The following is a 288,358-nucleotide window of genomic DNA, read 5'->3' on the forward strand; positions in this document are numbered from 1 at the left end:
AGCTCCACTAATTACAGACCTCCATCTTGAATAAGTCCATTCAACCACTACCGTCTATCTTCTATGTGCAAGCCAGTTCTGAATCAAACAGCCAATTCATGGTGCAACCTATGCATCTTAATTTTCTGGATTAGCCTCTAATGAGGAACTTCATCAAATGCCTTACTAAAATCCATGTAGACAACATCCAATGCCCTACTACAGTCATCAATTCCTCTTGTCACCTTGTCAAAAAACTCAGTCAAGTTGATAAGACACGATGTACCCCACACAAAGCCATGTTGGCTCTCCCTAATTAGGCTGTGGATTTCCAGATGCTCGTAGATCCTATCCCTATGAATTTTCTCCAGCTATTTTCCTGCAACTGATGTGAGACTCACCACTCTATATTTCCCAGGATTTTCACTTGTTTTCTTCTTAAGTAGAGGTACAACATTAGCTACTCGCTAGTCTTCCAGGATCGCACCTGTGGGTAGAGAAGACAGGAAGATTCTGGTCAAGGCCCCAGCAATCTTGTCTCTTGCCTTCTTCAATAACCTGGGGTAAATCCCATCAGGCCATTTGGAGTTACTCACCTTAATACTTCATCTCTCCTATGTGGTTCAATAAACATTTCATTCTATGCAGGAGAATGAAGGCATGTACAATTTGCTGATGTTAGCCAAATCAAAGGTGACAACAAATCAGCATAGAGGGGTGAGATTAAAAACCTTGTTGAGTGGTGCCACAATAACCTTCCATTCGGAGTCAGCAAAATCAAAGAGCTAATTATCATCTACAGGAGGAAGAAGCCAGAGGTCCATGAGTCAGTCCTCATTAGGGAATCAGCGGTGGAGAGGATCAGTAAATTTAAATTCCCTAGCATTATCAATCAGGGAATTTGTCCTGGGACCAGCAGGTAAGTGCCATCATAAAGAATACACAACTGTGCCTTGACTTTCTTAGAAGTTTGCATAGATTTGGCATGTCATCTAAATGAAAAGCTTCTATAGATGCACACTGGAGTGTACCCTAACTGGTTGTATCATGATCTGATATGGAAACACCTCTACCTGGGAATGGAAAAGTGTACAGAAAGTGGTGGATACAGCCCTGTCCATTGCCCCACATTGAGTACATTTACAAGGAGCGCTGCCACAAGAAAACAGCATCCATCACCAAGGACCCCCACCATGCTCTCTTCTTGCTACTGCCACTGGGAATGAGGTATAGGAGCCTCAGGACCCACTTACACCACCTGGTTCAGGAACAGTGGTTACCCCTCATCGATCAGGCTCCTGAACCAATGTGGGTAACTTCACTCACCTCAACTCTGAACTGATTCTGCAACCTATGGACTCACCTTCAAGGACTCTGCGCTCATGTTCTCTGCATTATTTATTTAATTTGTATTATTTGTACTGTTTATCTTCTTTTGCACATTGGTCAGTCTTTGTTTGTGTGTAGTTTTCCATACAGTCTATTGTATGTTTTGGTTCTACTTTAAACGCCTGCAAGAGCATGGATCTCAAGGAATATGATAAATGTTTACTCTATCTTTGAATTAGATATTTACATATTACCTCAACAAGTGTGTTTGCAGACAGACCAAGTGGGATGATAGAGCACCAGAGATGCTTGTTGATCAGGAGATGCCCCACCTGGAGGCAGCAACAGGTAGAGAGGAGAGGGGGTGAACTGGGGGCATTGTGGTTGTACTGGAAAGAGTCTTGGTGGAGTGCACTTGTGCTTTCTGTTTGGAGTTATATGGGCCCTTTTGCACCACTTTGTAGGATGTTTAAAGTAGAAGTTGATAGATTCTTGATTAGTCAGGGCATCGAAGGTTATGGGGAGAAGGCTGGAGAATAGAATTGAGAGGGATAATAAATCAGCCATGATGGAATGGTGAAGCAGTCTTGATAGGCTGAATGGCCTAATTCTGCTCCTATGTCATATGGTCTTAAGTAGGTATTGCCACAGGAGTCCTGACTGAACTCCATCCATACAACGTTCCTGGACAGGCAGTATTTTACACCAAATTTCAATAAAATTTAACCACACAGAAGTTGAAGATTGCAAACTTGCCATCGATCTTGTTTCGGGACACATTGATGAGATTAGTGTACTGCCCATTGTAATTCTCAGCTGTTGGACAAATCTGATTTATTGGCTGCCTTATTGGATTAAATCTTCTAACAATTCAGCAACTGCATTATTTTAAGGGTTCGCTTGAAAAGATGCTGGATTAGTGCTGGATTGAAGGGGGAAGTTATAATGAGTTGCACCTCTGATTAGTGGAGTAACACTACTTGTTTTGTGCCATCCACACTGTGCGCCTTCCCCTTGTACAAACCTCTGAGCGGAGTCTGGCTGTGAGTTGTGGGTCAGTTTTAACCGATAGACTCGGTGTTGTGTCAAAGGTTATGGTATTGAAGGGCACTGACCCCACCAGCAAGAGACAGCTTGCCAAAAGCATGAATACGTGGACTTTCATTGCACACGGCCCCTTGCTGGCTCCCTTTCACTCTCTGCTAATAAACTCTCTCGCATTTCAATGATGTTTGAAAATAATGATCTTCACACTGCATTAAGGCTACCCCGTCTACAACTCACCAAATGTAAAAGTCCACAGCCCAGGAGTGAAACACCAACAGTCCTTGCACAGTACACTCAATCTTACAACTGCAGCAAGAGTCCTGCCCACCTTTGTGAAGGACTTCTTTACTACTTAGTCCCTGGGAAGCAGGTTCACATGGAAATGAAAGCTTACCACGTGCTAACAGGAGCCAGACAAGAAAGTGTGAACTTTAGTTCACAAGCTGCACCTCTAGATTCAGCCCAAAGCCTAACAGCACCTGTAAAATAGACACTTGTTTAAAAACAAAACATAGTGCACTTAAGCTATTTATTTCTTGTAAGAGGTATGCAATTCTATAACCTACAGACTCTCTTTCAAGGACTCTATGATTCATGTTCTCAGTATTATCTATTTCCGTATTTGCACAATTTGTCTTCTTTTCAACATCAGTTGTTTGTCAGTCTTCTGTCATTAAGGGCCCCGTCACCCTGGACCATAAGACATGGGGCCGAATGGCTTAATTCTGCTCCTATGGAGTCTGCTCGGCTGATTTATTACCCTCTCAACCCCATTCTTCTCTTTTTCCCCCATAACCTTTGGCATCCTGACTAATCTGTGGAATTCAGTGCACAGACGGCTGTGGAGGCTGAGTCATTGAGTATAATTAAACCAGAGTTGATAGGTAAATCATGAACTTAACAGCCTTTGTTTTATATATACTCAATGACATGGCTTCCACAGCCATCTCTGGCAATCAATTGCACAGATTCACAATTTTTTGGCTAAAGAAATTCCTCCTCATCTCTGGTCTAAGTGACATCCCTCTATTCTGAAACACCAGAAAATCTGCAGATGCTGGGCCCTGATGAAGCGTCTCGGCCTGAGATGTCGCCTGTTTACTTTTTTTTCCATCAATGCTGCCTGACCTACTGAGTTCCTCCAGCATTTTGTGTGTGTTTCTCTATTCTGAAGGTGTGCCCTCCGGCCCTATAACAAAATAGGTTTCAACGAAATCCCACACATTTTTCTAAACTCCAGTGAGTACAGGTTTAGAGCCATCAAATGCTCCCAATATGTTAACACTTTCATTCCATAATCATTCTCTGGATCCCCTCCAATGCCAGCACATCTTTCCATAGATAAGGGGCCCAAAACTGCTCACAATACTCTTTGTGGTCTGAGCAATGACTTATAAATCCTCAACATTACATCCTCGCTCTTATATTCTGGAAATGGATGCTAACATTACATTTGTCTTCCTTACCACTGATTCAACCTGCAAGTTAATGAGCCCTCTTCTCATTGCTACCATCAAGGAGGAGGTACAGGAGCCTAAAGTCACATTTTAGGAATAGATTCTTCCTTTCTGCCATCAGATTTCTGAATGGGCAATGAACCCATGTCCACTACCTCAAAAAGTCTTTTGCTTTCTTTTTGCACTAGTTATTGAATTTAATTTTTTTAAATCTATTTCTTATTATAACATATAGCTTTTCAATTATTGTGTGTTGTAAGTACTGCCACCACCAGGACGTATGCCAGTGACATTAAGCTGATACCCAGTGGTCAGTCAGTACAATGCTATTACAACTCAGGACATCAGAGTTCAGAGTTCAATCCCAGCATGCTCTTAAAGGAGTCTGTGTATTCCCCCCCTCACCCACCCCATGAAATGTGTGGGTTTTCTCTGCGACTTCCAGTTTCTTCCTGCAGTCCAAAGACCTCCCACAGGGTAAGTTAAGTGGTCATTGTAAATTGTCCTGTGATTAGGTTAGGGCTAGATCGAGGCTGTTGGGGTTGCTGGGTAGTGCAGCTTGAAATACTGGAAGAGCCTGTTCTGCACTATATCTTTAACTATAAATAAATAAATATATAGACTGAATTCTGATTCTGATCATTTGTTTCTGTCTAGTTTTTCATAAATTCTATTCTATGTGTATATTTTCCTGTAAATACCTGCAAAGTAATAAGTTTCAGGGTAGTATATAGTGCAATGGGTGGCGAGGTGGGGATTCATCTCTATCACAGGAGGTGTAAGGCACTCCTTCCTTCTGCTAGCCTGCAGGTCACCTTTGGGCAAGGTTTAGCAACTGCTTAGTACCTGATCAGGCTCACAGGAAGCCATGGGAGCAGATGGTGCAGATCATAAGTCCTGGTTGTGCGACCACTGACACCAGGCAGACAATCTCCAAAGAGTTTTGATAATAGTTGGGGTCATCCATCTTGTAAATGCATTGCCAAAAAGAAGGCAATGCCAAACCATTTCTGTAAAAAATATTTGCCAAGAACAATCATGGTCATGGAAAGACCACGATTGCCTATATCATACGACATGGCACATAATGATGATGTCATATGACACAGCATATAACGATGATGATGATATGGTGACATATACGTACTTTGATAGTAAATTTACTTTGATCTTTGACTTGAAGTGAGATGTAGAGATCTGAGCTGTGTTCGGCTAAGATTCACAAATGACATTTGGGATCGTCATAATTCAAAAGATCTGATCATTTTCAGTATTATGGTCCCTCTTTACTGTGTCAATAATATTGATGAATTCAAATTGTTAGAAATTATAATTGTAGTTCAAAAACTATAAGGTACAGCATGGTGCCACCCAGAAATAGACCCATCCACCCACAATGTCCCCAATAAGCTACCAATTCCATTTCATGGTCTCCACTTTTTCATCACCTCCCTTTCTCTCACTCACTCTCGAGGAGTAATTTACTGCAACTAATTTACTTAACTTCTATAGATGTGCAGTGGAGAGTAAATTGACTGGTTGCATCACAGTCTTGTATAGAAACACCAATCCCTTTGAACAGAAAGTAGTGGATTTGACCCAGTCCATCACGGGTAAAGACCTCCCCATCAGCGAGCGCATCTACATGAAACATTGCCACAGGAAAGCAGCATCCATCATTAGCAACCCCCACCACCTAGACCATGCTCTCTTCTTGCTACTGCCATCAGGAAGAAAGTACAGAAACCTTAGGTCCCACATCACCAAGTTCCAGAACAGTTATTACCCCTCAACTATCAGACTCCTGAACCAGAGGGGATAACTTCACTTGCCCCATCACTAAACTGTTCCCTTAACCTATGGACTCATTTTCAAGATCTTTTCATCTCACACTCTCAATATTTATTGCTTATTTATTTATTTATTATCATTATTTCTTTTTTCACTCTTTCTTTTCATATTTGCACAGTTTGTAGTTTTTTAATGTGCATTGGTTGTAGTCCATCCTGTCGCGTGTGGTCTTTCATTGATTTGATTGTGTTTCTTGTGTTCACTGTGAATGCCTGCAGGAAAATGAATCTCAGAGTTGTATATGGTGACAAATAGGTATTTACAATCCAGTGCAGGCGCTTTGCTAACCTACTCTGAGATCAATCTAACCCTTCCCTTGCACATGGCCCTCCATTTTTCTATCCTTGTGCCTTTCTAAGAGTCTCTTAAATGCTCCTAATGTACCTGCCATTACCTTATTTCACATTACATATCAACAATTTGGATGACAGAATTGATGGCTTTGTGGCCAGGCTTGCAGATGATATAAAGATAGGTGGAGGGGGTATAACGGTGAGGAAATAGAGAGGCTCCAGAAGGACTTGGTCGGGTTAGGAGAATGGGCAAAGAAATGGCAGGTGGAATACAGTGTCAGGAAGTGTATGGTCATGCACTTTAGTAGAAGGAATAAAGACGTATAGTAGTCTATTTCTAAACCAGGAAAATATTCAGAAATTAGAACTGCAAAGGGACTTGAGAGTCCTTGTGCAGGATTCCTTAGAGGTTAACTTGCAGGTTGAGTCAGTGATAAAGAAGGTGAATGCAATGTTAGCATTCATTTTGAGAGGACTAAAACGTAAAAGCAAGGATGTAATGCTGAGGTTTTGTAAAGCATTGTTCAAACCACACTGGAGTATTACGAGCAGTTTTGGGCCTCTTATCTAAGAAAGGATATGCTGGCATTGGAGAAGGTTCACGAGAACGATCCTAGGAATAAAAGGGTTAACTTGTGAGGAGCTGGTCTATCTACATGAATAATTATAATATCTTTTAATAGCTAAAAATGTATAGTGACATCAGTCAGTGTTGGCTTTACCTAGCACCTGTGAAGAGTAATGAGAGAGTCAACGTTTTTGTGTATCCCAGTGTATTTGCCCAGTAGAGCAAAGGGGATCTTCTTCTGCACTTACAGCATATTCCATTTCACACCACCACTCTCCTTAGTTCAGAGACAGATAAGGCTGTAAAATGTTTGGCTGGTACGCACTCCGATGCTCTGGCACAAATTAAAAGCTTCAGTGTATAAGCTGAGCTGGCATTCAGCAGTCAAATTGATCTGCTTTATGCTGGTAATTATGTGATGAACAGTACACTCTGAATTAATTCCAAAGGCTTCAGTATTGCTACTCCCACAACCTGTCCATCAGACACAACCTTAATTACGAAATCCAGTAGACATTTTACAAACCTGTCTTTTGCTTTGTCATTAATTAGAGTGAGAGAAGTAGGATTGTTTTAAAGAACTAACGGACATCTATGAGGAGTCTACAATGAATCGTGGATCTTTGATCCTGCTAATGGGACGATAAGCAGATCGCTTAGTGAGGATCTTTTTACCATTGCTGTATGTTTCAGTTGCTTGTTCTCATGTGTTGTGCAAGTCTGAATAGTTCATTCTGTGGTCTGTCCTCTACAGTCACTTGTTTCACAATCAGGGTCTGAAACACTTATCTTTAAATTTGAAATAAATACCTTCTCTTATACAGATAATGTGATGTTTCTGTAATTACAGTGCTCTCATGAATAAATATTAGCAAGGAGAAACTGAAAGCTGATGTTTAGTTGTTGAAATTTTCCGAACACTAAAAACTAAATAACCGATATTCCGGGCTCCCCATTCACATTGAGAACAGTGAAGGGAATTACTGTTATTGTTACTGACTTAACCCATCACCTACTGGGGCATACGCCACTGCCAGCAGCTCACCAGATTCCCCTGTACTGGGCCATTCCTTCAAGTTGTCCCCAGGTGTAGCCAGGTGTGTCCTTCCTCTCCTAGGAACGAGATCTCTGGAGCTTCTGTCGGCATTTCTGTAGCTCTGGGCTTTTATGGGATGAAGTTGCTAGTCCCATGCCCATCGCTCCTCCTTTCACAGCCAAGCTTGGGTCCATGCTCCGCTATTATTTTTGTTTATTTTATCTCAGCTCAAGCTGGTACACCTGGGGTACAGGTATAGCCAAGCACATGCATTTCTCAATTGCTACGAACGTTTGGACTATTCTAGTGGTGTTTAGTATCGTGGCTTTCTGGAGATTTACATAAATATTGCTGTGTAGCCCTAATTGTTTAATGCTATCGTGCAGTGACTTTGGAATGACACCGGTCGTAGATACTACTATTCATTTTTGATCATTTATTATTATTATTATTATTAAAAGGAATTCATCTCAGGATTGCTAGTGGGACACTTGCATTCTGCTTGCCCTCCCAGCTCTCCAGTGGCAGCCATCTTGATCTGATATAATCAGTTGCACTTTCACAGAATCACACAGTGGGACAGCAGAGGAACAGAAACTTTGACCCAACTTGTCCAGCGGACACTTTTTGCTGATTGACAGGAATCCATTTACTGCGGTAGCTCTGTGCCGTAGTGGTTAGCAGAAAGCTTTACGGTACAGGTGACCAGGGTTTACTCCCCAGGCTATCTACAAGGACTTTGTAATTTCACCCCGTGACTGAGTGTGTATCCCCCGTCTGCTCAGGGTTCTTCCCACAGTCCAAAGACGTACCAGTTAGTAGGTTAATCAGTCATTGTAAATTGTTCCATGATTCGGCTAGGGTTAAAGTGGAAGAATTGCTGAGCAGCACAGCTGGAAGTGCTGGAATGGCCTGTTACATGCTGTGTGTCAACAGATAAATTTAAAATAATTAGGACCCTATCAACCTACTCCTGCATGAATGCTACAATCATAGTGACTGTGTCTGATTCCAGACTGACCATGTCTGATTACACAGTGACTGTGTCTGATTCCGTAGTGACGGTGTCCGATTCCACAGTGACTGTGTTTGATTCCATAGTGACTGTATCCAATTCCACAGTGAGTCTGCCTGAATCCATAGTGGCTGTCTGATTCAACAGTAACTGTGCCTGAATCATAGTGACTGTGCCTGGATTCATACAGACTACCTGATTCCTTAGAGACTGTGTCAGATTCCATATTGACTGTGTCTCATTCATAGTCACTGTGTCTGAATCTATACTGTGTCTGTTTCCACACTGATTGTGTCTCATTCCATAGTGACTGTGTCTGATTCCACAGTGACTGTGTCTGATTAAATAGTAACTGTGACTGATTCCACAGTGGCTGTGTCTGATTCCACAGTGACTGTGTCTGATTACTCAGTGACTGTGTCTGATTCCACAGTGGCTGTGTCTGATTCCACAGTGATTGTGTCTGATTCCACAGTGATTGTGTCTGATTCCACAGTGGCTGTGTCTGATTACATAGCAACTGTGTCTGATTCCACAGTGACTGTGTCTGATTACATAGTGACTGTGTCTGATTCCACAGTGGCTGTGTCTGATTCCACAGTGACTGTGTCTGATTCCACAGTGACTGTGTCTGATTACTCAATGACTGTGTCTGATTCCACAGTGACTGTGTCTGATTCCACAGTGATTGTGTCTGATTCCACAGTGATTGTGTCTGATTCCACAGTGGCTGTGTCTGATTACATAGCAACTGTGTCTGATTCCACAGTGGCTGTGTCTGATTACATAGTGACTGTGTCTGATTCCATAGTGATTGTGTCTGATTACATAGTAACTGTGTCTGATTCCACAGTGGCTGTGTCTGATTCCACAGTGGCTGTATCTGATTACATAGTGACACTGTCTGATTCCACAGTGGCTCTGTCTGATTCCACAGTGACTGTGTCTGATTACTCAGTGACTGTGTCTGATTCTACAGTGGCTCTGTCTGATTCCACAGTGATTGTGTCTGATTCCACAGTGATTGTGTCTGATTCCACAGTGGCTGTGTCTGATTACATAGCAACTGTGTCTGATTCCACAGTGACTGTGTCTGATTACATAGTGACTGTGTCTGATTCCACAGTGGCTGTGTCTGATTCCACAGTGACTGTGTCTGATTCCACAGTGACTGTGTCTGATTACTCAATGACTGTGTCTGATTCCACAGTGACTGTGTCTGATTCCACAGTGATTGTGTCTGATTCCACAGTGATTGTGTCTGATTCCACAGTGGCTGTGTCTGATTACATAGCAACTGTGTCTGATTCCACAGTGGCTGTGTCTGATTACATAGTGACTGTGTCTGATTCCATAGTGATTGTGTCTGATTACATAGTAACTGTGTCTGATTCCACAGTGGCTGTGTCTGATTCCACAGTGGCTGTATCTGATTACATAGTGACACTGTCTGATTCCACAGTGGCTCTGTCTGATTCCACAGTGACTGTGTCTGATTACTCAGTGACTGTGTCTGATTCTACAGTGGCTCTGTCTGATTCCACAGTGATTGTGTCTGATTCCACAGTGATTGTGTCTGATTCCGTAGTGACTGTGTCCGATTCCGTAGTGACTGTGTCCGATTCCGTAGTGACTGTGTCCGATTCCACAGTGACTGTGTCTGATTCTGCAGTGACTGTGTCTGATTCCATAGTGACTGTATGCAATTCCACAGTGAGTCTGTCTGAATATATAATGGCTGTCTGATTCAACAGTAACTGTGCCTGAATCCATACTGACTGTCTGATTCAACAGTGACTGTGTCTGAATCATAGGGGCTGTGTCCGATTCCTCAGTGAGTCTGCCTGAATCCAAAGTGACTGTCTGATTCTATATTGATAGTGTCTGATTACATAGTGACTGTGTCTGATTCCACGGTGACTGTGTCTGTTTCCACAGTGATTGTGTCTGATTCCATAGTGATGGTGTCTGTTTCCACAGTGTCTGTGTCTGATTCCGTAGTGACTGTGTATGATTCCAGTGACTGTATCCAATTCCACAGTGACTGTATCCAATTCCGTAGTGACTGTGTCTGATTCCATAGTGACTGTGTCTGATTCCGTAGTGACTGTGTCTGATTCCATAGTGACTGTATCCAATTCCACAGTGAGTCTGCCTGAATCCATAATGGCTGTCTGATTCAACAGTAGCTGTGCATGAATCATATTGACTGTGTTTGGATTAATAGAGACTACCTGATTCCTTAGTGACTGTGTCAGATTCCATATTGACTATGTCCAATTCATAGTGACTGTGTCTGTTTCCACACTGATTGTGTCTCATTCCATAGTGACTGAGTCTGATTCCATAGTGACCATGTCTGTTTCCATAGTGACCGTGTCTGATTCCATAGTGACCGTGTCTGATTCCATAGTGACTGTGTCTGTTTCCATAGTGACCATATCAGATTACATGGTGACTGTGTCTGTTTCCACACTATGTCTGATTCCATAGTGATTGTGTTTCATTCCACTCTGCCTGTGTCTGATTCTATAGGGATTGTGTCTGATTACATAGTGATTGTGTCTGATTCCACAGTGGCTCTGTCTGAAACCATAGTGACTGTGTATAATTCCATAGAGACTATCTGATACTATGGTGATTCTGTCTGATTCCACAGTGATTGTGTCTGATTACATAGTGACTGAGTCTGATTCCACAGTGACTGTGTCTGATTCCACAGTGACTGTGCCTGATTCCACAGTGACTGTGTCTGATTACATAGTGACTGAGTTTGATTCCACACTGACTGTGTCTGATTCCATAGTGACCGTGTCTGATTACATGGTGACTGTGTCTGTTACCAAACTGATTGTGACTGATTCCATAGTGTTTGTGTCTCATTCCATAGTGACTGTGTATGATTCCATAGAGACTATCTGATTCCATGGTGATTGAGTCTGATTCCACAGTGATTGTGTCTTACATAGTGACTGAGTCTGATTCCACAGTGATTGTGTCTGATTCCACAGTGATTGTGTTTGATTACGTACTGACTGTGTCTGATTCCACAGTGGCTGTGTCTGATTCCATAGTGATTGTGCCTGATTCCATAGTGACTGTGCCTGATTCCATATTGACTGTGCCTGATTCCATAGTGACTGTGTCTGATTACATATTGATTGTGTCTGATTCCACAGTGATTGTGTCTGATTACATAGTGACTGTGTCTGATTCCAGTGGGACTGTGTCTGATTCCACAGTGATTGTGTCTTATTCCATGGTGACTGTGTCTGATAGAATAGAATATCTTTATTGTCATTGTTGTGGAGCAATGAAACACAGTTTAGCAGCTCAACATTTTGCTGCATGACAAAGAATATATACATAAAATAAACTCTAAAACCTCAGGAGTGCAGTCCAAAATTAATAATATATGGATGGGGGGCGGGGTAGGACTATTGCACACCTGCCACTCCTGGAAGTGTGATGCATTTAGCTGCCACCGTCTTAGGAGGGGGCAGGAGAAGGGAAGAGGGTGTTATACATTTCACTGCTTGTGGGTAGAAGCTGCTAAGGAGTCTCTTTGTTTTCGTCCTTAATGCTCTGTATCTCTTCCCAGAAGGTAGAGGGGAAAACAGGTGATGTCCAGGATGAGTGGGATCCTTTGAAATACAAGTAGCCTTCTTTTGAAGTCTGCCAGTATAAGTGTCTCTGAGGGAGGGTAATGTTGTGCCAATAACCCGCTCTGCTACCCTCACCACCCGCTGCAAGTCCTTCCTGTTCTGTTCTGTGCAGCTGGCAAACCACACTACACAGCAATGCGTCGGTGGCTCTCTGTAGTTGTCTGATAGAAATTGATCAGCAGGTGATGAGGGAGGAGAGCGTGCTTTAGCTTCCATAGGAAGTAGAGCCTCTGTTGGGCCTTCCCCACCTGATAAGAGATATGGGCAGTCCAGGTGAGGTCAGCTGAGATGTGGACGCCAAGGAACTTGAAACTCTCTACTCTCTCCACCTCTTTCCCGTATATGTGCAGAGCAGAGTGCTCGACGCGCTTTGATTTCCTGAAGTCTACTATCAGCTCCTTGGTTTTTGTGATGTTCAAGTCCAGGTTATTGTGACAACACCATTCTGTCAAATGCTGTACCTCCTCCCTATAGGCTGTCTCATCACAGTCTGATATGATACCTATTAGGGTGGTATCGTCAGCAAATTTGACAATGGTGTTGGTGGAGTGAATGGTAGAGCACTCATGGGTGAAAAGAGAATAGAGGATGGGGCTGAGAACACACCCCTGTAGTGTACCAGTGTGCAGGATGAGAGTAGATGATGTGTGTTCCCCCATCTTGACACTTTGGGGTCTGTTGCTCAGAAAACCCAGTACCAATGAGCACAGTGAACTGCCAAGGCCCAGGTTGCTCAATTTCTGCACCAGTTTGTAGGGATGACTGTACTAAAAGCTGAGCTGTAGTCCACAAACAGCATTCTTACATAGGTGTTACCCTGATCCAGGTTTGTAAGGGCTGTGTGGAGAGCTGTGATGACTGCATCCTCTGTCCACAATGACTGTGTCTGATTCCATAGTGACTGTGTCTGATTCCATAGTGACTGTGTCTGATTCCATAGTGACTGTGTCTGGTTCCATAGTGACTGTGTCTGATTCCATAGTGATTGTGTCTGATTACATAGTGACTGCGTCTGATTACATAGTGACCGTGTCTGATCCCATAGTGACTGTGTCTGAAACCATAGTGACTGTGTCTGATTCCATAGTGATTGTGTCTGATTCCATAGTGACTGTGTCTGATTACATACTGACTGTGTCTGATCACATAGTGACTGTGTCTGAAACCATAGTGACTGTGTCTGTTTCCATAGTGACTGTGTCTGTTTCCATAGTGACTGTGTCTGATTGCATAGTGACTGTGTCTGAAACCATAGTGACTGTGTCTGAAACCATAGTGACTGTCTGTTTCCATAGTGACTGTGTCTGATTCCATAGTGATTGTGTCTGATTCCATAGTGATTGTGACTGTGTCTGATTACATAGTGACTGTGTCTGATCACATAGTGACTGTGTCTGAAACCATAGTGACTGTGTCTGATTACATAGTGACTGTGTCTGTTTCCATAGTGACTGTGTCTGATTCCACAGCGATTGTGTCTGATTACATAGTGACTGTGTCTGATTACATAGTGACTGTGTCTGATTCCATAGCGATTGTGTCTGATTATATAGTGACTGTGTCTGATTCCATAGTGATTGTGTCTGATTACATAGTGACTCTGATTACATATTGACTGTGTCTGATTCCATATTGACTGTGTCTGATTCCACAGTGACTGTGTCTGATTCCATAGTGATTGTGTCTGATTCCATAGTGACTGTGTCTGATTCCATAGTGATTGTGTCTGATTCCATAGTGACTGTGTCTGATTACATAGTGACTGTGTCTGATCACATAGTGACTGTGTCTGATTACATAGTGACTGTGTCTGATCACATAGTGACTGTGTCTGAAACCATAGTGACTGTGTCTGATTACATAGTGACTGTGTCTGTTTCCATAGTGACTGTGTCTGATTCCACAGTGATTGTGTCTGATTCCACGGTGAGTGTGTCTGATTACGTAGTGACTGTGTCTGATTACATAGTGACTGTGTCTGATTCCATAGCGATTGTGTCTGATTACATAGTGACTGTGTCTGATTATATAGTGACTGTGTCTGATTCCATAGTGATTGTGTCTGATTACATAGTGACTCTGATTACATATTGACTGTGTCTGATTCCATATTGACTGTGTCTGATTACATAGTGACTGTGTCTGATTCCATAGTGATTGTGTCTGATTCCATAGTGATAGTGTCTGATTTCATAGTGACTGTGTCTGATTACATAGTGACTGTGTCTGATCACATAGTGACTGTGTCTGAAACCATAGTGACTGTGTCTGATTACATAGTGACTGTGTCTGATTACATAGTGACTGTGTCTGTTTCCATAGTGACTGTGTCTGATTCCACAGTGATTGTTTCTGATTCCACAGTGAGTGTGTCTGATTACATAGTGACTGTGTCTGGTTCCAGTGGGACTAGGTCTGATTCCATATTGACTGTGTCTGATTTCATAGTGACTGTGTCTGATTCCAGTTGGACTGGGTCTGATTCCACCACCTTGTCTTACAGTGAGTTGCGGATGTTCGCCATTCTCTGTGTGTAAGTTCCTACCCATCGGATCCCCGTTCCTGCCCGTCCACCTGCACCCTGGCCCTGCCGCGATGTCCAGATTCTGTACTGGGGGAGCATGGCACAAGCAATGTGTGGTAGCATCAGCGGTAAGATCGGGATTCTGTGACTGGGACGCTTCCCTCCCACATTCCAGAGACTACTGGTTAGGAGTACGGTTAGTTAGTTGTGGCCATGTTTATCTTTTGCTGGAAGCATGGCACACTTGTGGACTGCCCTCCCAGCACATCCCTGACACAAATGATGCATTTCCCTGTATGTTTCGATGGAGATTAGGTACGAAAAATAATGCTAACGTGTAAATGACGAAGGGTCTCGGCCTGAAACGTCGACTGTACCTCTTCCTAGAGATGCTGCCTGGCCTGCTGCGTTCACCAGCAACTTTGATGTGTGTTGCTTGAATTTCCAGCATCTGCAGAATTCCTGTTGCTAACGTGTAAATGAATGGGATACTCAGTGAGACATATTCTACAATCTGACTGCAGCAGCATCAGAGAAGTGTCAGCTTTCCAAATAAGCAGCAGGTCAGGCAGCATGTGCAGTGAGAGGAACACTGTTAACATTTCAGATGCTGGAGCCTGATCTGTTGACAACTCATTTTGCTCTGGCTCTTCCTTCAGCCAACAGAACAAGGTTCTCCAACTGTAGAACCCATCTTCTGTAGAACCCATGGATACCGACTGCACTCCACGTTCTGGCGAAGGGAATGTCAGACTGATTATCCCAAAACTTTGCAACTTGATAAAACTCTGGTTAGGCCACATCGGGAATGTTGCATATAGTTCTATAAGAATTATATGCAATATTCCCTATTCACTGTAGGAAGGATGTTGAGGCTTTGGAGAAGGTGCAGAAGAGGTTTACCAGGATGCTGCCTGGTTTAGACAGTATGTGAAATCCTGGGAGACTGGAAAATCTCGGGTTGTTTTCTCTGGAGTATCAGAGGTGAAGGCAGATCTGATAGAGGTTTACAAGGTTATGTGAGGCGTCGATTGAGTGGACAGTGAGGCTCTGTTTCCCAGAGTTGAAATGTCTAATACCAGAGGGCATGCATGGAAGGTGAGGGGGTTGGGTGTGGGTAGGTTCAAGGGGATGTGAGGGGTAAATTTTTTACTCAGAGAGTGGTGGATGCCTGGAATGTGCTGCCTGGTATGGTGGTAGATGCAAATGCATTAGAGGCTTTTAAGAGACATTTGGATAGGCACATGGATGTAAGGAAGATGGAGGGATATGGACATGGTGTAGGCAGGAGGGATCAGTGTTTGAGTGTTTTTGATTTGCTGTTTAGCTGATTCATCACAGCATTGTGGGCCAAATGGCCTGTTCCTGTGCTGTACTGTTCTATGCTCTACATGAACAGAAACACAACAGTGTATTTTTGAACTGATCTATGTTGCTTAATACATTGTTAATGCAATAGGATCCATGCTGAGAACTGGAGAGCTATCTGGGAGAGCGCAGTTTTCAAAAGTTTTTTTGTTTGAAATGAGTCTTCCTCTGCCAATGAAATCAGTCTCTTAAATTCTTCATCTCACCACAGTACCGTCCTGGTCACCACAGTTATATTTAAATAGTACTCCAGAGCGGAGGTTCCCGAGCTCGAATCCAAGTCGGGTTGAGCGTCAAGCTAGCAACTCGGCCTCGTAAAAACAAGAATAGTTTGCTACGGAAACACCGTCATGACGGTGCCCCAATAACTCCACTGCCGAGTTAAGGGCTATTCTTCTTCTTCTTCTTCTTCCTCCCACCTTTTCATCTATAGTTATGTCATTTGGAATTTATTTATAATGAGCTAATTTAACATCTGTATTTTCTGAATGTGGTCCTATTATAATATTCCTCAGAACTTCTGGATATGGTGTTGCACAACAGTTTGGCTATGTGTTGTGACAGTGTGGCAATGTTGTGGTGTCACAGTGTAATGGTGTAATGCTGTCATATAACAGTGTGACAGTTTTGTGGTGTAACAGTATGACAGTGTAATGCTGTCACGTAACAGTGTGACAATGTATTGATGTCATGTGGTGTAACAGTGTAATGCTGTAATGCTGTCATGTAACAGTGTGGCAGTGTTGTGGTGTAACAATGTAATGATGCAATGCTGTCATGTAACGGGGCAGTGTTGTTGTGTAACAATGTAATGATGCAATGCTGTCATGTAACGGGGCAGTGTTGTGGTGTAACAATGTAATGATGCAATGCTGTAATGTAACGGGGCAGTGTTGTGGTGTAACAATGTAATTGTGCAATGCTGTCATGTAACGGTGTGGCAGTGTTGTGGTGTGAAATCACGGAAGACAATGTGGCAGTGTTGTGGTGTCATGGTGTGGTGATGTGATTACTGGTGTGTACTGGCATGGCAGTGTCACTGTGTGATAAGAACGGAAGACATAGGAGCAAAATTAGGCCATTCGTTCCATTGAGTCTGTTCTGTCATTTCATTATGGCTGATCCATTTCCCTCTCAACCACATTCTCCCTAACCTTTCATGCCCTGACTAATCAAGAACCTATCAACCTCCACCCAAAAACCTGTTCTCTACAGCAGCCTGTGGCAATGAATTCCACAGATTCACCACTCTCTGGTAAAGAAATTCTTCTTCATCTCCATTCTAAATAGACATCCCTCTATTCTGAGGCTCTGCCTTCGGGTCCTAGACTTTCCCACCAGAGGAAGTATCCTCAACACTCCATGCTATCTAGGCCTTTCACATTCGATAGGTTTCAATGAGATCTTCCCTCATCCTTCTCAACTCTAACAAGTAAAGGCCAAGAGCCATCAATGACTCCTCAAACATTAACCCTTTCATTCCTGCGATCATTCTTGTGAATATCATCTGACGCCCCCCCCCCCCCAATCCAGCGTCAGCACACTCTTCCTTAGATAGGTGGCCCAAATATGTTCACAATACTCCAAGTGAGGCCTCACCAGTGCTTTATAAAGCCTCAGTATTACATCCTTGCTTTGATATTCTAGCCTGCTCGAAATGAATACTAACATTGCTTTTAACACCCTCACCACTGACTTAACCTGTAAGTTAACCTTTGGGGAATCCTGCACGAGGACTCCCAAGTCCCTTTGCACCCCCAATTTTTAAATTTTCTCCCCATTTAGAAATAGTCTATGCTTTTATTCCTTCTACCAAAATGCATAACGATACACTTCATGTCACTGTATTCCATCTGCCACTTCATTGCCCATTCACCTAATCTGTCTGCCGATCTGCAGCCTCCCTGTTTCCTCAACACTTACTGTCCCTTCATTTATATTCATATCATCCATAAACATGGCCACAAAGCTATCAGTGGCAGTGTAACAGTTTGGCAGGGTAACCATGCGTCAGTGTAACCATGTTATTGTAGTGCCTGCACTGTTTTGTGCACTTAATGCAGTCCTGGACAGGTCTGTAGTCTAGTGTAGTTTTTGTGTTTTTTCTTACGTAGTTCCGTGTAGTTTTGGTATTGTTTCATGTAGCACCATGGTCCTGGAAAACGTTGTCTCATTTTTACTATGTTCTGTACCAGCAGTTATGGTTGAAATGACAATAAAAAGTGACTTGACTTGACTTGACAGTGTAACCGTGCGGCAGGGTAACCGTATGGCAGGGTAACAGTGCAGCAGTGTGACAGTGCGGCCGTGCAACAGTGCAGCGGGGATGACAGTGTGGCAGTGTAACAGTGTGGCAGGGTGACAGTGCAGCGGGGTGACAGTGCGGCAGTGTGACCATACGGCAGGGTAACCGTGCGGCAGTGTAACGGTGTGGCAGGGTGACAGTGCAGCGGGGTGACAGTGCGGCAGTGTGACAGTGCAGCAGTGTAACAGTGTGGCAGGGTGACAGTGCAGTAGGGTGACAGTGCGGCAGTGTGACAGTGCGGCAGTGTGACCATACGGCAGGGTAACCGTGCGGCAGTGTGACAGTGCGGCAGTGTCACTGTACGGCAGGGTGACAGTGCAGCAGTGTGACGATGCGGCAGGGTAACGGTGTGGCAGTGTAACGGTGTGTCGGTGTAACAGTGCAGCAGGGTAACCGTGCAGCAGCGTAACCATGTTATTGTAGTGCCTGCACTGTTTTGTGCACTTAATGCAGTCCTGGACAGGTCTGTAGTCTAGTGTAGTTTTTGTGTTTTTTCTTACGTAGTTCCGTGTAGTTTTGGTATTGTTTCATGTAGCACCATGGTCCTGGAAAATGTTGTCTCATTTTTACTATGTTCTGTACCAGCAGTTATGGTTGAAATGACAATAAAAAGTGACTTGACTTGACTTGACAGTGTAACCGTGCGGCAGGGTAACCGTATGGCAGGGTAACAGTGCAGCAGTGTGACAGTGTGACAATGTGGCGGGGTGACAGTGCGGCAGTGTGACAATGCGGTGGGGTGACTGTGCGGCAATGTGACAATGTGGTGGGGTGACTGTGCGGCAGTGTGGCAGTGTGACAGTGCAGCAGGGTAACTGTGCAGCGGGGTAACTGTGCGGCAGTGTAACCGTGTGGCAGTGTGACAGTGCAGCAGCGTGACAGTGCGGCAGGGTAACAGTGCGGCAGTGTGACGGTGCAGCAGGGTAACTGTGCGGCAGTGTGACAGTGCGGCGGGCTAACTGTGCGGCAGTGTAACCGTGTGGCAGTGTGACAGTGCAGCAGGGTAACAGTGCGGCAGTGTCACTGTACAGCAGTGTGACAGTGCAGCAGTGTGACAGTGCGGCAGTGTAACAGTACGGCAGTGTCACTGTGCAGCAGTGTGACAGTGCAGCAGTGTGACAGTGCGGCAGTGTAACAGTGCAGCGGCGTGACAGTGCGGCAGGGTAACAGTGCGGCAGTGTGACGGTGCGGCGGGGTAACTGTGCGGCAGTGTGGCGGTGTGACAGTGCGGCGGGGTAACTGTGCGGCAGTGTAACCGTGCGGCAGTGTGACAGTGCAGCAGGGTAACAGTGCAGCAGGGTAACAGTGCGGCAGGGTAACAGTGCGGCAGTGCGACAATGCGGTGGGGTGACAGTGCGGCAGTGTGGCGGTGCGGCAGTGTAACGGTGCGGCAATGTACTGATTAGAGAAAAGTACAGGGGAGGGGAATATCAGAGGTGTGGTTTTTACCCAGAGAGTGATGAGTGTGTGGAACACACTGCCAGAATTGGGGGTTGAGGCAGATACATTAGGGGCATTTAAGAAACTCTTAGATAGGCTCATGGAAAATGGTGGCCTGTGTGGGAGCAAAAGGTTAAATTGATCTTAGAGTGGGTTAACAGTTTGGCACAACATGGTGGGATGGTGGGCTGAAGGGCCTGTACTGTACTGTGAGGTAATAGCACAGCTTTATAAAACCCTGGTGAGACCACACTGGAATATTGTGTTCAGTTGTGGTCCACTCATTATAGGAACAATGTGGAAATTTTAGAGAGGGTGCAGGGGAGATTTACCAGGATGCCGCCTGGATTAGAGAGCATTTCTTATGAGGATAGATTGAGCAAGCTTGGGCTTTTCTCTTTGGAGTGAAGGAGGATAAGAGGTGACCTGTTGGAGGTGTACAAGATGGTAAGAGGCATAGATGGAGTGGACGGTCAGAGACTTTTCCCAGGGTGGAAACAGTTAATACGAAAGGGCCTAATTTTAAGGTGATTGGAGGAAAGTATAGGGTGGATGTCAGAGTTAAGTTCTTTACGCAGTGAGTGGTGGGTGCCTGAAGCGCTCCTCCCAGGGTTGGTGGTAGAATATTTGGGATATTTAAGAGGCTCTTATGTAGGCACATGGATGAACAGAAAATGGAGGACTTTGTGGGAGGGAAGGGTTAGATTGATCTTAAAGTAGGTTAAAAGTTTGGCACGACATGGTGGGCTGAAGGGCTGTAATGTTTTACATTCTATGTTCCCTGAACCTCTGACCCAGTGAAATTATCTCTTCCCGAACACACACGATCACACGTACCCCAGTGCCTTGTGCACCTCAAAAGGACTTGTAATGTTTAGTCGCTGGGACTCAGATTGGAATGTCAATTCTGTGGCCAAAACAATCCAGAATCCTGGTAGTGCTTCTAGGGAAGGAAATAATAATAATAATGATGATGATAATAATAACTTATTTACAATTCTTTTCATACAGATGGTGTAGTTCAGCGTTTAACAATGGGATAAAGTGTAAGCATGAAAATAAAAGACAAAAAGGTGTTAGATAAAGGCAAGGTTAAATAAATAGGTTTTGAGCTAGTGTATAAAAGTGTCAACTGAGTCTGCATCCCTGAGTTCCACAGTTTAGGCGGATCATTCAAAAGAGCCAACCTGCCAATTATCTTTTGAGGGAGATTGTTTAAATTTCAGAGACCAATGGAAGAAGACCTGAGAGCTGGAGCAGGATTATAAAATGAAAATGATTCTGTAATATACTCCGGACCCAGACCATTGAGAGCTTTAAAACAACTAAGGGAATTTTAAATACAATTCTAAAAGACACAGGAAGCCAATGCAGGGTAGCTAGTATGGGAGTGATATGTTCTCTCATCCTCGTTTTAGTGAAAATTCCACCAGCGGCGTTCTGAATGAGTTGAAGTTTGTCAATAGAGTGCTTTGGAAGGCCGGTAAAAAGTGCAATGCAGAAATCTAGTCTGTTCGATACAAAAGCGTGAATTTGTTTTACAGCATCATTACGTGACATAAACGGACGTACGTTTGCAATATCGCTTAATCTCCCATACTCACCCGTCCCAGCCAATCCCAATTCTATGGCAACGTACTTGAGCCTCCAAGATCACCGAGTGGCTACCTTCGATTGCACCAGATTATAACCAGTGGTCTGATTGGTGAAAAGTTGCCCTGACTACAACAGGTAAGCAATATGTACCAGTCTCACAGTGACACCAAGGCAGCAAAGGAGTTTTAAATTGCCTTGTCTCCAACTGTAGATAATCTGAACATGTTGAACTGTTATTCCAGGTTTCTCTGATTAAAATGACAAAGGGGCCAAAACTATTTGTAGATAGCTTCAAGGCCAAAGCCCATCTGAAAAGAGGCCTGGAGGCCTGGATGCAGCCTGTCCTATGGTTGAAGGCCTGTGTGTGTGTGTGTGTGTGTGTGTGTGTGTGTGTGTGTGTGTGTGTGTGTGTGTGTGTGTGTGTGTGTGTGTGTGTGTGTGAGTGAGAGTGGGGCTACATTTTATTGGTGTTGCGTGTGTTGTTCTGATGAGCGTGGTGGGCATGCTACGTAGCGCCAGGATGTGTGGTGACCTTTGTAGGCTTCCCTCAGCACATCACGAGGATGTGTTGGTCATTAACACAGACAACACATTTCACTGCATGTGTGATAAATAAATGAGTCTGAACCGGAGGGCGTTACACAGCAAGCTGTTGTGACATAGAAGGACAGAGATTAAACTGGAACCTGTGGAAATGCAGTCGGATAAATACCTGAGGGGAGACATTCACTGGACTGGAGAGATATACCAGGAGACTGGATGTGTGGGCATTTAGGGCCAAATGGCCACATCCTGTATTGTACCATTCCATGATTCCATTCAAATGCAAATAATTATCAGTAAAATCTATTATCAGCTTGATATGAGGAGTGTTTGATAACTCCTTGAAATTTAGAAGAATGAGGAAATCAATTGTGTATTGAAAGGCCTAGACAGAGTGGACATGGAAAGCAGATGTTTCCTATAGTGGGAGCAGCTTCATAATAGAGAAAAAGCTAATGGCATGCTGGCCTTCATAACAAGGGGAATTGAGTATAAGAGCAAAGAAGACCTTCTGCTGCTGTACAGGGCCTTGGTGAGACCACACCTGGAGTACTGTGTGCAGTTTTGGTCTCCAAGTTTGAGGAAGGACATTCTTGCTATTGAGGGAGTGCAGCATAGGTTCACGAGGTTAACTCTCGGGATGGCAGGACTGTCATATGTCGAAAGGTTGGAGCGACTGGGCTTGTATACCCTGGAATTTAGAAGGCTGAGAGGGGATCTTATTGAAACATATAAGATTATTAAGGGATTGGACATGCTGCAGGCAGGAAGCATGTTGCCGCTGACGGGTGAGTCCAGAACCAGAGGGTACAGTTTAAGAATTAGGGGTAGGCCATTTAGAACGGAGTTGAGGAAAAACTTTTTCATCCAGAGAGTGGTGGATATATGGAATGCTCTGCCCCAGAAGGCTGTGGAGGCCAAGTCTCTGGATGCTTTCAAAACAGAGATGAATAGAGCTCTTAAAGATAGTGGAATCAAAGGTTATGGGGATAAGGCAGGAACTGGATACTGATAGTGGATGATCAGCCATGATCACAGTGAATGGCGGTGCTGGCTCGAAGAGCCGAATGGCCTACTCCTGCACCTATTGTCTGTTGTCTATTGAATCCCTTTAGACCAGAGGTGAGGAGGAATTTCTTTATCCAGAGATTAGTGAATCCGTGGAATTCATTGCCACAGATGGTTGTGGAGGCCAAGTCATTGGTATATTTAAACTGGAAGTTGATAGGTTCTTGACTATTCAGGGCTACAAGGAGAAGCAGAAGAATGGGGTCAGCAGGTAGAATGGCAGAGCAGAGTCAACGGGTTGAATGGCCAAATTCTGCTCTTGTATCTTATCGTCTTATGATCTTAAAATTGCAGCCTCACCTTTCTCACCCAGAACAGATGTTTGGAGAAAAAGACTAAACAGATCTTTTTTTAAAAATCTATTTGTATTTTGAGAAAGTTTTGCCTTCATATATCTTGCACATCTGTACAAATAATACTATGTACCTCAGCATTCCGCCTAGCCATCGTTACCACACACAGTGCTCTCAGTGCTTTTATTTACAAAAAAAAACTAGTGTTTCTTGTGTTATTTGTCACTTATCCACCTTACCCATAGGGTAATATGCCCATATAACCTGCTGAGTGCGTTTTGTAATTGTAAGACTTACAAAGAAAGAACTATGTTAATTAACCAGTGGACAAACACATTATAGTGCCAGGCTTGAGACAAGTTATTCAACATCTGGTCTGTCAATGTACAGGAGAAAGTTAGATAAGCATATTCACACAAACACAGCTGATTTCTAAGGCACAGCATTGTGTATCTGAAGGGTTCCTGTCACTATATAAAGAGGTCTGGTGAAATTCTCTGTTCCCCAAGGTACTGTACCTCCTGTTGCGGTTATGTACTGCAGAGCAGATCCACGTCAGGAGTCAATGCTGCTGGCCTTCGGGAGACAAAGATGGATACACCAGTCCACAATTGTCCTCCAGTTCAAAAGGCTCCTGGGCGTCGAGCACAACCTACATTTGGTGCTGGAATGTGTGACGACACCGGCAGGCTGCCTCCAGCACACCCTTGGGCTGTGTTGGTTGTTAATGCAAAGGACACATTTCACTGTATGTTTGCATGTACCTGTGAAAAATAGGTCTGAATCAGTTATCAGCAGGTCTGAGCTGAGTAGGTCTTTCCAGTTCACTGCGTCATGCAATGCGGCGACAACTTCCAAAACCAGAATGTTCATCCCCAAGACATTCTCCCCACAGATGCTGCTTGACCTACAGATTCCATCGACTGACATCTCCTATGGCAGCCTCTACATTGGCATCCAGGGTCTGGGAATGGCTGAGGGTACCTGCTGTGCCCTGGAAAAGGTCTGGGGAGGAAACTTTGACGATGTGGTTGGTGGCTGATGGAGGACAGGAAACAAAAGCTGTCCCAAGCTGGGGCAAACATTGCTCCCCATCACTCACCAGGCAGCCTCAGGTTCCCACTGCACTTCCATCTTCTCCAAGGATCATCACTTTGTCATGGTGGTGAAGCTTGTGAGTTCCTGAGATCCCGTGAACGATGGCATCTGGCAAAGGGTTCCAGACAAACGATGATCCAAGCAAGGGCTCAACGGTGGAGCTGGTGGACGATGATGTCACATCAGAACGTGGTGGAGCTGGTGGACGATGATGTCACATCAGAACGTGGTGGAGCTGGTGGACGATGATGTGACATCAGAACGTGGTGGAGCTGGTGGACAATGATGTCACATCAGAATGGCAGTGAAGTGGGAGGAAGGCTACAGCAGTGAAAGGTCCCCAGTCGTCTTGTATTCCAGGCCACTGGACCCTGACCCCAGTCTGTCAAAGAGTGTGATGGCTGCCCGTGCAGCCTCCCCACATTAGACAAAGTCACACACAGGCGTTCTCCATTAAGGGAATAACTCCCTGGGAGAACATCATACTCACTCAAGTGATTGCACGATTGGCGTTCCACAAGACCTGTTGAGTTTCTCCAGCATTTTGTGTGTGTTGCTCTGGATTTCCAGCATCAGCAGAATCCCTTGTGTTAATGTTGGGAATGTTCTTTCTGGAGCAGAGGATGTAGGAGATTGAGGGTGAATGAGGCAGCAATGTGTATATGTTTCTCCCAGGGTAGAGTGCCTAGTTTAAGGACTGTGGCTTCCCTAAGTCCCAACTCAGTGTCTCTGGGAAATGACAGGGAGGTTCCTGTTTGAAGTGCCCTCCTCAATCCTCTGGTGGGAAGGTGGGGTGCATCGGCAGAGGTTGCCTTGCTTTCCTGCAGCATTTTCTGTTGGCAGTTCCCCACTGGAGACGTCAATCCAGGCAAAGTCAACCATCCCAGCTCCAGCCTACTTGGCCCATCCAGTGGAGGCTTCACCGTTGATGTAGGCAAAGCCGGGGAAATGTTGCGTGTGCTCGTAGTCGGCACTCCTGCGGGGAGCGAGCGGGGTGTACATCTCGCCCGAGCCCCCGTACCGGCCGGAGTGCATTGAGGCGCCAGCATAGCAGCTGTTGGCCGATGCCATGTCAGGCCAGCGTGGGGTCACAGCTGTGCTCTGGAGCCGCGGACTGGTATTCATCAGGCAAGGCTCCATTCGCGGGCTCTGCCCATTGAAGGGGTACTGTGGAAGGTAAGCAGAGTGTTAACCCCATCAACAAGTGCACAGGTAACCATCCGAATAACTGTTTATCTGTATTTTTATTCGGAGATACAGTATGGTAACAGGCCTTTCCCTTCCCACAATGCCCAATCACACCCACGTGACCCACTAACCTGCTGATCACGTCACGGACTGTGGGGTAACTGGAGCACCCAGAGGTCTCAGGGAGAAAGCACGAACTCCTTACAGAAAGCAGCGGTGCAAAATGAAGGGGACAACCCCAGCAGTGAGAAGGGGTCAAAGGTTTCACTCAGGAACATCCTTATTGACAAATTCCTTCGAGACGGTGGTGTTAATTGAATCCTGATTGGTGACTGCTGGCACTTTGATCACGTCACTACTCTTTATCAGTGTAGTGGACGAGCCAGCCACAGAGCAGCTCAGATCTGCACACAAGGGCTCGGGGTTGGCACAGGAGTATGGGTCAGTGTAAGACTGAAGGGAGAGGTGGTACTGTCCTATGTTCCTGGTGGTAATGTCCTATGGTAACAGTACAGCACACTACAGGCCCTTCGGTCCAACCTTTTAACCTACTGTAGATTAATCTAACCTTCCCACCCACACAGCACTCCATTTTTCTATCATCCATCTGCCTACCTAAGAGTCTCTTAAATGATCTAAATGCAACTGACTCTACCATGGGTTAGGGTGAGTGAGTTGAGGGCATACTGTTCTGGCACCAGTTGTGTGGCAACACTTGCAGGCTGCCCAACACAATCCTCACTGATTTGATTTGATACAAACAACACATTTCACTGGATGTTTTGGCGTTTTGATGTAAGTAAGACTAATCTTTAATCACACTGGAGAGAGAGCCACCCTTCTTGCAAAGTCAAGTGATGAATCTGAAGACTGGGAAAATTTTGAAAACTAATAAAGGATGACTGAAGTAAAGATGGTCAAGGCAGGTAGTTGAAAGGTTTGCATAATATTATGGGCTGAAGGGCCTGTACTGTCCTGTCATGTCCTACACTCAGTGGCCACTTTAATAGGTACACCTGTACACCAGCTCGTTAATGTAAATATGTAATCAGACAATAATGTGGCAGCAACTCAGTGCATAAAAGCATGCAGGCATGGCCAAGAGGTTCAGTTGCTGTTCAGACCAAACGTCAGAATGGGGAAGAAACATGATCTAAGTGACTTTGACCATGGAGTGATTGTTGGTGCCAGATGGAGTAGTTTGAGTATCTCAGAAACTGCTGATATCCTGGGATTTTCACACACAACAGTCTCTAAAGTTTACAGAAAACAAAAAAAATCCAGTGAGTGGAGTTCTGTGGGCAAAAGCACCTTGTTAATGATAGAGGTCAGAGGAGAATGGCCAGACTGGTTCAAACTGACAGGAAGATGACAGTAACTCAAATAACCACACGTTACAACAGCGGTGTGCAGAAGAGCATCTCTGAATGCACAACATGTCGAACCTTGAAGTGGGTGGGCTACAGCAGAAGACCACACTGGGTTCCACTCCTGTATCGAATAAAGTGGCCACTGAGGGTATGTTCTATGTGTATCTTTGAAATATAGGGGGAAACTGGAGCACTCGGAGGAAACACACACTGTCACAGGGAGAACATACAAACTTCTTACAGAGTAATAGTACCTGATTGCCGATTGCTGGTGCTGTAATACCATTTATTGACAAATAACCACTGTAATGCCATGTATTGACAAATAACCACTGTAATGCCATGTATTGACAAATAACCACTACTCTGCCGTTCCACCCTAAACCTGCCCTTGATGTAGATGCTCGATTGTCTCAGATAATCTCTTCTCACAGATCCCTTCATTGTTCTAAGTAATTTGATTTATTTCTTCTAATAAAGGTGATAGCTGAATGAATAATTAAGTGTTCCCATAGAACTCATTGCTGTAGATAATCTGCTAGTTTTTTCAGATTTACTTCATAAGGTCAGTACAACCGCTTAGGTTGTGGTAAGGATACTGACTCATCTACTCCTATCCTCCCCACCAGCTCAGAACTAATTGATTGAGCACATCTACATGCAGAGCTGTTGCAAGAAAGCAGCAACCATCATCATCAAACACCCCCACCATCCAGGCCATGCTCTCTTCTTGCTGCTGCCATCAGGAAGGAGGTACAGGAGCCTCCGGACTCACACCACCAGGTTCAAGAGCAGTTGTTTCCCCTCAACCACTAGGCTCTAGAACCAGAGGGGATAACTTCATTCAACTTCACTTACCCCATCACAGAACTGTTCTCACAACCTATGGATTCGCTTTCAAGGTCTCTTCATCTCATGTTCTCGATATTTATTGCTTCTTTATTGTTATTAGTATTTATTTTTTTCTTAACTCAAGCTGGTAAAATGGAAAAATTTGTCAATTGCTAGGAACTTTTGGAACATTGTAGTGTTGTTTAGTATTGTGCCTTTCTGGAGATTTACATAAATATTTTTGTGTAGAGCTAATTGTTTCATGCTGTTGTGTAGTGACTTTGGGATGATACTAGTTGTAGATATTACTATTGGTACAATGTATACCCTGTTCATGTTCCATAGTCTTTCAATTTCCTCTTTTAATTCAGCATATTTCTGGTGGTTTTCATTTACTGATTTCTGTAAATTATGTGTGCTTGGAATGGCTATAACTATTCACTAAGTTGTTCTTGCTTGTTTATCCTGTATAATTATATCAGGGCGGTTATTATGGATTACCCTATCCATAATAACTGATTGGTAATAATATAATTTGTGGTATTTTGACTCTAAAACTGGATCAGGCTTGTATTTATAGTAAGGTGTGATTTCATTTATTATGAGATTGTATTTTAAAGCAAGATTTTGATGAATAATGTTTGCCACTTGATTGTGCCTGTGTAAGTAATCAGATTGTGTTAAACGCTACTGGATCCTGTAATGTGTTGGATTCTTTCTGATTTTTCTTGGCATTTTTGACATTTTCATCTTGAATTTGTTGGTCTTTTATTATGTATTTTTGATAATTTTTTTATGTTGATCACCTGATCCTGCATTGCCACAAGGAACCCATCTGTTTCTGTGAAGAGGTCTCCAACTCTGAGCCAGGCGTTTGACACTTCCTTATCGACATCGAGTCTGCTCAGATCATGGGGATGTCTTCCATAGAGGGTCATGCTCTTCCATTGGTTAACTTTTTCTTCCATAGTAATACTCAGAATCAGAATCAGGTTTATTATCACCAGCATGTGACATGAAATTTGGTAATTTAACATCAGCGGTTCAATACAATACATAATATAGAAGAAAAATAAATAAATTACAGTATGCATATATTGAATAGATTAAAAATCATGCAAAAAAGAAATAATATATACTTAAAAAGTGAGGTAGTGTTCACAGGTTCAATGTCCATTTAGGAATCGGATGGCAGAGGGGAAGAAGCTGTTCCTGAATCGCTGAGTGTGTGCCTTCAGGCTTCTGTACCTCCTACCTGATGGTAACAGTAAGAAAAGGGCATGCCCTGGGTGCTGCAGGTCTTATTAATGAATGCTGCCTTTCTGAGACACCACTCCCTGAAGATGTCTTGAGTACTTTGTAGGCTAGTACCCAAGATGGAGCCGACTAAATTTACAACCCTCTGCAGCTTATTTCGGTCCTGTGCAGTAGCCACCCATACCAGACAATGATGCAGCCTGTCAGAATGCTCTCCACAGTACACCTATAGAAGTTTTTGAGTGTTTTTGTTGACATACCAAATCTCTGCAAACTCCTAATGAAGTATAGTCGCTGTCTTGTCTTCTTTATAACTACATTGATATGTTGAGACCAGGTTAGATCCTCAGAGATCTTGACATCCAGGAACTTGAAACTGCTCACTCTCTCCACTTCTGATCCCTCTATGAGGATTGGTATGTGTTCCTTCGTCTTACCCTTCCTGAAGTCCACAATCAGCTCTTTCACCTTACTGATGCTGAGTGCAAGATTGTTGCTGCGACACCCCTCCACTAGTTGGCAAATCTAGCTTCTGTACACCTCCTCGTCTCCACGTGAGATTCTACCGACAATGGTTGTATCATCAGGAAATTTATAGATGGGATTTGAGCTATGCCTAGCCACACAGTCATGTGTATACAGAGAGTAGAGCAGTGAGCTAAGTACACACCCCTGAGGTGCACCAGTGTTGATCAGCAGCGAGGAGGAGATGTTATCACTAATCCGCACAGATTGTGGTCTTCCGGTTAGGAAGTCGAGGATTCAATTGCAGAGGGAGGTATAGAGGCTCAGGTTCTGCAACTTCTCAATCAGGATTGTGGGAATGATGGTATTAAATGCTGAGCTATAGTCGATGAACAGCATCCTGAAATAGGTGTTTGTGTTGTCTAAAGCCGTGTGGAGAGCCATTGAGATTGTATCTGCTGTTGACCTATTGTGGTAATAGGCAAACTGCAATGGGTCTAGGTCCTTGCTGAGTCAGGAATAATGTATTCATTTTTCTGAGTTGAGGTCTCATTTAAGTTTAGTGGTGTAGCCAATAGCCTTAGATCTTTTATCTGACTAAAAGATGTGTAGATTTTTAATGTCTCTTATTCCTCTTCCTTCTTCCGTCCTTGGTAATGCATTCGAGCGTACATAATGTTTTCTGAAATTTGTCATTTTAGCTCTTATTTTTCTTTGTAAGTTTTCCAGATCAGTTTCAGACCAAGATATTATGCCAAAAGAATATATTTATATAGGTATAGTGAAAGTGTTTATTGCCTATGTTATATTTGTACTGTTGAGTTCTGTTTGGCAGATTTTCTTAAGCCTTGAAGTAAATTTTGTTGAACATTTTCCCTTTATCACACTATGATCTATTTTCTTTCCTTGTTGATATCCCAGATACTTCTATGTTTCATATTCATACAGCAGTTGTATTGTATGTGATGTGCTGGAGCTTTTGGAAAGCATCAAGTCACCGGGACCGGATGAGGTGTGCCCCAGGCTATTCTGGGAGGCGAGGGAAGAGATTGCTGAGCCTCTGGTGATGATCTTTGCATCATCAATGGGGACGGGAGAGGTTCTGGAGGATTGGAGGGTTGCGGATGTTGTTCCTTTATTCAAGAAAGGGAGTGGAGATAGCCCAGGAAATTATAGACCAGTGAGTTTTACCTCAGTGGTTGGTAAACTGATGGAGAAGAACCTGAGAGGCAGGACTTATGAACATTTGGAGAGGTATAATATGATTAGGAATAGTCAGCATGGCTTTGTCGTACCTTACGAGCCTGATTGAATTTTTTGAGGATGTGACTAAACATATTGATGAAGGAAGAGCAGTAGATGTAGTGTATATGGATTTCAGCAAGGCATTTGATAAGGTACCCCATGCAAGGCTTATTGAGAAATAAGGAGGCATGGGATCCAAGGGGACATTGCTTTGTGGATCCAGAACTAGCTTGCCCACAGAAGGCAAAGAGTGGTTGTAGATGGGTTATATTCTGCATGGAGGTTGGTGACCAGTGGAGTGCCTCAGGGATCTGTTCTGGGACCCTTACTCTTTGTGATTTTTATAAATGACCTGGATGAGGAAGTGGAGGGAAGGGTTAGTAAGTTTGCTGATGACACAAAGGTTGGAGGTGTTGTGGATAGTGTGGAGGGCTGTCAGAGGTTACAGCAGGACATTGATAGGATGCAAAACTGGGCTGAGAAGTGGCAGATGGAGTTCAACCCAGATAAGTGTGAAATGGTTCATTTTGGTAGGTCAAATATGATGGCAGAATATAGTATTAATGGTAAGACTCTTGGCAGTGTGGAGGATCAGAGGGATCTTGTGGTCTGAGTCCATAGGACGCTCAAAGCAACTGTGCAGGTTGACTCTGTGGTTAAGAAGGCATACGGTGTATTGGCCTTCATCAATCGTGGGATTGAGTTTAAGAGCCGAGGGGTAATGTTGCAGCTACATAGGACCCTGATTAGACCCCACTTGGAGTACTGTGCTCAGTTCTGGTCACCTCACTACAGGAAGGACATGGAAACCATAGAAAGGGTGAGGAGGAGATTTGCAAGGATGTTGCCTGGATTGGGGAGCATGCCTTATGAGAATCGGTTGAGTGAACTCGGCCTTTTCTCCTTGGAGCAAAGGATGAGAAGTGACCTGATAGAGGTGTATAAGATGATGAGAGGCATTGATCATGTGGATAGTCAGAGGCTTTTTCCCAGGGCTGAAATGGTTGCCACAAGAGGACACAGGTTCAAGGTGCTGGGGAGTAGGTACAGAGGAAATGTCAGGAGTAAGTTTTTTATACAGAGAGTGGTGGGTGCGTGGAATAGGCTGCTGGCAACAGTGGTGGAGGCGGATACGATAGGATCTGTTAAGAGACTTTTGGATAGGTACATGGATCTTAGAAAAATAGAGCGCTATGGGTAAGCCTAGTAATTTCTAAGGTAGGGACATGTTCAGCACAACTTTGTGGGCTGAAGGGCCTGTATTGTGCTGTAAGTCTTTTATGTTTCTGTGTTTTTATGTATCCTGCTGCTCCGTTTGTATTCTATTAGCTCTATTGCACCTTTCTTTATGTTTAATGTTCTGCACTTATCTCGTCCAAAGTTCATGTTTATATCTTTCAAACGTAGTTCTACTATTTGAATTAATTGCTTTAGCTTTACTGATAAAGGAGCATATAATTTCAAATCATCCAGTATAAAAGGTGTGTTAAAATATAGCTCATTTCATTGTTTCTGATTTGATATCCAGTTTTCGTCCGATTCAGTAAATTAGAGCATGGACTTAAACCTGGACAGAACTATAGTGGGCTTAGAAAGTCACCTTGGAAAATGCATTGGTTTATTTTGATAATGGTGCTTGTTCTTTTTCTGGTTGTTAATAGATAGGGTGATCATAGTGTGCCTATGCTTCATAAGATGTTGAAGGAATTTTACATGTATTGACTGTTTTATATACATATAGACACACACACACACACACATATATATATATATAGAAACCATAGAAACTACAGCACAGAAACAGACCCTTTGGCCCTTCTTGGCTGTGCCGAACCATTTTCTGCCTAGTCCCACTGACCTGCACATGGACCATATCCCTCCATACACCTCCCATCCATGTATCTGTCCAATTTATTCTTAAATGTTAAAAAAGAACCTGCATTTACCACCTCGTCTGGCAGCTCATTCCATACTCCCACCACTCTCTGTGTGAAGAAGCCCCCCCCTAATGTTCCCATTAAACTTTTCCCCCCTCACCCTTAACCCATGTCCTCTGGTTTTTTTCTCCCCTTGCCTCAGTGGAAAAAGCCTGCTTGCATTCACTCTATCTATACCCATCATAATTTTATATACCTCTATCAAATCTCCCCTCATTCTTCTACGCTCCAGGGAATAAAGTCCTAACCTATTCAACCTTTCTCTGTAACTGAGTTTCTCAAGTCCCGGCAACATCCTTGTAAACCTTCTCTGCACTCTTTCAACCTTATTTATATCCTTCCTGTAATTTGGTGACCAAAACTGAACACAATACTCCAGATCCGGCCTCACCAATGCCTTATACAACCTCATCATAACATTCCAGCTCTTATACTCAATACTTCAATTAATAAAGGCCAATGTACCAAAAACTCTCTTTACGACCCTATCTACCTGTGACGACACTTTTAGGGAATTTTGTATCTGTATTCCCAGATCCCTCTGTTCCACTGCACTCCTCAGTGCCTTACCATTAACCCTGTATGTTCTACCTTGGTTTGTCCTTCCAATGTGCAATACCTCACACTTGTCAGTATTAAACTCCATCTGCCATTTTTCAGCCCATTTTTCCAGCTGGTCCAAGTCCCTCTGCAGGCTCTGAAAACCTTCCTCACTGTCTCCTACACCTCCAATCTTTGTATCATCAGCAAACTTGCTGATCCAATTTACCACATTATCATCCAGATCATTGATATAGATGACAAATAACAATGGACCCAGCACTGATCCCAGTGGCACACCACTAGTTACAGGCCTCCGCTCAGAGAAGCAATTCTCTACCACCATTCTCTGGCTTCTTCCATTGTGCCAATGTCTAATCCAATTTACCACCTCTCCACGTATACCTAGCGACTGAATTTTCCTAACTAACCTCCCATGCGGGACCTTGTCAAGGCCTTACTGAAGTCCATGTAGATAATAACCACTGCCTTCCCTTCATCCACTTTCCTGGTAACCTCCTCGAAAAACTCCAACAGATTGGTCAAACATGACCTACCACACACAAAGCCATGTTGACTCTCCTTAATAAGCCCCTGTCTATCCAAATGCTTGTAGATTCTGTCTCTTAGTACTCCCTCCAATAACTTACCTACAACTGATGTTAAACTCACCAGCCTATAATTTCCTGGATTACTTTTCGATCCTTTTTTAAACAACGGAACAACATGAGCCACTCTCCAATCCTCCGGCACTTCACCCGTAGACAGCGACATTTTAAATATTTCTGCCAGGGCCCCCGCAATTTCAACACTAGTCTCCTTCAAGGTCTGAGGGAACACTCTGTCAGGTCCCGGGGATTTATCCACTTTAATTTTCCTCAAGACAGCAAGTAATTCCTCCTTTTCGATCTGGACAGTTTCCATGGTCTCACTACTTGATTCCCTCAATTCCATAGATTTCATGCCAGCTTCCTGAGTAAATACAGACGCAAAAAACCTATTTAAGATCTCCCCCATTTCCTTTGGTTCCGCACAAAGCCGACCACTCTGATCTTCAAGAGGACCAATTTTATCCCTTACAATCCTTTTGCTCTTAATATACTTGTAAAAGCTCTTTGGATTATCCTTCACTTTGATTGCCAAGGCAACCTCATGTCTTCTTTTAGCCCTTCTGATTTCTTTCTTAAGTATTTTCTTGCACTTCTTATACTCCTCAAGCACCTGATTTACCCCCTGTTTCCTATACATTTCATACAACTCCCTCTTCTTCCTTATCAGAGTTGCAATATCCCTTGAGAACCAAGGTTCCTTATTCCTATTCAATTTGCCTTTAATCCTGACAGGAACATACAAACTCTGCACTCTCAAAATTTCCCCTTTGAAGGCTTCCCACCTACCAATCAGATCTTTGCCAGAGAACAACCTGTCCCAATCCACGCTTTTTAGATCCTTTCTCATTTCTTCAAATTTGGCCTTCTTCCAGTTCAGAACCTCAACCCTAGGACCAGATCTATCCTTGTCCATGATCAAATTGAAACTAATGGTGTTCTGATCACTGGAACCAAAGTGCTCCCCTACACAGACTTCTGTTGCTTGTCCTAATTCGTTTCCTAAGAGGAGATCCAATATTGCATCCCCTCTAGTTGGTCCCTCTATATATTGATTTAGAAAACTTTCCTGAACACATTTTACAAACTCTAAACCATCTAGACCCCTAACAGTATGGGAGTCCCAATCAATGTATGGAAAATTAAAATCCCCTACCACCACAACTTTATGTTTCCTGCAGTTGCCTGCTATCTCTCTGCAGATTTGCTCTTCCAAGTCTCGTGGACTATTGGGTGGTCTGTAATACAATCCCACTAATGTGGCCATACCTTTCCTGTTTCTCAGCTCCACCCATAAGGACACAGTAGACAAGCCCTCTAATCTGTCCTGCCTGAACACTGCTGTAATATTTCCCCTAACCAGCAATGCTACTCCCCCATCTTTCATTCCTCTGCCTCGATCACATCTGAAATATCAGAACCCTGGAATATTAAGCTGCCAGTCCTGCCCCTCCTGTAGCCAAGTTTCACTAATTGCTACAATGTCATAATTCCACGTGTCAATCCACGCCCTCAACTCATCCGCCTTCCCCGCAATACTCCTAGCATTGAAATATATACACCTCAGAAGATTTTTACCACCACTCACAACCTTTCTATTAGCGGATTTGCTTAAACTTTCAACATCATTTATTTTCACCCCAGCCACACTGTCAGCTCTGGCACTCTGGCTCCCATCCCCCTGCAAATCTAGTTTAAAGCCTCCCCAATAGCACTAACAAACCTCCCTGAAAGGATATTGGTCCCCCTGTGGTTCAAGTGTAACCCGTCTCTCTTGTACAGGTCCCACCTGCCCCAGAAGAGGTCCCAATGATCCTGAAATCTGAAACCCTGCCCCCTACACCAGTTCCTCAGCCACTTGTTCCTCCTCCAGAGCATCCTATTCCTACCCTCACTGGCACCCAGCACAGGTAGCAATATATATATATATATATATTTCAAACTTCTATTAACCATGAGTGTGGGGCAGGATCAAATGCCTTTCGGTAGTCAATATAGCAACATGAAAGATTTCTGCTTTTCCACCAGGGTTGATTTAGAATTACAGAGTCTATTATCAGTTGTTCTTTACATCCTTTCATACCCTTATGGCATCTTTTCTGCTCTTCTGTAAGTATATCGTGGTTATCAAAGTGAGTGGTGATCAGTTGCGAGATACATTATTTTAGAATTTTATAGATCACTTGTAAACATGGCCAAACTATTATTATTATTTATTTTTCTCAGTTCAAGCTGGGAAAACTTGAGGTTATGGCATAGCCAAAGACGCTCACTTGTCAATTGCTAGGAACTTTTGGATTATTCCAGTGACGTTTAGTATTGTGGCTTTCTGGAGAGTTACTGTGTAGCCCTAATTGTTCCATGCTATTGTGTAGTGCCTTTGGGATGAGACCAGTTGTAGATATTACTATTGGGACAATGTATACCTTGTTCATACCAAAGTCTTTCAATTTCCTCTTTTAATTCTGCATATTTAAGTTGTCTTTCACTTATTGATTTTTGTATGTGTGTTTGGAATGGCTATATCTATTAAGTAAGTTGTTCTTGCTTGTTTATCCTGCATTATTATATCCAGATTGTTATTATGGATTGTCCTATCTGTAATAACAGATCGGTCATAATATAATTTGTGGGACTCTTACTCCAAAACTGGATCAGGCTTGTATTTATAGTAAGGTGTGATTTCATTCATGAGTTTGTATTTTAAAGCAAGATTTTGGTGAATGATGTTTGCCACTTGATTGTGCCTGTGTAAGTAATCAGATTGTGTTAAACTGCTACTGGATCCTGTAATGTGTTGGATTGTTTCTGATTTTGCTTGGCATTTTCTACATTTATCATCTTGATTTTCTTGGCCTTTTATTATATATTTTTGATCATTTTTTGTGTGAACCACCTGGTCCTGTATTGCCACAAGGAATTCCTCTGTTTCTGGGAAGAGGTCTCCAACTCTGAGCCATGTGTTTGATGCTTCCTTGTCAACATAGAACATAGAATAGTACAGCACAGTACAGGCCCTTCGGCCTGTAGTGTTGTGCCAACCCTTAAACCCTGCCTCCCATATAACCCCCACCTTAAATTCCCCCATATACCTGTCTAGTAGTCTCTTAAATTTCACAACATCTAGTCTGCTCAGATGGGGGGGTGGGGGATGCCTTCCACAGAGGCTCATGCTCTTCCATCGGTTAACTTTTTCTGTAGTGATAACTTCTTCATTTTTCATTATTATTTTTATTATTATTTTCACTTTTGTATTTGCACAATTTGTTTTTACATATAGTTTGTTTGCTTGTATTGTTTTGTGTGTTCTTTTATTGATTCTATTATATTTCTTTGTATTTACTGTGAATGCCCACAAGAAATCACTGAATCGTGGCTGAAGGATGGTTGTAGTTGGGAGCTGAATGTCCAAGGTTACACGTTGTATCGGAGGGATGGGAAGGCAGGCAGAGAGGGAGGTATGGCTTTACTGGTAAAGAATGGCATCAAATCAGTAGAAAGATATGACATATAGGATTGGAATGAGTTGAGTGGGTTGAGTTAAGAAACTGCAAGGGTAAAAGGACATTGATGGCAATTATACACAGGCCTCCATAGCTGGGAGGTGGATCACAGATTACAACGGGAAATAGAAAAGGTAAGTCAAAAGGACAATGTTATGGTAGTCATGGGAGGTTTTAACACGCAGGTGGATTGGGAAAATCAGGTTGGTAATGGATCTCAAGAGAGTGAATTTGTTGAATGCCTAGGAGATAGCTTTTTAGAGCAGTTTGTCATTGAGCCTACTAGGAGATCAGCTATACTGGATTGGGTGTTATGTAATGAACCAGAGGCGATTTGGGAGCTTAAGGTAAAAGAACATTTAGGAACCAGTGATCACAATATGACTGTGTTCAACTTGAAATTTGATAGGGAGAAAATAAGGTCTGATGTAGCAGTATTTCAGTGGAGTAAAGGAAATTACAGTGGTATGAGAGAGGAGTTGGCCAAAGTAAACTGGAAGGAGCTGCTGGCAGGGATGAAAGCAGAGCAGCAATGGCGTGCGTTTCTGGGAAAAAATGAAAAAGGTACAGGACATGTGTATTCCAAAAATGAAGAAATACTCAAATGGTAAAATAGTACAACCATGGCTGACAAGGAAAGTCAAAGATGTTGTAAAAACAGAAGTGAGGGCATACAACAAAACACAAATTAGTGGGAAGATGGAAAATGGGGAAGTTTTTAAAAACCTACAGACAGCAACTAAAAGAATCATTAGAAGGGGAAAAGATGAAATATGAAAGCAAGCTAGCAAATAATATGAAAGTGGATAGTAAAAGATGTTAAAAATAAAAGGGAAATGAGAGTGGATATAGGATCGCTAGAAAATGAGGCAGGAGAAATAATAATGGGGGACAAGAAGATGACAGATGAAATAAATGGGTATTTTGCATCAGTCTTCACTGTGGAAGACACTAGCAGTGTGCCAGATGTTGTAGTGTGTGAAGGAAGAGAAGTGGGTACAGTTACTATTACAAGGGAGAAGATGCTCAAAAAGTTGAAAGACCTAAGGGTACATATGTCACCTGGACTAGATGAACTGCATCCTAGGGTTCTGAAAGAAGTAGCATTAGAGATTGTGGTGGCATTAAAAATGATCTTTCAAAAATCTCTGGACTCTGGCATGGTGCCAGAGGACTGGAAAATTGCAAACATTACTCCACTCTTTAAGAAAGGAGGAAGGCATCAGGAAGAAAATGATAAACCAGTTAGTCTGAATTCAGTGGTTGGGAAGATGTTGGAGACAATTGTTAAGGATGAGGTGATGGAGTATTTGGTGACACAAGACTAGATAGTACAAAGTCAGCATGGTTTCCTGCCTGATGAACCTGTTGGAATTCTTTGAAGAGATTACAAGTAGGATAGATAAAGGGGATAGAGTGGATGTTGTGTATTTGGACTTTCAGAAGGCCTTTGACAAGGACCCACACGAGGCTGCTTACCAAGTTAAGAGCCCATGGTATTACAGGAAAGTTACTAAAATGGTTAGAGCATTGGCTGATTGGAAGAAGGCAGTGAGTGGGCATAAAAGGATGATGAATTTGTGGAATTTGTTGCCACATGAGCTGTGGAAGCCAGGTCATTGGGTGTATTTAAGGCAGAGATTGATAGGTTCTTGATTGGACATGGAATCAAAGGTTGCGGCGAAAAGGCCGGGAACTGGCCGGGATGGAGTTGAGGAGGAGATAGAAAAAAGGATCAGCCATGATTGAATGGCCGAGCAGACTCAATGGGTCAGATGGCCTAATTCTGCTCCTATGTCTTATAGTCTTACGGAAAATGATTCTCATGGTTGTATATGATGACATATAAGTTCTAGGTCAAGGTTATTGTCATCTGACTGTATATATACAACCAAACAAAACAACATTCCTCCAGACTATGGTGCATATATACTTTGATAATACGTTTACTTTTAATAGTCACCATCTACCTCCCATCTGCATCGTTCCAACTGAATTCAGCAGCTGCCTTAGGAGCAAGACTCCCTCAAGGCAAGGGATCCTGCTCTGCTGGCCAATTCGTGTTCTTAGGCCAGCGTTCTCCTGCAGACACAGAGGACTGCTAACGCTGGAACCTGCAGCAAGAAACAGGCTGCCAGAGGGACTCAGCAGGTCAGGCCGCATCTGTGGAGGCAGATGTATGCATTGGCATCTTGGGTTCAGACCCTGGTTCCTCCTGGATCCTGTCCTGAATCTTCTCCTATTTATGAGTGCATCTTCCCACTGGCGATGTGGGTCCTGTAATAGCATTATGCTAACTGCTACGAACCCCCCCGGAACAATTCCCACCCTCCCCGTAAATCTGGGCTAACTGTGCGCTTAGATGGAACTGGACCTCTTGGCTTCGGGCACTAACTTAGATGAAATGATTTGAAAGTTCTCAGAGGCTTCCAACTTAAAACTTTCTCCAATTTCTCGCCACCTTCTCTTTTCTCGTTCCCTACTCTGGCTCCCCTCTCACCCCTTCTCTTCACCTGCCCATCACCTCCCTCTGTTCCCCTCCTCCTTCTGTTTCTCCCATGGTTCACTCTCCTCTCCTATCAGATTCCTTCTTCTTCAGCCCTTTACCTCTTCCACCAGTCCCCTCCCAGCTTCTCACTTCATCACCCCTTCCCCACACCGACCTTCCCAGTCACCTGGTCGTATCCTCTCCCTCCCCCCACCTTCTTTTGCTGGCTTCTGCACCTACTTCCTTTGCAGTCCTTTTGAAGGGTCTTAGCCTATTTAATCTTCTCCATAGATGCTGCCTGACCTGCTGAGTTCCTGCAGCACTTTGTGTGTGTTGCTCAAAGACTAATCCTGCCTGTTTCTGTGTCAGGAAGAAATTGTAGCTGACCCACATAATGCAGACTCACATCTTCCCCAGCCACTTCCATCGTAGATATGGCTGTGAATCCCAGCTTCTCATTTCGTCTGTCTCACAGCATTCAGGTGTTTGCCTTCCTGTGTGAGCAGTTTGTCCCATCTGACTGTGCCAGGATTCACGTTCACACTTTGACAACACTTAATAATTTTGTATAACTCTGTCAAATCTCCTCTCAATCTTCTATGCTCCAAGGAATAAAGTCCTAACCTATTCAATCTTTACTTAGTACTCAGTTCCTCCAAACCCAGCAACATCCTTGTAACACACATAAAAGTTGCTGGTGAATGCAGCAGGCCAGGCAGCATCTCTAGGAAGAGGTGCAGTCGACGTTTCAGGCTGAGACCCTTCGTCAGGACTAACTCTTTCAACCTTATTTACATCTTTCCTGTGGGTAGGTGACCAAAACTACACACAATACTCCAATTTAGGCCTCACCAATGTTTTATACAACTTCAACATAACATCCCATTCCTGTATCAATACATTGATTTGTTAAGGCCAATGTGCCAAAAGCTTTCTTTACGACCCTACCTACCTGTGATGCCACTTTCGAAGAAATATGGACCTGTATTCCCAGATCCCTTTGTTCTACCACACTCCTCAGTGTCCTACCGTTCACTATGTAAGACCTACCCTGGTTGGTCCTACCACAGTGCAACACCTCGCACTAGTCTGCAATAAATTCCATCTACCATTTTTCCAGCTGATCCAGATTCCACAGCAAATCATGATAGCCTTCCTCTCTGCAATCCGTTCCTCCTCACCATACCTTCAGTGCCTTCCTGCTCTCTCTGAACAACTAAGAAGACCATAAGACTTAGGAGCAGAATTATGTCCACTCCGCCATCCATCATAGCTGATTTAATATCCCTCTTAATCCCATTCTCCTGCCTTCTCCTCATCTCCTTATACACCTTGACTAATCAAGAACCTATCAATCTCTGCTTGTGGACTTGGCCTCCATAGCCACCTCTGGTAATGAATTCCACAGATTCACCACACTCTGGTTAAAGAAATTTCTTCTCATCTCTGTTCTAAGTGGGCATCCCTCTAAGCTAATACCAGTCACTTTGCCTCGAGACTACCCCTCATTTCCTCTCATCTCCATTTTGTTTCCAGGTTTCAGTGACCCGACATGCATCAGGCTGAGTAACCTTGGCCAGTGTTGTGAAGAAATGCTTGGGGCCAGAAAGCAACCTGATGCCTATCTCTTCTACCCGCTACGCAGTGAGCATCTACATTTTCAAGCTGCCAATTATGCAAATTTTGTCAGTGGAATTGAGTTAATAAACAAATGTACTGTAGATTATTCAACCTGGTCTGTTCAGGGATGGATTTGAAGATTTGAGAAGAAATGACCTGTGATACCAAGTTTGGGGGTGTAGTGGACAGCGAGGAAGGCTATCAAATCTTGCAGTGGGATCTGGTCCAGCTGGAAAAATGGGCTGAGAAATGACGGATGGGATTTAGTGCAGACAAGTGCAAGTTGTTGTGCTTTGGTTGGACCAACCAAGGTAGGTCTTATACAGTGAACGGTAGAGCACTGAGGAGCATGGTAGAATAAAGGGATCTGGGAACAAAGGTCCATAGTTCTTTCAAAGTGGTGTCACAGGTAGATAAGGTTGTAAAGAAACCTTTTGGCACATTGGCCTTCATAAATCAAAGTATTAAGTACAGGAGGTGGGATGTTATGTTGAAGTTGTATAAGACATTGGTGAGGCCTAATTTGGAGTATTGTGTGCAGTTTTGGTCACCTACCTACAGTAAAGATGTAAACAAGATTGAAAGAGTGCAGAGAAAATTTACAAGGTTGTTGTAGGGACTTGAGCATCTGAGTTATAGGAACAACTTGAATAGGTTAGGAATTTATTCTGTAAATGAGGGGAGATTTGATAGAGGTATACAAAATTATGAGCATTATAGATACAGTAAATGCAAACAGGCTTTTTCCACTGAAGTCTGGTGAGACTTGAAGATTAGAACTAGAGGTCGTAGGTTAAGGGTGAAAGGTGAAATGTTTAAGGGGAACGTGAGAGAGAACTTCTCACTCAGAGGTTGGTGAGAGTGTAGAACGAGCTGCCATTGGAAGTGATGGATGCAGGTGTAATGGCAATATTTAAGAGAAGTTTGGATAGGTACATGGACGGTAGGGGTATGGAGAGTGCTGGTCCTGGTGCAGATCGATAGGACGAGGCACGATAATAACTCAGTACAAACAAGATGGACTGAAGGGCCTATATTTGCATAATATTGCCCTATCATTCTATGGCATTGGTGCCCAGAACTAAAGATATGGGTGAGTTTTACTGTGGTCAGGTCAGTAGATCCAGAGAACATCGAGTGGTCAACACTGTGCGCTTGTGCTCTCCATTGCAACTGAAGACTGGTGTCCTGCTAAATGAGGTGCTGAATGAGGATAGTGAAGATGAACTCTTGAGCTGAAGATCTGCCTCATTGTGGCCCTTACACTTTATCATCTGCCTGCTCTGCACTTTCTCTGTAGCTTTTACACACTATTCTGCATTCTGTTATTGTTTCCTTTTGAGGTAGTATCTTTGTGCTACCAGCCGTGAAAGGAAAGACTGAACGATCAAGACCCAACCACTAACTCGACCTAGCCCAAGCAACAGCTTGGGGAAATTTCTTCAAAAGGCAGCATCTGTCATTAAGGACTCCTATCACGCAGGACATGCCCTCTTCTCACTGCTACCATCAGGGAGGAGGTACAGGAGCCTGAAGACTCATACTCAACCATTCAGGAACAGTTTCTTCCCCACCATCATCAGATTTCTGAATGGATATTGAACCCATGCACACTACCTCAATATATTTTTCTTCTCTTTTAGCATGACTTATTTAATTAATTTATATATATATATATATATATATATATATGTATTTCTTATTGTAATTTATATATTTTTATTATTATGTATTGCAACATATTACTGCCACAAAACAAATTCCATGACATATGCCAGTGACATTAAACCTGTTCCTGGTCCTGAAACAGCAGTGTCCCAAACACTCAGCCCCCTCCTCCCGTCTGCTGGTCAAGCTGCTTACTGAGCCCGATTGAAGTGGCCAGGGCTGGACCATCTGTTCGGATGTCTGCCCAGGCCACCACAATCACCCTTCACACTCCACATCCGCTGACACGAAGAGCTCTTCAACACATCGAGGCCGAAACACTGCGTTCCAGTGATGTCAGCAAGTACAAAGGCTATGGTTGTTGGAAGGCTCTTTGACAGGAAGTTTCATTAGACAGGTCAGCTCGCGATGGGGGACTTTAAAATGGCATTGATTGCATCCAAGTAATGGGAAAGATTACAGGGGTGTTTATAAAGAAATAACAGAGGTCAGAAATTCTTGGAGCTGCACGCAGTTAAATATCTATCTATCTATCTCCCCCTCTCCCCCTCCCGCTCTCTCTCTCTCTCTCTCTCTCTCTGTCTTTCTCTCTCCCCTCTCTACCCCTCTCCCTCTCCCTCTCCCTCTCCCCTCCCTCGGTCTCGGTCACTCTCCCTGTGTCTCGGTCTCGGTCACTCTCCCTGTGTCTCTCTCTCTGACTCCTCCCTCTCTCGCTCCCTCTCTCTCTTTCTCTCTGTCTTTCTCTCTCCCCCCTCCCTCCCCCTCTCTCTCGCTGTCACACACACACACTCTCTCTCTCCTATTCCCCATAGCTGAAGTTCAAGTAAGAAGAATGAAGTCCCTCTCATTCAGATTTGTACGCCGGTCATTATGCAAAGTGTGAATGAGGGCTCTGTTTAAACAGCAAAACATTTGCCTTCAGAGTGCGTTGTTGGGTTCACAGACTCCGAGGCCGCTCTTATAGACGAAGAAAATAGCTCAGTTGGCTAATTCCTGATTTAACTGTTTCCCAGCTAATCCCGTCCACGTCAACCAGAACAATCCTGATGCCGGCAGCTAAGTTCTTGCAGAAACTCACTGCACACACTCTTAATATGTCCATCATAGCCACGTAGTATCAGGCCAGCAGGGCTCAGTACACAGGCTGATATTAAGTTAAATAAATATTGATCACTTCGGAAGTCCCAGCAGCAAGCCAGCGAACCCTACCCCGCAGCCCAGCCCCATACCCTGCTGGGGTTTACAGGAGACTTTGGTTCATACGACACACACAAACTGCTGGGGGAGCTCAGCAGGTCTGGCAACATCTATGAAGAGGAATACACATCGGGTCTTGGCCCAAAATGTCAACTGTTTATGCCCCTCCATAGATGCTGCCTGACCTGCTGAGTTCATCAGGCAGTTTGTGTGTGTTCCTGTGGATTTTTCAGCATCTGCAGAATATAGTGTGTTTATATAACCATATAACAATTACAGCACGGAAACAGGCCATCTTGGCCCTTCTAGTCCATGCCGAACTCTTACTCTCACCTAGTCCCACCGACCTGCACTCAGCCCATAACCCTCCATTCCTTTCCTGTCCATATAGCTGTCCAATTTAACTTTAAACGACAACATTGAATCTGCCTCAACCACTTCTGCTGGAAGCTCGTTCCACACAGCTACCACTCTCTGAGTAAAGAAGTTCCCCCTCATGTTACCCCTAAATTTTTGCCCTTTAACTCTCAATTCACGTCCTCTTGTTTGAATCTCCCCCACTCTCATTGGAAAAAGACTATCCACGTTAACTCTATCTATCCCCCTCATAATTTTAAATACCTCTATCAAGTCCCCCCTCAAACTTCTACGTTCCAAAGAATAAAGACCCAACTTGTTCAACCTTTCTCTGTAACTTAGATGATGAAACCCAGGTAACATTCTCATAAATCTTCTCTGTACTCTCTCTAATTTGTTGACATCTTTCCTATAATTCAGTGACCAAAACTGTACACAATATTCCAAATTTGGCCTCACCAATGCCTTGTAGAATTTCAACATTACATCCCAACTCTTATACTCAATGCTCTGATTTATAAAGGCCAACATACCAAAAGCTTTCTTCACCACCCAATCCACATGAGATTCTACCTTCAGGGAACTATGCACCATTATTCCTAGATCCCTCTGTTCTACTGCATTCTTCAATGCCCTATCATTTACCATGTATGTCCTATTTTGATTAGTCCTACCAAAATGTAGCGCTTCACATTTATCAGCATTAAACTCCATTTGTTGTCTTTCAGCCCACTCTTCTAACTGGCCTAAATCTCTCTGCAAGCTTTGAAAATCTACTTCATTATCCACAACTCCACCTATCTTAGTATTATCTGCATACTTACTCATCCAATTTACCACCCCATCATCCAGATCATTAATGTATATGACAAATAAAATTGGACCCAGTACAGATCCCTGAGGCGCACCACTAGTCACCAGCTTCCAATCTGACAAACAGTTATCCAGCACCACTCTCTGGCATCTCCCATCCAGCCACTGCTGAATCCATTTTACTACTTCAATATTAATACCTAATGATTGAAACTTCCTAACCAACCTTCGTTGTGGGACCTTGTCAAAGGCCTTACTGAAGTCCATATAGACAACATCCACCGCTTTACCCTCGTCAACTTTCCTAGTAACCTCTTCTAAAAATTCAATAAGATTTGTCAAACATGACCTTCCACGCACAAATCCATGTTGACTGTTCCTAATCAGACCCTGTCTATCCAGATAATTATATATATCACCTCTAAGAATACTTTCCATCAATTTACCCACCACTGATGTCAAACTCACAGGCCGATAATTGCCAGGTTTACTCTTAGAACCCTTTTTAAACAATGGAACAACATGAGCAATACGCCAATCCTCTGGCACCATCCCCGTTTCTAATGACATTTGAAATATTTTTCTGTCAGAGCCCCTGCTATTTCCACACTAACTTCCCTCAAGGTCCTAGGGAATATCCTGTCAGGACCTGGAGACTTATCCACTTTTATATTCCTTAAAAGCGCCAGTACTTCCTCTTCTTTAATCATCATAGTTTCCATAACTTCTTATAGTGTGCAGTATAGTTCATCGGGCAGTTTGTATGTGTTCCTGTGGAGTTTTCAGCATCTGCAGAATATAGTGTGTTTATGGTGTTATGGTGTGCAGTGTAAGTGTTATGTCACAGAGAAAGTGCAGTCCCATCAGACAATAGGGCACAAGGCCATAAATGAGCTAGATTCCAGGGTCGACACTCCATCTTATTCACTGTTTACTAGTCTGATTTCAATGCAATTATCAGATGTCCTTAACACTGTAAGTACATGCTTTCAGGCTTTTGTATCTTCTACCTGATGGGAGACAGAAGAAGAGAGTGTTTTGCAGTGGGAGGAGTTCTTGATGATATTATCTGCTCTCCCTCATTCTTAGCCCAAAATGACAACTTCATAGATGCTGCCCTGTTCCTGTGCCCCCATTGTGACATTTTGTGCCGACCCTGTCCCTGTGTTCCCATTGTGACAGTCTGCCCGGACCCTGTTCCTGTGCCCCCATTGTGACATTTTGTGCCAACCCTGTCCCTGTGTTCCCATTGTGACAGTCTGCCCAGACCCTGTTCCTGTGTTCCCATTGTCACAGTCTGAACCGACCCTGTTCCTGTGCCCCCATTGTGACAGTCTGCCCGGACCCTGTTCCTGTGCCCCCATTGTGACAGTCTGCCCGGACCCTGTTCCTGTGTTCCCATTGTGACAGTCTGCCCGGACCCGGTTCCTGTGCCCCCATTGTGACATTTTGTGCTGACCTTGTCCCTGTGTTCCCATTGTGACAGTCTGCCTGGACCCTGTTCCTGTGTTCCCATTGTCACAGTCTGAACCGACCCTGTTCCTGTGCCCCCATTGTGACAGTCTGCCCAGACCCTGTTCCTGTGTTCCCATTGTGACAGTCTGCCCGGACCCTGTTCCTGTGCTCCCATTGTGACAGTCTGCACCGACCCTGTTCCTGTGTTCCCATTGTGACAGTCTGCCCGGACCCTGTTCCTGTGTTCCCATTGTGACAGTCTGTACCAGCCGTGTTCCTGTGTTCCCATTGTGACAGTCTGCCCGACCCTTTTCCTGTGCCCTTATTGTGACAATCTGAACCGACCCTGTTCCTGTGTTCCCATTGTGATGGTCTGCACCAGTCCAGATCCAGTGCTCCCATTGTGATAGTCTACACTGGCCTTGCCCCCTCATGTTCTGCTTAAATATATCACATGACCTCTAGTTCTAGTTTCACGCAAGCTCAGTACCCTATCTGTACCCTTCAAAATGGAGTATACATCTGTTAAATCTCCTCTCATTCTCTTATGCTCATGAAACAAATCAAAAAAGTTCTGCTTGAGTACTGTGTACATTTCTGGTCACCACACTATTAGAAGACTGGCAGAGGGTACAGAGGGGACTGGTATTGGTGAATTGGTTATTTTTGTCACATGTACCGAGATACAGTGAAAAACTTGTCTTGCATGGTGTTCATACGGATCATCTCTGTAGTTGTTCAAATGGCCAACCAACTAATCTCTTCTGCCTACGTAATGTCCATATCCTTCCCTTTCCCTGAAATTCATCTGCCTATCTAAACATCTCTTAAATGTTCCTAATGTTTCTGGCTCACACTACCACAGGCAACACATTCCACATCCCCAGCACTCTCTGTGTAAAGAACTTACCCCTCACAGCTCCTTTGAAATTACACCCCACCGCCCCACCACCTTAAATGCATGCCCTCTGGTATTAGACATTTCAACCCTAGGAAAAAGATATTGCTTATCTACTCCTCTCATGATTTTTATAAACCTCTATCAGATCTCCCCTCAACCTCCACCACACCAGAGAAAATCATAAGATTAGATAAAATGACCCAAGTTTGTCCAACGGTAGGAGCACACTCCACAGGATAGTTCGAAGAGTCACAGGCTAAGTGTAGGGAGGGAGAGGAAGGCCGTGCAGGGACAGTGGGAAGGAGCAGAGAAGGGATTCCAAATCGGGTGGAGAGCACTTCCAGGGAGCTAGCACAGACACAATGGGCTAAATGGCCTCCGGGGGTTAGCCCAGGTATTTATGGGCTAAATGGCTTCCTTCTCTGCTTGATTAAGCAAAGGTGCCAATTACTGGAGAGATTCCCAACGATGGGAATGGAGATGTTGGAAGCTGGGTTCTGTGTGAGTCCTTACCACAGGTACAAGAGGAAAGGCTGAGGTGTGTGAAACAGCTGGAGGAACATCTGGAGAGCAGGTGCTGAGTACATGGTGAAAGATTAGTGTCACTGGTAATGGAGAGACTGTGTAGACGGTTGGTCAAACAGGAGATACAGCATTAGTGCAGAGAGATCTGGGAATACAGGTCCATGAATCCTTGAATGTGATGTCACAGGTAGAGAGGATCATAAAGAGAGTTTTTAGCATGTTTGACCTTAATAAATCAAAATATAGGAACATGCTGCCAGCGGATTTGATTTCAACATTGAAGAGAAAATTGGATAGAACATAGAATAGTACAGCACATTACAGGCCCTTCGGCCTACAATGTTGAGCCAACCCTCAAACCCTGCCTCCCATATAACTCCCCACCTTAAATTCCTCCATATACCTGTATAGTAGTCTCTTAAACTTCACAAGTGTATCTGCCTCCACCACTGACTCAGGCAGTGCATTCCACGCACCAACCACTCTCTGAGTAAAAAACCTTCCTCTAATATCTCCCTTGAACTTCCCACCCCTTACCTTCAAGCCATGTCCTCTTGTATTGAGCAGTGGTACCCTGGGGAAGAGGCGCTGGCTATCCACTCTATCTATGCCTCTTATTATCTTGTACACCTCTATCATGTCTCCTCTCATTCTCCCTCTCTCCGAAGAGTAAAGCCCTAGCTCCCTTAATCTCTGATCATAATGCATACTTTCTAAACCAGGCAGCATCCTGGTAAATCTCCTCTGTACCCTTTCCAATGCTTCCACATCCTTCCTATAGTGAGGCGACCAGAACTGGACACAGTACTTCAAGTGTGGCCTAACCAGAGTTTTATAGAGCTGCATCATTACATCGCGACTCTTAAACACTATCCCTCGACTTATGAAAGTTAACACCCCATAAGCTTTCTTAACTACCCTATCCATCTGTGAGGCAACTTTCAGGGATCTGTGGACATGTACCCCCAGATCCCTAGGCTCCTCCACACTACCAAGTATCCTGCCATTTACTTTGTACTCTGCCTTGGAGTTTGTCCTTCCAAAGTGTACCACCTCACACTTCTCCGGGTTGAACTCCATCTGCCACTTCTCAGCCCACTTCTGCATCCTATCAATGTCTCTCTGCAATCTTCGACAATCCTCTACACTATCTACAACACCACCAACCTTTGTGTCATCTGCAAACTTGCCAACCCACCCTTCTACCCCTACATCCAGGAGGTTAATAAAAATCACGAAAAGTAGAGGTCCCAGAACAGATCCTTGTGGGACACCACTAGTCACAATCCTCCAGTCTGAATGTACTCCCTCCACCACCACCCTCTGCCTTCTGCAGGCAAGCCAATTCTGAATCCATCTGGCCAAACTTCCCTGGATCCCATGCCTTCTGACTTTCTGAATAAGCCTACCGTGTGGAACCTTGTCAAATGCCTTACTAAAGTCCATCTAGATCACATCCACTGCACTACCCTCATCTATATGCCTCGTCACCACCTCAAAGAACTCTATCAGGCTTGTTAGACACGATCTGCCCTTCACAAAGCCATGCTGACTGTCCCTGATCAGACCATGATTCTCTAAATGCCCAGAGATCCTATCTCTAAGAATGTTTTCCAACAGCTTTCCCACCACAGACATAAGGCTCACTGGTCTATAATTACCCGGACTATCCCTACTACCTTTTTTGAACAAGAGGATAACATTCGCCTCCCTCCAATCCTCCGGTATCATTCCTGTGGACAACGAGGACATAAAGATCCTAGCCAGAGGCTCAGCAATCTCTTCCCTCGCCCCATGGAGCAGCCTGGGGAATATTCCATCAGGCCCCGGGGATTATCCATCCTAATGTATTTTAACAACTCCAACACCTACTCTCCCTTAATATCAACATGCTCCAGAACATCAACCTCACTCATATTGTCCTCACCATCAAGTTCCCTCTCATTGGTGAATACCGAAGAGAAATATTCATTGAGGACCTCACTCACTTCCACAGCCTCCAGGCCATCTTCCCACCTTTATCTCTAATCGGTCCTACCTTCACTCCTGTCATCCTTTTGTTCTTCACATAATTGAAGAATGCCTTGGGGTTTTCCTTTACCCTACTTGCCAAGGCCTTCTCATGCCCCCTTCTTGCTCTTCTCAGCCCCTTCTTAAGCTCCTTTCTTGCTTCCCTATATTCCTCAATAGACCCATCTGATCCTTTCTTCCTAAACCTCATGTACGCTGCCTTCTTCCACCTGACTAGATTTTCCACCTCACTTGTCACCCATGGTTCCTTCACCCTACCATTCTTTATCTTCCTCACTGGGCCAATCAATATTAGGGAAGTTAAAGTCACCCATGATAACAACCTTGTTATTTTTGCACCTTTCCAGAATCTGCCTCCCAATCTGCTCCTCTGTATCTCTGCTGCTACCAGGGGGCCTAGAGAATACTCGAGTAACCGCTCCCTTCCTGTTCCTGACTTCCACCCATACTGACTCAAAAAAGGATCCTGCTACATTACCCACCGTTTCTGTAGCTGTAATAGTATCCCTGACCAGTAATGCCACCGCTCCTCCCCTTTTCCCCCCTCTCTATCCCTTTTAAAGCACTGAAATCCAGGAATATTGAGAATCCATTCCTGCCCTGGTGCCAGCCAAGTCTCTGTAATGGCCACTACATCGTAATTCCATGTATGTATCCAAGCTCTCAGTTCATCACCTTTGTTCCTGATGCTTCTTGCATTGAGGGACACACACTTCAGGTACATGGATGGGGGAGGGGCGCGGTATGGAGGGCGATGGTCCAGGTGCAGGTCGAAGGGACTAGGCAGATTAATAGTTTAGCATGGGGTAGATGGACAGAAGGGTCTGTTTCTGTTTTGTAGTGCTGCCCGACTCTATCAGAGGACTTAGTGAGGGATTGATTACTTATTGTAGAATACAATCGATCATCGATGATCTATTAATAAATGTGATCATCAGTAATGAACTTTGTGTTTTGCCTAAATTTAATTTCTTGATAGATTCAATATTATATATCTTCATCAAAGAGCCAGACACGAAATCTTTGTTTGTTACAGCTTCAGGAACACATGCCGAGAATACTTGAGGAATGAGAGATGGCCAACTTGCCAAGATGCAATTTAAGGCACCATTCTTCATTGTTAAACATCCTGGAAAATCAGCCCCAGAAAATAAAAGGTCCCTTTTCTATCTTATGCTTCTAAATCTAGAAACTCCACAGATATAGACTGGTGCGGAACAGCCAAACAGAAATAGTTCTTTCCACATATAAATTCTTATGAGCTGTGTATTCAAAAGAATGATTAATAATCGGTTTCACCACACTGTAGCATCCTGGAGTTTGAGCGATAAAGAGATATTGGGCAATTCGTAGAGTCATAGAACAGTACAGCACAAAAACAGGCCCTTCAGCCCATCTAGTCTGTGACGAAACATTCATCTGTCTAGTTCCATTGACCTGCACGCAGACCATAGCCCTCATTACCCCTGCCATCCATGTACATCTCCAATTTTCCTACAATACTCCTTGCATTGAAATATACGCAGCTTAGAACATCACTCCCACCATGCCCAACCTTTTGATTCCCAATCTTCTATGTAGACTTAACAATATCTTTCTCCACAATCACTCCATTAACTGTTCTGGCATTCTGATTCCCATCCCCCTGCAACTCTTGGTTAAACTTTCACAGTGCAACACTAAAAACTTCCCGCTAGGATATTAGTCCTCCTTCAGTTCAAGTACAGATCCCACATTCCCTGGAAAAGAGCCTAATTATCCAAAAATTTGAAGCCCTCCCTCCTACACCAACCCATAGCCACATGTTAAATTGTATAATCTTCCTATTTCTGGCCTCGCTATCATGTGGAACGGGGAGCAATCTTGAGATTACAACCTGGAGGTCCTGCCCTTTAACTCCCTGAACTCACTTTACAGGACCTCGTCACTTGTCCTACCCATGTCATTGGTACCGACATTGACCACGACCTTAGGCTGCTCACCCTCCCATTTCAGAATGCTGTGGACTCAAAATGGGACATCCCTAAACCTCGAATCTGTGTGGGTTGTTTTCTCCAGAGTAGTGGAGGCTGAGAGGTTTATAGAATTACAAGAGACAAAGACAGGGTAGACAGGGTAGAGATAATAATAATGACAACTTATTTATGGAGGACTTTTCATACGGCTGAAGTAGTTCAAAGTGCTTTACAATGGGATAAAGTGCAAACATGAAAATAAAAGACAAAAAGATGTTAGATGAAAGCAAGGTTAAAAAAATAGGTTTTGAGCTGGTGTATAAATGTATCAACTGAGTGGGCATCCCTAAATGATCAAAAAGCCTCAAGACCTTGGCCTCAATGCCTCCCTGTGTAATTGGATCCTGGATTTTCTCATTTGCAGACCCCAGTCAGTTCAGATTGGCAACAACATCTCCTCCACAATCTCCATCAGCACAGGTGCACCACAATGCTGTGTGTTTAGCCCCCTGCTCTACCCGCTGTACAGTTATGACTATGAGACTAAGCACAGCTCCAAAGCTGGCCACACCACTGCCGTTGCTTGAATCAAAGGTGGTGATGGATCAGCATACAGGAAGGAGATTGAAAATCTGGCTGAGTGATGTTGCAACAGTCTCTTACTCAATGTCGGCAAGACCAAGCAACTGATTATTGTCTTCAGGAGGGGGAAACTGGAGGTCCATGAGCCAGTTGTCATCGGAGGATCAGAGGCTGAGAGGGTCAGCAACTTTAAATTCCTCGGTGTTGTCATTTCAGAGGCTCTGCCCTGGGTCCAGCACATAAATGCCACTAAGAAGAAAGCACATTAGTGCTTCTGCTTAAAAGTTTACAACGATTCGGCATGACAGACTTCTATAGTGGAGAGTATATTGGCTGCATCACGGCCTGGTATGCAAACACCAATGCCTTTGAACAGAAAGTCCTTCAAAAGGTAATGGATATGGCTCAGTCCATCACCTGTAAACCCTCCCCACCATTGAACACATCTACACGGTGTGCTGATGCAGGGATACAGCATCCATCATCAAGGACCCCCACCAGTGAGGCCATGCTCTCTTCCTGCTGCTGCCATCAGGAAGGAGACACAGGAGCCTCAGGACCCACGCCACCAGGTTCAGGAACAGTTACTGCCCCTCAGCCAAAAGGCTGTCAAACAAAAAGAGGATAAATTCACTCAACTTCACTTGTCCAGTGATTGAACTGTTCCCACAACCAAAGGACTCACTTTTAAGGACTCTTCATCTTACGATCTCGGTATTTGCTTATTTATTATTATTATTTTCCTTTAGATTTACAGAGTTTGGTGATTTTTTCTCACATTGGTTGTTTGTCCTGTTGGATTGTTCATTGATTCTATTGTGTTTCTTGGATTACAGTATGCCCGCAAGCACATGAATCTCAGGATTTTATCTGATGACATATATGTACTTTGATAATAAAATTACTTTTAACTTTTGAACTTTGAACATAGTTTGATGTATTGAGTTCCATAGTTTAGGAGCATAGTTCAAAATAGCTGACCTGCCAAAGTCAAATACGACAGGGCACAGGTTAAGGTGAGAGGGGAGGTGGTTAAATTTATGGGAGAGTCAATTTTTTTTACGTAGGGTGGTGAGTGCCTGCAGTGGACTGCCGGGGGTGGGGATGGAAGCAGATACGATTGTGATGTCTGAGGCATCTAGAAAGTCATACGAATAGGCAAGGAGTGCAGGCAGATAGGTGTTGAATTTGGCATCGCGGTTGTCTCACCGGGGAAGTTGTTATAATAAGGCTGCTTTACTACAGTCAGTTACTGTCAAGAAATCTCATTATTGTTTGATGTGAGTATTTGCATCCAATCCAGTCAAAATTCAGCCAAATGTGATGAGACAGCACCAACCGTATCCCCAGTCTGTCCCTGGCTCCCCCTCACTATGTCTGTCCTCCTCCTTCTCTCAGTCTACACAGCTGGGTGTTATGGTGGGGTGGCAGTTAGTGTAGTGCTATTATCAGTCACTAGCTTCAGTTCTCACTGCTGTGTGTAAGAGGATTGTATGTTCTCCACATGACCATATGGGTTTCCTCCCACATTCTGAAGATGTACGGGTCAGGGTTAGTGAGTTATGGGCATGCTACGTTGGTGCCAGAAGCACGGTAACACTTGTGGGCTGCCTCCAGCACATCCTCAAACTGTGCTGGACATTGACACATTTCACTGGTTGTTTTGATGTTTCAGAATCAGGTTTATTATCACCGGCATGTGTCGTGAAATTTGTCAACTTAGCAGCAGCAGTTCAATGCAATACATAATAATAAGAAAAAAATAATAAAATAATAATAATAAATGAGTAAATCAATTACAGTGTATGTATATTGAATAGATTAAAAATAGTGCAAAAACATAATAATATATATTGAAAAAGTGAGGTAGTGTTCACAGGTTCAATGTCAATTTAGGAATCTGATGGCAGAGGGGAAGAAGCTGTTCCTGAATCGCTGAGTGTGTGCCTTCAGGCTTCTGTACCTCCTACCTGATGGTAACAGTGTGAAAAGGGCATGCCTTGGGTGCTGGAGGTCCTTAATAATGGACCCTGCCTTTCTGAGACACCGCTCCCTGAAGATGTCCTGGGTACTTTGTAGGCCAGTACTCAAAATGAGCCAACTAAATTTACAACCCTCTGAAGCTTCTTTAGGTCCTGTGCAGTAGCCATCCCATGCCAGACAGTGAAGCAGCCTGTCAGAATGCTCTCCATGGTACACCTATAGAAGTTTTTGAGTGTTTTTGTTGACATACCAAATCTCTGCAAACTCCTAATGAAGTATAGTCGCTGTCTTGCCTTCTCTATAGCTACATCGATATGTTGGGACCAGGTTAGATCCTCAGAGATCTTGACACCCAGGAACTTGAAACTGCTCATTCTCTCCACTTCTGATCTCTCTATGAGGATTGGTATGTGTTCCTTCGTCTTACCCTTCCTGAAGTCCACAATCAGCTCTTTCGTTTACTGATGCTGAGTGCAAGATTGTTGCTGTGACACCCCTCCACTAGTTGGCAAATCTAGCTCCTGTACACCCTCTCGTCACCACGTGAGATTCTACCAACAATGGTTGTATCATCAGGAAATTTATAGATGGGATTTGAGCTATGCCTAGCCACATGGTCATGGGTATAGAGAGAGTAGAGCAGTGGGCTAAGCACACACCCCTGAGGTGCACCAGTGCTGATCGTCAGCGAGGAGATGTTATCACCAATCTGCACAGACTGTGGTCTTCCGGTTAGGAAGTCGAGGATCCAATTGCAGAGGGAGGTACAGAGGCCCAGGTTCTGCAACTTCTCAATCAGGATTGTGGGAATGATGGTATTAAATGCTGAGCTGTAGTCGATGAACAGCATCCTGACATAGGTGTTTGTGTTTCCAGGTGGTCTAAGGCTGTGTGAAGAGCCATTGAGATTGCGTCTGCCGTTGACATATTGTGGCGATAGGCAAATTGCAGTGGGTTCAGTTCCTTGCTGAGGCAGGAGTTCAGTCTAGTCACGACCAACCTCTCAAAGCATTTCATCACTGTTGATGTACATGTGACAAATAAAGCTAATCTTTATCTTCATTTTCCTTATCTCTTGATCATTTTCTGTCTCTCAGTCTTTCTATCTCTCTGTCTTTGCCTCCCAGTGTCTGACTCTCTCTCTCTCTATCTATCTCTCTCTCCCTGTCTGTGTTTGTGTGTGAGTCTCTCTGTCTCTCCCCCATCTCTGTCTCTCTCTCTGTCTCTCTCTCCATCGCTGTCTCTCAGTCCGTCTCTGACTCTCTCCTTCTCTCTATTTTGCTCTTTCTCCCCTCTCTCTGCCTCTCTGTCATGTCTGTCTCTCTGCCTCATGCTCTCTTTCTCTCTCTCTATCTCCAGCCAACGTAAGGGACGTGGCTACAGGAGACTTTGCCCACATTGAGCACCAGGCCATGCAGAGCTCATATATTTCTTAAGTTCCAGCATTTGTGTTAAACCACGCAAAACGTGCTGATAACACACGGAGGACCGGGCAGCATGTACAGAGTTACAGACCCCTGGTCATGAATCAGACCCTTCAGCCCATCAAGTCCATCCATTACTGTAAATGCCTGTGGGATTTGCATACTTGTCTAAACGGCCTCATTACATCACCCTATCATTTCTCATGGAAGGATCTTTGGTCTGAAACGTTAATCCCCTCTCCACAGACACTGCCCAGCTCTCTGAGAATTTCTAGTCTATTCTGTTTTATATCAGATTCCAGGGATTTTGCTCTCAGATTCACTTTCACCAAAACAGTCCTATGTCAGGGCACAGCTAAACGCCGACAGCGCTGACTGACCTGTGATGCAGTCCGGTGGTATGCGGAGTATGGCAGAGGTGAGGAGAGGCTGTCATGCGTGAGGGCTGGGTATTGGTTCTGGATGGGGAGTGCAGGCTGATTGCTGTAACTGCCATAATTGTAGCCTCCTGTGTACCTGGAAGAGAGAGGTTGCACATGGAGAGACGTTACAAAACAGCACTGTTTATTAGAACATGTAACATTGCAGCACAGTACAGGTCCTTCAATCTGCCAAGCCCGGCTACGGAAAGAGAAGGGAGAGGCAGGGGGCTAGCAACTGCACCCGGTACGAAACAAGAGCTACTGAAACGGCAACAAAAGCTCCAAACACCTCACCCCGGGAGGAGAAGGATCTTTGCCAGGAAACATATGAAGTCGTGTGGTGAAAGCAGAAGCCACAGGGACGACCAACCTTCTATCAGCCCAAGAGAGGGGACTCTGGCAAGCTGCTGTTGCCCCAGTAGGAGCGCTGGGCTTAAAGAGAAGTCAGGCCCTTTGGCCCACAATGTTGTACTGACCTTTTAACCTACTCTAAGATCAATCTAACCCTTCCCTTCCACGTAGCCCTCCATCTTTCTATCATCCATATGCCTGTCTAAGTGTCTCTGACGTGTCCCGAATGTGTCTGCCTCTACCGCTGCCTCTGGCAGCACAATCCATGTGCCCACTCTGTGTTAAAAAACCTACTTCCAACATCACTCCCCCCCCCATAATTTCCTCCAATCACCTTAAAATTATGGTCCCTCATATTAGCCGCTTCCGCCCTGGGGAAATGCGTCTGGCTGTCCACTCGATCTATTATCCACTGTCCACTTCCGCCCTGGGAAAACGTGTCTGGCTGTCCACTCGATCTATTATCCACTGTCCACTTCCGCCCTGGGAAAACGTGTCTGGCTGTCCACTCGATCTATTATCTTGTACACCTCTATCAGGTGTAGCAGAATTAGGCCTTTCAGCCCATCAAGTCTGATCTGCCATTCCATCATGGCAGATTTATTAACCCTCTCAATCCTATTCTCCTGCCTTTTCCCATAACTGTTGATGCCCTGTCCAACCCACATCCTATCAACCTCCACTTTAATACACCCTATTGCTTGACCTCCACAGCTGTCTGTGGCAATGAATTCCACAGATTCACAATCTTCTGGCCAAAGAAATTCCTCTTCATCTCTGTTCTGAATGGATGCCCCTCAATTCTGAATCTGTGCCCTCTGGTCCTAGACTCCTCCACTATAGGAAACATCCTCTCTATATCCACTCTGACTAGGCCTTTCAGTATTCAATAGTTTTCAATGAGATCCCCTTCATTCTTCTGAACTCCAGCGAGTACAAGCCCAGAGTCATCAAATGCTCCTCATACGTTAGCCTTTTCATTGCTGGGATCACTCGTGAACCTCCTTTAGACCCTCTCCAATTCCAGCACATCCTTCCTTAGACATGGGGCCCTCAACTGCTCACAATTCACTAAGGGTGGTTTGACCAACGTCGACCAACTGAATAACTTTTTTGCATCAGTCTTCACTGTGGAAAACACTAACGGTATGGTGGAAGTCCAGGTGTCAGGGATCATGAAGTGTGTGATGTTATCATAATGAGAGAGAAGGTTCTTGGGAAAATGAAAGGTCTGAAGGTAGATAGGTCACCTGAACCAGATGGTGTACACCCCAGGGTTCTGAAAGAGGTGGAGGAAGACATTGTGGAAGCATTAGCATTGATGTTTCAAGAATCACTAGATTCTGGAAGGGTTGCGGAAGACTATTAAATTGCAAATGTCATTTCACTCTTCAAGAAGGAGAGAGGCAGAAGAAAGGAATCTATAGGCCAGTTAGTCTGACCTCAGTTGGAGACACATGATAAAGTAAGCCAGAGTCAGCAAGGTTTCCTGAAGGGAAAATCTTACCTGACAAATCTGTTGGAATTCTTTAAAGAAACAACAAGTAGAATAGACAAAAGAGAATTAGTTGATGCCGTGTATTTGGATTTTCAGAAGGCCTTTGACAAGGTGCCACACATGAGGCTGCTTAACAAGCTATGAGCCTGTGGCATTACAGAAAAATTCAAGCATCAATAAAGCAGCGGCTGATTGGCAGGAGGCAAAGAGCGGGAATAAAGGGAGCCTTTTCTGATTGGCTGCTGGTGATTAGTGGTGTTCCACAGGGGTATGTGTTGGGATCGATTCTTTTTATGTTATATGTCAATGATTCGGATGATTGAATTGATGGCTTTGTTGCAAAGTTTGCAGATGATATGAAGATAGGTGGAGGGGCAGATAGTTTTAAGGAAGTAGAGAGGCTACAGAAGGACAGACAGATTAGGAGAATGGGCAAAGAAATTGCAGGTGGAATACAGTATCTGGAAGTGTATGGTCATGCACTTTTGTACAAGAAAATCTGAAGTGCAAAGGGGCCACAGTTTAAGAATTAAGGGTAGGCCATTTAGAACGGAGTTGAGGAAAAACTTTTTCACCCAGAGGGTGGTGGAAATATGGAATGCTCTGCCCCAGAAGGCTGTGGAGGCCAAGTCTCTGGATGCTTTCAAAAAAGAGATGGATAGAGCTCTTAAAGATAGTGGAATCAAAGGTTATGGGGATAAGGCAGGAACTGGATACTGATAGTGGATGATCAGCCATGATCACAGTGAATGGCGGTGCTGGCTCGAAGGGCCGAATGGCCTACTCCTGCACCTATTGTCTATTGTCAAAGGGACGTGGGAGTCCTTGTGCAGGATTCCCTAAAGGTTCATTTGCAGGTTGAATCTGGGGTAAGGAAGGCAAATGCAATGTTAGTATTCATTTGAAGAGGACTAGAATATAAAAGGAAGGATGTAATGCTGAGGCTTTATAAGGCATTAGTGAGGCTTCACTTGGAGTATTGTGAACAATTTTGGGCCACATGTAAGAAAAGATGTGCTGCCATTGGAGAGGGTCCAGTAGTGATTCACAGTGGTCCTGGGAAAGAACTGGTTAACATATGAGGAGCGTTTGATACCTCTAGGCTCGTATTTGCTATAGTTTAGAAGAATGAGGGAAGAATCTCATTAAAACCTTTCAAATATTGAAAGGTTTAGACAGAGTGGATGTGGGGAGGATTCTTTCTATAGTGGGGGAGTGCAAATCAGAGGACACGGCCTCAGAATAAAAGGATGTCTGTTTAGAACAGAGATGAAGAGGAATTTCTTTAGCCAGAGGGTGGTGAATCTGTGGAATTCATTGCCACAGGTATTTTTACCTGTGGGTGTTTTGGGATATTTTTAAAGTTGAGGTTCATAGGTCCTAGATAGAGGTGTGAAAGGTCAAAGGGAGAATGGGTTTGAGCGAGATAATAGATTATCCACACTGGAAAGGGGGAGCAGGCTCGATGGGCTGAATTGCCTAATTCTGCTCCTATGTCTCTTGACCTTGTGATCTATATAGGAAGAGGCTGACAGACATATTCCCTCTGTCAGCTCACAAGGTCAAACACTCCCACTGCACCTGCTCCACACACTGAAACACCTGTGCACCAGCACCAGCATTAGGCACTAAGTACAGGTACACCTGCAGAGAGCCTGCGCACAGGTACACCTGCAGAGAGCGTGCGCACAGGTACACCTGCAGAGAGCGTGTGCACAGGTACACCTGCAGAGAGTGTGCGCACAGGTGCAGACGGAACATACTTATGTGGGGCCTATCAGCGGTGGAAACTGAGCTCGACGAACTAAATAAAAGTACAGGAGGGTTAAGCGGAACGGCCATTGTCGGGAGTAGGCCAGTGGCGAGAGTAGAAGCGACAGGCTTTTGCTCATCCAGGTTTCAGTGAGAGCAGTCTTCGGCGAGGTAAGTGGGTAGGTGGGCTTCATTTTTGGATTTTCTTTGCATTTTTTTGAGGAATAGAGAACATGTTGGTATGGTTAGTGTTTTGCTCTGGGTGTCAGATGTGGAATCCTGGGAATCTTCCAGTCTCCCAGATGGCCACATCTGCGCCAGGTGTACGAGATGCAGCTCCTGAGAGAGCGTGTTAGGGATCTGGAGCTGCGGCTCGATGACTTACAGCTTATTAGGGAAAGTGAGCAGGAGACAGAGAGGAGATACAGGGAGATAGTCATCCGGAGGCTGCAGAAGTTGAACAAGTGGGTGACGGTCAGGGAGGCAAGCGAAAGAGCTCAGATAGTACAGAGCACCCCTGTGGCCATCCCCCTCAGTAATTGTTATCTTGTTTTAGATGCTGTTGAGGGGGATGACCTGACAGAGGATGACCACTGCAATCGGGTCTCTGGCACTGAGTCTGGTTCCATGGTGCAGAAGGGAGAGAAGAAGATGAGGAATGTGGTAGTCATAGGGGATTCCATAGTGAGGGGAACAGACAGAAGGTTCTGTCAGCCTGATAGAGATACCCGCATGGTGTGTTGCCTCCCAGGTGCCAGGGTACGAGATGTCTCAGATCGGGTGCAGAGTATTCTGAAGGGAGAGAATGGACAGCGAAAAGTCTTGGTACATGTTGGTACCAATGACGTAGGTAGAAAAAGGGAGGAGGTCCTGAAGGGAGAATTCAGGGAGTTGGATAGGAAGCTGAAAAGCAGGACCTCCAAGGTAGTAATCTCAGAATTGCTGCCTGTGCCACGTGTGAACGAGTGCAAGAATAACATAATCAGGTATATTAATGCATGGCTGAGAGACTGATGTAGTGGGCAGGGCTTCAGTTTCCTGGATCTTCTGGGGGTGGTACAACCTGTACAAAAAGGATGGGTTACACCTGAACCCAAAGGGGTCCAATATCCTAGCAGGCAGGTTTAATAGAGCTGTTCGGGAGGGTTTAAAATAATTTGGCAAGGGAATGGGAACTGGAGTAATAGGGTTGAGGAAGGGGAAAACAAAAATAAATTAAAGATAGCGTGCAACAGAGACTATAGAAAGAACAGGCAGGAGATGAGGTTTAATTACAGCCAGTGGCATGAGTTACAGGGCAATAGAGGTGTGGTGCAGTTAAAACAGAAAGCAACAAATACTGGACTGAAATTGTTGTATTTGAATGCACACAGCATAAGGAATAAAATGGATGTTCTTCAAATTCAGCTACAGATTGGCAAATACGACATTGTGGCCACCTCTGAAACTTGGCTAAAGGATGGCTGCTATTGGGAGCTGAACATCCAAGGATATACGGTGCATCAGAAAAATAGGTTAGTAGGCAGAGGGGTCGGTGTGGCCCTGTGTATAAGAAATAATATTAAATCATTAGAAAAGGATGACATAAGATCGGAAGGTGTAGAGTCTCTATGGGTTGAGTTAAGAAATGGCAAGGGTAAAAGGACCCTAATGGCAGTTGTATACAGGCCTCCAAACAGCAGCCAGGATGTGGATTACAAATTACAGCAGGAGATAGAAAAAGCATGTCAGAAAGGCAAAGTCATGATAATCGTTGGGGATTTTAACACGAAAGTGGATTGGGAAAACCAGGCCAGTACTGGACCTCAAGAGAGAGAATTTGTAGAATGTCTAAGGGATGGCTTTTCAGAACAGCTTGTTGTTGAGCTTGCTAGGGGATCGGCTGTGCTGGATTGGGTGTTGTGCAATGATCCAGAGGTGATAAGAGAGCTCTAAGGCTAAGGAACCCTTAGGGAACAGTGATTACAATATGATCAAGTTCACTTTGAAATTTGAGAGGGAAAAAGTAAAATCCAATGTGTTGGTATTTCAGTGGAATAAAGGAAATTACAATGGCATGAAAGGGGAACTGGCCGAAGTTGACTAGAAAGAGACACTAGCAGGAAGGACAGCAGAGCAGCATTGGCTGGAGTTTCTGTGAAAAATGAGGGAAGTTCAATACAGATATTCCAAATAAGAAGAAATTTTCAAATGCAAGAAGGACACTACAGTGGCTGACAAGTGAAGTCAGAGCCAAAGTAAAAGCAAAAGAAAGGGCATAAAAGGAGGCTAGAGCTAGTGGGAAGATAGAGGATTGGGAAGCTTTTAAAACCTTGCGGAAGGAAACTAAGAAGGTTATTAGGAAGGAAAAGATGAATTATGAAAAGAAGCTGGCAACTAATATCAAAGAAGATACTTAAAGCTTTTTCAAGCATATAAAGGGTAAAAGAGAGTCGAGGGTAGATATAGGACCAATACAAAATTATGCTGGAGATATTGTAATGAGTGATGCAGAGATGGCAGAAGAACTGAATGCATATTTTGCATCAGTCTTCACAGTGGAAGATGTCTGCAGTATACCGGACATTCAAGAGTGTCAGGGAAGTTTAGTTTGTACAGTGAAAATTTCGACTGAGAAGGTGCTCAGGAAGATTAATGGTCTGAGGGTGGATAAATCTCCTGGACCCGATGGAATGCACCCTCGGGTTCTGAAGGAAGTAGCTGGAGAGTTTGCAGAGGCATTAACAATGATCTTTCAAGAATTGATAGATCCTGGCATTGTACCAGATGAATGGAAAATTGCAAATGTTACTCCACTATTTAAGAAGGGTGGGAGGCAGCAAAAAGGAAACTATAGACCTGTTAGTGATAAAAATGAATGACCACCTTGGGTTGATTTGTGATTGAAAGCTGTGAAACAATTTTACTTAACTTCATTATTAAGAGCTTCTTTACCTGTACAACTAGGCAAAATTTCTAATCTAAATTTATGTCCTATGATTAAGCAGTCATTATGAATTTGGTACCAGTTTCATAATTTATTTAATCTCAAAAAATTTAACCTTCTTAGTTTAATTTATTGAAATTATTTATTTAAACCTTCACTTACTGATCCTACCTTTTTTCTTTGGAGGAATAAAGGAGTCTATTCCTTTATGGATCTGTTCCAAGAAGGCCGATTGATGTCTTTTGAGAAATTAGTAACTAAATACTCTCTCTCATACTCACATTTCTTGCAATATCTTCAGGTCAGACATCTCTTACAAGAATATTTAAGTAATTTTCCATATATACAAGATTCTGACCTGTTAGACATTATTTTAAAAATGAATCCTTTAGTGAAAGGTTTTATTAGGAAAATTTATAATTTACTATTACAACAGTACAATTATCCTTTACTTAAGATTAAGCAAGAGCTTAACATGACCTTTATAACAGAGGATTGGTTGCGAATTTTGAAGTTGGTTAACTCCTCTTTGATTTGTGCCAGTCACTCGTTAATTTAATTTAAAATTGTGCATCGTTACAATTTGACAAAGGAGAGACTGTCTAAAATATTTCCTAATGTTGATAGTCATTGTGATAGATGTAAAACTGAGACAGCTACATTGACACACATGTTTTGGTCGTGTTCTGTATTGGAACAGTTTCGGAAATCTATTTTCTCTACAATCTCTAAAGCTTTAAAAATTAATTTACAACCTAATAAACTGACAGTTTTGTTCAGTATCATCCCTCAATATATTCATGGTATTTCTATATCAGACCAACATGTAATTGCATTTGTTATTATTAGCCAGAAGGGCTATTTTATTGAAATGGAAAGATGCCTCTGCTCCCACTTTGATACAATGGTTCTCTCAGGTGATGTTATGTCTTAGTTTGGAGAAAATCAGAAGTCAAACTTTTGATCCTCGATTTGACTTTGAGAAAAGGTGGGGTTCTTTTGCCCACTACTATCATCTGATTTGAGTTAATTAAGATGGTCCCCTTCTGATTCTTGTTTAAATGGATTTGAGTTGGCGGATTGCTGTTTTTTCTTTTATGGAAGCTTGTATGGCCTATAGTTCTGGGGTTGTGCTCCCAATGGGTTTTTTTTTTTCCTTTTTATTTCTGTTAGTAGGGGTTTTTTTGTTTTAGTTAGTAGGGGCTCTTTTTTCCTCCTTTCTTTTTTCCAAAAAAATAGTTTTAACATTTTATTTTTTCTTATTATTATTGATATATTGTTTTGTTTAGCTTTGTTAATCAGTTATTTGATAATTTAATTCTTCTTGTACATATTGACATGTTGACTTGATTACTTTCATGTATTTTTGTTGATTTTCAATAATAATAAAAAAGATTTTAAATGAAAAATGAAAATTTTGACTGAGTAGGTGCTCAGGAAGCTTAATGGTCTGAGGGTGGATAAATCTCCTGGACCCGATGGAATGCACCCTTGAGTTCTGAAGGAAATAGCTGGAGAGAATGAGGAGGCATTAACAATGATCTTTCAAGAATCGATACATTCTGGCATTGTACCGGATGACTGGAAAATTGCAAATGTTACTTCGCTATTTAAGGAGGGTGGGAGGCAGCAGAAAGGAAACTATAGACTCGTTAGCCTGACATCAGTGGTTGGGAAGTTGTTGGAATCAATTGTTAGGGATGAGATTACCACGTACCTGGAGGCACATGACAAGATGGGCCAAAGCCAGCATGGTTTCCTCAAAGGAAAATCCTGCCTGACAAACCTACTGCATTTCTTTGAGGAAATTACAAGGAGGGTAGACAAAGGAGATGCAGTAGACGTGTGATTTTCAGAAGGCCTTTGATAAGGTGCTGTACATGAGACTGCTTAGCAAGATAAGAGCCCATGGAATTATAGGGAAGTTACTAGCATGGGTGGAGCATTGGCTGATCAGCAGAAAACAGAGAGTGGGAATACAGGGATCCTATTCTGGCTGGCTGCCAGTTACTGGTGGAGTTCCACAGGGTTCGGTGTTGGGACTGCTGCTTTTTATGATGTATGTCAATGATTTGGACTATGGTATTAATGGATTTGTGGCTAAATTTGCCAGTGATACAAAGATAGGTGGAGGAGCGGATAATGTGGAGGAAACAGAGAGCCTGCAGAGAGATTTAGATAGTTTGGGGGAGTGGAATGGGCAAAGATGTGGCAAATGAAATACAATGTTGGAAAGTGTATGTTCATGCACTTTGGTGGAAGAAATAAATGGGCAGACTATTATTTAGATGGGGAGAGAATTCAAAATGCAGAGATGCAATGGGACTTGGGAGTCCTTGTCCAAGATACCCTAAAGGTTAACCTCCAGGTTGAGTCGGTGGTGAAGAAGGCGAATGCAATGTTGGCATTCATTTCTAGAGGTATAGAATATAAGAGCAGGGATGTGATGTTGAGGCTCTGTAAGGCACTCGTGAGACCACACTTGGAGTATTGTGTGCAGTTTTGGGCTCCTTATTTTAGAAAGGATATACTGACATTGGAGAGGGTTCAGAGAAGATTCATGAGAATGATTCCAGGAATGAAAGTGTTACCGTATGAGGAATGTCTGGCAGCTCTTGGGCTGTATTCCCTGGAGTTCAGGAGAATGAGGGGGCAATCTCAGAAACATTTCAATTGTTAAAAGGTCTGAACAGATTAGATATAGCAAAGTTATTTCCCATGGTAGGGGAGTCTAGGACAAGAGGGCACGACTTCCGGATAGAAAGACATCCAAAGAACTGAGATGCGGAGAAATTACTTTAGCCAAAGTGTGGTAAATCTGTGGAATTTGTTGCCACAAGCAGCTGTGGAGGCCAAGTCATTGGGTGTATTTTAGGCAGAGATAGCCAGGTTCTTGATTAACCAGGGCATCAGAGGGTATGGGGTGAAAGTAGGGGAGTGGGGATGACTGGAAGAATTGGATCAACCCATGATTGAATGGCAGAGCAGACTCGATGGGCCGAATGGCCTACTTCTGCTCCTATATCTTATGGTCTTATAGGTACACAAGTATTTTGGCAGAGGAGACCTACACAGATGTGACAAGATTAGAGCAGTACACAGGTGTGTGGACAGAGGGGAGGAGACGTACACAGGTGTGCTGTCCTATGTACAGGAAATCCAGACTCATTTGACAAGATCCCATGAAAAGTTTATTGCAAATAATAGAAGTGTACTGGGTTGAGGAAATATATTGGAGAAATAGTTTGCTGCTTGGAAAAAAGAGTGAAAAGGGTTATTCTTGCCAGCAGAGGAAGCAGGCAGGTGGAGAGGTGTACAGGTGTGTCATTCAGGAATCAGAATCAGAATCTGGTTTATTTTGACTGACAAAGGTGGTGAAATTTGTTGCTGTATGGCAGCAGTACAGTGCAAGACATAAAAATTACTAGAAGTTACAATAATTATATAAATGAACAAAGAGATAAATAAGTAAATGCATGCAAAAACAAACAAAGGTATAGCATGAAAGAGGAAGATGACAGAGGGGAAGAAACTATTCCTAAAACAATGAGTGCATGCTTCTGCCTCCTGTACCTCCTCCCTGATGGGGTGAACAGGAATATCAGTCAGGGAGGTGCACAGGTGTGTTTGTAGTGTAAGCAGGTACACAGGTGTGCCAGTAGATGGAGCAGGTGAATAGGTATATCAGTAGAAGAAGTTGCAGAGTTGTGTCAGTAGAGAGAGGATGTACACAGAGGTGTCAGTATGGGAGGCACACAGGTGTATCAGTAGGGAGCAAGTAAACAGGTATGTCAATTAGGGCAGTGCACAGGTGTGTCTGTAGCAGAGATGCACAGGTGTGTTGGTAGTGGAACAGGTGTTCAGATGTGTCAGTAAGTGACAGTACACAGGTTTGTTCATAGCAAGCAAGTTCAGGTTCAAGTTCACCAAATTGTCATTCAACCATACACATGGATGCAGTCAAACAAAATCACGTTCCTCTGGGATCAGGGTGCAATGCACAGTCACACACAGCACATACAACACAGACAATTACAACACCAGAAAAGCATACAGTTACAAAAAATAGCCCAAATCCCGGAGCATCATGGCCTGCTGATTATTGGTGCGTGGGATGTTACCCCGGAGCCGTGTATGGTGCAATAGATGTGTCAGTAGATGGGGCAGGGCAGGTGAACAGGTGTGTCAGTAAGTGAGGATGCACAGGTGTGTTGGTAGAAGGCCAGTGCACAGGTATATCAGTATATGGAGCGAATGCACAAGTGTATGAGTAGGGAAGGTACACAGGTATGTTAGTAGGAAGCAGGTCCACTGGTGTGTTAATAGGAAGCAGCTGCACAGGCGCATCAGTAAGGAAGGTGCGCAGGTGTGTCAATAGGGAATACTTGCCAGTCAGTTGCTGTGATATGTAGTTATGGTAGTTATGTTACACAAAACTTCAGATCACTCTTGAAGACTGTCTAAATTCTAACATGGAATGTTAAGGAAATCCGTTAGCGGGAAGTCAGTGACCGTTCGTATTGTGATATGACTCACCCGTGCTGCTCTCTGTGCGTGTACCCTGGCATCCTGTGCGTTGTGGATGCGGGAGCCACGTGGTTACTCCTCATGCAGGGCAGCGGCTGTGTGTTGTCGGGAGAAGCCGCTCCGGTGGTGACGGTGTACGTCAGGGACCATGTGTAGGACTGCACCGCTCCTGGCAAGGCACAGAACCAGCAACACGCACTCGGGTTATTCTGTGTGCAGCAGAGAGTACCCATCACCGCAAACTGCACCCCAGCAGGCAGGAAGCCTCTACATGGGCCAAGTGGCCGAATTCTGCTCCTGTCTAATGATATTTTGCTACTGCTATTTGCATTGTTCACACAAGTAAATCATTTATAAGATAAGTGTGTAAAGAGCAGCATTTTAATGGGAAGATGTTTTTCACGACATCTCATGCCTCTGGATATCAGATGTTGAGGGTCGAGCTGTTTCAGAGAATGCCTCCCCACATCACAATGCCCGAGACAGGAGTGACACACGTGACATGACAGATAGACCAATTCCAAGCTCAGACACTCCCAGACAGAGGGAGGAGCAGGGGAAGGAGCTTGTAGACAAGGGGGATTACGGTTGATGCCAGGAGTAGTCTGTGTACAGGAAGATCCCACAAGCTGTGATGGGCGGTGAATCTCAGCTGGACCACCGAGATGATCTCCAACTGAGGGTACCCTCACTCCATGGCTCGGAGAAGTGAATATCTAGAGTAGAACGAGTGGTGGACAGAGGCAGAGGGAACTCACTCTGTGTGGAGCAGGCCCATTCCTATGGACAGGGCAGGGGCAGGGGGTCAGCTGTGATGGAATGGGCCCAATGGGCCGAGTGGCCTGCTGATGCTTCTCCTGTTCCTGATACCCTTCCAGCTGAGGCTCTGATCTGACTGACCCCACTGCCCTACCCTGGGGTGCTCTGTACCCTCCACTGTAATGTTCCCCCCCCCCCTTATTGTTCCGACCTTCCCCACCAAACCACACTGTCCAGCCACCTCTGCTCAGGGCTCGGCTGTCACAACCGCGGAGCCCGGGCCCTCTCACAGGTGAGCAGCTGAAGAAGTCAACACTCTCATACGTGAGAGTGCACACACTCTAGGCAATTAGAGTTTCTTTGTAACTCTTTTCAACTCTGTTCCTTCTGCTTCTGTCTTGTCAAGTCCCGATTGAAACACAGCGATGACAATGCTCCCTGCTTACCTTAGTCCACGTTCCAGGAAAGAAGATTAGTGATTAAGGTAGATGCTGTTAAAGGAGCAATATTAATTTAGTTCTGGGTTACTATTTTCAAGCCACAGTGATGACGTTAGATTTTATTTAGAGAGTGTTTAGATATCGGCCCTGTTGGCCTAACAGTTATTATTTTCCTCTGTACTGTACAATTCTTCCTAAAACTCAGTGAACTGTTCGTTCTGTGTCTGCGTCTCCCGCTCTGCACTTGGACCATCACTGGCACAGTGAAGGGGCATTGCCAGCCATTGTGGACTCAGTGAGCATGGCCGTGTGGACAGGGGACTCTCTCACCTGCTGTGGTAACTCCAGTGTACTCCGGCGACTGGTTGTTGGTGGGTGACGTTGGTTGGATCTCAGCTGTGACGGATTTATCCGGAGAGAAAGGCGGAGGGGATTGCGTTGGGGGATTGTGATCAGTTGGCAATGCTTCCTCCTGCCGGCCCACTGCACATGGAAGGAGAGAGCTTGTCAGTGATGGGCTTCATGGCGGACACCGGGCAACTGAACAAAATGCTGAGCTACACGATAGTAGTGAAACATTCAAACTGTCATAGACAGGGACAACATAAACGAACAGTACAGCACTTTAAACTGGTAAATAGCCAGGCTGTGATCTCCCACTGGCCACCTATTTCAATTTGATTTCCCATTCCCATTCCAACACGTTGATCTACGGCCTCTGCTACTGACACGAAGAGACCACTCTCGGGTTGTGGGAGCAACTATACTCCATACTCCATGTGGTATGCTCCAACCTGAAGCCCTGAACATCAATTTCTCTAACCTCTGGCCATTTTTCGCCATCTTCCATCTCTCTTTTCTTCCATTCTCCACTATGGCCTCTTACCTCTTCTCCTCACAAGCCTCTCGTCGACCTGTGGTGCCCCTCCTCCTTCCCTTCCTCACATGGTCTACACTCTCCTTTCCTGTCAGATTCCTTCATCTCCAGCCCCTTGCCTTTTCTACGCATTACCCCCCAGCTTCTCACTTCATCCCCCCTCCCAAGCCTATGTGGCTTCATCAGTCACAATTTAGCTTGTTCTCCTTCCCCTCCCCCACCTTCCTATTCCGGATCCTTCCCATTGCCCTTTCAGTCCTGATGAAGAGTCTTGGCCTGAAATGCCGACAGTAGAGGGCATTCTAACAGGTTACACCACCTTCTGGCACAGGATTAGAAAAAGCTGCAGAAAGTCGTAAACTTGCCAGCTCCATCATGGGCACCAGACTCCCCAGCATCCAGGACACCTTCAAAAGGCAGCTCTCACCATTAACAACCCCCATCACCCTCCTCTCATTGCTGCCATGAAGAGGGAGGTACAGGAGCCTAAAGACACACAATTCACGATTCAGGAACAGCTCCTTCCCCACCACCATCAGATTTCTAAATGGACAGTTAAGTCATGTACACTACCTCGGTCATTTTTTGCTCACTTTTTGCACTACTTACAGTAAACTAATTTATATACATATACTGTATATTTCTTATTGTAATTTATAGTTCATTATTATTATATAATGCAATGTGCAGCTGTCACAGAACAACACATTTCATGATTTTTCATGACATGCCAATGATATTAAACCTGATTCTGATTCTAATTCCTCATTCCTGCCTATAGTCAAAGCACCAGCACCTGACGTGTGGTCACACACTATGTGTGACCATGACCTAACTGGTATGGAGCTGATTCCTACACCATAGGTAGCACACGGTCCCCCAAAGCTCAGATTCCAGTTCAACAACTCTGAGCTGAAACTCCTCAAGATGCAGAAACTGAGTCCAGATGTGGTAGGTTGAATCTTATTGGTCTCTGCCAACTCCCATAAGCTGCAGTGATAACACATCACTTGCCATGTCTCCCTTAACAAATCTTCCAAATGTATTCAATTACTTCAAGTTTCTCTTCGGATCTCTACTAACTCTTAACTGAACCATCTTGGCTCTAAGAATGAATCACTTCCTCCTTCAGAAAAGAGAGTAGGCGGAACTTCTTTATCCAGAGGGTGGTGAATCTGTGGAATTTGTTGCTACAGATGGCTGTGGAGGCTCAGTCATTGGGTATATTTGAGGACACAAGAGATTCTGGAGATCCAGAGTAACACACGCAAAATGCTGGAGGAACTCAGTGGGTCAGGCACATCTATAGAGGGGAATAAAGATTCGACATTTGGACTGAGACTCTTCATCAGGACCTTTTGTAAGATACTGCTTGATCCGTCAGTTCCTCCAGCATTCTGTGACTACATTTAAAGCAGGCATGGATGGGTTCTCAATTAGTATGGACATCAAGGTTTACAGAGAGAAGACAGGAGAATGGGGTTGAGAGGGAAAATACATCAACCATGATGGAATAGTGGACTGGACTCGATGGGCCGAATGGCCTGATTCTGCTCCTGTATTTTATGGTCTTATGGTTTCCTCCAGTCTCCCTACATGACAAGCCCCCTTTCCCCAGGACTGTTCTAGTAAATCTCCTCTGCACCCTCATGAAGACTTGACATCATCCATAAACTGTGTGGTCCAGAATTTGGCAGAATTTTCCGGCAGAAGTGTATGTATGTTATATAAAAAAAAAGATCTGGTGACACTTCTAATACTACCTGCCTTGACAGCCAAGCATCCCAGATTCTTTCATAATGGTCTTCTCAACTTGGCCAACCACCCACACAACGTGCCCACACTCATGTACTCATTATTGTGTGGGTGAGACAGGAGTGTGGCGGGCAATCTCAGCTCGAGGATTTTACTCTTGGGCTGGTCAGGAAATGGACAAGCTCTCTCCCTTTACCTGTGCAACCTTCTCCCTTCATGGACCTCATCAGCTCGTTGGCCCTCTCCTGGCAGTGAAGGGACTCCAGCAGATAGAGTACGTAGTCATCAAATGTCAGGTGGATCAGATGGAAGGACCCTGTTGGAATGATGAGCACTTAATGAGATTCATAGTCATAGATTTCTGGAATCCTACAGCCTGGAACAGGCCATTCGGCCCACCATGTCCCTGCTATCCACTGGGCACCCATGCATCTGAATTGTGTCTTTCAGTTACAGGCCCAGAGCTTGGGTGACTGAAGCGCTGATCTGAACAATTCCCAAATGCTGTCAGAGACTCTGCTTTCACCAGTCTCTCCAGCAGTCCACCTATCACCTCCCAGCATCGGTCACTCTCTCCAATCTCCCTCCTCCATCAACCCACCCACTGTTCCTCACTTTGATCCACCTCTTTGCCCACACCACCCCCTCTGCCTAGCTTCCTATCCCTCCAATACAATGTGTAACCTTGGACATTCAGCTCCCAACTACAACCATCCTTCAGCCCTGATTCAGTGATGGCCACAATATCATACCCAACAATCTGTAATAGTGCAACAAGATCATCCACCTTGTTTCCGATACCCCATGCACTGAGATTTAACACTTTGAGTGCTGTATTTGCTATGCTTTTTGATTTTCTGTCCCTAATGCACTGATACTCACCCTGCTGGCTGCAATTATGTCCTGCCATCTGCCTGCCCTTCCTGACAGTCTGACTGCACGCTACGTTTGGTTTTTTAGCATCTGTCCTATCCTGAGTCTCTTCATTTCAGCTCCCACCCCCTTGGCAAATTAGTTTAAACCCTCCCCAACAGCGCTAACAAACCTGTCCGCGAGAATATTGGTCCCTTCTGTTTCAGGTGGAACCTGTCATTTTTGAACAGGTCATACCTCTCCCAGAAGAGATCCCGATGATCCAAGAACCTGAAGCCCTGCCCCCTGCACCAGCTTCTCAGCTGGGCATAGATTTGCCAAATCATCCTGTTTCTACCCTCACTGGCGCATGGCACAGGCAGCAAGCTGGAAATTACTACCTGGGAGGTCCTGCTTCTCAGCTTTCTACCTAGCTCCCTAAGTTCTATTTTCGGGACCTCTTTGTTTTTCCTTCCTATGTCATTGGTACCAACATGTACCAAGACATCTGGCTGCTCCCCCTCCCTCCCCAAAATGTTATGTACGTGATCCCTGACCCAGGCACCTGGGAGACAACATACCATCAGGGTGCCCTATTCACATCCGTGAATCCTCTGCCCGTTCCTCTGACTACTCCTCCCTTATCACACTGCTCGCTCTTTACCTTCTGCACCACAGGCCCACACTCTGCCAGTAACCTGGTCCCTGTGGATTCCCTGGGAGATCATCCTCCACAACAGTATGTATCCAAAATGGTATTGACGGGAATGGCCACAGGAGTGCTCTGCACTAACTGTCTATTCACGTTTCCAACTCTCCTGACAGTCACCCAGCTACCTGCCTCCTGCAACTTCAGGACGACTACTTCCCTGCAACTTTGATCAATTATCACCTCGCTCTCCTGTACAAGCTGAAGGTCATCCAGTTGCTGCTCCAGATCCCTCACACAGTCTTCAAGGAGCTGTAGCCAGATGCACTTCATGCAGATGTAGTTCTCCAGGAGACTCTGGGTCTCCAAGGACCTCAGCATCTAGCATGAAGAACACACAAAGGCCATTTACTATATAAATTACAGCAAGAAAGAGAAAAGAAAGGGAACCTAACAGAAACTGACCCAGAACAAACACCTTTTCAGAGCTGAAGCCTGACACTCCTCCTCTCACCACTGGCCTACTCCCAGCAATGGCTGCCAGCGTTTCTCCCTTCTGTACTTTTATTTAATTTGCTGTGCTCTGCTCCCACTGCTGATTTCAATGGAAAGTTTCTTATGTGTGACATAAAAACAAATTGCCCCACCATCTTCTTAGACTTTTCCTTTTCTGTTTCTATGCCAATCGAATTTTGCAACACAACATTTCCGGTTATATTTGTTCTATTAGAACTAGATAACACCATCGTAAATCAACAAGATTTTGGTTGACCTCCAAAAGAACAATGGATCCAATTCACCTTTTGAATCTGAAGGTCTGATGCTACTTAATACATCATTATATTGTGTTGGTTATGTGGAACAGTCTGTGCTCCAAACCTATTCTGGTACTGTTCCCCAACTTTTCCTTCGGTACATTGACAACTACATTGGTGCTGCTTCCTGCACCCATGCTGAGCTCGTCAATTTCATCGACTTTACTTCAAACTTCCACCCAGCCCTCAAATTCACTTGGTCTATCTCGGACACTTCTCTCCCCTTTCTCGATCTCTCGGTCTCCATCTCTGGAGACAGACTGTCCACTGACTTTCATAGCTACCTTGACTATACCTCTTCCCACCCTGCCACATGCAAAAATGCCATTCCCTATTCCCAGTTCCTCCGTCTCCGCCGCATCTGCTCCCAGGATGAGGTTTTCCGTTCCAGGACATCTCAAATGTCCTCTTTCTTTAAGGATTGTGGTTTTCCTTCTGCCGTCATCAATGATGCCCTCACCGGCATCTCCTCCATTTCCCGCACTTCAGCCCTCGCCCCATCCTCCCGCAACCACAACAGGGACAGAGATCCCCTTGTCCTCACCTACCACCCCAGCAGCCTCCAGATCCAGCACATTATCCTCCGCAACTTCCGCCACCTTCAACAGGACCCCACCACTAAGCACATCTTTCCCCCTCCACCCCTCTCCGCTTTCCGCAGGGATCGGTCCCTCCCCACGGATCTCCCACCCGGCACTTATCCCTGTAAGAGCAAGTGCTACACCTGTCCCTACACCTCCTCACTTGCCACCATTCAGGGCCCTAAACAGTCCTTCCAGGTGAGGCAACACTTCACTTGTGAGTCTGTTGCGGTCATCTATTGCATTCGGTGCTCCCAGTGTGGCCTCCTCTACATCGGTGAGACCCGACACAGATTGGGGGGCCGCTTCATCGAGCACCTCCGCTCCGTCCGCCAAAACAGACTGGATCTCCCAGTAGCCACCCACTTCAACTCTGCTTCCCATTCCCATTCAGATATGCCCATACATGGCCTCCCCTACTGCCATGACGAGGCTAAACTCAGGTTGGAGGAGCTACACCTCATATACCGTCTAGGTGTCTCCAGCCCCTTGGTATGAACATAGAATTCTCCAACTTCGGATAATTCCCTCCCCCTCCCTTCCTCTATCCCTATTTCACTCTGCCCTCTCCCCCAGCTGCCTATCACCTCCCTCATGGTTCCGTCTCCTTCTACTACCCATTGTGTTTTCCCCTATTCCTTCTTCATCTTTCCTGCCTATCACCTCCCTGCTTCCCCTTGTTGAACAGTCTCTGGTGTGGAGTGATGTGAGTGTTATATTGTTGTGTGGTGTTGAGTGATGTGAGTGTTATATTGTATATTGTGTGGTGTGGAGTGATGTGAGTGTTATATTGTTGTACAGTGTCTGGTGTGGTGTGATGTGAGTGTTATATTGTTGTACAGTGTGTGGTGTGGATGATGTGAGTGTTATATTGTTGTACCGTGTGTGGTGTGCAGTGATGTGAGAATTATATTGTGTGGTGTGGAATGATGTGAGTTTTATGTTGTTGTATGGTGTGTGGTGTGGAGTGCTGTGAGTGTTATATTAACCATATATAATGTTATATATATTGTGTGATGCGCGGTGTGGAGTGATCTGAGTGTGAAATTGTTGTACGGTGTGGGTGTGGAGTGATGTGTGTGTTATATTGTTGTGTGGTGTGTGCTGTAGACTGCTGTGAATGTTCTATTGTTGTCTGGTGTGTGGTGAGGAGTGATGTGAGTGTTATATTGTTGTACGGTGTGTGGTGTACTGTTGTACAGAGGTGCAACCTGTCTAACCATCTACACATTGAATTTCTATTTATTTTTTTTACTTGATTTATTTATAGATACAGTACAGAACTGGCCCTTGCAGCCCATCGAGGCATGCAACCCAGTAACCCAATGTTTTAACCCCTATCCTAATTTTTTCCGATGACCAACAAACCTACTAACTGGTAAGTCTTTGGATTGTGTGGAAGAACCTGGAGCACCTGGGGTCAACCTGTAAGCACAGAGGAAGTACGCAAGTACAAAATGTTCTTCTGGAGGATGCCGGAACTGAACTCTGAACCCTTATGCCCCAAGCTTTAATGGTTCCTGCTGAACACCTTACTACCTGGTACCTTGTGCGAAGGTGTTTGCATGACACCCAGATTGTTATACTAGTAGGCCACACTGGGATCACTAGTTTCTGTTCTGGGCATCCAAGTTTGGGAAAGATGCTAAGGGTTTGCAGAGTTTCTAGGTTGCCCGGTACAGAGCCAGAGACAGTGCACTTCAGCACCATGGACAGCGTGTCCTCGACCCCCCCCCCCCCTTCCACAATCAGCAGGAACCAAGAGGTTTCAGGGAACACAGAACATGTCCAACTCCCACATGACAACTATAGAGGTTTATATCTGTGGTTTTACATAATTTGTAAACAGTGGTAATTGGTAAAAGAGTTAAATCCTGTTTATTGTCCCAACTCAGCAACCAGGATCATAGCGGTTGGCGTCACACTTTATAGCACCAGTGACTCAGTTTCAATTCCCACTGCTGTATGTAAAGAGATTGTACACCCAGAGTTCAGGGATGATAGAAAGGATGAACCGAACAATCTTTTCCCCGTGACAATGTGGGTTCCTTCAGGTGCTCCCATTTCCTCACAGACACCAAAGAGGTACCAGATAATAGATTAATTGGTTATTACAAATTATCCTGAGATTAGCGTAGTGTTAAATTTGTTGGTTGCTGGGTGGTTTGGCTGGAAGGGCCTATTTCATGCAGTATTTCAATGAATCAATAGCCTCTCCACCCAGCACACAAGGAAGTGGGTTACAATCACTCTCCGGAAAACTGGAGGGCAACCAATAAACCAGGGTGATACGCTACTGCAGTACTGAAGGAGCCCCACTCTATCAGAATGTCAGTACTGAGGGAGTTGCAGACTATCAGGGGGGCAGTACTGGGGGAGCTCCACATTGTCAGAGGGGTAGTACTGAGGGAGCTCCACATTGTTAGAGGGCAGTGCTGAGGGAGCTCCACATTGTCAGAGGGGCAGTCCTGAGGGATCTCTACATTGTCAGAGGGGTAGTACTGAGGGAGCTCCACATTGTCAGAGGGGCAGTACTGAGGGATCTCCACATTGTCAGAGGGGCAGTACTGAGGGATCTCCACATTGTCAGAGGGGCAGTACCGAGGGAGCTCTACACCGTCAGCAGGTGGCTCCCTTAGTACCTCTCTTCTCATAGTGTGGAGCTCCCTGGAACTGCTGTATAACTTTAGTTTTAGAACCCCAATAGAACGAAGAGCATTTCTAACAATAAAATTCATAAAATGATTTTTGCAATCAAATGTGCTCAGCAAGATCTCACAAGTAGCAATGAGTCACTGAGCGTAAAGTTTGATCCCAGTGGTTGTTAAAGACAAGAAGAGCCAGTGCAGGCTGAAGAAAGATTCCTTATTCCCAGGTAACATACAATGACTGTTCATGGCTCTGAGCCTGTACTCGTTGGAGTTTAGAAAAATGAGAGGTGGGGGATCTCACTCAAACCTATTGAATATTGAAATGCCGAGACAGAGTGGATGTGGAAAGGATGTTTCTTTTAGAGGGAGAGTCTAGAACCAGAGGGCACAGCCTCAGAATGGGGGGGGGGGCGTCCATTTAGAACAGAGATGAGGAGTTTCCTTAGCCAAAGAGTGGTGAATCTGTGGAATTCCTTACCACAGACAGTTGTGGAGGCCAAGTCATTGGGTATATTTAAAGCAGAGGTTGATAGATTCTTGATTAGTCAGGATGTTAATGGTTACAGGGAGAATGGGGTTAAGAGGGATAATAAATCAGCCATGATAGAATGGTGGGGCAGATTCAATGGGTTGAATGGCCTAATTCTTCTCTAATGTCTGATGGCCTTGTGGCCATTTGCTTCCCCTGGATCCTATCTGATCTCCAGACCAACCTACCATGTGAGATGGGTTGGTGGGAAGTATGTTGAAATGTTTTCCAACATTCACTAGGGGAGGAGATCTGTGGGTGACTTAATATGGCTCGAAAGAGTGATGAAACAGCCAGAAATAAAGGAGTGTGAATATCAGAGAAGTTTCAGGCCAGAGGTTAGAGAGGGATGGAGGGACGACTCTGGAGGAGTTAATATCGGAGAGGTCATAGGGGAGGGGTTATAGGCAGGAGGTTCGAGAGAGGGCAGGCGGAGGGGTTGTTCAGGAAGTTTAAAGAGTTGTTGGACAGGGAGGTATGTGCATCGAGCACAGAGGGTAACAGGTGAACGGCTTGTGGTGTGAGTTAAGTTTGGATGAAATGTTGTTTGTGGAGAGTGTAGATCACAGAATGTAGAACATTCTTTGATCCACGACGTGGTGCCGAACTTTACACCTACTCTAAGATCAATCTCCTTCCCTCCAACATACCTCCATTTTTCTATTATCCATGTGCCTTGCTGACAATCTCTTAAATATTCCTAATGTATCTGCCTCTACCACCACCCTCGGCAGTGTGTTGTATGCACCCACCATTCTCTCTGTTAAAATCTTAACCCCCCCTCCCATACAGTCCTCCAGTCATCTTAAAATCATGCCCCCTCACATTAGACATTTCCACTCTGGGAAAAAAATCTCTGGCTATCCACTCAATCTATCATCTTGCACACCTCTATCAAGTCACCTCTCATCCTCCTTCACTCCAGAGAGAAAAGACCTAGCTTGCTCCTTCTATTCTCTGATCCAGACAGCATCCTGGTAAATCTCTTCCGCTACCTCGCTAAAGCTTCCACATCCTTCCTATAATGAGGCGACCAGAACTGAACACAATATTCCAAGCAACACACATCAAAGTTGCTGGTGAACATAGCAGGCCAGGCAGCATCTCTAGGAAGAGGTACAGTTGGCATTTCGGGCCGAGACCCTCCGTCAGGACTAACTGAAGGAAGAGCTAGTAAAAGAGTTGAAAGTGGGAGGGGGAGGGGGAGATCCAAAATGATAGGAGAAGACAGGAAGGGGAGGGATGGAGCCAAGAGCTGGACAGTTGATTGGCAAAAAGGATATGAGAGGATCATAGGACAGGAGGCCCGGGGAGAAAGACAAGCGGGGGGGGGGGGAAACCTAGAGGATGGGCAAGGGGTATAGTCAGAGGGACAGAGGAAGAAAAAGGAGAGAGAGCGAAAGAATGTGTGTATATAAATAAATAACGGATGGGGTACGAGGCGGAGGTGGGGCATTAGCGTTCTCCAACAGCTTTGATGTGTGTTGCTTGAATTTCCAGCATCTGCAGAATTCCTCGTGTTTACAGTATTCCAAGTGTGGTCTAAGCAGAGTCTTATAGAGCTGCGACATTACCTTCCCCATCCTTCCTATAATGAGGTGACCAGAACTGAACACAATACTCTGTGTGGTCTAACCAGAGTTTCACAGAGCTGCAACATTACCTTGTGGCTCTTGAGATCAAAGGTGGGTGGCTGTAATACTCTGGCAATACAACAGCAGAGTCTGGGAGTGGTGCTGTCCAGGGTGTCTGAGATGGGGAGCAAGCAGTGAACAGGAGAACTACAAGCAGGACTCTGCCACTTGACCCATCTCCATCTCCATCCTCTTCCCCACAACACTTACTATGCAAACATCTAACTCTGCCTTAACTACACTCAATGTATACAGGTGTGCAACGCAATGTGGCCTTCTGCTGCTGTACCCAATCACTTCAAGGTTCAACGTGTTATGCATTCAGAGATCTCTTCTGCACAGCGCTGTTGTAATGTGTGGTTATCTGAGTTACTGTCATTTCTTGTCAGTTTGAACCAGTCTGGCCATTCTCCTCTGACCTCTCTCATCAACAAGGTGTTTTCATCCAGAGAACTGCCTCTCATTGGATGTTTTGTTTGTTTTTCTGCACCATTCTCTGTAATCTCTAGAGACTTTTATGTGTGAAAATCCCAGAGGATCAGCAGTTTCTGAGATACTCAAATCACCCTGTCTAGCACCAACAATCTTTCCACAGTCAAAGTCACTTAGATCATATTTCTTCCTTATTCTGATGTTTGAACCTCTTGACCATGTCTGCATGCTTTTATGCATTGAGTTGCTAACATATGATTGGTTGATGAGATATTTACGTTAATGAGCAGGTATACAGGTGTACCTAATATGTGGCCACTGAGTGGGTATTTAATGAGGTAGCCTTCACTTCTTCCCTGGGCAGAGAATTCCACAGATTCACAACTCTCTGGGAAAAGCACTTCCTCATCACCTCCATCCTAAATGTACTCCCCCAACAAAGCCTGGTGGTTTGGAGTGACCGTCTGTCCTTCTCCCACTGCAGGACACCAAAGCGACCATTTCTCACCTGGTTCCCACTTTCTCACTCGCTCACTGTTCGATTGGGCCTTCCCCCTCAGCTGACCTCCATTCACAAAACTCTGAATAAAGCATCAATATTCATAATCTTTACTCTGGCACCACTTGAATTTTAGCACAAAGGAACCCTGCGATCTTCCTTTCAATTAAAATATGAATGTGTTAAGTTTCATTAAACCAGTCAATTTAATTCAAATGCACGGTCTAATGTTTTAACTGAGAGAGCATGTGAATAGAGCAGTGAGGAGGAGGTCACTATCCCAACCAAACAGGAAAACGGATTTCAATGAGACTTTATCGTCTGCAGCCATATTAGATAAAGGTGCCCCCACCCCACAAGAACCAGTGACAATTCACAATGGGACCGACACCCATGCCATAAAACACAAACATGTAGTGCCTGCTGGGACAGAGCTTCAGTCACTTAAACATGTCACACTGAGGGAACACAAACAATCCACCAACATCCCCCACCCTCAGAGCAGGGAGGGGACGAGGCTTTGTACTGAGCAGATTCACCGGACAGTATACAAGGCAGCTTTGTACAAAAGGAAGGGGAATTTTCATGCCTGTACACAGCTCACCAGAAGGAGAAAAGGCTTAACAGCCAGTTCTGATCTCAGGGCAAGTGGTTTCTAACCCACTGATGTCATTTTTATTTTTATTTGGAGATACAGTACGGAAAAGGCCTTTCTGGTCCATCAAATCCCGCCACCCAAAAACCCACCAACACCCCAGCCTAATCACAGGAAAATTGACATTGACCAATTAACATACCAACTGACAAGTCTTTGGATTCTGGGAGAAAACTGGAACACCTGGACCAAACCAATGCACACACAGGAAGAACTTGCATACTTTCTTACCGTGGATGCCAGAACTGAAGTCCGAACTCTGATGCCACAAGTTGTAATAGCTTTGCACTAACCGCTACACAGCCATGACCGGTGACGCAGGGGCCTCACAGCAGAGGGACCTTCTCCTCATGGGTGCAAGTTATGGCATTTCACAGGATACAGAGGAAAGGGTCTGGTAGAGGAGAGGATGTTTCCACCCACGGGTTGTGTTCAGGAGGGAAGGGGGCCAGAGAGGACCCGGAGGGGAGAGGATGTTCTCCCCACGTGTTGGGTTCAGGAGGGAACGGGGTCAGAGAGGACCCAGAGGGGAGAGGATGTTCTCACTCACAAGGTGTGATCAGGACAAATCCACTTTCACTGTGCCTAATACCTCACCATAGCAGTGAATGGGACAATACACTGAACTTGTGTCTCTAGGAGAAATTGGAGGGTGGGACAGTGTGGAAAGGGACCTTCGAAGAGCTTGTGGAGAAATGATGGGCTGAATGGTCTCTCCCTGAGCTGATTGAATTCTGACCAGCGGTAAGTTGAAGTCAGTGGTTTTCTCAGCCCTGGGGTCTCTCACCATTGATGACTGATGAGTACAACTACAAGCCCAATTATACCTGAGCCCACTGTCCACTTCTTCTTCTCTCTGAACACATGGAACATAAAATCATAAAATACGAGCAGAATTAGGCCATTTGGCCCATCTCTTCTGCCCCACCATTTCATCATGGCTGATCCAATTTTCCTCTCAGTCCCAATCTCTTGCTTTCTTCCTATATCCCGTCGTGCCCTGGCCAGTCAAGAATCTAACAATTTCTGCCTTAAATATACATACAGACCTGGCCTCCACAGCTGTTCCACTCCTTGCCTAAAGAAATTACTCATCTCCATTCTCTGAGGCTGTGTCCTCTGGGCTCAGACTCTCCCACCATAGGAAACATCCTCTTCACATCCACTCTATCAAGGCCTTTCACCATTTAGTAAATTTCACTGAAGTCACCCTTCATTCTTCTGAATTCTAGTGAATACAGGCCCAGAGCCATCAAATGCTCTTCATATGACAAGCCATTCAATCCTGGAATCATTTTTTTGAACCTTCTTTTAACCCTCTCCAGTTTCAGCACATCCTTTCTAAGTTAAACAGCCCAAAACTGCTCACGATGCTGCGGGTGAGACCTCTCCAGTGGTTGGTAAAGTCCCAATTGTACATCCTTGCTTTTGTAAGACAGAGGAGCTGAATTAGGCCATTCAGCCCAACAAGTCCACTCCACCATTCCATCACAGCTGATCCTGGGTCCCATTCAACCCTATACACCTGCCCTCTCGCCATGTCCCTTAATGCCCCGACCAATCAGGAATCTATTGACTTCAACTTTGTATATACCCACGGACTTGGCCTCTACCACCGTCTGTAGCAGAGCATTCCACGGATAAGTTATATTCTGGACCTCTTGAAACGAATGCTAACAACTCATTTGCCTTTTTCACCAGAGACTCAACCTGCAAATTAACCTCGAGGAAATCCTGCACCAGGACTCCCAAGTCGTTTTGCGCCTCAGCTTTTTGTATTTTCTCTCCATTTAGAAAATAGTCAATCCTTTCATTTCTTCATGACCATACGCTTCCCAAACTGTATTCCATCTGCCACTGTGCCTATCCTCCATATTTGTCTAAGTCCTTCGGTAGCATCTGTTTATCCTCAAAACTACTAGGCCCTCCACCTATCTTCATATCATCTGCAAACTTCGCAACAAAGTCTTCAATTCCATCATCCAAATCATTGACATATAAAGTAAAAAAAATTAGTCCCAACACAGACCCCTGTGGAACACCACTAGTCACCAGCAGTCAATCAGAAAAGGCTCCCTTTATTCCCAACCTTTACCTCTTGCCAATCAGCCACTGTTTATCCATGCTAGAATCTTTCCTGTAATACCATGTTAAGCAGCTCCATACGTGGCACCTTGTCAAAGGCCTTCTGAAAATCCAAGTACACAACATCAACCAATTCTTCTTTTTCTACCGTGCTTGTTATTTCTTCAAAAAATTCCAACAGATTTGTCAGGCAAGATTTTCCCTTCAGGAAACCATGCTGACTACAGCCTATTTTATCATGAGCCTCCAAGTACCCTGAGACCTCATTCTTAATAATCGACTCCAACATCTTCCCAACCACTGAGGTCAGACTAACTGGCCTATAGTTTCCATTCTTCTATCTCTCTCCCTTCTTGAGGAGTGGAGTGACATTTGCAATTTTCTAGTCCTCCAGAACCATGCCAGGATCTATTGATTTTTGAAAGATCATTATTAATGCCTCCAAAATGTCTTCATGCACCTCTTTCAGAACCCTGGGTGTACATCATCTGGTCCATAGTCATAGTCATACTTTATTAATCACAGAGTCCAGGTGACTTATTTACCTTCAGACCTTTCAGATTCCCAAGAAGCTTGTTCCTAGTAATGGCAACTTCACACACTTCATGACCCTCACACCTGGAACTTCCACCATGCTTCTCGTGTCTTCCACAGTGAAGACTGATGCAAAATACTTATTCTGTTTATCCACCATTTTGTTGTCCCCCATTTACTACATCTCCAGCATCATTTTCCAGCAGTCCGATATCCACCCTTGCCTCTCTTTCACACTTTATGTATCTGAAGAAACTTTTGGTATCCTCTATAATATTACTGACTATCTTACTTATGTATTCCACCTTTACCTCATTCATGACTTTTAGTTGTCTTCTGTTGGTTTTAAAAGCTTCTCAATCCTATAACTTCCTACTAATTTTTGCTCTATTATATGCCCTCTCTTTGGCTTTTATGTTGGCTGTGACTTCTCTAGTTAGCCACAGTTGTGTCATCTTACCTTTAGAATACTTCTTCCTTTTTGGGATATATATTCTGTGCTTTCTGAATTGCTTCCAGAAATTCCAGCCGTTGCTGCTCTGCCATTATCCCTGCCAGTGTTTTTTTCCAATCAATTCTGGCCTTCTCTCTCATGCCTCTGTAATTTCCTTTACTCCACTGTAGTACTGATACATCTAACTTTAGCTTCTCCTTCTCAAAATTCAGGGTGAATTCAATCATATTATGATCACTTTCCGCCAAGGGCTCTTTTACCTTAAGCTCTCTAATGAATTCTGGTTCATTGTACAACACCCAATCCAGATTAGCTGACCCCCTAGTGGACTCAACCATGAGCTGCTCTAAAAAACCATCTCAAAGGCAAAGGCGCTCCAGAAATTCCCCCTCCTGGAATACAGCACCAACCTGATTTCCCAATCTACCTGCATATTGAAATTCCCCATGACTATTGTAACATTGCCCTTTTGACATACATTTTCTATCCCCCATTATAATTTGTACACCACATCTTTACTACCGTTTGGAGGTCTGTATACAACTCCCATGAGGGTCTTTTTGTCCTTGCAGTTCATCAGTTCTATCCACAATGATTCAACACTGGGGATCTCATTGAAACCTACAGAACGTTGAAAGGACTAGATAGAGTGGATGTGGAGATGATATTTCCTATGGTGGTGGAGATATCCAGAACTAGAGGGCACAGCCTCAAAATTGAGGGGCAACCCTTTAGAACAGAGGCAAAGAAGAATTTTTTTCACCAGAGAGCAATAAACCTGTGGAATGGTCTGCCACAGTCTGTGGTGCAGGGCAATTCCATGGGTATATTTAAGGCAAAAGTTGATCGTTTCCTGATCGATCAGGACATCAAAGGATATGGCGAGAAGGCAGGTGTATGGGGTTGAGTGGGATCTGGGATCAGCCATGATGGAATGGCAGAGCAGACTCAGTGGGCTGAATGGCCTAATTCTGCTCCAACGTCTTATGGTCTTATGGACCCCATGTCACCTCTTTCTAATGATTTGATTTCAGTTTTTACCAACAGAGCAATGCCACCCCCTCTGCTATCCTACCTGCCCTTTCTGTACAATATGTATCCTTGGACATTAAGCTCCCAGCTGTAACCTTCTTTCAGCCATGATTCAGTGCTGCCTACAATATCATACCTGCCAATCTGTAATTGTGCTGCAAATCCATCTGCTTTATCCCGTATACTGCGCACATTCAAATATAATGCCTTCAATCCTGTATTCACCCTTTTCAATATTTACTGACCTTTATGTTGCAACTTATTCTGCTGACTGCAATTCTGCCATATCAGCAGCCTCTCCTCACTACACATTGTTTCTGTTTGTAAACCAGCTAGATCATCTTCAGCATTATCTTCCGCCTTTCCTACAAAACTTCTTGCATTGAAATATACACAGCTCAGGACACTAGTCGCACCATGGTCAACCTTTGATTCCTAACTTTGTCTGTGGTCTTTCCAACATCTGCCTCCACAATTTCTCCACTAACTGTTCTGGCACTCTGGTTCCCATCCCCCTGCAACTCTAGTTTAAACCCCACCGTGCCACTTTAACAAACCTTCCACGAGGATATTAGTCCCCCTTGAGTTCAGGTGCAAACCATCCTTCTGTACAGGTCCCACCTTCCCTGGAAGAGAGACCAATGATCCAAAATTCTTGTGCCCTCCCTCCTACACCAACTCCTTAGCCAAGTATTGAATATTGAACTGTATAATCTTCCCAGTTCCAGCCTCACTAGCATGTGGCACGGGTAGCAATCCTGAGATCACAACCCTGGAGGTTCTGCCCTTTAACAGGTCACAGATCTCTCAGTGGGTGAGCATCTGGGGGACAGTGACCACTGCTCCCTGGCCTTTATAATTATCATGGAAAAGGATAGAATCAAAGAGGACAGGAAAATTTTTAATTGGGGAAAGGCAAATTATGAGGCTATAAGGCTAGAACTTGCGGGTGTGAATTGGGATGATGTTTTTGCAGGGAAATGTACTATGGACATGTGGTCGATGTTTAGAGATCTCTTGCGGGATGTAAGGGATAAATTTGTCCCAGAGAGGAAGATAAAGAATGGTAGGGTGAAGGAACCATGGGTGACAAGTGAGATGGAAAATCTAGTCAGGTGGAAGAAGGCAGCATACATGAGGTTTAGGAAGCAAGGATCAGATGGGTCTATTGAGGAATATAGGGAAGCAAGAAAGGAGCTTAAGAAGGGTCTGAGAAGGGCAAGAAGGGGGCATGAGAAGGCCTTGGCGAGTAGGGTAAAGGAATTCTTCAATTATGTGAAGAAAAAAAGGATGACAGGAGTGAAGGTAGGACCGATTAGAGATAAAGGTGGGAAGATGTGCCTGGAGGCTGTGGAAGTGAGCGAGGTCTTCAATGAATACTTCTCTTCGGTATTCACCAATGAGAGGGAACTTGATGATGGTGAGGACAATATGAGTGAGGTTGATGATCTGGAACATGTTGATATTAAGGGAGAGGAGGTGTTGGAGTTGTTAAAATACATTAGGACAGATAAGTCCCCGGGGCCTGATGGAATATTCCCCAGGCTGCTCCACGAGGCGAGAGAAGAGATTGCTGAGCCTCTGGCTAGGATCTTTATGTCCTCATTATCCACGGGAATGGTACCAGAGGATTGGAGGGAGGTGAATGTTGTTCCCTTGTTCAAAAAAGGTAGTAAGGATAGTCCAGGTAATTATGGACCAGTGAACCTTACGTCTGTGGTGGGAAAGCTGTTGGAAAAGATTCTTAGAGATAGGATCTATAGGCATTTAGAGAATCATGGTCTGATCAGGGACAGTCAGCATGGCTTTGTGAAGGGCAGATCGTGTCTAACAAGCTTGATAGTGCTCTTTGAGGAGGTGGCTAGGCATATAGTTGAGCGTAGTGCAGTGGATGTGATCTATATGGATTTTAGTAAGGCATTTGACAAGGTTCCACACAGTAGGCTTATTCAGAAAGTCAGAAGACATGGGATCCAGGGAAGTTTGGCCAGGTGGATTCAGAATTGGCTTGCCTGCAGAAGGCAGAGGGTGGTGGTGGAGGGAGTACATTCAGATTGGAGGATTCTGACTAGTGGTGTCCCTCAAGGATCTGTTCTGGGACCTCTACTTTTCGTGATTTTTATTAACGACCTGGATGTGGGGGTAGAAGGGTGGGTTGGCAAGTTTGCAGACAACACAAAGGTTGGTGGTGTTGTGGATGGTGTAGAGGATTGTCAAAGATTGCAGAGAGACATTGATAGGATGCAGAAGTGGGCTGAGCAGTGGCAGATGGAGTTCAACCCGGAGAAGTGTGAGGTGGTACACTTTGGAAGGACAAACTCCAAGGCAGAGTACAAAGTAAATGGCAGGATATTTGGTAGTGTGGAGGAGCAGAGGGATCTCGGGGTACATGTCCACAAATCCCTGAAAGTTGCCTCACAGGTGGATAGGGTAGTTAAGAAAGCTTATGGGGTGTTAGCTTTCATAAGTCGAGGGATAGAGTTTAAGAGTCGTGATGTAATGATGCAGCTCTATAAAACTCTGGTTAGGCCACACTTGAAGTACTGTGTCCAGTTCTGGTCACCTCACTATAGGAAGGATGTGGAAGCATTGGAAAGGGTACAGAGGAGATTTACCAGAATGCTGCCTGGTTTAGAAAGTATGCATTATGATCAGAGATTAAGGGAGCTAGGGCTTTACTCTTTGGAGAGAAGGAGGATGAGAGGAGACATGATAGAGGTGTACAAGATAATAAGAGGAATAGATAGAGTGGATAGCCAGTGCCTCTTCCCCAGGGCACCACTGCTCAATACAAGAGGACATGGCTTGAAGGTAAGGGGTGGGAAGTTCAAGGGGGATATTAGAGGAAGGTTTTTTACTCAGAGAGTGGTTGGTGCGTGGAATGCACTGCCTGAGTCAGTGGTGGAGGCAGATACACTAGTGAAGTTTAAGAGACTACTAGACAGGTATATGGAGGAATCTAAGGTGGGGGCTCATATGGGAGGCAGGGTTTGAGGGTTGGCACAACATTGTGGGCCGAAGGGCTTGTACTGTGCTGTACTATTCTATGTTCTATGTTTAGCACCCAACTTCCTAAACTCCCTTTGCAGAACATCTTCACTCATCCTACCCATGTCATTGGTACCTACATGGACCACAACCTCTGGCTGTCCACCCTCCCAATTAAGAATGCTGAGGACTCAACTGAGGTAGCCTGGACCCTGGTACCCGGCAGACAACATACCATCCAGGAATCTCGTTCTTGCCCACAGAACCTCCTGTCCGTTCACCTAACTAACGAATCCACTATCATTACAGTGTGCCTCTTCTCCCCGCTTCCCTTCTGAGTCACAGAGACAGACTCTGTGCCAGAGACTCTGTGACTTTTCTGTTAGGTCAACCCCCCACCCCAACAGTCCTCAAAGTGATATACCTGTTGCTGAGGGGGATGTCCACGGGGTACTCTGTACTGGCTCCTTAACCCCTTTCCCTTTCCTGACTGTCACCCAGTTTCCTGTGCCCTGCAGCTTGAGTATAACTGTTCTCTGTATGTCCTATCTATCACCTCCTCAACCTCCTGAATGATCCAGAGTTCATCCAGTTCCAGCGCCATCTCCTTAACTGAGATTTGTTAGGAGCTGCAGCTGGATGCACTTCTCACAGTTGTAGTTGTCAGAGACACTGGAGGTCTCCCTGCCTTCCCACATCCTGCAAGAGGGCCATTCCACTATCTTGCCTGACATCTCTACTGTCCCAGCTGAGCAGACATAAAGAAGAGAAGGAAAAAAACTTGGCCTTGAGCTTTTCTTTATTAAACTTTCTATGATAGAAGCCCTTCTTCGCTGAAGCCTCGAGGAGATGAAGCCTCAAGATCGCCACTCTGACTTTGTCTACTCAGATGAGGGCTGCTGCACTTGACTTGCTTTCCTCTCATTTACTCCTGCTAATCAATCCCAAACCAAAGTGGTCACTAGAGAAAGCTTTATAATGCTGCAGCAGCAACCTGCTGCTTCCTCTTCTACTCGGGCAGTGGACCTGAGTGAAATCCCCTCCTCTTAAACTTCTGGTGTTCGGAATGGTCGCTGGTCAAAGCCTCTATTATGAACATGGAAAGTTCAGGCTTTTCAGCTCATGAGATGGGCTCCATGGTACCCGTTTTACTCTGATCCTACACTGATCCATAAGAACATAAGACATGGGAGAAGAATTAGGTCATTCAGCCCAGTACTCGAGTCTGCTCCACCATTCCATCATGGCTGATTTATTATCCCTCTCAGCCCCATTCTCCTGCCTTCTCCCCGTAACCTTTGATGCTATGACTAATCAAGAATGTATCAACCACCGCTTTAAATATACAATGATTTGGCCTCCACAGATCCATTCTAAATGGATGTCCCTCTATTCTGAGACTGTGCCCTACACTCCGCCACTGGAAGAAACATCCTCTCCACATCCACTCTATCTGTGTCCTCTGGTTCTAGACTCCACCACTGTAGGAAACATCCTCTCCACATCCACTCTGTATCAGCTTTTCAATATTTGATAGCTTTCAATGACCATTACCCATTTACCCCTGCTACATTCTCAGCAGATCCCCCGGATAGAAAATAAGTGCTGAGACAGCTGTACGAGACATGAGTTAGGCCACATTTAGAGTACTGTGTGCAGTTCTGTGGAAGTTTGGTGCTATGCAGAAAAAAAATTGATGTTGCCTGGAACAGAGTAATCTGGTCATCAGGCTGCAATTGTTCTCACTGGAACAGGAGGCTAACGGGAGACCTTACAGAGGATTATAAAATTATCAGTTGCATAGATGGGGTACATGGTCTTGTTCCTAGGCTAGGAGAGTCTACTGCTAGTGGAGATAGGTTTAAGATGAGAGGGAGGTAGAGTCACACAGCCCAGAAAAGGGCCCTTCAGCCTAACTCACCCATGGTCTGAGCTCGCCCATTTGCCTGTATCTGACCCATATCCCTTTCAACCTTTCCTCTACATGAGCCTGCCTAAATGTCTTCTAAACATTGTAATTGTACCCACCTCTAGCACTTCCTCTGGCAGCTCATCCATATACCTACCTCCCTCTGAGTGTCCCTCAGGTTCATTCACCTCTCACAACAAACCTTTGTCCTCTGTCTGAGGTAATCATCCACCTTATCTGAGTGAGTGAGTGAGACCTCTGTCGCTCAGGGTCGACCATGGATATTGCATCCCAGCTGTCTAGGTATGCAAGCCTGGGCAGTACGATATGGAGAGCAAGCTGTTGTCCATGTAACCCTTTGTCCTCTGGTTATAGACTCTACCCACTGCACCGTGGTGCCTTCTGTAGCTTCTGTCCCCATGTTAGCAGTGACCTGAGCCACATCCTCACGCTAGCACCACTACCTCCCAGCTCCACAGTCAATAGTTCGATCCCGGTCTCATGTTCTCCCCGCACCGGGCCTGTTTCCTCTGTGTACTTCAATTTCCAAGCACATCTCTAATGTGACAGTTTACAGAGACCAGGACAGGAGGCAGGAGGCAGGAAGATGGTGGGCATACAAGACAGGGTTGATCAGAATCAGAATTAATGTCACTGGAAGATGTCGTGATTTTTGTTGTTTTGTGACAATACAGAACCATAAAAAAGGATAATTTACGATAAATATATATAAAAAATTAAATCGTGCAAAAAGAGCAAAATTTTAAAAAATCATAAGGGAAGAAGTGGTGAATGGTATTGATGGAATTGTCCTTAGAAGCAGTACTGATTCAATCTACCGTATCATTTCCTGCCAGTGCCAGTCACCTTATGTACAGACTCTCCTGTACCTGGTGTCACTTTATGGACATATAATCAATCTATGTATATAAACTATCTTATGTATTTATATTTCTTTATGTTTTTAAATAATTGTGTTTTTCATCTTACTGTGTTTTTTTGTGCTGCATCAGATCTGGAGAAACAATTATTTCGTTCTCTTTTACACTTGTGTACTGGAGATGACATGAAAACATCCTGGGTGCTGAATGTGTTAAGATGGAATTATGAATGTTCACATTTCAGTGCTCTTTGTCTGAGTCAGCGAGTGACTTGGCTCCCCCACACAGCGGGAGAGCAGCAGCTTACCGAAGCTCGGAGCGCTGTGCAGAGTCATATCCCGGATCACCCTTGTCCCGAAGCAGGACCACATCAGCAGGAACTGTCTGGCCACTTTCTTCAGGCTGCCTGGACGTGCTGCCGATACCTACAGGATGAAAAGTCCAGCACTGGTGAGAAGCACAGACTGGGTGGACAGCCAGTCTGTTCCCCAGGGTAGGAGTCTCAAGTTCTAGACAACAGAGGTTTTAGGCGAGGGGGTCAGAGAATTTAAATGGAAATTATGAGGCAAGTCTTTTTCTCACACACACACACACACACACACAGACTAAGACACACAGACACACACTCACATAGATACATACGCACGCACGCACACACACACACACACATACACACACACACAGCCACAGACAAACACACACACACACACAGACATAGACCCAGACACAATGCACACAAATGCACACCCACACACAGACACACACACACCCACAGACAAACACACACATACAGACACACAAACACAGACACACACACACACACACACCCAAGCACACACACAGACATAGACACAAATGCACACACACATTCGGACACACAATCACACAGACATAGTCACATACACACGCATAAATGTACACACTCACAGGCAAACATACAAATGTGCGTGTGCACACACTCACAAATACACAAATGCACATACACACGCATACACAGTGTACACACACACAAAACACAGACAAATGCACACACAGCGTACACACACAAAAACACAGATGTATGCACACACAGCATACATACACACACACAGCATATATACACACACACACAAACATCGACATACGCACACGCAGCATACACACACAGACGTACGCATACACAGACTGAATGTTAGGGGAGAGAAAGACCATTCAGCCCAACAGCTCCAACTGTTCATCATGTCCCACATGAGCCTCCCCCTGCTCCCTCAGCACCTCCTCCCAACACCATCCGCCTGTGCATTTGCCTTGGTCTCTGAGCCATTCTCCATGTGAGCCAGCTGCCCACTCTCTCCACCCTCTGAGACAGACGTGGGATGAAGGAACAGGATATGGTGTCTTGGCCCGGGTGCAGAAGGTGAAGTGATACTGCCCCCAACCCTTCCTGAGAACCATCTCCATCCGCTCGGTCTGTACACATCGTGGAGGAGAGAACATCTGCTCACCAACCTTGACGACACATCTGTCGACCATGGAATCCAGCCACTCGATGTAGGACTCAATGGGAGACTGCTCCTCCAGGAGCCGATCGAATTCCTGATACACTGTCAGGAAACAAGAGGCATCAGAGTCAGGGAGCAGAGACCAGCACGCAAACATCTGCCAAAGAGACAGGCAAACATCGGCCTGAGACACACAAACATCTGTCTGAGACACACAAACATCTGTCTGACACACAAACATCAGCCTGAGGCACACAATCATCTGCCTGAGACACACAAACATCTGCCTAACACACACTAACATCTGCCTGAGGCACTCAAACACCTGTCTGACAGGCATGGAAATGACTGTTGAGGCTAAATGTACCGTGGCAGCTTCCCATACAAGTGCTGCCTCACTGCAGGGACGCAGTCTACCTGAGTCCTGACATTACAGCCTTGCCACTGTCACGCCAACCTCAGGGGCCAAGCTGTGTCCACACCACAATGGGGCAGCTGTACCCATGGGCATCAACAATCTCATGGCAGTGGTTTGAAGGGAACCAGGCTTCTCCTCAGGGTGTAGAAAAGTCACCTCCTACAATCATAGACTTACACAGATGTACAGCACAGAAACAGGCCCTTTGTCACAAATTGTCTGTGCCGACAAAAGTCCCTTTCCGAGCCGGTTCCATTTGCTCACATTGGCCCAAATCCCTCCAAATATTTCCTATCCTTGTACCTGTTCAAATGCAAGTGTATGCCCCCCCCCACTTCCCCCAGCAGTGTATTCCACATACACACCACCCTCAGTGTGAAAAAGTTGCCCCTCAGGTCACCTTTAAATATTTTCCCTCACCATAAGCCTATGTCCTTTAGTTTTAAACTCACTACCCTGGGATCATTCACTTTATGTATGCCCCTCAGAATTTCATAAACCCTCACTGTGTCAACTGCTCAGCCTCCTTCGCTCCAGAGAAAACAAGCCCAGTCCGTCCGGTCTCTCCTTAGAACTGAAAGCCTCCAGTCCTGAGAAAATTCCTGTGAAACATTTCTGCACCCCCTCCAGTTCAAGCACATCCTTCCTATGGTATGGCAACCAGACCACATGAGATATAGGAGCAGAGTTGTGCTCTTCGGCCCATCGAGCCAGCCTTGCTATTCCATTATAGCGCATCTATTATCGCTCTCAACCCCATTCTTCAGCCTTCTCCCCATAACCTCTGATGCCGTCTAATCAAGAAATGATCAACCTCTGCCTTAAATGCACCCAATAACATGGCCTGCACAGCCATCTGTAACGATGAATTCCACAGATTCATCACCCTCTGGCTAAAGAAATTCTTCCTCATCTCCGTCTAACTGGACATCCCTTTATTCTGAGGTGGTGCCTTCTGGTCCTAGACACCCCTGCTACTGGAAACATCCTCTACATGTCCAGACTATCAAAGCATTTCAATATTCAATACGTTTCATTCTTCTAATCTTCAGTGAGTACATCCCAGAGCCATCGAACACTCCTCACATGTTAACCCTTTCGTTCCTGGAATCATTCTCGTGAACCTCCTCTGGATCCTCTCAAATGCCAGCTCATCTTTCCTTAGATAAGGGGCACAAAACTGCTCACAATACTCCAAGTGAGCCCCAGCATTACATACTAGTTTTGCATTCTAGTCCTCTCAAAATGAATGCTAACATTTGTCTTCCTCACCACAGACTCAACCTACAAGTTAACCTTTTGTGCTCCCAAGTTCCTTAGCAGCTCTGTTTTTTTAAAATTTTCTTCTCGTTTAGAAGATAGTCCAAGGCTTTATTCCTTCTACCAAAGTATGCACCCATACCTTTCCCTGTATTATTCCATCTGTCACTTCTTTGCCTCTTCTCCCAATTTATCCAATTCCTTCTGCAGACACCCTGCTTCCTCAACACTATCTGCCCCTCCACCTATCTTTGTATCATCTGCAAACTTGGCCACAAAGCTATAAATTTCATCATCTAAGTCATTCACATATAACGTGAAAAGAAGCGGTCCCAACACTGATCCCTGCGGAGCACCACTAGTCAGTGGCAGCCAACCAGAAAAGGCCCCCTTTACTCCCACTCTTTTCGTTCTGCCAATCAACCAATCTTCAATCTATGCTAGTACCTTTCCTGTAATACTTCATACTTTATTGTTGCCGAACAATTGATACTAGAACATACAATCATCATAGCGATATTTGATTCTGCGCTTCCCGCTCCCTGGAGTACAAATCGATAGTAAATATTAAAAATTTAAATTATAAATCATAAATAGAAAATAGAAAATGGAAAGTAAGGTAGTGCAAAAAAACCGAGAGGCAGGTCAGGATATATATATGTACATATATATTTTATAATACTTAACTCATTAAACAGCCTCATGTGTGGCACCTTGTCAAAGAACTTCTGAAAATCCAAATAAACAATATCCACTGACTCTCCTTTCTCTATCCTGCCTGTTATTTCCTCAAAGAACTCCAACAGATTTGTCAGGCGAGGTTTTCCCTTAAAGAAACCATGCTGACTTTGGCCTATTTTATCATGTTCCTCCAAGTACTCCAGGGGAGGAGTTAAGATGACTCCAGAGAGCGAACTTTTCACGTGGTCAAATGGTTAAGACATTCGACTAACGATCTGAAGGTCGTGAGTTCGAGCCCCAGCCGAGGTAGCATGTTGTGTCTTTGAGCAAGGCACTTAATCACACAGTGCTCTGCGACGACACTGGTGCCAAGCTGTATGGGTCCTAATGCCCTTCCCTTGGAAAACATCAGTGTCGTGGAGAGGGGAGACTTGCAGCATGGGCATCTGCTGGTCTTCCATACAACCTTGCCCAGGCCTGCGTCCTGGAGAGTGAAGACTTTCCAGGCACAGATCCATGGTCTTGCAAGACTAACGGATGCCTTTATCTTTATCTAAAACAGCTTCCGAATTGCTCCTAGAAAACTTCAACTATTGTGGTTCTGCCATCATCCCTGCTAGTATCCCCTTCCAATCAATTTTGGCCAGCTTCTCTCTCATGGTTCTGTAATTCCCTTTACTCCACTGTAATACTGATACTTCTGATTTTAGCTTTCCTTTCTCAAACTTCAGGGCAAATTCTATCATACTATGATCACCGTCTCCTCAGGGTTTCTTTACTTTAAAATCTCTCATCAAATCTGGATCATTACATAACAGCTAATCCAGAAATGCTATCTCTAGCTGCTCTAAAAAGCCATCTCGTAGGCATTCTATAAGTGCCTCTCTTGGGATCCTGCTCCAATATGATTTTCCCAAACTTCCTGCATATTGAAATCCCCTATGACTGTCATAACATTGCCCTTTCAACAAGCTTTTTCTGTCTCTGGTTGTAATTTGTAACCCACATCCTGGCTACTGTTTGGAGGTCTGCTATAACTCCCATAAGGTTATTTTTACCCTTGCAGTTTCGTAACTCTGCCCACAAGGATTCTACATCATACAATCCTATGTCACCTCTTTCTAAGGATTTGATTTCATTTTTTACCAAGGAAGCCACACCACCCATTCTCCGTCCCTGCCAGTCCTTTCAATACAATGTGTATTCTTGGATGTTAAGCTCCCAATGATAATCCTCTTTCAGCCATGACTCAGCAACACCCACAATATCATACCCACCAATCTCTAACTGTGCTACAAGATCATCTACCTTATTACATATACACTGTGCATTCAAATACAATGCCTGAGTTCATCACCGTTCTCCATGTTGGCCCCCTGTTGCACTTTAGCTCATCTCATTGACTGCAATTTTGCCCTATTATCTGCCTGTCCTTTCTCACCATCTCATGACACACTGCATCTGTTTGCAAACCACCTGCCCCATCCTCAGCCCTATCAGTCTGGTTCTAACCACACCCCCTGCCAAATTATTTCAGCCCTCTCCAACAGCTCTAGCAAACTTGCCCACAAGGATATCAGTCCCCCTTGAGTTCAGGTGTAGACAATGTTGTGCCGACCATGTAACCTACTCTAGAAACTGCCTAGAATTTCCCTACTGCATAGCCCTCTATTTTTAAGCTCTATGTACCTATCCAAGAGTCTCTTAAAAGACCCTATTGTGTCTGCCTCCACCACCATTGCCACACTCCCACCACTCTCTGTGAAAAACATACATCTGACATCCCCCTTGTACCTACTTCCAAGCACCTTAAAACTATGCCCCCTCATGTTAGCCTTTTCAGCCCTGGGAAAAAGCTTCTGACTATCCACACAATCAATGCTTCTCATCATCTTATACACCTCTATCAGGTCACCTCTCATCCTCCGTCGCTCCAAAGAGAAAAGGCCAAGTTCATCCACCTATTCTCATAAGGCATGCTCCCCAATCCAGGCAACATCCTTGTAAATCTCCTCTGCACCCTTTCTATGGTTTCCACATCCTTCCTGTAGTGAGGCGACCAGAACTGAACTACCTGTAACCCATCATTTTTGTACAGGTAACACACATGAAAGTTGCTGGTGAACACAGCAGGCTAGGCAGCATCTCTAGGAAGAGGTACAGTCGACATGTCGGGCCGAGACCCTTCGTCGACTGTACCTCTTCCTAGGGATGCTGCCTGGCCTGCTGCGTTCACCAGCAACTTTGGTGTGTGTTGCTTGAATTTCCAGCATCTGCAGAAATCCTCGTGTTTGCATTTTTGTACAGGTCATACTTTCTCCAGAAGATATTCCAATGATCCAGAATCTGAAAACCTGTTCTCATCAATGTTCTAAGATGACATTCTGACATGATGTACCTAGTGCACTCTTCAAGGAAGGTGACTGTACCCTGAGATCTCCCAGGTACAGAGTGTCTGCACCCCGAGATCTCCCAGGTACGGAGTGTCTGCACCCCGAGATCTCCCAGATACAGAGTGTCTGCACCCCGAGATCTCCCAGGTACATAGTGTCTGTACCCCGAGATCTCCCAGGTACGGAGTGTCTGCACCCCGAGATCTCCCAGATACAGAGTGTCTGCACCCCGAGATCTCCCAGGTACGGAGTGACTGCACCCCGAGATCTCCCAGATACGGAGTGTCTGCACCCCGAGATCTCCCAGGTACGGAGTGTCTGCACCCCGAGATCTCCCAGATACAGAGTGTCTGCACCCCGAGATCTCCCAGGTACGGAGTGTCTGCACCCCGAGATCTCCCAGGTACGGAGTGTCTGCACCCCGAGGTCTCCCAGGTACGGAGTGTCTGCACCTCGAGATCTCCCAGATACGGAGTGTCTGCACCCCGAGGTCTCCCAGGTACAGAGTGTCTGCACCCCGAGATCTCCCAGGTGCGGAGTGTCTGCACCCCGAGATCTCCCAGATACAGAGTGTCTGCACCCCGAGATCTCCCAGGTACATAGTGTCTGTACCCCCAGATCTCCCTGTACTACACTCCTCCATCTCCCCTTCCCCTTTCCCTGTACTGCGCTCTGCCCTCTGCCAGAACCACTCTCAGCCTCTCTTACATTTAATGATGAGTTTCCGGTGCTGGTCCTGTGAGCTCTCCATGGTGTACAGGGTCTGTTTGCTGATGCTGCTGAGGTCCACACTACGCCAGTCCTCCAGCATCTGGAACGTAATGTCAGCACTGTGGATCACTGCTCGCGATGCCTGTCAGGAGCAAACAGCACATCTTTAGTCAGGAGCCAGGCACAGGAGAGGGTGGCTGTGGCCTGGAATCGCTCTGGAACTAGACCTCCCAGAATGGACAGGAGATGATAGCTCTCCTGGTGTAGGCAGACAGCTGAGGACAAAGGAGAAGGGGGAGATGTCGTCAATGGCTCTTGTCACCCTGAGGAGGTTTGTAAGGGGAAAGCACCCTTCTCCACAAAGCACACTGCCTGGACCTAACTGTGCTTCCACACTTGGAAAAAACTCAGAAACAATGGAGGGGCAGGAACAGGAGCAGATTTGGATAGGGAACAAGAGTGGGATTGGGAGCAGGAGTGTTTTAGCTATGCGATAGGGAGTGAGGGAAGGTTGGGAACTAGATAGGGAGTGGATGTGGAGAGGATGCTTCCTATGATGGGGGAGTCTAGGACCAGAGGGCACAGCCTCAGAATAGAGGGATGTCCATTTAGAACAGAGAAGAGGAGGAATTTCTTTAGCCAGTAGTGGTGAATCTGTGGAATTCGTTGACACAGGTGGCTGTGAAGGCCAAGTCATTGAGTTTATTTGAAGCAGAGGTTGATAGATTCTTGATTAGTCAGAGTGTTAAAGGTTACGAGGAGAAGGCAGGAGAATAGGGTTGAGAGGGATAGTAAATCAGCTATGATGGAATGGTGGAGCAGACTCAATGGGCTGAATGGCCCAGTTCTGTTCCTATATCTTATGAAGCAGGGTAGCAGTGAAAGTTTTTATGGTCTGGGGAGAGGGAGTGAAAATGGGTGTGCAATTGGGACTGGGGTGAGGATTGGGATTGGGACAAGGAGTGAATGGTTTGGGATTGGGATGCAAATGGGACAGAGTTGGGAATGGGACAGCAAGTGGGACTGGATTTGGATTGGAATAGGGAGACGGACTGGGAGCACAACAGGGAGCAGGACTTGTTAGAGATCAGGTGAGGGAATGGGAATTGTAAGGGGACAGCATAGGGAATGGAAGTTGCTAGGTAACATGATAGAGAATGGGGGTTGTTAGGGAATAGGATTGGGAATGGGATTTGTTGAGGAACTGTTAGGGAACAAAACAGGATAGGGAGTGGGAGTTGTTTGGGAACAGATCAGAATAGGTTAAGAAACATGAAAGGGAGTGGGAGTTGTTAGGGAACAGGATGTGAAGCAGGGTGGCAGTATGGAATTGGGAATGGGATGGAGACGAGTGGAAATCGGTGTGGAATTGGGAATTCTGTGAGGACTGGGAGTGGGAATGGGATTGAGATTGGGATAGAGAATGATTTGTTTGGGAATAGGATTATGAGTTGGATTAAAATGGGATTGGGACTCAAATCAGGCTGAGGAAAGGGAGAATCTCCTTCATGAACCTTTCCCTCACCTTCACCCTCTGATCTGATCGATACAATCACTATTTCCTCAGAGCTGTTGGACATACCAGCCTGGGACACACTTGACACCCGGCATCTGGTGGATACCCATCTGATCAGTGGGGGTGCTGGCAGCCGGTAGGTGGGGGTGGACAGGGAGCCATGTGTCGAAGGTTTCCAGCAATCAGCCTTACCTGGCACAGGTGATTTAAGGAGGTCTGGCGCCTGAGAACTTGAGAAAATCTTCTTGCCACTGGAAAGAAACACAATTGTCAGATAAAGAAATCTCCAATAAGTTTCACCAATCCTCACGTTTTGCTGTTCCCACTATAGCTGAACCACCACTCAACACCCTTGAAACACCATGAGTGCATTTCTGGCAGGAAGAATGCTCCTGGAGACAGCAGAATGAGGATCAGATACATTAGGGCTGTTGTTGTCTAGGCAAGGACCACTTTGCCTCTGGATATGTTGGGCACAAGCAATGACTTGCTTAACCCCGATACACAGGCATGAGAGGTTTTTACAGATGTACTGTGGAGAGCATCACTGTCTGGTAAGGAGAGGCCACAGTACAGGATCATTTTAAAAAGGCAGAAAATTGCAAATTCCACTAGCTCCATCACAGGCACCAGCCTCCTCAGCATCCAGGACTCCTTCAAAAGGAGATGCCTCAAAAAGGCAGCATCTGTCATTAAGGACCCATCACCCAGGCCATGCCCTCTTCTCATTACCACCATCAGGGGGGTACAGAAGACTGAAGACGCACACTGAACACATGGGACAATGAACCCATCAACACTACCTCGCCATTTTTAATTCAATTTTTCTTTTTTTCTCTCTTTTTGCGCTACTTATTTAATTTTCTATATACATACATTTATTATGTATTGCATTGTACCTCAAATGCCAACAATAATAAAACTGATTCTGATTCTGAAGAGAAATTGAATGAAGCTACACAACAACTTTAGGGGTTTACATCTAATTCAGATAAAGGTCCGACTCTAAAGGCACCAGTGTTCATGGTAACTGGACCCAGATGAAAAGATTAAAGGGGAGAAGCAAAAGTTTAGTGCAGTTCCTTGTGATCTTTTACATGTTTCCTGAAACTTCAAAATAGGTTGAACACAGACTGAAAAGAGGGGGCATTGTCAGGGCACAGGGAATGTAGAAAGTGTGAGTGCTGGGAGAGCTGGCATACACTCAATGGGCCGAACAGCCTCTTCCTGAACTGCATCAGACTGTGATTAAAGAACCAACGAAAGAGACCCTGTTCGCTCTCATTGACCTTAACAATGAACTGCTTTGCAGTTGGGTAGAGTGGAACGGTATAACTGAGGAAAGGTTCATTGAGCTAGGGCTTTTCTCTCTGGAGTGCTGGTGGATGAGGGGCGAATTGATAGAGATGTCCAAGATGATGAGAGGCATAGCTAGAGTGGATAGCTAGAGACTTTTTCCCAGGGAGGAAATGGCTAATAGGGGAGATATAATTTTAAGGTAGGAAGGTATTAGAAGGGGTGAGATGTCAGAGGTAGGTTTTTTACCCAGAGGAATGCTCTGCCAGGAGTGGTGGTAGAGGCAGATACATTATGAGCATTTATGAGACTCTTAGATAGGCACAAGGATGATAGAAAGATGGAGGGTGATTGGGAGGGAAGGGTTAAAAGGCTGGCACAACTGTGGTCTAGAGAGCCTGTACTGTACTGCAGCGTTCTGTGAAAATGAAGTGTAGCATGGATCCATTAACTAGGTTTACTGATTTCCTTTAGGCAAATGTTTCAAAGAGTCTTTAATTTAGATCATAAGGAAATAGGAGCAGAATTAGGCCATTTGGCCCATCAAGTCTGCTCCACCATTTCATCATGGCTGATCCATTTTCCCCTCTCAGGCCAAATCTCCTGTTTTCTCCCCATACCCTGACTAATCAAGAATCTATCAAACTCTGCTTTAAAAATACCCAATGACTTGGTCTCCACAGCTATCTGTGGCAATAAATTCCACAGATTCACCACCTTCTGGCTAAAGAAATTCCTCCTCATCTCCATTCTAAAAGGATGTCCCTCTATTCTGAAGCCGTGCCCTCTAGTCTTAGAATTTCCCAACATAGGAAACATCCTCTCCACATCCATTCGAGCAAGACCTTTCAACATTCGATAGATTTCAATGAGGTCCGTCTTCATTCTTCTGAATTCTAACGAGTACAGGCCCCGAGCTGCCGACTGCTCCTCATACAATAAGCCTTTCATTCCTGGAATCATTTTCATAAACTCCTCTGAACCCGCTACAATGTCAACACACCCTTTCTAAGATACGATGGCTAATGCTGCTCACAATATGCCGAATGAGGCCTCACCAGTGCTTTATAAACTCCCAGCGTTACATCCTTGCTTTTATATTCTAGTCCTTTCCAAATGAATGCTAACATTGCACTTGCCTTCCTTACCACCGAATGAAAGACATTTTGCTTGTTTCTTGCCCAACAAGAGGTGGATCACAGTAAGAGAACACATGGTACAGAAACTACACTGCACCAGACAGGCAGGCTCTACGTCGGGTAGTCCAAACTGCCCAATGCGTCACTGGCACCAGCCTACCTGCCATCAAGGACATAGACACAGTAAAGTGCCAAAAAACAGCTGGTAACATCATGAAGGATCACACCCACCCTGCTCATAGATTGCTTATCCCACTCCCGTCAGGGAGGAGGCTATGTAGCATCCACACCAGGACCACCAGACTCAAAAACAGTTACTTTCCCCATGCAGTAAGGCTGATCAACACCTCCACCCTCTAACCCACCCCTCCACACCCCCAACCAGCAATATTTTATCTTATCCTGTCAGTCACCTTACTGTATGTAAGACCATAAGATATTGGAGCAGAATTAGACTATTTGGCCCATCGTGCCTGCTCCACCAATTCATCATGGCTGATCCAATTTTCCTCTCAGCCCCAGTTTCTTGCTTTCACCCGTATCCTTTCATTCCTTGACCAGTCAAGAATCTATCAACCTCTGCCTTAAATATACATAAAGACTTGACCACCACAACTGCCTGTGGCAAAGAATTCCACAGATTCACCACTCTCTGGATAAAGAAATTCCTCCTCATCTCCATTCTAAAAGAACACCTCTCTATTCTGAGGCTGTGTCCTCTGGTCTTAGACTCTCACATCATAGGAAACATCCTCTCCACATGCACTTTATCAAGGCCTTTCACCATTCAATAGGTTTCAATGAGGTCACCCCTCATTCTTCTGAATTCTAGTGAACATAGCCCAGAGCCATCAAACGCTCTTCTCATGACAAGCCACTCAATCCTGGTATCATTTTCATGAATCTCCTTTGAACCCTCTCCAGTTTCAGCACATTCTTTCTAAGATAAGTTGCCCAAATCTGCTCACGATACTCCAAGTAAGGCCTCACCAGTCCTTCTCAAGTTTCAACATTACATTCTTGCTTTTATATTCTAGTCCTCCTGAAATGAACTCAAACATTGCATTTGTCTTCCTCACCAACAACTCGACCTACACATTAACTTTAAGGGAATCCTGCATGAGGACTCCCAAGTCCCTCTGCACCTCTGTTTTTTTGTATTTTGTCTCCCATTTAGAAAATAGTCAACCCTTTCATTTCTTCTACCAAAGTGCATGACCATACACCTCCCAACACTGTATTCCATCTGCCACTTCTTTGTTCATTCTCCTAATCTGTCCAAGTCCTTCTGTATCCTCTTTACTTCCTCAAAACTACCTTCCCCTCCACTTATCTTCATATCATCTGCAAACTTTGCAACAAAACCATCAATTCCATCATCCAAATCATTGACATATAATGTAAAAAAAACCGGTCCCAATACAGGCCCCTGTGGAACACCGGCAGCCAGTCAGAAAAGGCTTCCCTTATTCCCAATCTTTACCTCCTGACAATCAACCACTGCTTTATCCAGGCTAGGATCTTTCTTGTAATACCATGGGCTTGTAGCTTGTTAAACAGCCTCATGTGTGTCACCCTGTCAAAGGCCTTCTGAAAATCCAAGTTCACAACATCAGCTGATTCTCCTTCGTCTATCCTGCTTGTTATTTCTTCAAATAATTCCATCAGATCTGTCAGGTAAGATTTTCCCTTGAGGAAACCATTCTGATTGACCTATTTTATCATGTGTCTCCAAGTACCCTGAGACCGCATCCTTAATAATCGACTCCACCATCTTCCCAACCACAGAGGTCAGACTAACTGGCCTATAGTTTCCTACCTTCTGCCTCTCTCCCTTCTTGAAGAGTGGAATGACACTTGCAATGTTCAGACACTCCTATACCTAGAGTCGCTTTATGGACATATAAATAATCCTATATGAGCTATCTTTTATATTTATATTTATTTTTTTTTATTTTGTTGCATCCTTTATCTTATTGTGTTCTTTTTTGTGCTGCATTGGATTCAGAGTAACAATCATTCCGTTAATAATTGTGTACTGGAAACGACAATAGAAACAATCTTGAATCTTGAACTTGATATCTGATAGGGATGAGCAGTCACCTGTCACGTTCTCCAATCACATTCCAGGATAGAGAGACGTGAACCTGCAATGTTACACAAGTGTTTAGTTTGTAGGCTTGTTACAGGAGTAAGTTCACACTGATACATTACTCACATTCAAACTTGATGTTCCTCAAGTTCTCAGGAAGTTCGTGAAGTGCGACCTTCAGCCACTCATCCAGCTGCTTGGCGAATTTACGAATCACCTGAGTGAGGCTGAAATTGCAACAGAGAAAATTATGGTTAGCACGACTGTATTACAGCTGAGGGCACTGGAGTTCAGAGCTCAGCCCTGGCGTCCTCTGCAAGGACTTTGTATGTCCTGCCCGTAGAATGCGTGGGTTTCCTCCGGGTGCTCCGGTTTCCTCCCACAGTCCGAAGGCGTACTGGTTAGTAGGTTAATTGGTCACTGTAAATTGTCCTGTGAGTCGGCTAGGGTTCAATTGGTGGCAGGACAATTTGAAAGGCTGCAAGGGCCTATTCCGTAAGACCATAAGACTGTAAAATATAAGAGCAGAATTAGGCCGTTTGGCCCGTTCAAGTCTGCACTGCCATTTCATCATAGCTGATCCATTTTCTCTCTCCTGCCTTCTCCTCGTATCCCTTCATGCCGTGACTAATCAAGAATCTATCAACCTTTGCCTTAGATATACCAGTGACTTGGGCTCCACAGCCACCTGTGACAACGTATTCCACAGATTCACCACCCTCGAGCTAAAGAAATTCCTCCTCATCTCCACTGATTCTGTAAATACATAAAGGGTTTTCAATGAACTAAAGATAAAGAGATAAAGGAGTTTGTTCGTGGATTGCGCTGGGGGCAGCCTGCAAGTGTTGCTGTGCTTCCAACACCAACATAGCGTATCCACAACTTACCTGTAATCTTTGGAATATGGGAGCAAACTGGAGCACCTGGAGGAAACCCATGTGATAACAGGAACACATACAAATTCCTTCCATACAGCAGCGAGAATCCAACCCTGTTTTGTGATCACAGGTGCTGTAAAGAGACTGCACTAACTGCTTTGCTACTGTGAATGTCCTGTCAGTGCACAAATAACTTACCTTTCCAGAGTGTTTTCAGTGTGGCAAACAGTCCCATTTCCCCTAATCAACACAAACCTCCCTGGAGGGAGAGCCAGTGGGGTCGTTAGTGACCAGAAATGAAACATACAGACCTGACTTCCAGAACTCATCCACTGTCAACATCATGAGGACCCAAGATGCCCAGTGTCAGCAGTTAGTCTCCTCTCCACAGATGCAGAAACTTCATATATCAGTAATATTTGAGTAATCTCATAAATATACTGTTTGATTGAGCATTCTTGTTTGCTTAAATATTTCATTATGGTTATATGTAAAAATCGTGAATTGCATATGTCATGATGCTACTACATGATTTGCAAGTGTATCACTTAAAGTTAAAACTAACTGAGACTTGCCTCTCCCAGCTTCCAACTTCCTTTGGAGTTACAAAACATAACAGTGGTGATGAGAAAGTTTTAAATTAACCCAGGACGGCTACCTTCCTGTTAAAGCGCAGTGAGATGTTCGGGCTTTTTAAAAAAGCACAGTGAGAAACGGTCGAGTAAAATAAAATAGTGTAGCACATGCTTCTTTGGAAAATGAGACTTTTGAGTTTAAAAAAGGCAGAAAACAGACAAATTCATAGGTTCATAAACAATGAGTACTGGGTGATAATAATCATAAATTTAAAAATTCAAAAATGGCTAGCTACATCAGAAAGATAACTACATTCAATTACACAATAATTGGAAAATGTATACTGAGCTAATTGAACAGTATTTTAAAGCAAATGGAATAGCCAATGAGAAACAAGTACCAGTTTTACTGAGTGCATTGATTTTAAAGGCATACTGTTTGCTTAGAAATTTGACTGCTCCAGCCAAACCAGCTGAAATGAGCTTTGCTGATATTGTGAAATGCAGGAATAATTAGAACCAAAACTACCATTCATTGCAAAACACTTTAGGTTTCATAAGTGGAATCAAAAGAAAGGGCAGCCCATTTCAGTATGCATGGCTGAACTGAAGAAGCTGTCTGAGGATTGTCAGTTCATTAATGAGCTTAATGGTGCACTGAGAGATTGGTTAGTTTGTTTCAAAAACAGCTCCCAACTAAGGCACACTTGCATTTAAAAGAGCAGTTGAAATAGTCCTATCAAAGGAAACCACGGACAGAGACACAATTGAGTTGAACAAAATTGCAACATTGAAACCAAAACCAGCCTGGCTGAATAAATGGACTGTGTGAACTGGGGTGGTGGTGTGATGGGTGTGTAATGGACTGTGTGTGAACTGGGGCAGTGGTGTAATGGACTGTGTGCGAACTGGGGCAGTGGTGTAATGGACTGTGTGTAACAGATTGTGTGAATTAGGGTGGTGGTGTGATGAGTGTGTAATGGACTGGATGTGAAGAGGGAATGATGCTGTAATGGGTGTGTAATGGACTGTGTGTGAACTAGGGCAGTGGTGTAATGGACTGTGTGTGAACTGGGGCAGTGGTGTAATGGGTATGTAATGGACTGTGTATGAACTGTGGTGGTAGTGTAATGAATGTGTAATGGACTGGATGCAAGGTGGGGGGTGTTGTGATGGATCAGGGTGGAATGGATCCAGTGTAAAGTGGAGCTGGGAACATAACAGAAATGGACACCTGTATTGAAGACCAGGTGAGGAGCACATCAGGTCAGAAAATTACTGGGTGCAACAGGCCTGATGTGCAATGTGTCATTTGTGTGATGGTCTAGGAGTGTAACTGAATGGTAGAGTAATGCACCAGGGTCACACTGAACTAGGGACAGAACAGGCTCTGTGTACTGTACTCGCTGTACAACAGCCAGCATTACAATGGGTCAGGTGTGACCCAGCTCCAGACGGGAGAGAGACTCCCCATGCTTGGTACGGATCAGCTGGTGTGGGTGACTTCACCAACCTGTCTGGTAATGCTTGCAACACACTGGGCATGAGAACCCCGGAGATGGCCTTGTAGAGGATTGAGTCGCAGACCCCGACAATGTTGACCACAGTGGCCGAGCCCAGCACAGGCAGCATGTGTGGGGGCATTCCTTGCCAGAAATGCAACAGGAAACTCTGAACCTGGCGAGGGCAGAAAGGAAAATGGTCAGAGGGAGGGCATCAATGACGGGAGGCTGTGCACAAGGACAGAGCTGTTACCTCATCGAAGTTTGCCCTGATCACTGTGTCCAGGATCCTCTGACAGTGAGTACGGTACATCATAATGAAGGTGGAAACCTGCAGGGACAAGACAGAAAGGTCGAGATGTTCACAGGCACTCCCCTCCTCCTCTATGTACAACGCTTTCAAAATCAATCAGAATCTGGTTTAGCATCACTGGAAAATGTTGTGAAATTTGTTGTTTTGATGCAGCAGTACAGTGATTTTTAATAAACTATAAATTATAATAAGAAATACATATTTTTTAAAATTAAATTTAGTGAAAAGAGAGAGCAAAAAAAATTGAGGTTCATGGGTTCATTGTCCTTTCAGAAATCTGATGGCAGAGGGGAAGAAACTGTTCCTGAATGTTGAGCGTGTGTCTTCAGGCTCCCGTACCTCCTCTGTGATGGTAGTCTATGCCCCTCAAGAGTTTATGTGGTCACCCCTCAGTCTCCTACGCACCATGCTGGTAAGTCCTAGCCTGCCCAGCCTCTTTCCATAATCCAGGTTCTCAAGCGCTCTTGACGCCCTCATAAACAGTAGCGTTGCAGTGGAATTGGCAGAGGGGCCTCACACACGTCCGAAGAGAGAGAGAGAGATTTTTAAAAGGAACTTTTGCAGGATTTAGCTTTTCTTGGTGGCACAGTTGTCATTCATTAGCAAGGGTAAATAAAAATAAGGTAGGAACAAGTGGAGCGGCCATTTTTAGAGCGGTCATTGTGTGAGTGGACCAGGGTTAGAGTGGGGATGCTTTAGCTCATCATACTACGACACGAACAGTCTTGGGCGAGGTAAGTATCTGATCAGTTGCATCTTCTTCTACTTTCTCCTTTTTTCATTCTTCATTCGTTGTCTTTTGGGTGCATTGTTAAGCAGTGAGAATGGCTCCGGGGCTGTGTTGTGTTCTTTGTGTGAGATGTGGCAATTCTGAGATAACTCCAGCCTCCTGGATAATCACATCTGTATCAGGTGCACCGAGCTGCAGCTCCTCAGAGGACGTGTCAAAGAACTGGAGCAGCATCTCGATGGCCTTCAGCTCACACAGGAAACTAAGGAGACGACAGATAGAAACTGCAGGGAGGTAGTCAGACCTAAGTTGCAGGAGACAGGTAAATGGGTGACTGTCAGGAGAGGGAAGAGAAATGGGCAGGCAGTGCAGAGTGCTCCTGTGGCCATTCCCCTCAATAATAAGTATACCTCCTTGGATACTGTTGAGGGGAATTGTGACTGAGAGCTCTTGACAAACACACTCCTTACACACGTGCATTCACTCACATACAAACATTGCCTTGTCATTTTCTGTCATTGCGGCGAGCGTACCCACTTCAGTGACTTTCTCAGTATATTCTCATAATTAACCCACTGTTTCCCTTTGTAGTGAGAGCCAGACACCAAAGTCTAGTTTAATTTTATTCTTTGTTTCTATTTAATGGTAAGTGTGAGATTGTGTTGAGTGTTCTGCTGGGTCCTAAGCTGAGCAGATACACTCAGGTTGGCTTTATGGTGCCTTTCCCGCTGTACACGGCATTTCTTTTGTAATGGGGATGTGTAAGTATGTATATGTTGTTTGTTACTTCTGTTTATTTTGTAATATGATTGTAACTACACTGTCTCGTGCATCATTTTCTGATTCATGTGTAGTTTTAAGTTAACTTTGTTGGTAATGAAAGATGGTATGTCCTAGTACCAAAAAAAAGAGCTGATCACCCTCAGCAGAGCAGAGAGATAGAGGCTGCCAGGAGCTCACTGGACAAGGATACCTACAGAGAATTAACTGTGTTTACTCGTAAATATTATTTTGTAAATATTGCCAACTTTCTTTTCACTAATTTTTGTAAGTTGATTTTTGACGTGCATTGCACTAAAGTGATAAGCGACTCCAGACAATTTTTCTTTGGTCATAACCTACATATCGAACAGGGACGACCTACTGCAGGGAGCTGCAGCAACTGGGATTCTGGTACTCTGGCTCAAAAGGGAAGAGGGAGAAGAGGGGACTGCAGTAGTGATAGGGGATTCCATCGTTAGAGGAGTAGGCACAAGATTCAATGGACGTGATAGAGACACCCAGATGGTATGTTGCCTCCTAGGTGCCAGGGTCAGGGACAGCTTGGATCAGGTCCACAATGTTCTAAAGGAGGAGGGGGAGCAGCAAGAAGTCTTGGTACATATTGGCACCAATGACATGGGTAGGGAAAGGGAGAAGATCCTGAAGAGAGAATTTAGGGAGTTAGGTAGAAAGCTGAAAAGCAGGACATCCAGGGTAGCATTCTCATGATTGTTGCCTGTGCCACATACCGGTGACGGTAGGAATAGGATGATTTGGCAGATGAATGTGTGGTTGAGGAACTGGTGCAGGGGGCAAGGTTTCAGATTTCTGGGTCATTGGGATTTCTTCTAGGGAATGTATGACCTGTACAAAAGGAACGGGTTAAACCTGAACCCAGGGGGGTCCAATATCATTGCAGGTGGGTTTGAGAGCTGTTCAGGAGGGTTAAACTAACTTGGCAAGTGGATGGAAACTGGAGTGATAGGACTATTGGTTTACAAGCAGAGGCAGTGTGTAGTGAGACTTTAAGGAAGGACAGGCAGATGATAGGGCAAAATGACAGTCAACAGGATGAGTTGCGATGTTTAAGGTCGACAAAATTGAAAAGTAAATACAGGACTGAAGATGCTATATTTGAATGCACACAGTATACAGAATAAAGTAGATGATCTTGTAGCACAGTTTCAGATTAGCATGTATAATTTGTGGGCATCACTGAGTCATAGCTAAAAGACGATTATAGTTGGGAGCTTAACATCTAAGGATACACAATGTATTGAAAGGACAGGCAGGTAGGCAGAGGGGGTGGGTGGCTCTGTTGTTAAAATGAAATCAAATCATTAGAAAGAGGTAACATGGGATCAGAAGATGTAGAATACTTGTGGGTAAAGTTAAGAAACTTCAAGGGTAAAAAGACATAGATGGGAGTTGTATATAGGCCTCTGAACAGTAGCCAGGATGTGGGCTACAAATTACAAAGGGAGACAGAAAATGCACGTCAGCAGGGCAATGTTATGATAGTCATGGGGATTTCAATATGCAAGTAGATTGTGAAAATCAGGTTGGTGCTGTATCCCAGGAGAGAGACTTTGTAGAATGCCAAAAAGATGGCTTTTTAGAGCAGCTTATGGTTGAGCCCACTAGGGATCAGCTGTTCTGGATTGGCTGCTGTGTAATGAATGGGATTTGATTAGGGAAGCTGTGACCATAGTATGATAGAATTCATCCTGCAGTTTGAGAGGGAGAAGCTAAAGTCAGATGTATCAGTATTACAATGGAGTAAAGGGAATTAGAGGCATGAAACAGGAGCTGATTGGAAGAGCACACTTACAGGGATGACAGCAGAGCAGCAATGGCTGGAGTTTCTGGGAGCAATTCGGAAGGTGCAGCATACATACATCCCAAAGAGGAAGTATTCTGAAGGCAGGATGAGAAACAGTGGCTGACAAGAGAAGTCAAAGCCAACATAAAAGCCAAAGAGAGGGTGTATGATAGAGCAAAAACTGGGAAGTTAGAGGATTGGGAAGCTTTTAATAACCAACAGAAGGCAACTAAAAAAGTCATAAAGAGGGAAAAGATGAAATATGAAGGTAAGCTAACCAATAGTATCAAAGAGGATACCATTTTTTTCTGATAATATAAAGAGTAAGGGAGGAGAGAGTAGCTATTAGATCACTGGAAAATGATACTGGAGAGGTAGTAATGGGGGACTAGGAAACGGCAGATGAACTGAATAAGTATTTTGCATCAGTCTTCACTGCGGAAGACACTAGCAGTATGCCGAATGCTCCCTATGACTAGGGAGACTGAAAGGTCTGAAGGTAGAAGAGTCATCTGGACCAAATGGACTACACCCCAATGTTCTGAAAGAGGAGGCTGAAGAGATTGTGGAGGCATTAGTAATGATCTCTCAAGAATTAATTGATTCTGACATGGTTCCAGAGCACTGGAAAATTGCATATGTCACTCCACTCTTCCAGATGGGAGAAAGGCAGAAGAAAAGAAATTGTAGGTCAGCTGGCCTGGAAAGGTGTTGGAGTCGATTGTTAAGGATGAGGTTTCAGGGTACTTGGAGGCACGTGATAAAAGAGGACAAAGTCAGCATGGTTTCCTTGAAAGAAAATCTTGCCTGACAAATCTGTTGGAATTTTTTGAAGAAATATCAATCAGGATAGACAAAGCAGAATCGGTTGATGTTGTGTACTTGGCTTTTCAGAACATCTTTGACAAGGTGCCACACATGAAGTTGATTAACAAGCTATGAGCCCATGGTATTACAGGAAAGATTCTAGCATGGATAAATCAGAGGCTGACTGGCAGGAGGCAAAGAGTGGGAATAAAGGGAGCCTCTTCTGGTTGGCTGCTGGTGACTAGTGGTGTTCCACAGGGGTCTGTGTCGGGACCAATTCTTTTTACATTATATATCAATGATTTGCATGATGGAATTGTGGCAAAGTTTGTGGATGATGTGAAGATAGGTGCAAGGGCATGTAGTTTTGAAGAAGTAGAGAGGCTACAGAAGGACTGAATTGGCAAAGAAGTAGTAGATGGAATACATTGTTGGGAAGTGCCTGGTAATGCACTTTGGTAAAAAGAATAAAACGTACACTATTTTCTAAATGGGGAGAAAAGTCAAAAATCTGAGGTGCAAATGGACTTGGGAGTCCTTGTGCAGGATTCCCTAAAGGTTAATTTGCAGATCAAGTCAGTAGTGAGGAAAGCAAATGCGATGTTAGTATTCATTTCGAGAATACTAGAATACAAAAACAAGCATGTATTGCTGAGGCTTTATAAAGTACTGGCGAGGCTCACTTAGAGAATTGTGAGCAGTTTTGGGCACCTTACTTAAGAAAGAATGTGCTGACATTGGAGAGGGTTGAAAGGAGGTTCACAAGAAAGATTCTGCGAATGAAGAGCTTATCTTATGAGGAGCGGTTGGTGCCTCTGGGCCTTTACTCACTGGAGTTCAAAGAATGGGTGGGGGGATCTCATTGAAAGCGCGGAGAGTTTGAAAAGGAAGGGGACTTCCAACGGCTGTCTTTTAGATCAGGACAAGAAGAGCGGCGTGAGAGCAGAATTCTGAAGGAAAGCAGTTTTTTTTAAAACTTCTTCAAGTGCAAGAAGGACGAGACTGCGCAGGTGCGTGACATAGTCAGGACAGCACGGAGAGTTTAAAAAGGAGACCACCCTATACAGTGGGCAGCAGTCGGAGCGGGAAGCGGAGTGAGTGGTAGCAGAGTGTCGGGCTTTGGGTCAACGGGCTTAGGCGGTAACGGGAAGAGGCATAAGCGAGTGACCGACTCTTTTCTTCCCCTTGGTGAATCGGCCCGGACAGACAGAGGAACAGCAGGGCTCACACAGCTAACGGTACAAGCTAACAGTTTAAAAAGTTTGTGTGTTTGGTGAGGTAAGTGGGTGAGTAGACTTATTTTTCCTGTTTCATTCCTGTAGAATTAGATAGCATGCCTGCAGGGTTAGTGCTTTGTTCAGGGTGTCAGATGTGGGAATCCTGGGAGACCTCCAGCCCCCCTGATGGCCACATCTGTGCTAGGTGCACCGAGATGCAGCTCCTCAGAGACCGTGTTGGGGATCTGGAGCTGCAGCTTGATGGAAAGTGAAGAGGTGATAGACAGGAGCTACAGGGAGGAACTGGCTGAAGTTGACTGGAAAAGGACACTAGCGGGAAGGACGGCAGAGCAGCAGGGGCTGGAGTTTATGCGAGAAGTAAGGTGCAAGACAGGTATATTCCAAAAAAGAAATTTCCGAATGGAAAAAGGATGCAACCGTGGCTGACAAGAGAAGTCAAAGCCAAAGTTAAAGCTAAGGAGAGGGCATACAAGGAAGCAAAAATTAGTGGGAAGACAGAGGATTGGGAAGTTTTTAAAAGCTTACAAAAGGAAACTAAGGAGGTCATTAAGGGGGAAAAGATGAACTATGAAAGGAAGCTAGCAAATAATATCAAAGACGATATTAAAAGCTTTTTCAAGTATATAAAGAGTAAAAGACAAGTGAGATTAGATATAGGACCGATAGAAAATGATGCTGGAGAAATTGTAATGGGAGATAAGGAGATGGTGGAGGAACTGAATGAGTATTTTGCATCAGTCTTCACTGAGGAAGACATCAGCAGTATACCGGACACCCAAGGGTGGCAGGGAAGAGAAGTGTGTGCAATTACGACAGAGAAAGTACTCAGGAAGCTGAATAGTCTAAGAGTAGATAAATCTCCCGGACCAGATGGAATGCACCCTCATGTTCTGAAGGAAGTAGCTGTGGAGATTGCAGAGGCATTAGCAATGATCTTTCAAAAGTCAATAGATTCTGGTATGGTTCCAGAGGACTGGAAGATTGCAAATGTCACTCTGCTATTTAAGAAGGGGGCAAGGAAGCAAAAAGGAAATTATACACCTGTTAGCTTGACATCGGTGGTTGGGAAGTTGTTGGAGTCAATTGTCAAGGATGAGGTTACAGAGTACCTGGAGGCATATGACAAGATAAGCAGAACTCAGCATGGTTTCCTTAAAGGAAAATCCTGCCTGACGAACCTATTGCAATTTTTTGAGGAAATTACAAGTAGGCTAGACAAGGGAGATGCAGTGGATGTTGTATATTTCGATTTTCAGAAAGCCTTTGACAAGGTGCCACACATGAGGCTGCTTAACAAGATAAGAGCCCATGGAATTCCGGGAAAGTTACATACATGAATAGAGCGTTGGCTGATTGGCAGGAAACAGAGAGTGGGAATAAAGGGATCCTATTCTGGTTGGCTGCCAGTTACCAGTGGTGTTCCACAGGGGTCCGTGTTGGGACCGCTTCTTTTTACATTGTACATCAACGATTTGGATTATGGAATAGATGGCTTTGTGGCTAAGTTTGCTGATGATAAAAAGATAGGTGGAGGGGCCGGTAGTGCTGAGGAAACGGAGAGTCTGCAGAGAGACTTGGATAGATTGGAAGAATGGGCAAAGAATTGGCAAATGAAATACAATGTTGGAAAGTGTATGGTTATGCACTTTGGCAGAAGAAATAAACGGGCAGACTATTATTTAAATGAGGAGAGAATTCAAAGTTCTGAGATGCAATGGGACTTGGGAATCCTCGTGCAGGATACCCTTAAGGTTAACCTCCAGGTTGAGTCGATGGTGAAGAAGGCGAATGCAATGTTGGCATTCATTTCTAGAGGAATCGAGTATAGGAGCAGGGATGTGATGTTGAGGCTCTATAAGGTGCTGGTGAGACCTCACTTGGAGTACTGTGGGCAGTTTTGGTCTCCTTATTTAAGAAAGGATGTGCTGACGTTGGAGAGGGTTCAGAGAAGATTCACTAGAATGATTCTGGGAATGAGAGGGTTAACATATGAGGAACATTTGTCCGCTCTTGGACTGTATTCCTTGGAGTTTAGAAGAATGAGGGGGGACCTTATAGAAACATTTCAAATATTGAAAGGCATGGACAGAGTGTATGTGGCAAAATTGTTTCCCATGGTGGGGGAGTCTAGTATGAGAGGGCATGACTTAAGGACTGAAGGGCGCCCATTCAGAACAGAGATGCGAAGAAATTTTTTTAGCCGGAGGGTGGTGAATCTATGGAATTTGTTGCCACGGGTGGCAGTGGAGGCCAAGTCATTAGGTGTATTTAAGGCAGAGATTGATAGGTATCTGAGTAGCCAGGACATCAAAGGTTATGGTGAGAAGGCGGGGGAGTGGGACTAAATGGGAGAATGGATCAGCTCATGATAAAATGGCGGAGTAGACTCGATGGGCCGAATGGCCGGCTTCTGCTCCTTTGTCTTATGGTCTTATGGAAACATGTCAAATGTTGAAAGGCCTTGATTGAATGGATGTGGAGATGATGTTTGCTATGGTGGGGGAGTCTAGCAACAGAGGACACATCCTCAGAATAGAGAGACATCCCTTTAGATAGGAGATGAGGAGGAATTTCTTTAGTCAGAGTGTAGGGAATCGGTGGCTGTGCAGTCAGGTCATTGGATGTACGTATTTAAAGCAGAGATTGATTAATGAGGGCACACTAGGTTATGGGGAGAAGGCACTAGAGTGGGGTTGAGAAGGAAATGGATCAGCCATGATGAAATAGCAGAGCAGGCATGATGGACTGAATGTTCTAATTTTGCTCCAATGTCTCATGGTCTTAAATCCTCCACCATCCCCACCATTGAGCACACTTACACAGAGCACTGCCACAGGAAAGCAGCATCCATCAAAGACCCCAGCTATCCAGGCCCTGCTCTCTAGTCACCACCATCTGGCAGGAGGTACAGGGGCTTTAGATCCCACACCACCAGGTTCAGGAACAGTTATTACCCTTCAGCCATCGGGCTCCTGAAATGATGTGTATAACTACAATTATCTCTACTTTGAACCAAATCTACAAACTACAGCCTCATTTTCAGGGACTCCTCAACTCGTGTTATTTTTGTGTGCACATTGTTTGTCAGTCAATCTCTGCTATGTCTAGTTTTCTGTAAATTCAATTGTATTTCTTTTTTGTAAATTCTATTGTTTTCCTGTAAATGTCTGCAAGAAAATAAATCTCAAGTTTGTATATGGTGACATAGATGTACTTTGATAATAAATATTGCATCGAACATGGAACACAGAACAAAGATATCTACAGCACATCACAGGCCCTTCGGCCCACAATGTTGTACCGACCACGTAACCTATTCTAGAAACTGCCTAGAATTTCCCTACCGCATAGCCCTCTATTTTCCTTAAGTTCCATGTACCTATCTAAGAGGTTTTTAAAAGACCCTACTGTATCCGCTTCCACCACCGTCGCCGGCAGTGCATTCCACACACCCACCACTCTCTGTGTGAAAAACTTACCCCTGACATCCCCTCGGTACCTATTTCCAAGCCCTTTAAAATTATGCCCCCTCGTGTTCGCCATTTCAGCCCTGGGAAAAAGCCTCTGGCTATCCACACAATCAATGCCTCTCATCATCTTATACACCTCTATCAGGTCACCTCTCATCCTCTGTCGCTCCAAGGAGAAAAGGCCAAGTTCACTCAACCTATTCTCATAAGACATGCTCCCCAATCCAGGCAATATCCTTGTAAATCTCCTCGGCACTCTCTCTATAGTATCCACATCCTTCCTGTAGTGAGGTGACCAGAACTGAACGCAGTACTCCAAGTGGGGTCTAACCAAGGTCTTATAGAGCTGTAACATTACCTCCCATCTATTGAACTCAGTCCCACGGTTGATGAATGCCATCACACCATATGCCTTCCTATCAAAACTGTCAACCTGTGCAGCAGCTTTGAACGTCCTGTGGACACGGACCCCAAGATCGCTCTGATCCTCCACACTGCCAAGAGTCTTACCATTAATACTATATTCTGTCTTCAAATTTGACCTACCAAAATGAACTTATTTGGGTTGAACTCCATTTGCCACTTCTCAGCTCAGTTCTGCATCCTATCGATGTCCCGCTGTAACCTCCGACAACCCCCCACTACCCACAACATCCCCAACCTTTCTGTCATCAGCAACTTACTAACCCATCCTTGTACTTCTTCAACCAGGTCATTTATAAAAATCATGGGCAGCAGCCTACCCATCATCAAGGACATATATACAGAAAAGCACTGGAAAAGGGCCAGTAACATCATGAAGGATCCCAGCCATCCTGCTCATGGACCGTTTGTCCCTCTCCCATCAGGGACGAGGCTACGCTAGCGCCCACACCAGAACCACCAGACTCAAAAACAGTTACTTTCCCCAAGCAGTAAGGCTGATCAACACCTCCAACCACTAACCCACCCCTCCACATCCCCAACACCACTACTCTATCATTTCCTGTCAGTCACCTTACATACAGACACTCCTGTGCCTAACATCACTTTATGGACATACAATCAATCTGTGAATATAAACTATTATTGCGTTCTTTACCATGTTTTTTGCGCTATATCAGATCTGGAGTAACTATTATTTCATTCTCTTTTACAACTGTGTACTGGAAATGACATTCAACTATCCTAAACAGTGACTGTGGGACAGAGGCTGGGGCCAGGGTATGTTTTACCTTCTCCTCTGACAGGCTGGTTGGCAGGTTTAGATCCTTGACATTTGGGAATTCGGGCAACAGGGTGCCGAGCTTGGAGCGGGGTGAGTAAGCTACTGTCTGCTTCGCCACCTCCTTCTTGCCAGTCTCATTTACCCAGGCAGCCCCTTTCTTGGAATACATCACGTCGTAGTAAGGGGAGCTCTCCTTCACCGCGATCCCGTAATAATGGTACCTGTAACAGCAAACGCACAGTGTTACAACATCACCAGCACTGACACGGACACATGGCCAGGGGCCTGAGCTGGAAACAAGAGGCAGTGAGAGGGTGTGGGGTCCATCCCACGCACATAGCTACATCAAACTCTGAAACTCCAGTGTAGCAGGAAGGGGTTGATATTGTGAGGGGACTGTGACACGGTCAGAGGCCGACTGATGACGGAGCACCGTGAGGTTAGAGGACGGGTGCTGAAGAGCATCACGCTGTCACACGGATAGTCACACTGTCAGAGAGTCAATACTGAGGGGTAACATTTTAGGAAGGGTGGTACTGAGTGGAGACATGGTTTCCTAAGGTGGGGGAGTCCAGGGCCGGAGAGCACAGCCTCAGAAAAGAGAAACATCCCTTTAGAACAGAGATGAGGAGTTTCTTTATCCAGGGGGTGGTGAATCTGTGGAATTTATTGCCAGGAATGGCTGTGGAGGCCAAGTCATTGGGTATGTTTAAAGCAGAGAGTGATAGGTTTTGATTAGTCTGGGTGGCCAAGGTCACCGGGAGGAGGCAGGAGAACGGGGCTGAGAGGGATAATAAATCAGCCATGATGGAATGGCAGACCAGACTTGATGGGCTGAATGGCCTAACGCTGCTCCTGTGTCTTATGGTCTTATGTTTGTAAAAGCGAAGGGGGCTGTACAGAAGGAGTGTCACCCTCTGTGGGGAGGGACAGTACTAGAACATAAAACATACAGCACAATATGTTCTACATTGTGCTGGCCTACTCTAACAGCAATCTAGCACTTCCCTTCTGCACTGCCCTTGATTTTTTACCACCCATGTACCTATCTTTAATGTATCTGTCTCTACCACCACCCCTGGCACCTACCACTCTGTGTAAAGAAATCAGCTCTGACACCCCCCCCCATACTGTCTTCTAATCACCTTAAAATCATGCCCCCTTGTTTTAGCAATTTCCACTCTGGAAAAAAATCTCTGGCTGTCCACTCCATCTATGCCTCTTATCATCTTGTACACCTCTATCAAGTCACCTCTCATCCTCCTTCACTCCAAAGAGAAAAGCCCCAGCTCACTCAACCTACCCTCATAACACATGCTCTCTAATCCAGGCAGCATCCTGGTAAATCTCTGCACTCTCTCTAAAGCATTCACATCCTTCCTATAATGGTGACCAGAACTGATCACAGTATTCCAAGCATGGTCTAACCAGGGTTTTATAGAATTGCAATATTAACTTGTGGCTACTGAACGCAGTCCCCAGATTAATGAAGGCAAACACTCATACGCCTTCTTAACCACCCTATCAATTTGCACGGCATCTTTGAGGGATCCATAGACCTGAACCCCAAGAATCCTCTGATCCTCCACACTGCCAAGAATATTCAAAATGCATGTCGTGCACAGCATAGGTAAACAGGTCGCTGTCCTACTGACAAGACCTCAGTGGTGACAGGGTATTCACTAGTCTCACAGCCCGGGGGCAGAAATTGTTACTCAGTCTGGAATTCCGAGTCCTGATGCTCCTGTACATCCCCCCTGATGGCAGTGGGTCTGAGAGACTGTGGGATGGGTGGTCGGGATCATCAACAACACTTCAGGCTCTTCATCTACAACCCTCCCAGTAAATCAGACAAATAGGGGAGAGGGAGGCCCCGATGATTCTCTCGGTGGTTACCACAGCAGCTCAACACCATTTCCATGTACCCTGAGCCCGTTCAGCAACCCCAGTGCGAGGCCTTATGATAAATATTCTAACACTCCAGGTACACCTCATCCACTGGTTCCCCTTGCACTCCCCCGGATCCACCCTCGAAGATCTTAAAGTCAAAGTAAATTTATTATCGAAGTTTGCATTTCATTTTCCTGCAGGAATTCACAGGAAAGTAAAGAAATGCAAAAGAATTTACAACTAAACATTCATTAACACAGACTGATGAAAAACAAGGTGCAAAAGAAGACGAATTGAGCAAATAAAGAATAAATAATACTGAGAGCATGAGTTGTAGAGTCTGTCAGTCGATGGGCTGTAGAATCAGTTCAGTTGTGGTGAGAGACATCCACCCAGTAAGTGAAGTCTGTATCGGCTGAAAAAAGATCCAGGGTTTTGCTAGCGTATATGATGAAAAATCTTTTCTCGGGTTTTCGCCCGGCTGGAAAAAAGCCGGGGAAGAATTTATTCATCCATATTGGCTGTCTACAGGCTATGTTTTTTTACAACACTTCACTTCTCTTCCCGGTTTTTCAACTACTGGATTACAAAGATAAAGAGTTAGTACATTATAGAAGTGAGGCTACTGCCAGGGTATTGTGTACAGTTTGAATATGTCACCCAGGGAAGGAGATCCTTACTGCAGGCAGAGTAATTAGCCTTCAACCATCAGGCTCCTGAACCAGAGGAGATAACTTCACTCAATTTCACTCAGCCCATCACTAAACTGCTCCCACAACTTATGGCCTCACTTGCAAGGACAATCACATATTCTCAATATTTACTGTTTGTTTATTCATTTATTATTATTCTTTGTATCTGCAGTTTGTTGTCTTTTGCACATTGGTTGTTTGTCCATCTTGTCTGTGGTTTTTCATTGATTCTTTGTGTTTCTTTGTATTTTACTGTGAATGCCTGCAAGTAAATGAATCTCAGGCTGTCTATGTTGTTGAAGATAAATTTACTTTGAACTTTGATTGCAGCTCAGGTTCCCAGGATGCTCGAGAGGGGGAAGGTGGCGAGGGGTGTGGGTGCAAGGGTTGACGAGAAGAATGAAATGTGGCCTCACTGAACAGAGAACTGCCCAAAGTTCAACATAGTAAACATGGGAGCTGCAGCTGGAGGAGCAACGCCTCACATCCCATCGAGGGAGCCTCCAGCCTGCTGTCATGAACATCGATTTTTTCCGTCTGGGAATCTGCCCCCTCCCTCTTCTCTTTTCTTCTAATCTCCACTTTGACCTCTTACCTCCTCTTCTCATCTACCTATCACCTTTGCTTTCTCCCATGGTCCACTCTCCTCTTCTATCAGATTCCTTCTTCTCCAGCCCTTTAACCTTTTCCACGTCTCACCTCCCAGCTTCTTACTTCATCCCCCCTCCCCCACCCACCTGGCTTCACCTGTCACCTTTCAGCTTGTCCTTCTTCCCCTCCCTCCATCTTCTTGTTCTGGCATCTTCCCTCTTCCTTCCCAGTCCTGATGAAGGGTCTCGGCCTGAAACATCAACTGTTTATTCCCCTCCATAGATGCTGCCTGACCTGCTGAGTTTCTCCAGCATTTTGTGTGTGTTGCCCTGGATTTCCAGCCTCTGCAGAATCTCTTGTATTAAAAACGGAGGGAGTTTCCTCTGAGTAACTGCCCAGGGGTTACAGGCTGGAGATAAACAGTGGCTTCAGGTCTGAGAGGGGGAGAAGTATCTTCACTCAGGTTCTGCTCCTGTGTACATGCCAGATGGGAACAGAGAGATTACTGATGAGGGAATGGGAGAGTGCAGGAAATTTGTTTGAGGTGGAAGATCAGCTCCTTGAGTGGGACAGCAGACTTCCTGGGCTGAGTGGCCTCATTCTAAGCTACACCCAACATGAGGAAGAGGGTAGGATATCCCATGTAAACCGGAGCATTTCCAGCGCAAGTGCACCGTGGAACAAAGGCAGCACGAGTGGAGTCGGACACGACGGCTCGGGCATATCTGATAGGTAGGTGGGGTCAGAGCACATCAGTGGGAACGGAGTCAGGACGGGGTTAATGTGAGGATCAGAAAGGGATTTTTGGTCTGAGGTTTGGAGGAACCAACCACTCCCTGACCCGTGTCCGTGAAAACTTCCACCAGGACCTGACAGCGGTTCACACCCCCACGGGCTGGAAGAGAGAGGACAGCACCAAATTCCCCCCTCCCCCCTCAGCACAGCACAAGAAGATCCCAGTACTTTCCCATTAACCCTCGCTGTGCCACAGACTGATTGACGCACTGCCATCTCCAGGTGGGATAAGGAGGTGCCGATCACTTGTTGGATGAGCTGATCACGATCAGAATACACTTTCGATGTTTCGGGCCGAGACCCTTCATTAGGACTGGAATTAAAAGGTGGGTGAGGGGGAGGTGATAGGTGAAGAGCGAGTCTCGGTGAGTATATGGTTGAAGAATAGGAGAGCAGCAGGGATCACAGAGGAGGAGCAGTGAGAGTGGGTCTCACTGAACTCCCATCAAAAAGAAGATTTCAGCTTCTTCAGGGTAGACATCCCTCGAAGACACTTCTCAGTGGAGCAGCATATCATAAACACAAGAGATTCTGCTAACTTGGTGACCAGGCTGGTTAACACGTTACCAGATGTGGCGGACAGTCTGCATGCCCAATCTCTGGCCCGGGCCTGCCCCTGCCGGTGAGGAACTAGTGGCCCCATCTCGGGCAGGGGTAGATCACAACCATACAGTAAGGCCATTCAACCCATCAGCTCTGTACTGACCCGGATGCCAATTTCAGGTGATGCCACCTGCATCTTCATGCATCACATCCAATGTCCCAACACCCCCAGGAGCCACACACACAAAATGCAAGAGGAACTCAGCAGGTCAGGCAGCATCTACGGAAAAGAGTAAACGGTCGACGTTTCACTGATGTCCTTCGTCAGGACTGGAGAGGATGGGGCAGAAGCTGCCAGAATAAAGTGGTGGGGGAGGGGGAAGGAAAATGATAGGGGAAGCCCGGTGAGTAGTGGAGAGGGGGATAAAACAAGTAGCTGGCAGAGGATCGAAAGGTAAAGGAGGAATCTCATAGGAGAGGAAAGTGGACCTTGGGAGAAAGTGAAGGAAGAGGGACACCAGGGATCTGATAGGCCTAAGGAGAGAAGAGGTAAAAGGTCACAGTGGGGAATTGAAAAAGAAGGAAGCGGGGGAGAATTTTACTAGAATTTGGAGAAGTCAATCTTCATGCCAGCTACTCTGGACGGAATATGAGCTGTTGCCCTCAAACCTGAGACTGGCCTCATCTTGGCAGAAGAGGCAGCCATGGACCAACATGTTGGAACAGGAATGGGCATAGGAATTAAAGTAGGAAATTCTGCTTTTTGCATTGGCAGTGGAGCTGCTCGACAAAGCAGTCCCCCAATTCACATCCAGTCTCATCCCTGGAGCTGCCAACCTGTGCCTTGTGGGTTCTTCCTGTGCCGACAGATGGCAACTAACACGGGCATTTATCAGACCCAACCACAGAGCTCAGGACATGAGCGTTCTCTGCAGAACCCACTCACGCCACAGGGTCAGGACCATCACCCTATCTCTGCACTGGGGGCAAGCAGAGGCATAAGGAACAGCTGCCACTCAGTACGATGTAACAGTGTGGCAGTGGAACTGTGTGACCATTAGACACGAGTAGAATTAGTCCATTCAGCCCATCAAGTCTGCTCCCCACTCCATCATGGCTGATTTATTATCCTTCTCGTCCCCTTAGAACATAGAAAACCAACAGCACAATACAGGCCTTTCAGCCCACAAAGTTGTGCCGAACATGTCTTTACCTTAGAACTACCTTGGGTTACCCATAGCCCTCTATTTTTCTGAGCTCCATGTACCTATCCAGAAGTCTCTTAAAAGACCCCATCGTTTCCGCCTCCACCACTATCACTGGCAGCCCATTCCACGCACTCAACTCTCTCTGCTTAAAAAAAAAACTTACCCCTGACATCTCCTCTGTACCTACTCCCCAGCATCTTAAACCTGTGTCCTCTTGTGCTAGCCATTTCAGTCCTGGGAAAAAGCCTCTGACTATCCACACGATCAATGCCTCTCATCATCTTATACACCTCTATCAGGTCACCTCTCATCCTCCGTCACTCCAAGGAGAAAGTGTTGAGTTCACTCAACATATTCTCATAAGGCATGCTCCCCAATCCAGGCAACATCCTTGTAAATCTCCTCTGCACCCTTTCTATGGTTTCCACATCCTTCCTGTAGTGAGGCGACTAGAACTGAGCACAGTACTCCAAGTGGGGTCTGACCAGGGTCCTGTACAGCTGTAACATTACCTCTAGGCTCTTATCTCTGTTCAAAATGGATGACCGTCTGTTCTGATGCTGTGCCCTCTGGTCCTAGACTCCCCCACTATGGGAAACATCCTCTCCACATCCACTCTATCTAGGCCTTTCAATATTCAATAGGTTTCAACAAGCTCTCTCCTCATTCTTCTAGGTTAACAGGTTCAACTGACTAGGAGACTTCCCCGAACCATCCCCCACCCACCACATCACTGCCTGACAGCCACACACACCACAGTCACTCAATATTCAATGCAATGGCACCCACCAGCTCTACCAGAGTTCCCAGTAGACGCTGCATCCAGTGCTCCTCAGGGAGCTAGTGTAGTGTGTTCTAGATTAGAGGCTCTGACCAGGAATGTAACTGGCTACTCTCTCGCAGTTCATATGTGCAAGGTCTCCATCAATGGATCTATATCTAGACATCCAGACACTGTGGGATCTGTTCTCCCAGTGCCAGCCCAACCATCAGTGTCTGGGGCAGCCACAATGCCGGCCTGAGATCAGTGTTAACCCCGCCCACCCTGAGAGAGAATGTGAAATCCTGCCCCCCACCCCCCCAGTTCCAGCCCCACCGTTCACCTGCCTCTGCAGCGGAAGATAAAGATGATCTTTATTTGTCACATGTACCTGGGAACATCAAAATATACAGTAACGACCAACACAGTCCGGGGTTGTGCTGTAGTCAGCCTGCCAGGGGTACCACACTCCTGGCAATGACATAGCATGCCCAACTCTCACTCACCCTAACTGTACGTGTTTAGAACGAGAGGAAGCAGAGCACCTGCAGGAAACTCGCACACTCACGGGGAGAACGTACAACGTCTTTACCGACAGCAGCAGGAATGAACCCGTGTCAAACCATCATGTTACCATACCACCTGTTACAACTGCAATGGACAGAGCTGCAGGCTGGGAGACGTGGTCTTCTTATTCCCTGGCAGAGTAGCAGTTAGCATAACGCTTTACAGTACCAGCAACCGGCCTCTGCCTGCAAGGAGTTTGTACGTTCTCCCCGTGACCGCATGGATTTCCTCCGGGTGCTCTGGTTTCCTCCCACAGTCCAAAGATGTACAGTTAGTAGCTTAATGGATCACATGGGTCTAGGAGGATGAGAGGTGAATTTTTAAAGATGTTTTGGTCACCGAATTATAGGAAAGATGTCAACAAAATAGAGAGAGTACAGAGAAGATTTACTAGAATGTTACCTGGGTTTCATCACCTAAGTTACAGAGAAAGGTTGAACAAGTTGGGTCTTTATTCTTTGGAACATAGAAGGTTGAGGGGGGACTTGATAGAGGTATTTAAAATTATGAGGGGGATAGATAGAGTTGACGTGGATAGGCTTTTTCCATTGAGAGTGGGGGAGATTCAAACAAGAGGACATGAGTTGAGAATTAAAGGCAAAAGTTTAGGGGTAACATGAGGGGGAACTTCTTTACTCAGAGAGTGGTAGCTGTGTGGAACGAGCTTCCAGCAGAAGTGGTTGAGGCAGGTTCAATGTTGTCGTTTAAAGTTAAATTGGACAGCTATATGGACAGGAAAGGGATGGAGGGTTGTGGGCTGAGTGCAGGTCGGTGGGACTAGGTGAGAGTAAGAGTTCGGCACGGACTAGAAGGGCTGAGGGCCTGTTTCTGTGCTGTAATTGTTATATGGTTATATGTACAAGATGATAAGAAGCATACGTAGATTGGACAAGCAGAGACATTTTCCCCAGGTGGAAATGACTAATTTGAGGGGGCATAATTTTAAGGTGATTGGAGGAAAGTATAAGGGAGATGTCAGAAATAGGTTCTTTATACAGAGAGTGGTGAGTATGTAGAAGGCCCTACCAGGGATGGTGGTGGGGGCAGAAACCTTAGGGGCATTTAAATAATTCTTAGATATATGGATGATAGAAAAAAAGAGGGTTATGGGGAGGAAAGGGTTAAATTAATCTTACAGTAGGTTAGGGTGTTGGCATAGCATCGTGGGTCAGTGCACCTGAACGGTGGTGCGTTCTGTGCACGGGTTAGTATGTTGATTAGTCACATGGGTGTCACTGGGCAGTGTGGGCTTGTTGGGACTGAAAGTCTGTTACTGTGCTGTAACTCTGCAGTTACACACACAAAACACTGAAGCAACTCAGGAGGTCAGTAGCATCTATGGAGAAGAATAAAGAGTCGATGTTTTGAGCCGAGACCTACCTACCTTATCCCTTATCTGGCTTCACCTATCACCTTCTAGATTGCACTCTTTCCCCTCCTCCACCTTCTTATTCTGGCATCTTCCCACTCCCTTTCCAGTCCTGACAAAGAGCCTTGGCTCAAAACATCGATTCTTTATTCCCCTCCATAGATGCTGCCTGATCTTCTGAGTTTCTCCAGCATCTTCTGTGTGTTGCTCTCGATTTCCAGCATCTGCAGAAACTCATGTGTTCTAAATAAAGTGAGTGAGGAAACTGAGGGAGATCATAGCAGATCGAAGGATTACAACCACAGAGTCATACTGGAAACAACGATGCCCTTGTATGGAAAATACTACAAAAAGTCACCGGCAAGCTGCATCCATCATCAGGGATTCCCACCACCTAGAACATGCTCCCTTCTCGCTGCTGCCATCAAAGGTACAGGAGCCTCAGGACCCACACCACCAGGTTCAAGAACAGTTACTACCCATCAACCATCAGACTCTTGAAGTAAAGGAGATAAGTTCACTCAACTTGACTTGCCCCATCATTGAAATGTTTCCACAGCCAATGGACTCACTTTCAAGGACTTTTCACCTCATGTTCTTGATATTTATTGCTTATTTATTTATTATTATTGTTTCATCTTTTTGCATTTAGTCAGCTCCATCTTGGGCACTAGCCTACAAAGTACCCCAGGACATCTTTACGGAGCGATGTGAGAAAGGCAGCGTCCATTATTAAGGACGTCCAGCACCCAGGGCATGCCCTTTTCTCACTGTTATCATCAGGTAGGAGGTACAGAAGCCTGAAGGCACACACTCAGCGATTCAGAAACAGCCTCTTCCCCTCTGCCATCCGATTCCTAAATGGACATTGAATCCTTGGACACGACCTCACTTTTTTTAAATATACAGTATTGCTGATTTTTGCACATTTTTAGTCTATTTGGTGTATGTATACTGTAATTGATTTACTTATTTATTATTATTTTTTCTCTTCTCTATTATGTATTGCATTGAAGTGCTGCTAAGTTAACAAATTTCACGTCACATGTCAGTGATAATAAACCTGATTCTGATTTACAGTTTGTTGTCTTCTGCTCTCTGGTTGAGTGATCCCAAGGAATGAAAGAGTTCATGTATGACGGATATTAACTCATCCATGATGGAATGGTGGAGCAGACTTGATGGGCTGAATGGCCTAATTCTGCTCTTATGTACTAACTTGGCTCCAATTTCAAAGTCCAGAGGATAGCTAAGCATCTGGACATAATTCTAGAGTTTAAACTGACATATTTTAGGGTAGATACCAGCTTAGTGACTCCACCCTGGAAGGCCACAAGCCTAACTGCAAAAGGATGAGTTGGGCATGGGGCTAGCAACCTCATCCCATAAAAAAGCAGCACTACACCAATGCCAGCAGAAGCTCCAAAGACCTCATCCCTCAGAGAGGAAATATCTTTGATGGACTGCACCTTGAAAGACTGAAAGAGTAGCCCAGGACAGAAGGCACTAGCAAACTGCTGATGATGGTGAAGACCTGACCATCTCGGTGGTATACCCACACCACAGGGACAGCAGCAATCCAAGAAGGCAGCTCAACACCACCCTCAAGGATGACGAGGGACGGACAATAAACACTGACTCAGCATGAGAAGCCGACACCTCTTGATGGACAAAACATAATAGAGTAACAGTTTCTTCTACTGGGAGAACCAGAGGAAAGCGAGAAACCATGGCAGCTTTTTGCAACTGAAATGAAATTAAAACTTTGCCAGCAAAGGACAAAGAATACGAAAGTTCACTCAGTGGCTGTTTTATTAAGTGCAAAAGAGGAACCCAGTTTGGTCTTCTGCTGCGGTAGCCCACCCACTTCAAGTTTCATGTTGTGCATTCAGAGATGCTCTTCTGCACACCACTGCTATAAGGTGAGATTATCTGAGTTACTGTCACCTTCCTGTCAGTTCGAATCAGTCCGGCCATTCTCCTCTGACCCTCCTCATTAACAAGTCTTCTTCACCCACAGAACTTCCACTCACTGGATTGTTTTTGTTTCTTGCACCATTTTCTGTAAACTCTAGAGACGGCTGTGTGTGAAAATCCCAGACCAGCAGTTTCAGGGATACTCAGACCATCCTGTCTGGCACCAACAATCATTCCATGGTCTGAGTCACTTAGATCACAGTTCTTCCCCATTCTGATGTTTGGTCTGAACAACAACTGAACCTCCTGTCCATGTCTGCATGCTTTTATGTATTAAGTTGCTGCCACATGATTGGCTCACTAGATTAACGAACAGATGTAGAGGTGTACCTAATAAAGTGGCCATTGAGTGTATATCTAAACACTTACTCAAAGTTCCAAACTGAAAATAGTACATGTGGAATGATGTGCAAGTGTAAACGGAGTCCGATTACTTACTTTGACTGACCTCTTGTTCCTAATCTTCTTGTTGTTAGTTGTGGAAATTGTTGTCGAATTATCTAAATGAAGAAAAATTGGTCAGAAAGAGTTTACTGTGGAAACCATCTGCCCCTCCATCGGCTCTGCCTCACTGCAGAGGACAGCTTCTGTTAAACAGTCCCTGGTATGCAAGTTGGACTCTTCAACTCACAACTCCAGGTACCTCATTATGATCTTTATGCATCGAGATACAGTGCAGAACAGGTCCTTCTGGCCACACCGCCCAACAACCCCTGATTTAACCCTTACCTAATCACGAGACAACTTACAATGACCAAATAACCTAACCAGCAAGTCTTTGGTCTGTGGAAAGAATCTGGAGCACCCAGAGGAAACCCACACGGTCACAGGAAGAATGTACGACTCCTGACAAATGATGTCAGAATTCAACTCCAAACTCCAACATCTCAAACTGTAATGGAACCGTGTTAACCATACAGTACCGTGGTACCCATCTTACCCTGCTCCTTCTAGCCTGCCTGCCTGCACTGTACTTTCTCAGTAGCTGTTACACTTCACTCTGCATTCTGTTATTGTTTTCCCTTGTTCACCTCAAGGCACTGTGTAATGATCTGATGTGTACGAACAGGATTTTCACTGCATCTCGATACATGTGGCAGTAATAGACTAATTCCAATCCCATTCCAGTTCGTTCTCCAGAGTCACTACTACAACTTGAGGTCCACTTAAAGATTTCAATAAAACCTTTAGACATATTTTGAGTTTTTTTTTTACAAGTATAGAAAGCCTACGGCTCTATCAATGGAATATTTCTGTTGTAAACTCTAGTCTATGCGTATGGAGGAAACCACTGTCTTCCCACATGAGGGATTCTGCAAATACTGGAAATCCAGAGCAACACGCTGGAGGAACTCATCAGGTCAGGCTGCTGACCTCTATGCTCTCCTCGACGGTCGATGTTTCAGGCCAAGACCTTTCATCAGGTCTGGAAAGGAGGGGGGAAGGTGCTGGAATGAAAATGTGGGCAGAGGGGATGGAGGACAAGCTAGAAGATCATAGATGATGCCAGGTGAGTTGGGGAGGGAGGATGAAGTAAGAAGCTGGGATGCGAGAGGTGGGAATTGCAAATGGATGGATAGGAAGGAATCTAATAGGGGAGGAGTAGACCACAGGAGAAGGGGAAGCTGGAGAGGCAGGTGGAGGTTATAGGCATGTTAGGAGAAAAGAAGAGGTGGGGGGGGAGACAGAGTGAGGAAATAAGCAGGTTGGAGAAATCGATAAGATTCTGCAGATGCTGGAAATCCAGAGTAACACACAAAGAGTCAGAGGAACATAGCCCTGATGAAGAGTCTTGGCCCAAAACACTGACTGTGTTTTTCTCTCCATAGCTGCTGCCTGACCTGCTGAGTTGCTTCAGCATCTTATATATTTTCCATCACTGTTTGGTTGCCAACAGCTCCGACAGCAGGAGCGTGATTATCTACAGGGAATATTTCTATCATCAGTCTGGACAAGGGTGAAATGCCAGAATTCCCGAGTCTGAGCTGGACACTCGGTTTCCGTCTGTACTCTTGGAATCTCGTCCCTTTCCCTGTTATAGGTTCGGTACTGGAATTCATTGCCTCGGACAGTTCTAGAGGCCAAGTCGTTGGGTACGTCTAAAGCAGAGTTTGGTAGGTTCTTGACTAGCAGGTGTGTCAAAGGTTCTGGGGAGAAGGCAGGAGAATGGGGTTGAGGGGGATAATAATTAGCTATGATGGAGTTGTGGAACAAACTCGATGGGCTGAATGGCCTAATTCTGCTCGTATGTTTTATTGTCTTGTGGTCTTTCGGAAGGCTGCTGTAGAGGTTAGTGTAATGTTTTATAATGCCAGTGACCGGGGCTCAATTGCACCAGTGGCCGTAAGAAGCTTGTACCTTCTCCCCGTGAGCCGTGGGTCTCCCCCCGCATTCCACAGACGCTGGGGTTAGGAGGTTAATTGTGTGTAACTGGGCAGCGTGGGTCCGTTGATCCAGAAGGGCCTGTTACCTCTAAATAAATAAACCAACACCTCTCCTAATATTATGCAGCTCTTTCAGCGCCCCCCCCCCCGCGCCCATTGAAACATGCCAGTGATAGGACCACAAACGTATATCCTTGTCCTTAAATAAAACGTCTGAAACGTTACGGTACCCAGTAGGGCAGAAAGCAGAACTACCGGAGTAGTGCTCTATAAATTGCTGCCTATGTTTACCACGTCGTAGAGCAGTACTGCACAGAAACAGGCCCTTTGGCCCGTCGAACTACCAGTCTGCCTAGCCCGGGCGCTCGGGTTCCTGCCGCATTTCACAGGCGCTCGGGTTAGGAGCTTCACTGGTCACGCCGGTGTGACTGTGCGGCGCGGGTTTGTTGGGGTCTGGCACCGTGCTGTATCTCTAAATTTTAAAAAGTTTCCTCTGAGATCAGCTCGCACTTAGTAATGGCTGTCGGAGCGGTGCGTGCCTCAGTAGATATCCCTCAATGCAGTCACAAACAAAGGATCGATATTAATCAATCGTCCCGCTCCCACCAGGTCAACGGCCGGCCCTCCATCTCCGGCACATTCACCGCTTCATTGCAGATTTCCAGAGGTTTTCCTGAAAACTTCACCCAGTTTGTATTTTCCTGTCACTCCTGATAAATTCGGCAGAAGGAGAATTTCCACTGAAATGGTGAAAAAGTTGGCGCAGAGCCTGGGAACCCAGTAAATAAACACTGACAGATTAAAAAGGGACAGTGCTTATTTGCATATCTTCCACAAGTAAACTTATTCCAGGAATAATTTCATGTATGTAAATTTATGTAAATGTACAGCCATCCCAGTGCAACAAAGGCTGAAAATTATATTATGTGAGCGGGAAGCCTGGCGACTGGTTAAGCAGTAAGTCTCTGGGAGTCGGAGGGGTAGATCTCCTCTGTTCTCCCTTGAAACCGGGGTCTGCTCACCAGCGGCAAAAAGCCCAGTTTTAATTTCACTGCAGATAGTTTCTCAAACAGGAGACGGGAGTTTGAAGTTGCTGGAGTTTGCCTGGCTGTGATAACTGAGCCGACACAGAGACAGCCCCTCGCTTTTTGTGTAAATTCAATGAAGCTTAGGTAAAGGACACCCCCGCTGTTCCAGCTAGTGATCTAACATTCCAGAACATCACTGCCTTCTACTGCCTCTTTAATTGCACATTAATCCCTCCCCCTATCCTTTAAGATCCACATGTACGGGCATGGTGATCTTCCCGGGGCTGTGGGAAAACACATCCTACAACGGGCCAACTTCTTCAGACAAAGAGCTGGCTCTGTTCGGTTCAACATCCCTGCATTCGCTTTTACTGGCTTCTCTTGTGGCCCTGTGATTGTAAACTATTGCCGCACACCCGATTTCACTCAGAGATACTTCACAGTCAAAATCAAATCCGACATTTTAGTTAGAGTGCGCCAGCGGAGAAAGAATATCATTCAGAACCCACCCTGGTTTAGCAGGTGTTTTGGAAAGAGTCTCAGTACAAACCACTTCAGATTGTTCCATCAACACAACTCTGCATGCGTCTGCCCAGTGTCTCTCTTTCTCGAAGTACAGAGATCAGTGTGCCTCTGAAATTAATTTAATTTAAACCTTTACTCTGTGAAGAGATCATCTCCTCGTTAAATTAGCCCAGTCAAGGAAATCTCGAAAGTCAAAAGAGTTAAAGTTGGCTAAAAGGTACTTCCAACAAAATTGTTCCAATAACAATCAGATTTGAATATTAAACTCAAACACAGTGTGTGTGTGTGTGTGTGTGTGTGTGTGTGTGTGTGTGTGTGTGTGTGTGTGTGTGTGATTGCTGTTCTTCTGGCTCCCTGCTATGTCTGGTTCTCTCTCTCTCTCACTCACACACACACACACACACACACACACACACTCACCAGAGAATCACAGAACATGAGGAATGGGATAGACAGTGGGTGAAGTAGGAACAGAGGGTGGGAAGGAACAGAGAGAGTGAGAGAGAGAGAGACTGTTTTTGAGTGTGGGTGGGTGTCTATGTGGGTGTGTGTGTGTGTGTGTGTGTGTGTGTGTAAGAGAGAGAGACACACAGAGACAGACAGATGGAGACAGATACAGGGAGACAGAGAAACAGACAGACAGAAAGAGAGATGGGGAGACAGATAGAGAGAGAGACAAAGAGAGAGAGGAAGTCTTCAGGTGCAGAGAGAAGATTGGGAACCAAATCTGATGGAGTTGTGGATATGTTATTTCAATCAGGGAGAGGCAAGCAACTCATTTCAAAATATTTATATTCCACTAACTGGCTATCAACTAGATTCAGCTGTTACACTTTGGTTGAAAATGCTGGAAAATATTAGCTACAATACTCATTTTAAACAATTATCTGGACATTTCCAACAGTTTTCTACAGTGAATGATTCATCATTGAAACGTTTTGAGCTTTAGCCTTACCCAGCCGCAACCCCCTCACCCACTGACCCCCGGTCACAGTTACACCCTCCCTTTTCAAACACCCGTCTCCACTCCCCTTACACTCCACAAAGTCCCAGCTCTACCCATTCATCATCCGCATCTCTCTGCCACCCTCTCTACCCTCACTCTTCCCTTGCCATCCTCTGTCCCCACCACCTCTCTCCCACCCTCTAACCACACTCCCCCACCCTATCCTCCCCCTCCCTCACTCCCACTGTCTGCCCACTCCCCCATTACATCCTGTTTCTATAGCCCCTCACACCCCGTCCCCACATCCCATCTCGCTCACCCTGTCCTCACCTCCTCCCACCCCGTCCCCATCTCCGCTATCTCTCACCGTCCTCACCTCCTCCCACCTCGTCCCCACATCCCCTCTCTCTCACCCCGTCCTCACCTCCTCCCACCCCATCCCCACATCCCCTCTCTCTCACCCTGTCCTCACCTCCTCCCAACCCGTCCCCACATCCCCTCTCTCTCACCCTGTCCTCACCTCCCCCCACCCCGTCCCTACATCCCCTCGGTCTCACCCTGTCCTCACCTCCTCCCACCCGACCCCCACATCCCGTCTCTCTCACCGTCCTCATCTCCTCCCACCCCGTCCCCACATCCCTCTCTCTCACTCTGTCCCCCCTCCTCCCACCCCGTCCCCACCTCCCCTCTCTCCCACCCCGTCCTCACCTCCTCCCACCCCGTCCCCACATCCCCTCTCTCTCACCCTGTCCTCACCTCCTCCCACCCCATCCCCACATCCCCTCTCTCTCACCCCGTCCTCACCTCATCCCACCCCATCCCCACATCCCCTCTCTCTCACCCTGTCCTCACCTCCTCCCACCCCGTCCCCACATCCCCTCTCTCTCACCCTGTCCTCACCTCCCCCCACCCCGTCCCTACATCCCCTCGGTCTCACCCTGTCCTCACCTCCTCCCACCCGACCCCCACATCCCGTCTCTCTCACCGTCCTCATCTCCTCCCACCCCGTCCCCACATCCCTCTCTCTCACTCTGTCCCCCCTCCTCCCACCCCGTCCCCACCTCCCCTCTCTCCCACCCCGTCCTCACCTCCTCCCACCCCGTCCCCACATCCCCTCTCTCTCTCACCCTGTCCTCACCTCCTCCCACCCCGTCCCCACCTCCCCTCTCTCACCCTGTCCTCACCTCCTCCCACCCCGTCCCCACATCCCCTCTCTCTCACCCTGTCCTCACCTCTTCCCACCCCGTCCCCACCTCACCTCGTCCCACCCCATCCCCACATACCCTCTCTCTCACCCTGTCCTCACCTCCTCCCACCCCGTCCCTACATCCCCTCTCTCTCACCCTGTCCTCACCTCCTCCCACCCCATCCCCACCTCACCTCTCTCCCACCCCATCCCCACATCCCCTCTATCTCACCCTGTCCTCACCTCCTCCCACCCCGTCCCCACATCCCTTCTCTCCCACCCCGTCCCCACCTCCCCTCTCTCTCACCCTGTCCTCACCTCCTCCCACCCTGTCCTCACCTCCTCCCACCCCGTCCCCACATTCCCTCTCTCTCACCCTGTCCTCACCTCCTCCCACCCCGTCCCCACCTCCCCTCTCTCCCACCCTGTCCTCACCTCCTCCCACCCCGTCCCCACATCCCCTCTCTCCCACCCTGTCCTCACCTCCTCCCACCCCGTCCCCACCTCCCCTCTCTCTCACCCTGTCCTCACCCTCCTCCCACCCCGTCCCCACCTCCCCTCTCTCCCACCCCGTCCCCACCTCCCCTCTCTTTCACCCTGTCCTCACCTCCTCCCACCCCGTCCCTACATCCCCTCTGTCTCCCCCTGTCCTCACCTCCTCCCACCCAGTCTCCACCTCCCCTCTCTCTCACCCAGTCCTCACCTCCTCCCACCCCGTCCCCACCTCCCCTCTCTCTCACTCTGTCCTCACCTCCTCCCACCCCGTCCCCACATCCCCTCTCTCTCACCCCGTCCTCACCTCCTCCCACCCCGTCCCCACATCCCCTCTCTCCCACCCCGTACCCACCTCCCCTCTCTCCCACCCCGTCCCCACCTTCTCTCTCTCCCACCCCGTCCCCACCTCCCCTCTCTCTCACCCTGTGCTCACTCACCTCCCACCCCGTCCCCACATCCCCTCTCTCTCACCCTGTCCTCACCTCCTCCCACCCAGTCTCCACCTCCCCTCTGTCTCCCCCTGTCCTCACCTCCTCCCACCCAGTCTCCACCTCCCCTCTCTCTCACCCAGTCCTCACCTCCTCCCACCCCGTCCCCACCTCCCCTCTCTCTCACCTTCTCCACACCTCCTCCCACCCCGTCCCCACCACCCCTCTCTCGCACCCTGTTCTCACTCACCTCCCACCCCGTCCCCACCACCCCTCTCTCGCACCCTGTTCTCACTCACCTCCCACCCCGTCCCCACATCCCCTCTCTCTCACCCTGTCCTCACCTCCTCCCACCCCGTCCCCACCTCCCCTCTCTCCCACCCTGTCCTCACCTCCTCCCACCCCGTCCCCACATCCCCTCTCTCTCACCCTGTCCTCATCTCCTCCCACCCCGACCCCACATCCCCTCTCTCTCACCTTGTCCTCACCTCCTCCCAACCCGTCCCCACATCCCCTCTCTCTCACCCCGTCCTCACCTCCTCCCACCCCGTCCCCACATCCCCTCTCTCCCACCCCGTCCCCACCTCCCCTCTCTCTCACCCCGTCCCCACCTCCCCTCTCTCTCACCCTGTGCTCACTCACCTCCCACCCCGTCCCCACATCCTCTCTCGGTCACCCGGTCCTCACCTCCTACCACCTCGTCCTCACATCCCCTCTCTCCCACCCTGTCCTCACCTCCTCCCACCCCGTCCCCACATCCCGTCTCTCTCACCCTGTCCTCACCTCCTCCCAACCCGTCCCCACATTCCCTCTCTCCCACCCTGTCCTCACCTCCTCCCACCCCATCCCCACCTCCCCTCTCTCCCACCCTGTCCTCACCTCCTCCCACCCCGTCCCCACATCCCCTCTCTCTCTCACCCTGTCCTCACCTCCTCCCACCCTGTCCCCACCTCCCCTCTCTCCCACCCTGTCCTCACCTCCTCCCACCCCATCCCCACCTCCCCTCTCTCAACCTGTCCTCACCCACCTCCCACCCCGTCCCACCTCCCCCCCGTCCCCACCTCCCCTCTCTCCCACCCCGTCCCCACCTCCCCTCTCTTTCACCCTGTCCTCACCTCCTCCCACCCCATCCCTACATCCCCTCTGTCTCCCCCTGTCCTCACCTCCTCCCACCCAGTCTCCACCTCCCCTCTCTCTCACACAGTCCTCACCTCCTCCCACCCAGTCCCCACATCCCCTCTCTCTCAGCCTGTCCTCACCTCCTCCCACCCCGTCCCCACATTCCCTCTCTCCCACCCTGTCCTCACCTCCTTCCACCCCGTCCCCACCTCCTCTCTCTCCCACCCCGTCCCCACATCCCCTCTCTCCCACCCCGTCCCCACCTCCCCTCTCTCCCACCCCAACCCCACCTCCCCTCTCTCTCACCCTGTGCTCACTCACCTCCCACCCCGTCCCCACATCCCCTCTCTCCCACCCTGTCCTCACCTCCTCCCACCCCGTCCCCACATCCCCTCTCTCCCACCCTGTCCTCACCTCATTCCACCCCGTCCCCACCTCCCCTCTCTTTCACCCTGTCCTCACCTCCTCCCACCCCGTCCCCACCTCCCCTCTCTCCCACCCCGTCCCCACCTCCCCTCTCTTTCACCCTGTCCTCACCTCCTCCCACCCCGTCCCCACCTCCCCTCTCTCTCACCCTGTCCTCACCTCCTCCCACCCCGTCCCCACCTCCCTTCTCTCTCATTCTGTCCTCACCTCCTCCCACCCCGTCCCCACCTCCCCTCTCTCACCCTGTCCTCACCTCCTCCCAACCCGTCCCCACCTCCCCTCTCTCTCACCGTCCTCACCTCCTCCCACCCAGTCCCCACATCCCCTCTCTCTCACCCTGTCCTCACCTCCTCCCACCCCGTCCCCACCTCCCCTCTCTCCCACCCTGTCCTCACCTCCTCCCACCCCGTCCCCACATCCCCTCTCTCTCACCCAGTCCTCACCTCCTCCCACCCCGTACCCACATCCCCTCTCTCCCACCCCGTCCCCACCTTCCCTCTCTCTCACCCCGTCCCCACCTCCCCTCTCTCTCACCCCGTCCTCACCTCCTCCCACCCCGTCCCCACCTCCCCTCTCTCTCACCCCGTCCTCACCTCCTCCCACCCTGTCCCCACCTCCCCTCTCTCTCACCCTGTCCTCACCTCCTCCCACCCTGTCCCCACCTCCCCTCTCTCTCACCCCGTCCTCACCTCCTCCCACCCCGTCCCCACATCCCCTCTCTCTCACCCTGTCCTCACCTCCCCCCCCACCCCTTCCCCAAATCCCCTCTCTCTTACCCTGTCCTCACTCTCCTCCCACCCCGTCCCCACCTCCACTCTCTCACCCTGTCCTCACCTCCTCCCACCCTGTCCTCACCTCCTCCCACCCCGTCCCCACATCCCCTCTCTCCCACCCTGTCCTCACCTCCTCCCACCCCGTCCTCACGTCCCCTCTCTCCCACCCTGTCCTCACCTCCTCCCACCCCGTACTCACGTCCCCTCTCTCCCACCCTGTCCTCACGTCCTCCCACCCCGTCCCCACATCCCCTCTCTCCCACCCTGTCCTCACCTCCTCCCACCCCGTCCTCACGTCCCCTCTCTCCCACCCTGTCCTCACCTCCTCCCACCCCGTACTCACGTCCCCTCTCTCCCACCCTGTCCTCAGGTCCTCCCACCCCGTCCCCACCTCCCCTCTCTCCCACCCCGTCCCCACCTCCCCTCTCTCCCACCCTGTCCTCACCTCCTCCCACCCCGTCCCCACATCCCCTCTCTCTCACCCTGTCCTCACCTCCTCCCACCCCGTCCCCACATCCCCTTTCTCTCACCCCGTCCCCACATCCCCTCTCTCCAACCCTGTCCTCACCTCTTTCCACCCCATCCCCACCTCCCCTCTCTGTCACCCTGTCCTCACCTCCTCCCACCCCGTCCCCACATCCCCTCTCTCCCACCCTGTCCTCACCTCCTCCCACCCCGTCCCCACATCCCCTCTCTCTCACCCTGTCCTCACGTCCTCCCACCCCGTCCCCACATCCCCTCTCTCTCACCCTGTCCTCACGTCCTCCCACCCCGTCCCCACCTCCCCTCTCTCCCACCCCGTCCCCACCTCCCCTCTCTCCCACCCCGTTCTCACCTCCTCCCACCCCGTCCTCACGTCCCCTCTCTCCCACCCTGTCCTCACCTCCTCCCACCCCGTACTCACGTCCCCTCTCTCCCACCCTGTCCTCACGTCCTCCCACCCCGTCCCCACCTCCCCTCTCTCCCACCCCGTCCCCACCTCCCCTCTCTCCCACCCTGTCCTCACCTCCTTCCACCCCATCCCCACCTCCCCTCTCTGTCACCCTGTCCTCACCTCCTCCCACCCCGTCCCCACATCCCCTCTCTTTCACCCTGTCCTCACCTCCTCCCACCCCGTCCCCACATCCCCTCTCTCTCACCCTGTCCTCACCTCCTCCCACCCCGTCCCCACATCCCCTCTCTCTCACCCTGTCCTCACCTCCTCCCACCCCGTCCCCACATCCCCTTTCTCCCACCTTGTCCTCACCTCCTCCCACCCCGTCGCCACGTCCCCTCTCTCCCACCTTGTCCTCACCTCCTCCCACCCCGTCCCTACATCCCCTCTGTCTCACCCTGTCCTCACCTCCTCCCACCCCGTCCCCACATCCCCTCTCTCTCACCCTGTCCTCACCTCCTCCCACCCCGTCCCCACATCCCCTCTCTCCCACCCTGTCCTCACCTCCTCCCACCCCGTACTCACGTCCCCTCTCTCCCACCCTGTCCTCACCTCCTCCCACCCCGTCCCCACATCCCCTTTCTCCCACCCCGTCCCCACATCCCCTCTCTCTCACCCTGTCCTCACCTCCTCCCACCCCGTCCCCACCTCCCCTCTCTCTCACCCAGTCCTCACCTCCTCCCACCCCGTCCCCACATCCCCTTTCTCCCACCCCGTCCCCACATCCCCTCTCTCTCACCCTGTCCTCACTCACCTCCCACCCCGTACCCACATCCCCTCTCTCCCACCCTGTCCTCACTCACCTCCCACCCCTCTCCCTTACCTTCCCGAAACTGGCGGCGTTGACAGGCTGCGTGTCGTTCTTCTCGCAGAAGTCCAGGTAGTGCATGTACAAGGCACTGCGCGGGATACAGACGCCCTCGGCAATCTCGTAGTTCTCCTCCAGCCTAAATGGGACAACAAGTCCGTTCAACAGTCTGTGGTGCAGGAACCGGGCGGCAAGCTTGTGGTAGCAAATGGAAGATGAAGCGCCAGCCTGAGGGTCCATTGAACAACCCAGTCCACCGTTGAAACAACTCTCATTGTCAAGCCCCAGTGTGGCTTTAATCACCACAGAGGGACGGACATTGGCAACGTCCTTCAAGCAGTGAAGAGTCCATCGTGGGTCCAAAACACACAAAGATGGCGTCTGCACAGATGGTGATGGAGCTCGAAGGAAGGTCGGAGATTGCGGGGAGAGGGTGAGGACAAAGGAGGGAGTACAAGAGGGGGTAGGAAAGTGAGGGGGAGATGGAGGTGACACACAATGAACCTCCTACACATTGAGTGAGGAAAAGGGGAGGGGAGATGGTGGAGACATGCGATGGACCTCTTACACATTGACAGGCAAACTCACCACTGTAGGGTTGCCGGGGTGGAGTGTGGTTTCGAGGCCCGGTTGTTTTCCTTTTCTTCATCTGTTAATGGGAGGACAACATAAGTAGTGAACAGATGGTCACTGTAGTCCCGCTCTCGCTCTGAAACCCACTGCACTTCCACACACAACAGCATCCCTGCCCCAGGACACCACTGCAGGTATTACTTGGGGCAAGGTCTGGGTCAAAACCATCTTCTCATTGTAACAGGCTGTAGGGTTTCACTGCTACTGTAATGGCTTCTCTGTAATGTTTCACTGCTGAGGTAATAGTTTCCCTGTAGCAGCAATGTTTGGGTTATGACTAGAGATAACGGGGCATGCTAGCCAATGAGCGGGATCTTGTTCTTTCTTGTGTGTCTGGGAGCCAGGACGGAGTGGACTTGGAGTGAGGGTCCGAAGGTCAGTGACGGTCGGAGGAGGTCATTGGTGGACGAATGGCCTTATCGGTGAGCTCCAACATTTGTGCAATAGACTGCTTCATGAGAATGGGCACTTTTTTCTTTCTTTACTAACCATATGGTCAAATTCAGAATTATAAAGCTCAATCGTTTAATCACATATTGGGTACTGTTTGTTATTTCGGGGTACTGATTTGTAACAGGGGACACATCACGCAGCATCCACCCATACGAGATTTCTTAAGTTTGACCGGGCCAGGGGCTATCACCCCCTGTATTAAGCCGCTAGTCAAAGTGAGAGTTACATCATTTCCTTCCAGTCCTGATGAAGGGTCGCAGCACGAAACGCTGACTGTTTACTCTTTTCCACTGATGTTGCCTGGCCTGTTGAGTTCCTCCAGCATTTTGAGTGTGTTGCTTGGACTTCCAGCATCTGCAGATTTTCTTGTCCTTACGCTCTTTTATCAATCTCTCCTTCCATCATGTGGTCAGAAGTGAGCCAGAGCTTTTCTCTTTGGAGTGAAGGAGAATGAGAGGTGGCTTGATAGAGGTGTACAAGACGATAAGAGGCATAAATAGTGTGGACAGCCAGAGACTTTTTCCCAGGGCTGAAAAGGCTATTACAAGGGAGCATAACTTTAAGCTGATTGGAGGAAAGTATAGAGGGGATGTCAGAGGATCATAAGACATAGGAGCAGAATTAGGCTATTCAGCCCATCAAGTCTACTCCAACCACACCATCATTGCCAATTTATAATCCCTCCCAACACCATTCTCCTGCCTATTTTCCATAACCTTTGACTCCCTGACTAATCAAGAACCTATCAACCTCTGCTTTAAATATATCAGTGACTTGGCCTCCACAGCCATCTGTGGCAATGAGTTCCACACTTTCACCATTCATGGGCTGAAGAAATTCCTCCTCAGCTCTGATCTAAAGGGAAGCCAGTTTGTAGCACATGGTCTGAGTGCAACACAACCCCAACAACCTTCTTTCTCCTCTCTGGATACAAACCATCAGCCATTCATCCAAGTATACAATCCCACAAGGAAACTGAAACTCTGCCCTAAGCTCAGCCAAATCCTTGATGGGCATTAGCCTCCCCACATCAGTAGGCAATGCCCTTGGCAGTGCCAAAGGTGGCATACGTCATGAAGAATCATCAGCAAAGCTGCTGTGCAGGTTGACTCTGTGGTTAAGGATGCATCGGCCCTCATCAACCGTGAGATTGAGTTTAAGAGCTGAGACGTAATGTTGTAGCTATATAGGACCCTGGTCAGACCCCACTTGGAGTACTGTGCTCAGTTCTGGTCACCTCTCTACGGGAAGGATGTGAAAACCATAGAAAGGGTGCAGAGGAGATTTACAAGGATGTTGCCTGGATTGGGGAGCATGCCTTATGAGAATAGGTTGAGTGAACTCAGCCTTTTCTCCTTGGAGTGACGGAGGATGAGAGGTGACCTGATAGAGGTGTATAAGATGATGAGAGGCATTGATCGTGTGGATAGTCAGAGGCTTTTTCCCAGGGCTGAAATGGCTAGCACAAGAGGACATAGTTTTAATGTGCTTGGAATTAGGCACAGAGGAGATGTCAGGGGTAAGTTTTTTTTACACAGAGAGTGGTGAGTGTGTGGAATGGGCTGCCGGCAATGGTGGTGGAGGTGGATATGATAGGGTCTTTTAAGAGACTCCTGGATGGATACTTGGAGCTTAGAAAAATAGAGGGCTATGAGTAAGCCTAGGTAGTTCTTGGGTAAGGACATGTTCGGCACAGCGTTGTGGACCAAAGGGCCTGTATTGTGCTGTAGATTTTTTGTTTCTATAGACACACCCTCTTCTCATTGCTACCATCAAGGATGAGGTACAGGAGCCTGAAGACACACACTCAGCGTTTCAGGAGCAGCTTCTTCCCCTCCACCATCAGATTTCTGAATGGACAATGAAAATTACCTCACTATTTTTGATCTGCTTTTGCACTACTATTTTTATATTTCTTTAGTAAATTTTAGTATTTATCATCTACTTCACCATACTGCTGCTGCAAAACTCCAAATTTCACAATGTACTGTGATGGTGTTAATAAACCTGAATCTAGTTCTGTTTTCCAAACACTTAATGGTGTTTCATCACCATCACTCCTTCCACCCTACTCCCCTCCAGTCTTTTCTGAACATGTTTGGAAAAACAAAGGTATCTGGGAATTCAGATCCACAATTCCTTGAAAGTGGTGTCACAGGTAGATCGAGTCATAAAGAGAACTTTTGGCACATTGGCCTTCATATATCAAAGTACTGTACTGAGTACAGGAATTGGGATGATATATTGAAGTTGTACAGGTCTAATTTGGAGTACCGTATGCAGTTTCGGTCACCTGCCTACTGGAAAGATGTAAACAAGGTTGAAAGAGTACAGAGAACATTTACATAGATGTTGTCAGGACTTGAGGACTAAATTTATTGGGAAAAGTTGACTAGGTTAGGACTTTATTGCCTAGCATGTAGAAGAATAAGGGGTGATTTGATAGAGGCATGCAAAATTATGACAGATATAAATAGAGTAAATGCAAGCTGGCTTTTTCCACGAGGTTGGATGAGACTAGCAATAGAGGTCACAGGTTAGGATGAAAGGTGAAATGTTTAAGTGGGACATTAGGGGGACCTTCTTCACTCAGAAGGTGGTGAGAGTGTGGAACGAGCTGCCAGTGAGAGAATTTTGGATAGATACAAGGATAGGAGAGAGATGGACGGCTATCACTGTTCCCTCTAAGCTGTGTGGGTGCACGGCCACGCAGTATCTGAAATGCTCCCACGCACATAGCCTTTGTTGCCGCGTAGCTGAAATTTTCTTAACATTTAAACATTTAAAGTGCTGTACAGTCTTCAGGCCATGTAAAAATGTCCTGCTCAGAGCAGTGGTTGACTGTAAAAAAAAAAATTGAGGAACATTGAGGGCTATGGTTCAGGTGTGGATTGATTGGACTGGACAGTTAACAGTTTGGTATGGACTAGATGGGCTGAAGGGCCTATTTCTATGCTGTAATACTCTATGACTCTATGATTATATGAACTTCTGCTTTCTTCAATCCCATTTGAACTTCCTCTCCATTAGTGATGGGACCTTCCTCACCGCCATCCCCACCAGCCTAACTCTCTTCCCTCCTTTGTGTTTAGTTATTTTCCTCTGCATTTCCTGCCTGATTATACCCCTGTGAAACATCTTGTTGTATCTGGGGATCACTGTCAAGGCCAGTGTTTACTGCTGCCTTGGGCCAGCACTGGCAAACCCTTGAGCTCCCTCACTGTAGACCTTCTGGAGGAGGTGCTTTGATGAGCAAGTTCCACAGTCTTGGACCCAGCAGGAATGAGGAATGGTGTTAGATCTCAAAGTCAGGATGATGCTTGAACTTGCAGGAAGTGGGGTTCCCAGTCCTGCTGCCCTTGTCCTTGTTGATCAAGTTTGTGGGCCTTGGGAGGTGCGGTCAACGCAGCGTGGCCGGGTAGCTGCAGTGTCTAGTGGCTCTCACTATAGAGCATGGGACTCCACTCAATCTGTGCATCCCTGGGAGTTCTGCAGACCTACTCCACCACTAAGGCTGTCTCTCTTAGAGACCCTAAACCCCACCCCAACCCATATACTCACGTTCCTCGCCGATGGACACATTTCCCAGAGGGTTGTGGCTTGGAAATCGTTTGCTTTCACTCTCATTCAGGCACCTTTCAATCCAGCTCTCTGCAAATGGGAAACCTGCTATTAACCAGTGTTAAGCAACACTAACCCATCATCAACCAGCATTAACCCACTATTAACCAGCACTAATCCTGCAAGGACATCACTGTTCCATAGCGGTGAGCATGACACTATTACAGCTGGGGGTGCCGGACCTTGGAGTTCAATTCCATTGTCATCTGTAAGGAGTCTGTATGTCCTCCCTGTGAGTGCATGGGTTTCTTCCAGATGTTCTGGTTTCCTCCACAGTCCAAAGACATACCAGTTATTAGGTTAATTAGTCATTGTAAATTGTCCTAAGGTTAAATCGGGGTTGCTGAGCAGCACAGCTTGAGGAGCTGGAATGCCCTGTTCAGTGCTCTATCGCTAAATAAATAAATTAACCAGTACAACACTAACCCAGCATTAATGAGCATCCATCCAGTTTTAATCAGCACTAACCCAGTGCTAATGAGTGTTAATGAGGATCCATCCAGTTTTAATCAGCACTAACCCAGTGTTAACCAGCAGTAACTTAACCAGCATCAACCCAGCCCTCCAATCCCAGACACACCAGAAAGTTGGTTTGACTGTCTGAACCAACAAATCTGATGTAAACTGATGGGAAACTCAGTCCTCTGAAACATCTGCCCAACTACCCAGAGATATACAACAGCAACGTGGAGGAACAGAGGGATCTTGGAATTCACACTCATAGACCCCTCAAAGTTGCTTCACAAGTTAATAGGGTTGTTAAGAAGGCAGATGGTGTGTTTGACTTCATTAATTAGAGGATTGAGTTAAGAGCCATGAGGAAAGGTTGCAGCTCTATAAAACCCTAGCTAGATCACATTGGGGTATTGTGTTCAGTTCTGGTCGCCCCATTATAGGAAGGAAGTGGAATCTTTTGACAGATTGCAGAGGAAGGAAGTGGAATCTTTAGAGTGGGTGCAGAGCACAATTACCAGGGTGCTGCCTGAACTAGAGAGCAGGTCTTACGAGGATTGATTGAGTGAGCTCAGGGTCTTCCTCCTTGGAGTGACGGAGGATAAGAGGTGTCTTGATGGAGATGTGCAAGATGATAAGAGGTAGAGGTACAATGGACAGTCAGTACCTTTTCCCCCAGACAGCAATGGCCTGTACCAGAGGACAACCACTTAAGGCAAGTGGAAGAAAGTTTAGGGAGGTGTTAGAGGTAGGGTTTTTTTTTTTAAAAAAGAGGAGAGTTGGGTGTGTGGAACACACTGTCAGTAGAGACAAATACATCAGGGGCATTTAAAAATACTTAGACCAGCAGATGAATAAAAGAAAATTGGAGTTTATAGGCTGCATAGGAGGGAAGTGTTAGATTGATCATGGAGTCGGTTACATAGGTCAGCACAACACTGTGGGCCAAAGGGCTAGTACTGTATTATACTGTTCTATGTTTTATCTAACACAGAGTACCCACTGACCATGGGAGAGCGTATTCCGGCTGACTCTGGGAGACGCCACAACACCTCACCTACTACACTGAGAGCGCATTGCAGTGAGGACACGCTGCCCCACGAGGTTGGTCAGGAGCCTTTGATGCCTCACCACTGCCTGATGAGCACTTTAACAGATGGGGATGCGGTAGAGGGGCAGGGCAGTGAAAATGAATTTGCAGGTTACACAACAATTATCGGCAGAATTTCAAACAGTGACGAGGAAGCTTATCAGAGTGGGATAGATCAGCTGGTCGAGTCGAGTCGAGTCGCGACAACAACCTTGCACTCAGTGTCAGTAAGACTAGAGAATTGACTGTGGGCTTCAGGAAGGCGAATTCGTGTGACACACACCAGTCCTCGTCGAGGGGTCGGCGGTGGAAGGGGTGACCAGTTTCCAGTTTCTGGATATCAACATCTCTGAAAATCTATTCTGAGCCCAACATTGATGTAATTACAAGAAGATACGAGGGAGGCTATTTTCATTAGGAGTCTGAGGAGGCATAGTGTGTCACCAAAGACTCAAATTTGTACAGATGTACCGTGGAGAGCATTCTAACTGGCTGCATCACCATCTGGTACGGAGGGGTCACTGCACAGGATCGGAAAAAGCTGCAGAAAGTTGTAAACTCAGTCAGCTCTATCATGGGGACTGACCTCCCCAACATTAAGGATACCTTCAACACGCAATGCCTCAAAAAGCGGGCACCCGTCATTCAGGGCCCCTATCGCTCAGACCATACCTTCTTCTCACTGCTGCCATCATGGAGGAGATGCAAGAGCAGCTTTCCCTCCGTGATCAGGTTTCTAAATGGACACTGACCGCTTGAAAACCACCTCACTATTCTTGCTCTCTTTTTACACTAATTATATATATACTTCTCGCTGTAATGTATAATTTATAATAAATTGCACTGTACTGCTGCCGAAAAACAACGAATTTCAAGACATACGCCCCTGTTGTTAAATCTGGTTCTGAGGAGGTGTTGGGGAGAAGTTGGGAAGGGGTAGGAAGTTAGGAGGTGTTAGAGATGGGGGTGTCTTATTACCCCCACTGGATGTTGAACCCCATGACTGGTTCAGGACTCACGTTGGGACGGGCTCTCAGCGAACAGATCGATGGCTGAATTGGGAACTGGAGAGGGGGGCAGTTAATGTCGGAGGTCTAGAATCGGGAATGCGGTACAGGATCTGGGAATGGGGGTGTCACAGGTCTGGGATTGGAAGGAGGTTGAGGATCAGGAGGACTGTAGTTTGGAGACTGGCCGTAAGATAGAGCGCGGACCCTCCCCTCGTCCCGGGATCTCGGCATCCTTCCTATTATCCCGGGATTTCTCCCCCCCCCCCCCCCACGTCCTGGGACCCTCATCCCAACCACCATCCTCGGCATCCTTTCACTATCTCGGGACCCTCTCCGTATATGTTCAGTCCTCCAGATCCTATTTTCACTCCCGGTCTGTTTGCTCCTGCGGTAACCAAGGCAGCGCCGGGTGTCCTGGTAACCCATGGCAACGTGTCCCTGGATACACCGGGTCACTTTCCCATTTCCCGGTGTCAGATTTTGGTGACAATTTAATCCGCGGGTCAACGAGTTCAAGGCTGCAACCGCTGGCTCGACCCCACCGCCCATTTGCCGGCGAACTGCGCATCCAGAGCGGCGCGAATTTGGTAGCGGCGCGGAGCCGGTGGCACCGAACGTCCCGCCTGCCGCTTCAGTCCTGGAATGCGTCGAGGTTTATTTCCGAAGGGGCTGGAATTTCGGGAAGTGAGAGGGCGAAGTGATGGGGTGGGAGGGGGGGGCATGTCCGCGGAAAAATTCAGGCAGTGTTCCATTGGATCGATCCGAAGTTCATGTTTCACAAAACTGACCGCATTTTCCCGAATGTCAATGAAAACGGATTTAATCCGTCACCAAAATCGGCGAACGGGGGGCAGGACGGACCTGGAGCCATTGGGGACTCCGCTGTCGAATGAATGTAATGCAATTTCCAGTGAATGTCTGTTCTGATGCACCGGGATATGCGAGAGGAAATTCCCGAGTTGGGAGCTTCCGCTGATGTTTCCCGCGTTAACGTCGTGGCCGATGGAGCAGATCTGGAGCTAGTCCAAATTCAGGACCGGGACCGGGAGAAGTTCGAGCGGCCGTGGACCGCCTCCTCCTGGAGACGCGACCCAGAAAAGGACCGAAATCCGGGCGCAAGTCCAGCGCATTCAAGCCGGATCTCGGACAACACAGAGACGGCGTGCCGCTGCATTAAAAAACCTTTCCCTTAATTGTTCCAGCGAAAGCCCAAAATTAGCAGTGAGGGACTCGTTCATTCAGTTAATCCCAAATTTAAGCACGTTTGAGCCGTATAGGGTAACGAAGAATTCAGCGTTCACTCCCGAAGTTAAAACAACTGTTGATATGATTTCCCGAACAACAAGTGCATGTATTGTCCTGGTATTCCCAGTGTGCCGAGTTCATTTCAGAATCAGAATCAGGTTTATTATCACCGGCATGTGGCGTGAAATTTGCTAATTTATCCATTTTGATAGGTTGTTGTGAAGAGGACGGAGCTTTTCGATTTCGCTGAAAGGATTTCCTTATTGAAGAAACACGTCGGAATTGGAACACAGACGCACGAAGGCACGAACTCTTCCCCGGACCGACTGTTAACTCTCCGCGTGTTCCCCAACTCAAATCCTTGCTTCGGATGTTCAGCAGTTCCAGTCTGGAATGGGTGCAGCGATCCCAACTCTTCCGATTGCCCCGGACGACTTCAAAACTTCCAAAAGTCGCCACTTGTTTCAGTGATACCTGCGGCCGCTGGGAGTTGGAGGCCCGGACTGGAATATTCCCCAGAAACTGAAGCGGGGGGGGGGGGGGGAGGGAATGGGGGAGACAGATGGAATGGGTTGGGTGAGTGGGGGTATGAGAAGGCAGATGGAATGGGGGACAGAGGGGGAATGAGAGAGAGGGCATTGGGGGGAGAGAGGGCTGAACAGAGAAGGGGAATGGGAGAGGGCAAGACAAGGAGATAAGGATGGAGGAATAAAGGAAAGAAAATAAAAGAGAAAGGGAGGAAAAGGGTTGTGGAATCGGAGAGAGGATGGAGGAAGAGGGAGGGGAAGAGAGGACGGTTCTTTGGCTAGGTCGGCGTCACCGGTCCGAGGGTCAGAATTCACAGCGGTCTCGCCTCTTTATAAAGTTTTGGAAAGCAAACATCCCGAGTTCCCCAGTACCGGACTCTGACCAGATCTGTAATGTCCTCGGGGACTGGGTTGAACGGGAAGACACAGGTTAATGTTTGCACTGCCGGGAATGTTGTGGGGGTGGGGGGGGGGGAAGTTAGGGTGGTGGCTGGAGTGAGCGTAAACACTTCTGAGTCAGCGGTGGGGTTGGGAAATTGGGCTAGATGGCGGCTCCGGTAATCTATAAATCACCACCCAACAATAAGGCGAGCGATGTGACCGGGGGCATGTCATAACGGGACGGGAAAGGCGACTCGGGGCTGCGGAGAAGGAGCAGGGGAAGCAGGCTGACTGGAAATTCTCCCTAACAGCCAGCACAGTCCCGAGGGGCCGAGTGGCTCTTAGAGCGGCCGCCATCCCGCCGCAACACCGGGCACCCAGGAGACTCACAGCGCTGCGCCCCTGAGACCGACCCGGGTTGGCAGCGGGGACCGTCGCTTTCGGTCGCCAAGCGACGCTGGGCGCAGGGAAAACTCAAGGGGCTCACAGGTTTCTGGCTGACCGGGAGGAGCAGGAGAAACGTGCCGGGAGGCGCCCCGACCTTTTGGGAGCGGGACCAACCTGTGGATTCCATGTCGGAGCCTTCCAGCAGCGCGCAGTTCATGGCACGGAAAGCCAAGCCAAGCCGAGCCGATCCGCTCCTGTGCGCCGAAGCAGCCCCGGTCCGAGTGTTGCATGGGAAAAAGCATGGTTTTATAGCAAGCCTGGTGGGAATCCTGCCATTGATAGGCCGGCGCCGGCTGAATGGCAGCTCGTCAGATGCCCAGCGCGAACGGGCGCACTGTGCTCCATTGTCATGGTACTTTGAATAAGAAAAGCCTTTAAAAAAAAGGCTTAGATAGACGCAAGCTCTTGCATTTCGCCCTGCCCTCTCCTCCGGACCCAGAAACTTCAAAATTAAAGAAAAAGATGAAACTCTGGGTGCTGTAAATTAGTGGGTTGCGAATGAAAATTGTCAGAACTGTTTAAAACTAATCGCGTCCACTGGAGCAACTTTCCTGTTTCTTTCAACCCCTCTGCGCGGTGTTTCTATTATACTTGGGTACAGTTAGCGATTGCCCCTCCCTGGGGCCGGTGAGGAGAGGAACTGGGGCACCGGAGGACCAGGGGACGGGGCGCAGTGAAAACGGTGAGGCCCCTAGTGAAAGGACTTCTGAGTAAAAGTGTTGATGTGAAGCGTGTTCGCCAGCGGCTGGCTGTGATTAGAATATGAATGGAGCTCGCCCAGAGAGAGAAGGGATTAGGTCTGCAAGTGTAAACCTTGGACAGCAGTCTGTGTCCGAGAGACTGCCCACACCGGCTCCGCCGCTGTACAGATGTGCTCCGACCAGATGTGTCGGCAAGACCACCAGAATTAGGCCACTCGGCCCCTCGAGTCCGTTCTGCTCTTCCATCATGGCTGATTTATTCTCCCTCTCAACCCCCACTCTCCTGAAAGCATGAACACCACCTCAATATATTTTCCCTCTTTTTACACTACATATTGAATTATTTTTAAATATACCTTTTTGTAATTTGTACTTTTTTATGATTATGCAATGCAATGTGCTGTCGCGGCAAAACAACAAATTTCACGACAAATGCCAGTGATATTAAACCTGATTCTCAGGCATTGAATGTGCAGGAAGTGGGAGGCAACAAGATTAGATTCGTTTAGCTGGGCATTTGTTAACTAGTTTAATGCGTTCGATCCTACTTGGTGGGCAGAATGGCATGTTCCCGTGCGTACTGTTCTACGTCTCGCCAAATTCACCCTTTCATAGAAACATAGGAAACCCACAGCACAATACAGGCCCTTTGGCCCACAAAGTTGTGCCGAACATGTACTTACTTTAGAAATTACCTAGGATTACCCATAGCCCTATATTTTTCTAAGCTCAATGTACCTATCCAGAGTCTCTTAAAAGACCCTATAATCTCCTACCGTTGCCGGCAGCCCATTCCACACACTCACCGCTCTCTGCGTAAAAAAACTTATTCCTGACATCTACTCCGTACCTACTTCCAAGCACCTTAAAATTGTGCCTCTCGTTTTAGCCATTTCATCTCTGGGAAAATACAAGGAGAAAAGGCCAACCTATATAAGCCATGCTCCTCAGTCTAGGCAATATCCTTGTAAATCTCCTCTGCACCCTTTCTATAGTTTCCACATCCTTCCTGTAGTGAGGAGACCAGAACTGAGCACAGTACTCCAAGTGTGGTCTGAACAGGGTTCTATATAGTTGCACATTACCTCTCAGCTCTTAAACTCAATCCCACAGTTGATGAAGGCCAATGCACTGTATGCCTCCTTAACCACAGATTCAAACTGCACAGCAGCTTTGAGTGTCCTATGGACTCGGACTCCAAGATCCCTCTGATCCTCCACTCTGTCAAGCGTCTTACCATTAATACTATATTCTGCCATCACATTTGACCTACCAAAATGAACCACCTCACACTTATCTGGGTTGAACTCCATCTGCCACTTCTCAGCCCAGTTTTGCATCCTATCAATGTCTTGCTGTAACCTCTGACAGCTCTGCACACTATCCACAACACCTCCAACCTTTGTGTCATCAGCAAATTTACTAACCCATCCCTCCACTTCCTCATCCAGGTCATTTATAAAAATCACGAAGAGCAGGGGTCCCAGAACAGATCACTGAGGCACACCACTGATCACCGACCTCCATGCAGAATATGACCCATCTACAACCACTTTTTGCCTTCTGTGGGCAAGCCAGTTCTGGATCCAGAAAACAATGTCCCCTTGGATCCCATGCCTCCTTACTTTCTCAATAAGCCTTGCATGTGCTTCCAAACTCTTTCAGCATCAATGCCCACAACCTGCCTTTCCCTCCCTAAAGTTTGGAAACCTTCATTTTCTAAAAACTGTAACCCTTGTCCTGGACCCTCTGTTGAGACCTCTCTCCTGAAGCTTCACGGTCACATCTCTATCTCCCCTGGAAATGACCCTTCCTCCCCAAAGTCCCTCAGCGTCAGGGATCCTTTCTCCCTGGGAACCACATCACCCTAGGGACTGACTATTCCCAGGGGCCTCCTAGCTCAAGGATCCTTTGTCCCCTAGAACCCATCACCTTAGGGACTGACTATTTCTGGGAACCCTCTATCTCAGGGATGCATCACCCTGGGGACTGACTATTCATCGGACACTCCATCCACAGGGATTCTCTCCCCCCCCCCCCCGGACCCTTCACCCTGGAGACTGACTATTCATGGGGACCCTCTATCCACAGGGATCCTCTCCGCCCCCCCCCCGGACCCTTCACCCCTTCACCCTGGGGACTGACGGAAGAATCCATAGGGATTCTACACATATGCTAAGAGCAAAAGGATTGCAAGGCAGAACGTTGGTCCTCTGGAAGACCATGGTAATCCATGTGTGAAATCAAAACAAATGCAGTTTTAAAATTTTTTTTGCATCTGGAGACGGACATAGAATCCGTAGAAGTGAGGCAAAGCGACGTCGACTTCATGGACCCTGTACAGATTACAGAGGAGGAGGTGTTTGCTATCCTGAGGTAAATCAGGGTGGATAAATCCCCAGGGTCTAACAAGGTGTTCCCTCGGACCCTACGGGAGGAAATTGCCGAGGCCCTTGCAGAGATTTTTAAACCATCCTTAGCGACAGGTGAAGTGTCAAAAGATTGGAGGACAGCCATTGTTGTTCCGCTGCTTAAGAACAGATTGTAAAGATTAATCAGGAAATAACAGGCCGGTGAGACTGACATCAGAAGTCGGAAAATTGTTGGAAAGTATTCTAAGAGACCGGATATAGAAGTTTTTGGATAGACATGGACTGATTAAAGATAGTCAGCATGGCTTCGTGCACAGTAGGCCTTGTCTCACCAATCTTAGCCTTTTTGGAGGAAGTTACCAGGAAAGGGATGAAGGCAAGGCAGTGGATATTGTCCACGTGGACTTTAATAGAGCATTTGGCAAGGTCCTGCATGAGAGATTGGTGAAAACCGTTCAGCGCTCAGCGTTCAGGATGAGGTAGTAATCTGGATTAGACATTGACTTTGTGGGAGAAGTCAGAGAGTGGTAGTAGAGGGTTGCCTCTCTGACCGGAGGCCTGTGACTAGTGAGTGCCGCAGCGATCAGTGCTGGGTTATTTGTTGTTTGTCATCTATCTCAATGATCTGGATGATCTCCATCCCCAGGGTCCCTCTACCTCAGGGATTCTCAGCCCCGGGGACCCTCCACTCTGGGTGCTGACTATTCCTGGGGACCCTCTGGAATGCAGTAGAACAGAGGAATCTGGGAATACCGATCCATAATTCCTTGAAGGTGGCTTCACAGATAAATAGGATCAAAAGAGACCTTTTGACTCATTGGCTTTCATTAGTCAGTATGCTGAGTACAGGAGATGGGATGTAATGTTGAAATTATATAAGACGTCGGTGAGGCTTAATTTGGAGTATTTTATGTCGTCCTGGTTACCTACCTACAGGAAAGATGTAAATAAGATTTACAAGGATGCTGCCAGGACCCGAGTTACAGGGAAAATTTGAACAGATTCGGACATCGTTCCCTGGAGCGTAGGAGATTGAGGGAAGATTTGATAGAAATACACAAAATTTGGAGTGGTAGAGATTGGATAAATGCAAATAGGCTTTTTCCACGGAGATTGGGTGAGAATACAATTAGAAATCATGGGTTAAGGGTGAAAGAGGAACATGAGGGGGGACTTCTTCACTCGGAGTATGGTAGGAGCGTGGAATGAGCTGCCAGAAGATGTGGTGGATGTGGGGCTCGTTTGCAACATTCAAGAGAAATTTGGATAGGTACATAGACGGGAGGGGTATGGAGGGCTATGATCCGGGTGCTGGTCGGTGGATCTAGGCAGATTAATAGATACACTCACTAGATGGGCCAAAGGGACCCTTTCTGTGCTGTAGTGACTGTGACCCTGCCAGGGACACTCCGTTCCCGGGGAAGACTGACATCTCGGGAACGCCCCCCTCCAGGGACTGACCGCCCACCCCCACATCCCACGCTTCTAGCCTGAATGAGACATCGACCGAACTTCTGCATTGATGTGGCGCCGGCTCATTGTCCTACACACCTCACCCAGGACTCAAATTTCGCTGGCGAGAACTGCGACAACCAGATCGTGCACCGCAAGATCCCACCGACGGCATCGAACTGGCGCCCAGAGGTGTCAGTGCTGTCTAACCCAGCTCGCCCCCTGTTTCTCGCCCGAGGGTGACCAGTGGTACCTCCAACCCTTGCCCAGCACTGCGGTCGCGGAGACGGCCGGACTTGGAGCAAGTCCCTGTTCTGATGGCATGGAACGGTTGTGGGCTAGCTGCTCACGAACACGCCTCCCGGTTTATTCCGTGACCGTGCCCGCCCAGAGGAATGGACGGGCTTCTCTAGATTTGCCAGGTTACCTGGTGGGGGGGGGGGCGGGTAAGATGGAGAATTGGTCAACGTTCCCGGGAAGACACTGGTTCGTTGACCCTTCCTCAGAACCCCGGCCGCTGAACAGCTCCACTCTCACGCTGCAGCGGGTCTCGATTAGACAAACTGGTTGGACAGTTCCTGCCGCTATTTCAATCTCTCACATTTCTCACAGAAGTTCCAGGGCTCTGGCCCTGTCTCGCTGCAGTTTAAAAGAATGAGGGGGTGGATCTCATCGAAACCTATCGAATATTGAAAGGCCTAGACAGTGGATGTGGAGAAGATGTTTCCTATAGTGGGCGAGTCTAGGGAACAAACTCACACAGAGGGATGCCATTTAAAACAGAGATGCGGAGGAATTTCTTTAGTCCGAGTGTGGTGAATCTGTGGAATCCATTGCCGCAGCGGCCGTGGAGGCCAAGTCATTGGAAATACTTAAAGCGAAGTTTGACAGGTCCTTGATTTGTCGGGGTGTCAAAGGTTACGGGGAGAAGGCAGGAGAACGGGGATGTGAGGAAAAATAAATCAGCCATGATGGGATAGCAAAGCAGACTTAATGGGCCAAATGGCCTGATTCTCCTGTTGTGGCTTTATGGTCTAAGTTGAAGATAATTTAATTTGGCAATTAAGAGAAACACAAACACTATCCACTGTGAACATTGATGAGGGTCGTCAGGTTATTGAACGATATTAACCAGCTGGTAAACGGGACTGAGCAACAGCAGATAAAACGTAATCTCGGTAAATGCAGGGCGGGGGGACGGGGAGCCGGCTGGTCTGATGTGGGTAGCACATAAGACATAGCAGCGGATTCGAATCTGCTCCACTATTTTGTCATGCCTGATTTATTATCCCTTTCACCCATTTTCCTGCCTTTCTCCCCGTAACCTTTGACGCCTGAACTAATCAAGAACCTATCAACCTCCGCGTTAAATATATCCAATGACTTGGTCTTCACAGCTGTCTGTGGCAATGAATTCCACAGATTCACTACCCTCTACCTAAAAAGAATTCCTCAATGTTTTTGTCCTCAATATTCCTAGGCTGTGCCCTCTGGTCCTAGACTCATCCTCGTCACATCCCCTCTACCTAGGCCTTTCAATGTTCGATAGGTTTCCATAGGACCTCACCCCCCACCCCCCCATTCTTCTGACCTCCAGCGGCACGGACCTGGAGCCACCATACGGTAACCATTTCATCCCCACAGTCGTTCTCATGAATCTCCCCTGAACCCTCTCCAGTATCAGCACATCTCTTCTCAGATAAGGGGCCCAAAGCTGCTCACGTTACTCCAAGTGCAACCTGACCTGTGCCTTATACAGCCTCAGCATTACATCCTTGTTTTTATATTCTAGTCCTTTCGAAATTAATGCCAACATTGCACTTGCCTTCCTCACCACTGACTCATCCTGCAAGTTAAACTTCAGCGAACCCTGCACCACAGACAGCAGCGTCCCGAGAGGGCCGAGGAACAGAGTACTTCCTTGAAGGCGACAGCACAGGGAGGGAGGGTAGACAGGATATTGGCCTTCATCAGCAAGAGTACGTGGAGTAGAGTTTTATAAAACATTGGTCGGACCAGACCTGGAGTATTAACTGCAGTTGTGGTTATCACACTCCAGGAGGATGTGATTACATTGCAGAGAATCCAAGAACAGTACAGCACAACAATAAACCATTCGGTCCATCTAGTCCATGCCAACTATTATTCTGCATATTCCATTCACCCCACACGTGGACCATAGCCCTCCCATCCATGTACTTATTCAAACTTCTCTTGAATGTTGAAATCTAACCCACACCCACTCCCTCCACTAGCAGCTCGTCCCACGTCCTCACTATCCTCTGAGTGAAGTTCCCCTTGAATATTTCACCTTTCACCCTTGACCCTTGACCTCTAGTTCTAAAGGGGATTCACCTGGTGTTGCTGGGATGGAGGGGTTCGGCTATGAGGAGATACTGGAAAGGCTGGGTTTCTTCTTTCTGGGGTGGAGACCTGATGAGGTGTATGAAATAATGAGCGACATAGACAGGGTTTCCAGTGCCCACTGATACACCAGCCATGATGGAATGGGAAAGCAGACTCAGAGGGCCAAATGGCCCGAACCTGCTGCTATGCCTTATGGTTTGAACAGGAGAGGGATTGCACTGATCCAGGAAATACAACCAGCAGCCCTTCCAGCCGGGGGTGGCACATGCTGTAGTGGTCAGCATGATGCTATTACAGTGCCAGAGACCTCCCATCAATTCCCATCACAGTCTGTACGTTCTCCTCGTGACTGTGTTGGCTTCCCTGGATGTCCGGCTTCCGCCCGGAGCTGTATGGGCCAGTAGGGTAACTGAGCGGCGCAGGCTTTTTGGGCTGGAAGGGTCTGTATCTCTGAATAAATAAACTGAGTAAAGCTTCCCATCAGAGGGCTAACCAAATCAAAGCTCATGGACCAATCCCTGACCAATGGCAGCTGTGTGAAGAATTGCAGAGTTAACCTGTTCAGCTCCGAGATCCACAATTTAAAAATTTCCTTTCATTAATTCATGCTGATTAATACATGTTGTGATTGCATGTTTCGCTGCTATCAGAATTATATGTGCTTTACAAAGTTGTGGAAATGGCCCTGTCCATCACAGGTAAAACCCTCCCAACCATCGAGCACATCGACATGAAACGCTGTCATACGAAAGCAGCATCCATCGTCAGAGGTCCTCTCCACCCAGGCCACACTCTTTTCTCGCTGCTACCATCAGGTAGAAGGTACAGGAGCATCAGGACTCATTAATATAGGTTCAGGGACAGTTACTACACCTCAACCATCAGGCTCTTGAACCAAAGGGGATAACTTCACTCAACTGCACTTGCCCCATCATTCAAATGTTCCCACAACCCATGGACTCAGTTTCATGGACTCTTTGTCACATGTTCTCGATATTTATTGCTTTAGTGCTGCATGGAAAGTAGGGGTTTAAACTAGAGCTGCAGGGGATTAGGAACCAGAGTGCCAGAACAGTTAGTGGAGAGGTTGTGGAGGCCGATGTTGTTAAGACGTCAGGAATTAAAAGGTTGAGCATGGTGCGACTAGTGTCCTGAGCTGTGTATATTTCAATGCAAGAAGTACCGTAGGAAAGGCAGATGAGCCAAGGAAATGGATCAACACCTGGAATTATAATATCGTAGCCATTAGATAAAATAAGATAAGATACATACTTTATTGATCCCTAACAAAATTACATTGTCAAAGTAGCATTACAAGTGCAGAGATGTACAAATATTAATAGAGAAGTAAGAAAAAAAAAATAAGTTACCTCAATCAGTCTAACGTGGGTGGGGGGAGCATCATCACTTCCTGCCTATAGGCTGACTCATTATAGAGCCTGATGGCCAAGGGTAAGAATGACCTCATACAGCATTCTTTGGAGCAGCACAGTTGTCTGGTCTGTTACTGAAAGTGCTCCTCTGTTCAGCCAAGGTGGCATGCGGAGGGTGAGAAACATTGTCCAGAATTGCCAGGATTTTCCTTTGTTCTACCGCAGCCTCCAGTGTGTCCAGATTGACTCCCATAACAGAGCCAGTCTTTCTAATCAGTTTATTGAGCCTGTTGGCATCACCCATGTTGATTCCATTGCCCCAGCACACCACCACATAGAAGATTGTACTGGCGACAACAGACTGGTAAACATGTGAAGGAGAGGCCTGCGTACTCCAAAAAACCCCAGCTTCCTCAGGAAGTAGCGGTGACTCTGGCCCTTCTTGTACACAGTCTCTGTGTTGGTGCTCCGCTCAAGTCTGTCATCCAGGTGCACTCCCGGGTACTTGTAGGTCTTCACCACATCCACGTCCGCACCATCAATAGAAACAGGGAGCAGTGCAGGCTTAGTCCTCCTAAAGTCCATCACCATCTCCTTTGTCTTACTGTTGTTGAGCTGCAGATGATTCATCTTGCACCGTTTGACCGTCCTCCACCAGGGCCCTGTATTCATCCTCCTGTCCTCCCTTTACACACCCAACTATTGCTGAGTCATCAGCGAATTTCTGCAGATATCAAGACTCAGTGTTGTATCTAAAGTCTAAGACTTTAGTGATACTCTATTTAGATGTGAAAGAGCAGGAAGGATTAAAGGAGGAGGGTTGGTGGTACTAGTGCAGGAAAATATCTTGGCAGTGCTCAGTCAGACAGATGAGAGAGCTCATCTAGTGAGGCGGAACTGAGGAATAAGAAAGACAGGATCATGTTCATGGGGCTATATTACAGACCACCCAACAGTCTGAAGAATTTAGAGGAACAAATTTGTAGAAAGATCACAGACTGTTGCAAGAAACATAAGATTGTTATAGTAGGTGATTTTAAATGTTCACCTATTGACTGGGACTCCCATACTGTAACAGGACTAGATGGGATAGAATTTGTCAAATGTGTTCAGGAAGGTTTCTTAAACAGTACAAAGATGTCCCAATGAGAGAGTGTGTGATACTTGATCTGCTATTATGGGATGAGACGGGGCAAGTGACAGACATTTGTGTAGGGGAACAATTTGCTTCTAGTCATCACAATGCCATTAGTTTCAAAATAAATATCCAAAATAATTGGTCTGGTCTGCAGGTTGAAATTCTAAATAGGGGAAAGGCCAATTTTGATGGTATCAGAAAGGATCTGGCCAGTGTGGATTAGGACAGGCTGCTTTCTGGAAAATGTGTACTTGGTAAGTGGGAGGCCTTCAAAACTGAAATTTTGAGAGTACAAAGCTTCTATGTGCCTGTCAGAATAAAAGGCAAAGATAACAGGTTAGGGAGCTTAGGGTTTTAAGAGATATTGAGGCCTTGCTTATGAGAAAAAGGAGGTGAATAGCAGGTATAGGCAAGTAGGAACAAATGAGGTGTTCATGGACTACATAGACAGACGTCTTGCCTCAGCAAGGACCTGGACCCACTGCAATTTGCCTATCGCCACAATAGGTCAATGGCAGACGCATCTCAATGGCTCTTCGCACAGCCTTAGGCCACCTGGACAATGCAAACACTATGTCAGGAGACTGTTCATCGACTATAGCTCAGTATTTAACACCATCATTCCCACAATCCTGATTGAGAAGTTACAGAACCTGGGCCTCTGTACCTCTCTCTGCAACTGGATCCTTGACTTCCTATCCAGGAGACCACAGTCTGTGCAGATTGGTGATAACATCTCCTCGCTGACGATCAACACTGGTGCACCTCAGGTGTGTGTGCGTAGCCCACTGCTCTACTCTCTATATACACATGACTGTGTGGTTAGGCATAGCTCAAATACCATCTATAAATTTGCTGACGATACAACCATTGTTGGTAGAATCTCAGGTGGTGACGAGAGGGCGTACAGGAGTGCAATATGCCAACTAGTGGAGTGGTGCCACAGCAACAACCTGGCACTCAACGTCAGTAAGACGAAAGAGCTGATTGTGGACTTCAGGAAGGGTAAGATGAAGGAACACATATCAATCCTCATAGAGGGATCAGAAGTGGAGAGAGTGAGTAGATTTAAGTTCCTGGGTGTCAAGATCTCTGAGGATGTAACCTGGTCCCAACATATCGATGTATTCATTACGAGATTGAAGAGATTGGGCATGTCAACAAATACACTCAAAAACTTTTATGGTTGTACTGTGGAGAGCATTCTGACAGGCTGCATCACTGTCTGGTATGGAGGGGCTACTGCACAGGACTGAAAGAAGCTGCAGAAAATTGTAAATCTAGTCAGCTCCATCTTGGGAACTAGCCTACAAAGGACACCTTCAGGGAGTGGTGTCTCAGAAAGGCAGCACCCAGGGCATGCCCTTTTCTCACTGCTACCATCAGGTAGGAGGTACAGAAGGCTGAAAGTACACACTCAGTGGTTCAGGAACAGCTTCTTCCCCTCTGCCATCAGATTCCTAAATGGACATTGAAGCTTTGGACACTACCTCACTACCTCAATTTTTTTAATGTACAGTATTTCTGTTTTTGCACATTTAAAAAAATCTATTCAATATACATAATTGATTTACTTGTTTATTTATAATTGTTTTTATTTTATTTATTATTACTTATTTTTCTCTTTCTGCTAGATTATGTATTGCATTGAACTGCTGCTGCTTAGTTAACTCATTTCACATCACATGCCAGTGATAATAAACCTGATTCTGAATATAGCATTAATGATAAGACTCTTGGCAGTGTGGAGCATCAGAGGGATCTTGGGGTCTGAGTCCATAGGACACTCAAAGCAGATGCGCAGGTTGACTGTGTAATTAAGAAGGCATATGGTGCATTGGCCTTCATCAATCGTGGGATTGAGTTTAAGAGCCGAGAGGTAATATTACAGCTATATAGGACCCTGGTCAGATCCCACTTGCAGTACTGTGCTCAGTTCTGGTCACCTCACTACAGGAAGGATGTGGAAACTATAGAAAGGGTGCAGAGGAGATTTACAAGGATGTTGTCTAGATTAAGGAGCATGCATTATGAAAACAGATTGAGTGAACTCAGCCTTTTCTCCTTGGAGCGACGGAGGATGAGAGGTGACCTGATAGAGATGTATAAGATGATGAGAGGCATTGATCGTGTGGATAGTCAGAGGCTTTTCCCCAGGGCTGAAATGGCTAGCACGAGAGGGCACAGTTTTAATGTGCTGGGGAGTAGGTACAGAGGAGATGTCGGGGTAAGTTTTTTACGCAGAGAGTGGTGAGTACGTGGAATGGGTTGCCGGCGACGGTGGTGGAGGTGGAAACGATAGGGTCTTTTAAGAGACTCCTGGACAGCTACATGGAGCTCAGAAAAATAGAGGGCTATGGGTAACCCTAGGTAATTTCTACAGTAAGTACATGTTGGGCACAGAATTGTGGGCCAAAGGGCCGGTATATGCTGTAGGTTTTCTATGTTTCCATCCAAATGCTTATATATCTGGTCCCTCAGAATACCTTCCAATAATTTACTCACTATTGATGTCAGGCTCACTGAGTAATGACTAGCTCTTTTGATCTTCTGCCAGCTGTCCCCTCACTTCTCCTTCACTATTCCCCTTTCCCATTTCCCTCCCTCAGTTTATCTACCTCCCTTCCCATCACCTCCCTCTGGGAAACTATTATGGGAATCATGTGTAGGCCTCTAAGTAGTAGCAAGGACGTGGGGTTGAGATTGCAAAGGGAGTTGGAAAAGGCAAGCAATAAGGTAATAGTCACAATTGTAATGGGGGCTTCAATATGCAGTGGGATTGGGAATATCAGATTGGTGCCAGATCGCAAGAGAGGGAATTTGTTGAATGCCTATGAGATGGCTTTTTAGAGCAGCTTGTGCTTGAGTCTACTCAGGGAAAGGCTTTCTTAGATTGGGTGTTGTGTAATAACCCAGATCTTATTAGCAAGCTTAATGTAAAGGAACCCGTAGGAGCCAGTGATCATAATGTGATTGAATTCATACTGCAATTTGAGAGGGAGAAGCACAAGTCTCACATACAGTATCAGTATCACAATGCAATAAAGGGAATTACAGAGGCATAAGAGAGGAGCTTGCCCAGGTGGATTGGAGGAGGATACTGGCAGGGATGATGGCAGAGCAGAGCTGGCTGAAGTTTCTGGGAATAGTTCACAAGCCACAGGATAGATATCCCCCACAGAAGAAGTAAACATAGAAACATAGAAAATAGGTGTAGGAGTAGGCCATTCGGCCCTTCGAGCCTGCATTGCCATTCAGTGTGATCATGGCTGATCATCCAACTCAGAACCCTGTACCAGCCTTCCCTCCATACCCCCTGATCCCTTTAGCTACAAGGGCCATATCTAACTCCCTCTTAAATATAGCCAATGAACTGGCCTCAACTGTTTCCTGTGGCAGAGAATTCCACAGATTCACCACTCTCTGTGTGAAGAAGTTTTTCCTCATCTCGGTCCTAAAAGGCTTCCCCTTTATCCTCAAACTGTGACCCCTCATTCTGGACTTCCCCAACATCGGTAACAATCTTCCTGCATCTAGCCTGTTCAATCCCTTTAGGATTTTATACATTTCATAAGATACCCCCTCAATCTTCTAAATTCCAGAGAGTATAAGCCTAGTCGATCCAGTCTTTCATCATATGAAAGTCCTGCCATCCCAGGAATCAATCTGGTGAACCTTCTTTGTACTCCTTCTATGGCAAGGATGTCTTTCCTCAGATTAGGGGACCAAAACTGCACACAATACTCCAGGTGTGGTCTCACCAAGGCCTTGTACAACTGCAGTAGTACCTCCCTGCTCCTGTACTCGAATCCTCTTGCTATGAATGCCAGCATACCATTCGCCTTTTTCACCGTCTGCTGTACCTGCATGTCCACTTTCAATGACTGGTGTATAATGACACCCAGGTCTCGTTGCACCTCCCCTTTTCCTAATCGGCCACCATTCAGATAATAATCTGTTTTCCTGTTTTTGCTACCAAAGCCGATAACTTCATATTTATCCACATTAAATTGCATCTGCCATGAATTTGCCCACTCACCTAACCTATCCAAGTCACCCTGCATCCTCTTAGCATCCTCCTCACAGCTAACACTGCCGCCCAGCTTTGTGTCATCCGCAAACTTGGAGATGCTGCATTTAATTCCCTCATCCAAGTCATTAATATACATTGTAAACAACTGGGGTCCCAGCACTGAGCCTTGCGGTACCCCACTAGTCACTGCCTGCCATTCTGAAAAGGTCCCATTTATTCCCACTCTTTGCTTCCTGTCTGCCAACCAATTCTCTATCCACATCAATACCTTACCCCCAATACCGTGTGCTTTAAGTTTGCACACTAATCTCCTGTGTCGGACCTTGTCAAAAGCCTTCTGAAAATCCAAATATACCACACCCACTGGTTCTCCCCTATCCACTCTACTAGTTACATCCTCAAAAAATTCTATGAGATTCGTCAGACATGATTTTCCTTTCACAAATCCATGCTGACTTTATCCGATGATTTCACCGCTTTCCAAATGTGCTGTTATCACATCTTTGATAACTGACTCCAGCAGTTTCCCCACCACCGACGTTAGGCTAACCGGTCTATAATTCCCCGGTTTCTCTCTCCCTCCTTTTTTAAAAAGCGGGGTTACATTAGCCACCCTCCAATCCTCGGGAACTAATCCAGAATCTAAAGAGTTTTAAAAAATTATCACTAATGCATCCACTATTTCTTGGGCTACTTCCTTAAGCACTCTGGGATGCAGACCATCTGGCCCTGGGGATTTATCTGCCTTTAATCCCTTCAACTTACCTAACACTGCTTCCCTACTAACATGTATTTCCCTCAGTTCCTCCATCTCACTAGACCCTCTGTCCCCTACTATTTCTGGAAGATTATTTATGTCCTCCTTAGTGAAGACAGAACCAAAGTAGTTATTCAATTGGTCTGCCATGTCCTTGTTCCCCATAATCAATTCACCTGTTTCTGTCTGTAGGGGATCTACATTCGTCTTAACCAATCTTTTTCTTTTCACATATCTATAAAAGCTTTTACAGTCAGTTTTTATGTTCCTTGCCAGTTTTCTCTCATAATCTTTTTTCCCTTTCCTAATTAAGCCCTTTGTCCTCCTCTGCTGGACTCTGAATTTCTCCCAGTCCTCAGGTGAGCCACTTTTTCTGGCTAATTTGTATGTTTCTTCTTTGGAATTGATACTATCCCTAATTTCCCTTGTCAGCCACGGGTGCACTACCTTCCCTGATTTGTTCTTTTGCCAAACTGGGATGAACAATTGTTGTAGTTCATCCATGCGATCTTTAAATGCTTGCCATTGTATATCCACCGTCAACCCTTTAAGTATCATTTGCCAGTCTATCTTAGCTAATTCACGTCTCATACCTTCAAAGTTACCCTTCTTTAAGTTGAGAACCTTTGTTTCTGAATTAACTATGTCACTCTCCATCTTAATGAAGAATTCCACCATATTATGGTCACTCTTACCCAAGGGGACTCCCATGACAAGATTGCTAATTAACCCTTCCTCATTGCTCAATACCCAGTCTAGAATGGCCTGCTCTCTAGTTGGTTCCTCAACATGTTGGTTCAAAAAACCATCCCACATACATTCCAAGAAATCCTCTTCCTCAGCACCCTTACCAATTTGGTTCACCCAATCTATATGTGGATTGAAGTCACCCATTATAACTGCTGTTCCTTTATTGCATGCATTTCTAATTTCCTGTTTAATGCCATCCCCAACCTCACTACTACTGTTAGGCGGCCTGTACACAACTCCCACCAGTGTTTTCTTCCCCTTATTGTTATGCAGCTCTACCCATATCGATTCCACATCCTCCCGGCTTATGTCCTTCCTTTCTATTGCGTTAATCTCCTCTCTAACCAGCAATGCTACCCCACCTCCTTTTCTTTCATGTCTATCCCTCCTGAATATTGAATATCCCTGAATGTTGAGCTCCCATCCTTGGTCACCCTGGAGCCATGTCTCTGTGATCCCAACTATATCATTTTCATTAATAACAATCTGCATTTTTAATTCATCCACCTTGTACTTCTCAAGTGGCAGGGGTCGGCAACCTTAACTGACAAGGGAAGTTAAGGACTGCATAAAAAGCCAAGGAAAGGTAGCAAAAGTGAGTGGGAAGTTGGATGATTGGAAAGCTTTTAAAATCCAACAAAAGGCAACTAAAAAGTTATAAAAAAGGGAAATGATGAAATATGAGGGCAAATTAGCCAATAATATAAAGCAGGACAATATAAGTTCTTTTTCCAGTTATATAAAGAGTAAAAGGGAGGTGAGAGTTGATATTGGACCACTGGAAAATGATGCTGGTGAGGTAGTAATGGGGGACAAAGAAATGGCAGATGAACTTAATGAGTACTTTGCATCAGTCTTCACTGTGGAAGCCACCAGCAGTGTGCCTGAGGTCCGTGAGTGTCAGGGAGCAGGAGTGAGTGCCATTGCTATCACAAAGGAAAAAGTGCAGGCAAACCCAAAGGTCTTAAGGTGAATAAGTCACTTGAACCAGATGGACTGCAACTCAAGAGTCCTGAGAGAGGTGCTGAAGAGATAACGGATGCATTGGTCATGATCTTTCAAGAATCACTTGATTCTGGCATGGTCCTGGTGGACTGGAAGATTACAAATGTCACACCACTCTTTAAAAAGGAAGGAAGGCAAAAGAAAGGAAATTGTAGGCCAGTTATTCTAACCTCAGTGGTTGGGAAAGTGTTGGAGTCTACTATTAAGGATGAGCTTTTGGGATACTTGGAGACTTATGATAAAATAAGTCAAAATCAACATGGGTTCTGTAAAGAGAAATTTTGCCTGACAAACCTGTTAGAGTTCTTTGAGGAAGTAACAAGCATGGTGGACAGAGGAGAGGTAGTGGATGACTTACTTGGATTTTCAGAAGGCGTTTGATAAGGTGCCTCACATGAAGCTGCTTAACAAGATAAAATCTTATGGCGTTACAGGAAAGACACTGGCATGGGTAGCAGAATGGCTGACAGGCAGGAGGCAGCGAGTGGGAATAAAAGGGGCCTTTTCTGGTTGGCTTCCAGTGACCATTGGTGTTCCTCAGAGGTCTGCAATGGGACTGATACTTTTCACATTGCTTGTCAATGATTTGGATAATAGGATTGATGGCTTTGTGGCAAAGTTTGTGGATGATACAAAGATAGATGGAGGGGTGGGTAGTGGTGAGGAAGCAAAGCAATAGCAGCCAGACTTAGGCGCATTGGAAGAATTGGCAAAAAAGTGGCAGATGGAATATATAATTATGCATTTTGATAAAAGGAACAATAGTGCAGAGAATTATCTAAATGGGAGAAGGTTCCAGCATCAGAGATGCAGAGGGACTTCGGAGGCCTCGTGCAATACTCCCAGAAGGTTAATTTACAGGTTGAGTCTGATAAAGAAGGCAAATGCAATGTTGGCATTTATTTCAAGGGGAATAGAATATAAAAGCAAGGAGATAATACTGAACCTTTTTAAGACAGTAGTTAGGCTGCACTTTAGAGTATTGTCCACAGTTTTGGGCCCCATATCTCAGAAAGGATGTGTTATCACTGGGGAGAGTGCGGACAAGGTTCATGAGGATGATTCGGTGAATGAAGGATTAACATATGAGGAGTGTTTGACAGCTTTGAGCCTGTCCTCACTGGAATTTAGAAGAATGCGTGGCATCTCATTGGAACCTACAGAATGTTGAAAGGACTAGATTGGGTGGATGTGGAGAGGATGTTTCCTATGGTGGTGGTATCCAGAACTAGAGGGCACAGCCTCAAAATTGAGGGGAGACCTTTTAGAACAGAGATAAAAAGGAATTTTTTAGCTAGAGAGAAGTGAATCTGTGGAATGCTCTGCCACAGACTGTGGTAGAGGTGAATTCCATGGGTATACTTAGGGCAGAAGCTGATCAATTCCTGATCGGTCAGGGCATCAAAGGATATGGCGAGAAGGCAGGTGTATGGGGTTGAGTGGGATCCAGCATCAGCCATGATGGAATGGTGGAACAGACATGATGGGCTGAATGGCCTAATTCTGTTACCACGTCTTATGATCTAATGGTGCTCCTTTCCCTTCCCTAGCCTTCTGTCCTCTCCTATCAGATTCCCCTTCTCCAGCTCCTTATCTCTTTCAGTAATTGACTTCCCAGCTCTTCACTTCACCCTACCCCCCTCCTGGTTTTGCCTATCACCTACTACCTTGTACTTCTTTCTCCCTACCCCCAACTTCTTACTCTGACCTCATCTCTTTCTTCCCAGTCCTGAAGAAGGGTCTCGGCCCGAAACATCGACTGTTTACTCTTTCCATAGAAGCTGCCTGGCCTGTTGAGTTCCTCCAGCACTTTGTGTGTGTTACTAGTTCTTCTAGGGAAAAGTTGTCATGACACCATATCACTAAGCTCTCTATCTCCTTCCTGTACTTTATCTCCCTGTTATTTGAAATATGTCCCACTACAGTGGTATCATCTGTAAACTGTTGCATGCAGACGACATTGGAACGTTTTGATGAAACCTTTGGTTCTCTCCCAGCATCTTGCCTTCACTTGTTAATGTTCAATGGAGAGACAGAGTTCACCAGATGGCTGGATTTGTGTTGATATCTGTCCATGTCTATCCACAAGTGTAGGACAGATGGAGCCTACGGTTCAGGGTGAGTTCTGACAGTGCAAGGTTATTGTCAAAATCATGGGGTCGTTACAATGTTGGAGACTTTTCAACCCACCAGTCTGTGCAAATCTGGCCCGACTCCACCTCCAGCACCGGGTCTGCCGTCCTGTAAGTGTCATTCTGAACATAATGTTGTGTCATTCTGAGATCTGGGGAACTCTACAGACTTTATCAATGTCAAAGGTATACGAAACTAAAGGACAGAAATCTAGAGGGAACCTGAGGGAACTCATTCACCCAGAGGGTGATGAGTATCTGGAACACACTGCTGGAGAATGTGTGCCTGGATCACTGACAGAAAGCTAGATCAACACTTGAAACAGTGGACCACATGCTGGGGGCTGTAGTTAGTATGCAAGGGCACTGAATGGCCTGGTTCCATGTTTTAAGATTTGATAACTTGAAGTTCTCTCCATAATCCCTATAAATCTTAAAACACTCATTTGGAAACACCAATGCCCTTGAACAAAAAAGCCTACAAAAGTAGTGGATATGGTTAGTCCTTCTTTGCCCACCATTGGGCACATCTACATGGACCTTTGTCGCATGAGACGGCACCCATCACCCATCATCAAGTACTCTCAGCATTCAGCCGATCATGCTCTCTTCTTGCTGCTGCCATCAGGAAGGAGGCACAGGAACCTCAGGACTCCGACAAACCAGGACCAGGAACAGTTAATACCCCTCAATCATCAGGCTCTCGAATCAGAAGGGATAACTTCACTTACCTCATCTCTGAACTGTTCCCCCAGCCTTTAGACTCACTTTCAAGAACTCTTCATCTCACGTTCTCAATGTTTATTGTTTATTTATACATTATTATTATTTTGTATTGTTTCTTTGTACTTACTGTGATATCCACACAGTAGGCTTATTCAGAAAGTCAGAAGGCATGGGATCCAGGGAAGTTTGGCCAGGTGGATTCAGAATTGGCTTTCCTGCCGAAGGCAGAGGGTCGTGGTGGAGGGAGTACATTCAGATTGGAGGATTGTGACTAGTGGTGTCCCACAAGGATTGGTTCTGGGACCTCTCCTTTTCGTGATTTTTATTAATGACCTGGATGTGGGGGTAGAAGGGTGGGTTGGCAAGTTTGCAGATGACACAAGGGTTGGTGATGTTGTAGATAGTGTAGAGGATTGTCAAAGATTGCAGAGAGACATTGATAGGATGCAGAAGTGGGCTGAGAAGTGGCAGATGGAGTTCAACCCGGAGAAGTGTGAGGTGCTACACTTTGGAAGGACAAACTCCAAGGCAGAGTACAAAGTAAATGGCAGGATACTTGGTAGTGTGGAGGAGCAGAGGGATCTGGGGGTACATGTCCACAGATCCCTGAAAGTTGCCTCACAGGTAGATAGGGTAGTTAAGAAAGCTTATGGGGTGTTAGCTTTCATAAGTCAAGGGATAGAGTTTAAGAGTCGCGATGTAATGATGCAGCTCTATAAAACTCTGGTTAGGCCACACTTGGAGTATTGTGTCCAGTTCTGGTCGCCTCACTATAGGAAGGATGTGGAAGCATTGGAAAGGGTACAGAGGAGATTTACCAGGATGCTGTCTGGTTTAGAGAGCATCAATTATGATCAGAGATTAAGGGAGCTAGGGCTTTACTCTTTGGAGAGAAGGAGGATGGAGGAGATATGATAGAGGTATACAAGATAATAAGAGGAATAGATAGAGTAGATAGCCAGTGCCTCTTCCCCAGGGCACCACTGCTCAATACAAGAGGACATGGCTTTAAGGTAAGGGGTGGGAAGTTCAAGGGGGATATTAGAGGAAGGTTTTTTACTCAGAGAGTGGTTGGTGCGTGGAATGCACTGCCTGAGTCAGTGGTGGAGGCAGGTACACTAGTGAAGTTTAAGAGACTACTAGACAAGTATATGGAGGAATTTAAGGTGGGGGGGGTCAATGGGAGGCAGGGTTTGAGGGTCGGCAGAACAATGTGGGCCGAAGGGTCTGTACTGTGCTGTACGATTCGATGAAAATGAATCTCAATGTAGAATATAGTGACACACACTGTGGAAGACACCAGCAGTGTGCCTGATGTTGTAGAGTGTGAAGGAAGAGAAGTGAGTGCAGTTACTATTACAAGAGAGAAGGTGCTCAAAAAGTTGAAAGACCTAAAGGTGCATAAGTCAGCCAGTCCAGATGAACTGCACCCTAGGGTTCTGAAAGAGGTGGCGTTAGAGATTGTGGTGGCATTAGAAATGATCTTTCAAAAATCATTGGACTGGCATGGTGCCGGAGGACTGAAAAATTGCAAATGTTACTCCACTCTTTAAGAAAGGAGGAAGGCAGCAGAAACGAAATTATAGACTAGTTAGCCTGACCTCAGTGGTTGGGAAGATGTAAGAGTCAATTGTTAAGGATGAGGTGATGGAGTACTTGGTGACACAGGACAAGATAGTACAAAGTCAGCATGGTTTCCTTCAGAGAAAATCCTGCCCTATGAACCTGTTGGAATTCTTTGAGGAGATTACAAGTAGGATAGATAAAGGGGATGCAGTTGTATGCTTAGACTTTCAGAAGGCCTTTGACAAGGTGCCACACATGAGGCTGCTTACCAAGTTAAAAGCCCATGGTATTACAGGAAAGATACTAACATTGGCTGATTGGTAGGAGGGAGCAAGTGGGAATAAAACAATCCTTTTCTGGTTGGCTCCCTGTAACTAGTGGTGTTCTGCAGGACCACTTCTTTTTATGCTGCATGTCAATGATTTAGATGATGAAACAGATGACTTTGTTGCCAAGTTTGCAGATGATACGAAGATTGGTGGAGGGGCAGGTAGTGTTGAGGAAACAGGTAGGATGTAGAAGGACTTAGACAGATTAGGAGAATGGGCAAGAAAGTGGCAAATGAAATACAATGTTGGAAAATGCATGGTCATGCCATTTGGTATCAGAAATACAGTGTGGAATATTTTCTAAATGGGGAGAAAATCCAGGAATCTAAGATACAGAGGGATTTGGGAGTCCTTGTGCAGAACACTCTGAAGGTTAACTTGCAGGTTGAGTCGGTGGTGAGGAAGGCAAATGCCATGTTAGCATTCATTTCAAGAGGTCTAGAATACAAGAGCAGGGATGTGATGCGGAGGCTCTATAAGGCACTGGTGAGGCCTCACCATGAGTATTGTGAACAGTTTTGGTCCCCTCATCTTAGAAGAGATGTGCTGGCATTGGAGAGGTTCCAGGGGAGGTTCACAAGGATGATTCCAGGAATGAAAGGGTTATCATACAAGGAACATTTGATGTTCCAGTGTCTGTACTCACTGGAATTCAGATGGATGGGGGGGGGGGGTATCTGATTGAAACCTTTCAAATGTTGAAAGGCCTAGACAGAGTAGACGTGGAAAGGATGTTTCTCATGGTGGGAGAGTCTAGGGCAAGTGGACACAGCCTCAGGAGAGAGGGTTATCCTTTCAAAACAGATATGCAGAGAAATTTCTTTAGCCAGAGGTGGTGAATTTGTGGAATTTGTTGCCACATGCAGCTGTGGAGACCAGGTTATTGGGTGTATTTAAGGCAGAGATTGACAGGTTCTTGACTGGACATGGCATCAAAGGTTACGGGGAGAAGGCCAGGAACTGGGGTTGAGGAGGAGAAAAAGGATCAGCCATGATTGAATGGTGGAGCAGACTCGATGGGCCAGATGGCCTAATTCTGCTCCTATGTCTTATGTACTTTTGAGAATAACTGTACTTTGCAAGCTTCATTCCACGCTCTGTTCTGTAGCTCTTGTCATTTCAACTTCTGCAGTTTGCACCCTCCCCGTCCCTCAGTGTTGCTGCCTGTCTCCTCCTCACCACCCCTGTCCCTCAGTGTAGGTACCTGCCTCCTGCACCCTCCCCTATCCCTCAGTGTTGCTGCCTGTCTCCTCCTGCACCCTCCCCTGTCCCTCAGTGTAGGTACCTGCCTCCGCCTCACCTTCCCTGTCCCTCAGTGTAGGTACCTGCCTCCTCCTCACCTTCCCCTTGAGGTTTGTGGTTCTCTTTATCTTGTTTGTCATCTCTGCCTTTTCTTCTGCTAGCTTCTGCCCTCGCCGTAGGGTGTAGAACGGGCATTTTGTGACATCAGGTTTAGCAGGGTGCACTCACCCCAGCTGATTTGCCTCAGTTATGGTTAATGGCAGGATTCCTAGCAGTGTGCAGGAACAGAAATATCTTGGGGTCCATGTCCATCAACCCCTCACTTTCCTCAAGTTGATAGGTGGTTAAGAAGGCATATGACGTGTGGGCCTTCATTAGCCGGGGAACTGAGTTCAAGAGCCATGAGGTAATGTTGCAGCTCTGTAAAACTCTGGTTAGACCACACGTGGAGTATTGCGTTCAGTTCTGGACTCCTCATTATAGGGAGGATATGGAAGCTTTAGAGAGGGTGCAGAGGAGATTTACCAGGATGCTGCCTGGATTAGAGAGCGTGTCTTATGAGGATAGGCTCAGCGAGGTAGGACTTTTCTCTTTGGAGTGAAGGAGGATGACAGATGATCTGATGAAGGTATACAGGATGATAAGAGACATAGATTGAGTGGACAGCCAATGCTTCATTCCCAGAACACAAATGGCTAATGTGAAGAGGCATAATTTTAAGGTGATTGGAGGAAGGTACAGGGGGAATGTTGGAAGTAGGTTTTATACACAGCGACTGGTGGTATGTGAAATGCATTGCCACAGGTGGTGGTAGAGGCAGATACATTTGGGACATTTAAGAAACTCTTAGACAGGTAGAAATATAGATTTAGATAGAAATATGGGGGGTTATGTAGGAGGGAAGGGTTAGCTTGATCTTGGAGTATGTAAAAAGGTCGGCACTACATTGTGGGATGAAGGGCCAGACTCTGTGCAGTGTGACTCTGACTCCTGTCCTTTGCAGGCAGCCATACCTTACCACTGGAGAGCATCAGGTAATCTCAGTACCCTGGTCAAAGCAGCAGCCCAAAGGCAGTGTGGCTATCACTCTTCCAGAGACCTGGGTTTAGTACTGACCTTGGGCGCAGTCTGTGTGAAGTTTGCACGTTCTCCCGGTGACCCCCTGGGTTTCCTCCCAGCTGAAATTTTTCTCAACTCCGCCACGGACAGTCCTAAGCCTGGCTACAAAAGGAGGGTTGGGCATGAGGTTGGCAGCTCCATCCCATAAAAACCCAGAGCTACAGAAATGCCAACAGAAGCTCGAAACACCTCACTCCAGGGAGAGGAAGGGCCACACCTGAGATCATCTTGAAAGACTGGCCCAGAACAGAGGACTATGGTGAGCTGTTGTTGGCAGCCTGTGCCCCAGCAGGGGTGATGGGCTTAAGAAGAAGAAGAAATTTTACTCTATTCAAAGATAATGTTTGTTTAAAAAATGTCTTTTAATTGAAATATTCATGGCGCACAGAACAAAAGATATCTCACCACATTCAACGCCATCAATACAAAAATTAAATTAAATAGCCCGCTTTTTGTGTGAATCCGCCAGGGCCAGTGAGTGCTCCCAGCTGCAGACCAACATCTCAATGATGCGAGCTGCTTTGCCTCCCTTGTTTAGCAGCAAAACTAATATCGATGAACAAACACAGTTTCTTGTACAAACTTTGCTTGCTCGACACTAGCGAGCTCGCCAGACCTTTATGAAGGCAGATCGAGTCAGTGCGGGGGGCATTGTATCAGCCCATCAATCACCAGCAAACGATTCTCTCCCTCGTCACGCTGTGCTGGAGAGGGAGCATAAATCAGTCGGGCTGACGATTCACTCTCACAACTGCAGCCTCGAGAGAGAGTCCTCATGCAGCAAACCCTTCCTTTGCACTCCACCATGCCTCACTCGTTGTATCTGGCCAGCTTCAGCCTGGGAACAATGTTCATGGATTGAAGCTCTTGGAACAGCAGCTTACAGGCATATGGGATTCGCAGAGACGAGACGTGACAGGAAGATTTGCAATAATGACACCTAGAAAGACAAAGCACTCTTCGGTCACAGGATTGTGACCCCTCATCATCCCCATCCACTCCTCCCTAGGACCACCCCCTGCCAAACAGACCAAACCTCCTCCATCTCTCTCCTGTTTCCCCACCCCCATGCTACCCAATATCGTTAACTGCACTCCTCTCTGCTGCTGGTCAAAAATGGTTCAGCTCTCTCAGCCCACCAGCTCCACATGGAGAAAGCCTGCTCTGTCCTCGCGACCCATCAATGAATTCTGTCTGACTCCACCTCCACTGCAGGCTGAGCTCCACAACCTCACATTCCCAACCCTTTATGTGATGAACCCCTACCATTAACAGAGGGGTCCGAGGGGCTGTGGAGTACAAGTCTTTATATTTAAGACAGGCTGATAGATTCTTGATTGGTCAGGGCATGAAAGGTTACGGGGAGAAGGCAGGAGATTGGGGCTGAGAGGAAAATTGGATCAGCCATGATGAAATGGCGGAGCAGACTCGATGGGCCGAATGGCCTAATTCTGCTCCTATATCTTATGGTCTTATGTGTTCATGAACCCCTGGTCTAAAACAGTTGTCCTCACTCAGACTGTTTCGATTGCAAAAGTCTTAGGCACCCTAGATTTTTAATACACATTTTGTTTTAGGTGTTTATTTTTTAGCTTCAGCGTTAGTGTGTCGGTAGAAAAGAGCAAATTTCAGATTCCCATTTTCCCCAAAAAAAATGTTAGAGAAATTTCTCCATTTCATTAAAGAAAGTAACATTAAGTAACAGACCTCTTTTCAAAAAGGACTTGATTACTTTGTCAGTACATGATTAAGCAAAGGTAACAAACAGGTGCTAATGATCAATGACATAATGAACTGCACTGATGAACTGAAACAGAAACGTATGTAGAAAGAATCAAACTGGACGTAGGACAACCAAACTAAGAGGTGAAGGTGTGGCAAAGATGAGACAGTTTAACCTTCAAATTATCAATTCTTACACTATGGCAAGAGTGAGCATAGCAACAAGACACAAAGTGGTCATCCAGTATCAGCAAGGTCTCTCCCCGCAGAAATTTCACAGCAGACAGGAATCTCAAGATGTGCTGTCCAAGCTCTTCTGAAGAAGCACAGAGAAACAGGTAAAGAAATGCAGTGGCTGGTCATGGAAACCGAGAGCAGCACATGAGAGATACATCAAACTGATGTTCCTTCTAAATTGGAAGTCCAGCACTACTATCAGCTCTGTACTCACAGAAACCACTGGAGCCCAAGTACACCCCACTACGCTTCAGACATCTTGTCAGAGTGATCTTCATGGAAGAATTGCTGTCAAAAAGCCATTCCTCCAAAGTGGAAACAAAGCCAAGAGACTCCCCTATGCATAAAAACACAAGGACTGAGATGCTGAACAATGGTAGCACTCTAGACTGATGAGTCAAAATTTGAAATTTTTGGCTCAAACAGGAGGCAGTTTTTCTGTAGAAGAGCTGGAGAGTGCTACATGGACGAGTGTCTGCAGCCAACAGTGAAGCACCACAAAGGTTCCCTGAAGGTTCAGGGCCGCATTTCTGTAAATGGAGTTGGTGATCTGATCAGAATTAATGGAATCCTCAATGTTGAGAAGTACAAGCAGATTTTCATCCATCACACAATACCATCAGGGGGGTGTCTGATCAGTTCCAACTTCACTCTGCGGCAGGACAATGACCCCAAACACAGAACTATCTTCAGTGAAAAAACAAACAAGGAGTTCTGGAACAGAATTGTATGGCCCCCACAGAGCCCTGATCTCAACAACATTGTGGCGGTTTGAAGAGACAGAAGGAAGTGAGACAAATATTGCAGGAGAATGGTAGGAAGTTCTCCAAGATGCTTGGAACAACCAACCAGGTGATTTTCCTATCAAACTGCATAACAGTGTACCTAAGAGAATTGATGCAGTTTACAGGCAAAGGGCAATTGCACTACCTATTGAATTGATTTAGTTTTCTTTTACTGTTTATGGGTGCTTATAGTTCTTTTTGATATTTAGAAACTTTTCATTTAATTATTTTTGAAAGCATCTTGGCTTTACAGAATTTTTTTGACTTTTGCACAGTACCGTACATCTTATACCTACACTAAGAGATAAAGATTAGCTTTACTTGCCACATGAACACTGAAACATAGAGTGAAATGTGTTGGTTGTGTCAAATCAAATCAGCAAGGATTGTGCTGGGGGACAGCTGCAAGTAACGCCATGCTTCCAGCACCAACATGGCCTTCCCAGAACTCACTAACACTATGTGTCTGGAATGTGGGAGGACAGTGGAGTACCCAGATAAAACCCATGTGGTCATGAGGCGAGTGTACAAACTCCTTACAGACAGTGGCAGGGATTGAACCTTGACCTTACGTCTGTCACTGTAAAGCATTACGTTAACTGTGACGCCACTATGCATCCTAACTAGGGAAAGGATAGGACCACTCAAGAATAAATTTGCACATTTTACAAATTTGATTGAGGTTTTTGAGGAGGTGATGAAGATGACTGATGTGGGTTGTGCGGTTATCGCCTACATGGACTTCAGTAAAACATTTGACCAGGCTCCTCATGGTAGGCTGATCTAGAAGATGAAGTCACATGAGTTCCACGGTGACTAGGGAGAATGGATTATAAAAACAGCTCTGATGTCATCTTCAAATTAGCTGATGACAGTGCTGAGGTTACGACAAATCACAGGAGTCGACAAGTCAGGATACCTGGTTGGGTGGAGCTGCTCAACATCAGCAAAACTAAAGGCCTGATTGTCGACTTCAGGAAAGGGAAGGAGGGTGGACATAGGCCAGTCTGCATTGGCGGTGGAGAGAGTCAGAAGCTTTAAATTCTTGGATGTTAACATCAGATGCCTTGTCCTGGGCCCAGCACATAGATGAATTACAAGGAAAGTATACCAGTGTTCCTTGTCAGCCACAGTTGCATCATTGCATCATCCTGCCTTCAGAAAACTTCTTTGGTATGTATCTATCCCGCATCTTCTGAATTGCTCCCAAAAAGTCTAGCCACTGCTGTCTTGCCATTATCCCTGCTAGTGTTCCCTTCCAATCAACTTTGGCCAACTCTTCTGTCATGCCTCTGTAATTCCCTTTACTCCAATAGAATATTGATATGTTTGACTTTAGCTTTTCTCTCTCAAACTGCAGTGCAAAATCTATCATATAATAATCACTGCCTCTTAAGGGTTCCTTTACCTTAAGCTCCTAATCAGATCCTATTCAGTACACAACACCCAATCCAGAATAACTGATCCCCTACAACAGGGGTTCCCAACCATTTTTGCACCGTGGACCGGTTTAATATCGACAATATTCTTGCGGACCGGCCGACCGGGGGGGTGGGGGGGGGAGGGGGGGTGTTCAAGTAGGGTTAAACTCACCTCAACATGTCTTTTACAGTTAGGTTTGTCAACTTTCTCACTCCCAAATAAGTGACAAAAGTAGCAGTCAAATCCCGGGACACTTTACCCCAAAAAGACTACCATGATCAAGAAGCTTTGCGCAGGCACCTGTGTGCGCATGCGCGTACGTGCCGATTTTTTTCCCAAATATCACTTTTGGCTTATCTTCCTGACTATACTGTACATACATTATTTCTACTTTATATAGGCTGTGTATTTGTCATATCATTCCTGCTTTTACTATATCTTAGTGTTATTTGGTATGATTTGGTAGGTTATTTTTTGGGTCTGGGAATGCTCAAAAATTTTTCCCATATAAATTAATGGTAATTGCTTCTTCGCTTCACGCCATTTCAGCACAGAAGGTTTCATAGGAACGCTCTACCTTAGCGGGGGAAATACGGAACAAGGGCAGTCCCGTATGGGACAAACCAATTTAGCCCAATATATGGGATGTCCCAGCAAATACGGGACAGTTGGCAACCCTATGTTCAAGTTCAACAGTGCGTGACAGGGAATGAGGAAAGGTGCAGCTGACTCATATCGTTTCCGCGCGGCCCGGTAGCTCATGCTTTGCGGCCCAGTACCGGTCTGCAGCCTGGTGGTTGGGGACCGCTGCCCTACAAAATCTGCAGATGCTGGAAATCCAAGTGTAACACGCTGTAAGGTTTCACTGACAATGTAATGGTTTCTCTGTAGCAGCAATGTTTGGGTTATGACTAGAGATAACGGGGTTTGGAATGCTGTTGTTCTTTCTTGTGAGCCTGTAAGAGAGATTTTCGTGGTCGTTTGCCGGGGAGAGATGAGGAGAGAAGACACGAATGGAGAGAGTTGGAAGACCACCGGATGGAGTGGACTTGGAGCGAGGGTCCGAAGGGCAGTGACGATTGGACGAGGTCGATGGTGGTGACCGGCTTATCAGTGAGCTCCAACTTTGCGCAACCGACTGTTCCATAAGACTGGGCCCTTTTTTTCTTTTTTTTTCCCCGTTTTCTTTACTAACCATACAGTCAAAGTAAGAATTATAAATTTAATCGTTTAATCGCATATTATGTTTGTTACTTCGGGGTACTAATTTGTAACGGAGGACACATCGCGCAGCATCCATCCAAATGAGATTTCTTAAGTTTGGCTGGGCCAGGACAGGGGCTATCACCCCCTATATTTAGCAGCTAGCCAAAGTGAGAGGTACACGAGCAACACACACAAAATGCTGGAGGGACTCAGCAGGCCAGGCAGCACCTATGGAAAAAAAGTACAGTTGCCGTCTTGGGCCAAAACCTGTCCTACCAAAGGGCTTCGGCCCGAAGCAGTGACTGTACTTTTTTTCCGTAGATGCTACCCGGCCTGCTGAATTCCTCCAGCATTTTGTCTGTTTTAGTTGATCCTCTAGCGGGCTCAACCACAACTGCTCTAAAAAGCCACCTTATAGGCATTCTACAAATTCTCTCTCTTGGGATCCAGCACCAACCCAATTTTCCCCAATCTATTTGCATATTGGAGTCCTCCATGACTATAGCAACATTGCCCTTTTGACAGGTCTTTTCTATCTCCCATTGTAACTTGCAGACCACATCCTGGCTACTGTTTGGAGGCCTGCTGTAACTCCCATCATGTCTTCTTACCCTCCCAGTTTCTTAACTCTACCCACAAGGATTCTACATCTTCTGATGCTATATCACCTCTTTCTAAGGACTTGACTTCATTTTTACCAACAGAGCTGCAACTCCCCCGCCTGCCTGCCTGTCCTTTCGATACAATGTGCATCCTTGGATGGTAAGCTCCCAACTATAGCCTTCTTTCAGCCACGACTCACAACATTATACATACCAATCTCTAACTGCTACAGGTTCATCTACTTTATTTTGTATACTGCGTGCATTCAAATATAACACCTTCGGTCCTGTATCCAACGCCCTTTACGATTTTGTCACCCTGTTTACACTGCAATTCATCCCACTGACTGCAATTTTGCCCTATCACCTGCCAGTCCTTCCTCACAGTCTCACTACACACTGTCATGCTTGTAAACCAACTGCTCCATCCTCAGCTCTATTACTCTGGTCCATGCCAAATTTCTTTGAGTCCTCCCCAACAGCTCTAGCAAACCTGCCTGCAAGGATGTTGGCCCCCTTGGGTTCAGGCAGTAATCCAGAGATTGCAACCCTGGAGGTCCTGTTTTTCAGCTTTCTACATAGCTCCCTAAAATCTCTCTTCAGGACCTCCTTGCTTTTCCTACCTACGTGTAAAGAAAATTGAAATTATTGTTACTTCGGATCTGATGCAGCACTACAAAACAGAATAAGCATAAAGAACACAATAACAAAATAAATACAAATACATAAGATAGCTTCTATACATTGATTGATTGTATGTCCATAAAGTGTGTGCACATAAGCAGACTCCGAAAGGAAATGATAAAGTAGTGATGTTGGGGGTGTGGAGGGGTGGGTTAGTGATCAGCCTTACCACTTGGGGAAAGTAACTGTTTTTGAGTCTAGTGGTCCTGGCATGGATGTAATGTAGCCTTCTTCTTGATGGGAGTGGGACAAACAGTCCATGAGCAGGGTGAAGACCTTAATCTTCAAAATAAAGCCAAGGAGTCTGCTACATCCACAAAGGAGAAGGTACTGGTCTACCCTTTGACGGAGGTGGGGGAGTTGCCCACTGTGACACAACTGAGCATCAGACATACTTTCAGTACCACATCGACGGCAGAGAATAGAAGCCCAGATACTCACCAACCAGAGTACCCCAGCAGTCCACATAGTCCACAGACGTCCACTTCAAATGCGTCACTGGAGATCATTAACCTTTCCAGCAGCATCATGCTGGCACCATAGCCGATCAAACAATCCCTCTCCATCTCACCTAGGCGCAGCCCTCCATCACGAGAGCGTCCTTCTGTTGGCTGCCTGCCAGGGAAGGTTCACACAGATTGTCAGGCTGAGCTCCAAAAGTGGATTCAACGTGGAAACTAACTTGCACAGTGTTGAATTGTGAAAACTGTAACCCATTTAACATCACCCTGTATCATCCCAGCAACAGAGGAAAAGGATTAAACCTGGCTTGATTCGTCTGCATTGACCAATCCCATGCCTCCCACTCTTATCAAGTCGCTGAAACACATACGAGTGAGAAGCACAGACACACCGGGCTGCAGTACTTCACAACCACAAGATATTCTGCAGACGCTGGAAATCCAGAGCAACACACACAAAATGCTGGAGGAACTCAGCAAGCCGGTCAGCATCTATGGAAATGAATAAGCAGTCAACGTTTCAGGCCGAGACCCTTCTGAAGGACTGGAAAGGAAGGGGGAAAAGCCAGAACAGGAAGGTGGGAGAAAGGAAGGGTACAAGCAAGAAGGTGTTAGGTGAAGCCAGGTGGGTGGGGGGAGGAGGTTGGGAGGGACTGCCATGAGGAGGCCACTCTCAAGTTGGAGGAGCAACACCTGATAGCATGAATATTGATTTCTCCAACTTCTGGTAATTTCTCCCCCTCCCCCCTTCTTCATTTCCTCACTCTAGACCCCCTCTTACAGCTTCTCCTCACCTGCCTATCACCTCCCTCTTGATGCCCCTCCTCCTCCCCTTTCTCCCATGGTTCAAAGATATTGCTGTTTCCATACCAGGCTGTGATGCAGCCAGTCAATATACACTCCATCACACATACATAGTTTGTCAAAATTTTAGATACTATGCCGAATCTTCACAAAGTTCCTCAGGAAGTAGAGACGCTGTTGTGCTTTCTTCGTAATTGCACTTATGTGCTGGGACCAGGACAGGTCTTGGGAAATGTTAACACCGAGGAATTTAAAATTACTGACCCTCTCCACCTCTGGTCCCCTGATGAGGACTGGCTCACGGACCTCTGACTTCGTTCTCCTGGAGTCAATAATCAGCTCCTTGGTCTTGCTGACATTGAGTATGAGGTTGTTGTTGTGGCATCACTCAACCAGATTTTCAGTCTCTTTCCTATATGTGATTCGTCACCACCTTCGATTTCGCCCATGACAGTGGTGTCATTGGCAAACTTGAATAAGGCATTGTAGCTGTGCTTAGCCACACAGTCGTAAGTATAAAGTGAGTAGAGCAGGGGGCTAAGCACTCAGCCCTGTGGTGCACCTGTGCTGATGGAGATTGTGGAGGAAATCAAGATAGTCAAGATGGCCACTGAGTAACAATGTTCCTTTGGTCGACATCTCCTGGATAAATCATGGAACCATATATTTCACTTCATTTATGTCTTTTACATTTGTTTTTCATCTTGGATGTGATTCTGGAACTACTGGAGCCTGTGATTTGCTGCTTGGAAATTGTTTGGGTATTCCAGCGCTCTGTAGTCTCCAAGGGGATTCCGGGAGGCAGAGGCAGCGTGCAGGAGCTGCAAGCTGATGTGCGACTCTGCTTTACTGATTAAAGCTTCCAATGTTTGCTGGTTAAAGTGAAAAGGGAGATTGAAACAAGGAGCCGAATGTGGAAGCTTGGAGATAGTTTTGGTGCTTCAGCGCTCTGCAGACTCCAAGTGGATTCCCAGAGACAGAGACAGTGAACGCGAAGACTGAGAGATGGGGCACAAGCAGTTGCTTGACTCTATTTTGCTGATTACAAGGAGGAAGATTGAAGCATGGAGTGTGGTAAGTCCGGCTGCCTATAGTTTTGTGGCTCTGCTATGGAGAGGGAAGGGTCAACCACTGGGCCCGGTGAATGTTGCCCAGGTTTTCTGCATTTTGGACGTGGACTTGCACTACAGACTTTATTCAGTCGTATAGATTTTTTTACATATTATATGCTTTTCGCCGCTCTTTCTTCTTTTTTTTTGTGTGGGGAGGGGATTTGGGGGTCAACGTGCCTGCTCTGTTTTGTTCATTTTTTTGTGTGGGGAAGAGGAATTTTGGTGTTAAGGTGCTGTTCTGATTTTATTTTTTTTGTGTGGGAGGGGGATTTGGGTATTGATGTGCTAGCTTATTTTGTGCAGGAGGAGGGATTTGATGGTTAAGGTGCCTGTTCCATTTTTGTTTGTTTTATTCATGCGGCCGGGGGATTTTTTGGGAGTTGGTGATCATGTTGCCTTTCTTTTCTTTCTTGGTTTCGTGGCTACCCGCAGAAGAAGAATTTCAAGTTGTATACTTTGATAACAAATTAACCTTTGAACCTTTTGAGATGTTGTTGCCAATCCAAAATGTCTGGGGGTCTGCAAGTGAGGAAATGGAGGATCCAATTGCACAAGGAAGTATTGAGGCCAAGGTCTTCAGCTCGTTGATGAGTTTTGAGGGGAAGATAGTATTGAATGCCCAACTGTAGTCGATAAAGAGCATCCTGATGTATTCAACGTCCCATTCCCACTCTGACATGTCTATCCACGGCCTCCTCTACTGCCAAGATGAAGCCACACTCAGGTTTGAGGAACAACACCTTATATTCCGTCTGGGTAGCCTCCAACCTGGTGGCATGAACACTGACTTCTCTAACTTCCGTTAATGCCCCCCCACTTCGTACCCCATCCCTTATTTATTTATTTATTTATTTATTATTTTTTTCTCTTTCCCTTTTTTCTCCCTCTGTCCCTCTCCCTGTAACCCCTTGCCCATCCTCTGGGCTTCCCCCCGTTCCCCTTTTTCTCTCTAGGCCTCCTCCCCCCCTGATCCCATGATCCTCTCATACCCCCTTTGCCAATCACCTGTCCAGCTCTTGGCTCTATCCGTCCCTCTCCTGTCTTCTCCCATCATTTTGGATCTCCCCCTCCCCCTCCAACTTTCAAATCCCTTACTCACTCTTCCTTCAGTTAGTCCTGACGAAGGGTCTCGGCCTGAAACGTCGACTGTACCTCTTCTAGAGATGCTGCCTGGCCTGCTGCGTTCACCAGCAACTTTCTGTGTGTGTTTCCTGCTGTATGCATTCTTGCTGTTTAGATATTCCAGAATTTAGTGAAGAGCCAATGAAATGGCATTTGCCGTAGACCATTTGTGCTGGTAGGCAAATTGGAGTGGATCCAAGTTGCTTCTCGGGCAGGAGTTGATATATTTCATCACCAATCTCTCATAACACTTCATCACTGTGGATGTAAGTGCTACTGGACAATAGTCATTGAGACTGGTTACCATGTTCTTCTTAGACACTGGTATAATTGAAGCAGGTGGATATGTCAGACTGCCGAAGTGAGAGGTTGAAGAACCAGTTGATGAGCAGAGGCCTTTAGTACCCCACCTGGGCCAGAAGGATGTTCTCATGTCGGCCTCAGAGACATGGATAAACCAGAAGGCTACTGGAAGAATGTTCTGTGGACGGATGAGTCCAAAATGGAACTTCTTGGCTTAAGTGAGAAGCATTATGTTTGGCAAAAAGCAAACCTGCATTCCAGCACAAGAACGTCATCCCATCTGTGAAACGTGGTGGTGGCAGTGTCACGGTTTGGGCCTGCTTTGCTGCCTCGGGACGAGGATGGTTTGTCATCATTGATGGAACTATGAATTCTGAATTGTACCAGTAAATTCTATAGGAAAATGTTGGGGTATCTATCCGTGAACTGAAGCTCAAGAGAAAGTGGGTCATGCAGCAAGACAACAATACAGCAAAGACAAGAACACGTGCTTCACCTGCCCCTACATCCCCCCCCCCCCACCTCCTACCTCACTACCATTCAGGGCCCCAAACAGCCCTTCCGGGTGAAGCAACACTTCAGCCGTGAGTCTGTTGGGGCCATCTACTGTGTCCAGTGCTCCCGGTGTGGCCTCCTGTATATCGGCAAGACCCGACGTAGATTGGGAGACTGCTTTGCTGAGCACCTACGTTCTGTCTGCCAGGAAAAGGGGGATTTCCCAGTGGCTACACTTTAATTTCCCCTTGCATTCAGGTGCAATACGACACTTTTGAACAGGTCATACCTCCCCCAGAAGAGATCCCAATGATCCAAGAATCTGAAGCCCTGTCCCCGCACCAACTTCTTAGTCACGCATTTATCTGCCAAATCTAGCCTCATTGGCACATGGCATAAGTAGCAATCCCAGAAATTACTACCCTGGACGTCCTGCTTCTCAGCTTTCTGCCTAGCTCTCGAAATTCTCTCTTCAGGACCTCTGCTTTTCCTTCCTATGTCATTGGTACCAACATGTACCAAGACATCTGGCTGCTCTCCCTCCCTCTTCAAAATGTTATGTACGTGATCCGAGACGTCCCTGACCCAGGCACCTGGGAGACAACATACCCCTTGCCCATCCTCTGGGCTTTCTTCCCCCCTCCCTGTTTTCTTTCTCCCTGGGCCTCCTGTCCCATGATCCTCTCATATCCCCTTTGCCTATCACCTGTCCAGCTCTTGGCTCCATCCCTCCCCCTCCTGTCTTCTCCTATCATTTTGGATCTCCCTCCCCCTCCCACTTTCAAATCTCTTACTAGCTCTTCCTTCAGTTAGTCCTGACGAAGGGTCTCGGCCTGAAATGTCGACTGTACCTCTTCCAAGAGATGGCTGCCTGGCCTGCTGCTGCGTTCACCAGCAACTTTTACGTGTGTTGCAAGCAACATACCATCCGGGTGCCCCGTTCATGGTCACAGAATCTCCTTTCTGTTCCTCTGACTATTGAGTCCCCTATCACTACCACCCTCCTCTTCTCCCTCTTTCCCTTCTGCACCATCTTTTCAGCACCCATCCATCAGTCCTCAGAATCCTGTGTCTCATTAAGATTACTTTTCATTCCTCAACACTTAAGAAGAGAGGCTGGGCAGGTTGGAACTTTATTCCCTGGAGTGTATGAGACTGAGGGGTGACCTTATAGAGGTGTATAAAATCATGAGGGGCACAGATAAGGTGAATACAGTCTTTTCCTTAGGGATGTGGAATCAAGAACCAGGCGGCACGGGTTTAAAGCAAGAGAAAGCGATATCGTTGGAACCTGAGGGGCAACTTTTTCAGCCAAAGAGAGGTTGTTACATGGTACGAGCTGCCTCATATGGATTACTTATTCATTTACTATAGATTGTAGTAATTTTTAATGTATTGCAATGTACTACTGCTGCGAAACAATGCATTTCACAACGTCAGTGATAATTACAGCTATACAGGACCCTGGTCAGACCTCATTTGGAGTACTGTGCTCAGTGCTGGTCGCCTCACTACAGGAAGGACATGGAAACCATAGAAAGGGTGCAGAGGAGATTTACAAGGATGTTGCCTGGATTGGGGAGCATGGCTTATGAGAATAGGTTGAGTGAACTTGGCCTTTTCTCCTTGGAGCGACGGAGGATGAGAGGTGACCTGATAGAGGTGTATAAGATGATGAGAGGCATTGATGATGTGGATAGTCAGAGGCTTTTTCCCAGGGCTGAAATGGCTAACACAAGAGGGCACAGTTTTAAGGTGCTTGGAAGTAGGTACAGAGGAGATGTCAGGGGTAAGTTTTTTTATTACACAGAGAGTGGTGAGTGTGTGGAATGGGCTGCTGGGAACAGTGGTGGAGGCAGATACAATAGGGTCTTTTAAGAGGCTCCCGGATAAGTACATGGAATTGAGAAAAATAGAGGGCTATGGGTAACCTTAGGTAATTTCTAAAGTAAGTACATGTTTGGTACGACATTGTGGGCTGAAGGGCCTGTATTGCGCTGTGGGTTTTCTATGTTTCTATAATAAACCTGAGGAAATGGTTATGTTTATTGTTATATTAACAATATTTAAAAGACACGGGCAGGAACATAGAACATAGACTAGTACAGTACAGCAACAAGTCCTTCAGCCCACAATGTTATACTATACCAATTAAATTAGTAATCAAATGGCCAACTAAACCAATCCCTGTGGCTTACACAATGTCCATATCCTTCCATTTTCCACACATTCACCTGCCTATCTAAACATCCCTTAAAGATCTCTGCAACACACACAAAATGCTGGAGGAACTCAGCAGGCCAGGCAGCGTCTATGGAGACGAGTACAGTCAATGCTTTGGGCCAGGCTCTTTGGCGGGACTGGAGAAAAAGATGAGAAGTCAGAGTAAGAAAGTGGAGGGAGGGTCAGAAGAACCACAAGGTGATAGGTGAAACTGGGGAGAAGTAAAGAGCTGGGAAGCTGATTGGTGAAAGAGATTCAGAGCTGGAGGAAGGTGGGGGGGAGGAGTAGAGGGAGGTGATGGGAACAGATATCTGGACAGGAAAGGTAGAGGGATATGGGAATTGATTCCTGGACAGGTACATGGACAGGAAGGATAGAGAGATATGGGAAGAGATACCTGTATGGGTGCATGCACAGGAAAGGTAGGGTGATAAACAGGTAAATCACACTAGCTCTGATGGGAATCTTGGTTTGCATGGACCAGTTGGGTCAAAGGGCATGTTCCCGTGCTCTGTGACTGCTCAACCTTCCCCTTCCCCCCAAGAATCAGTGTTGGGAGCCTGCAATCGCCATGATGTAACTCCACCCCTCCTTCAATACGGAGACCGAACGGTCACACAGAATCCCACGTCTGGTCCTGTAAAGTGGCATCAAACCTTTGCTAATTTCATACTCCGTACCTTGTCTCATATTCCATGAGCCTTCCTAATTCAGCACTGGATTAGGATTGCAACATTTTGTGCTTCCATATACCAATGGCAGATAAATGTGGGACAGATCAGTCAAGATATATCTAAGCAATGTTTAAACAGGCTGCAGGAACTCAGCGGCTCAGGCAGTATCAATGGATGGGAAGAGACAGTCGACATTTTAGGTCGATATCCTTCACTGGGATTTTGGACCTCACATCGTAGTTTGTTACTTCTGGTTAAATTCTCAGATTACAGGAGTAACAGACTGAAGCTGTGTGAAAGATTTGACACCCAGTGAAAGGTTGTACAGCCCATCTCACACTAACGCAGACAGTCCACTATCGAAGTAAATCTGAGTACCGCACTTCCACAATTCTCACCTTACACAATCAAATAATCCAACCAGCATCCAATCAAATGGACGCCTCAGAATCATAGCAAAATACCGCCATAGACGGTCCCAACACCGGCTGTGAAAGGAGGAGGACTGGGCATGGGGCTAGAAGCCCTATCTCATATCCCAGAGCTACAGAAACACCACCTGAAGCTCCAATGATGATTGGGGTGGGGGGAGGGGGGATTGTGAGGGAGAGGGAAGGACAGAGGAGGGGGGAGAGGGAGGGAGGAAGAGAAAGGGAGGGAGGAAGAGAGAGGGTGGGAGAGGGAGAGGAGGAGGAATCATAGCAAAACATAATTATCGTAACAGTGAATGAAGTAAAAGTAACCACAGTGGTAATGGCTCACCGGGTGAGAACAGCCCGGGGACCTCGGGCTCGAGCGTGCATCTTGTCGAGGACCATATGCTTCAGCTTCTGGTAATACACAGGACCAAAGTAGATGTACGCTTCCAAAGGCTCTCTGCAAGGGAAAACAGACCAAGTGTGAGTGTGCTCATCTGCCCCTGTGAGGGAAAAGAGTGAGAAGTTCAAAAACTCTCTTTAAAGGTATGCCAACAGCTGTATGTCATTTGAAGTTTGAGGAGGTTTGGTCTATCACCAAAGACTTCAGCAAATTTCTACACATGTACCGTGGAGAGCATTCCAATGGGTTGCATCACCATCTGGTACGGAGGGGCCACTGCACAGGATCGGAAAAAGCTGCGAAGGCCGTAAACTCAGCCAGCCCATTTATAGGCAACAGCTCCCCCAGCAGTGAGGACATCTTCACAAGGCAACATCCATCATTCCGGACACCCATCACCCAGAACATGCCCTCTTCTCATGGCTACCATCAAGAGGGAGGTACAGGAGCCTAAAGACACACACTCAATGTTTTAGGAACAGTTTCTTCCTTTTTGCCATCAGATTTCTGAAAGGACAATGAACCCATGAACACTACCTTAGTATTTTTACTCTTTTTGTGCTACTTATTTACAATATTTCTCATTGTAATTTATAGTATAGAAACATAGAAAATAGGTGCAGGAGTAGGCCATTCGGCCCTTCGAGCCTGCACCACCATTTATTATGATCATGGCTGATCATCCAACTCAGAACCCTGCACCAGCCTTCCCTCCATACCCCCGATCCCCGTAGCCACAAGGGCCATATCTAACTCCCTCTTAAATATAGCCAATGAACTAGCCTCAACTGTTTCCTGTGGCAGAGAATTCCACAGATTCACCACTCTCTGTGTGAAGAAGTTTTTCCTAATCTCAGTCCTAAAAGGCTTCCCCCTTATCCTCAAACTGTGACCCCTCGTTCTGGACTTCCCCAACATCGGGTACAATCTTCCTGCATCTAACCTGTCCAATCCCTTTAGGATTTTATACGTTTCAATCAGATCCCCCCTCAATCTTCTAAATTCCAACGAGTACAAGCCTAGTTCATCCAGTCTTTCTTCATATGGAAGTCCTGCCATCCCAGGAATCAATCTGGTGAACCTTCTTTGTACTCCCTCTATGGCAAGGATGTCTTTCCTCAAATTAGGGGACCAAAACTGCACACAATACTCCAAGTGTGGTCTCACCAAGGCCTTGTACGACTGCAGTAGTACCTCCCTGCTCCTGTACTCGAATCCTCTCGCTATAAATGCCAGCATACCATTCACCTTTTTCACCCCCTGCTGTACCTGCATGCCCACTTTCAATGACTGGTGTATAATGACACCCAGGTCTCGTTGCACCTCCCCTTTTCCTAATCGGCCACCATAAGACCATAAGACAAAGGAGCAGAAGTAGGCCATTCGGCCCATCGAGTCTGCTCCGCCATTTTATCACGAGCTGATCCATTTTATCCTATTTAGTCCCACTGCCCCGCCTTCTCACCATAACCTTTGATGCCCTGGCTACTCAGATACCTATCAATCTCTGCCTTAAAGACACCCAATGACTTGGCCTCCACTGCTGCCCGTGGCAACAAATTCCATAGATTCACCACCTTCTGACTAAAAAATTTTTTTCGCATTTCTGTTTTGAAAGGGCGCCCTTCAATCCTGAAGTCATGCCCTCTCGTACTAGACTCCCTCCATCATGGGAAACAACTTTGCCACATCCACTCTGTCCATGCCTTTTAACATTCGAAATGTTTCTATGAGGTCTCCCCTCATTCTTCTAAACTCCAAGGAATACAGTCCAAGAGCAGACAAACGTTCCTCATATGTTAACCCTGTCATTCCCGGAATCATTCTAGTGAATCTTCTCTGTACCCTCTCCAACGTCAGCACATCCTTTCTTAAATAAGGAGAGCAAAACTGCCCACAGTACTCCAAGTGAGGTCTCACCAGCGCCTTATAGAGCCTCAACATCACATCCCTGCTCCTATACTCTATTCCTCTAGAAATGAATGCCAACATTGCATTCGCCTTCTTCACTACCGACTCAACCTGGAGGTTAACTTTAAGGGAATCCTGTACGAGGACTCCCAAGTCCCGTTGCATCTCAGAACTTTGAATTCTTTTCCCATTTAAATAATAGTCTGCCCATTTATTTTTTCTGCCAAAGTGCATAACCATACACTTTCCAACATTGTACTTCATTTGCCACTTCTCTGCCCATTCTTCCAATCTATCCAAGTCTCTCTGCAGACTCTCCGTTTCCTCAGCACTGCCGGCCCCTCCACCTATCTTCGTATCATCAGCAAACTTAGCCACAAAGCCATCTATTCCATAATCCATAATGTTGATGTACAATGTAAAAAGAAGCAGCCCCAACACTGATCCCTGTGGAACACCACTGGTAACCGGCAGCCAACCAGAATAGGATCCCTTTATTCCCACTCTCTGTTTCCTGCCAATCAGCCAACGCTCTATCCACGTATGTAACTTTCCTGTAATTCCATGGGCTCTTATCTTGTTAAGCAGCCTCATGTGTGGCACCTTGTCAAAGGCCTTCTGAAAATCCAAATATACAACATCCACTGCATCTCCCTTGTCTAGCCTACTGGTAATTTCCTCAAAAAATTGTAATAGGTTTGTCAGGCAGAATTTTCCTTTAAGGGATCCATGCTGAGTTCTGCTTATCTTGTCATATGCCTCCAGGTACTCTGTAACCTCATCCTTGACAATCGACTCCAACAACTTTCCAACCACCGACGTCAAGCTAACAGGTCTATAATTTCCTTTTTGCTTCCTTGCCCCCTTCTTAAATAGCGGAGTGACATTTGCAATCTTCCAGTCCTCCGGAACCATGCCAGAATCTATCGACTTTTGAAAGATGATCGCTAATGCCTCCGCAATCTCCTCAGCTACTTCCTTCAGAACACGAGGGTGCATTCCATCTGGTCCAGGAGATTTATCGACCTTTAGCCTATTCAGCTTCCTGAGTACTTTCTCTGTCGTAATTGTGACTGCGCACACTTCTCTTCCCTGCCACCCTTGAGTGTCCGGTATCCTGTTGTCTTCCTCAGTGAAGACTGATGCAAAATACTTGTTCAGTTCCTCTGCCATCTCATCTCCCATTACAATTTCTCCAGTATCATTTTCTATCGGTCCTATATCTACTCTCACCTGTCTTTTACTCTTTATATACTTGAAAAAGCTTTCAGTATCCTCTTCGATATTATTTGCTAGTTTCCTTTCATAGTTAATCTTTTCTCTCTTAATGACCTTCTTGGTTTCCTTTTGTAAGGTTTTAAAGACTTCCCAATCCTCTGTCTTTCCACAAATTTTTGCTTCCTTGTATGCCCTCTCCTTAGCTTTAACTTTGGCTTTGACTTCTCTTGTCAACCACGGTTGCATCCTTTTTCCACTCAAAAATTTCTTCTTTTTTGGAATATACCTGTCTTGCACATTCCTCATTTCTTGCATAAACTCCAGCCACTGCTGCTCTGCCGTCTTTCCCGCCAGTGTCTCTTTCCAGTCAACTTTGGCCAGTTCCTCTCTCATGCCACTGTAGTTTCCTTTACTCCACTGAAATACCAACACATCAGATTTCGGCTTCTCTTTTTCTAATTTCACAGTGAACTCAATCATGTTATGATCACTGCCTCCTAAGGGTTCCTTCACCTCAATCTCTCCAATCACCATTCAGATAATAATCTGTTTTCCTATTTTTGCCACCAAAGTGGATAACTTCACATTTATCCACATTAAATTGCATCTGCCATGAATTTGCCCACTCACCCAACCTATCCAAGTCACCCTGCATCCTCTTAGCATCCTCCTCACAGCTAACACTGCCGCCCAGCTTCGTGTCATCCGCAAACTTGGAGATGCTGCATTTAATTCCCTCATCCAAATCATTAATATATATTGTAAACAACTGGGGTCCCAGCACTGAGCCTTGCAGTACCCCACTAGTCACCGCCTGCCATTCTGAAAAGGTCCTGTTTATTCCCACTCTTTGCTTCCTGTCTGCTAACCAATTCTCTATCCACATCAATACCTTACCCCCAATACCGTGTGCTTTAAGTTCACACTAATCTCCTGTGTGGGACCTTGTCAAAAGCCTTTTGAAAATCCAAATATACCACATCCACTGGTTCTCCCCTATCCACTCTACTAGTTACATCCTCAAAAAATTCTATGAGATTCGTCAGACATGATTTTCCTTTCACAAATCCATGCTGACTTTGTCCGATGACTTCACTGCTTTCCAAATGTGCTGTTATCACATCTTTGATAACTGACTCCAGCAGTTTCCCCACCACCGATGTTAGGCTAACCGGTCTATAATTCCCCGGTTTCTCTCTCCCTCCTTTTTTAAAAAGTATATTTTATGTATTGCATAGTACTGCTGCCACAAAACAACACGTTTGATGACACACATCAGTAATAATAAACCTGATTCTATTTCCCTCCAGTCCTGGTCACATCCTCCTGAGTCTCTTCTGCAGCTTTCTATTCACATCCTTCCAATTGTGCGCTGACCAGAATTGCTCACATTATTCCAGGTGTGGTCTCACCAATGATCTATACAGCTGTTACAAAACATCCCAACTCTTGTACTCCATCTCCTGTCTGATGGAAACAACCATTCAGTGTGCATTCTTCACCTGCTCAGGGAACTATGTTCTTGTACCCCTGGGTCTCTCTGTCCTACAGCACTCCCCAGGGCCCTGCTTTTCACTCTGTAAATTTTGCCCTGTTCAACTTCGTAAAATGCATCACTTCACACACGTCCAAGTTAAATAAGACATAGGAGGAGAAAGAATTAGGCCATTCAGCCCATCAAGTCTGCTCCACCATTCCATCATGGCTGATCCCAGGTCCCACTCAACCCCATACACCTCCCTTCTTGCCATTTCCTTTGATGCCTTGACTGATCGGGAAATGATCAACTTCCGCTATTGCAGTCTGTGGCGTAGCATTCCACAGATTTACTACTCTCTGGCTGAAAAAAAAATCCTCCTTACTTCTATGCTAAAAGGTCACCCCTCAATCTTGAGGCTGTGCCCTCTAGTTCTGGATACCCCCACCATAGGAAACATGCTCTCTACATCCACCCTTTCTAGTCCTTTCAACATTTGTTGGTTTCAATGAGATTCCCACACATTCTTCTAAATTCCAGTGAGTACAGGCCCAAGCTGCCAAACGCTCTTCATATATTAACCCCTTCATTCCCAGAACCATTCTCGTGAACCCCCTCTGGACTTTCTCCAATGACAACACATCCTTTCTGGGATAAGGGACCCAAAACTGTTGACAATACTCCAAGTGTGGCCTGACTAATGTCTTATAAAGGTTGTCTGGTACTTCTTGGCTCATGTACCCAGCTGAAATAGATGCTGTTCTTCACTGTCTGTGATATCATCTACTTTAGTATTACTGGCACACTTACTAATCACGCCACCTACACCCTCATCCAAGTCATCACTACAGATGACGATCAGTGGTAGGTCCAGCAGCAGTTCCTCCATTATCACAATCTGACTCCTACCAACAAGCCAATCTTGTACCCACTTGGCCAGCTCACACCAGATCCCACATGAACTCACCCTCTGGACCAGAATACCAGGTGGGACCTCCTCTCTGAGGTGTCCTAAAAGCACCTCAGAAATATTAAAAAAATTGTATTTAGAGCTACAACACAAAACAGGCCCTTCTGGCCCACTGAGCCACGCTGCCCAAAAATCCACCCATTTAACCCTCGCCTAATCACAGGACAATTTACAACAGCCAATTAACCTACTAATCAGTATGTTTTGGACTCTGGGAGAAAACCCATGTGCACATGGATGAATGTACAAACATTCTTACAGAGGATCAACACACATCAAAGTTGCTGGTGAATGCAGCAGGCCAGGCAGCATCTCTAGGAAGAGGTACAGTCGACGTTTCAGGCCGAGACCCTTCGTCAGGACTAACTGAAGGAAGAGTTAGTAAGAGATTTGAAAGTGGGAGGGGGAGGGGGAGATCCAAAATGATAGGAGAAGACAGGAGGGGGAGGGATGGAGCCAAGAGCTGGACAGGTGATTGGCAAAGGGGATATGAGAGGATCATGGGACAGGAGGTCTGGGGAGAAAGACGGGGGGGGGGGGGAACCCAGAGGATGGGCAAGGGGTATAGTGAGAGGGACAGAGGGAGAAAAAGAGAGAGAGAGAAAGAATGTGTGTATATAAATAAATAACAGATGGGGTACGAGGGGGAGGTGGGGCATTAGCGGAAGTTAGAAAAGTCAATGTTCATGCCATCAGGTTGGAGGCTACCCAGACAGAATATACTGTGTTGTTCCTCCAACCTGAGTGTGGCTTCATCTTTACAGTAGAGGAGGCCGTGGATAGATATGTCAGAATGGGAATGGGATGTGGAATTAAAATGTGTGGCCACTGGGAGATCCTGCTTTCTCTGGCGGACAGAGCGTAGGTGTTCAGCAAAACGATCTCCCAGTCTGCGGCGGGTCTCGCCAATATATAGAAGGCCACATCAGGAGCACCGGACGCAGTATATCACCCCAGCCGACTCACAGGTGAAGTGTCGCCTCACCTGGAAGGACTGTCTGGGGCCCTGAATGGTGGTGAGGGAGGAAGTGTAAGGGCATCTGTAGCACTTGTTCCGCTTACAAGGATAAGTGCCAGGAGGGAGATCAGTGGGGAGGGATGGGGGGGACGAATGGACAAGGGAGTCGCGTAGGGAGCGATCCTTGTGGAAAGCAGGGGCGGGGGAGGGAAAGATGTGCTTAGTGGTGGGATCCCGTTGGAGGTGGCGGAAGTTGTGGAGAATGATATGTTGCACCCGGAGGCTGGTGGGGTGGTAGGTGAGGACCAGGGGAACCCTATTCCTAGTGGGGTGGCGGGAGGCTGGAGTGAGAGCAGATGTGCGTGAAATGGGGGAGATGCGTTTGAGAGCAGAGTTGATGGTGGAGGAAGGGAAGGCCTTTTCTTTAAAAAAAGGAGGACATCTCCTTCGTCCTGGAATGAAAAGCCTCATCCTGAGAGCAGATGCGGCGGAGATGGAGGAATTGCGAGAAGGGGATGGCATTTTTGCAAGAGACAGGGTGAGAAGAGGAATAGTCCAGATAGCTGTGAGAGTCAGTAGGCTGATAGTAGACATCAGTGGATAAGCTGTCTCCAGAGATAGAGACAGAAAGATCTAGAAAGGGGAGGGAGGTGTCGGAAATGGACCAGGTAAACTTGAGGGCAGGGTGAAAGTTGGAGGCAAAGTTAATTGTGTTTGCGTTCTTACAGAGGATGTCAGAATTGAAGTCCAAACTCTGACGCCCCGAACTGCAAAGGCATTGTTTTATCCACTATGCTACCGTGGCACCCCACTTGAATTCAGGGTCCTGGACCTCTAGTCTGGTAATTTAACCAACTCACTTTTCCTATTCCTAGCCCAGTCTACTCTCGGGGTTCTCTGCTGTCACATCCCCATAACACACTTTGTCCTTCCATTTGTTTTAAGACCATAAGACATAAGGGCAGAGCTGGCCATTCAGCTCACGAGTTCACTCCACTGTTCCATCACGGCTGATTTATTCACCCTCTCAACTCCATTCTTCTGCCTTCTCCCTGTGACCTTTGATGCCGTGACTAATTAAGAGCCTATCAACCTCTGCTTTAAATATACTCAATGATTTGGCCTTCTCCCTCTCACTAGGGGAAATTCACCCCCTCTTCCTATTCCTCCCCTAGTCTATTCAGGATTCACTGTCGCCACTAAAGTGCGCCCCCTCTGTGACACACTGCACCCTTCCCACTAGTTAGTGCCTCACTGACAGCTGGCACCGTGAATATACCTCTCCCTTCCACTCCTGCACTCAGATCAGACACTGCAGAATTCTGAACAACCCTTTAAATCACCACTTAATCATCACAGCTTGAGGGAAAGCAACACAGAAAGCAGGAGTCCACTCAGTCCATCGAGCATGTTCAGCACTTCTACATAACTTTTGGTATCAGACTCCCCATAGCCCTTGAAGGCTTTTGTGTGTACCCCGCCCTTGCCGGCCCAAACCCATTGATTAAACACCATATCTGTCATACCCAGTGATTCCGGAGGTGACATAATCCTTGCCCAGATAGTTGTAGCCGTATCGAATCAGATCCTCACACACATCCTTCACTTTGCTCCCTCCGAAAGCAGTACCATAATGGAACCTGCCGTCAAGGACGCCGGCTTTGCCTGCCAGCAACTCAATCAACTTCCCGACCTGTGGGTGCAAGCAGACATCAGGTCAAACCAACAAACCGTGTGGATCTGTAACTGCTACCCCAGTTTTCACCATCATCCAACAACAGGCCGGTAACCTGTTCTCCTAGAGCCAGTTCTCTCTGGAGTTATTGCTTACCCCGAGACCAGGCCCATTTCTATTACTTGAGCACAGCTATCCTGTTCAGGAGTTAGCTGGTGCACTTGAGCAAACATGGAGACAAAAAGACAGAATTAGGCCATTCGGCCCATCGAGTCTGCTCCACCATTCCATCATGGCTGATTTATTATCCCTCTCAATCCTCTTCTCCTGTCTTCCTGTAACCTTTGACACCCTTACTAATTGAGAACCAATCAACCCCCGCTTTAAATATACTTAATATTCGCAGCTGTCTGCAGCAATGAATTCCACAGATTCACCACCTCTGGCTAAAGAAATTTCTCCTCATCTCTGTTCTAAATGGTTGTCCCTCTATTCTGAGGCTGTGCCCTCTGGTCCTAGACTCCTCCACTACAGGAAACATCCACTCTTTCCATGCCTTTCAATATTCCATAGGTTTCAATGAGATCCTCCCTCATTTTCCTAAACCCCTGTGTGTATAGGTCCAGGGCCATTAAACACTTCCTGTATGTTAATTCTTTCATTCCTGGGATCATTCTCGTGAATCTCCTCTGGACTGTCTCCAAAGCCAGCACATCCTTTCTTAGATGAGGGGACCAAAGCTCTCACAATACTCCTAGGTGAAAGTTTCTCCCCAGAAGTAAACAGGAGGAGCAACATGTACGGAAAATTTGTGCTCCCTAAAGGATCCAACAATTTAACAATTTGAACTGACTCTGACCGATCTGAGATGGCAGCTTACTGGCAAGGCCAGAATGTTGCACATTCCAGGTTGTCTTTGAAACCCAGCACCACCCCAGGGACGGGACTGGATTTAACCCATATTTACTATGGGGTTAACTCAACTTGCTTATCCACCTTTCAAGGCTTGGAAAACAACTTTAGCACCCATGCTGGAGGATATCCCCAGATCTCAGCAGTTCTAGACCTATCTTTATAATTAGTGGATCTTCATCGGTTTGGTCACAGAGTCGTAGAGCACTACAGCAAAGAACAGGCCCTTCAACTGGTCTAGTCCATGCTGTACTGTTGTGCTTAGTCCCATCAAGCCAAACCTGGACGACAGCCCTCTCTACCCCTCCCATCAACGTACTGATCTTAACTTCCCTTAAATACTGCAATTGAATCCGCATCCAGCACCTGCACTGGCAGCTCATTCCACCCTCTCACCACCCTCTGAGTGAAGTTCCCCTTAAATATTTCACCTCTCACCCTTACTCTATGACCTCTAGTTCTATATCACCCAATTTCCTTGCATTTACCCTATCAATACCCCTCAGAATTTTGTATACCTCTATAAAATACCCCTATTCTCCCACACTCCTGGAAATAAAGTCCTAACCTATTCAACCTTTCCTTATAACTCAAGTCCCAGCAACATGCTCGTTAGTTTATTTTTTCTGTGCTCTTTTAATGCAAACGTTTCTTAAGTAAGATTTGCCTGAAGTTCTCATTGCCAGGCAGTGCCACAGAAATACTCTGTTCCCCGCCACCCCCCCCCCCCATTCTCCTGAGTTCGATCACTAAGACTGTGTCTGTCTGCAGTAAATCACTGTGCCAAAGAAAAGACCAGTCGAGACTCACCGTCATTCGCGAGGGGTAACCGTGAGGGTTCATGATGATATCAGGGCAGATTCCACTGTCACAGAATGGCATGTCTTCCTGAGGTACAATTAAGCCACAGACACCTAGAGAGAGGGAGATGCTTGGAAAACTGTTCTAGTAATGGTGTAATTACTTGCAAATTCAACATGCATCACAATTCTGAAAAGTCACCAATATTTACCAAAATATTTATAACCCACAGCAGCCATTAGGATATTTTTGCTTCATAATGTAGTCAGTTGCTCACAGATTAGTGTGCCAAAGGAGTGATGGTCTAGGTGGTGAGGGCCCTTAATGATGGACCATTGATGTGATTATGACTACGTGTACTGAGATATACTGAAAAGCTTGTCTCCCATGCTGTTCATACAGATCAGATCATTACACAGTGAACTGAGGTAGAACAAAGTAAAATAATAACAATTCAGTATAAAAGTTACTGAAAACGTGCGGTGCAGGAACGATAAAGTGCAAGGTCATAACAAGGTAGATTGTGAGGCCAAGACTCCATCTTATCGAACAACATGTTCTTCAAGCGTCTGTTAACTGCAGGGTAGACGGTGTCTTTGAGTCTGGTGGTACATATTTCAGACTTTTGTATCATCTACCTGATGGGGGAGGGGGAGAAGAGAGAATGTCCAAGGTGGGTGAGGTCTTTGATTATGCTGGCAGCTTTAGAGAGGCAGTGAGGGGAGCCCATGGAGGGAGGCTAGTTTCTGTGATGCATCGAGAAGAATTGGCAAGATATCCAGGTTATTTTTAAGCTTACACCAGAATCTGTCCTGGGCTCCCTATCTCATTGCTACCCCAGGGAAATGGTACAGGAGCCAGAAGGCTCAATGTTTTAGGAACAGCTTCTTCCCTTCACTACCAAATAACTGAATGGACAATATACCAACTCATGAACACTACCTCACTATTTTTGCTCTCTTTTTGCATAACCGATTTAATTATTTTTAAAATATTATTGTAATTTACAGTATATTTTATGTATTGCACTGTACTGCTGCTGCAAAACAACAAATATCATGACATAAGTCAGTGATATTAAACCTGGTTCTGATTCTGAATAATAAACCAATACCAGAATCTGTAGTTCAGGTGACACCTCAAGCTGCCAATGAACAAACTGACAGCGTCAGGAACATCAGTGATATTAAACCTGGTTCTGATTCTGAATAATGAACCAACACCAGAATCTGTAGCTGGTAATCACAGCAGGGGACACCTCAAGCTGCCAATGAACAAACTGACAGCGTCGGGAGCATCAGGTGGCCCAGTCAGTGTCAGTTTGGCCATAAGTGGCAAATCCTGAGAACCAGCCTGAGAAATACAGAACAGAAGCTTCCAGAATGAAGATTTCACAACTTCGCAACATCTGAGGAAACACAATCTTTGGCAGACTGCTGTGCAGCTCGAAGCCAGCAAGGGCACAGGGGGAATCCTCAGTCAGGTTACCGGCAAGGGAAGGGTGTAATGGTTCAATCACAGGTCATGCCTGCAGTGTGGCAGGAAGGCATAATGCCCCACTAACCTCATACCATAAGACATAAGAGTACAATTTGGCCATTTAGCCCATTGAGTCTGCTCCACCATTCCATCATGGCTGATTTATTATTCCTGTCAGTCCCATTCACCTGCCTTCTCCCCGTAATCTTTGACACCCTTACTAATCAAGAACTTATCAAGCTCCACCTTAAGTATACCCAATGACATATCCTCCACAACAGCCTGTGACAATGAATTCCACAGATTCACTTCCCTCTGGCTAAAGAAATTTCTCCTCACCTTTGTCCTAAAGGGACATCCTTCTATTCTGAGGCTGTGCCCTCTGGTCCTAAACTCCCCTAGTGTAGGAAATATCCTCTCTCTTAAGACCATAAGATACAGGAGCAAAATTAGGCCATTTGGCCCATTCCATCATGGCTGATTTATTAACCCTCTCAATCCCATTCTCCTCCCTGTAACTTTTGATGCCCTGACTAATCAAGAACTTTCCAACTCTACTTTAAATAACCCTAACCCTAACATGCATGCAAGTCCTTATGCACAGGACTGGGGGCTGCTTAAACTACAGTTTGCAAACTTTGAGTTTTGCTGCGACAGGTGAATAATCATCTTTTGGGGAAAGCCTCAGCCAGACTTGTGATATGATTTAATAATCAAAACGGAGAATGAGCAGGCGAGTGTGGAAAGTGCAGACTGCCTGGGCCACAGAGGGACAGTGTGTTGTTTGTTTTGTGTGAAAGGGAATGATAAAAGATGCATGAAATTGACACAAAAAGGCCGGAGAAGAGAAAGAAGCAGGGGTACTCCGTCAGAGGCAGCTCATAGCCTTTGGTGAGCTGCATAACAATGGGTCCCACAGATCCAACACAGCTGTGGGTTTCATTAAATGAAGAGACTGGTGGACTAGAGTAAATAATTAACCAATTGTCATCCAGTGAAAGTGCTGACAGGGCTAACCATATCCAAGGCCTTTTACTAACATTTTCTTCACATTTAATTGCACATTTATATATTGCCTTTGTGGACTGTACACATGGCCTGCATTAAAACCCAGTAAAACTGCAAAAACAGATCACAGCTTTCTGAATCAGAATCAGGTTTAATATCACTGCCATATGTTGTGAAGTTTGTTGTTTTGTGGCAGCAGTACATTGCAATAATAAAAACTATAAATTACAATAAGTATATTTCTATACATATAAAATTAAATTAAATAAGTAATGCAAAAAGAGAGGGAAAAATTAGTGAGGTAATGTACGTGGGTTCATCGTCCATTCAGAAATCTGATGGTGGAGGGGACGAAGCTTTTCCTGAAATTTTGAGAATGTGTCTTCAGGTTCCTCCTGTCCAATGGCAGCAATAAGAAGAGGGCATATAATTTAGAGAATTGTAGGTACAATTTGCTCAAACCTTACCACACTCACACACAGAGAAGCTGAGAACTGGCTGAGGCCAGGTTTATCATTTGAATCGCAATGTAGTTTTTGCTTCTCGTGGAGAATTTTGTTCAAGACCAGTTGTATTTCGCCACTACATGCAACACCATTCGTTAAAGAGAGTGAATGCTAATTAATACATTAGAAAGATTAAAAATACTCCCGGGAGCTGCTATTATTAAACAATTAGTACAGTCTTGAGATGCTGCAAATGGGAAAACGGGTTAAGGGCCCCTTTGCAATAACAGTTTGCATTTACTGCTTCACTCCTGAATTTGTTTGCGGGAGGCAATTATGGGCCATAAAATGGTAATGCCACTGTTTTGCATACTTAATTAGGAGGTCAGAAGGTTACCGGTTCAGGTCTTGTATCTGAAAACATACACTGCGGGACATTTTGCAAGGCTCTCTTGCCTTTCACATTTCGTGGCTTAAGCAGAATGAACAAATATTCAAGAGACTGCACTTTATAAAACGACTACAATGAGCGAACCCTTCCAACAATCCTTCCAAAACCCTTAGGTTTATACTCCAATGTGCACACGTATTAATTTCAAAAGTTCGATTTTAAACTGAGTGATCTATCCAGAATAAAACATTTCGAGATAACTTGTTTCAATATTGAGTGGACAGCCAGAGACTATGTCCCAGGGCTAAAATGGCTAATACAGGGGGCATAACTTTAAGGAGATTGTAGGAGAGTAGAGTGGGTATGTCAGAGGTGGGTTTCTTTACACAGAAGGGGGCTGTGTGCTTAGTCCCCTGTTCTACTAGCTTTATATTAATGACTGTGAGGCTAAGCCCAGCTCCAATGCCATATTTAAGTTTGCTGATGACAGCACTGTCATTGGCTGCATCAAAGGTGGTGACGTATCAGCCAATGGGAGGGAGATTGAAAATCTGGCTGAGTGATGCCACAACAACAACCTCTCACTCAATGTCAGCAAGACCAAGGAGCTGATTATTGACTTCAGGTGCAGGAAACTGGAGGTTCATGATCCAGTGCTCACCGGGGATCAGAGGTGGAGGGGGTCAGCAATTCCTCGATGTTACCATTTTGGAGGATCTGCCCTGTGCCCAGCAGGCAAGTGCCATTATGAAGTAACAAAGGCAGCGCCGCTACTTCTTTGGAAGTTTGTGAAGATCCAACATGTCATCTAAAACTCTGACAAACTTCTATACATATGTTGTGGAGAGTATATTGACTGGTACAGAAACACCAATGCCATTGAACAGAAAATCCTACAAAAAGTCATGGATACAGCCCAGACAATCATGGCAGAGCTCTCCCCACCACTGAGCACATCTACATAGAGGGCTGTTGCAGAAAAGCAGAATTCATCATAGAGCACCACTGCTATCCAGGCCACGTTTTCTTTTCTGCCATCGGGGAGGAGGTACAGGACCCAAACCACCAGGTTCAGGAACACTCATTACTGCTCAACCATCAAGCTCTGGAACCAGAGGGGATAACTTCACTCATTCCAACACTGAATTGATTCCACAATCTATGGATTCAATTTGAAGGATCCTTCATCTTTATTCTCGATATTTATTGTTTATGTATTTATTATGACTATTATTTAGTTTTTTCTTCTTTTTGTATTTGTATGGAGTGTTATCTTTTGCATATGCGTTGTTTGTCCATGTCATTGCTGGCAGTTTTTAATTGATAAATGAGCTATGTTCAAAAGCAGGGTGAGCACCTGGTGAGCCACAGTAACCAAACTGCATCCTTCTCTCACCTCAGAGGTGGGCAAAACCACACTAAATGGTACGATTTGGACATGGTGACTGGATTTGGAAAAGCATTCAGTGTAGTAACTTTGGAAACTAAAGTGGTGGCAGACCAGGTTGTAAACTACCCCCAGGTTTTACAGTAACAGTGGATATTGTGCACTTTATTAGGTACACCAGTACACCCACTCGTTAATGTAGCCAGTAAGGTGGCAGCAACTCAATTCATAAAAGTATGTAGATATGGTCAAGATTTTCAGTTGTTGTTCATACCAAACAACAGAATGGGGAAGAAATATGATCTAAGTGACTTTGGCTGTGAACTGATTGTTGGTGTCAGATGGGATGGTTTGAGTATCTCAGAAACTCCCAATTTCCTGGGGTTTTCATGCACAACAGTCTCTAGAGTTTACAGAGACTGGTGTGAAAAACAAAAAAAAACATCCAGTGAGTGGCTATTCTGTGGGTGGAAAAGCCATGTTATATGAGAGAGGTCAGAGGAAAATGGCCAGACTGGTTCAAGCTGACAGGAAGGCGACAGTAACTCAAATAACCATGCGTTATAACAGTAGTATGCCGAAGAGCATCTCTGAATGCACAACACGAACCCTGAAGTGGACGGGCTACAGCAGCAGAAGACCAGGAAGATACACTCAGCAGACACTTTATTAGGTACAGGAGGCACATATTAAAGTGATCACTGAGTGTGTTTCATTCTCCCTTTCCAATGGGGCAGGAGAAGGCCATTCAGCCGTGAGATATCATTTCTTCAATCAGATTGACCTTGTCTTAACTTCAACCACCCAGCTTTGCTCTGCACCCCTTAACACCGCATCAAAGTTGATAAATCCCAAACCAACACAAAAAAAATCTTGAGTAGACAGCTTGAAGGTGGAGTTAGAGCAGAATCTAGTCAATCATGAATGTGCAGGGAGGGAAGAGAGTAGTGAGCTAAAGACACAGCTTGTGCAGTCCCAATGTTTAGTATAATCGTGGTGGAGGGGTTCCTGTCTTTAACGATTGCAGTCTATTGATCAGGAAGTCAAGGATCCAGTTGCAGAAGGGGTTACTGACTTCTACAATCCAGAGTTTGGTGATGAGTATGCATGGAATTATAATATTGAAGGTGGAGTTGTAATCAATAAATGATAGTCTCACATAGGTGCTTTCACTGTCCGGATACTCCAGAGATGAGTGCAACACCAGGGAGATGGTGCTTGCTTTAACTTGAAGATATTAAAAGCCTGAAGGCACGTACCATCATGCTCAAGGACAGATTCCCTTTTGCAGTATGAGACTATTGAATGGTTGCCGAGTATGATTAGATGAACCCTTGACGTCACAAACTATCATGTCACGGCTACAGCATCTTATTATTTTCTGCACTGTACTTTCTCTGAAACTGTAACACTTTATTCTGGACTCTGTTGTTTCCTTTCAATGCAACGATCTGTATGAACAGTTCCCTGACAAGCTTGTCGCTCTACCTCGGTACATGTGACAATACAAACCAGCTTAGCAAATTATACACACAAAACGCTGGAGGAACTCAGCAGGAATGTTTTGGGGCAAGACCCTTCTTCAAGTCTGATGAAGAGTCAGCATGGTGTGTATATTACTTCGATTTTCAGCACGGGCAGAATTTCTCTTGTTTGCAATTTACCAAGTTACAAAATGCAAAATCAGAAAGTGGACATACTGAATTCAGCCCTCACAACAATTTTTACGTTTTATTATCTCATTTTTTTAAACTGAAGAGATATTGAAGTATCACACATCAAAGTTGCTGGTGAACGCAGCAGGCCAGGCAGCATCCTGGCCTGCTGCGTTCACCAGCAACTTTGATGTGTGTTGCTTGAATTTCCAGCATCTGCAGAATTCCTGTGGTTTGAGATATTGAAGTATAGTATTTTGAGCTAATCCACAAAATGTTGTGCATCATGTCAAATCAAAAGAAAACTTACAAAACCTGTTACTAAAAATTAAAAATCAAAATTGTGAGGCTGAAGTAGTATTCACCCCTTTTGTAATTACCATGCTAACTTTCCTCGGGTGCAATATATATCACCTTACTAACCTACCCAATTTGCTGGTATAGAAAATTGGAGGATCACCTGATCTCAATGAATTCATAAGAATAAATACTCCTTATCTCTGTAAGGTCCAACAGTATGGTAGATTTTCAACAGACCAAACCAAAATGAAGACAAAAAGCACTCAAGACAAGTCAGGAAAATTATAACAGAGAAGCACAAATCTGGGGAAGACCATCTCAAAGACACTGAACATACCTTGGAGCTCAGTGCAGCCCTTTGAGAAAAAGTTAAAAATAATGAAATCACAGTCACATTGCCTAGAACAGGCCATCCTTCTAAACTTTTGCTGGAGGAGATGGTACTTGTAAGATAGGCTACTGTGAGCCAACAGTCACTCTGCATGAGCTGCAGAAGTCAGTGGTTGCAATTGGAGATGACGTTCATGGCTCCACAATCTCGAAGGTCTTGCACAAATAATGCAAAGGCCTTGCACAAAAGGGGTATTTATGGAAAAGTGACAAGGAAGAAGCCCTGGCCCAAAAAAAGTCATATCCTTGCCTGTAAAGACTTCGTAAAGCATCACTTGGAAGATTCTGTAAAGATGTGGAAGAAGGCCTTGTGCTCGGATGAGACTAAAGTGGAACTTTTTAGCCTCAATTCTAAGCAGTGTGTGTAGCATAAAACTAATACTGCACATCAGCAGGTAACATCATCCCTACAGTAAAGTATGGTGGAGGTAGCATCATGCTATGGGATGCTTTTCAGCAGCAGGGATTGGAAATCTGGTCAGAATTGATGGGAAGATGAATGCTGCTAAATACAGAGAGATACTGGATAAAAACCTGCTAGCATCTACCATAAAGCTTAAACTGGGGAGGAAGATTGTCTTTCAGCAGGACAACGACCCAAAGCACACTGCCAGAGCAACCATGGGTGGCTTCAAGTAAAGAAAATTAATGTCTTTGAGTGGCCCAGTCAAAGTCCTGACCTTAACCCAATCGAATATCTCTGGCAAGACCTCAACATTGCTGTCCACTGCTACTCCCCAACTAACCTGGCACAGCTTGAGCAATTTTGCAAGAACGAATGGGCAAGTCTTGCTCCATCATATTGTGCAAAACTAAAAGAGACATTCAAAAAAAATACTGGCTGTAATAGCTGTGAGAGGTGGTTCATCTAAATCCTGAGCAAAGGGGAGGATGAGTACTTCTGAATTGCTGACATTTCAGTTTTTGAATTTTTAGTTTTCCATGCTTTACAATTTTCCCTGTGTTTTGGGCTTTACTGTGAAAAAAGGAATGTGTGATTCACAAATAAAAATTCTCAGTTAAATTGATCAAAATCCCTGGTTGCAATACTCATTTATGTGAACAAACGGTTGGGGACTGAATGCTTTTACAAGGCACTGTATTCCAGTTTACCTTTTTGTCCGTGTCGACTGCTGAATTTGTCACCAATCTCAGGACGCCTTGTTTGCCTCAAGAGAATTTTAATTAAGAATGCATCTTCGGAGTTTGAAGAAATCATCACCTTCTCAATATACGAGTCTGTTGCTCCTTTGTAACTGTCAACGTAAGTGACAACAATATTAGAGTCCTGGAGAAACACAACATGAATACAGGTCCTTCGGCTAACCACGGTGATCAGCCAGCTAGTCCCAATTTCCTGTGCTGCGCACTTATCCCTTGAAGCCCAACTTCTCTATGTACCTATCCATTAGGAATCTCACAGTACGTCACATTGGTAATCTGAGCAGAACACAGTCAGAAATCCAGGTTTAGGCAGCCCTAGACCATCGGCATAACCTCAGGATTAGACAGTCCAAAGGCACTGGTGATCTCAGGAGCAGGCAGCCTGGTACTGCTGGTAACCTCAGGAATACCTAAAACCAATTTAGCAATAGGCCATTGGCCGCTCAAGGCTGCTTCACTATGTAATGAGATCCCCACTCTGTCTTGCCTGCTGACACCTTTCAACCATTTACTTGTCAAAATTGATCTAGCTAAACATTCAAAGAGTTGTTTCCACCTTCTTTTGAGGAAGAACCATGACCCTCATAAATACTTCCACCTCATCTCTCCCTAAATTGGACAACTCTTAACTTTCAACCCTCAACATCACCTCTTTCCTCAAGAAAGCACAGCCGTGCCTCCACTTCCTGAGGGGATTGAAGCGAGCAAGGCTCCCCACACCCCATTCCAACCAATTTTTACAGGAGCACCATCAAGTGTTCAGACCAGCTGGTACGGGAATTGCAAGCCATCTGACCACAAGACACTAGAACTGTGAAAACTGCTGAGAGGATGATTGAGGTCTCTCTTTCATCCATTAGAGATATTTATCAGCAGTGCTGTGTATGCAGGGCCATCTGCATTGTCAGTGATCCCTTCCATTGTCCAACTACTTCTTTAACCCTCCTACCATCAAGCAGGAGATACCATTGCATTAGCACAAGAACTATTAGGATGGGAACAGTTTCTTCCCCCAGGCAGACTACTGAACTCCCTGCCATCACCCAGGTCTCATCACATATGAAATGCCAGCAGGATTATACTGTTTATCGTTTAACTTGTGTCATAAATGCACCTTATTATTTGTTAATTTACTTGTAGTAATATTACTTTATGTGTTGTGCACCTTGGTCCAGAGAAACATTATTTCTTTTGGTGGTATACATGTTGTTGTTGTTCGTCCATCGTTGACGTCGATGAGGACCTCGACACCATTATGATGGTGTCGAGATTAGCGCGTGACTTGGATTTAAGTGAGGGAGAGTGGCGCAGTGTCAGCCTCACTCTCTCTTCCCAATTCCCATCTGGATCCAGTGGCAAGACAGAGTCTAGACGGCTGGAGATGGGACTAGGGGCAGTGGATGACCAGGATGTCTTCTGTGTATTGCCCTGCTCTACATGTTCCACGACGCTTGCAGAGACCGCCTTCTTGACCGTTGGACCTTCCATTGGTCTCGTCCACTCAATCCGCCACAGTCTGTCTTCACACGCTGGGATAGACAACTCCCTATCTCACCGAGGGTTTGAGACCCATTGGCTACCCTCACCTGGTTTAGCCGGCTTGTCGAAGCCGTGGTCCGGGGTGTGGCCGCTGTCACATGCAAACAGCTACGAGGAGCCACAGGTGAGAGCTGAGTGCCAGGTGGGGACCAAAGGCGGACTAACCGCCCTGAAAAGGACGCAACATGTTCCCCCACCAGAGGTGCTACCCCTCCCTGACACATGTACACGTTGAATGACAATGCACTTGAACTTTTAAAACAACCCCTGCCTTTAGATCCACCTACAAGGGAAATATCTTCTCTGTATCTAACCTGTGTCAAGATTTCAGAATTTATGGTTATTGGTAGCAATAAAAAAAAGTGTGAATCTTAGCAATAAACTTGATCATCTGGCCTTACAAATCAAGCCAGAGGTAAAGAATTTGCATGTTATTATTGAGGTAAATTTCAAATCACGTATTAACTATATTATTAAGACTGTATTCTTTAACTTAAGGAACATTGGAAGAGTTTGATTTCTTATGTTGTAGAAAAATTGATTCATGCTTTTGCCGATTAGACCACTGTAATGCACTCTTCTCAGGATTGCCTAAGATAGATACAGATTGGCTGCAGCCTGTTCAAAATGCAGCAGCAAGAATCTTAACCAGAAAAAGAAAATTTGAGCACATTTCACCGGTTTTGACGTCATTACACTGGCTACCTGTGTCCTTTAGGAACAACTTTTAAATACCCTTCATTGTATATACGGCTCTGAGTAATCTAGCTCCTCTGTATAGTTTGGAATATCTATCTCCTTATGTCGTAATTTTAGATCTGCAAATACTGGTTTGCTTTGTGTATCTAGAGGCAAGCATATAAGAACTGACGATGCGGGCTTTTGCTTTTATGCACCAAAAATCTAGAATACTCTACCCACTGAGATATGTCAAGCTAGTACTTCAAAACATTTCTAAAAACCTACTTTTTAAATTTGGCCTACTTATAGGATTGCCTAATGCCTGATTATGTTGATTACATTTCTATAATTTGGTATATTCAATTACATTTTATAATGTTTATCGTTACTTATGATTTTTAATTTTGTCTCGTAGTTTTATGACTGTATTAATTTATCTTTATAATTTACGTAAAACATTTTGAACCTGCATTAATATTATTATTCAAATCCTAGATGCTTCGATCAAATCCCCACTCATTTTTTGAACTCCAGCAAAACAAGCTCAGTTGGTTCAAACTCAACTGCTTCCAAGTGGATTCCAGTATTATCCCAAATGAGGTTACAGTTTCAGAATAAGGGGTGAGACAGATGAGGAGCAACACTTCCTTCAGAATGCTGCAAATCTCTGGATTTCTCTCCCAACAGGTCTCAGTCTTTTGCTTCAGAACACCAGTTTCCTCAGTCTAACATTTTGTTGAAACCCCTCATTTCCAGAACCACTCCAATAAATCTCCACTAAGACCGTCACATTTCCCAAAGTACTGTCACCAGAACTGCATGTAACGTTCTAGGTGTGGCTCAGAACAACTGCCCTGTATTTCTGAACTCTGAAATCATGTAGCTTTGCTATGTCCTGCCACCTTCAAAGGTGGATGTTTAGATAAACTATATTTTCCTATTTTGTTCAAGTTCACGATGTCATTCTTCCCCCCCCCCACCCCCGCCCACCATCACAGTTTTGAATGGTCTACGAACACAAACTCTTTATGCCTTTTCTTGTGCATTATTTAAGGTATTAAGTGAATGAATCTTCTTGCTCCTGGAATTAGCTCTAAACCCATAACATATGATAGAAATGCACATCAGGACAAGACTCAAAAACCAGTCACTTACCCAAGTCATCACCTGCATCCATTAACCCCCACCACCACTGCATACACATCATCTTGTGTCACTTTACGTACACACAATCTGTCCATGTATATAATTACTTGCTCATTGGGTTTTAGAGGTTTGCTTTTATATGTCTACTTTATATTCACCGTGTTATTTTATGCTGCATTGGACCTGGAGTAACAATCAATTTGTTCTCCTTACATCCATGTACTGAAGAATGACAATAAACAATCTTCAATCTTAACACTACAGGATAGAGTTAAACAGAATGGAGCGAGTCCTTTGGTTCACACATCCCAACCAACCATCAGATATTCATACACACTCACCAGCATTATGTGCCATGTCTTATTGACGTGGGCAATCACAGTCTTATCCATGACCATGATTGTTCTTCACAATTTTTTCTGCAGAAGTGGTTTACCACTGCCTTCATCTGAGTGGTGTCTTTACAAGGCAGGTGACCACAGCCATTACCAATATTCTTCAGAGGTTGCCTGCCAGGCATCAGTGGTCGCATAACCGGGGCTTGTGATATGCACCAGCTGCACATACGACCATCCGCCACCTGCTCCCTTGGCTTCACGTGACCTTGGTGGGGGGCTAAGCAGGTGCTACACCTTGCCCATGGGTGACTTGCAGGGTAGCGGAGGGAAAGAGCGCCTTACACCTCCTTTGGTCGAGATGTATCTCCACCCTGCCACCAATCTCTTTTTATTTTCCTCAACTCCCTCTAGATTCTATCACTTACCCACACACGAGGGGAAACTTACAGCAGCCTTTTAACCACCAAGTGCATTGGGATGTGGGAAGAAAGGGGAGCACTTGGGGGGAAATCCATGAGGCCACAGGGAGGATGTATAAACCACACAGAGGCGGGGAATGACGCTGGATCACTGAGAGGTGAGGTAGCGGCTCTGCACGCTGAGTTTGAGTGTGTCAGATTTGCTGATTTACACCAGATGGGGGAACAACAATCTCATGATTAATCTGAACTTTTTACACCTGGCTGCAGATGCAAATCCAAATCCAACTAAAGAACATCAGATCAGAACCTCTGGAAGAAAAAAATGTACACTGCAGTCTGATTTTTAAATATGATTACAGTGCTAACTGTTGATAATGAGTTTACATGGTGTACGGCAGGTGACAAGCTGTCTCCTGAACTCCAGCCTTCTCCAGGGGTGTACGGTGACCCACACTGAGGGAACTCTGCACGTTGGATGTTGAGGAAGTGGATCAGGGCATGATGGACAAAAGCTGATGAGTAAATTCACTTTACAGATGATCCACGATGTTACTGATTGAGTTTAAAGGTCTGAATCATCCCAGCTGTTTGTCAGGTTCTTGTGGTTTTTCAATCTTTTAATTTATTCAAAGGTGGTGGATATTGGTATTTGCAGTCCATCCCTGACTGTCCTTGTGAAGGTACTCAGAGAAATAGTGCAGGAAACTTGCCCTTTAGGCATCTGAGTCCAAGCCATGAGACCATAAGACAGAGGAGAAGAATTAGACCATTCAGCCCATCGAGTCTGCTCTGCTATTCCATCATGGTTGATTTATTAACCCTCTCAACCCCATTCTCCTGCTTTCTCCCTGTAACAGCTGCCTGCGGCAACGAATTCCACAGAATCTTCACCTCTGACTAAAGAAATTTCTCCTCATCTTTGTTCTAAATGGACGTCCCTCTATTCTGAGTCTGTGCCCTCTGGTCTTAGACTCCACCACTATATGAAACATCCTCTCCACACACACCCTATCGGTGCCCTCTGGTCCTACAGACATCCCCACCATCATCTCCACATCCACTCTATTTGTGCCCTCTGGTCCGAGACTCCCCCACTAGTAGGAAATATCACCTCCACATCCACTCTATCTGTGCCCTCTGGTCTGAGACTCTCCTACTATTAGGAAACATCATCTCCACATCTACTCTATCTGTGCCAACCATCAACAAGCAATACACCATTCCTACTTTAATCACATTTATCACTCTCCACACATTCTCATTAACCACTTCCCTGAACCACTGCAGGTATGTGGTGGTGGACTGTAAGCATTCAGTTGCTTGCTAGTAAGGCTCAACTATCTTGGGGTCACATGCAAGCCAGAACAATAAGTGGAACTGATTCCTCTTCCTAAAGGACACAAGTGCTCCAGAAGGGATTTTACAATAACTTGAAGGGCTTTTATTAACTGAACTGAAACTTCATCTACAGTAGGAATCATGGTGCACACCAAGCCTCTGGCCAATATCCTTACGGGCCGATTGGCTAGAGTTGTTTGGGAGGGTTTAAATTAATTAGGCAGTGGGATGGGAACCAGAATGATAATTCTGAGGATAAGGTTTACAAACAGGCAATGTGTAGCGAGACTCCTAGCAAGCAGAGGCTGATGATAGGGCAAAATTGCAGTCAACAGGATGAGTTGCAATGTAAAAGGTGGATAAAATTAAAAAGGGTGAATGCAGGACTAAAGGTCCTCTATTTGAATGCGCGCAGTATACAGAATAAGGTTGATGAACGTAGCACAGTTAAAGATTGGTATGTATGAGGTTGTAGGCATCACTGAATCATGGCTGAAAGAAGATTATAGCTGGGAGCTTAATGCCCAAGGATATTCATTGTATCAAAAGGACAGGCAAGAAGGCAGAGAAGGTGGTGTGGCTCTGTTGGTAAAAAATGAAATTAAATCATTAGAAAGAGGTGACATGGGATCGAAAGGTGTTGAATCATTGTGGATAGAGCTAAGGAACTGCAAGGGTAAAAAGACCCTGATGGGAGTTATATACAGATCCCCCAAAACAGTAGCAAGGATGTGGTCTACAAGTTATAACAGGAGATAGAAAATGCATACCAAAAGGACAATGTTACAATAGTCATGGTGGATTTCAATATGCAGGTAGATTGGGAAATTCAGGTTGGTGCGGGATTGCAATAGGACGAATTTCTAGAATGCCTATGAGATGGCTTTTTAAAGCAGATCATGGTTGAGTCCACTAAGGGATCAGCTATTCTGGATCGGCTGTGTGCAACGAACCAGAATACAGGTGTGCGCCACTTGGGAATTAAGGGTTATGGGGAAAAGGCAGGTAGATGGTGCTGAGTTTACGGACAGATCAGCCATGATCTTATTGAATGGCGGGGCAGGCTCGATGGGCCGGATGGCCTACTCCTGCTCCTATTTCTTATGTTCTTAACGTCCATTCGGACAACACCCGATCGCATATACGTCCGTAGTCCCGATCGGAGAACGTGATGTAGCGGACGTAACCAATCTCATGTATCGCGCGTCTCTTGAGTGTAGTAGCGTTAGCTCTCTGTTTAATTTTCTTTCGAAAATATTACCGAGTGCATCATGGCTTCCAAACGCAGCAAAACCACTCCTAGTGATAGCAGCAGCACGAGGCAAAGGAAAAGTATTGATTTGGAAGTGAAACAAAAGGTTGTTAAACAATATGAAGGTGGAAAACCAGTGAATGCTATTGCTCGGGATTTAGGTTTGTCGCACTCGACAATGACAACGATCCTGAAAAACAAAGAAAAAATTCTGGAAGCTGTTAAAGGATCGGCTTCGCTGGAAACTACAAGGCTCACGAAAATGCGAGAAGGATCTATATCAGATATGGAGAAATTGCTGATGACATGGATTGAGGACCCAACACAAAAGACAATCCCTCTCAGCACGTTGACAATCACTGCTAAGGCACGGAGTTTGTTCAAAATCTTAAAGAAAAAGCAGGACCAGACTATGATATCGATAAATTGTGTGTGATATAGGCTAAGAAAGTGTTTACCTAAAAGCTTAAAAAGTGAAAAAAATTAAAAAGTTTAAAATGAAATAAAAAATTCTGATGTATGTATTATAGTGTACAGTATATAGTTTTAGTGTAAGTTCTTGGCTATTTAGTCAATACAGGCACACTACAGTACTCCATATAGGTTTGCTAAGTATTTAATATGGTGTTCGCACAACGTCCAAATCACATAAGGTCCAGTTTCACAGAACGTATCGTGGACGTTAAGCGATGCATACCTGTACATTAGAGAGCTTAAGGTAAAAGAAACCTTAGGGGAAAGTGATCATAATATGATTGAATTCACCCTGAAATTTGAAAAGGCGAAGCTAAATTCAGACGTATCAGTATTACAGTGGAGTAAAGGAAATTCCAGAGGAATAGTAGAGGAGTTAGCCAGGAAAGAACACTGGCAGGGGTGACGGCAGAGCAGCAATGGCTGGCATTTCTGGAAGCAATTTGGAAGGCATGGATACATACATCCCAAAGAGGAAGAAGTGCTCTAAAGGCAAGATGACACAACCGTGGTAAACAAGGAAAGTCATAGTCAATATAAAAGCCAAAGAGAGGGCATATAATAGAGTAAAAATTAGTGAGAAATTAGAGGATTGGGAAACTTCTAAATACCAACAGAAGGCAATTTAAAAAGTCATTAAGTAGGCAAAGATGGGTATGAAAGTAAGCTAGCCAATATTATTACAGAGGATACCGTAAGTTTCTTCAGACACAAAGTGTAAAAGATATGTAAGAGTGGATATTGGACTGTTGGAAAATGATGCTAGAGAGGTAGTAATGGGGGAAAAAGAAATGGCTGATGAACTGAGCAAGTATTTTGTATCGATCTTCACTGTGGAAGACACTAGCAGTATGGTGAAAGCTCCAGGTGTCGGGGGTCATGAAGTGTGTGAAGTTACCATTACTAGAGAGAAGGCTCTCCGGAAACTGAAAGGTCTGAAGTTAGATAAGTCACCTGGACCGGATGGTGTACACCACAGGGTTCTGAAAGAGGTGGCTGAACAGATTGTGAAGGCAATAGTAATGATCTTTCAAAAATCACTAGATTCTGGAATGGTTCAGGAAGACTGGAAAACTGCAAATGTCTCCACTCTTCAAGAAGGGAGAGAGACTCTATAGGCCAGTTAGTCTGACCTCAGTGGTTGGGGAAACGTTGGAGTCGATTTTTAATGATGTGGTTTTGGGGTACTTGAAGGCACATGATAAAATAGGCCTGAGTCAGCATGATTTCCTCAAGGGAAAATCTTGCCTGACAAATCTGTTGGAATTCTTTGAAGAAATAACAAGCTGGACAGACAAAGCAGTATCTGTTGATGTTGTGTATTTGGATTTTCAGAAAGCCTTTGACAAGGTGCCATACATGAGGCTACTGAAAAAGTTATGAGCCCATGATATCACAGTAAAGATCCTAGCATAAAGCAGTGGCTGATTGGCAAGAAGTAAAGAGCGGGAATAAAGGGAGACTTTTCTGGTTGGCTGCGGGTGACTAGTGGTGTTCCAAGGGACCGGTTCTTCTTACCTCATATGTCAATGATTTGGATGATGGAATTAATGGCCTTGTTGCAAAGTTTGCAGACAATATGAAGATAGGTGGAGGGACAGGTAATTTTGAGGAAAAATTGAGGCTACTGAAGGACTTAGACAAATTAGGAGAAAGGGCAAAGAAGTGGCAGATGGAATATAGTGTTGGAAAGTGTACGGTCATGCACATTAGTAGGAGAAATGAAAGAGTTGATTATTTTCTAAATGGAGAGAAAAAAAAAAACATCTGAGGTGCTAGGGGATTTGGGAGTTCTTGTGCAGGATTCCATGAAGGTTAATTTACAGGTTGAGTCTGTGGTGAGGAAGGCAAATGTGATGTTAACATTCATTTCAAGAGGACTAGAATATAAAAGCAAGGATGTAATTTTTGAGACTTTATAAAGCAGCAGTGAGGCCTCACTTGGGGGTATTGTGAGCAGTTCTGGGCCCTTACCTTAGAGAGGATGTGTTGAAATTGGAGAAGGTATCAGAGGAGGCTCACAAAATGATTTCAGGATTGAATGGCTTGTCATATGAAGAGCATTTGATGGCTGTAGGCCTGTATTCACTGGAATTCAGAAGAATGAGGGGTGACCTCATTGAAACCTATCGAATGGTGAAATGTCTTGATAGAGTGTATGTGGACAGGATGTTTCCTATGGTGGGAGAGTCTAAGACCAGAGGGTACAGCCTCAGAATAGAGGGGCGTCCTTTTAGAAGGGAGGTAAAGAGTAATTTCCTTAGCCAGAGAGTGGTGAATCTGTGGATTTGTTTCCACAGGCAGCTGTGGAGGCCAATATGTACATTGATGGATTCTTGATTGGTCAGCATCTTGATATAGCGGAGCAGACTCGATGGGCCAAATGTCCTAATTCTGCTCCTATATCTTATGGTCTCGTGAGGGAAGAAAGTGAATGTTGACTTTATGGACTTCAGCAAGGCCTTTAAAAAAAAAAAGGTTCCTCTTGGCAGGCTATCTGGAAGGTTTGTATCTGGGGGAGATAGCAGATCGGATTCATAACTGGTTCAGCGGTAGGAAACAGAGAGTGATGGTCCAGGCACAAACAAGAGAAAATCTGCAGATGCTGGAAATCCAAGCAACACACACAAAATGCTGGAGGAACTCTGCAGGCCAGGCAGCATCTATGGAAAAGAGTACAGTTGACACTTTGGGCCAAGACCCTGATGAAGAACAGTTACTACTCCTCAATCATCAGGCTGTTGAACAAAAAGGGATAACTACACTCATTTAAGGACCCTTTTATCTTGTTATTTCATGCTCATTATTTATTGCTATTTATTGATATCTGCATTTGCAGTTTGTTGTTCAATGATCCTGTTTACAGTTACTGTTCTATAGATTTGCTAAGTATGCCTGCAGAAAAAGAATCTCAGGGTTATATGTAGTGACACGTATGTACTCTGATCATAAATTTTACTCTAAGTTTGACTTTGACTTTGATTTTGATTTTGATTTAACCTTAGAGTAATCACAGGAAGATTTACAAGATTAAGTGGTACATCTTTGGACTGTGGGAGGACACCAAAGGACCAGAACAAGACCCACACGATCATGGGGAGGGCATACAGACTCCTTACAGAGGACGCTGGAAGTGAACGTCGACACTACAAACTGTAATGGTGTGGTGCTAACCACAATGCTACTTCACAGTTGTGGAGTTGTAGATTAAGAAAATTACAGGGAATTGTGATCAGCTGTGTATGTGGGTCAAGGACTGGCAACTGGCTTTTAGTCCAGATAAATGTGAGATATTATGTTTTGGGAGACCAAACCAGGCAAGGACTAATACAGAAAATTGTAGCGGAGTGTCACAGAACCAAATGACCTAGGAGTGCAGGTGCAGAGTTCGCTGAGAGTAGTGCAACAGGTAGATAGAGTGGTGGAGGTGGTGCTTGACTTACTGGCCTTCATCAGTCAGAGCACTGAGTACAGGAGCTGGGAAGTTATGTTGCAGTTGTCAAGACGTTGGTGAGGCTGCACGTGGAGTACTGTGTACAGTTTTGGTTGCTCTGCTACAGAAAAGATTATTCAACTAGAAAGAGTGCAGAGATGATGTACCAGGTTGCTGCCAGGACTTGGGTCCTGAGTCACAAGGAGAGGTTGTGTAGACTAGGACTTTAGTCCCTGTAACGAAGGTGATTGAGAGGGAAAGCCTGACGGAGGCATACACAGGGTGAAAACACTCAGACTTTTTCCCAGCAGGGTGTACTACGAAGAAGGTGGCATGTGTATAAGGGTTACATCGGACAGCTTCTTCTCACAAAGGATGGTGCGTATTTGGAATAAGCTGCCAGAAAGAGTGGTTGAGGCAGGCACATTAGCGGTGTTTAAAAGCTATCTTGGTAAGTCCATGGAAAGGACAGGTTTAGAGGCTTATGGGCAAAACGTGGGCAGATGGGAATAGCTCACTGGGCAACAGAGAGCACGGATAAGTTGGGCTGAAGAGCTTTTTCTCTACTGTATAACCCTCTGTGTGATGATATCAGACTGGTGGTCTGCCTGGATATAAACACTCAACCCAAATCTAGCCTAAAGACATTTAATTATTACCATACCTGACCTACTCCCACAGTGAGGGTGGGAGGCCAAAGAATGCCACCCCAGGTCACAATACACATCCCCTTTGACCCAGCACTGCAGGTAGGCAAAACTTGTGATATGATGGACACAACTGTAAGCCCTCAGGACCAGTTTGGCTTTCGTTGGTCGGGTTGGCCATGGACATTGTGTCCTAGCTGTCCATGTGTGGATGCGCAAGCCAAGGTGGTATGATATCGAGAACAAAATGCTACCCATGCAGCAGGCTCCCCTTCTCCACGCAGCGAATGAATCCAGCTCCTGACCTTCATGCGTGGCATAGCTGCTAAGCACGGCGGAACCGACATGTGCACACGGGAAAAAGGACGCTGAATTAAACTTTGAACCCTGACACCCAAGCATTACTAGCATCGCACTAACTGCTACGCTACCCACTTGCGCCCGTGGCAATTTAATATCAAGCATACTAAATTATTTTAGTAAAAACAGCCCCATTTCTGTGCTGTTCCTTCTGAATATATTCCCAGAATTAAGAGCTTTAACGTACGTGATTGGGACGTCACGGAACTGCGGCTGCTGGGATTGTGCCGTTCCCTCTAGCGGCGTCTGTGTAACTGTCGGCATCGACTTGTTCACCAACACTTGTCTGTTTTCCACTTTCTCCCCTAGACAACCAGAATGATGAGACGAGACCTGTGACATACTTGGACAATTTCCAATCTGCAGTAACCTATTTCAGAGGACAGATTGCCTATTTCATTGTAATATAGTCAGTCACTACAAGATTGATTTATTTAGAGACAGAGCGAGGGATAGGACTTCCTAGCCCAGCGGCGCCCAACAACCCTAAATTAACCCTAACCTAATCACGGGGAAAGTTACAATAATCAAATGCCCTACCCGGAATGCCTTTGGACTGCAGGAGGAAACCGGAGCAACTGGAGAAAGCCCAGGAATTCCACGGGGAGGATGTACAGAGAACACTGGGACTGAGCTCTGAACTCCGACGCCCCAAGCTTTAACAGCATCGTGCTAACCGCTAGCTGTCATGGATAATATAGTCCGGTCAATATTCACATAGGAATGACTAGCTTGCTCATATAATGAGACATCAGCCATGTTCATTCAGCTGAGCATTTCCCCTCTAATATCCACAACTGATCTTTTGAGCTCAAAGTTATGCAGTGCACAACCTTGAGTATGATCTAAAGTTGGACAGGAATCCATTTGGAAGTAAGTAGGATCTCCCTTCCTAGAAAACGTGGCTTTTCTCCCAGAACGAGATAAACCACAAGACATAGGAGCAGAATTAGGCTATTTGGCCCATTGATGCGGTCAAGTTGGATAGCAGAGGCAGATTTAAGAAGGGGCTGATTAAACATGAGGGTAAAAGGAAGAGAGGGAAGGGGGATATGGAAGCTCATGTAGTGCATAAACACTGACACACAGCAGCTGGGACAAATGCCCTGTTTCTGCAGAATACTGGAAAAACTCATCGCTTAAATGAGCTCAGTATGGTACAAGTAGGTGACTAAAAGGTGGATCCAAAACAAGAGAGCACAGGCAGAAGGGGACGATTTAAAAGAGATCTCAGAGGTAACTTCTTTACACAGAAGGAAAAGAGTACCTGGAATGAACTGTCAGAGGAAGTGGCAAAGTGGGTACAATATTTGGATAGGTACGAGGAAGGGAAGGGGTTGGAGGATTAAAGGCTGAATACAGCCAACTGGTACTAGCAGGAAGGATGTTGCAGTCAGCATGGACCAGTTAGGTCGAAGGGCCTGTTTCTATGGCACTCCAAACAGTCACTGAAAGGAAACTATTTCCAAAAATGTATTTTAATAAAATGTCTCATGTTGCTCACTCTCCAATCTACTCCAGTGCATTCCCAAACTCTCACCTGGTGAACAAATACCGTCAGCATCTAAAATTTCATGCCGCCAAATGGGTTTTCGTGTGGCCGCGTCAAGCATTGGACCCATGACTTTGTCGAAAGTTTGATTGGTGTAACGTTTAAGGGTACACTTTGCATTTTTATACACGAGGCATCTTCCAAAGCCTTGGAGAAAAGAGAAAGGACAATTGTACTGACCATTACTGACGAACATATAAAGAACATTACAGCACAGCATAGGCCCTTCAGCCCACAATGTTGTGCCGAACTTTTAACCTAATCTAAGGTCAATTTAACCCTTCCTTCCCACACAGCACTCCATTTTTTTATCATCTATGTGCTTATTTAAGATTTTCTTATATGCCCCTAATGTACCTGCCTCTACCACACCCTTGTCAGTGGGGACTGCAAGTTCTAAAAACAGTGATATGCAGGGATGGCAGAGAGAGGCAGGGTGGGCAGCGCCAGTGTGGGTCGACACAAGGATAATAGAGCTGTAAGTTCTAAAATCAGCACCATTCAGGGGTAGTGGAGAGAGGCAGGGTGGGCAGTGCCAGTGTGGGTCGACACAAGGATAAACACGTTCCATGGTGTCAACCACAGAAATACAAGCTACATAGAACATAACAGCACAGTACAGGCCCTTTGGCCCACAATGTCGTGCCGATCTTTTAACTTAATTTAAGATTACTAGAACTAGGGGACATAGTCTCAAGATTTGGGGGAGCAAATTTAGGATGGAGATGAAGAGGACTACTTTTCCCAGACAGTGGTGAATCTGTGGAATTCTCTGCCCAATGAAGCAGTGGAGGCTACCTCAGTAAATATATTTAAGACAAGGTTGGATAGATTTTTGCATAGTAGGGGAACTGAGGGTTATGGGGAAAAGGCAGGTAGGTGGAGATGAGTCCATGGCCCAATGTATTTGCTTCTACCACCACCCCTGGCACAGTGTTACTGCAATTAAAAAGATAGTTCCAAAGGATGTTGACCAAACAGACAAGTATTATAACCTTTGCCCAGTTCTACTTTGCTGCCAAGATGAGAAAGGCAGCAGGTAGAATAGCGAGAAGCAACCGCAGTGGCCATTTTCAGACACACTTGGCTCTATTATACCAGTGTAGTTCTGATCAGGAAAGGGGTGTTTTTTACATGGTCAGTCTCTGGGTTACAGTGTCAATAAATCTGGTAAAAATAGGCAGCACCTTATTGAGGAGGAGAGCATTACTCCAGTAATTCTGCACTCTGATCAGATTCTTCTTCTTCAACCTTTACCTTTTCCACCACCACCTTCTGTCTTCCACCCACTCACTCCACCCTCACCTGCTCTCATTATCACTTGCCAGCTTGCACTCACTTCTCTTCCCCCCACCTTCTTACTTTGGCTTCTTCCCCATTCATTTCTAGTCTTGATGAAAGGTCTCGACTCAAAACTTCAACTCTCTGTTCCTCTCCAAAGATGCTGCCTGACTTGCTGTGTTCTTCCAGTATTTTCTGTTTGTGCTACCCTGGATTTCCAGCATCTACAAAATCTCAGACACTGTATTAAAGGAAAAGCCATACGGTCATGGTCCTGTCATTGTTTGCTTTCCATAGAGTAGAGTAGGGTGAGGGTAGAGAAACTCACTAATAGTAATAAGAACCTAAGAAAGAGATGCAGGAGCATGAGGCAAGGCCCAGGGAGCACATTTCTTTTCTGGTTCTGGGTAAAACTGGAAGTCCTGATTATCCATCTTTCATTGCCCTTGAGAAAGTGGCGCCATCAGCTCAAACCATTCTGCTTGCTTGGCAGAGACAGTCCCACAGTGCTGAGGAACGTGGAGGCACAGGAATGGCAATGTTTCCAGTGGGATGGTTTGCGATGACGAGGTACCTGATAGAATCGCTCTGCGTGTTTGAGGAAAGCAGACTCACAGTGCTGAGGAACGTGGAGACCCAGGAATGGTGATGTTTTCAGGGGGATGGTGTGTAATGATGAGGTCCTTCCTGGATGGCTCGCTTCCTCAGGGGCTAATGAGTAGCCATGGAGAGTGGGTAAGGAGCATTTTGTAGGTGTTATTCTGGTGATGTTAATCAAAACGTGGTGAGTGAGGAGTGGGCTGTATTGACCTGACTACTTGGCCACTCAGCAAAGTAAAGTTGAGGACATGTCATGATATTGCTGAATGTAAAGTGAAGCCTCCTTTACATCTGAACCATTGGTTTTCTCCATCCCCATGAATTCACTGATCACCCCCCTGCAAATGAGCACCCTAACCCTCTGAGGCACATCAATCTGAGACGGGGGCAGCACAACAGCTTAGTGGCTAGCGTAATGCTTTACAGTGTCAGCGACCCAGGTTCAATTCCAGCTGCTGTTTGTAATGAATTTGTTCTCCCCCATGACTCTGTGTGTTTCCTCCAAGTACTCCAGTTTCATCCCACATTCCATAAAAATATGATTAGGGCCAGTAATTTGAAGGCCTGCTCCGTTGGCACTGGGTGTATAGTGACACTTACAGACTGTCCTCAGCACATCTTCTCACTGTATTGCTTGTCGACGGAAATGACACATTTCACTGTATGTTTTCATGTACGTGTGACAAATAAAGCTAATCTTTAATCTTTATCTTTGAAGAGAGATTTGATAGAGATATACAAAATTATGAGGGGTAGGTACATGGATGGGAAGGGTATGGAGGGCTCTGGTCTGGGTGCAGATCAATGGGGCTAGGAAGAATAACAGTTTGGCATGGACTAGATGGACTGAGGGCCTGTTTGTGTGCTGTAGTGCTCTTTGACTCTATGAGCCTATCTTATCTTTAAAATGCTCCTTCCTGGGCTCTGGGAACTTACTCCTCAAGCCTTGTAAAGGAATTTACTATTGTACTGGGATCAGCTCACTTCTGACTCCTGAAAACATGGGATCACCATGACCTGGAGTCCCTAGGCAGTCTGATTTTGAGTTCAACACTGACGGACAACTCCTGCAACATCGTAGATGTCAAACTGTATTGGTCTCTGCCATTTCTTTGGAGTATCAACTGCATGGAGCGAGGGAGCCTGCTACACGGGCAACAGCTTACTCTCTGTATCATACTGTGCTGGCTTGTGTATTGACTGACACGTAGATAGTTAGGATGCAACATCCCAGTTAACCCCGACCAACGGAGGGTCATAGTGACAGTGTCACAACTCAAGAGTGCTCGGCAACATCCTGTAGGTCACAAAGGTTCAAATGAACTGTTTATCTAGGCCAAGCAATTCTATCAATCTTTAATGCATGAGGTTTTGCAGATGCCGAAAATCCAGAGTAACACAAACAAAATGCAGCATCTACTGAGATGAGTATAGTCGACGTTTTGGGCCGAGACCCTTCAGCAGGATGGAATGGAAGAGGGAAGATGCCAGAATAAGAAGGGGAGTGGAGCAGGAGGAGGACAAGCTAGAAGGTGATAGGTGAAGCCAGGTGGGGGATGAAGTAAGCAGCTGGGAGGTGATGGGAGGAAAAGGCAAAGGTCTGGAGAAGAAGGAATCTGATAAGAGAGTGGACCATGAGAAAAAGAGAAGGAGGAGGGGCACCAGTGGGAGATGATTTTCAGATGAGAAGAGGTAAGAGGCCAGAGTGGGGAATAGAAGGAGAGAGATGGGGAGAGAAAAAATTTACCGGAAGGAGAAATCAATGTTCATGCCATAAGGTTGGAGGCTACCTAGACGGAATACTAGGTGTTGCTCCGCCACCCTGAGTGTGGCTTCATCATGGCAAAAGAGGAGGCCATGGACCGACATATATCGGAACAGGAATGGGGTTAAGAATTAAAATGGTTGGTCAACAGGAAATCTCACTTTGGCGGATGGAATGGAGGTGCTTGACAAATTGTTCCTGCAAACTATATATCTTTGCCAGAATAACTTGTTAAAATTGAAAGATAATTCAAGTGCATGTTACCTCTGTCCAAAGAAGCCTTATTTAACACAAGGGCATCTTCAATGTCATAACCACTGTAGCTCATCACTGCAACTGTAGCATTTTGCCCAGCGGGTAACTTCTCAAAATCTATCAGTTCGATGGATTTGGTCTTCACCATGGGTTTCTGAGGATAGGCAAGCAGGTACATGAGAGTGTCAATCCGATTCCGCTGGTTGTAGCCGATGGTACCTACAGGCAGACAATGATAGGTCAGCAACGGTCCGCAGCTCGAAAGCAATGTAATTGACCAGCAACTTTCATGATCAGAATCCCTGCCATAAACATCACATCAAATTTAGTTGCAAATCATAATAACAGCTTTAAAAATAAATTCCAGAAATCAGTGAAAGCCCGGCCTTTCCATGGGTCAGATTTTAAGAGCAACACACACAAAATGCTGGAGGACACAGCAGGTCAGGCACCTTCTATGGAAAAGAATAAACAGTTGACAATTTGGGCCAACACCCTTCATCAGGATTGGAAAGGAAAGGGGAAGACATTTCTCGGATTCTGACCCTGAAATTCAGAGGATGAAATACTACTAAGCGTCTTCTCTTTGGCACCCAATGTGAACTGCACACAATTTTCTAATTTCGAATGTTGGTCACCTATCTACAGGAAAGACTGAAAGAGTGCAGAGAAAGTTTGCAAGGATGTTGCCAGAACTTGAGGATCAGAGTTAAAGGGAAAGGTTGAATAGGTTCGGACTTGACTTGGTTGAATAGTGAGATTTGAGAGGTATACAAATTATGAGGGGTATAGATCGGGGAAATGCTTTTTCCACTGAGCTTGAGCGAGTCTAGAACTAGAGGTTATGGGTTAAGGGTAAAAGATGAAATGTTTAAGGGGAAGGTGAGGGGGAACTTCCTCACTCAGTGGGTGGTGAGAGTGTGGAACAACCTGTCAGTGGAAATGGTGGATGTGGGTTCAATTTCAACAATGGAGAGAAATTTGGATAAGCATATGGATGGGAGGGATACAGAGGGATATGGTCCCCGTGCAGGTCAAATGGATTAGGCAGAATAATATTCTGGCACAGACCAGATGGGCTGAATGGCCAGTTTCTGTGCTGTAGTGTTCTACTACTATAACTGGCTCAGAAGACAGTTGAATACACACAAGACGCTGGAGGAACTCAGCAGGTCAGTCAGCATCCATGCAGGGGCAATAAACAGTTGCTGATTTGGGCCGAGACCCTTCATCAGGACTCCTCTCTACAGTTGGAACCCAACCTGCTGAGTTGGGCCATAAGACATAGGAGCAAAATTAGGCTATTCGGCCAATTGAGTCTGCTCCATCATTCCATCACGGCTGATTTATTATCCCTCTCTTCTGCTCTGGATTTCTAGCATCGACAGAATCTCCTGTTCACAAGACAGTGGGAAGGTCAGGAATTGCTGTTTGGTGAAATAACAGCTCATTGGCAAGTGTAAAACTCTGTCTCTCATGTTAAATATAACCAGTTTATTATTCCCGAAGAGTAGGTGTTGGTAACAGCTGAACCATAGTTTAGTATTCATCAGTAACATCAGGTAACAAGGCACAGCACTCAATGAAGTGTGAAATTTGGAGCCATTTCTCTGAGAAATCAAAGAAACTCTGCTTTGATTTTGGCCTCTGTTCACTAAACTATTGTGACTGCAGCCCAGTCTGAAACAAGAGAGAAATTTATAACATGGCAGCCAAAGTAATTAAAACAATCAGCAGTACTCCTGAACTTAAATTAGTACAGAGCTTCGATTCTTGAGTCTTGAGAACAAATATCACAGAGATTGTAATTCTAGTCGCTGTAAGCAATGTGTGGGCTACACTACATATAGACTATGAGACATAGGAGGAGCAGACTTAGGCCATTCGGCCCATTGAGTCTGCTCCACCAATCCATCATGGCCGACTTATTATCTTTCTCGACCCCATTCTCCTGCCTTCTTCCCATAACCTTTGAAACCTGACTAATGAAGAACCTGTCAATGTCAGCTTTTCCATAGGTTCACTACCTAACTTTTTTCCAATCACCTTAAAATTATTCCCCCTCGTATTAGCAACTTTTGCCCTGGGAAAAAGTTTTTGGCTATCCACTCAGTCAATGCCTCTTACCCACTCGTACACCTCTATCCTCCTCAAAGTTCAAAGTAAATCTATTATCACAGTACATCTATGTCTCCATATACAACCCTGACATTCATTTTCTTGCGGACACACTCAATAAATCCAATAACCATAACTGACAGAAATACAAAGAAATGCAATAGAATCAATGAAAGATTGCACAACAAGGCAGACAATCAGTATGCAGAAGACAAAAAGCTGTACAAATACACAAAGAAAAATAAATAATAATATTAATAATAAATAAGCAATATACAGTGACATGCAAAAGTTTGGGCACCCCGGTCAAAATTTCTGTTACCGTGAATAGCTAAGCGGGTAAAAGATGAATTGATTTCCAAAAGGTATAAAGTTAAAGATGACACACTTTTTTAATACTTTAAGCAAGAAAACTTTTTTTATTTCCATCTTTTACAATTTCAAAATAACAAGAAAAGGAAAAGGGCCAAAAGCAAAAGTTTGGGCACCCTGCATGGCAGTACTTAGTAACACCCCCTTTGGCAAGTATCACAGCTTGTAAACACTCTTTGTAGCCAGCTAAGAGTCTTTCAGTTCTTGTTTGAGGGATTTTCGCCCATTCTTCCTTGCAAAAGACTTATAGCTGTGTGAGATTCTTGGGCAGTCTTGCATGCATTGCTCTTTTGAGGTCTATCCACAGATTCTCCATGATGTTTAGGTCGTGGGACTGTGAGGGCCATGGCAAAACCTTCAGCTTGCACCTCTTGAGGTAGTCCATTGTGGATTTTCAGGTGTAATTAGGTTCATTATCCTGTTGTAGAAACCATCCTCTTTTCATCTTCGGCTTTTTTATAGATGGTGTGATGTTTGCTTCCAGAATTTGCTGGTATTTAATTGAATTCATTCTTCCCTCGACCAGTGAAATGTTCCCCGTGCCACTGGCTGCAACACAAGCCCAAAGCATGATCGATCCACCCCCGTGCTTAACAGTTGGAGAGGGGTTCTTTTCATGAAATTCTGCACCATTCTTTCTCCAAACATACCTTTGCTCATTGCGGCCAAAAAGTTCTATTCAAAAGGTTCGAAGGAACATCTAAACAAGCCTGATGTACTTTGGAAACAAGTCCTGTGGACTGATTTAAGTTAAAATAGAACTTTTTGGCCGCAATGAGCAAAAGTATGTTTAGAGAAAAAATGGTGCAGAATTTCATGAAAAGAGCACCTCTCCAATTGTTAAGCACGGGGGGTGGATCGATCATGCTTTGGGCTTGTGTTGCAGCCAGTAGCACGGGGAACATTTACTGGTAGAGGGAAGAATGAATTCAATTAAATACCAGCAAATTCTGGAAGCAAACATCACACTGTCTGTAAAAAAGCCGAAGATGAAAAGAGGATGGCTTCTACAACAGGATAATGAACCTAAACACACCTCAAAATCCACAATGGACTACCTCAAGAGGCACAAGCTGAAGGTTTTGCCATGACCCTCACAGTCCCCCGACCTAAACATCATGGAGAATCTGTGGATAGACCTCAAAAGAGCAGTGCATGCACGACGGTGCAAGAATCTCACAGAACTAGATTATGAGAACACTCAGTCCTCGTTTATTGTCATTTAGAAATGCATACATGCATTAAGAAATGATACAATGTTTCTCTGGAGTGATATCACAGAAAACAGGACAAACCAAAGAACCACATAACCACTGACAGAACCACATAATTATAACATATAATTAAAGCAGTGCAAAGCAATACCATAATTTGATGAAGAACAAACCATGGGCACGGTAAATAAAGTCTCAAAAGTTCCCGATAGCAGGTGGCAAAAGGGAGAAACTCCCTGCCATAAACCTCCAGGCACCGTCAACTTGCCAATGCCTTGGAAGTAGCCGACCACAGCCAACACTGAGTCCGTCTGTCCGAAAACTTTGAGCTTCCGACCAGCCCCTCCGATACAGCCTCCCGAGAGCCATCCTCTGCCAAGCGCCTTTGATCTCGCCCCGGCCGCTGAAACACGCAAAGCCGAGAATTTCGAGGCCTTCTGCTCCGAAGATTCCAGTTACCACACAGTAGCAGCAGCAGCGAAGCAGGCATTTCAGAAATTTTCCAGATGTTCCTCTGTACTCTCACGTCTGTCTAATCAAATCAGAATTGTGCACGGTCCCCTACTTGACAGATAACAGACATCATCACCGAAGTGGCCGCGTGCGCTGTCGTCGCGCCGCCATCTTCTCCTAGAAGCCTTTTGCAAGGAAGAATGGGTGAAAATCCCCCAAACAAGAATTGAAAGATTCTTAGCTGGCTACAGAAAGCGTTTACAAGCTGTGATACTTTCCAAAGGGGGTGTTACTAAGTACTGCCATGCAGGGTGCCCAAACTTTTGCTTCGGGCCCTTTTCCTTTTTTGTTATTTTGAAACTGTAAAAAATGGAAATAAAAAAATTTTCTTGCTTAAAACATTAAAGAAACGTGTCATCTTTAACTTTATGCCTTTTGGAAATCAATTCATCTTTTACTCGCTTAGCTATTCACAGTAACAGAAATTTTGACCAGGGCTGCCCAAACTTTTGCATGCCACTGTACATCAAGAACATGAGAGGAAGAGTCCTTAAAAGTGAATCTATAGGTTGTGGAAACAGTTCAGTGTTGAGGCAAGTGATGATGAATGAAGTTATCCCCTCTCATACAAGAGCCTTATGGTTGAGGGGTAACAACTGTTCCTGAAACTGTTGGTGTGAATCCTGAGGCCTCTGTACATCTCCCTGATGACAGCATCGAGAAGAGATGGGTGTAGCTTTCCTGCAGCAATGGTCCATGTAAATATGCTCAATGGCGGGGAGGGCTTTACCCATTATGGACTGGGCTGGATTCACTATTTTTTGTAGGATTTTCCGGCCAAGGGCATTGGTATTTCCATACCAGGCTGTGATGCAGCCAGACAATACGCTCTCCACCACACATGTATAGAAATTTGTCAAAGTTTTAGATGTCATGCCAAATCTTAACAACCTCCTAAGGAAGTACAGGTGCTGTCATGCTTTCTTCATAATGGCAGTTACGTGCTGAAATTATTATAACACTGAGGTTATGATAAAGTGGTTGACATCTCCACCTCTGATCCCCCGGTGCGGACTAGCTCATGAACCTTCAGTTTCCTCCTCCCGAAGTCAATAATCAGTTAAGAGTTTGTGGTTGTGGCACCACTCAGCCAGATCTTCAATCTCCTTCCTACATGCTGACTCATCACCACCTTTGATTTGGTCTAAGACAGTGGTGTCATCACAAACTCAAATATAGCATTGGAGCTGTGCTTAGCCTCACGGTCAAAGTGTAAAGCGAGTAGAGCAGGGGACTAAGCACACAGCCTTGTGGAGTACCTGTGTTGATGGATATTGTAGAGGAGATGTTGTTGCTAATCTGAACCGACAGGGGTCTGCAAGTGAGGAAATAGAGGATCTAATTACACAACGATGTACTGAGGCTATGGTCTTGAAGCTTATTGGTTAGCTTTGAGGGGATTATAGCACTGAGTGTCAAGCTGTAGTTGATAAAGAGCATCCTGATGTATGCACCTTTGCTGTCCAGATGTTCCAGGGTTGAGTGAAGAGCCAATGGTAGGCAAATTGGGACAGATCCAAGTTGCTTCTCAGGCAGGACTTGATACAGTATGCTTCATCACCAACCTCTCAAAACACTTCATCACTGTGGATGTAAGGGCTACTGGGTTATAGTTATTGAGGTTCTTGTTAGGCATTGTTAAAATTGAAGCCTGTTTGAAGCAGGTGCTGAAGTGAGAGGTTAATGACCTCAGTGAATACTCCCGATAATTGATCAGCACGGCTCTTTAGTACTCTTACGCTCCAGACCAAACGTTACTTCCACATTCTGGGACAAATGTGGACTGATCGTACCAACTCCAAACTGAAGCGGTTACTTAGTGCTAGCCCACCAGCAATCTCTCACCACCCCACCCAGGACATGGCCTCTTCTCCTTACTACCATCCAGGAGGAGATACAGGAGCTGAAGACCCACACTTAATGTCTCAGAAACAGCTTCTTCTCCCTCTGCAATGAGATTTCTGAACAGCCATGAATGCTAACTCGTTATTCCTTATTTTTGAGCCTGTACTCACTGGAGTTTAGAACAATGAGGAGGGAATCACACTGAAATCTATTGAATATTGAAATCCCTAGACAGAGTGGATGTGAAGAGGATGTTTCTTATAGTGGGGGAGTCTAGGACAAGAGGGCACAGCCTCAGAATAGAGGGACCTCTATTTAGAACCGAGTTGAGGAGGAATTTCTTTAGCCAGCGGAGGTGAATCTGTGGAATTTATTGTCACAGACGGCTGTGGAGGCCAAGTCATTGAGCATATTTAAAGCGGTGGTTGGTAAGTTCTTGATTAGTCAGGGTGTCAAAGGTTACAGGAGAAGGCAGAAGAATGGGGCTGGGAGGGATAATAAATTAGCCATGATGAAACAGCAGAGAAGACTTGATGGGCTGAATGGCATAATTCTGCTCCTGTTTTATGGCCTTTTGTTTGCATTAGTTCCTTTTGTAATTTATAGCCATTTTATGCCCTTGTACAGCTCTGAAAAACAACAAATTTCACATCATTTCAGTCAGTGATCATAATTCTGATTCTTTCCCGCTGTCCCCCAGTGCCCTGTAAACTTTCCTTTTCTGATACTTAGCCAACTTATTTTGGAGTTTCCAGCTGAATTCACTTCAGACGGGTTGCATCTATGAGATGGCAGAAACTTGCTGCAGTAAAGAACTCTCTCCACGTTGTGTCTGGGTCTTTTGTCAATTATCTGAAGCCATGTCGCCCAGAAAATACCAACACTATTCTAAACGCCCTTTTAAATCTCCTTTTAATCTTGCCTGCTCCAAGAACAACCCCAGTTTCTGCATTCTCGACATCAGCGAGGTCCTTCTTCCCTGATGCCACACCAGTAAATCTTAGCTTGTGCGGAGTTAGTTCAGCCAATACTCAACGCAGCCCCAGTTAAAGTTAACTTGTTTATATTCCACAAAGGCCACACATTGTAATGACGGTGTCATTAATCATAGCCGTGCATTCAGCCAGCCCAACATTTACATCCAGGTTTTGACAGTCGCCCCTCATTCTAACGTCAGAAATGACGACAGGGCACTGTAACCAGGGAGCTGATTGTACAGGCTCAGGGTGCGGGCAGCTGAATACACCAGCCACACAGCAAAACAGACAATGAATTGCAAATGACACTCCAAAACAAAAACACAAAAAAAACCTTCACACACAAAACCAACAAAGGAACTCTGCATATATATTGATCGGCCGTTCTCTATGCACTGACTCTACTTAACTGTGTGTGGCAACAGACTGTTCACTTTGGAAATGATGTCAAATGGGACAAACACGGCAAGCAATTAGTAGGAAGCTTTAGCGCTGGTCTCGCACCACTGACCTGCAGTCAGTAAAGAAGGTTTGCAGAAAATCTCTACCAGCCCACAGCAATATAATAGGCCTTCCCTGAATTACAGCCTGGACAGAGGCCATTCGGCCCCTTGGGCCTCTGCTCTTCAACAGAAGCTCTTTTGATTCTACCTGCTACTCTGATCAAATGTCCTACTGGAGTGATGATGTGACCTCTACCTTACAGGGGCTCCCAAGGTTACAGATCAATTTACTTATGGAAACCTAACTTTATGCAAATTCTGCCGTACATTTATTTATTGATTTATAGTTTTTGAGATTCAGCCCTTCCACCCCATCGACCGCGCCGCCCACCAACTCCCAATTTAATCCAAAGATAATCATGGGGCAGCATACATAAGTCAATTCATCTATTAACTTGTACAGCTTTGGACTGCGGGAGGAAATCGGAACACCCACAGAAAATGCAAGCATTCCATGGACTTCTCACAGATGATGTCAGAACTGAACTCCGATACCGATGTAATAGTGTCAGGCTAACTATGCTACCGTGGCATACATTTTTCAAGCTATCAATAATAATATGTCCTGGTACTGATGAACGACAGGATACAATATATATCCTTTAATTCTGGGTAGTGTTATACTGTGGATATTCAGTGAAATTGTAGGAAGTGCATAGAGACATGAAAGGGGTAGTTATAGACATTTTTGACTTTGAGAAATCAGCTTATTGGCATTTCTCAGCAACAGAAACCTCACGTAACTCCGGGCCTACCTGTAGTTCCTAACACCACTCTACTCCAGAAACTCACTGAACAGAAATACCAAAATAACTCCTTAATGAGTGTAGGAAAAGGTTGAATAAGTTGGGACTTTACCTCCTCAAGAAGGCTCTAGGCCCAAAACAGCGCCTATTAATTCATTTCCATAAATGCTGCCTGTCCTGCTGAGTTCCTCCGGCATGTTGCTCTAGGTTAGGTCTTCACGCCCCGGATCACAGGAGAAAGAGTGAAGACTTGACAGAGGTTTACAGAATCATGAGGGACATAGGCAGGGTAGATGTAAGCAGTCTTTTGAGGTTGGGTCATGGGTTAAGGGTGAAAGGTGAAGTGTTTAAGGAGAACCTGAGTGGCGAACTTCTTCAGTCAGAGGGTGGTGAGAGTGTGGAATGAGCTGCCAGTGGAAGTGGTGGGTGTGGGATCTATTTTAACAGTTAAGAGAGGCTTGGATGAGAGGTGTACGGAGGACTATGGTCCAGGTGCAGGGTAACGTTACTCGGTAGAACAAGAGTTCAGCACGGACTAGACAGGCTGAAGAGCCTGCTTCTGCGCTGTAGTGCTCTATAACATAGTATAGTGGTTAGTGTCCCTCTCACTATACCCCTTGCCCATCCTCTGGGCTTCCCCCCCTCCCCCTTTTCCTTCGCCCTGGGCCTCCTGTCCCATGATCCTCTCATATCCCCTTTGCCAATCACCTGTCCAGCTCTTGGCTCCATACCTCCCCCTCCTGTCTTCTCCTATCATTTTGGATCTCTCCCTCCCCCTCCCACTTTCAAATCCCTTACTCACACTTCCTTCAGTTAGTCCTGACGAAGGGTCTCGGCCTGAAACGTCGACTGTACCTCTTCCTAGAGATGCTGCCTGGCCTGCTGCGTTCACCAGCAATTTTTATGTGTGCTGCTTGAAATTCCAGCATCTGCAGATTTCCTCGTGTTACAGTGGTTACCACAATGCTTTACAGTGTTGGCGATCTGGGTTCAATTCCTCCTGCTGTACATGCTCGCCCTGACAGCACTGGGTTTCCTCTGGGTGCTCTGGTTTCCTCCCACATTCCAGAGACATACAAGCTGGTAGGTTAATTGGTCAATGGGTGTAACTGGATGGTGTGCACTTGCTGGGCTGGTAGGGCCTGTCACCGTGCTGCTTCTCTGTAAAATTAAAGCTGACTCTAATGACAGTGCCAGATTCATACGCTTTTGTACAGTTCCTGAGTCAACCAGACAGTGGCAATCAACTCCCACCATTTTCCTTCCTCAAAATCTCTCTTTTTACATTCTCCTCTTTCTGCAAATTTCAGCCTTTTATCATTATAATTGCTTTTAACTGCCTTTCTCACTAGCTTGCAAATGTAGAAGAATACAGCTAAATATAGCGATGGATTCAATGTAGTGGGAACAAGTTACTTGCTCTAGTTCCCGGTTTGTCCTTTTGTAGGGAGGAGGGGAGCGGCTTTCACAAGGCCTGCAGCTCTTACCCATGGCTTGCTTGCCCATGGCACACTGGTAAGTGTTCCTTGGAGACTGGTTGTGGTGAGGGTAGGGAATGAGGCCAGCACATACTCCGAGGAGCGTAAATGGTTCAATCTCCAGGTGGGTTGTTGACCTACAGCAAAAAGCAGAAGAAATCTTATTCACTAAACACAAAACACATTGCTCAAATACACACAGTAGCCACTTTATTAGGTACACCAACATCATCTGCTGCTATAGCCCATGCTCTTTAAGGTTCGACATGTTGCGTATTCAGCGATGCTCTTCTGCACCCCACTGTTGTAACACATGATTACTCGAGTTACTGTCGCCTTCCAGTCAGCTTGAACCAGTCTGGCCATTCTCCTCCGACCTCTCGGTAACAAGGCATTTTCAGCCTCAGAACTGCTGCTCACTGGATTTTTTTTTCTCATTTTTACACTATTCTCTGTAAATTTTAGAGACTGTTGTGCATGAAAATCCTAGGAGTTCAGCAGTTTCTGAGATACTTACACCACCCTGTCTGGTACCAACAATCATTCCACGATCAAAGTCACTTAGGTCACACTTTTCTGCATTCTGATCTCTGATATGAACAACAACTGAAACTCATGACTGTGTCTGCATGCTTTTATGTATTGAGTTGCTGCTCAGTGGATTGGCTGATTAGATATTTGCATTAACCAGAAGCTGTACAGGTGTACCTAACAAAGTGGCCACAGAGTGTTAACAGACAGCAAAGCTTACACCACTACACTGTAACACACATAAAAGTTGCTGGTGAACGCAGCAGGCCAGGCAGCATCTGTAGGAAGAGGTGCAGTCGACGTTTCAGGCCGAAACCCTTCGTCAGGACTCTGCTGCATCCACCAGCAACTTTTATGTGTGTTGCTTGAATTTCCAGCATCTGCAGAATTCCTGTTGTTTGCGTTTTTAAAACCACTACACTGTGCCCATTATCTATTTCTACCAAATTTGTTCAACTATGAGTTTTTTTTTAAATTGGGAAATAATGTACTAGGAACACATAAGTAAGAATATTTTCACAAGTATTATTCCTGCTAAAGCAGGTGACCTAATCTGTGAGATTAAATATAATCGGGACTGAAATTACAAGGTGGAGGCAGATATGACGGAGGTTTAAGAGGCTCTTAAATAAGCAGACGAGTGTGCAGAGAATGGAAGGATATGGACATTGTGTAATCAGAAGGGATTAGTTTTGTTAGGCATTTAATTACTAGTTTAATTAGTTTGGCACAGTATTCTGGGCCAAAGAGCCTGTTCCTGTGCTGTACTGATCTGTATGTGTTATTGGAAATTAATGGAATTGGGAGATATGGCTGGGAAAGGCAGGATCAGCTTTGTTCAGCAGGCCCCAGGGATTGGATTGATGATTCCTACTGCTATTTCTATTTCTCCTGCTAGAAGGTGAATGGGAAATGTGTTCAAAATTGCTGAAGGTTCTGATTCAGTGTATGAAGAGAAAGCATCCTGTGGCAGAGGGCAGTGACAAAAAGTTGTGTGGAATGATGGTCAGTAGAAAATGCTGGGGGACCTCAGCAGGTCAGGCGGCATCTATGGGGAGGAAGAAGGTTGATACCTGGCTCAAAATGATTTTCAAAATCGGTTAGGCAAAGAGCAAAGATTGTAGGAAGGACAGCTCCAGAGTGTGGACTCTAGCAGCAAAGTTCTCCCACCACCAACAACAACAGGTGATGACTGACGGCAGAATGAACAAAGAACATGAACCTGAGGGGCGGAATTTGAGGGAATTGTTCCCCTGGAGAGACAGCAGAGACAGGGTGAGGCATGGCACTGGGTAAGACAGGCTTCAAAGTTCAAGTTGAAAGTAAATTTATGATCAAAGTACGTACATGTAACTATATACAATGCTGAGATTCACTTTCCTGTGGACGCTCACAGTAAATACAAAGAAACACAATGGAATCAATGTAAGACCGCACACAAGATAGACAAGTAATCAATGTGCAAAAGTCAACCAACTGTGCAAATACAAAAAGAAAAAAGAAAAAAAAAAGACTTGGGGACAGGTAAAGTTGAAAGAGGATGGAGACAAAGACGAGCAAAGGCTGCTGAGTTCAGAGGAAGGTGGGGGATAGAACCTGGTTTACTGTGGTACGGCACCAGGGTTCAGATAGATTGGTCTGGGCGATGAACTTCGCAACATACTGTACATCAGTAGTAACAAGCCCGATTCTGATCCTGAGTAATATTGTACTGATGGACTGAATGAGATATGGTAGCATAAATCTGGCTTTAGTAGAGAGGATTTGTTCATTTGGAAAGAAGAGTGAGGAATAAATTAAGGCATAAAACATAATGATAGAAACTGCTCTCTTTAATGGGAGAAACTGGAACAAGTTATCAAGGGCCCATACTGTCAGGCAGAAGGAACCACAGTATCAGAATCAGATTTAATTATCACAGTATGTTATTATCTGTGAATATTATTGGGTTAATATTATTTTATGTGCTATATGTGATACGTGTATGGTGCTTTGCATCTTGATCCCAGAGGAACGTTGCTTCATTTATCTGTATACATGTGTACAGTTGAATGACGCTAAACGTGAACTTGAACAAGTCTGACAACTTAAATCTGATACAAATCAGGAAATTGATAAAGAATTTCCTCACACTTGGGACTGGGAGGCTCCAGAGACTGAAGATATGGAACAGCTTCTTCCCCTCCACCATTCAATTTCTGAATGGATAATGAACCCATGAACACTATTTCAATATTTTTCCCTCTCTTTTTTCACTACTAATTTAATTTTCAATTTTTTAATATATACTTCTTATTGTAATTTATCATTTTTATTACTATTTTATGGCCCATTATTGCCTCCTGCAGACAAATCCAGGAGTGAAGCAGTAAATGCAAACTGTTATTGCAAAGGGGCCCTTAACCCGTTTTCCCATTTGCAGCATCTCAAGACTGTACTAACTGTTTAATAATAGCAGCTCCCAGGAGTATTTTAAATCTTTCTAATGTAATAATTAGCATTCACTCTCTTTAATGAATGGTGTTGCATGTAGTGGCGAAATACAACTGGTCTTGAACAAAATTCTCCACGAGAAGCAAAGTGGTTTAAAGTGAACTCTGAGTTTAAACTACACTGCAATTCAAATGATAAACCTGGCCTCAGCCCCATTCTCAGCTTCTCTGTGTGTGAGTGTGGTAAGGTTTGAGCAAATTGTACCTATAATTCTCTGAATTACATGCCCCTTTCTCATTGCTACCATCGGAGAGGAGGTACAGGAACCTGAAGACATACCCTCAACATTTCAGGACAAGCTTCTCTCCTTCCGCTAAAAGATTTCTGAATGTACAGTGAACCCATGAACACTATCTCATTATTTTTCCCTCTCTGCTTCCACTACTGATTTAATTTAATCTTCTTTTTGATATATACTTATGGTAATTTATAGTTTTTATTATTATGTATTGCAATGTACTGCTGCTGCAAAACAACACATTTCATGACATATACTGGTGATATCTGCCTCTCTTCCCAACATCCAGATATCACCATCGTAACAACATGCCCTTGCACAGGATAAACAAGTTATAATTTAAACCTATTGATGATTTTGTGTAATCAATCACTCACGTATTGATCATGTGCTCATAAAGTGCAATGTAACAGTCATTTTCTTCATTGACATCAAGGTACTCCACCAACCCCTCGTGCAGAAAATCTTCAAATGATCTGTAAATAAACAGTAAAAAAAAATCAATCACTTATCACCCAGTTACATCTGCAGCACTTCATCAGATATTTTAATGGCAGGATTGGCCTTTATTTCCTACGATTAACTCCCCTTTAAATGTGATAACTGGACAATGTTGATAGCCTTCACAGAAAACTCAGCATTTCAATGGGGTTTGCAGATATTTTATGAATGGGATTGATTTTTTCGCACTTGCTCTCTCCCACCATAGTTTTCTGTCCTTTGCTCCAGTTCCCCTCCAATATATTCAATCCAAGTATGTCAGCCTGTGCCATTTCCACTCATTCCTGAATCCCGTCCAATCGAACTATTTTAAACTTTTCTTGTCACCTCTGTAACGGGGCGCTGAGAATTTGGGCAAGTATTCTATGTGAAAGAAAACCCTCCGTTCAAAAACAAATTTTCAACTTGTGTTATAGAAATCAATCAATCTCTTCTCCATGTGGCATTTCAGAGGACTTATCCTGGGCACAACACGCAAGAGCAATTACTAAGAAAACTCGGCAGCGCCTCTACTTTCTTAGGAGTTTATAAAGATTCGGCAAGACATCTATAACTTTAACCAACTAACACAGATTTGCAGTGGAGATTACATTGACTGGCTACATCACAGCCTGATAAGGAAACACCAGTGCCCTTGAATGGAAAATCCTACAAAAAGTAGTGGATACAGCCCAGTCCATCACGGGTAAAGCCCTCCCAACCACTGAGCACATCCACATGGACAGTTGCCACAGGAAAGCTACACCCGTCATCAGGGACCCCTACCACCCAGGCCGTGCTCTCTTTGCGCTGCTGCCATCAAGGAGATGGTACAGGAGCCTCAAGACCCACACCACCAGGTTCAGGAACTGTTATCACCCCTCAACCATCAGGCTCTTGAATGACAGGGGATAACTTCACTCAGATTCACTTGCTCCAACACTGAACTTTTCCCTCAACCTATGAACTCATTTCCAAGGACTCTTCGTCTCATGTTCTCACTATTTATGGTTTGTTTATTTATTTATGTATTTATTTATTCTTTCTTTCTGTATTTGCAGAGTTTGTATTTTGCACACAGGTTGTCCAGCCTGTTGGCACAGTCTGTCATTGATTTTGTTATGGTTATTGGAGTATGCTGGCAAGAAAATGAATCTCAGTGTTGTATATGATGACGTACAGTGCCTATTAAAAGTATTCTCCCCCCACCCCCCGGAAGTTTTCATGTTTTATTGTTTTACAGCAGATTATTATTTAAATGTTAAAAAATTGCAGCATGCTGCTGTGCAGAGGGACTTGGGAGTGCTTGTAAACGAATCACAAAAGGTTGGTTTGCAGGTGCAGCAGGCTGTCAAGAAGGCAAATGGAATGTTGGCCTTCATTGCTAGAGGGATTGAATTCAAGAGCAAGGAGGTTATGCTGCAACTGCACAGGGTACTGGTGAGGCTGCACCTGGAGTACTGTGTGCAGTTCTGGTCTCCTTATTTGAGGAAGGATATACTGGCTTTGGAGGCAGTGCAGAGGAGGTTCACCAGGTTGATTCCAGCGATGAGGGGTTTAGACTATGAGGAGAGATTGAGTTGTCTGTGACTGTACTCACTGGAATTCAGGAGAAACATATAAAATTATGAAAGGGATAGATAAAATAGAGGCAGGAAAGTTGATTCCACTGGTATGTGAGACTAGAACTAGGGGACATAGCCTCAAAATTCAGGGGAGTAGATTTAAGACAGAGATGAGGAGGAACTGCTTTTCCCAGAGAGTGGTGAACCTGCGGAATTCTCTGCCCAAATGAAGCAATGGAGGCTATTTCAGTAAATATATTTAGGGTTGGATAGATTTTACATAGTAGGGAATTAAGGGTTATGGGGAAGGGCAGGTAGGTGGAGATGAGTCCATGGCCAGGTCAGCCATGATCTTATTAAATGGGGGAGCAGGCTCGATGGGCCAGATGGCCGACTCCTGCTCCTATATCTTATGTTCTTGACACTGAATCACAGTGGATTTAATTTGGCTTTTATTTGACACTGATCAACAGAAAAAGACTCTTTAGTGTCAAAGTGAAAACAGATCTCTACAAAGTGATCTAAATTACAAATATAAAACACAAAATAACTGACTGCGTAAGTATTCACCGCCTTTAATCTGACATACTAAATCATCACTGGTGTAGCCAATTGGTTTTAGAAGTCACATAATTAGTTAAATGGAGATTTGCTTTTGGAGACCTGTGTGCAGTCAAGTGTTTCAATTGATTGTAGTAAAACTACACCTGTATCTGGAAGGTCCAACTGCTGGCGAGTCAGTATCTTGGCAAAAATTATACCATGAAGACAAAAGAACACTCCAAGCAACTCCGGGAAAAGACTCTTGAAAAGCACAAGGCAGGAGATGGATACAAGGACATTTCCAAGTCACTGAATATCCTTTGGAATACAGTTAAGAATCATCAAGAAATGGAAAGAATATAGCACAGCTGTAAATTTGCCTAGAGCCAACAGTGACCATACAAGAAGGGAACTAGTGAGGGAGGCCACCAAGAGACCTATGATAACTCTGGAGGAGTTACAAGCTTCAGTGGCTCAGATGGGAGAGACCGCACATGCAACAACAGTTGCCTGGGTGCTTCACCAGTCACAGCCTTATGGGAGAGTGGTAAAGAGAAAGCCACCGTTGAAAAAATCTCACATGAAAACTCGGCTAGAGTTTTCCAGAAAGCATGTGGCAGATGCTGAAGTCAGTTGGAAGGTGGTTCTGTGGTCTGATGAAACCAAAACTGTGTTTTTTGGCTATCAGACTAAACACTGCACATCATCAAAAACTTACCAACACTACCGTGAAGCATGGTAGTGACTGTATTATGCTGTGAAGATGCTTCACTGCAGCAGGCCCTGGAAGGCTTGTGAAGGTAGAGGGTAAAATGAATGCAGCCAAATACAGGGAAATCCTGGAGGAAAACTGGATGCAGTCTCCAAGAGAACTGCAACTTGGCAGAAAATTTAGCTACACAGGAATGGCTCAAAAACAACAAAGTTAACGTCCTGAAGTGGCCAAGTCAGAGTCCAGACCTGACTTGGCCTGGATACTGACAAGTCAGAATACTGACTTGAAGGGGGTGAGTAATTATGCAATCAATTATTTTGTGTTTAATGATTGTAATAAATTTAGACCAATCTGCAGAAATTTGTTTTCACTTTGACACAAAAGAGTCTTTTCTGCTGATCAGTGTCAAAAAAGCCAAATTAAATCCACTGTGATTCAATATTGTAAATCGATAAAACATGAAGACTTCCAAGGGGAGGTGGTGAATACTTTTTATAGGCACTATATGGTTTGAATGAAAATTAAACTTAATTTGAACTGATTTGAAGATTCCAAATGTTTCTGCATCCGCCTGCTGCCTAATCCCAGTGTAAAGTTCCAGTCTGGGGTACATTTCCATTCTCTGTACCTTTGCCTCAACACACATCACCCTCTCACCTCCACCAGCCCTCTCCCCCCCCCCCCCTTTACACAGGATGGACCATAAGGTCAATAAGACATAAGAGTAAAATTAGGCCATTTGGTGCATTGAGTCTGCTCTGCCATTCTACCATGGCTCATTTATTATCCCCCTCGACTCCATTCTCCTGCCTTCTCCCTGTAACGTTTGACACCCTGTTTAATCAAAAACCCATCAACCTCCACTTTAAATATACCCAGTGACTTGGCCTCCACAGCTGACAGTGGCAAACTCCTCCTTATCTCTATTCTCAACACACGTCCCTGTATTCTAAGGCTGTGCTCTCAGGCCCTAGACTTACCCACTATAGGAATTATCCAGTCTACCATCCACTCGATCTAGGCCTTTTGATATTCAAAAGGATGGGTGGGAGCTCTGCTAAGCAGATCTTTTGAGCACTCGGCTAATTGGCCAAGGCCATTCAGTTTACCGCTGATGACAAAAACTTTGATTTGGTCAGGAAGCCTACCCTTGTAAATCAGGCATATTGGGATTCCTGGCTCCTCAGAATGCAGCTCACACAACCCACACTCCAAGCCCAAGACAGTGAAGCTCACAACCCCTCCTCAAACTCCAAGAGCATTTGATGGCTCTGGGCCTGCACTCATTGGAGTTTAGAAGAATGAGGAGATCTCATTGAAATCTATTGAATATTGAAAGGCCGAGATAAAGTGGATGTGGAGAGGATGTTTCCATTAGTGGGCGAGTCTAGGACCAGAAGACACAGCCTTAGAATAGAGAGATGTCCATTTAGAACCGAGATGAGGAGGAACTTCTTTAGCCAGAGGGTGGTGTATCTGTAGAATTCATTGCCACAGATGGCTGTGGAGGCCAGGTCAATGGATATATTTAAAGAGCAGAGTGATAGGGTCTTGATTAATAAGGGTGTCAAAGGTTACCAGGAGAAGCCAGGAGAGCAGGGTTGAGAGGGAAAGTAAAGCAGCCATGACGGAATGGTGGAGCAGATATAATCGGCTGAATAGCCTAATTCTGCTCCTACGTCTTATCCAGACAGTAGAGTTGATTCCAGCCACGCTCCCTCCCCGCATTTCAAGCCCCAGACAGGGCAGCTCAGCCAGCATCTTTTCCCCCAAATCAAGAAGCAAGACCCAACAGTCACCACACTGCCATTGAACAGATAAAGACAGATTACCTGTATCCCTGAGAGAGCTCGTCAATGTGCTTGTTTGTCACGGCTGGTTTTCCATTCCTCACAATGATGTACGGTCTAAACACGTTAATCAGAAATTCTCCATCAAAAAAGGAACTCAACCAATGACCGTATTCAGTACAAAGATAGCAAACGGTCAGTTCCACACCATCTCAGAACCAATCATAAACATGTGAGGATATTTTCAACTTTCAAATTTTCAACTTAATTACAAACGCTATTTATCTCCTTGTTACAGCAAATTTTACATAACTGCTGGTCAATAAATCACATCCATAATATGTACTGGACAGCTTAACATAACCAAAATAGCACTCTACTAACCCAACCTAACCACATAAACTGGACTGACATCGCAGGGAGGGCTGCAAAGTAAGTATCTGTACTAAAGGAACACAGAACATTACAGCACAGTGCAGACCCTTTGGTCCATGATGTTGTGCTGACCTTTTAACCTACTCTGTAAGATCAATCTAACACTTTCCTCCTGCATAGCCCTCCATTTTTCTATCATCCACTCGTCTATCTGAATGCCCCTAATGTATCTGCCTCCACCACTATCCCCAACTGCATATTCCACGCCCCCACCACTCTCTGTGTAAAAAACCTGCCACCGCCATCCCCCTATACCTTGCTGCAGCCGTCTTAAAATTATGCCATTTCAGCTCTGGGGAAAAAGTCTCTGCTGTCCTCAAATGTCATTTAGTAGCAATAAACTATCAAATGGTGAGTAACAAGGGGGAGCCACGTTGAGAGAGACAGAGCATTGATTGACCAAGTCACTGCTAGAGCAGCAAAACTGAAGCATTACTGCACTGTTTGCTCATTATACGCTGTGTCGTATGACATAGGCGACCATGGTCTTCCCATGACCATGATTATTCTTTGCGAATTTTTCTACAGAAGTGGTTTGCCTTTTTCTGGGCAGCGTCATTACAAGATAGGTGACCCCAGCCGCTTCAGAGATCGTCTGCCTGATGTCAGCGGTCGCATAACCAGGACTTGTGATATGTACGGGCTGCTCATACAAATACCCACCACCTGCTCCCATGACTTCATGTGACCCTGATCGGGGGCTAAGCAGATGCTACACCTTGTCCAAGGGTGACCTGCAGGATAGCGGAGGGAAGGAGCACCTCACACCTCCTTTGCTAGAGACCCCGCCACCCATACGGTATAATGTAATACTATTAAAAGCAGCTGCCTACCATCAGAGGTGCTGTTCCTGTCACCTCATTATATGTAAGGAGGATGTGAAGGCTTTGTGGAGGAGGTAGAAGAGGCTCACCAGGATGCTGCCTGAATTAGTGGGTGTGTGCTACAAGGAGAGGTTGGACACTTGTGAGTTAATGACTCTGGAGTGTTGGCGACCTGAAAGAAGTTTATAAAATTATAAGAGGCATACAGAGTGTGGAAATGCCAAATAACGGAGACCATAGGTTTAAGGTGAGAGAAAGAACATTTAAAGATTTGTAATTATTTTTGAACACAGAATGACAGTTCCTGGAACACGTTCCCAGGAGAGGTGGTGGAAGCAGATTCGATAAAAAGGCATTTAGATCTGCACATGGATATGGAGGGAAGGGAGGGATGTGGATTATGTGCAGGCAGCTGGGATGAGCTAAATCTGGCATCATGGCTGGCACGGACATGTTGGGCCGAAGGGCCCGCCCCTGGGATGTGCGTCCAAAATGCAGATTACTTTCTGCGGGAGAATCTAGAGCGACTTAGCAACTGTTCTAAACCAAAAGCCTCACTCTGTCCCTCTTGGCCTCTAATTTTCTAGTGATGCAAGTCACTGGAGATATTCAGCAGATCGGGTTGTATTTGCAGAGAGGAACGGAGTTAACTCTTCAGGCTGAAGAACTTACATTTGATAAACAGAGATCAAACTGAACATTAGCTTTGTTTCTCTCTCCAGAGATGCTGTCTGACCTGTTGAGTATTTCCAACATTCCTGTTTTGAATTCCATTGGTCCTGGTCTGGCTCTGAGTCAGATGTTTGAATGTACACAACATTATTAAATTTACACAACAGCATTGCCATTGAAAAATATTAAAAAGATCATTTTGTAATATAATATTGTAATGATTAAGGTTATGGATGACTGCACGCTGTGCAATTTTACATCAAATGCAGAATGTAAACACAAGGAGAACAGTGAAATCCACCGCCTTGTCTGCATCAACAGTGTGTGTCACTGAAAAGGCTCAGATCTGTAAAGTCAATGAAGGTGAGACTTGGTGAACAGCTTCAGATCTTGCTCCTTGCAGCATTCAGTGGGGAGCATGGACTCCGGTGTTCTCCATCACCATTGCCAAGAGGAACCCACAAGCACAAAGGCTGGTATGTGACATCTGACCATCAGCAAACTGTCTGTTCATACAGTCAGCTCTAGTGAAGGGTAGAAGGTAAATACTAGGTAGCTATACAAAATAAAGTACACACACTTGTCAGACATTTAATGAGCACTTCTTTAAAAGTTAAGCACTGTATCAGAACAATACTTTGAAATCCTACAGGACAGCTTGGATAGAATTTTCGATAAGCCCTCTTGAATAATACCAGAGAGAGATGAGCATTTTTCCAGCAGTGAAGTGAACCAACAACTGGGGAAGGAAGAGGTTTTAACTAGTTCACCTTTTTAAAATGGAGACATCCTACCCAGATGTACCACGCCTTGGCGTGGCAACTACTCATGTCACAGACCACAACAAACTGTGGAAAGTTATGGACACAGCTCAGCACATCGTGGAAACTAACCTTCTCTCTTGTCTACACTTCTTACTGCCTTGGTAAAGCAGCCAGCATAATCAAAGACGTCATGCATCTCGGATAGTCTCTCCTCTTACCCTCCCATCAGACAGAAGATGGAAAACACTGAAAGCATGTACCACCAGACTCAAGGACAGCTTCTATCCTGCTGTTATAACACTATTCAATGGTTTCCTGGTACGATAAGATGGCACTTTCGACCTCACAATCTACCTCATTATGGCCTTGAATCTTATTGTCTATCTGCACTGCACTTTCTATGTAGCTGCTACCCTTTATTCCGCATTCTGTATTTGTTTTATTGTTGAGTGCCCCTTATCCAAAATGCTTGGGGCTGGAAGTGTTTTAAATTTTGGAATATATAATGAGGTAGTTTAGGATCCCCATCATTTCTGACTCTGAGTTTATGTGCTACTGGTAAGCAGTCTTTTTTTTACCCTTGTTCATCACACATAAGTACTTAACAGTAAAAATTATTGCATATAATGAAAATACAAAGTGTGCAGGGTAACAACAGCAGTACAGCAGCATCGGGAGAGGACCTGAATCAGCTGTTGAACAACAACGGCAGGTTTTCTGCCTCCACTTGCGATGCCGTGTTTTGATTAAAAATTTACAGTCTTTTGCTGTATTATTGTATTTTACTTTTTTTAAAGGTTTTATGTAAGGTATAAAATCAAAAGATTGAACTGAATTACAAGTAAATGTAATGTAATGTAAACTGAAAAAAATCAACAATTTATTTTTAACAGAATACATTTTATAGTCAAACAGGGGATATCAAACTCAGATATCACGCAAAAATAATATGTTTTGTAATTACCAAAAAAAAATGATCTTCACTTACAACAGAAGATAACTGCAGCACCAAATATGACAACTACATCAGGTCTGAGAAACTCGAGGGAGAGAGTACGTCATTGTGAGGAGGAACCTGGAAGTGGGTGCTCTCGGGGTGAGGAGACACTGTGCTGGATGACATTTACAGTGTTGTCTGCCTCATTAGCATGGGTTTTTTGCTGTGGCAATCTTTCTTTGATTTTATAAACTGACATGATTTCTTGCTCTGTTATGAATGCATGCTGCTCTAACCCTTCAACAAGTCCATTATACTTTCACCATGTCGTCTACGGGCAACTTTTCTACTGTGTTCGCAACATCATCTTCACCATCGTGATCACCATGATTCAGAACCATTTCAGCTATTTCACCATCAGTCACTGAATGAACAACTGCAGCCTCATGTTCAATACCCACTTCCTCCAGCTTACTGACAGACTCTGAAGGTATTCCTTTTGCATATGGAAGGAGTTCTGACATCCTCTTTTTCTCATTTGACAACAGTACATAACCCTTCAAACTCATCACTTTGTTCCTGTGAAGGTATGTGAGGTCACTTCTCAGAACTGACCGTGGCGCAAAGACCTGTGCATAACCTCCCAGCACCTCGTGGAATTTTCCATTTGTGACACCGTGTCAGTGCTCAAAAAAAATTATCTGTATGAATGGTATGCAAATGCAAGACAACTTTTGCACCCTAACTTGGTGCATGCGACAAAAATAAACTAGTTATTATGTGCAGTTCCGGTCACTAATTAATTTTCAATACACGGGGTTTGGGGTTCAGGGAAAGATGACTTCTGTTGGTCTGAATGAGTTGTGGAAACCTTGAAGACCAATTCAGTTTATTGAGGTGGTGAATCGCTACTGTTGCAGGTGCTAACGGGACCATTTCGCAAACTGCAGAGTATGAGAACACAAACAGGCAATTCAGCCCCATTCACTGCCGCTGGAGTTCACAAACCACAAAAGCCATCTTACCTCACCTAATCAGCAGATCTTTCATTCTGGTATACTTGTGTATTGTGTTCCATTCTGGTTGCCTCATTATAGGAAGGACGCAGAAGCTTTAAAGGAGGAGCAGAGGAGATTTACCAGGAAGCTGCCTGGATTAGCGAGCATGTCTGATGAGGGTAGGCTGAGTGAGCTCAGGCTTTTCTCTTTGGAGTGAAGGAGGATGAAAGGTGACTTGATAGAGGTGTACAAGACAATGAACCGCATAGATAGAGTGGATAGCCAGAGACTTTCTCCCAGGGTGAAAATGGATAATACAAGGGAGCAGAGTTCAAGGTGATTGGAGGAAAGTATAGGAGGGATTTCAGTGGTAAGTTTTTTTTTACGCAAAGAAAGGTGGGTGTATGAAATGCCCTGTCAGGGGTGGTGGTAGAGGCAGATACATTAGGGACATTTACGAAACTCTTAGATAGGCACATTGATGATAGAAAAATAGAGGGCTATGTGTGAGGAAAGGGTCAGATTGATTTTACAGTATGTTAAAAGGTCAACACAACATCGTGGGCTGAAGGGCCTGTAACGTTCTATGTTCATACGCCAGTAAATCACTGCATTGCTGACCACCCCGCCTTTAGCTGCCTGGCCCCAATCTACGGAATTCTCTTCCTAGTCTTCCATGTCTCACTCTCCTTCCCTTCCTCAGCAGCTGGAGATATTGGAAAGTCTGCATTTGACTGGTAGGTACCTGCAAAGTCTGCCTCCGTCTGAGGAAATATACACACAGCGGTCCGTCAGGTTGGTAGAGATGGAGACAAACTCGTTGATGTAACCGGCTCGTCGCATCAGCCGGAATGTTTTCACCAGCTTCTGATGATTGCGTATTACACCCAGGATGTTACCTAATCAGATCAGCACAGGAAGAGGAATTACGTACCAATGTAGTGTTAAACTAAGTTCCTGAAACAGTCACACACAAGCTCACAGTAAAAGAGCAAAAATCTGCTGGAAAGACTCTGGAGTAGCGGAGGCTGACGGGACATCTGATAAGAGGTTTATTAGATTATGAGAGGCACAGAGAGAATCTTTTACCCAAAACTGAAATGTCTAAAACCAGAGGGCATGCAATTAAAGTGAGGGGGGTAGGAACAGAGATATGAGGGTCATTTTTTTTTTACCACAGGAATACACTATCTAGTGTGGTGGTAGAGGCAGAAGCATTAGACTTTGAAGAGACGTTTAGATAGGCAGATGAATGTGAGGAAAATGGAGGGATATGGGCATTCTGTACGCAGAAGAGATTAGTTTAGTTAGCCATTTGATTACTAATTTAATTGGAACGACAGAACATTGAGGGCCAAAGGATCTGTTCATGTGCTGTACTGTTCTCTGTTCTACGTAACTCAGCAGGCCAGGCGGCAGCTGTGGAGGGAAATTGAAAATTGATGTTTTATGTGGATATTCTTCATCTTTAAAGAAAAAGGCTATTTGGCCAATTGTGGTAGTGCCAGCTCTGTGCAAACTTTTTCAATTTAGATCCACATCCCATTTTTCACTTCCTAATAATGTGAATTATTTCTCTCCCAGCGCATATCCATTTGCCTTCAGAGAAAGTACAAGTTCAAGTTTATTCTCATCTGAACATATATACGTCTGCAACTTTCCCAGTAAATGCCACAAATGGTGAGGGGTGGGGGAGGCAGACCCCGGTGATTCTCTTGCAGTTTTTACTATCCCCTGTAGGTCCTGAGGTCTGATGCCCTGCAGCTTTCGAAGCACACAATGACGCAGCCAGACAGGAATCAGATAGGATTCTGATTCCTTTCTAAATCCGTGATCCAGATTTTAACAGCCCTGTGTTGTGAAACCCAGCAAAGCGTTTCAATGACTCTCTGGGTTCACGAATCATGAACCGGAGTTTGAGGCCTAATATCTGGGGTCCTGCCTATGGCGATTCTGGATCTCAAGGCCTGATATTCAGTGATCAGCACGTCATGGGATCTCTGCTGAGAAAGATTAGGACGTGAGGACAAATCGGAAGTCTGGAGGTCGAGGCCCAGTGGTCCAATCCGAATGTACTTCCTCCACCACGACCCTCTGCTTTCTGCAGGTAAGCCAATTCTGAATCCACCTGGCCAAACTTCCCTGGATCCCATGCCTTCTGACTTTCTGAATAAGCCTACTGTGTGGAACCTTGTCAAATGCCTTACTAAAATCCATACAGATCACATCCACTGCACTACCCTCAACTATATGCCTAGTCACTTCCTCAAAGAGCACTATCAAGCTTGTTAGACACAATCTGCCCTTCACAAAGCCATGCTGACTGTCCCTGATCAGACCATGATTCTTTAAATGCCCACAGATCCTATCTCTAAGAATCTTTTCCAACAGCTTTCCCACCACAGACGTAAGGCTCACTGGTCTATAATTACCCAGACTATCCCTACTACCTTTTTTGAACAAGGGAACAACATTCGCCTCCCTCCAATCCTCCAGTACCATTCCCGCGGACAACGAGGACATAAAGATCCCAGCCAGAGGCTCAGCAATCTCTTCCCTCGCCTCGTGGAGCAGCCTGGGGAATATTCCGTCAGGCCCCGGGGACTTATCCGTCCTAATGTATTTTAACAACTCCCAACACCTCCTCTCCCTTAATATCAACATGCTCCAGAACATCAACCTCACTCATATTGTCCTCACCATCATCAAGTTCCCTCTCATTGGTGAATACCGAAGAGACGTATTCAGTGAGGACCTCGCTCACTTCCACAACCTCCAGGCACATCTTCCCACCTTCATCTCTAATCGGTCCTACCTTCACTCCTGTCATCCTTTTGTTCTTCACATAATTGAAGAATGCTTTGGAGTTTTCCTTTACCCTACTTGCCAAGGCCTTCTCATGTCCCCTTCTTGCTCTCCTCAGCCCCTTCTTAAGCTCCTTTCTTGCTACCCTATAATCCTCAATAAACCCATCTGATCCTTGCTTCCTGAACCTCATGTATGCTGCCTTCTTCCACCTCACTTGTCACCCATGGTTCCTTCACCCTACCATTCTTTATCTTCCTCACTGGGACAAATTTATCCCTAACATCCTGCAAGAGATCTCTAAGCATTGACCACATGTCCATAGTACATTTCCCTGCAAAAACATCATCCCAATTCACACCTGCAAGTTCTAGCCTTATAGCCTCATAATTTTCCCTTCCCCAGTTAAAAATTTTCCTGTCCTCTCTGATTCTATCCTTTTCCATGATAATGCTAAAGGCCAGGGAGCGGTGGTCACTGTCCCCCACATGCTCACCCACTGAGAGATCTGTGACCTGACCCGGTTCGTTACCTAATACTAGATCTAGTATGGCATTCCCCCTCGTCAGCCTCCACATACTGTGACCGGAATCTGTCCTGGACACACTTAACAAACTCTGCCCCATCTAAACCATTGGAACTAATCAGATGCCAATCAATATTAGGGAAGTTAAAGTCACCCATGATAACAACCCTGTTATTTTTGCACCTTTCCAAAATCTGCCTCCCAATCTGCTCCTCGTTATCTCTGCTGCTACCAGGGGGCCTACAGAATACCCCCAGTAGAGTAACTGCTCCCTTCCTGTTCCTGACTTCCACCCATACTGACTCAAAAGAGGATTCTGCTACATTACCCACCCTTTCTGTAGCTGTAATAGTATCCCTGACCAGTAATGCCACCCCTCCTCCCCTTTTTCCGCCCTCTCTATCCCTTTTAAAGCACTGAAATCCAGGAATATTGAGAATCCATTCCTGCCCTGGCGCCAGCCAAGTCTCTGTCATGGCCACTACATCATAATTCCACGTATGTATCCAAGCTCTCAGTTCATCACCTTTGATCCTCAATGAATGAACGATACAGAGAGACGTACAGGAACAGAGAAGCTTGGGATGCATGTTTGTATGCACAGATTGTATGGACAGCCGAGAGGTGAGAATGACTGATACCAGGGCATCACTTTCAGGTGACTGGAGGAAAGTATAGGGTGCATGTTGTTGGTAAGTTAACTACACAGAGAATAGTGAGTGCAAGGAACATACTTCCAGGAGTGGGGGGGGGGGGGAAGAAGAGGGATGGTGAAGGTGGATATATTAGGGACATTTAAGTAACTTTTAGATAGGCTCATGGGTGATTAAAAATAATAGAGTGCTATGTTTCAGAAAAGGTTAGATTGATCAAAGAGTAGGTTAAAGGGTTGGCATAACATTGTGGGCCCAAGTGTTATGCTATAGTGTTCTATATAACAGGCAGGATAGACAAAGGAGAGTTGGTGGATGTCCCTGAAACACTGAGTGTGTGTTTTCAGGCTCCTCAACGAGAAGAGGGCATTTCTGGGTGTCGGAGCGCCTTAGTGGTGGATGGCACTATTTTGAGGCGTTGCCTTTTGAGGGTGTCCTGGATACTGGGAGGCCGGCCCCCGTGATGGAGCTGGCTGAGCTTACAACTTTCTGCAGCTTTTTCTGATCCTGTGCAGTGGCCCCTCCACACCAGATGGTGATGGAACCAGTCAGAATCCTCTCCACGGTACACAGTAAAATGGATCAAAATGTAAGGGTATCTGTTATCCCTGCTCGGGCTGACAATTGAAATACTCTCCTAGCTGCCTTCTGTGTGCAGGGAGACTACCACCCCAGAGAACACTGAGACAGAGATATATGGACTAGAGTAGACTGCTCTGGAAATGCGTAACGTCAGAGACTCAGTGCAGATCTGCAGAGGTTTCACTCAGTCAGCTTGAAGCAAAGTTATCCCAGAGAGCATTTGCAGTTCACGTATCCCGGATCCTGGATCAGAGTCCCGATGAAGGGTCTCAGCCCAAAACATCAACTCTTTATTCCTCTCCATCGATGCTGTCAGACCTGCTGAGTTCCTGCCAAAGGGTTTTGGCCCAAAATGCCGACTGTGCTTTTTTCCATAGATGCTACCTGGCCTGCTGAGTTCCTCCAGCATTTTGTGTGTGTTGCTCTGGATTTCGAGCATCTACAGAAACTCCTGTGTTTAATATTCTTATTCTGTGTATAAGCAGAATTTTACTATTGTTCCTGTGTAGTTTGGGGCTGTGTACTATGACAGCTTGGTTCACCGTAAGATTCTTTTGTGTGTGTTTTCCTGGATCTGTCTATGTTCTATAACATAATGCATGTGCCTGTTTCACGGTACATTCAAAATTATGAGTAACAAAAACTGCTCAGGACATCACTTACCATTGAGAAACACAATGAAGACATTTGGATATGAAAGTTCCTCCCCACAAAGCAGATTGACATCTTCAACACCAAGATTGAAGGCCAGTTTAATAATAGGAGCATCCTCCATGTCTGTGGTGATGTGTGTCATCAGAGCCAAATTCTTCACCAAACCACAAGCCTGCAGTACGAGGACAGAAATTGCACCATTTAAAGATCATACAGCACGCAGGATGGAGTCCCAGGGGTTCAAAATTTGTTTCTAAGTTCAAAGTAAATACAAAGATACACCACAGAATCAACTAAAAGCTACATACAATTCAAAAAAAGTGTGCAAAAGACAACAATCTGCAGATATATAAAAAAATTAATAATAATAAATAAGTAATAACTATCAAGAGCATAAGTTGCAGAGTCCTTGAAAGCGAGTCCAAAGGTTATGGGAACAGTTCAGTGTCAGGGTGAGTGAAATGATCCCCTCTGGTTCAAGAGACTGACGGTTGAGGGGTATTAACTAGTGAACCTGGTGGTGAGGGTCCTGAGGCTCCTGTACCCCTTTCCTGATGGTTGAGGGGTATTAACTAGTGAACCTGGTGGTGAGGGTCCTGAGGCTCCTGTACCCCTTTCCTGATGGCAGCAGGGAGAACTAGACCATTTGGCCATCTCACATCCATTCTCCTGCCTTCTCCCCCTAACATCTGACACACTGACCAACTATAAACAAATCAACCTCCACTTTAAATATATCCAAAGAGTTGGAGAGCATGGTTTGGATGGTGGTGGTGGGCAGGGAGGGCTTGAAGATGGACATTGCCTGATGGGTGCTGAAGAGAAAGGCAGGCAAAAACATCAGAGGCTCGGAACTGAATGCCAGATTGCTGATGCTGGAATCTGGACTGCCGGTGGCCTGACCAATCTCCTCCAAAGCAAAAGAATACCATCCAATAGGTTATAAAAACCAGAATAAAGAATGTGGTAGGATCAGCAGCCAGAGTTCTAGATCACTGATCCAGAGACAAGTCAACTCCACGATGACATCTGAGAAACTTAATTCATGTTAGTAAGTGAAGATATCAGTGACCCTGAAACTGGTGGATTGCCGCAAAACACAGTGGTAATTAGAGCACAGGACAGGAGTGTACAGCACAGAGCAGGCCCTTTGGCCCACAACATTATGCTAACCCTTTAACCTACTCCACAATCAATCTAGTTCTCCCTTCCACATCGCACTCCATTTTCTCTATCAACCAAGAGCCTATCTGCTGGCTGGTGGCGTAGTGGCATCAGCACCAGACTTCGGAGCGAAGGCTCCTGAGTTCGAATCCAGCCAGCTCCCTTGCACGCTTTCCATCCGTGCTGGGTTGAGCGTCGAGCTAGCAACTCGGCCTCGTAAAAATAAGAAAGCCTGCTAAAAAAATGCCATCATGACGGCATCCCGATGACTCCACTCGGAGTTAAGGATTAAAAAAAAAGTGAGCCTATCTAAGTTTCTTAAATGTTCCTAATATATCGAACTCTACCAGCATCCCCTGGAGCGCGTTCCACGTACCTACAACTCACTGTGTAAAAAATCTACTTCAGATATCCTCCCTGTATATTCCTCCAATCACCTTAAAATTATGCCCCTTGTATTTGTCAGTTCCACTCTGGCTGTCCACTCCATCCATGCCTCTATCAAATCACTTTGCATCTTCCTTCATTGCAAAGATAAGACACATTTTCTAACCCAGGCAGCATCTCCTCTAAAGCTTCCATATCCTTCCTATAATGAAGTGACCATCCTTTCTAATAATATCCTTTCTACAATAAGGAGACCAGAACTGAACACAATAACTGGTTCATTATAGTCACACGTACCGGGGTCCAGTGAAAAGGGACGGATGGTAAAAAAGTAAAGATAGCATGCAGTCAGCCTGTCAGGAAGGGCAGGCAGGTGGTGGGACTTAGTTGCAGTCAACAGGCTAAGTATCAAAACATTAGGGATGCAGAATCAGAAAGGATTGCAAATACAGTACTCAAGGTATTGTATCTAAATGCACGTAGTATCAGGAAATAAGGTGGATGATCTTGTTGCACTATTACAGATTGTCAGGTATGATGCTGTGGCCATCACTGAATCGTGACTGAAGGATGGTTGTAGTTAGGAACTGAATGTCCAAGGTTACATGTTATATAGGAGGGATAGGAAGGTAGGCAGAGGGGGAGGCATGTCTGTGCTGGTAAAGAATAGAATCAAATCAGTAGAAAGATGTGAGATATGATCAGAAGCAGGCTTTTTCCACTGAGGCAAGGAGAGAAAAAAACCAGAGGACATGGGTTAAGGGTGAGGGGGGAAAAGTTTAAAGGGAACATTAGTTGGGGCTTCTTCACACAGAGAGTGGTGGGAGTATGGAATGAGCTGCCAGACAAGGTGGTAAACGCGGGTTCTTTTTTAACATTTAAGAATAAATTGGACAGATACATGGATGGGAGGTGTATGGAGGGATATGGTCCGTGTGCAGATCAGTGGGACTAGGCAGAAAATGGTTCGGCACAGCCAACAAGAGCCAAAAGGCCTGTTTCTGTGCTGTAGTTTTTCTATGGTTTCTATGTGAATCATTGTGAGTTGATTTAAGATACTGCAAGGGTAAAAGGACATTGATGGCAGTTATATACAGGCCTCCCAGAAGTGGCTGGGTGGTGGACTACAGATTAATACAGGATATAGAAAAGGCGAGTCAAAAGGGCAATGTTACAGTAGTCATGGAAGATTTTAACATGCAGGTCGATTGGGAAAATCAGGTTAGTAATGGATCTCAAGAGAGTGAGTTTGTTGAATGCCCAAGAGATAGTTTTTTCGAGCAGTTTATCATTGAGCCTACTAGGGGATCAGCTATACTGGATTGGGTGTTGTGTAATGAATTGGAGGTGATTAGGGAGCTGAAGGTAAAAGAACCTTAGGAACCAGTGATCACAATATGACTGAGTTCAACTTGAAATTTGTTAGGGAGAAAGTAAAGTCTGATGTAGCAGTGTTTCAGTGGAGTAAGGGAAGTTACAGTGATATGAGAGAGGAGTTGGCCAAAGTAAATTGGAAGGAGCTGCTGGCAGGGATGTCAGCAGAGCAGCAATGGTGTGTGTTTCTGGGAAAAATTAGGAAGGTGCAGGACATATGTATTCCAAAAATGAAGAAATGCTCAAATGGTAAAATAGTACATCCATGGCTGACAAGGGAAGTCAAAGCTATTGTAAAAGCAAAAGAAAGGGCATACAACAAAGCAAAATTAGTGGGAAGAGAGGAGTGGGAAGTTTTTAAAAACCTACAGAGAGCAACTTAAAAAGTCATTAGAAGGGAAAAGATGAAATATGAAAGCAAGCTAGCAAATAATATCAAAGTGGATATTAAAGATTTTTCAGGTATACTAAAAATAAAAGAGAAATAAAGCAGGAGAAATAATAACAGGGACAAGGAGATGGCTGATGAGCTATCTAACCAATCAGATGTCTCTCCAACACAGCGGGATGAGGTGATTCAAGGCTGGCTGAACTGGACAGCACATTTTATTTTTATACAGAAACCCTTTCTCTTGCCACCACTATTTCGGACAGGTTTTTAAGCTCTGGTAAAGGTAAGGAACTTGTGTTAAATCTCAAAGATTTTCATTTAATTTGTGTTAACAAATGTATTTAAAACAGTGCAAATTAAAGCATTAAGTGCACATCTCTGAATAATCTAATTGTGCTGAGTTATTCCGGGACAGTGCAGACACTTCTTTCCAACCAGGATTGGTACTTTCTGGCTTGCATAGATTTGGTTATTAACTGCTGAATGTGAAACCTGGCTCCTGTGAGCTTAACTTCAATGAGAATTAATCAATATGTGAACAGCCCAACGAGAGGAGGGGCCATGCTGGACCTGGTGTTGGGTAATGAGCCTGACCAGGTGACTGACCTTCCAGTGGGTGAACAGTTAGGGAACAGTGATCACAACTCCTTATCGTTCAGGATAGCTACACAAGGAAGGATAGGTAAGGTCATTGTGGGAGAGTTTTAAATTGGAGTAGGGCCAATTACGAGGGTATTAGGCAGGAACTAAGAAGTGTTAGTTGGGAACATCTTTTCTCTGACAAGTGCACATCAGACATGGAGGGTGTTTAAAGATCAATTGCACGGAGTACAGGAAAGGTATGCTCCTGTTAGGAGGAAGGACGGCGATGAAAAAATAAGAGAACCTTGGATGTCCAGAGAGGTGATGAATTTAGCCAAGAAGGAAAAGGAAAAGTATGTAACGCATCAGAAGTCAGGATCAAATTAAGCGCATGAGTGTAAAAAAGCCAGAAAAGAACTAAAGAAGGGAATTAGGAAAGCCAGGAGGGGCCATAAAAAGTCCTTGGCAAGTAGGATTAAGGTGAATCCCAAGGCTTTCTATACATATATCAAGAACAAGAGGATAACTAAGGAGAGGGTGGGACTACTCAAGAATAAAGGGAGGAACATTTGCTTGGATACAGAAATATGTGTAAGGGGGTTTCGATTTTTATGTTACTGCGGAGGCTAATTAAAATGGCGTCTTTGTTATGTTAATCTGGGGAATGCGGCTTTGTTGTGTTAAACGCTGAGAAAGTTTGCGCTAGCAGCTTGTTGTGGTTTAGAGGGTGATAAGAAATATGTTATTAACCAATTGGGATAGTTGTTATGGTCTTGGTGTATTTGAAGATACTGTATGCGCGGGGTTTTGGGGCAGAAGGCGGGAGAGCGAGACAGAGGATGGACCAGGGGCTGTGAGTCTGCTAACGGGGCCGGACCCCGAGCGGGACGTTCGGCGAGGAGACGGAGACGGACTCGTGTGGAGCGTCTGGTCGACCACCATTGTTGGTCCCAGGCGGCCGGTCGAGGTGGTCCGAGGGGGTCGCAGGGTGAAGAAGAAGGTCCTTGAGCTCCAACGGGTTTTGTGCACGAAGAGATTGAACTTTGATAAGTGTGGCGCCTTTTATATTTTATTCTCTTTTAGTTATATAGTTCCAGTAATATCTATAAACTGTAAATCATTTAATTGCATCTGATGTATTGTCTGTTATTTGGGCGGGGTGGGGTACCTCACACAGCATCCAAACAAACTATTACCCAGCTTGGCGGGGCCGAGGCTGTTTCCCTAGACGACAGCGAGCCGAGCGACCCTGAGAGTGGCCGGGGGGCTACATTGTGTGGGCTTTGTCTGGGATTGAGTCTGCTGGTATGCTGTGTGGGTGCCCTGTTTAAATCTGTAATGTGTGTCTCTGTGGGTTATTTGCTGGTGATTGCTGTATGCGTGGTGGCTGAGGTCTTTGTTCGAGTTCAGACTAGCATTGACGAGCTGGAGGTGGTACTCGGGGCTGCCCATGCGGTTGGGAGAGAGAGGAAAGAGTGGTCTAATTTGGAGGTAGAGTCTGCGAATAGATGTTCTAGCTCTGGCAGGCTCCGCCTGGCACTTGAGATAGTGTCCACCCCAAGAGGGGCGGAGACATGCGAGACGTGGGCAGAGCGGATCTCTCAGTTGTTAGATGAGTGGCAGTGCTCGGTTGAGGGAGAGCGACAGGGATTGGTTGAAAGTTTGAGTAGGCGAGCTGGTGACGGTGTTACATCTGTCAGGTTCACTTACACCGTAGTGACAGCTGTCAGTTATTTGAAAGAGGGGGGAAAGTTTTCAGTGTGTCTTCTCTGGCTAGGAGGGCGGCTAAATTGCTTGTAGTGCCAGGGGGATCATTTCAGGTGATCAGCCCCTCCCTCAGTTGTTCAGCTGATCAGAGAGGTGTCAGGAAACTTAGTGGAGGCCTGTTGGGGGAACGGCTTGGGGTCTCTGAGGAAGCACGTTCCCAGCAATGTACCGATGAACTTCAGAAAGAAAAAGACCCTATTCCTGAAGGCTTAGAGGGACCACGCCCCAGGGTGTCGCTATGGATAGAGGGAAGCAATGCTAAAGCCATCCTCGACCCCGGGGCACAGATCAAGTTGTTGTACAGTTCGTTTTACAACCGGTGTCTGAAGCATTTATCCTTGACAATCGCAAGGGCACCGGAGACTTTGGGTACTAGTGGCAGTAGTTATCCAGAAGACAATGATTGGTTAATGACCCTGGAGTTCATGGGAGGCATCTTCTGGGCACCCAGCGTGTCGAGTTGCTTCTGAGGACGTGTGTAGCAGCCTTGAGCCGGTACCGAACTTAAACGAGACCCGGCGGTGGTACGGCTTGGGGAAAGTAGCTGAGGGTGAGACCCTCTTAGTAGACGCTCCGAACCACCACGAGGGAGGGGAGTTGACCGCTGAAGACACCTCAGTGAGAGAGAGGTCGTGGCAAATGTACCCTAGCAGCGTGGAAGATGAAGGCAGCGTGTGTGGGGATGATGCGATGTGGCTTAATGTGCTGCATCTGAGGGGTGGATGTTGCCATATCCTGAGGAGTGCAGCTGCTGAGCTGAAGATGGCCTTTACTAGTTCCCTAGGATTCTTCCGATCCGAAAAGATGCCCAAGGGCATATCCAGAGCCCCTGCATCCTTCCCGCGGGACATGAGGAAGACCATGGGTGAAGTGAAGGTGTGTGGAGTTTGGACGTATGTGGATGACCGCCTAGAGCTTGGATTCGCCTGGGGTGACTATGAGGCGAGGCGAGTGGCTGAGTCCAGGCGACCGAAGCAAAGTGTCAAATGTAGAGGAGTTTTTGGCCGGAGGAGTTTGGTGCAATGTGGGGAAAATGACCCGACATACCAGTTGAACTTCCTGGTGTTGGGACAGACGGTGGTGGACCGGGGGATGGAAACCCAGGTCGTCAATCTGAATGAGACACAGGGAAGAGAGGGGATTTGCACCGCACTGCGGTCATGTACTGATGAATTAATCCAGCGAGAAGAAACAATGACCCACCTTCGAAGGGATCAGCAGAAACTCAAGACGTCCATTCAGAACAGATTGGAAGATTTACAAGTTGGGGAAGATCAAGGAAGTGTTCTGACTAAGGTCAACAGAAAACCGAGAGCCCAGGGAGGGGAGTTTGACTACACTCCTGAGGAGGTGAAGAAATGGAGGACAGATCTCGGAAAAGGGAGGCGGACGCTTGAAAGGAACCTGAAGGTGACTATCGCGTGTTTAAATGAAGTGGAAAAACTGAAAGTTGACCTGGAAGCCGCCCTCAGGAAGAAACAACCAGAGGCTGAACATCCTTTAACTGCTGCTTTTCAGGTCAGGGTGGAAGAAGCTGGTGGGGTAACTGCGTCCCAGATTGAGATGGCCATGAACCCTGAGTCAGGACGGCGGAGGCTGTGGCGAGAGTTGAAGGAGTCCCTGAAGAAGCTGATGTCTCGACTGCAGGAGGCTGAAGGGGTAGCCCCGGCTAAATGTTTCAGTTTGGAGAAACTCAAACAGCAGCTACCGATCGAGGGAATGAGGAGGGATACGGGTTCGAAGGATGATGTGCTGCACATGTGGTACATGCTGCCTTTCGCTAACTTCCCCGTGATTGAGGAAGAGACCTTTGGCCCTTCTCCCACTGAGTCAGGTGTAGTGGGGAGAGCTAGCGCAGTCTGAGTTACGGCAGGATCAGGAAGGAGGAGAGGCGGGGCCCCAGACACGGGACTGGGGGCTCTGAGCTGTAGTGGTGGCCTGAGTGAGAGAGGAGTTGGCAAGCAGGCCCGAGGTATCCCTAGTAGTGTCTGAGCCTTTTGGGTTTAGGTGAGGGGGTACGGAGGTCTCAGAGGGTTAAGAAGCTCCCAGATAGGTTGGCCTATTTAGCGCCCGTGGGACGGGAGTAAGGTCCACTGTTTGGGGAGCACTGTCACTGTGTGTATCTGTGTATGTGTGTGTTGTGTGTCTGTAGGACTGGGTGGCGAGTTATTTAGAAGTCATGAGGACATGACTTTATTTGGTGGGGGGAGAGTGTAAGGGGGTTTCGATTTTTATGTTACTGCGGAGGCTAATTAAAATGGCGTCTTTGTTATGTTAACCTGGGGAATGCGGCTTTGTTGTGTTAAACGCTGAGAAAGTTTGCGCTAGCAGCTTGTTGTGATTTAGAGGGTGATAAGAAATATGTTATTAACCAATTGGGATAGTTGTTATGGTTTTGGTGTATTTGAAGATACTGTATGCGCGGGGTTTTGGGGCAGAAGGCAGGAGAGCGAGACAGAGGATGGACCAGGTGCCGTGAGTCCGCTAACGGGGTCGGACCCCGAGCGGGACGTTTGGCGAGGAGACAGAGACGGACTTGTGTGGAGCGTCTGGTCGACCACCGTGGTTGGTCCCAGGCGGCCGGTCGAGGTGGTCCGAGGGGGTCACAGGGTGAAGAAGAAGGTCCTTGAGCTCCAACGGTTTTTGTGCACGAAGAGATTGAACTTTGTTAAGTGTGGCGCCTTTTATTTTCCTTTTATATTTTATTCTCTATTAATTATATAGTTCCAGTAATATCTATAAACTGTAAATCATTTAATTGCGTCTGGTGTAATGTCTGTTATTTGGGCGGGGTGGGGTACCTCACACAGCATCCACACAAACGAATTATCCAGTTTGGCAGGGCGAGGCTGTTTCCCTAGACGACAGCGAGCCAAGCGACCCTGAGGGTGGCCAGGGGGGCTAGATATGTGAGTGAGGTACTTAGTGAGTACTTTGCTTCAGTATTTACCAAGGAAAAGGATAGGGAGGTTGAGAAGTTAAGTGCTGAGTGTATAAATATGTTAGGGTGTTTAACAGGTCAAGGAGGGGGACGTATTGGGCATCCTAATGAGTCTAGAGGTGGATAAGTCCCCAGGGACTGATGGGATTTACCCCAGGAGTTATTGAAGGAGGCAGGAGACAAGATTGTTGGGCCCTTGACCAGTATATTCATGTCCTCTCTAGCCACAGTCCTGGAGGACTGGTGAGTGGCCAATGTTGAAGCAACTTGATTGAGTTTTTGACAGGTGATGAGAGAAATTGATGAGGATAGGGCAGTGGATGTTGCCTACATGAATTTTCTAAGGTGTTTGACAAAGTCCCTCGTGGGAGGCTAATCCAGAAGATTAAGATGCATGGGGTTCACAGTGAATTGGCTGTATCAATGTCCAATCATCGATATTTGTCTACAGTATTTTCAAAGATTGATAACCATTTGTAGTGATGTTTCCCTACATGTTAATCCAGCATAACTGATCATGAGACCATAGAAACAGAATTAGACCATTCGGCCCATCCAGTCACCTCTACCACTCCATCATGGATGTTCTTTATCCCTCTCAACTCCATTCTCCTGCCTTCTCCCCATAACCTTTGATACCTTTTAATATTTGATAGGTTTCATGCTGATCGCTGACAGCAAGGCTGTGACTCTCTGTGATAGTTCACCTCAGCACCTACCCTATAGCAATCACAGCAGCAGCAGCAACAGAATTTGCAAATCACACAATAAAATCCACTAACCTAGCGGCTGGAATAGTGCTTTAGAGCGCCATTGACTGGGGTTCAATTCCGGCGGCTGACTGTAAGGGATTTGCATGTTCCCCCTGTGACTGTGTGGGTTTCATCTGGGTGTTCCGGCAGCTGACCGTAAGGGATTTGTACGTTCCCCCTGTGACTGCGTGGGTTTCATTTGGGTGTTCCAGTTTCCTCCCACATTCCAAAGACATACAGGTTAGGGTCAGTGAACTGTGGACATGCTATGTTGGCATCAGAAGCATGCTGAAACTTGCAGGCTGCCCCCAGCATATCCTTGGATTGTGTTAGTGGTTGATGCAAGCAACGCATTTCACTGTATGTTTCAATGTACATATGACAAATAAAACTAGTCTTCAATCTTTCAGTGATATGGCATTAAAATGCTCAGAGATGGCGTACCTCTCCTTCAGGAGTGTCTGACGGACATAGCATGCCCCACTGTGATGGCTGCAGGGACCTGGGACCACTCACTTTCCTGGTCTTCTCAAACTGTGAGGAGATCCTGGTCATCATACCCAAGGCAGCGATGTAGGACAAACGTGATAATACCTGAGTCACCCCCTGACGATCCATCTTAAACCTTTTCAGAGACCAATTTCCCTGGAACAAATCACAGTGACAAGATTCTGAGTTGATAACAGTCTAGACACAACAGTGTAGGAGTAGACAATGGTAGATTTGAGATGCAGCACAGTAACAGGTCTTTCTGGCCCAATGAGCCCACACTGCCCGATTAAGAGTCATAGGTGACTACAGCACAGAAACATACTCTTTGGCCCATCTGGTTAATGCTGAACTGTCCCATTGACCAGCACATGGACCACAGCTCTCAATACCCCGTGTACTTCTCCAAACTGCAAGTGATCCCTCACACACCACTTCCACTGGCAGCTCGGTCCACCCTAAGTGATGAAGTTCCCTCTCATGTTCTCCTCAAACATTTCACCTTTCACTCTTTTCTATGATCACCAGTTTAAGCCTCAATTACTCGCATGTAACCCGCAGTCTCTGGGCTGTGGGAGGAAGCCAGAGCACCCGGAGGAAACCCACGTGGTCACGGGGAGAACGTACAGACAGCAGTGGAGTTGAACCCGGGTCACCGATGCTGTAGCTGCGTTACATTCATGGCTCATTACCACGCTTCCCCAAACCTAAGGAAAGTCTGGCTGATAAATACAACTCCAAAGATGCAGTCCTGTTTGGGCCAGTCTGAGTGCTGTACATTTTAATAAGACTAAAAAGCTCTGGATAATTGTCCCAAACAAAAAAAACAAGTACATTGCACACAGAGAATGTAACAGGTGTATGCTTTATTTATTTATTCAGAGATACAACACAGAGGAGGCTCTTCTGGTCCTTTGAGCCATGCTACTACCAATGCCCGACAACCTCGATTTAACCCTAACCTAATCACAGGACAATTTACAATGACCAATTAACCCCCCCTCACTGGCATGTCTTTGGACTGTGGCTGGAAACCAGAGGACCCAGAGAAAACCCATGCATTTGATGGGGAGGATGTTGAGGGACTCCTTACAGGGGACTCATCACTACACTACAATGGCATGATGCTATTAAATTACATAATGTAAAGATGTTTCTAATATTCAAAGTTCTTCTGGGCCTCACTGGACAGATGTTGGAATGACATTCTCAGCTGGGTACTCAGACCAGGAGATGCATTCTTAAGATAAGTGCTTGGCCATTCAGAAAGGAGATAAGATGAAGTTTCTTCATTCTGGGGGTGGTGGGGGGAGTGCATCTTGGAAACTGTCTACCCAAAAAACGCTGTAGAAGCTTAATTGCTGAGTATAATCTAAACGAAGATGGCATATTTTTAGCAATTATGGGAGTTAAAGGATTAGTGCAAGGAATGGTGGTGAAGTGAAAGAGTGAAAGATCAGCCATGATGTTAGTGAATGAGAGAAGAGGTTTAAAAACTGAATGGCCTGACTTCTGTTTCTATTTCTTATGTTTAATTGTCAGCAACTTAAACAAAATGCTCATCATGACTCTAAATGATTAGAGTTTAGATTCAGAGATACAGAACAGTAACAGGTTCTTCTGGCCCAGCGAGTCCATGCTGCCCATTTACATCACGTGACCAATTAACCCATCAGCCTATACATCTTCAGCACGCAGGAGAAAACCCACTCGGTCATGGGGAGAGTGTACAAGCTGCTTACAGACACTGGCAGGAATTGAACCGGGATCACTGGCGCTGTGCTGTAATAGCATTACACTAGCTACTGTGCTGCTTATGGTGACATATTCAGTGAAATGTTGTCTGCTCTGCCCGTGATCACGCAAAAACTACAGAGTTGTGGACACAACTCAGCATATCACAAAACCAGCCTCCCCTCCATGGACTCTGTCTACTCGTCTCACCGTCTCAATAAAGCAGCCAGTGTAATCAAAGACCCTGCCCATACCAGACATTTTCTCTTCTCCCCTCTCCCAGGGGCAAAAATTACAAAAGCTTTAAAGCACGTACCACCAGACCCAAGGACAACTTCTATCCCACTGTTATAAGACTATTAGAGGATCCCTACTACAATAAGGTGGATGCTTGACCTCACAATCTACCGCCTTAGGCACATATATACAGATAGGGTGCCTAAGACTTTTGCACAGTACTTGCATTTGTCAACGTGGAGTGGAAAATGAGTTTGAAAATCTGATGGGAGCAAAGGATGTTGGGAAAGATGAGGGTGGAGTGCCACAGGAGGGGTGTGGGACAGGTGGCAGAGGAGTGCCAGAGCAGGAGGTGGCACAGGTGCTGAGACACCAGGCAAGGTCATTTGATTCCAAACAATTGGTTTATTGATCATTACAGAATGTCTCTCTGGTGCTTCCTGCTCCCTCCCCTCTCCCTTCCCCTTTTCCCAACCATGATTCCCCTCTCCCTGCCCCCTTCCCACTCTCAGTCCACAGTACAGACCCATATCAGAATCAGGTTTATCATCACTCACATATGTCATGGAATTTGTTGTTTTTGCTGCAGCAGTATATTGCAGTACAGAAAATAATTACAGTACTGCAGTGCTTAGGCCAAGACCTTTGCACAGTATTATGCCTAAATATTAGATTGCACCCTACTGTCTGCCTGCACTGCACTTTCTCTGTAGCTGTGACACTTTATTCTGCATTGTTATTGTTTTACCTTGTTCCCCCTCAACGCATGGTGTAATGATCTGATCAGTACGAACAGTATGCAAGACAAAACACAAAATACTCTGCAGATGCTGGGGTCAAAGCAACACTCACAACACGCTGGAGGAACTCAGCAGGTCGGGCAGCATCCGTGGACGAAACATCGACCGATCTTTTCCACGGATGCTGCCTGACCTGCTGAGTTCCTCCAGCGTGTTGTGAGTATGCAAGACAACATTTTCACTGTATCTCAGTACACGTGACAATAATAAACCAATTCCAGTATTTTCAAGGTTGGCAACAGTTGATCACCCTTCTATTGTATAGCACTGCCTCTACACACACAGGACATCGAAAACTGAGAAATTTAGTCATAGAGCCCTACAGCATGGAGAGAGGCCATTCAGTACAACCTGTCCATGATAACTGTTATGCTCGGCAAGTTAGTTCCATCTGCTCATATTTGACCCATAGCCCTCTAAACCCCTCCTATCCATGTGCCTGCCTCAACCACCATTTCTGGCAGTCATTCCAAATACACACCATCCTATGCATGAAGAAGCTGCTCCTGATGTCCATTTTAAATCTCTCGTCTCTGATGTGAAACCTTCTTGATTTTAGGATCTTCTCCCTGGCAAAAAGCCAGAGTACTTTTACCCGTGGCACTCCACCCTCATCTTTCCCAACATCCTATGCTCCCATCAGATTTTCAACCTCATTTTCCACTCCACGTTGACAAATACAGTACTGTGCAAGAGTCTCAGGCACCCTAGCTGTATATAGGTGCCTAAGGCTGTAGATTGTATTATGCAACTCTGCCTGTCACGCCACCTCTCAATCTCCTACATTCCAGGAAACAAAGTCCCAGTGTACACAACCTCTCTTTCTAACTTAGGTGATATCCTGGTAAATCTTTTCTGCAGTATTTTAATAACATTATTCCAGTACTGTACAGTGTACTCCAAGGTGCCATGGTACTGTAGAGGTTAGCACAGCGCTTTGTTTTTTGGCATGTGCCAGTCTGTGCGTGAGCATCTGCGTGTGCGTGTGTCTGCAATGATGTATTTTTCATGACTTTTACAAGGCGTGGAGCGAGAGAGAGAGAGAGAGACTGTGTGGCGCGCCACTCCTCACACAGACATTTTTGCAGTATTTTTTCCTTTTTATTTTACGACACTCAACCCGGTGTGGATGGAAAGTGTACTCGGGAGCGGACCCGACTGGTTTCGAACCCGGGAACCTCCGCTCCTGGGTCCGGCGCCAATGTCATTGCGCCACCAGCCGGCCCAGCACAGCGCTTTTACAGCTGAGGGCGTCTGAGTATGGAGTTCAGTCCCAGCATCCTCTGTACATTCTCCCCATGGAATGCGTGGGTCTTCTCCAGGTGCTCCGGTTTCCTCCCACATTCCAAAAATGTACCGGGTAGGTTAACTGGCCTTTGACAATTGTCCTGTGGTTAGGTTAGGGTTAAATTGGAGGTTGTGGGGTGCGGGGGGGGGTGTTGCTGGGTGGTGCTGCTTGAAGGACCGATTCAGTGCTGTATCTCGAAATAAACATTTAAAAAAAATTAAACCATGGGCTTGCCAACCTCCCTCTGGAGTGCATGCCTAACATTTCTCGTCACTCATTAAGAGAATCAGTAATTCCCAACTGCTAAAGGACAGTGCATGCCTCCTTTTTTCTTAACCAGAGCTTCACTAGCTGTCGTTAGAGAGGGCTTCCAAAACCTGCCAACCTTGCCCTTAACCTAACAGGAACATGTAAGCCTTAAACTCCTGATATCAGACATTCAAAGGCCTCCCATTTGGGAGTTTTGTCAATTGTTTGTGTAACCCTCAGGCTCGGACAGCTTGGGTTCGTCTAGGGGAAAACAGCCTCTGGCCCCGCCAAACTCAGAAATCACGTTTCTGTGGATGCTGTGTAATGTACCGCCCAGTTACAAACCCACAATACAAAATATCAGACAGTACACCATATGCAATTACATGATTGAACTTTATGAATCTTAATTGAATATAGGGTTAGTAATGAAAATTAAAAAAAGGGCCCATTTCAAGGAAAAGTCAAAAGTGCATGTTGGAGCTCACTCATTCGCCATTCTTCCACCATCGATCTGCTCCGAGCGTCACCGACTTTCAGGCCCTGCTCCTCAGTCCACTCCATCTGGTGGTCTACCAGCTCTCTCCACACGTGCCTTCCCTCTTCATCTCTCCTCGACCAAAGACCATGAAAAATTCCCTTCCAGATTCACAAGACAGAGCAACAATCTCCGCTTCGCTAACATGCATACCACAGTCCTGTTATCTCCAGTCATAACCCAAACGTTGCTGCTACAGAGAAACCGTTACCTCAGCAGTGAACACTACAGAGAAGCCATTACATTAGCAGCGAAACCTTACAGCATGTTACATTTGGTAAAAACAATTAGTGACGGTAAACACCGTTGAGAGGATCACCAGGGTCAGACAGAGGGCCTGAAGTACTGTTGAGGATCTCTACCACCCACCCTACAATCTTCTTGACCCACGACTGTCAGGAAGGAGATACAGAGTATCAGGACTAGGTAACAGCTTCTTCCCTCAGGCTGTGAGACTAATGAATACCCTGGCACCACCGGGGTCTCATCACTCGGACATCAAGCTGTTCACTGCTTCCATGCTTTTTGAATTATAGTTTATAAACTTATTCTTATTTAAGTATAAATAAACTTATTTAACCAATTTCCCCTGGGATCAATAAAGTATGACTACTACTACTACTATTCATGGTAATACTTTGGGTTATGTGCTGTGTGTGATGTACGTTTTGTGGATGTACCATATTCTGGAGGAACATTGTTTTGTTTGGATATGGGTGTGTTTACTTACACACACACACACACACACACACACACACACACACACGAGATTGACTCAACAGTGGCACTTTCTCCCATAACTACTACACAGGAATGAAACCCATCAAAACAAGAGAAACTAAGCAATAATTGAAGTCAGTCACTAACGTGCAACACAAACACAAATTGAAGGTGCTTACTGTTGAGATGGCGTTAACCATGCCGTTAGTGATCTGATCCTGGCGCATGTGCTTGACAATGTCAAACTGGGCAGCTCGCTGTTTGGGAATGATCTGATCTGCAATTTTCTTCAGCTCAGAGTTGAATTTCTTGAATAAATCTTCAAAGAGTAAGGAGAGGAGCTGTTCGAGTGGGAGGCACAAGGATGGGAGTGCAGATGAATGGACAAGCCACGATAACATTCATATCAAGTCACACCTTGAAATTCAATAAACCTGGCAACAAGTTAATTCATCCACCAAGCAGCTCTATGATGGCATTTAACACGCACAATAAACAATTACACATTTTAGAGAGAAATTAGCTTTCTGATTATGCCATCATGAATTAGTTTAATGTCAGGGAATTCTAATTAGGTACCTTGAGATTCCCATGTTACTTTGAAGGCTTCTGATTGCCAATTCTTCATTCACAGAAACTAGTTGTTAAATTAAAGGCAATATGGCAGACTTAATTACATTATCAGAGTGGGTAGGATTAGACAATCTCCAAAGCCAATGTGTTAATCTTTTGTCTTTAGGGAAATCCTTTGCTTTCCAGGGAGCCCTGAATTTGGGACCGTTCCATATCTCTCACCAACAAAGCGAGAAGCATTAGGGACAAAAAGCTGGCAACAAAGAATAGGGAAATGCAGAGGAAATAATGAACACATTAAAAACACTGAATATTAAGGTGAAAGATTAAGCCGGAAAACTGGCAGGTTTTACAAACACCTCCACTGGCTCCAGGCCTGTTAATTGTCTGGTGGTTACACAGCTTAATGCCGCATGTTGGAACTCAACTGACTTAGCCGCTCCACTCTTATCTACAATCCAACGAAGCTTTAGCCTCCCTCAATCCCATGTGGTGTGGAGTGAAAGCCAATTGTCTCCACAATTTTTGAACACAGCTCCTTCGTTTCAGATACCTCTCTCACTGGCCTATCCAGCATAGGCTCACAACTTAATTTTCTCAATTACACAGGAAAACAGTTGTTTTAATTGGTCTTCAAAGTGGTACCATTGCATTTTTTACCTGCACCCAGCACAGGGTGGAAACCATTTAGAAACTTAGATGGACTTCAATTTGGTGAGATTTAGAAGAAAATATTTACTCTTCCTCTTAGATTTGTAAATTATAAAATTGAATTTAATTCCAGAGTAAAGTAAGATGATTCATTCTGTCCTTTAACAGCAGGGGATAAAATTTTAAAGTGATTGGAGGAAAGTACAGAGAGGAATGCAAGAGGTAGGTATTTTTACAGAGAGAGCGATGGGTGTGTAGAATGTGCTACCAAAGGTGGTAGAGGCAGACACATTAGGGACATTTACGAGACTCTTAGAAAGGCATATTGATGAAAGAAAAACGAGGGGCTATGTGTGACGGAAGGGTTAGATTGATCTTGATCTTAGATTGAGCAGGCAGCGCTCACTGTGGGTTATAGCTCAGCAATACCTTTGATCCCACAGCCCACCCGGCCCATCAACTCCCTGATGGTACATGCTTCAGAGATCTTCATGGGAGGCATACAGGGAGAGCTCCAATAAAGGCCAAGTGGCTGATCATCTCCCAGCTGGTACATGCTGCAGAGATCTTTATGGAGGCATTAACAGAGAGCTCTGAAATAGGCCAATTGGCCCATCCTCTCCCTGCAGGTACATGCCACAGAGATTGTTATGAGAGGTGCAAGTATAGTAAGTAGCCAGTATCTTTTTCCCAGGTTGAAATGTCTAACACTACAGGACATGCATTTAAGGCGCAAGTTCAAAGCTGATATACGGAGTAAGTTTCTTTTGTCAAACATAGAGTGGTGGGTGTCTGGAATGCGCGGCCTGCGGTGGTGGAGGTAAATACAGTAATGGTGTTTACGAGGTTCTTAGGTACATGAATGTGCAGGTAGAAGGAATTAGCTTAAAGATACATTTTAAATAAGATTAGCTTTATTTGTCACACGTATAGCTGCAAGAAAAAGTCTCCCTAAGAAAAAGTATGTGAACCCTTTGCAATGACCTGATTTTCGGCGTTAATTACTCATAAAATGTGGTCTGATCTTCATCTGTCACAATAATAAACAAATACAATCTGCCTAGACTAATAACACACAAACTATTGTACTTCTCATAGCTTTAGTGAATATATTTTTAATCATTCACCGTTCAGGCTGGAAAAAGTATGTGAACCCTTCTATTTAACAACTGGTAGAACCTCCTTTAGCAGCAATAACCTCCATCAAATGTTTCTTGTAGCTGCTGATCCGTCTTGCACAATGGTGAGGAGGAATTTTACAAAAGTGTTTCAGTTTATCAATATTTCTGGGGTACCTTGCATTAAGAGTCCACTTCAGATCATGCCACAGCATTTCAATAGGGTTAAGGTCTGGACACTACTCTGACTTGGCCATTCCAAAACACAATTTTTTTTCTTTTTAAACCATTCTGTCACTGATTTACTCCTGCTTTTCAGATCACTGTCTTGTTGTATCATCCAACTTCTATTAAGGTTCAGGTGACAGACCTCTACCCTGACTGTCTTGATACAATTTTGAACTCATTGTTCCCTCAATGATACAAGCTGTCCAGGCTCTGAGGCAGCAAAACAGCCCAAACCGTGATGCTCCTTCCACCATGCTTCACAGATGGGATGAGGTTTTGGTGTTGGTGCGCAGTGCCCCTTTTCCTCCAAACATAGCGGTATGCATTTCTGCCAAAAAGTTCAACTTCTGTCTCATCCGTCCACAGAACATTGCTCCAGAAGAATTGTGGAACATCCAGGTGTTATTTCAAAACTTGAAACGTGCAGCAATGTTTTTTTTTTGGAGAGCAGTAATTTCCTCCGTGTATCCTTCCCTGAACGCCATTCATGTTCAGTACTTTCCTTATAGTGGACACATGAACAGAGACTTCAGCAAGTTCTAGAGTTTTCTGCAGGCCACTGACTATTACCCCTGGGTTCTTTTCCACCTTCTAAGCACTCATTGATTGGAACACCAGACCCCAAATAGCTTTTCCAGAAGGATTTACTCCAGAGGCTCACATACATTTTTGAGCCTAACTGTGATTGTTTAAATGGTATACTCTGTACTGACAAGAGGAAGTACAATTGCTTGCAGGTTATTAACTTAGGTAGATTGTGTTTGTCTATTATTGTGACTTAGATTAGACCACATTTCATGAGTAATTAATGCAGAAAACTAGGTCATTACAAAGGGTTCACAAACCTTTTCTTGCAAATGTACATGGAAACATACAATGAAATGCCATTAATGTCAACCACCAACACAGCCCAAGGATGTGTTGGGAGCAGCCGCAAGTGTCGCCATGCCTCCAGTGCCAAAGTAGCATGTCCACAATTTACTGAAGTGCCATGAACACCACCACACTCTTCCCTCTACATAGCCCAGCATTCTGACCTCTCCAATTCCTTCCTCCTTCACAGGCAGCAGAAAGAGATTGATGTGGAAAATTGCCAAAGGAGGGATAAAATGACAAAATTGGAGATAGAGAGACATCACATGTACCTGTCCAGCCAGCTCCAGGCGCTTGTTACCATAATAATCTCTGTCATCTACTTTGTTGGCTCCTTGTGCCAAAATCACCCTCCGAACCATAACTGCGGTATAGATACACTTGGCACGGAAGTTGAATTCTTTAACCTGCAGATGAGGAACACAAGTTTTTATTAGATTAGATTAGATTATGAGGACACACAGTCCTCTTTTATTGTCATTTGGTATTGCATGCATTAAGAAATGATACAATGTGGGGGGAGGAGAAGATGGCGACGCAGCACACGTGGCTGTTCCGAATGAATATCCTATGTGTAACTAGGGGCCGTGCACAATCCGGATTTGATGGAGACAGCCGTGAGAAGCACGGAGGAACACCTGGAGAAACTTCTGAAATGCCTGCTTCGCTGCCACTGCTACTGTGCAATTGAGAATCTCCGGAGGGGAAGGCCCCAAATCCTTGGCCTTGCCTATTGCCGGGGCCGGGGTCGAAGCACTCAGTAGAGATGGTGCTCGGTGTCGGAGAGCTGGTTGGAGGCTCGGAGTTTTCGGACGGACTCGGAGTCGGACTGTGGTCGGATGCTTCCAGGATGCTGCATCGGCAAGTTTGCGGCACTGGTGGTTCACCGTCTGCGTGAGATGATGGGACTTTCGAGAGACCTTGAGACTTTTACCGTGACATGGTCTGTTCTTATCAAATTCCGGTATTGCTTTGCACTGTTGTAACTATATGTTATAATTATGTGGTTTTTGTCAGTTTTTAAGTCGGTTTGTCATGTGTTTCTGTGATATCATTCTGGAAAAACATTTTATGACTGTCCCATTTACTTTTCCAGTTAGACCCAGTTCTCTGCCCTTTCAGAGGTTAGAGACTATTTTTAGTTGTCACATGTACATCGAAGCAAACAGTGAAATACGTTGTTTGTGTCAACGGCCAGCACAATCTGAGGCTGTGGTGGGGGCAGCCAGCAAGCGTCATCATGCTTACTAACCTTAATCTGAATGCCTCTGGAGTGTGGGAAGAAACCGGAGCACCCAGGGGAAACCCACGTGGTCACAGGGAGAATGCAGAAACTCCTTACAGACAGTGGTGGGAATTGAACCCCAACGCTGGCGCTCACTGCTACGCTACCGCACTTTACCCTCAGCTCTGCCACCTCTGGCTTCTGAAGTCACGCTGAACTGACATGCACTGCTCTTCCCATCACCATAGAGATTATAACATCACTCTGTGTACAGGAACCATGTCCTTTCCATTCTGAAGTCACGCTGAACTGACTTGCACTGTTCTTCCGGTCAGTGGTAGAGATTACAACACCAGCCCCTGTACAGGAACCATGTCTCTTCCGTTATGTGACATGTCACTTTAACTCTGTTTCCATTTCCACAACGGATGGTGCAATCCTGGTCATATTACGATCGAGGAACGTGTTTGTAGACAGGATATTGAACTTTTTGCTGTTGGACTCTGGCCATATTCCACCGAGATGCAACACTGGGCGTCACGGGAGGTTGTTCCTGCCTGTGGCCATCGAACTTTGCAGCTCCTCCCGTGGAGGGTCAGACACCCTGAGCCAATAGACTGGTCCTGGACTTATTTTCCATCTGGCATAGTTTGCATTTTGTTGTTTGATTGTTTGTGGTTTTTGTATTGCTATATTTATGCTCTATTCTTGGCTGGTGCGGATGTAACGAAACCCAATTTCTCTCGGGATCAATAAAATATATCTATCTATCTATTTGCAACCCCAGAGCAATGATATTACTTCTGTTGCGTGATTCTGTCAAATCACGGGAGTGGGGGGAGGGACAACACGGTAACGAAGCAGTTAGTGTGATGCTATTACAGCTCAGGGGGTTGGAGTTCTGAGTTCAAACCCGGCATCCCCTATAATCAAGTTTACAAGTTCCTTTACGTGTTCACTTGGGTTTCCCTCGGCTGCTCCAGTTTCCTCCCACAGTCCAAAGACTGGCCATTGTAAACTGCCTTGTGATTAGGCTAGTGTTAAATAGGTGGGCTGCTGTGCAACATGGCTCGTGGGCTGGTAAGGTCTGTTCCATGCTGTATCTCTAATTAAAAATAAATTTTTAGAATTCCTGTTTTGCCTAAATTGAGAAATGTTAACTAGAGTCAGGACATTTGTTCTGCACGTTTTTTACATCTTCTTGAACATACCAGAAATATTTAGGTTATAAGGTCCAGTTCTGGAGCAGGGCTTGAACTTACGTTACCCTGGCATGCTCATAAGCATGTTACAGTGAACCAAGTTGTTGTACTCAGTACACAGTCCCAGCCTACACAGGAACAGCAGCAAAATTATGCTTATACTCAGAATAAAAATATTAAACACAAGAGATGCTGCAGATGATGGAAATCCAGAGCAACACACAAAAGATGCTACAGGTCAGATAGCATCTATGGAAATAAGTAAACGTTTCAGCTCGAGACCCTTCATCAGGGCTGGAAAGGAAGAGGAGCAGAAGCCAGAATAAGTGTGGGGGGAGGGGGAGGGGGATGGGGAGAGGTACACGCTGGCAGCAACACACACAAAATGCTACAGGAACTCAGCAGGCAGGCAGGCAGCATCTATGGGAAAAAGTACAGTCGCCGTTTCGGGCTGAAACCCTTCAAAATCCTGCCGGAGAATGGACCACAGGAGCAAAGGAAGGAGGAGATGATGGGTAGGTGAGGAGAAGATAAGGGGTAAGAGGGTAACCAGAATGGGGAATGGAAAAGTCAGAAGAGGGAAGGGTGAGAAATTACTAGAAGTTAGAAAAATTGATGTCCAAATATTAAGGACTTTGCACAGGACATATGAATGATGGTTGATTTTAATCTGTATACTGTACAGGGGTGGGGGTGGGGTAAAAGAGAAGGAATATCTCATGTACCACAGGATCTGGTTTTCATTCCGGGTTTACACTGCCAGTGAAATGGTTGCTGTGTGAATGTGCAAACAGATATTCAGCATGAACAATGGGCTGTGAAAGGGCTGAATCACTGCTCCTGTCCACATAAGATGCTGACACCTGATTCTGTTGACAATGAGCTGAGGCAAACTTGTGTACATGTCAGGCAGCAGGCACAGGACTTCTGCCAGCTCAATCTTTTCTTTTACATACAATTCTGGACCACATTTTTTAAAACAAGACTCTGAAGTGAATCTGAATATGTTTCCAGTCACAAACAGAACAGAGAACATTACACATTCAGTGCTGGAGGGGGGAACTCAGCAGGTCAGTCAGTATCTATGGAAATGATTCAACAGCCGGCGCTTTGGCCTGAGACCCTTCATCAAGACTGGAAGGGAAGGGGGAAAAATGCCAGAATAAGAAGATGGGGGAGGGGAGGGGAAGGAGGGCAATCTAGAAGTGATAGGTGAGGCAGGGAGGTGATAAATAGCAAAGGCAAAGCTCTGGAGAAGAAGGAACCTGATAGGAGAGGAGAGCAGACCGTAGGAGAAAGGAGAGGAGGATAGGCAGACAAGGAGAGGTAGAACATTACAGCCCAGTACTAGATTTTTTGGCTCACAATGTTGTGCCAACTTTTTAACCTACTCTAAGATCAATATAACCCTTCCTTCCCAAATAAACATCCACTTTTCTATCATCCATATGCCTATCTAAGAGTTTCTTAAATGGCCTAATTGCACCTGCCTGTACCACCAGCTCTGGCAGCACGTTCCACGCACCCAACAGAGGAACTCAACAGGTGAGGCAGCATCTATAAAGAACCAACGTTTGAGCTGAGATTCTTGGTCCAAACGTCAGCTCTTTATTCCCCTCCACAGAAGCTGCCTGACCTGCTGAGTTCCTCCAGCATTTTGTGTGCGTTGCTTTAGATTTCAACCTGCAGAATGAATCTCTTGTGTTTCGGAAGGGTGGGAGACTACACAAGTTAGTGTTACAATCACGGAGTCCAGGAGGAAATAAAGAGATGAAGTGTTCGGCAGCAATTCATTCGCACTGAGAACACCAAGGGAAGAAGCTGAAGATGACTGACCACTGTCCAAACTCCCCACTGTCTAATAGGCCACTGACTTCATGAAGTTTCAGGTAATATAAAATACTTTCAAAGGAGTGAACAGAAACTTATTGATTTCTTTTCATGGTCATGGCCTGGCGCACGAACTTTTTTTTTGAAACTGGTTAACTGGATTCCAGTGTTGATTGGCGAAAGAATGGGTTACTATGGGGACACAAGTTGCATTGCGGAATTGTCCGCAATGTGCAATGAAAACAGCTGCTGGATTTTAAACATCGAAAAGCCTTTGTTTTGCTTGTACAAGGAAATAAAATAGCTCAATAAAAAAAACATGGCATGTACTGACCAGTGTAACCATTTACAACAGAGAGAAAGAAATATGGACATATTGACTGAGAGGGAATATCACAAGAGACTTGTAAAAGTGGAAGCTGGAGATTAAGATAAGGCTGAATGAGAGGGCAAGGATAATCAGAACTTCTTTGGGTATTTATTCGAAAGAGGATTTATCAAGTGGATTGGAGGGATGCTGGTTATTTAAACAACGTTTTGTACACTAACCAAATTGAGTATGTTATTAAAGCATGTGGTAATGAGATCAAAAGTGCTTAAAACACCATTTCTGTAATATTAACCACTACGGACATCAAATTTATCCTTAATTAACTGTACTTACAATCAGAATCAGGTTTAATATGGCTGGCATACAGTTTGTCATGAAATTTGTTACTTTGCAGCAGTACAGTACATAATAAACCATAAATGACAATATAAATAAATATAAAATTAAATAAGTAATGCATCACGACAGCAAAAAAGAAAAATAATTCGTGAGGTGTTTTAGTGTTCACGGACGGTCCAGAGATCTGATGGCAGAGGGGAAGAAGCTGTTCCTGAAACACTGAGTATGTGAGTGTATGGAGAAGTACTCACAAGACAGGAACAAGGGGAATATGATTCAATCAGAACAATGTGAAAATACAGCTGGAAACAAAGAGGTTAGTGCATTTCCCCTGCTGCAACAAACGGTCTTATCTCAGCACCTGAAAAGTGTTGACAGAGTCAGAAAATGGCCAAGATGAGGCCAGTCTCAGGTTGGAGGAGCAACACCTCATATTCTGTCTAGGTAGCCTACAACCTGATGGCAAGAACATCAATCTCCATAACTATCAGTAACTTTTTCCCCGCCCCCCCCCCCCCCCCCCACTTCCTCAATTCCTCCTCTGGCCTCCTAACTCTTCTCCTCGCCTGCCTATCACCTCCCCCAGCTACCCTCTAATGGCCCTTTCTCCCATACTCCACTCTCCTCTCCTATCCGGTTCCTCCTTCTCTAGCCCTTTGCTTTTCCAATAAGACCAAAAGGCATAGGAGCAGAATTAGGCCATTCAGCCCATTGAGTCTGCTCCACTATTCTATCATGGCTGATTGATTATCTCTCTAAACCACATTCTTCTGCCTTGACCTTTGACAACCTGATTAATCAAGAACCTATCAATGACTGGGCCTGCAATTAACTCCAAAGATTCACCATCCTCTGGCTAAAGAAATTTTTCTTCATCTCTGTTCTAAAGGGATACTCCTCTATTCTGAAACTGTGCCCTCTGGTCCTAGTCTCCCCCACTACAGGAAACATCCTCTCCACATCCACACTATCTAGGCCTTTCAATATTCAAGGTTTCAATGAGATCCCCCCTCATTCTTCTAATCTCCACTGAGTACAGGCCCAGAAACATCAAACACTCCTCATACGATAACCCTTTCATTCCTGGGATCATTCTTGTGAACCTCCTCTGGACCCTCTCCAATGCTAGCACATCTTTTCTTAGACAAGGAGCCCAAAACTGCTCAAGTATTTCAAGTTCGGTCTGACTAATGCCTTATATACCAAGAGTATTATATCCTTGCTTTTGTATTCTAGTCCTCTTGAAGTGAATGCTAACATTGCATTAGCCTTCTTCACTACCGACTCAACCTGCAAATTTAACTTTTAGGGAATCTGCATGAGGACTCCCAAGCTTCTCTGTAACTTCTGCCACCTCCAACGCGGTCCCACTATCAAGCACATCTTTCCCTTCCCCCCACTTTCTGCTTTTTGCAGGGATCACTCCCTATACGACTCCCTTGTCCATTTGTCTTCCCACTGATCTTCTTCCTGCCACTTATTCTTGCAAGTGGAGGAAGTGCCACACCTGCCCCTACACCTCATCCCTCACCACCATTCAAAGCCCCAAACAGTCCTTCCAGATGAGGCAACACTTCACTTGTGAGTCTGTTGGGGTCATCTACTGTATCTGGTTCTCCCAGTATGGCCTCCTGTATATCGGTGAGACTCAATGTAGATTGGGAGATAGTTTCTCTGAGCACCTATGCTCCATCGGCCAGAAAAAGTAGGATCTCCCAGAGGCCACCTATTTCAATTCTCCTTCTCATTCCCATTTCGACATGTCAGTCTATGGCCTCCTCTACTGTCACGATGAGGCCACACTCAGGTTGGAGGAGCAACACGTTATATTCTGACTAGGTAGCCTCCAACCAAATGGCCTGAACATCGATTTCTTGATCTTCCAATAACTGTCCCCCACTCTCTCCTTCACTATTCCCTATTCCCATTTCCCTCTCTCACCTTCTCTCCTTACCTGCCCATCACCTCTCTCTGATGCTCCTCCCCTTCCCTTTCTTCCATGGCCTTCAGTCCCCTCCTATCAGATTCCCCCTTCTCCAGCCCTTTATCTCTTTTCACCAATCAACTTCCCAGCTCTTTCCTCCAACCCCCTCCCCTGATTTCACCCATTGCCTACCATCTTGTATTTCTTCCTCTCCTTCCCCCACTTTCTTACTCTGACTTCTAATCTCTTTTTTCCATAGATGCTGCCTGGCCTGCTGAGTTCCTCCAGCATTTTGTGTGTATTACTCCCCAGTCTATTTGCATCTCTGATTTTTTAATTTTCTCCCCAGTTAGAAAATAGGCCAAGGCTTTACTCCTTCTGCCAAAGTGCATGATTATGCATCTCCCAACACAATATTCCATCTGCCACTTCTTTGCCCATTCCCCCAATTTCTCTGATGCCTTCTGCTGACACCTTGCTTTCTTAACACTACCTACTCCTTCACCTATCCTCATATCATCCGCAAACTTGTCCACAAAGCCATCAATTCCATCATCCAAAATCATTGACATATAATGTGAAAAGAAGTGGTCTCAACACCGACCCCTGTGGCACATCACTAGTCACCAGCAGCCAATCAGAAAAGGCCACCTTCATCCCATTCTTAGCTTCCTGCCAGTCCACCAATCTTCTATCCATGCCAGTACCTTTCCTGTAATACCATGGGTTCTTACCTTGTTAAGCAGCCTCATGTCTGGCACCTTGTCAAATGCCTTCTGAAAATCCAAATAAACAACATCCACTGACTCTTCTTTGTCCATCCTGCTTGTTATTTCCTCAAAGAAATCCAACAGATTTGTCAGGCAAGATTTTCCCTTAAGGAAACCATGCTGACTTTGACTTACGTTATCATGTGCCTCCAAATATTCCAAAACCTCATCCTCAATAATAGATACAAACATACTTCCTATCACTGAAGTCAGGCTTACTGGCCTATAATTTACTGTCTTATGCCTCTCTCCCTTCTTGAAGAGTGGGGTGACATCTGCAATTTTCTCCATTCTTTCTTTCTCTCTTTCACCATTCCCCATTTTGGTTCCCATTATACCCTTCCTCTTCTCCTCACCTGCCTATCACCTCCTCCTGATGCCCCTCTAACTTGCCCTTTCTCCCATGTTTCACTCTCTTCTCCTATCAGATTCCTTCATCTTCAGCCCTTTGCCTTTTCACCCAGCTTCTCACTTCATCCCCCCCCAACATAAACCTGACTTCATCTATCACCTTCTAGCTTGCCCTCCTTCCCTTCCTCACCTTCTTATCCTAGCTTCTGCCCTCTTCAGTTTTAGTCCTGATGAAGGGTCTTGGCCTGAACTGTTGACTCTTTATTCCTCTTCATAGATGCCGCCTGACCTGCCTAGTTTCTCCAGCTTTTTGTGTGTGTTGCACTGGATTTCCAGTAACTGCAAAATCCATAGTGTTAATAGTTCAAATGAATCCACTTGTAAATGTAATGTCACCACATCAAACATGAATTGTTAGACGAGAGATGAGGAAAATCTCTTTAGCCAGAGGGTGGTGAACCCGGGGAATTCATTGCCACAGATGGATGTGGAGGCCAAGTTATGGAGTATATTTAAGACTGTATGACAAAGGAACAGAATTAGGCCATTTGGGCCTTCATTCAAGATCCAAGATCGCTTAATGCCATTTCCAGTACACAAGGATAGAGGGGAACAAAATAATTGTTACTCTGAATGAAAAAGAAGCAGAGCAAAAAGAAACATAATAAGATAAAGAACACAGTAATAAAAAACATAATATTAATAGATAAGATAGCTTATATACATAGATTGATTGCATGCCCCATAAAATGACCATAAAATTCCATCATGGCTGATTTATTATCCCCCTCAACACCATTTTCCTGCCTTCTCACTTCTTCTTTAAAGTGGAGATTGATAGGTTCTTGATTAGTCAGGGATTCAAAGATTACAGGGAGAAGGCAGGAGAAGGGTTTTGACAAGGATAATAAATCAGTCATGATGGAATGGAGGTGCAGAGTTAATGGGCTAAATGCCTTAACTCTGCTCCTATGCTATGAATAGAGCCACCAGTTAAATCCAGCACAGATTTTATTTAACTATAAATACAGAAACTGTCAGGTGTGACCTAGTCACCACCCTATTAAACCAAGAAAAGGAGCAGTCTATATCTGGAGAACATGCCTGGCCATTTGCCTCCCATATGGAAATCTATGGCAAATATAACACTTATAACCTGTTAAATTACTGCATAGTTACACAGATACATGTACACTGCTCATTCAAAAGCTTTAGTCAGTGTCAGGACATGACTGCTCCAATTACAGATGTTTGGGGCTGCTTTACAAGAAACAGACCTTTCAGCTCATATAATCTCAAACAAGAGAAAATCTGCAGATACTGTACAGGAAATCTCCAAGCAACACACACAAAATGCTGGAGGAACTCAGCAGGCCAGGCAGCATCTACGGAAAAGGGCATAGTCAACGTTTCAAGGCTAGATCCTTTATCAGGACTGAAGAAAAAGACGAGGAGTCAGAGTTAGAAGGTAGAGAGGGAAGGAAGAAACACAAGGTGATAGGTGAAACTGGGGGGGGTGGGGAGCAAAGAGATGGGAAGTTGATGATGAAAGAGACACAGGGTTGGAGAAGGGGGAATCTGGTAGCAGAGGACAGAATGCCATGGAAGAAAGAAAAGGGAGAGAAGCACCAGAAGGAGATAATGGGCAGCTGAGAAGATAAGGTGAATGAGGGAAATGGGAATGGGGAATAGTGAAGGAGTGGCGCATTGCTGGAAGCTCGAGAAATCGATGTTCATGCCATCAGGTTGGAGGCTACCCAGACGGAATATAAGGCGCTGCTTCTCCACCCAGAGTGTGGCCTCATTGCGATAGTAAAGGAAGCCATGGACTGACATATCAGAATGGGAATGGGAATGGGCAGTGGAATTAAAATGGGTGGCCACTGGGAGATCCTTCACCATTCCCTCTTTCACCTTATCTTCTTACCTGCTACCTGCCCATCACCTCTCTCTGGTGCTCCTCCCCCTTTTATTTCTTTCATGGCCTTCTAACCTCTCCTATCAGATTCCCCCTTCTCCAGCCTTGTATCTCTTTCACCATCAACTTCCCAGCTCTTTACCTCCCCGCCCTAGTTTCACCTATCACCTTTACCCCCCCACCCCCTGGTTTCAGCTATCACCTTTACCCCCCACCCCCTGGTTTCACCTATCACCTTTACCCTGCCCCCCAGTTTCACCTATCACCTTGCATTTCTTCTTTTCCTCCCCCCACCTTCTAACTCTGACCCCTCATCTTTTTTCCGAGTTCTGATGAAGGCTCTCTGTGAATGTGTGGGTTTTCTCTGGACCAAAAGGTTCACATACAAAGACACGGTCAGTAGGTTAATTGTTCTGTGATTAGGCTAGGTTTCTGGATGGTGCAGCTCATTGGGCCAGAAAGCCTGTTCTGCACTGTAACTCTAAGTAAAACAAATAAAAGGTCTTTTTTCTGGGTCTCTGTTGCAGTTTGCAATCTCCTCTTCTGTACAAGTCCCAAGAAATAGTTCATTTTCCAAATGCCTTGAAAAGCATCACGGACTGAACTTTCTTTCCTGCAATATTATTGATTATAGCAAGCAGACTGAACATTTGCGCAAGAGTATCTGCTATTCCACTTGGGTGGCCTACAACCCAGTTTTCCCTGCCTTCCTGTTCCACTCCTGTCCTACCTGTCCAGTTCTGTTCCTTCTGCCCCTGATCACAGTTTCCATCCAATTCCTCCCACTGTTACTGAGATTCATTACTCCCACCTCCTCCCACTGGCTTCAATCTGTCCATCACCCACACCCCTATCCATCAGAGCTTCTTCTCCCCTGCCTTACCCTTCTCATCTGCTCCTCCACCAGTTTCCATCTCTCACCATTCTTCCCCCTCTAGTTTCACTTATCAGCTTCCTCTACCTCTCCACTCATCACCATCATCTGACTCCGTCTGCCCCAATATCTTCCTTATCTGCTTCCTTTTTATGGCCTGGAGAGTGGTGTCCATCATCAGAGACCCCCACCATCCAGGTCATGCTCTTGTCTTGCTGCTGCCATCAGGAAGAAAGTACAGGTGCCTCAGGACTCAAACCACCAGGTTCAGGAACAGTTATTATCTCCCAACCATCAGGCTCTTGAACCAGAGGGGATAATTTCACTCACCACATTACTGAACTGATCCCACTACCTATGGACTCACTTTCAGGATTCATCTCATGCTCTCGATGTTTATTGCTTATTTATTTATGTAACACCCTGGTTAAGATTTTTACTGCTGTGCTGTAGGTATTTCATTCTAGCAGTTCTGTAAGAGCAGTCTGTTCTGCTTTGAGCATGTTTGGGTTTGAGCTAAAGATAAGGTGTTGTGATGTCTATGCTTAGGAATGTAGTGTCATCCAATCAGGATGGTGGAATTGAGAGAAGGTTCTAGAGAATGCTGGGCAGAGAGGATTTTGTGACAGACACTGGTGTGGATTGAGGTCTTTCTGGCAGAAGCTGGGAAAAGACAGGAAGGAAGACGGCTGAGGATGCCGTCCCTGTTGCAGAAGTTGCTTTGTGCAGATGAATAGCTTCAAGGTGGAAGGACCAATACTCCCGTGAGTGAGCCCGTTTGTTCGAGATGGATTTTGAGAGACATCCAGAAGGTGGTGTGGGCTTTCACGCAGACCGTGGGTCCAGCGTGTGAGTTAAAGGGAACTTTGAGATGAGTTCCAACTTATGAGCCCATTTGGACTGGGTTAACTGTAATGGGCCCTTTTTATTTTTTTCTTTTCTTTTTCCTACTGTGTGTGTGCGCGCGCGCGCGCCCTTAACTCCTGGTGGAGTCGTCGGGGCGCCATCATGACAAGCTTTTGGTATGCTCATCGCACGGCATGTCTTGGGCATCTGAAACCTGGTGGAGCCCATCCCTCTCCAGGTTTTTTTTTATGAGGTCGAGTTGTTAGCTCGACACTCAACCCAGGCACGGATGGAGAGCGTGCAAGGGAGGGAGCCGGCCGGATTCGAACTCGGAACCTCTCGGCCCCGAAGTCCAGCGCTGATGCCACTACGCTACCAGCCGGCTTCATCTTTCCTACTAACTGTTCGATAAAACTAAAATTTGTTACTTACTTTATAATTGTTTGCAGTGTACAATCTGTTATTTCTTGCCGACTGGTGATTGCATGGGGGCAGTAATTACACAGTATTCATATAGATCGGGGTTTAGGTGGGCAAGACATCCTAACCGCACAGGTTTGGCAGGACCCAACTCATATCGAGTCTGAGAATGGTGGATTTCTCACCAGAGTCTGGTGCCTGTTAGTGAGGAACTAACGAGTCACAACTATAGAGTCATCCAGTAAAAAGAGGTTTAATTTATTATTATTTTGTTCTTTGTATTATTGTGAATGTCTGCAAAAAGCAAAATCTTGGGGTTTTATATGGTGACATAAATATACTTCGATAACAAATTTCCTTTGAACTCATTACCCACCTACCTCCAACTGGTCCATCCGCCTATCACCCCACTGTCCTCATCTGGTTCCACCCTTCACCTACCAGCCCTTGTCTCACCTCCCCTCTCCCCTCTCAACACACCTCCCCCCCACACTCACTAAGCAGGTCTCAATCCAAAACAGGTGCAGCCTGACTTGCAGAGTTCCCCCTATTTCGCTCCATGTTTCAGAATCTGTAGTTCCCTGTGTCTTCACTAAAACTGTCAGCGTAAATGTAGGATGTGGTTCAGGCACAGGGTGATCTGGAGGTGTACATCCCTGCAGGCCGCTGCAATCTTTTGTCTCCACCTGGGCTGAGCTAGTTATGATGCACAATCTACCCCCTGTGCATCACTTCCCACTGCTCAGCACCTTCCTGTTCCGTTCTATCTGATGCATTTATCCAGCTCTTCATTAAATAATCGGCAGCTCCTTCAACCTCTCCCTGTGGGACCAAATTTCACACCCTCACTTTAAACCCCTTCCTTTCAATCCTGATGAAGAGTCTCAGCCCGAAATGTTGACTCTTCACTTCCCTCAATATGTGACCGTAAAACGTTGGTGCAGAAATAGCAATTTGGCCCATGGCTCTGCTCTTCCATTCCATCGTGGCTGATTTATTATCCCTCTCAATCCCACTCTCCTGCCTTCTCTCTGTAATCTTTGATGCCCCTTACTTATCAAGAACCAGCACCTTGCTTTAAACATACCCCAAAACTTGGCCTCCACGGCCATTTGCTGCAATGAATTTCACAGATTCACCACTCTCTGGCTAAAAAATCCCTGTTCATCTCTGTTCTAAATAAACGTCGCTCTGTTCTGAGACTGTGCCCTCTGGTCCTATACACCTCCACTAAAGGAAAGATCCTCTCTAACTAGGCCTTTCAATATTCACTCGGTCTGAACGTCTTAAATTGCAGTGAGGACAGGTCCAGAATCAAGAGCTCCTCGTATATTAATCCTTTCATTCCCAGAATTATTCTCATGAATCGCCTCAAGACCTTCTCCGTTGCCAGCACATCCTTTCTTAGATAAAGGGCCAGAAACTGCTCACAATACTCCGTGTGGTCCGACCAAAGCCTTATAAAGCCTTCAGCATTACATCCTTGCATTTGTATTCTAGTCCTCTCAGAGTGAATGCTAAGATTGCATTTGGTTTCCTACCACCGACTCACCCTGCTAGTTAACTTTTAGGGAATCCTGCACAAGGACTCCCAAGTCCCTTTGCACCCCTCATTTTTTAAATTTTATTCCTGTTTAGAAAATAGTCTACACCTCCTACCACTTCTTTGCCTATGCTTCTAAACTGTCCGGGTCCTTCTGCAGACTCCCTTCCCCTCCACATATCTTTCTATCGTTTGCAAACTTGACCACAAAGCCATCAATTCTGTCATCCAAATCATTAATATATAACGAGAAAAGAAACAGTCACAACACAGACCCCCATGGAACACCATGAGTCACCGGCAGCCAACCAGAACCCTTTATACCAACTCTCTGCCTCCTGCCAGTCAGCCAATCTTCTATTCACGCTAAGATTTTTCTGTAATACCATGGGCTCTTATCTTGAAGATAATTCTGAAATTCCAAGTAAACAACATCCACTGACTCTCCTAGGCTGCCTATCTTTATGAGTTCCTCCAGCATTTCGCACTTGTTTATCCAATAAAGTGGTTCTTCCAAATTCTGGATGAGATTTATTGATTCATATCTTGTATCTGGCCAAGACCCTTCATCAGGAATGGTGAAGGGTGAAGGTCCCTGACTCACCCAGTTCTGACGAAGAGTGGGGACCTGACTCAGTCAGTCCTGACGAAGAGTGAAGGTCCCTGACTCAGTCAGTCCTGACGAAGAGTGAAGATCCCTGACTCAGTCAGTCCTGACGAAGAGTGAAGATCCCTGACTCAGTCAGTCCTGACGAAGGGTGAAGATCCCTGACTCAGTCAGTCCTGACAAAGGGTGAAGGTCCCTGACTTAGCCAGTCCTGACGAAGAGTGAAGATCCCTGACTCAGCCAGTCCTGACGAACAGTGAAAATCCCTGACTCAGTCAGTCCTGACGAAGAGTGAAGGTCCCTGACTCAATCAGTCCTGACGAAGAGTGAAGATTCCTGACTCACCCAGTCCTGACGAAGAGTGAAAATCCCTGACTCAGTCAGTCCTGACGAAGGGTGAAGATCCCTGACTCAGTCAGTCCTGACGAAGGGTGAAGATCCCTGACTCAGTCAGTCCTGACGAAGGGTGAAGGTCCCTGACTCAGTCAGTCCTGACGAAGGGTGAAGGTCCCTGACTTAGCCAGTCCTGACGAAGAGTGAAGATCCCTGACTCAGTCAGTCCTGACAAACAGTGAAGGTCCCTGACTCACCCAGTTCTGACGAAGAGCGGGGACCTGACTCAGTCAGTCCTGACGAACAGTGAAGGTCCCTGACTCAGCCAGTCCTGACGAACAGTGAAGGTCCCTGACTCAGTCAGTTCTGACGAAGAGTGAAGGTCCCTGACTCAATCAGTCCTGATGAAGAGTGAAGGTCCCTGACTCACCCAGTCCTGACGAAGAGTGAAGATCCCTGACTCACCCAGTCCTGACGAAGAGTGAAGATCCCTGACTCAGCCAGTCCTGACGAAGAGTGAAGGGCCCTGACTCAGTCAGTCGTGACGAAGAGTGAAGGGGGGAACTGACTCACCCGCTCCTGACGAAGGTTGAAGATCCCTGACTTAGTCAGTCCTGACGAAGGGTGAAGATCCCTGACTCACCCAGTCCTGATGAAGGGTGAAGATCCCTGACTCACCCAGTCCGGACGAAGGGTAAAGGGCTCTGTTTCAATCTTGTCGAAGGGTCTCAACTGTCCATTTTCTTCGTAGGTGCTGCCTGACCATTGAGTTCCTTCAGCTTTTAGTGTGTTGCTCCAGAGTTCCAGCTCCAAAGGAGAATTGTCGGATGTTGTGCACTTGGATTTTCAGGCCTTTGACAAGCTGCCACATGAGGTTGCTTAACAAGTTAAGAGCCCATGGTAGTACAGGAAATATACCAGCATGGATAGAACATTGGCTGATTGAGCACCCAGTAGGGAAACTGTGGGAATAAAGGGATCCTGTTCTAACTGGCTGCTCATGACTAGTGGTGTTCCACAGGGGTCTCTGTTCAGACTGATACTTTTTACGTGATATGTCAGTGATTTGGATGAAGGGCTTGAAGGCTTTGTGGTCAATTTTGTGGACGATACGAAGTTAGATGGAGGGGCAGGTAGTGTTGCCAAAACAGAGAGGCTGCAGAAGGACTTGGTCAAATTTAGAAAATGGGCAGAGATGGCAGATGGAATACAGTGTCGGGAAGTGTATGGTCATGCACTTTGCTGGAAGGAATAAAAGAATAGACCATTTTCCAAACAGGGAGAGAACTCAAATATCAGAGGTGCAAAGGAACTTAGAAGCCTTTGTGCAGGATTCCGTAAAAGGTTAATTTGCAGGTTGATCTGGTGGTGAAGAAGGCACATGCAATGTTAGCACACATTTCGAGAGAACTAGAATATAAACACAAGGATGTAATGCTGAGGCTTTACAAAGCACTACTGAGACCTCACTTGGAATATTGTGAGTAGTTATTTAAGAAAGGATGTGCTGACATTGGCGAGGGTTCAGATGAAGTTCACTAGAATGATTCTGTGAATGAAAAGGTTAAGCATCGATTGAAGGGTTTGGGCCTGTACTCACTAGAATTTAGAAGAATGAAGGGGGGATCTCACTGAAACCTATCGAATGTTGAAAGGCCCAGACAAAAGTGGATGTGAAGAAGATGTTTCCTTTGGCAGGGAGTCTAGGACCAGAGAGCACAGCAATTTAGAAGGATGACGAATTTAGAACAAAGATGAGGAGGAATTTCATTAGTCAGAGGGTGGTAAATCTGTGAAATTCGTAGCCACAGGCAGCTGTGGTGGCCAGGTCACTATGTGCAATTAAAGTGGAAGTTGATAGGTTCTTGATTAGTCAGGGCAGCAAAAGTTATGGGGAGAAGGCAGAAGAGCGGGGTTAAGAGGGAAATGGATCAGCCATGATAGGCCTAATTATTTAATTCTGCTCCTTTGTCTTATATTTTTCCAGCACCTGTTGCTTGAGCTTTTAGTGTGTTCCTGCAGAGTTTTGGCACCTGTAACGTTTTGTGTCTCTCTCCTGTAGTTTGAACTCTTTCACCCACTGTACAGTCTTCCTCAATGTCCATAAGCTCACAGTTCTGGAATCACGTTTGCAGATAGCTTCTTTGCCTTTTCAACCATGTCAAGGAGGGTTTTACAGTTCACAAACATGACAGGCATAAGACCAACAAGAAAAAATCTGCAGATGCTAGAAATCCAAGCAACACACACAAAATGCTGGAGGAAGGCTGGGTCTGCTGAGTTCCTCCATCATTTTGTCTATGTAGCCATATGATTAGCCTGGTGCAATGCTGACTGCTTGTGGTTCTACGCTGCCATGCACATGGTGCTAAGCTGACTGGCACATGGTGTGACTCTGACCGGCACGCGGTCTGATGCTGACTGGCATGTGGTGCTACACTGACTGGTACGTGGTGCCACACTGACTAACATGTGGTTCTACGCTGACTGGCATGCGGTATGACGCTGACTGTCACGTGGTGTGACTCTGATACTTACTGACATGTGGTGTGACGTGGTGAGCACAGTTGACAGTATTGACACACGGTACAGCACTTACCGGCACGTGGGTGAGCACAGTTGACGCAAGTAGTTCCCGGGCCTCCTCCATCTTCGTCTTCTTGGGGCCTCCCCACATCCTCTGCCTGCGTACTTTATTCCCGATGTACTTCAGTGCCTGCGGGTCAGAGGAAAAGAGTGAATCGTGCAGAATCAAAAGCATTTACAACCCCAACACAGAGTTGCAAGAGTATTGAATAGTACAGCACGGTACAGGATCTTCAACCCATGAAGTTGTGCTATCTTTTAACCTACTCTAGGGTCAACCTAACCTTTTCTTCTCACATAGCACTCCCTTTTCCTATCATCCATATGCCTATCTAAGAGTTTCTTAAATGTCCCTAATATATCTGGCTCTACCACTATCCCTGACAGGGCATTCCATGCACACACCACTCTGTGTTAAAAACCTATCTCTGACAGTCCCCTCTGAACTTTCATCCAATACCTTAACATTATGCCTTCTTGTGTTAGCGATTTCCATCCTGGCAAAAACGGTCTGGCTGCCCACTCGAACTATGCCTCTTATCTGGTTGTACATCTCTGTCAGTTATCTCACTCCAATATCTAGTCAGCTCGCTCCAGTGTCCCCTCCCCTCCCTCCAGTGTCCCGTCCTCTCGCTCCAGTGTCCCCTCCCCTCGCTCCAATGCCCCGGCCCCTCGCTCCAGTACTTTTACCTTTTAAATATCTTATCAAAGCAATGGTCAAATAAATAAATAACCAATAGCAAAACCCTGACTTGAACTTTGAATTGTTTTTCCACATAAGATGGAGTCCCATTTACAACTGCTGAACGCTGTGTTTTGTTGCATGTTGCACTCTGACCGACATACCACAGCAAATTCTTAATATATGTAAATGTATATGGTGAATAAAGATGACTCTTGATTAATAACAATACTTCAAAAACACTATATTGTGATACATTGCAAGATACTGAGATTACCTTGGTCACTTCCGTTAAATCCTGTTAAAATATTTAAGAAGCAATTATTTTTCTATTTTTGCTCTCCTTTTGCATTATTTGTTAATTTAATTAATATATGTATACACACACACATACATCATATACATGTATTTCTCACTGTAATTTAGTTTTTTATTATATATTGCAATATGCCACTGCTGCAGAACAACAATTTTCAGTACCATATATGCCAGTGATATTAAACCTTATTCCGAAGAAACATGAGCTTTTGCAGTAGGTTTTCAGTCTGATGCTCTGACACTGATCAAAAGGCAGATTTTAAACAGAGGTTTATAACTCTACAGACACACCTGCATCTGTGTGAAGATCTGAGCTTTCTGACACTCTTCCAAACTTGGAGCGAAGGCGGACATCACAGGGTCCTCTGTCCCAATCATCTGCACAATCTCCTGATCGCTCTCCACCCCCATGGCCTACAATAGGAGTGACAGAGACGGGCAGTATTCGATTTCCAGTCAGCACAGTAACATTTGCTTATGCTAATGTGGTATTGTTGGCTGCATGAATTCAGAGCAGCCACTGGTGTTTCTCTCACACTTCTGCCATCTGTCTTTGGCAAAGAAGCACAAGACAGACTCAGCAATCAGAATTTAATTTGTCCGCAAGTTAATAAATGTGTCCACGTAGGTTATAAGTCTCCAGGTAGACTTTCAAATCGGGACATTCTGCTAAATAATTTAAAACATAAAGAATGTAAATATAAACACAGCTGTACTGTTCTATGACAATGAGAGATGCTGCAGACGTTGGGAAATCCAGAGCAACACACACAAAATACTGGAGGAACTCAGCAGGTCAGACACCAACTATGGAGGGGAATAAACAGTTAACGTTTTGGGCCGAGACCCCTCATCAGGACTGGAAAGAAGATACCAGAAACTTCTACGGTCTTTTCTTTCTCTCTGGGCAGAAATGTCAAATACCAGAGGGCATAGGTGAGGGGGGGAAGCTTAAGGAGATTTGAGAGGCAAGCTTTGTTTTACAGAGACTAGCGTGGATTGTGGTGGTGGAAGTAGATATGATAACGCCATTTAAGAGACTGTGCGAGACATTAATATGCAGGGAATGGAGGGATATGGATCATGTGCAGGCAGGCTGGATTATTTGATTGGTCTATTATTGTCATATGCACAATCCTGCTTTGTTGATTTCTGAATTCCTACTTTCCCAATCCTCAAGTTGAGGTTTGCGTCATAAACCTATACAGTAAGCTAGAAGTGTCTTCAGAATAATATACAATTTATAGGGATCAACCGAGTACAGTACCCACGCCAAGCTGAAGCTGTACCAGAGCTGCGTTCTGTCCACACTCTTGTACAGGTCAGAATGCTGGTGCATGACGGAGAGCCACCTTGCCAAGCTGTCATCATTCCACCACAAGCCTCTGGAAGATCCTCCATATTTTCTGGCCAAGAGAGATCTCAGCCGTGCCCTACTCCTTCACTGTCACCAAGAGGACATGGCCACAATCATAATGAGGAAACGTTGGAGATGGATTGGGCATGTGATGAGAAGAAAGGCAAACTCCCTCACAAGACAGCACTCATTGGACCCCTGAAACACGAGACAAACACAACTAGGTGCTATACTGTAGAGGTGGAAATGAGGACCCTGAACCACACCTAAGGCCAATATAAGATGTTTTAGAGACCCAACTTGGAGTACTGTGTGCAGTTTCGGTCACCTGCCTACAAGAAAGATGTAAACAAGGTTGAAAGAATACAGAGAAAATTTACCAGGATGTTGCTGGGTCTGGAGAACCTGAGTTATGAGGAAAGATTGAATAGGTTAGGACTGTATTCTTTAGAATGTAGAAGACTGAGAGGATATTTGATAGAGGTATACAAAATTGAGGGGTATAGATAGGGTAAATGCAAGCAGGTTTTTTCCACTGAGGTTGGGAGGGAGTACATCCAGAGGTCATGGGTTAAGGGTGAAGGGTGAGAAGTTTAAGGGGGACATGAGGGGAAAAC

At 45.5% G+C, this 288,358-nt stretch overlaps 2 protein-coding genes across 2 annotated transcripts in view; both read right to left on the reverse strand.

Annotated features, from left to right (window-relative positions):
• Nucleotides 1-23,487: 23,487 nt before the first annotated feature.
• Nucleotides 23,488-148,692, reverse strand: rfx4 (regulatory factor X, 4). The gene is made up of 18 exons (XM_072269309.1): nucleotides 148,615-148,692; nucleotides 143,288-143,377; nucleotides 139,229-139,289; nucleotides 138,656-138,779; nucleotides 128,027-128,088; nucleotides 117,204-117,417; nucleotides 107,101-107,178; nucleotides 106,859-107,022; nucleotides 104,019-104,119; nucleotides 99,558-99,616; nucleotides 97,847-97,991; nucleotides 92,394-92,488; nucleotides 91,213-91,330; nucleotides 71,922-72,041; nucleotides 69,424-69,576; nucleotides 67,904-68,063; nucleotides 56,799-56,934; nucleotides 23,488-25,642 (listed from the first exon to the last, which is right to left on the reverse strand). The coding sequence occupies exons 1-18, from the start codon at nucleotides 148,655-148,657 to the stop codon at nucleotides 25,370-25,372; spliced, it is 2,196 nt and encodes a 731-aa protein (XP_072125410.1). The 5' UTR covers nucleotides 148,658-148,692; the 3' UTR covers nucleotides 23,488-25,369.
• A 23,211-nt stretch (nucleotides 148,693-171,903) lies between these two features.
• Nucleotides 171,904-288,358, reverse strand: part of polr3b (polymerase (RNA) III (DNA directed) polypeptide B) — a 146,605-nt gene continuing 30,150 nt past the window's right edge. The window contains exons 6-24 of the mRNA XM_072267353.1: nucleotides 286,676-286,798; nucleotides 285,398-285,514; nucleotides 268,558-268,692; nucleotides 265,022-265,183; nucleotides 259,232-259,432; nucleotides 249,439-249,601; nucleotides 244,955-245,108; nucleotides 239,622-239,696; nucleotides 234,864-234,962; nucleotides 231,234-231,361; nucleotides 221,468-221,677; nucleotides 217,546-217,704; nucleotides 216,193-216,310; nucleotides 204,325-204,467; nucleotides 196,165-196,268; nucleotides 194,294-194,460; nucleotides 186,177-186,290; nucleotides 178,662-178,835; nucleotides 171,904-172,502 (exon numbers count right to left, since the gene is read on the reverse strand). Of these exons, the coding sequence (XP_072123454.1) occupies nucleotides 172,373-172,502; nucleotides 178,662-178,835; nucleotides 186,177-186,290; nucleotides 194,294-194,460; nucleotides 196,165-196,268; nucleotides 204,325-204,467; nucleotides 216,193-216,310; nucleotides 217,546-217,704; nucleotides 221,468-221,677; nucleotides 231,234-231,361; nucleotides 234,864-234,962; nucleotides 239,622-239,696; nucleotides 244,955-245,108; nucleotides 249,439-249,601; nucleotides 259,232-259,432; nucleotides 265,022-265,183; nucleotides 268,558-268,692; nucleotides 285,398-285,514; nucleotides 286,676-286,798 (2,676 nt within the window). The 3' untranslated portion in view covers nucleotides 171,904-172,372. The remainder of the gene's footprint in view (nucleotides 172,503-178,661; nucleotides 178,836-186,176; nucleotides 186,291-194,293; nucleotides 194,461-196,164; nucleotides 196,269-204,324; nucleotides 204,468-216,192; nucleotides 216,311-217,545; nucleotides 217,705-221,467; nucleotides 221,678-231,233; nucleotides 231,362-234,863; nucleotides 234,963-239,621; nucleotides 239,697-244,954; nucleotides 245,109-249,438; nucleotides 249,602-259,231; nucleotides 259,433-265,021; nucleotides 265,184-268,557; nucleotides 268,693-285,397; nucleotides 285,515-286,675; nucleotides 286,799-288,358) is intronic.

Source organism: Mobula birostris, chromosome 9, assembly GCF_030028105.1.
Source record: "Mobula birostris isolate sMobBir1 chromosome 9, sMobBir1.hap1, whole genome shotgun sequence".
Classification (NCBI taxonomy): domain Eukaryota; kingdom Metazoa; phylum Chordata; class Chondrichthyes; order Myliobatiformes; family Myliobatidae; genus Mobula; species Mobula birostris.

What these genes read in the sequence shown, in the direction of transcription:
- rfx4 (XM_072269309.1), bottom strand. Translation starts at nt 148,657, where the DNA reads ATGAACTGCGCGCTGCTGGAAGGCTCCGACATGGAATCCACAG. An exon ending in CTCCGACATGGAATCCACAG is followed by an intron (nt 143,378 to 148,614) that starts GTTGGTCCCGCT and finishes TCCCATTTGCAG; the next exon opens with AGAGCTGGATTGAAAGGTGC. An exon ending in TCGACAGATGTGTCGTCAAG is followed by an intron (nt 91,331 to 92,393) that starts GTTGGTGAGCAG and finishes TTCATCCTGTAG; the next exon opens with GTATCGGCAGCACGTCCAGG.